The sequence below is a fragment of the Delphinapterus leucas genome, unplaced genomic scaffold, assembly GCF_059928025.1.
Source record: "Delphinapterus leucas isolate spDelLeu-1000000601 "Yukka" unplaced genomic scaffold, BTC_Dleu_Yukka2 spDelLeu_asBTCV2_sq40, whole genome shotgun sequence".
NCBI classification, from domain to species: domain Eukaryota; kingdom Metazoa; phylum Chordata; class Mammalia; order Artiodactyla; family Monodontidae; genus Delphinapterus; species Delphinapterus leucas.
This window is the reverse complement of record NW_028322249.1, coordinates 7,359,943-7,648,300: the sequence shown is the minus strand read 5'-3', so window position 1 is coordinate 7,648,300 and position 288,358 is coordinate 7,359,943. Positions and strand designations below refer to the sequence as shown.

The window sequence follows — 288,358 nt, the reverse complement described above, 5'->3', positions numbered from 1 at the left end:
GACCTGGTTAAAACATGTGAACTCCTGGATCCACATGTGCCTGAAAGATTGCCTCTTTTTTTTCAATTATATAGTATTTTATTTCTGTTGTTTGAAGTCAAAATATCCTCTTGTAACTCACCTATTCTGCTATTCAATACATTGGATCAAAAAGGCTGGAACAAGTGAAATAGATATCCTGTTAAGGCAGCATTAGCTAATTTGGAAAGGGGGAACGAAGCAAAGCAATAGAAAGGCATCCTTGGGAACACAAATACTGTGATCCTAGTATTTAGGCATCAGTACCTCAGGCTATATTTGATAGAGACTGTATCCTTATTTAGTTTTTAATTTAAGGCTGTTTAGTAGGCACTTGGTGCCAAAAAATATATTTGAAGAGCTGTGTTACAAGTAATAACACTTGATTTTTCACCTGCCCACGTGAAGATCTATGTTCTCCTCTTCCATTTCCAGGTCACAGCTTGCAATTGCTCAACAAATAGTTCTTTGCTGACTGTTGAATGTTGCCTTATTCTGTGTTCTCTCTTTGCTCTACTCATTCTCCCCAAATATCTGGCAGCAATCGTTATCTTCTTTTTGTTGCAGTCATCTGTGTGCATATTTTATTTCCCTTGCTAAGCTGGAAGATCCTTGAGGGTAAGCGGCTAGGTATTATTTATCTTTTTACCTCGGACAATGTTCAGAATGGTGTTTTGTACCTAAGAAGCACTCATGTGTTGAATGAATCAGAAATGGTTTGCCATTCCCCACTGCCTTTATCTCACAATAACAGAAACATAAAGTGGGCAGAGCAGAAACGACGGCAAATAAATTGTCCTCTTAGTCACAGAATGCAGTTTCTAGAACTTAAAGAATAATTAGTAGATTTTGAAATAATTTTGTTTTACAAAAATTTCATAAGATTGAAATACTCTAACCTTAAAGCTCTCGATCAACTCTAAAGGAAGGCTTTAATTGGCTCTTCCTGAGTCAAGTGTTTATTCCTGGGCCGATAACTGGGGCCATTGTCATAATAGAAAGTGTGATTTATTACCAGAGAAAGAGGAAAGTGACGCTGGGCTTGCAAGATATTTATATCTTCAGCCAGAGTGCATAGGATCTGGAACTTAATCAGTGACGCAGTATTTGTTTGAGATTATATGAATGAAAAATCTTTGTGTAAGAGTGACTAATCTAAAACTTGGCCAGTTATTGTCCTAGTGTCATATTAAATTGCAGGAGAATCTAGTTTTAGGCACAAAGATCATAAATATAAAATGTGTTCCCAGGCTTGGTTCTGTGTAGTCAGTAATCTGTACTCAGCCACTCATTAATAAAACTGAAAGTTAAGGACTCAGTCCTAACTTATATGCTTAGCATTGTATTTTGTTAACAATCTCAGTTTTATTTTCTTTATTCTCCCCTGTCCATCATCTTCTGCAGAAAATAATGTCTCCACTTTCAATTCCCTGTCTATTTAAATCCAATTTGTAATTTATAAAGTTGTCCTCCTTAAGGGCTGCTGCTTCTGCCACAGTAATGTACTCTGGCCATTATTATACGCTTCCATCTTTCATGTAGGTCTCCATCCATAGGTTTTGTTTTCATAGCTTTTTTTTTTTTTTTGGCGGTACGCGGGCCTCTCACTGTTGTGGCCTCTCCCGACGCGGAGCACAGGCTCCGGACGCGCAGGCTCAGCGGCCATGGCTCACGGGCCCAGCCGCTCCGCGGCATGTGGCATCTTCCCGGACTGGGGCACAAACCCGTGTCCCCTGCATTGGCAGGGGGACTTTCAACCACTGCGCCACCACGGAAGCACTATACTTATGATTTTATATTTGCTTATTTACTTTTGTCTCCCCCCTCAGCTCAAGAGAGACTATATTCATCTGTGTTAATCACTGCTGTGTTTCCTGAACATGCCTATAAATCATACTGAAGAATGGTGCCTGAAATTTGGTAAGGGATCCATCAATTTTCTTGGCTGGATGAAGAAATGTGTTCATAAATTAATGAACAGATCTTCGGGGCTTCTGACTTGAGGACTAATGGGAAGAGGATGGCAAGTGGTTGGGACAGGGTACTGCAAGAAGTAGTATGTGGAGTACTCTGATAGCTATCCTAACAGATAAGATTGTGTTCATTTAAGTAGTTTTAATGAGAGAGCTGGGAACTAGGGACGCACAGCATTAAGGTTTTTATAATGCATTCTGTAGAGTTCTTTTTAAGTCTGTACAAATATCATTGAAAATATATGCATACATATACACCGCTGTTACTTTATTTAGTGCTTTACAAGAGCCCCTCAAGGAAGGGATAGTAGCAACTCTCAGTATCCTTCCTTTATGATGAGCTTAATTTATTCAAAGTTACATCATAATTTATTTGTAACTGTGAAACTAGACTTAGTTATTGAATAGACCCTCCCTAGAAACGTATGACATTAATAAAACCAACAAAACTTTGTTCAGTTTCCAATGATAGACACACTACAGACTCAATTATGGGCCATCCAGTTTAATGAAGAGAAGAAGTGATTGAACAAATACAGAGCAAACAGAATATGAAGTTTTATCCTCCATTAATATTAGTAACGGAGAGTGTGGGCTCCAATGCCTTCAAGATAGCTTGAGACCATCATCTCTGTGTCATGGGCAGGGGGATGTTCAGCCAGGATGTCTTTCACTGTCACTGAGAAAAATTTCCATAATATATAATGATACCTACTGAAACTGATATGGGGCATTTGGGTAATTAGGAATCCATTAGCATATTTTTCCGGAAGCCTTGACTACAAAACGAAGATAGTAGATTTGGACACTTTCAGCCATGAAGAAGTTGTTTGGATATTCATCTTTATGCCTAATGAAATAAGCTTATTTCATCTCTGCAGCTTCCCATATACCATTTTCCTACCTCTGTTTTATGTTTGGAAAGACTTTTAGAAATTGAAAGTCAAGTTAAAAAGTGAGTGACAACTTAAATGATATATGGAATATTTTGCTGACTTACAAGAGCATGCAGAATTAAATATGACCCAGTTCCAATGTTTATTTTAACGTGTATGTTGAGGTGGAGTTTTCAAGGTGCCAGAAAACGAGAATTCACCTTCCAGTGTGTGCTACCAGTTCTGTTCATTGCACAGAATCATCTTCATAAAACATACTGTTTTCTATGTACCTGGTATATATCTCAATTAGTTTGAAGAATTTCTCAGATACCTCTTAATATGTAGTGCTCCAATTCCAATCTCGCCATGTCCTGTACCAGTGACACAGCACACAGGAGTTTTATTTCTCTTTATTTCTCTGGGTTGTTCAGAACCCAATGAAAGAACGATGGAATGGGATCAAAGAGATCAGGGTTCTTGTCCCAGATTTACCATAAAATATTTGTGTCCTCTTGGGAAAATTATAGTCATTCTAGGTCCCTTTTCTTTACTTTGACAGAGCTGCACTAGATGACCCCAAATAATATAGCACTCTTTCAGTAGTAGCTTAGATGTCATTGGTATTCTGAAACAAATGAAGACAATGACACATGGAGCTGTGCAACATCTCTGTAACTCTGTTGTCTTAGAGTTGCCTCCATTTTACAGATGATAAGATGACTCTGCATAGAAGTAGATGTTCGGAACCAGCGGTTCCAAAGTAAGTGGAGGTCAACCACAAATTTCCTTCCTTCCTGAAGCTCACTTAGCCAAAACATAGGCTTCTGAATAGTAAGCTGTAAAGCATATTATCAGTACATTTTAAAAGAAGCTATTCTTCTAGGATTTCCAATTAATAGCAGGAGGTTTTGAAATTCTTAAAAGATCATCTAATTTTGTGAGATTTACAGCTCTATTTTCCTGTCAAGCAAGTTGTATTAGTGCCAGACAGTCATCTGAGCTTCTGGATGCTTCTCTGAACCTCTTGAAGTTTTCTTCTTGCTATCTGAAATTCATGCCAGAGAAGCCTTTTTCTAGAGCGTATGTACAGACTTGTGTATTTTTATATAGGAAAGCGATGCAGTGAGTCAAGTCGGGGGTTAAGCCCTCATTCTCAGAGTGGTATTGAGCTCCTGGTGAAATGTAATCCTCATTTCCTCAGAATAGAAAAGCAGTTATCTCACGTTTTTAATGCCATTAACTCTTTATACATTTATGTATAATACATATATTTATTGTACCTACGAGGTGTGCTCTCTTCGGGAAGTACAAAGCTATTTGAGACGTAAGTTGTTCATTTTTTTGTTTTCCCACAAATACTGTGACCCTTTGAGCAGGAAGGTCTATGTTTTACTAACATCTAGAACAAGCAGCTAACACGGTGTCTAAGATGTAGTCAATAAATATGAATTAGATAGATGAACACATTTTTATGTAAGGGCCAGGACATGGACAAATAGAAATTTTTCATTTTCAGTCACAAAGCAACAACAGACATAATAATGATACAGACAACAAGTGCTATGGTCATTCAAAGAAGGCATAGAATAGATAGAAGGATCTCCTCTGTGGCACAGGGAACTATACTCAATATTTTGTAATAACATCTGTATGGGGCACCTGCTCCACACCAGGCCCTATGACAGGTGCTTACATACTTTCCCTCTCCCCCATCCTATGGGGAAAGTACTCTGCTATAGATTTAACATTTGCCTTCCCCAAAATTCATATGTTGAAATCCTAACCCCCAAAGTGATGGTATCAGGAGGTGTGGCATTTGGGAGGTGATAAGGTCATGAGGGTAGAGCCCTCATGAACAAAATTAGTGCCCTCATAAAAGAGACCCCACAGAGGTCCCTCGACTTTTCTGCCATGGGAGGTTACAGAGAAAACACGCCAGCTGTGACCCAGGTAGAGCATACTCACCGGACTGTGAATTTGCTCGCACCCTGACCTTAGACTTCCAACCTCCAGAACTATGAGAAATAAATTTCTGTTGTTCATAAGCTACCCAGGCTCTGGTATTTTGTTATAGCAGCCCAAATGGATTACGATAACCTCTGTCCTTAGGTTTCAGACCCAGAAACTCAACTTTGTAGAGGTTACGAGGACCCTAAAACCACTCAACCAGGCAGAGGCAGATTTGAAATTTAAGTCTCCAATTCCACATGTAAGTCTATCAGACCCTGTCTCCAGACATGATGCCATGAACAAGAGCTAATGCAACAAAGAGTTTACATGCAGCAAAACAATTAGCAAACAAAGTAAGAATATAGTAGACCGACTGTTTTTGCCACCCAATAGCCATTCACCACTCTTCCAGTTGAACAGAAGCCATGCCCCGTGGGCACATTCAGCCCTGCTGTTTTCACTTCCCAGATTTGAGGGGTAGGAAATTATTATCCCTCCTGGCCATCAGCACCCTGACCTCTACCACCCACCGGGCCAGCTTCAAGAACAGCTGGATCCACCTGTTCAAATGAAACAGGTCTGCTCTCTGTGGTGTTGGCTTCTAGTTCAAGCAGCTCTCCCCACATGATAGCAAAGCTGGCTCCCAGCAGTTGCAAGCATGAATCCTACCAGCCTAGCAGTCCCAACAGATACCTTTTAAGTATTTTTTCCCCAAAGCTCCAGTTAAAAGTCCTAGGCTGATTGCAATTTGACCTGCTCTGGACAAACATTTTCTTTAGAACCAAGAAGGCTGCCAGACAAAATACAGGATGCCCGCCTCGTTAAAGCTGAACTTCAGATAAACAGTAATTTTTTTAGTAGAAGTATGTTGCATGCAATGTTGAAGACACCCTAAAAAGTCGTGGTTTTCATCTGCGGTTCACCTTTAACTGGGCGCCCCGTGTGGGCTTTGCCGGCTGTGGTGGGTGCCGAGCGGGGTCGGAGGGGACGGTGGGGGACTGTGGCCCGAGCCGGGTTGCACACCCAGCCCACAGCGTGCAGGGAGAGAGAGGCAGCCTCGTCTCCGCTGCAGGAGCTGAGACGGGGAGAAGGGGAGCGCCCCAAAAGGAAACCAGCTGTCCCTCCCAGGAGAGAGGAGATGGCTGTTCAGCAGCCAGAAACAGCAGAGGAGCCCGAGCACAGAAGCGGCGGCCTCTGAGGACGCGGCGCACATATTTCTGGTGGGCGAGGGGCACGCGGGCCGGTCCGTGGGAAAGAGGGGAGCCCGCGCCGGCCCCTCCGTCTCCCGAGCCTGTGCGTTTCCCTAAAAGAGCAGCAGCTGTGCAAACTGACGGTTCACAGTTGTGATAAATCTCCTTAGGAAAGCACTTCGATTAAAGTCACATCTAACTAGAACGCAAGAAGTCATCCCTGAACAGATCAATTGGGAGAGGGGCAGCTCTGGGCGCGCACCCACCCCGCTGCTGTTTTGCTTTCCCCGCAGGACGAGGGCCGCTCACTGGGTCGCGGGGACAGCGCGCTGTCTCAGCTGGGGAAGAGGCGCTTCCTCAGGACACATGCAAAACCCAAAGTGTGAAAGGAGGCCTTTATTCCATTCCTTTGGGGGATTTCTTAATGACGTAAAGCCCAACTTGGTTTCAGATCTGCCTGTCGTTTCCGTGACAGAACCTTCCTGGGGGGTCCACCAGCAGCGGGGTGGCCAGGCGCCACAGGGCTGTGCTCTCCTTCCCAAGCCAGTTCATCTCCATCTGTAGCATTTTCAGAGAAACTCTCGGATAGGTTTTCTCCAACAGGTTCTTTTTCCTTCACTTTATAAAGTCATTCTCCTGCACAAAATAAACGGCCTGAAGACATCACTGAGCCTCTTTTTCTCCCAGGGTCAGGGCCAGCACGGCTCCCAGACCACAGGGGCGCAGGACCTCACAATGGGCTTCAGGCCTTCCCCTCCCCTCCCGCCCCTCCCACCCCGCCCTACCCCTCCCCTCCTCCCCTGCAGAAATCACATCCCTTTCTCCAGACTCCCCACTTCAGCTTGACTTCCAGCAGATCTTTACCCTGCCAGTTAGTAATTCAGGACTAACTAGGTGATTGCTTTCATTTATGGTAGCACTTGGGGGGGGGGTGAAATGGCTTTGCCCCTATTCTTGTTGGAAAAATAAATTACACCCACTGTCACTTGAGATCTTATTTTCCGCCCAATCAAGCAAATTAGCAGCGTGGTTCATTTTCCCAGCATTCACTCCTGAACAGACGGCAGTGCCCTGGAACGTGGCTTAGAGCTGTGTGGTCAGTGCAATTGTTTGGGGCTGTTTGTGCCGACAATGACAGGAGACGCCTGTCTCCCGAAAGAAGAGTGGCCCTTGTCTTGCTTAGGCCAACGAGCTGCCCGGAGCGCTGCCCGCCTGGCTTCTGAGGAAGCTGTACACCGCCATCTAGTGGAGATGGGGGCTCACTGCAGTGTGCTCGTTCTCCAGCCTTTCCTTCTGGCCGGTAAGAACAAGCAATAATGCTTCTTGTAAGTTCCTAAAAATAGGGGAGGTCTTATATCACCAGGAGTGAAATGTTTGCCTCAATGTCTGGAATGAAAGTGCAACCCCATGCTTGCACAACGTCTGTCTTGTCAGTAGCCCTCTTTCATCCCGATGTTTAGGTCCAAGACAGGATCGTCATTGTCTGAGCAATGGGTATCTCTCCGAAGCTGGGTAGTTCTCCCCTGTCCCAAGTAGTGTGGGAGGAGACAGTCAGCACCTTCACAGACGCCTTCATCTCTGCAGCCTCGCCATCACTCCTCATCTCGCCCACAGCAAGCCCGATTCCAAAGTGCACAGGGTAGAGGCGTTCGAAAGTTGGCTTGTTCAACCAGGGGCATTGCCACTTCCCAGAGGGAGCCAGAAACACACCCACATCCTAAGACTCTTTTCAGTCTTGGCGTTGAGGGGGTTCCCACTCTGTCCCCTGACTACACACAAGTCAGTGTCTTTTTCCTTTCCGCTCATTCTACCTACATGAAGAGCACATTGATGTCCCCAGTTTTAACACAGGAACCATGATTTTCTTGGGTTTTGTGTATGGGGGGGTGGAGAGAACGGGAGAGAGAGCAAGTACATCCCAATATGGAAGGGCTTGGGGCCGTGGTTCTCAACCAGGGGCAATTTTGCACCCAGGAGACATTTGAAAGTGTCTTGGGACACTTTGGATGGTCACAGCTTAGGGGAGGCTAAAAGTTCTTCCATCACAGGACAGGCCCACAGCAAAGAAGCATCCAACCCCACCCAGCAGTCGTGCTGAGGCTGAGAAAGCCTGGTTTAGGCTCGCAGATATCGCCCTCCAGCAAGCCGGTTAGAACACTGATTGTCCTCGGCCCACACTGCAGAGGCTGTGGATAGATAATGCATCCTCTCCCAAGTCAGTACTGACCGCCATTTTTCTTCTTTTAGACTCTTCCATTTTAAACATAATTTAGTTGTCTCTTTTTTGTCCCTCTGCTCTGCTGAGAAGAGAAAGGATTGGAAAGGGGGAGGGGAAGGTGACAGAAAAGGAGGATTAGAGGCCTGACCTGTTTCTCCTGGAGAAGTGGGCACATTCCTCTCTCACACGTACTTTGTGACCGAGGAGGGTACAATTAAAAGCACAATAATTTGCTTGTTATTCAAGTCAGGCATTAGTCCGGGTAATGGCGTGCTTGGTGTAGAGATGGATTTCCTTGTTCGGAGCTAAGCACAGGACTAGCTGAATTCTCCATGGAGAAATCTTGATTTGTTCAGGTCTTTCATGTTTTCTACAGAGAAGGGATTATGTCTTCCTAAAGAGGGGCGTTGCTTAAAAAGCTACAAAGTGTAAGAAAAGGATTTAGGGCAGAGGGGCCTGTGGTTACGTAGCTGAGGGGTACAGGGAATTTCAGAGCCAAGGATTATTTAAAGCCATAAAGTTAAAAAAATAATTGCTTTAGGGACTTCCCTGGTGGTGCAGTGGTTAAGAATCCTCCTGCCAGTGCAGGGAACACGAGTTCGAGCCCTGGTCCGGGAAAATCCCACATGCCGTGGAGCAACTAAGCCCGTGTGCCACAACTACGGAGACTGCGTGCCACAACTACTGAAGCCCACGCGCCTAAAGCCCGTGCTCTGCAACAAGAGAAGTCACCCAGTGAGAAGCCCGTGAACCGCAACGAAGAGTAACCCCTGCTCACCACAACTAGAGAAAGCCCACGCGCAGCAACAAAGACCTAAGGTAGCCAAAAATAAAAATAAATTTAAAACAATTTATTAAAAAACATTGCTTTAGCACTACTGCATCAGTGCTGGCGAGTACACTGTAAAGGCAATTAAGCATGAGCTAATATTCATTTTACTTTGGCTAATTACTGCATGGATCCAGGAGAGGGAGGGGAAAGAAAACATGCCCCCTCCCTGGCAATCAGAGAGGACGTTGGTTTTGGTTTCTTTGCCTTATAGGCACGCTTATTATTTGGAGTGCCCAGAATCCAGCCATCACAAGGGCCTTATTAGTTAAAACACAGGAAAATTGTTCTCTCAAGGCAGAACAGTGAATGCTCTGCTGTCCCAGTGACCGAGCAGAAGCCGCTATTAGTTTTAACTCCATCGATTATTGTTAGCCAGAGAGGACATGACATACACAGTCCTGACTTCACCCATGTGCCTGCTGAGCCTGGGTCAGGGGCTCTCAACCCAGAGCAATTCTGCCCCCCTCCCCCCAGCTCCCCGCCCCCCGGACAATTGACAAGTTCAGGAGGCATTTCTGCTGTCACAGCTGGGGAAGGACTGCTGGCGTCCGCTGGGCAGAGGCCAGGGATACTGTAGGAGTATCCCGCAATGCCCAGGACAGCCCACAGCAAAGAATTATCGGACACAAAATGTCACCAGTGGCAAAAGTAAGAGGTCCTGGTGTAGAGAGAGGCAATTTCCTCTCTTTGAGTAGGTGAAGGTCTTCAGAATCTTCGCTTCCTCAAATACATAATGGACAAGTCATCAGATGACCATATTTCATGCTAACTAACACGCTTTTCTTCCCCCTTTTCTACACTGGGTATTCATTCTCCCACTTCAGGAAATCGAGTGACGCTAAGAAAAACTTGCCCTGGAAGAATGGTCCGCGGGGGCGAATCGAGACCCAATTCACACACACGCACCCAAGAGGGAAGACAGCGAGCTTCTCTACAATCCCCTGGTTCGGAGTTTTGAGAAGTTTTATTCCCTTCTCTGAGATTACCCATTCTTCCCTGCATGAAGCATGTTCAGCGAAGTCATTTGTCCTGCAGCTTTACAGGAGTTAAGAGCCCGCAGCAGTGAGATATCCATTTCCTCCCTGGAGAATGAGGACTCCCCCTGAGGGAGGTTAATGCTCAGGACAGGAGCATCCCCGGAGCTGGTGACAGCCAAGGGGCTGTGACTCAGGACTGTCCCAGGCAGGCCATCAACTCTCTGGGAGAGCCTCAAGGATGCACTTGGCCTCCGTTTACAGGAGGTGAGGAGGGCAGAGTGCTGCAGATGGGGAGCGGGGCGGCCACTCCCAGACTAAACCCTAGCCGGCACCCTGCAAGAGACAGAAAACCTCTCCCCTCAGGTCCCACCAGCCCTGCTCCCCCCTTCTGTGCACCCCTTTCAAATGCGTTTTTCTGCTTTGCCCCCTCCCATTCAATCCGTTCTAGGTACAGTGGTCACGGTGATCCTGGTAAGTCCCAAGTCAGATCGTGTTGCTCGGAGCTCAAAACCCTTCAGAGGCTCCCATCTGGGTTCGAATAAAAGCAGTCTTCTCCCTCTCTCCCCCTCCCCATCCCCGCTCTCTGTCTCTGTCTCTCTCTCACACACACACACACACATGCACGCACGCGCGCGCACACACACACACACACCGTCCCTCCCCTTCCCTCAAGCCCTTCCAGACACACTGGCATGCTGTCCCTGGCTGTTCCTAGCAGCTCCCTCCCCATAGCCTCCTGCACTTACTATTCTCTCTGCCTAGAAGGTTCTTTCTCTCCGTATCTACAGGGGCTGCTCTCTCTGGTCTGTCCACATGTCCCCTTCTAATTAGGGTAGCCCTCTTTCCCTTTGATGCTTTATTGTTCCCGTAACCTGCATCATCTGGTAACATGCTAAAAACGTCCATGCTTTCATTTGCGGATCCTTCCCTACCCCACCTCTCACTCCCAGATTGCAAGGCTCTCTGTATAATGTTTTCACAGCTGTCTATCTCGAGGGCCAAGTACAGTGACTGGCTCCAGCAAGCACTCAGATATTCGTTGAAGAAGTTAGGAAATGGACCAGGCCACTTAGCTTCAGAAGCTCTTTCATGGAAGTTCCCATCCCCTCCATACCAGTTCTCAGCTAGTTGACTGAAGACTAACACCCTCACAATGAGGCAGCTCTAAACTGTGAATGACAAAAATATTTACTGTGTCACCGAGGGCCACTTGTGTTTGGTGTTTTATTTTTTTTAATAGTTTTTAAAATTAATTTTAAAATTAATTATTTATTTTTGGCTGCGTTGGGTCTTCGTTGCTGTGCGCGGGCTTTCTCTAGTTGCGACGAGCGGGGGCTACTCCTTGTTGCGGTGTGTGGGCTTCTCACAGTGGTGGCTTCTCTTGTTGCGGAGCACGGGCTCTAGGTGCATGCAGTTCAGTAGTTGTGGCACATGGGCTTCAGTAGCTGTGGCTCGCAGGCTCTAGAGTGCAGGCTCAGTAGTTGTGGTGCACGGGCTTAGTTGTTCCGCGGCATGTGGGATCTTCCCGGACCAGAGCTCAAACCCGTGTCTCCTGCATTGGCAGGTGGATTCTTAACCATTGCGCCACCAGGAAAGTCCATGTTTGGTTTTCAATTGTAGTGAAATGCACATAAAATTGTATCATCGTATCACTTATGAGTGTAGCGTTTAGACACGTTCAGGAGATTCACGTTGTGCGGCAGCCAAACTCCAGAACTCTTTTCTTCTGGGAAAACTGGAACTCTCTGCCCTCCAGCAACCGCTACCCCCAGCCCCTGGCACCCACCATTCGACTTTCTGTCTGTATGAACTTGACCACTCTAGGTGCCTCATACAAGTGGAATCGAGAGCATTTGTCTTTCTGTGACTGGTAGGTTAGCATCATGTCCTCAAGATTCATCCATGTTGTAGCCTGTGTCAGAACTTCCTCTTTAAGGCTGAATAATATTCTGTTGTGTATACACCCCGTTTTGCTTATCTATTCATCTGTCAGTGGGCAGTTGGGTTGCTTCCACAGTTTAGTTATTGTGAACAATGCTGCTATGAACAGAGGTATACAAAGTATCTTGCAAAACCTGCTTTCAGTTATGTTGGGTATATACCCAGAAGTGGAATTGGACCATATGGTAATCCTACTTTTAATTTTGAGGAACCACCATGATATTTTGCACAATGGCTGTACCATTTTACATTCTCACCAGTAGTGCACAGGGTTCCAATTTCCTACATCCTCATCAACCCTTATTTTTTGTTTTCATAGTAGCCACCCTAAAGTGTGTAAGGTGGTGTCTCACTGTAGTCTTGACTTGCATTTTCCTAATGATCAGTGATGCTGAGCATCTTTTGAGGTGTTTATGGGCCATTTATGTATCTTCTTAGCAGAAATGTCTAATCAAGTCCTTTGCCCATTTTTTAGCCAGGTTGTTTGCTTTGTGGCTGAGTTTTAGGAGTTCTCTGTACACTCTAGATATTAATCCCTTATCAGATATATGATTTCCAAACATCTCCTCTCATTCTGTGATTGCCCTTTTCCTCTGTTGATAGGGTCTTGATGCGCAGAGTTTTAAAAATTTTCATGAAGTCCAATTTCTCTATTTTCCTTTTGTTGCCTGTGCCTTCAGTGTCATATTCAAGAAATCACTGCCAAAATCTAATGCCATTAAACTTTGGGGCACTTGTGCTTTTTAAAAGGACCTTCTAATGACAAGTTCCCCAGTTTGGGGAGTTCAGAGCCCTGAAACCTAACTATAAGTGTTCCCAATGCAGAAAGTACATAAGAACCAGAGTGCTTAATCAACATTTCTGTTGGCAAGCGAGGTCCCAAGGAGCGTGTGGAAGCACAGCAGAAGTAACATGGAGGACTTTTAGGAATGTTCTCTGCCACCTTAGTTTCCTCCCTCTTTCTCCATATATCCCTCCCATTTTTCCTTCCTTCCTTTCAGATAACATGTCTGGGGCAGGATACGGTGAAGAAAATGCTTTTACCTCACTCCCCTATAACAACACTGACCACCCCATGAGCCTTAGAGAAGCAATTTGCCTAATTTGGAGAGAAAAACTCCATTCAAGCCCTGCTGGGATGCAAGTTCAAATCTGCGTGACCACAAAACCCACGTTCATGGACCCACTTGCCTCTATTGCTTTTTTAAGCTATAGGAATGCTGGATGAGGAATGTTGTCTGTTATCAACTAGAAAAACATGATCCCCCTTTGAGCCTTCATGTCATTACCTATAAGATGAAAATGGACAAGCACAGCACATTTCCAGTGTTACTTCTGAAGTTTTCAGTGCTATCTTACATGAAAATAACATGAAGAAACAGAAGCAAACCTGCCTGATTCCCCCTTATGCCTTGACTACTTGGCCTGCAGAGAGGCCTCCAAGACCCTCCTTGGACGATCCAGGGTTCAGCCCAGCACTGAGCTAGACGACCACGGGCTCCCCTTCCAGCCCAATGAGTCTTTGCATGACTGTTTTGGGTTTATTTTTCTAGACTCCCATTTCTTCAAAGTTTGAGAACCAGTCACAGATATCCATTTCACCCAAGGGCTGGCATGTCACGAGGTCACCAATATTTGTTTTATGTACTGCTAAGAGATTAAGGGGCAGTATAATTTCAGAGAAAAGTTAGGTTCCCTGGAAGTCAGGAACCCCAGCACCCCGCCCTTAAACACTCGCATGACCTTGAGCAATGAAAGGTCTCCAGACCTTCATTTCTCATCTTCAAATGAGAAGACAAATTGGACAACATCACTGTTTCCTAAAGTGTGGTGTGTACACTGCTGTGGAAAGTAAGCAATAGGTAGAAAAAAGTTAGGTGCTTTTATCTTATGTATATATCTATAAATACTTAAATAGCCTCTCAGCTGTACAGTATCTTAGCTATTATTGCTACAGCAAGACTGAAGTCGGTGACACACACACAAGCAAGACCCAATGCTAGTACATGCGGTGAAGGTATCGCACCTTCAGGAATTGTCCTTTCCACCCAAACTATCCAGAAAGATTGACACCGATGAAATGGATCGCTATTATGGATCCTCATATACCAAATTCCCATGAGCTTTGCTGAGAAGACCTCAGCATTGCATCAAAGCATCCCTTTGATGCAATGTGAATAAGGTTTAAAAAAGTTATTAATGGGGGAGGCAAATATTAAATCTATAGCAGAGGTACTTTCCCCATAGGATGGGGGAGAGGGAAAGTATGTAAGCGCCTGTCATAGGGCCTGGTGTGGAGCAGGTGCCCCATACAGATGTTATTACAAAATGTTGAGTATAGTTCCCTGTGCCACAGAGGAGATCCTTCTATCTATTCTATGCCTTCTTTGAATGACCGTAGCACTTGTTGTCTGTATCATTATTATGTCTGTTGTTGCTTTGTGACTGAAAATGAAAAATTTCTATTTGTCCATGTCCTGGCCCTTACATAAAAATGTGTTCATTTATCTAATTCATATTTATTGACTACATCTTAGACACCGTGTTAACTGCTGGTTCTAGATGTTAGTAAAATATAGACCTTCCTGCTCAAAGGGTCACAGTATTTGTGGGAAAACAAAAAAATGAACAACCTATGTCTCTAAGAGCTTTGTACTTCCCAAAGAGAACACACCTCGTAGGTACGATGAATACATGTATCATACGTAAATGTATAAATAGTTAATGGGATTATACACCTGAGATAACTGCTTTTCGATTCTGAGGAAATGATAATTATATTTCACCAGGAGCTCAATACCACTCTGAGAATGAGGGCTTAACCCCTGACTTGACTCACTGCATCGCTTTCCTATATAAAAATACACAAGTCTGTACATACGCTCTAGAAAAAGGCTTATCTGGCATGAATTTCAGATAGCAAGAAGAAAACTTCAAGAGGTTCAGAGAAGCATCCAGAAGCTCAGATGACTGTCTGGCACTAATACAACTTGCTTGACAGGAAAATAGAGCTGTAAATCTCACAAAATTAGATGATCTTTTAAGAATTTCAAAACCTCCTGCTATTAGTTGGAAATCCTAGAAGAATAGCTTCTTTTAAAATGTACTGATAATATGCTTTACAGCTTACTATTCAGAAGCCTATGTTTTGGCTAAGTGAGCTTCAGGAAGGAAGGAAATTTGTGGTTGACCTCCACTTACTTTGGAACCGCTGGTTCCAAACATCTACTTCTATGCACAGTCATCTTATCATCTGTAAAATGGAGGCAACTCTAAGACAACAGAGTTACAGAGATGTTGCACAGCTCCATGTGTCATTGTCTTCATTTGTTTCAGAATACCAATGACATCTAAGCTACTACTGAAAGAGTGCTATATTATTTGGGGTCATCTAGTGCAGCTCTGTCAAAGTAAAGAAAAGGGACCTAGAATGACTATAATTTTCCCAAGAGGACACAATTATTTTATGGTAAATCTGGGACAAGAACCCTGATCTCTTTGATCCCATTCCATCGTTCTTTCATTGGGTTCTGAACAACCCAGAGAAATAAAGAGAAATAAAACTCCTGTGTGCTGTGTCACTGGTACAGGACATGGCGAGATTGGAATTGGAGCACTACATATTAAGAGGTATCTGAGAAATTCTTCAAACTAATTGAGATATATACCAGGTACATAGAAAACAGTATGTTTTATGAAGATGATTCTGTGCAATGAACAGAACTGGTAGCACACACTGGAAGGTGAATTCTCGTTTTCTGGCACCTTGAAAACTCCACCTCAACATACACGTTAAAATAAACATTGGAACTGGGTCATATTTAATTCTGCATGCTCTTGTAAGTCAGCAAAATATTCCATATATCATTTAAGTTGTCACTCACTTTTTAACTTGACTTTCAATTTCTAAAAGTCTTTCTAAACATAAAACAGAGGTGGGAAAATGGTATATGGGAAGCTGCAGAGATGAAATAAGCTTATTTCATTAGGCATAAAGATGAATATCCAAACAACTTCTTCATGGCTGAAAGTGTCCAAATCTACTGTCTTCATTTTGTAGTCAGGGCTTCCGGAAAAATATGCTAATTGATTCCTTATTATCCAAATACCCCATATCAGTTTCAGTAGGTATCGTTATATATTATGGAAATTTTTCTCAGTGACAGTGAAAGACATCCTGGCTGAACATCCCCCTGCCCATGACACAGAGATGATGGTCTCAAGCTATCTTGAAGGCATTGGAGCCCACACTCTCCGTTACTAATATTAATGGAGGATAAAACTTCATATTCTGTTTGCTCTGTATTTGTTCAATCACTTCTTCTCTTCATTAAACTGGATGGCCCATAATTGAGTCTGTAGTGTGTCTATCATTGGAAACTGAACAAAGTTTTGTTGGCTTTATTAATGTCATACGTTTCTAGGGAGGGTCTATTCAATAACTAAGTCTAGTTTCACAGTTACAAATAAATTATGATGTAACTTTGAATAAATTAAGCTCATCATAAAGGAAGGATACTGAGAGTTGCTACTACCCCTTCCTTGAGGGACTCTTGTAAAGCACTAAATAAAGTAACAGCGGTGTATATGTATGCATATATTTTCAATGATATTTGTACAGACTTAAAAAGAACTCTACAGAATGCATTATAAAAACCTTAATGCTGTGCGTCCCTAGTTCCCAGCTCTCTCATTAAAACTACTTAAATGAACACAATCTTATCTGTTAGGATAGCTATCAGAGTACTCCACATACTACTTCTTGCTGTACCCTGTCCCAACCATTTGCCATCCTCTTCCCATTAGTCCTCAAGTCAGAAGCCCCGAAGATCTGTTCATTAATTTATGAACACATTTCTTCATCCAGCCAAGGAAATTGATGGATCCCTTACCAAAGTTCAGGCACCATTCTTCAGTATGATTTATAGACATGTTCAGGAAACACAGCAGTGATTAACACAGATGAATATAGTCTCTCTTGAGCTGAGGGGGGAGACAAAAGTAAATAAGCAAATATAAAATCATAAGCATAGGGCTTCCCTGGTAGTGCAGTGGTTGAAAGTCCCCCTGCCAATGCAGGGGACACGGGTTCGTGCCCCGGTCCGGGTAGATCCCACATGCCGCGGAGCGGCTAGCCCCGTGAGCCATGGCCGCTGAGCCTCTGCGTCCGGGTGTGCTCCACAATGGGAGAGGTCACAACCGTGAGAGGCCTGCATACCGCAAAAAAAAAAAGTATAAATATGTAAATAAAAACTAAATAAATGGATAGAATAGTATATCAGGTAAGTGTTGGAGAAAAACAGCAAGCAGGGAAGGGAGATGGAGATTGTTAGCTGGTAGGAGGAGGCTGCGATCTGAAACTAAGTGATCGATGAGGGCTTTCTGGGGAAGATAAAATATAAGAGGGAACTTAAGGTTGTGAGAGGGAGCAAGGTGCATATCTGGGAAGTGAATAGTACAAGCAGAGGGAACAGTCAGATGGAAAAGCAATGAGGCAAGAGTGGGCTTGGAGTATCCAAGGAGCAGAAAGGATGTCAGTGTGTGGAAAACAGAGGGAGCAAAGTGGAGAGGAGGAGGAAACAGTCAGACAGGAAACAGGGGCCCACATTTCTAGGGCTGTGGACGCACTTTGAGGACTTTGCTTTTCCTGTGAAGGAGCCACTGAAGAGACTTAAGTGACATGATCTCACTTACGATTTAACAAGATTTCTCTGGACGCCATGTTGATTAGAGACTGTAGGAGAGTAAGGACAAGCCCCAGAAGACCAATAGTTGATTCAAAGAAGTGATTCCTCAAACATGGTCCCCCTCCTCAGTAAGGACGCAGAGCAGGAATCGGCAAATAATGGCCACAAATCAAATCAGGCTCTCAGCCTGGATCTGTGGGACTGTGAGCTAATAATGTCTCACGTTTAGAAAGGTTGTCGAAGAAAAAAGGGTAGGAGAAGTTACAGAAACTGTATATGGTCCACAAAGCCTAACTGCTTAATTCTTTTTTTTTTTTAAGGGCAACTCATTCATTTATTGTTTAAAGATTGCAAGACAACTTCTGAATTTCTGTAGCACAATTTAAATATTTTACTTTTTTGATAAAGCAGAGTATAATAGAAAATACATTTAGTTTCCAGTAATATCTATATCTCTATTCAGAATTAAGTCTTCCACAGACATGTAACCTGGAAACAAAAGCCTGTTACAATAAGCAAAGCTTCAACAGAGCTGCTACTTTTCGGGCCAGGGAAAGGTTCATCCCTATAGGAGGAGGATGTGCTATGTAAAATGGCTGCAAGGTCACAGCCTTGAGGGCGCTGGAAGTCTATTATCCTATCCCACATTAAGTAGTTTGGTGAACTTCAAACGTCCGTTCATCTGCAACCAAGCTGGCAAACTTTAACTGATATTTCAAGCAGGTAAGAAATAAATTAAAAGAAATCCTTACACTGATGTTCCTTGATTTACACTGTTAAATGGTTCATTAACATGTAATTCTGGCTAAGAATTACATTTGAGACTCCTTGCTCAGATTTTGGTTAACAGTACCAATCTTTCAGAAATTCAAGTTCTTATTAATCAATAATTTGTCAGCTAGGATACATTCGGCATCAGCTGCAACTACAGAATAGGTGCACTGCCTCAGCGCTGTGGAGAGACATAATCCAGAACACTACTAGCAGACAAAATATCTGTTACTAGACAGCACAGGTGCAGTACAGCAAGACAAAAACATATATTCATGTGTGCCGCGGACCAGCCAGAGAGAGAGGATTTCACCGCCCAGGTTCAGAAGGGAAGGCGTAAGGAACTGAAGTAGCACCGACGAATGGGGTCAGAAGGACCGAGACAACTGATGGTTGCAAGGCAAATTTTATTATGCTACAGTTGCAGATTATCTAGACTAGAAAAAGGAAGGCTGCCAGATGGTGGTTTACATTATCTACAGACTGTCTCGGCTCAAGGTTAACTTCCCTGGGAGAAAATCCATAAACCCAGAAGCATCAAAAATAACCTGCATGTGCAGGGGGGAGACAGCTTTGCTTGTCTCATTTTACATTCTTTCTGATCTCTGGGCCCTGGTGATTTATCTCCCATGGAATGGAAGAAGGAGGGGAACAAGTGGGACAGTCCCTTCGAGCAGCGGCGGCATGCCTGGCATGTCCTTACCTGCTCTCAAGGCTGACTGCTTCCCACAGGTCCCCCTTTTTTATTTTTTAACTTTTGCTGCAAAATAATGCCATGAAGTTTAGTGCCGAGAGTAGTATACTGTTGCATGAGGATACGAAACAGACATGAGAAGATTACTATCAATAATAGGCAGATTATGGCCAGGGTAATAAATCCTGACAACCTTCCAGTAATCCAAGACTGAGGGTTTAACCACTTTAAATGATCCAGTAAAGTCTGAATTACATCTTCTGGCGAAACGTCATCAAGATGTGTACTTTGTATATCCTGAATTTCAGCATTTAATTTCTTAAGACTAATATTATTATCTGACCAAACACTCAGCAGATGCATTTTTACTTTTTCCCATTCCCAAATACAGTCACTGAACTTTTAAGGAGTAACACACATCCATGTATACTTTGCATGACAAGCTAAACGCATCCTCAATTTTAATGCTGCCATCTGATCTCCAATCCCCCAAACTGCGTTTTTAAATTCATCTAACTTGTTATTAATCTGTAAATCTATGTGACTTTGTAAAGATAAAGCAAGACTGGTATGTTGAGATAACTGATTAGCAAAGTGAGCATGATGAATACTCTGTGAAAGAGCAAGACCGGCAGTAGCCACGGTAGCAGACAGAGCAGCCGAGGCAAGTAAACTTACTATTAGCCACCCAAGAAAGCGTCTCCTTCTCTGCAAGGCTTTAGAGAGTTCCACCCATGCCTGTACTCCAGTATCTTCACACCAAGGTTCTCTCAGATGTACAGGCACCATAACATACATGGGTTGCTTTAGTATAAGCACAGATTGCGTTCCTGCAGAAGGGAACATACAACTGCTAAAAATACAATTAACACAGCTAATATTATATTCTCCTTTGGAAGAATTACCAATGTTAATAGAACCACACAAACGTGTATATGGAGGAGCAACACAAGTTATAACAGGTGTACTGGAATAAGTTAGAGCTAGTTTCCATATATCCCTGTTCTTTTGAAATGTGATAAACCTATCTATGATGGGAAAAGAAGAGATAAGAATTGACACCTTGGTATAATCTATAGTACACCATATTTGGTTATTATTCCAAGATGCATTGCAACGTTCAAAACTGGATCCAGGAAAGTTAACAGTCATAAAAGGAGGCAATTGATTTTTTGATTTTCTGTTAAGCATAGTAACCTTATGTCCAGCTATAAGTATCCCTTGTCCTCCAAGTAAACGCTTCATACAGAAATAATTTCCTGAATCTTCACCTGTAACCTTGGCTATAGTAATAGCGGAATCCCTAAGTGGTGAGGCGTATGAGATTTGACCTCTAATATTAATAGCTTGCCCATTTTATACCAAATGATGGTATCCTTAAGATCCTCTCGTCGGCTGGTAGCCGGGCATGTAAGAGTAATGTTGGTTCCTGTAAAACGAAGGATGCCTGGAGAGCCTGACAAACTCATTGATTGATCCGTTCCCTCATAAACATCTGTATGCTCATAACTAATAGCCTTTACACATCCAGTTTCCAGATGCAATGGGCTAAGACAGACAGGATAGGTACTAAACCAGTTAGTATAATTTACATATTGATTTGTTTTATATTCCCAATAAGAGGCCCATAAACAGTTATCATTGTAAAATACAGGAAACTGTGCTTCAGACCAAGATATGGGTTGTAATAGTGAAGGATCAGGTACATAGGCCTAGTAAGTTGCTGCATTAACAGAGGGAACACATGAAATGGTTGCCAACATAACCAAAAATAAAGTTACAGGTGTAACAGGATTATTCTGTTGTTTCACTGACTCTTGAGCTCGTGAAACCAGTTGTTTAATTTGTCCCCAAGTTGGAACATCACTCCTTTGAGTCGTCCTGGCAAGTGGTCTCCTCTTCTTCTTCTTTTTCTGAATCAAGACTGTCAAATTTTCCGGAGAGGTGCAGAGCTTCTTCATCTTCTGAACTAGGTGAGCTGCGGCGAGCCATCTATTTGCTTGACTAAGCGCTCAGGAAGCCAGCAAGGTCCAGGCGCTGATCTGGGATAAGACACACACGTGACCACGTCCCCAAATCAACACAGGATCAGGACCACGCCAAGTGCTGGTTAACGGATCTTTCCAGAGGACCTCCGGAGATTAAGAGGCCAATCTTGGCTCAGCCACAAACCTTCCCCCTGCAGAGCAGCCAAATTTGTCAACAGTGAGTACATTTAAAATAAACAGAGCATGATCTATAAGGTTATGTGGTGTTGTTCTAGACAATTCCCCCCTTTTTATTTTTTCAATAGTTAGCTTTAAAGATCTATTTGCACATTCTATAATACCTTGTCCTTGAGGGTTATATGGAATGCCTGTAATATGGGTAATTTTGTAATGAATTACAAAATGTTGCAAAAGCAGCGGGCCCATTATCTGTTTTAATAATTTTGGGAAGGTTCATGAAAGCAAAACAGTGTAATAAATGAGTGATAACATGTTTAGTAGCTCCTCCGGTCTGTGCTGTAGCACAGAGGAAATCAGAATAAGTATTGATAGTGACATGAACAAACTGTAATTTCCCAAAAGACGGGATATGAGTAACATCCATTTGCCATAAATGTCTAGGTAATAATCCACGAGGATTAACAACATAATGTGGAACAGGAAGGTGAGGTAAGCATTGTGGGCATTGCTTAACAATTTGTCGGGCGGCTTCACGAGTAAGGGAAAATTGTGTGTGTAATGTAGCCGTCGACTGACGGTGTAGAGCGTGCAACGGCTGTGCTGCTTGTGAAGCAGTTTGATCATAACTTACCGTAATATGAGGGTGTCCAGGACATGGACCATGAGTATCAACAGTATGAAGATAATGAATGCAGTACATTAGCCATTCTTGACAGCATGACGAACGGAAAGGAGGAGTACAGTAAATTGGGACATGTCCTGCTTTAGGGAAAAGAGATTGAGGAGGAGGAGTAACTTCAACTCTATTCTTGGGAGGAAAATGTACAGGATAAAGATCACGTTTAGATCGAGTTAAAACATCTGCAGTCGCATTAAGTTTAGTCAATGGACCAGGCAAGTTAGAATGAGCACGGATATACAGACCTGCAACAGGACCATCGTGGGAACGAATAAGCTGTTGAAGCAAACGAAAAGAGGATGATAATTCAGGGTTATTAGTATGTCCTATGGTCGCAGTCTCCAGAAGAAAGCATAAGCTAATAAGATATTTACTACCAGAAAACAAATTAAAAGATATAGAAGGCAAATGTTTAAAAGCCATAATGACAGCATACAGTTCAACACGTTGAGCTGAAGTCAAGGAAGTTTCTTTAATGAGGTTTGTTCCGTCGTCAATGATTACAGTAGCCACTCCTGAAGAAGAACCGTCCGTAAAAACCAAAGGTACATGAGGAACAGGCTGTTGCCTAATTATAGAAGGAAAGATATGAGTTAAGTTTGCTGAATTGGATCAATTTATCAGCAGGGTAATGGCGTTCCAAGGTACCTGAAAATCCTGCAAGAGCAAGACCCCATTCATTACTATGTTGAAAAAGCCAATTTTGTTGACTAACTGAATAAGGGATAATAATTTGAGAAGGTTCTATACTTACAGGTTGTAAGCATCTAGTTCTACCTTGCATTATTAAATTACTAATAAGTTCATAATAAGGGTTAATAACTTTAGAGGGTGTAGTTTTCATATGAATCTATTCAATAATTCCAACAGTTTGCCATAAGACGGCAGTAGGCACATGAGGAGTGGGACAAATTATTAAGAAAATTGGAAGGTGAGTATGAATTCTAGTTAATTGTGTAGAACTGATTGACTATTTGTAAAGCTTGAAATCCTTCTGGAGTCATAGAGCGTGAAGAAGAAGGATCTGAGTCACCTTTAAGAATATCAAACAAAGGCTGTAATTGAGCAGTAGTAAGTTTTAAGGAAGGCCTTAGCCAATTAATATCTCCAACTAATTTTTGAAAACCATTTAATGTTTTTAAATTATCAACTCGAATTTGCAGTCTTTGAGGCCTAATAGTAGTGTTATCAATGTATTTTCCCAAATATAAAAATGGAGATTGTCTTTGAATTTTTTTTGAGGCAACGACCAAGCCAAATGATTGTAAGGACTGTTGTAAAAACTGAAAAGCAGTCTCTAATAAAGAAATATTATCAGTGGCTAAAAGTATATCATCCATATAATGTATGAGATATAACGATGGAAACCTTTTTCTCACAGGAGTCAACGCCTGAGCCACATACTTTTGGCATAATGTAGGACTATTTGCCATGCCCTGAGGCAATACTTTCCATTGAAATCTCCTCGTGGCTTCCTTAAAATTTAAGGAAGGCAAGCTAAAAGCAAAATGTTTTCTATCTTCAGGAAACAAAGGAATAGTGAAAAAACAATCTTTTAAATCTATAACTAAAAGATGATAATTGTGTGGTATGGCTGTTGGAGAGGGTAGGCCTGGTTGAAGAGTTCCCATTATTAGCATAGTTTTATTAACAGCTCTTAGATCCTGTAATAACCTATATTTTCCAGATTTTTTCTTGATAATAAAAATAGGAGTATTCCAAGGACTACTGGAAATTTCTAAATGCCCTAATTGTTTCAGTACTAATTGTTCTGCAGCTTCTAACTTCTCCTTTGTGAGGGGCCATTGGTCCACCCATACAGGGTCATCAGTCAGCCAAGTAATTGGATCAGCAGTGAGTGGAGGAGAATCCAAGGCCCCTAAGAAAAACCCAAACCTAGTCTATCATTTTTTTATTTTCACATCAATAGGATAGACAGTTCCTTGTTGATTTGTTCCCAGCCCTTTTGTGGGAAGAAATCCTTGATCCAACATCATATTAGAGACTTGAGAGTTTGGACTATAAAGTAATACTCCCATTTCTTTTAATATATCTTGGCCCCAGAGGTTTAAAGGTAGCCCAGGCAAAACATAAGGCTGGAAGTATCCTGAATGGCCCTCACTATCTTGCCATAATAAAAACTGACTACTTTGCATAGGAGAAGAACTTTGTCCTATTACGTGAAGTTCTGTAATAGTAGGACTTAATGGGCCAATGTTTAGGCCAGTGTATCTGCGTCATAACAGAGACATCAGCTCCAGTGTCTAACAAACCTGAAAAAACCTTTCCATTAATGGTTCATTTCATTTCTGGACGTTCTTTCCCTATATTCTGAATCCAGTAGGCAGCATTAGACGATCCAAAAGCCTTTGTTTCTCTCTTTTGATGTTGTCAAATTTGTCCATGAGGTACAAAGGGCAAAAGTAGCAATTGTGCAATTTTATCACCAGGAGAAATAGTTATTATATTTTTAATAGTTTGTGCCATGACTTTTATTTCTCCTTCGTAGTCAGAATCTGTGACTCCTGGCATAACAGTTAAACCTTTCATGGTGACACTACTTCTTCCCAATAATAGTCCCATCAAACCCTTGGGTAAAGGTCCACAGATGCCCGTAGAGAGGGCCTGAGGACCCATTTCAGGAGTTAATACATATCGGGCGGAGGTACTGAGCTCCAGTCCTGCGCTTCCCGGTGTTGCTCTGGAGAGCGAGGATATTGTATATTTTTGTTTTTGGTTAATGTCTGATTGATAATTTGAGGAGGATACACAGACATTGCCCTTATTATTTGTTGGGGCCGGGGAAGGCCCCGGGAGGAGTTCCCCGACAATGGTGGCCCATCCTTGTGGGCCACTGAGCAACCATCTTGTGCCCAATGTTTTCCCCTATTGCATTTAGGGCATAAACCAGGGATTTTCTGACCATCTGGAGGTTTCTGAGTAAGGAAGGAAGGACTAGGGTTAGAATTAAAAGATCTACATTCTCTAGCAAAATGACCTGCCTTTCCGCATTTAAAACAAGTCTTTGTTTTCTTTTGATTGTTTTTAAACCCCACTTTAGTTAATGCTGCAGCCACAGCAGCACCCTGTATGTAAGTAGGCCCAATGTCTGCACAAAGGCGAATATAATCCTCCAGTGTTCCCCGTTTTCTCCAAGGTCGAATCGCAGCCTGACATGCATTATTAGCATTCTCAAAAGCAAGCTGCTCTACTACAATTGTACCAGTGAGTCCGTCCACAATGAGTCTCCCCACCGCCTGTGACAATCTATCTACCAAATCAGCATATGGTTCATCAGGTCCCTGTCTAATTGTTGAAAGATCCTCAGTTTTGTGTGTAGAAGGTCATTTCCTCCAGGCTTGTAATGCCAAATGATTTATTTGAGGATAAGCAACAAAGGGATAAGTTAATTGATCTTGTAAAGAAAGATATTGTCCTTCCCCAATCAGCATATGATAATCAACTGGAACATTATGGGCAGCATTCTTTTCTGCTTGTTCAGCAGCCCGTTCATAAAAATCAAACTTCCATATTAAATAATCTCCACCATTTAAACAAGCTCGTGCAATAGACTTCCAATCGGCGGGGGGAAGAGCTTCTCCTGCAATAGCTTCTCCTGTCAACCATACAGCAGTAAAAGGAGCAGTGGGCCCATACTGAGCACAGGCAGATTTTCAATCTTTCAAAACTTTAAAAGGGAGAGCCTGATGCTCCCTAGTAGCTTGTTGAGGATTACTAGGATCAGGTCTTTCTATGACGGGACAACAGAAAATAGGATCTTCTCCTCGTTTTATTGCTCCTTGTACAGCGCGCTGCAAGGGACTGAGCATTTTTACAGATGTAGATTTTTGAGGAAGACAGTCCTTATTAACCTGCAGCTTTTTCACTGACTTATCTATCATAGCCATTAGAAAATCATCCTCAGGATATTTCTCTCTTTTATGTTTACAAGCCTCATCTGTTAAGTCAAAATGTTCCTCTTCATCTAAAATATTTAAATTAATTAGCTCTTTCGGTTTAGGAAGTGGCGACACAGTAGCTGATAATACAGCCTCTCCTTCTGTCAGAGGCTTATGTTTTTCTGACTTTACATTCAAATCAACACTATCAAGAGAAGAATCTAAACATATTTTTATCAGAGTCCACAAACTATATGTAACAACAGGAGTATGAGTAGGCCCTCGAGACTCATAATAATTTTTTAAATCTTCTCCAAATTTCTGCCAGATTTCTATGTCAACAGAGCCGCCATCAGGAAACCAGGGAGATACACCATGGATATGCTGTAAAAATTCAGTCAACTGTGAGGTAGAAACTTTATCACCCCGAGCTTTAAGCATCGAAAGTAAAACCTGAGCAAATAATTCACACTCCTTTGAGCCCTTTTGCCCCATCTTATTTTACTTCTGACTATTGCCTTATGCCTCTATTAGTTGCACTTTTACTGGTGGCCACACATATTTTGCATAAGGGTTCTCTTACCTGCACTTTCTTTTTCTTTTAATTGCCTTCACGCTTCAGGTCCCTGTTCGAGTGCCACTTGCCGCGGACCAGCCGGAGAAAGAGGATCTCACCGCCCAGGGTCAGAAGGGAAGGGGTAAGGAACTGAAGTAGCACCGACGGATGGGGTCAGAAGGACCAAGACAACTGATGGTTGCAAGGCAAATTTTATTATGCTACAGTTGCAGATTATATAGACTAGAAATCGGAAGGTTGCCAGATGGTGGTTTCCATTATCTACAGACTGTCTCGGCTCAAGGTTAACTTCCCTGGGAGAAAACCCATAAACCCAGAAGCATCAAAAATAACCTGCATGTGCAGGGGGCAGACAGCTTTGCTTGTCTCATTTTACATTCTTTCTCATCTCTGGGCCCTGGTGATTTATCTCCCATGGAATGGAACAAGGAGGGGAACAAGTAGGGACAGTTCCTTCGAGCAGCGGCCGCATGCCTGGCATGTCCTTACCTGCTCTCAAGGCTGACTGCTTCCCACACATATGTTGCCTTGTTTAAGCCTCAAGCCCTCGATCCTTTGTTGAAATACAATAATTTCATTCCTATGGTTTTCAATACCAACAACTCAACCTCCAGGAGGGCTAAAGTCTAATTTGTACTCCAAACCAAGTAGCAGTGCAGTTCGCTACTACTGAGGCTGAATCCATAAAGACTTCAAGACCACGTCCAGAAGACAAGTTATTATATATAATACCCTAGAAGGTCTGAAACATAATTATCATATACATAGCTGGTCCTTCAGAGCTTTTTACCTATAACATGTTTTTTGATGAAACTTATTTAATGTACTGGAGATAACTGTGACTTACTGATCAAATATTTGAATACTTATACTTACCTGGGATTTCATTTCTGCTGAAAGAAAAAGGAAGAACAGGACTCACTAAAAAAAAAAACCAAACTTTAGAAGTGAAAGTAAAAATCTTAACACACACTATCACTTTTGGAAGCAGCATAGAGGGGCAGTCAACGGTAAAACACTGGTGAAACAGGTCAAAACTCTAGGCCAAAAACCCATTATTATTATCATCAGTGACAGTACCACAACTGTGCCCTTCAGAATTAATAATCGCTCCTAAGAAACTTTATTTGGCATCAGATGATGTGTTTAAGAGAAACACTCTGGGAGGTTTTGAATCAGTCTTGGTTTTTTGTTCGCCAAGTTACAGGAGAATTTTTAAAGTGGGGGGAAGGGAAGAAGGAAACGGACCAGGAAAAGAATTTAAGCCATCATCTATAAACCAACAAAGCACTGATAGTTCCAAACATTATGTCACAAACTAAAATGACTGATATAGGCTCCAGTGGTTTATAAAACCTATAAAAAGACTACACCAGCAAAGTCCCCATTTATCTGTAGAGTTCAGAAACTAAAACAAGGAATACTTTAGCTTAAAACCGTATCTCAAGAGAATCATACACTTCACATGAATAAAAATACACGAAACCAAACATTTTTAAAAGCTCCAATACCCAAAATATAAAGAAAAATATTAATCCAGAAGACTCAATCAATCCACGATAATCACAAAATGGCTGGGCAATCTCTATCTCCCTTCCACACTAACCATCCATCCCATGGAAGACCAAGGGAGATCAGACCTTCCAGACTTACCTTCCAGACCTTCCAGACACCTGGATGCTGCAAAATTCTATGGAGACTCCTTGTGGAACAGCAGTTTCCCATCTCTTGTGTCTCTCCCTATCACGATCATGATCATGCAGGAAGCAAGTCTAGCTGTGCTATTTCTTATCATTGTCTGTCACCCATCTGCAACATGGTATTGTACGGATAAGGAGAAAGTAGTTCCCTTTCCCCCAGAAGGTTGAGGCTCAGGTACAGGGTAATTCTCCTGTGCACACAGTCATTATTTAGGCCGACTCAGTGACTTCAACAGGCTTAATCATGTGATCAGGTTTGTTGCCAGCTGCGTAATGCTCCCACATCTGTAGATAGAGCCGCTCTAGGTCCACTGTGTATTGTTTGGTATTGAACAGAGGGCTAGATGTTCTCTGCTTCCAGACTTTGCCACGAATTTTCTTCAGGTATTCTAGATCAGTTCCCAGTTTCACAGCTATGTCTTCATATTCTTGACTATTTTTAGCAATAAGCTCAAGACAGCCTAAACAAGTGAGCTGGGAAGCTGCAACTCGGGAAGCAAGAGTCTCTCCTGGCATAGTCACCATGGGTGTCCCTGACCAAAGGACATCCATCCCTGTGGTGTGTCCATTACAGAGTGGAGTGTCCAAGCAGACATCAGCCAGCTGGCCTCTCCGAACATGTTCCTCTTTAGGAGCAACAGGTGAAAAAATGATACGGTTCTGGGGAAGGCCCATATTTTGTGCGTACTGTTGAATATTAGGCTCTCCTACTGCTGGAAAACGCAACAGCCACAGTACACTATTGGGAACACGCTTCAGAATGTTTGCCCACATCTGCAAAGTAGATGGGTCAATTTTATATAACTGATTGAAGTTACAGTACACAATGGCATCTTCCGGTAACCCGTACTGAGAACGTGTGGTTACAATAATGGTACGGGGAACCTCCTCTCCAGTGGCAGCCTTAATGTTGATCTGGGTAGTTGCCAGTCCATTGCTAAGACTGAATCCATTAATTGTTATCTGAATTTGTCCTCTGTTAATCATGTCAATAACTGCCTCTGCAATAGTATTCATAGGAATGACAGGCATATTAAGAGCTGTATTACTGCTGTCTGCGGTGTCTCCTCCCTCAGGACATTTCATCTTGACAATTTGCACATCTGGGAGACTATCAAGAAATGCTTTGAGGTCGATGCCATTCAGCACAATCCGATTGTCATAAATGTGCCCATTGGACTTAAAATCGATGACCGCTTTCTTCTTCAGGTGAGGGAACATATTAGCATGATCACCAATAAAGAAAGTATGGGGCATATAAGCCAGTTTCTCAGAATACTGCTCAGCAACTTCAGCAGGTGAAGTTTCCTGATCAGTGATGATATAATCCATGAAAAGCACGCCACTGGTCCCAGGGTAGCCCAGCCACATTGCCTGAATAGGAGCTGGCCTGAGAGCAAAGAGTTCATTTCGAGCACCCCTGGTATAACCATTCATATTTACAAGGATGTGTATACCATCTTGATGGATGCGATCAGCTGCTTTCCCGTTGCATGGAATCTGAGAAAGATCAACGAAATGATGGGCTTCTGCCATCACCTTCGCTCGGAAGTTTGTGCCATCATCTGGGCTCAGGGCATAACAGAATACCTCAAATTTATCAGGATTGTGCGTGCCTGGAATAGACTGCATAAGATGAGAAGTAGGATGATTCCCAAAGTCAGAACTCACGTATCCTACACGCAGTCGACCATCACTGAGCTTCAAGTCTTTTGGATGTTCGTACGGTGGTTTATGAAGGACACTGATCTCATCCAAGCAGAGGTTCCCATGGCTCTCAGCAATAGCCTTCCTGAAGCCATGAGAAAGAGGATAGAGCATACTATGATGAGGCTGCACAGAAGGCAACCTATTCTTCTCCAGCTGGTCAGCCACAATGCTGACCAACTTCTTCATTCGCTCATCATAGTCTGTCCAATCACACACAATCTGCAGGCAATGAGCCAAATCACAATAAGCGTCAGGAAAGTCAGGTTCAAGCTTCAGAGCAGTGCGATAAGAAGCAATTGCTTCTGGAATATTCCCTGAATACTTGTGAACGGAAGCCAGATTGCTGTGGGCATCCGCAAGTGCAGGGTTAATCTGAATGGCACGAGTATAACACTGCAAGGCTCCCTGAACATCCTGCATCTTCTTTAGAGTGTTTCCCATGTTACAGTAGGCATCAGCAAAGGTAGGACTGATTCGAACAGCCTCCTTATAATGCATCAGAGCTTCCTGCAGTTTTCCCTGCTGCTCCAATACACTTGCTAAATTTGAATGGGCAACAGCAAACTCTGGGAAGACTTCTAATGCTTTACGATACAAGCGAACTGCCTCTTCAATGTTTCCCTGGTCTCCTTTGATATTGGCTAGGTTATTCAGAGAGTCTGCATGGGTGGGGCACAGCCGCAGAGCTGTATTATAACAATCTTCTGCTTCGGCAACACGGCCCTTCTCTTCCAGAGCGTTGGCTAGGTTGCAGTAAGCATCAGGGAAATGTGGTTGCAATTCAATAGCTCGCCTGTAGGTGTCTATTGCCAGATCCATCAGGCCTTGCTCATAGTATACACAAGCCAGGTTGGCACGTACCACTGCATGATTTGGGCTCAAGCTTAGGGCACAAAGGTAAGCTGCCACAGCTCTGTCAAAAATCCGTGCCTCTTTCAAGACATTTCCTAAATTGATATAAGCATCCAGAAAATTGGGGTCAAGGGTGACAGCCTTTTCAAAGTGATGAATTGCAAGCCAAATCTCCCCTTGTGCATTGAAAACACAGCCAAGATTACTCCAAGCTACTGCAAAGTTCGGTTGCGTCTCCACTGCTTTCAAATAACATGCCTTGGCTCCTTCCAAGCGACCCAGGGCTTTCAGCAGGTTCCCCAGGTCACTGCGAACACAGTACAAATCAGGATTGCACTGAAGAGCAGAGACGTAAGCTTGTACTGCCCCTTGCATGTCGCCTGCTGCTACCAAAGCGGCTGCCAGGTTAATATAGCCATCGATGAAATCTGGTTTGAGATGCAATGCATGCCGGTAATGCTCCATTGCTTCCTGCAACTGCCCTCTTTCCTTGTACACATTCCCCAAATTCGAATAGGCTTCTGCCAGAAGAGGGTTCTGTTTAATTGCCAGAGTACTAAAGTGGGCAGATCTGTCCAGCCTTCGACACTGGAAGTGTAGAGATGAAAGTAATAAAAGTACTCCAGTATTGTCTGGCTCTTGTCTCCACAGCTGCATGCAGTGTCTCTCAGCTGCCTCAAAATCTCCTGCCTGATATTCTCGATGTGCCAACTCAGCTAACCCTTGGAAGGAAAGCATACGTTTCGTTGGTTCTGTGCTGTCGGCCACGTTGCCCAAAGAAGACGCCATCTGGAGCTTCTGGAGAGAGTGAGAAAAGGGGGTAATTGAGTCCCGCTGCCGCCACTACTGGCAAGAATGTTTCTAGAGGTAGCAAATACGAGGGCAGCAGCCGTACCACTGCTTTGGCAGGCTTAAGCGGCGGCAACAGTTACAGGCACCGAACCTTAGGAACTCTGGTTGGCCATCTACCTCTCACGCTCTTGAAATCTTAATTCTTAACCCTGCCCTCTTCCACCATTTTTCTCCTAATCAGGGAATAAAAATTACCTATACACTTGCCTTAGAAGAAATCAAAAGTCAGTAGTCCAAACACTTTTAAAATTTTTGTTTTCTGTCCAGTTGGAAAGGAAATACATGATTGACTTTACTTCATCATTCATATAGTCAATGTGGAAAACATTAGGGCCGTGTATTTCAATACAGTAAGATCAGAAAATTTTAAATTGGCCTTCCCAAACCACTAATAAGTAACCAACGTTGTATATAATGCTAAAATCTTAGAGACTGAATTTGATATTTTAAAAGTTCTGAAAGGATTAGCTAATTTCTCCTCATCATATTTCTCATGCCTCAAACCTGAGTATTACTTTTTAAAAAATAAATCTATTTATCTTTATTTATTTTTATTTTGGCTGCGTTGGGTCTTCAATGCTGCGTGCAGACTTTCTCTAGTTGCGGCGAGCGGGGGCTACTCCTTGTTGCGGTGCCCGGGCTTCTCATCACAGCAGCTTCTATTGTTGTTCCACAACTCTATGGGTTCCTTTTTAGGTCCTATGAAGAACCCTAGAAATTAGTTCATGGAATTATAAGTTTTTGCAAAATTGTCAAAAGTGAGATGTTTTAACTTCCATCAGGTAAGACCAGCGTCTCTTTCTTTGCCAATTTTCCTTCTATCATATTCCGCTATGTTGGATCATATTGGAATGGCCACAGGCTTTTTTGAAATCTGGCTAAGGAGATTTTCTTTTTTCTGTGGTACGCGGGCCTCTCACTGTTGTGGCCTCTCCCGTTGTGGAGCACAGGCTCTGGACGCACAGGCTCAGCGGCCATGGCTCACGGGCCTAGCCGCTCCGCGGCATGTGGGATCTTCCCGGACCGGGACACGAACCCGCGTCCCCTGCGTCGGCAGGTGGACTCTCAACCACTGCGCCACCAGGGAAGCCCTAAGGAGATGTTTTAAGTGAGGCTATTATGTGATTTTCAGACACCGCCGTATGTAATTGACTATATACTATCCCATTACAGGAATAACTTCCAGTACTCATACTGACTACTCTACTGACTTAACCTAGCACAAGACACAGAAGCATAAGGACAAAAACCACCTTACAATATAGCCATGTCTTGCACTTCACAGCTCTCAAAGCATGTGCGTTTGAAGAAGAAAAGAACAACTGAAAAGTACAAAACCAGAAGCTATTCTGTGGAAAATTATTTCAATCATCAGGCATGTGAAAGATAAGTCAAAGATTCAGTTCTCATCAATGCTTAGTCAAAACGGAAATTTTCTTCTGTCAAGAATATACTCCAGGGGCTTCCCTGATGGCGCAGTGGTTAAGAAGCCACCTGCCAATGCAGGGGACAAGGGTTCGAGCCCTGGTCCGGGAAGATCCCACATGCCACGGAGCAACTAAGCCGGTGTGCCACAACTACGGAACCTGTGCTCTAGAGCCCGTGAGCCACGACTATTGAGCCTGCGAGCCACAACTACTGAAGCCTCCGTGCCTAGCGCCCGTGCTCTGCAACAAGAGAAGCCACCGCAATGAGAAGCCTGTGCACCGCAACGAAGAGTGGCCCCCAGTCCCTGCAAGTAGAGAAAGCCTGCGCACAGCAACGAAGACCCAACACAGCCAAAAATAAATAAATAAATAAATAAATGAATATACGCCATCAACAATGTGTGTAATGGAATGGTGTGAGTGAGCATTTTATCAGAATCCCTGTAATGCACAAACCTATAGCAGTACTGAAATCAGTAATGCATTTATAATAGTAAATACTTATGAGGAAGTAATCCATAGAGGTTTTCTCAAAGTTAACAATGAAAATTAATGTGACATTATCAATAATAAATTGTGAAGCTGAAATAAACTTTTCTAAACTATTAATAACTAGAAGCAAATTCTAATCAACCATGTTACAAGAAATCTATGTCTAAAAACTACAAAGTTTATTTCTTAAAATTTTATTTCGAAAATACATAAACTGTCGTATGAGGAGGCAGTTAAAGAATATATATATATAATATAATATATATATATATAATATATATAATATATATAAGAGTGGGGGAAAAGTTTTATAGAGACACATCTGGCAGTAGTTAATTTTTAAATGTCATTTTTCTAGATTTTGTGACACCTATAGTATTGATATTTGAAAGCATTTAAAAAATTGTAATTTGAAGACTTGCTACTCCCAGGTAGAATAAAATATTTTGAAGCAAAACAACGTTTCCACTGAGAAAAACAAAAAAAGCCAAATAAAATAGCCAGCATTCAATCAAAAAGTTCTAGACAAACCAAGAGATAGAATCATATGGCTAAAATTCTAAGAAAAGAACAGATAATACAAAAATATTTATATAAGATATTGTGTATCTTTATCAGGAAAAGTCTTTATCAAGAAAAGACTTCAAAATCATCAGAATTAATATTTTATTTATTTGTATGTTATATTTATATATAGATATTTATATATTTATATAAAGAACTTAAAGATAAAGCCCTAGTTAAGGCAGTGACAATAGCAGTAGCAGTGGGAGTGAAATGAAATGGTTATATTCAAGCATATTTTGTCAGGAAAAGTCCAAGATCAAATGTCTGACTGCATACATGGGATGGATAGACGGAGTGGGAAAAATCAAAGTTAACTATAGAGGTTCTAGTGAAGATGGGGTTGCCGTCACCCAACCCAAGGGGCTGCGATCATCCCCAAGGTCTAGGAGACTCAAAGGGAAGGTCATGGTCAGAGGCAGAGTTAATTGGTGGGAAAATAAGACTCCCAGTCTCTCCATCTCCTTATACCAGTTTTTTTTTTAACATCTTTATTGGAGTATAATTGCTTTACAATGGTGTGTTAGTTTCTGCTTTATAACAAAGTAAATCAGTTATACATATGTCCCCGTATCTCCTCCCTCTTGCATCTCCCTCCCTCCCACCCTCCCTATCCCACCCCTCTGGGTGGTCACAAAGCACCGAGCGCATCTCCCTGTGCTATGCGGCTGCTTCCCACTAGCTATCTCTTCCTTATACCAGTTTTGTTTTTCTGCTCATATACGTAGCAGCATTTCATTCAAGGGGAAAGTCATTGATCTGACTGGTCAAATTAAACAACATAGTTCAAGGCACATTTACAGTGGTTAGCTCCTCCACAATTTAGAAAGTCACATTCACAATTTCCCTCTTCCTATGCCGCGGAACACACTGGCCATTCCTCCAAAGTTTCCACTCCACAGAGTGGACCAGAGATGACGTGAGCCCAGAACTGAGAGCTTGGCATGAGATGGTGTCAGCCCCACGTAGAGCTCTGGCATAAGTTATAACCCAACCCAGGTCTACAGAGAGCTCTGCATGGAATCCTGGGAGTAAACTCAGCCATAATAATGTGATTCTGTTTTTCATTTGCTTTTCTTCCTTGCTTCACTTTCCCTGGCCACTCTGACAAACAAACTTTCAGGCATTCCTGGGCCACTCACTAACTTTATTCCATTTAATGTCATCCAGATTCCCAAGAAAATTACTAACTATAAGGAGGGAAATTTGGAACGTGGTGAGTTTTAGATGCCTGAAATATACAGGTCATTGAATCCAGTTAAGTAGCAAATTATCTGGATCTCAAACATGCCAGTAGAATAGCAGACTAAGCTCAATTTAATGTACTCTTACTGGAGACACATGTAAATTCTGGGTCAATTTTGAAAAAGTTAAAAGCACCTAGCTGAGATTAAAAGAAAGAAAGGAACACCTGCATGTTTCAGAAAGTAACAGAGAAATTAAATCCAGAGAAAGAAGAGCGGACTGATGTCTGTGGGTTCCGTTCCTTAGTATAGGCCTTATGTAAATAGGGGCTGGAGCTAGAAATCTAACATTACCTTGAGGCCAGGAATTTAGACTCAGGATGGAACAATACTGAGAAGTTGGTACAGATATCCTACAGAAATTTCATGAGGAACTGCTTAGTCCATTAAGAGGGCCAAGGGCGGTGGTGAGGAAGACTGATATCTCCTGAAAACCTTCAGGTACAGAAAACATCAACACCTCTGAAAAGTAGGACTGTCCTTCCCAGCGTTGTGATGGCCAGGTTGTCACTAACCTGTAAGGCCCTGTATGAATCAGAAACTGCAAGGAGAGTAATTCAAAGAAAAACAGATGCAGGATGGGTGTGGCAATAAATCCTAGGACCCTATCAGAAACAAAATTAAAACCACTCTAAAGGGAAATTTTAACAAACCAGAGCAGATAGTATCCTAACCAGAACAGAATAATAATTCTGAGGAAGTTACTTTAGTTATTTAAGTAATATTCAATGCATTTCCATGGCCAGGCCCTTTTGAAGAATTCTAAAACATATACAAACAATTCGTTTACATCTTATATATCCCACCATCCAGAGCAAAATTCACTTAAGTACTGTACTGGTGGAAATTGGGCAGCACTATGGAGACAATAAAAAGGTGTTTACCATCAAAAAACATCAAGGTAAGAAAGAGAATGTCTAATTTTTAATTATCCTGTGGTTTATTGAAATCTTTTGGAAACCCAAAATAGAGAAAACCTAGGAGGCAATGAAGACTTAAATCTTTAGAGATTTATCAACTCATCTATAAAAGCTTTATTAATCTCTTCTTTTAATATCATTCCTGAGAGGTATAAATGTGTCCAGTGATAGGGTTGAAGAAGCCTGAGAGAATTTCAATTGTTTACTATTCTTGGTCAGCTATTAAGACCTTTCAGGAGCATCTTGATTTTCATGGCATCATCCAACAAAAAGCAGGATATTTTACAGAAAGTCCTGGTCCACTTTTTGGCTTGCTTTTGTGTTTATGGTTTTGGTTTTCTCACATTGGGCGGTACATTAGGCTACCTATTGCACACTCCCTCATTCATGCATGCATTCATTCAAACAATATTTACTGAGTTGAGATATTTAATTAACACCCAATAAATGATGTTTAGATGAATGAATGTGCTTTTTATCAAAGTAAGTGTAAGTACTGAGAAAAATTACAGAATGTATGATCCCAGCCCCACAAAAGCGTATAATTGTGTTGAGGATATAACACATGCTGGTGAAATAACTAATATATCACATTGGACAGTTTCTAAGTTCAAAAATGAGTTTTTATAAATAATCAGAGCCTAAGGAGGACAAAGAAGGGACAGTTCATTATGGGTTGAATCTATCAATAAATGTACATTTCAGATGAGATTTGAGATTGACCTTAAAGAAAGAAGAGGACTTAGATATATGAACAGAGAACAAAAAAGACATGGTGATAGCATGTGCATAGATAGTGTGGCCAATATTTATGTTCTTCATTAAAGACAGTCAGAGATAACCCAAATGTAACTGTTTCCATGGGTCCATTCTCAGTATCCAAACAAAACGGCAAATCCTATCTTAGTAAAACTAATGAAAAACACAGTCTTTAACAAAGGCATTGTGAAGGAAAGGGGGAGAGAGAGGCTTGCATCCCACACCACACAACAAAACTTATTTAATTATTTGTTTCATTTTCTCCCTCTGAAAATTTCCTCTCCCTCTCTCTGTACGTCTCTCTTCTCCCACATCTGGCCACACTCTACCAGCCACCTTTCCAGATCTTTCCAGAACTCCCCATCCTACTTTCATTATGCCACAAGTTGAACATCTCACAGGTCTCCAGGATGCATCCTCATCACTTATTCCACAAAGACAAACAAAGGACACTTCTCAGGATCACGTTTCTTGGAAGGAAGAGGTCACGAGGAGTGATTATAAATAATATAAGGTGGAGAGCAGTGACTTAAAATACCATTTTTTCCTCTTAGAATGTGAATACAGGGAACTTTGGGAAACTAGAAAATCTAGAAAGGATTCATTGATAACTATTCATTTTCAATGAATAAAATAAAATGTAATAATACGGCTAAACTCTGACAGATTAACTTTTTCAAAAGTTGCTTTCACACACCTTCACTATTGGGATGTTTGATAAACACACCTTTCTTCTTTCTTTGCAGATACTGGCACCAAACTTTCAAACAATAAGCACCTTCCCATAAGTCCCTTGCCAGGCAAGATTAAGGTATAACAATCCAAACAGATTTTTGAAGAAGATAACTGGTTGAAAGCACAGGAAAAGAGCTGGGTTTCTCTTTTTCAACAGTCACATAATGAGTAATGTGGCAATTGGTTTACAAAGTCTCTCTCCATGAGGGGTTAAGGTTAAGATTAGAACTTCTGAGGCCAGAAGAGCAAAATAACTACAACAACCCACATATTTTCAAGAGCCGCCCTTTGGATGTGAGGGATTGATTTTTCCCACGCTTTTTTCAGCAACCCAACTGGTGTCTTTATTAAATGACATAAGAGAATACAGTGTGGCCAAGAAGGCTTAGATTTCCTTAGCCCCAAGTCAGATATTCTCAAGTGACTGTCCACTCAAATTAAAAAGAGAGATTTACAAGAGGAAACTGGATACAACTGAGTGTACTTTTATTTCAACCCTTTACCTGAATGTTTTGTTTTGTTTTCAGTTCTCCACTGAAGTTGCCTACATTAACATATTTTTAAGAACATTTCCTTAAGTTGAAGTATTCATTCAGTATATTCATTTACTATAATTGAGAAAAGCCAAATGACTTAGGCAAATTCATTTCTATATTGCCACAGCAGTGTATTGTGAACTAAATGACACCTGGCAGTTCTTTACTCAGATGCTAACTCAATTAGAAGGCAGAACAAGGATACCTACCCATTCAGGGAAGGAAAGGTCACTTAGCCTCTGTAGCTGTCTTAGGTCTCTTATCATCACAGTAACAAGTTGAAGACTAAAAACCGTACGATCACCTCAACAGATGCAGAAAAAGCTTTTGAAAAAATTCAATATCCATTCATGGTAAAAACTCTCCAGAAAGTGGGCATAGAGGGAACATACCTCAACATAATAAAGGCCATATATGACAAGCCCATAGCTAACATACTCAATGGTGAAAAGCTGAAAGCATTTCCCCTAAGACCAGGAACAAGACAAGGATGCCCACTCTCACCACTTTTATTGAACAGAGTTTTGGAAGTCCTAGCCACAGCAATCAGACAAGAAAAAATAAATAAAAGGGCTCCAAAATGGAAAGGAAAAAGTAAAACTGTCACTGTTTGCAGATGGCATGATACATAGAAAATCTGAAAGACACCATCAAAAACCTATTCGAGCTCAAACATGAACTTGGTAAATTTGCAGGATACAATAGATTTCTATATATAAATTTTGTATTTCTATACACTCACAGTGAACTATCAGAAAGAGAAATTAAGGAAACAATCCCATTTACAATCGCACAAAAATGAATAAAATACATAAGAATAAACCTGCCTAAGGAGGTAAAAGACCTGTACCCAGGAAACTATATGACACTCATAAAAGAAATGAAAGATGACACAAACAGCTGGAAAGATATACCATGGTCACGGATTGGAAGAATTAATATTGTTAAAATGACCATCATACCCAAGGAAATCTACGGATTCAATGCAGTCTGTATCAACATATCAAGGGCATTTTCCACAGACCTAGAACAAATAATTTTAAAGTTTGTATGGAAACACAAAAGATGCTGAATAGCTAAAACAGTCTTGAGAAAGAAGAACACAACTGGAGGAATCATGCTCCCTGGCTTCAGACTGTGCTACAAACCTACAGTAATCAAAACAGTATGGTACCGGCACAAAAACATCCATCACTGGAACAGAATAGAGAGCCCAGAAAGAAACCCATGCACTTATGGTCAATGAATCTATGACAAAGGAGGCAAGAATATGCAATGGAGAAAAGTCTGGGCTTCCTTAGGGATGGTTTCATCAATTAATTTGTTTTCTTAAATGGACCATACTTTTCCATGTCTTTGTATACCTTGTGAGTTTTTTGGTTGAACATTTGGCTTTCAAATATTATCATGTGGTGTCTATGGAAATCAGATTCTCCCACTTTCCCAGGGTTTTCTGGGCTTTTGATTGTTGAAGGCTGTAGTAGTCTGTTTGTTTAGGGACCTTTCCAAACTAGCTTTGCAATGACTGTAACGACTTTGACTTTCCAAAATAGCTTTGCAATGACTCCTTATCGTATGTAGGCACTGAAGTCTCTGTTCCTTTAGTTCATGTTTAGCTAATGTTTTGACAGAGATGTCCTTGAATTCCTGCACCTAAGACAAACAGAAACAAATATACACAAGCACATCCACATGCACACTCAAAACCACACACCTCTCCCCATTGTGCAGATTGCTGGATCACTCCTTCAACATTTAACTGACCTGCACTGAGTTCAGGGCTCAGCCCATGGTAAAAGCTTAGAGACTCCTCTGGTGTTTTCAGAACATGCATCTTATCTTGAGTATGCATGCGGCTTTCTTAATTTCTCTGGACACATGTGTACTTTTGGTATGTTCTAAGTTCCCAAAGAATCTCCCCCAACTTTTGCTCCTGCATCTTATGTGGTCTATTGTATTTCAATGCACAGTCTTCTGCCCCAGCCATCTGTGCTTTGTTAGCTCACCTTGCACTTTATTTTCAGCAATGACCGCTGCTTTTCCAGACTGTGTTCCAGGTTAGCTAAGACAGAGATAAGCATCTTGTGTCAGTCCTTCAGGTAGCTCCCAGACAGGTTAGAACAGATGCACATAATAATCTGAGAGTACGGTCTCTTCTGCTCCCTCCTGAAGCAGGATTGAGGGTCCCATACTACGAATGGTCTGCTGCTACTTTAAGACTATCACTGCATTAAGACTCCACCACTTTAAGACCATCTCTACACTAACAGTGGATGGGGCAAGGGCAAGTAAAAATGCCACAAAGCTTTCCTGCCATTTTCCAATTGCCTCTTCCCTGGTTCAGTATGTGTGTGGTTGCTGTAAATCTTTGGCTGATTTCAGGACTAAGAGAAACTCAAGGAACCCCACAACAAGAAACAGTATAATCAAACTCTCAGATGCCAAAAGACAGAGAAAGAATCTTTTCTCCCAAAGGAGAAAGAAAACACAAATTTGTTACAAAGCAGGGATCCTCAAAAAGATTCATAGCTAATTTTCTATCTGAAACCACGGAAGCAAGAGGCCAGACATATTTAAAGTGCTGAAAGAAAGAAACTGTCCACCAAGAATTCTATATTTGGCCAAAATGGTTTCAAAACTTAGGGAGAAATTAACACATTCCCAGATGAACAAAGGCTGAGGGCATTTGTTTTACAACTTCCTAACACTGCCCTATGACAAATGCTAAATTGAACCTTCAGGTTGAAATGAAAGGACACTAGACAGCAACTCGAAGCTGTATAAAGAAATAGAAATCTCCAGTAAAGATAAATACATGGGCAGATACTAAAGCCAGTATTGCGCTACTGGCTTGTAACCCTACTTTTTATTTCTTACATGATTGAAAAAACAAATGCATAAAATAATTATAAGTCCATGTTATTGGGCTCACAAAGTATAAAGGTGTAATTTGTGACAACAATAATGTAAAGAGGAGGAATGGAACTGTAGAGGAACAGAGTTTCTGTGTGCTATTGAAGTTGGTTTCAATTCAAATGATATTGGTTGAACTTTAGAAGGGTAAATGTAATCTTCGTGATAACCACAAAGAAAATATCAATAGACTATATGCAAAAATAAATGAAAAAGGGATCAAGAGTTCACTACAAGAAAATCGGCAAACCACAGAAGAAGTCAGTAATGGAGTAAATAAGCGGCAAAAAATGCATAAGACATACAGAAAACAACCAGGAAACAGACAGAATTAAGTTCTTCCTCATCAGTAATTTTTGAAAAAGTAAGTGGATTAAGCTCTCCAATAAACATATACATATTGGCCAATGGACTTTAAAAACAACCATAATCCAAGTACATGCTGTCCGCAAAAAACTCACTTGATTACAAGAGACACAAGTTGGTTGAAAGTTAAAGCATAGAATAAAATATCCCATGCAAATAGTAACAAAAAGAAAGAAAGAGAGAGAGAGAGAAAAAGAAAGGAAGGAAGGAAGGAAGATAGATCTGGGATGGCTACGTTAATATCACACAAAATAAACTTTAAATCAAAAACTATCACAAGAGGAAGAGGAGGCCACTATATGTTGATAACAAGTTCAATCTATCAAGAAGATATAACAACTATAAACATATATGTACCAAACATCCCCCAAATATGTGAAGCAGACATTGACAGAATTGAAGGAAGAAATAGATAGTTCTAAAATAATAGTTGGAGATCAATACCTTGGTAAATTCAGGGATTAGTATTCAGGAGTACTCGTCACAAAAGCAGAGAATCTTAGCTCACACCAAAGGAAAAAAATAGAGAAAAAGTATAAATTATATGAATACACACACATACACACATGTGCCAACTATATGTTGCACTTCTCCAAAATCTATTCAGTATCTGCACATTTACTGTATATTAGCAGTAAGACCAGAAATGAGCGTAACGCTCTGTTTACAAGGCACAGAAAACAGACCCAAATATGGAAATTACTAGCAATGAGAATGGGGAAGAAAGACTACAACAAGGAATGTAGATGATATTTTTGTTTCCTAGCTATGATGCCAAATATTGAACTTTCAACTTGAGACAAGGAGGCCATAAAAAGTTGTATTAGTTTCCTAGAGCTGCCATGACAAAGTACCAGGGACTGAGGAGGTTAAACAACAGAAATTTACTCACTCACAGGTCTAGAGGCTAGAAATCTGAGATAAGGTGTCAGCAGGATTGATTTCTTCTCAAGTATCTCTTCTTGGTTTGTAGATGCCATGTTTTCCTTTTGTCTTCACATGGTCTTCTCTCTGTGCATGTCTGTGTCCTAATATTTTCTTTTTATAAGGACACCAGTCATATTGGATTAGAGCCCACCCATTTGACCTCAATTACCTATGTAAGGGCCTTATCTCCAAATACAGTCATATTACGAGGTATTGGGGGTTAAGACTTACACATATTAACTTGAGCAGGACACAATTCAGCTAATAGAAGATAAGAGTAATTTAAGCAAGTAACTGTTGTTTACAGTGAGTTGCTTAAGGATATGAATTTACTCAAGAAAGACAAGAAGAAATTACATAACACTGTATGTTATACAAAGATATTAAATTAATCATCATAACATCCTGTGAGATGGGCATTAAATTAGACTAAGCAAGATTAAGCAACTTATCCAGAATTGTAGAGTTGGTACTTTCCAGAATTTAAACCAGGTATTTTCCCAGTTCCATTCTACGTTATATATTCATTTCATTATTTGAAATGAATTTTGAGTCTTCATTTTGCTTAGTTTCTGAAGTTATATGGGGATAGAATGGAGTTGGATATTTTCAGTGACATTCACACATGGGGAAGGAAATTGAGTCCAGAAGCTTCAGCAATGTTTCCATGGAGAGCACGAACAACAGAACAAGAAACACCGTTATCCTTTTGGTTCAGTGATCTTTCCTGAAGCACTACAAGAATCAATTTTAAGAAGCCCAGTGTTTTCCAAACTTTCACCAATGGGCTCTGTAGGGTCCTCTAACAGTATCTAAGAGACTAACTAGTTTCTCATCCCAAGCCACTTAAGACAAGGAGTTCTGATTGTTCTCTGTGAGGAAATCAAGTGACAAGCATAGCTGGTGATTTAGGATAGTTTCTTCAGGGCCCAGGCAAAACCTAATACACAGTAATAATCATTGTTAACTGCATCTTTGACAAGGATTAATCAGGTATCAAAGAGGTCTATAAATTGGGAGAAATTATGATCAAAGAGAAACACAGACCACAGATATTTAATTAATGCTCAATTATTTATGAGTTTAACTTTGGTGAACCTAATTTTCCTTCTTCTAGACAATTTCCAATTCGTCTCCACAAAGAGACCAGAATAAGCACCTTCCAATACAAGATTTATTGTGTTGCTTTAATTTAAAGCATACAGTGACTTCTACATTCACTCCACCAAGTTTTGCCAGGAGAGAAAAGGAGACATTATATTTTGTCTTGAATTAGATATGCCACCATACTTGACTTAGCTCATCCCACTGGAAGCACTTTGAGGGCAGATTCTACAGTCTTGTCTTACATCCTCTACGGAATCAAGCCAAGGGAATCACACACAGTTACAGCTGGAAAAACATTTGTTCTGGGTTAATACTTTTAGCCTTTACCACCAAGACTTTATCACCAAGACCTATCTTTACAGTCTCTAAACAGGAGACCTTCTTGCCTTCCCTTTTCATATTGACTAGGAAGGTAAAGGGAAGAACTGAGAAGTACCCAAAGTCAGCTAGCAGCCAGCACAGATAAATCATCTGTGGAGATATTGTTTCTTTCAAAAGATATAAACATAAGAGGAAGTCCTAGTGTTTGAAACAACTGTGCATAATAAAATTCCATGAAAACCTAGAACTCCAGATGCAGATCAGTAACATATTGGTTAAATAAGCTGTTATGCTCATGCAATGGACAAGTGTACATACATTAAGAAGAACGAGATACTCTTTTCTATGAGATTCTCTTTTCACTGAACTCATCAGTGCTGCAAAAACAATGTTACATAATACTTTTTCTTTAACATTATATCAGGCATCCTCATCTTGTCCTGCATTTATTGCCAGTGTTACTAAAGTCTACCACTTACCTCTTTCTCTTTTAGACATATAATTTCTTCTTATTTTGGAAGCATTCATCAATCCCTATTTTACTCTTTCTTTTAAATTACAAATGAATATTGAATTTTATAAAATATCTTTTGGGGGATATTTCAAGTGATTGTATAGTTTTGCTCTCCTTTGACCTTGTTATATGGTAAATTGTATTTTGTTATTGTATATTATGTTATTTATTATATATTGTATTCTGTTTACTAATGACATTTATTATATTATAATTACATTATTTTAAGGTAGCATTTTGTTTTAGATAGACAAAACAACCAGTGGAATAGGAAGCATCTTAAAATTAGATGCAAGAGCGTAAGGGAATTGAGATTAAAATAAAATTCACGTTTTGGATCAGCAAAAATTATTCAACAAAAGTGGGAAAATATAGCTATCATAGAATTAGTAAATTCTAGATACAGCAACGAGTTAAAAGTTAAAAAATAATGAAAGTGTAAAAGTATCAGAAACCTGGGAGACTTGAAATAAATTATTCATGAGGAATACCTTTCTAAGATACAAAGAAAAAAGGATACATTTAATTATATAAGAATTAAAAAAAAAAAGAATTAAAATTTTCCTCATGGCAAAATGCACTACAAAGGTCAGAAAACAAGCCAAAGAAATTGGGAAATATATTTAGAAATGGATATGCCTTCTTTACAACTTTTGAGAGAAGCACATGTTTCTTTTTCCTTTAACCTGTTATGTGGGTATTAATCTATAATGTAAGTGCATGGTTCCTTTCCTTTAACCTGTAATGTGAGATTTAATCTATATGGTAAGTGCATGGTTCCTTTCCTTTCATCTGTAATGTGAGTGTCAACATGGGGCACTGTTTCCAAGCACAGACTTTGGATGTTCCCGTACTGGTCCCGTCACTGACCATCCACAAAAACTTACAAATGTTGCTTTACTTTCCTGGGGGTTAGAGTCTTAGCTAAGAAATGGAAGCAAAATAGAACTTTCCCGCAGGGATGATAGAAGGTTTAAAGGAGTAAATATGTAAGTGACTTGGCACAGTGCCTACTACAAGAGAGATCAATATAAGTACTTACCAATTTTTTAAAGAGACAGATGAAAGAAATAAAATGTGGTGATTTCAATCCATTGATATATATTCTTGACATTAAACTACCTTTTCATTCACTGGATGACCTAACTTGCTCATGCTTTTTCTTACTCTAGTGAACTTGGGTAGCTAATATCATAGTTAAAAATTTTTCCTTTTATAGTTACAAGTAAATTTGACCTGTAAATTTCTTTTTCCTTACAGTCCTAATCTGTTTTCAGTATTAGGATTATATAGACTTCATAAGATGAATAAAGGAGCATTCTTCCTTTGCTACTCTCTAGAAGTTTTTCTTTGTTAATATTGATGTTATCTGTTTAACAGAAGTTTGATAGAATTCACCTCCCAAATGATCTGGCCGGGTCTGGTATTTTCTTGGTGAAAGATTGTAAACTATTGACTTAATTCCTTTACTGGTGCGAGAACTCCAGCTACAAATTTCCTCTTGTGTCAGTTTTGGTAAACTTTAGGAGCTAGGAAATTGTCCACTTTACAGAAATGTTCAAATTTACTGGCATTTCATATATTCTCTGTTTGTACTCTCTGCTATAACATTGTCCTGATTCTTTCTGTATATTATTTACTTACGTTTTTGTTTTGCTTAATCAAAGTTTGTTTTTTTAAATCTTTTCAAAGAATATTCTTTTGACTTACTAAATCACCTCAATTTTATACTTTTTTCTGTTTTATTAAGTTCTGCTCATATCTTTATTGTCTATTTTTCTATGTTCTCAGGGTTTATTGTTTTACTCTTCTGATGTCAATTAAAACACTTGGTTATTAATTTTAATAAATCTTTTTACTTATAAATAGTTGAACTTTTTGAAGGTTCCAGCTTAGTTGTACGTATCTAAGGGTCAGCTCCTCCTCATAGTTGCTGGCCTAAGGCTTAGTTCACCCTATAGCAATGTATATATTGACATTTATTCCCCTCGACTTTCTGTGTTTTGCTACTTCTCACCTTTCTTTGCAGAGAAGCCCTTTGAAATACCCTTAACTTATTTTACAGCCAATAAGTCTTTAAAATACTGTGTATTTTTTAAGATAAATCAACTTATATAATTAGGCAGGAAATCTGATCTGCCATATTTTAAAAAACAGCATAATTTCACTCTTCTCCACGATTAATCTGCTGTATTACACGACCTTCGAGTTTTTAGCTTTATCAATGACATGTACTTTAAAAATGTTTGAAAGATCCTACCCAGTCTTTTAAAACATCCTTGCTCCTTGTTTCAGTTCTAGTTTTATGTATATTTTCTGCCTGGCACCTGATTATTCCAACATCTGATGGATGGCCTTGGGAATTTAATTCTGGTATTGATTGTTTTTGCTGATTCTCTCCACTTGTAGCTGATTTCTTCATTATTGTGTAAATTTAGATCATGAGCTCACGTTTAGCTAAACTTTATCTGTGGGAACGCCATAGGCCTGTGTTGAGGGTCTACCTCTCCAGAAAGGGTTTAGTTTTGTGTTTGGAATACCACCGATTTGGGAGCATTTTAAGTTATTTTCTTGGCTTCTGTTTGCAAGACCGCAAATAAATTTGCAACCCAAACACTGTGAACACAGATCGGCGGTTCAGAATTCTCAAGATTTCCTACCTCTTTCCTACCCAGAGCAGAGGCCAAGAGAATTTGGTCTTAGTCTCCCTTTGCCAGCAGATATTTTTTTCTCCTGGCACACCCTTTCATTAAAGGTGAAGCTAGGGATAGATAGGTTTAGTTCTAACTTCCCATCTAGTAGGGATGGAGTCTTACCTCCTGCCTCCCATGTGGTCATGGCCATTTAAAAACAAGTCTCTATACCAGGTGTGTCATTCAACTACGGCCTGTATTCCAAATCCAGACAGCTGCCTATTTTTTATGGCCTATGAGCTATGAATAATTTTCACGTTTTAACTGGTAACATTTTAAATGGTTACCTAAGTACCTAAATAATATCCTCAATTTTGCCTCTTTGGTCTACAAAGCCTAAAATATTTGCCATTTGGCTCCATAAAAACAGGATTTCCAGCTTCTGTTCTAAGCTATCAAGATCTTCAATCCACTCTTAATAGAGCTATACCTCTTACACATGTACCACCCTTCCTTCATGGGTCCTGGAAATTTCGACTGCACACTTCCAAAATCAACCACGCACTTAAAAATAAGTTGTGTACATTTAACCTAGCATACCTAACCCATTTCTTTCAGGAGAGTTTTTCAAGTAATCTTGCCCACCGTACTCTTCAGAACTTCATTAATAATGGCAAAAAACTGGGCTTACCTGGTGGCACAGTGGTTGAGAGTCCGCCTGCCGATGCAGGGGACACGGGTTCGTGCCCCGGTCCGGGAAGATCCCACATGCCGCGGAGCGGCTGGGCCCGTGAGCCATGGCCGCTGAGCCTGTGCGTCCGGAGCCTGTGCTCCGCAACGGGAGAGGCCGCAACAGTGAGAGGCCTACGTACCAAAAAAAAAAAAACGAACAAAAAACAAAAAAAGGCAAAAAATTAAAACAACTTAACATTCAACAAAAATGGGAAATGTTCATAACAATTATAGAAGCACATACAGTAGAAAACTATAAACTGTTATTGAAACAGTGAGACATAACTTTTTATTCTTAGAGAGCTATGTTTATTTAGGTCCCTTTTGTTTAAATAAGTATATTTCTGTGTATGTATGTATACAGTCATGTATTTATATACACATACATTATTTGTATGATATATTTATATAAACATATGAAATACTACCTATACACATACCTTTGATTTATATTTGTATACATACACAGGAATATAATTATATATTATATATTTATATACATTGAACTGAAAACTGGTAGTATACATGTATACCGTGTATAAATGTGTGTCTACGTGCATGTGTAGAAAAGCCGGTTGAGAGATATGGAAGCATGAGTTAGACAGGGTTCAAGATTTTAAAAGTAGTTATGTGTAGGTAGTGAGGTTAAGGCCCATTTGATTGAAAATATTGCATATTTTTACATCAATTGTTATGATGACCAGATTCCTATGTAAATAAAATTATAAATAGCTATACATACGCGTATGTGTAATGTATAACTAAAAGATATATAGTTTTATATATGTATTATACTTATATTATACAATTATACTAATACATTATATATTGTGTTATATAGAATATATTAACTATATAGTGTATTAAATCAGATAATAATATATATTTATATATTATGATATAATTGTTTTATAATCAATATTACAGGATATATCATATTAATATTATGAACATATTAACCATAGAAATACATTTCATTACTCATATATTTTGTATATAATATATGCTAGGCAAAAATATATATTAATACATAATTGTTATACACTAATATAAATATTAGTATATTACATTTATACATCAATATAATATTTAATATTGGTATATTTATATTATTTTTAATATATACAGAGCTAATGCTCTTTAAAGCCATCTGCTACAAGTAGAATAAGACCAGGAGTATGGCCAAAGCAAATTGTAAAAATATTAGATTACTTATATTCATTTATATGTCATTTTCCTGGAATCTGCATCTGGCTACTAGAGAGGACACACAGCAAAATCAACAAAAAGTGCCCAGGACATAGGATCCTTTATTCATTGGAACCTCAAAGGAAACACAGTGCTATTCAGTCCCCCTTCAAAGAGCCAAGAGCAAACCTTGAAGCACCCAGTAAAAGCCAATTCAAACAAAAAAGCTTTTCCACTTAAACTGGAAGAAGTTAAGTTCCCAAGAGACCCCCTACATCAACCACTGAAGCTCATTTGGCAGTAAAAACAATAATGTTCACCGAACAGCAAGAAACGCAAAACAATAGGCGTTTTACCAAAAACACAAAAAAGCAGCTAATTAGTGTCTTTCCTGTTTGAAAGAAGGGGGTCGGAAGTGGGCAGAAGACCTGATAGGAAAGATAAAAAGAAAAGGAAAAGGAAAATAACAGTTTCCAGTTTGACACTCAAGCTGTCTTCTGCATCCATTTCGTCAAGACCACCAAGTCAATGTGGAGGCTTTTTCCTCCTTCCCTTTTCTTTTCATGAGATCGATCACAACCAGCACTGCAGATTCCATCCAATTAAGAAATGCTGTTGCCTACATGTGTGAGTGAGCTGTGAGTGAAGTACTGAAGTAGAGGACACCTAAAGTGAAATGTCTTCATGAATGTCCACGTGGCTGAGCAGCAAGTTAACCTTTCACAGATGTGCTGAAGAAGAAGAGTTGGGTTTTATTTTATTTACTTCTCCCTGGACTGTGTTGAATGACTGTCATCGACAAGTTCAGGCTACTTTTTGCTGAGGATTAATGCACGGGGAGAGCTGAGAGAACACTGAACAGTAGAGCTGTCTTTTTCTTGACCAGTTCACCTTAGTTTCCCAAACTCTAAGTCTTTCCCTAATTCCTTCTCCTTTTTATTGTAGTAAAATGAACATAACACAAAATCCACCATTTTGATCATTTTACAATTCACTGTACCATTCCGTGGAATTTACTACTGTCACAGTGTTGTGCAACTATCACCACTGTCCAACTACAAAACATTTTCATCACCCCAAGAGGAAACATACACCCATTTTGAGGAGTCATTCCCTATTTCCCTCTCTTCCAAACCCCTGGAAACCACTAATGTATAATATTTTCCGTGGGTATGGATTTGCCACTGCTGGACATTTCATAAATATGGAACCATACAATATAGAGCCTTTCGTGCCTGACTTCTTTCACTTAGTTGCATCCATGATGTAGCATGTATCAGTAATCCATTCACTTTTATGGCTGAATTCCCTGATCCTGTTTTCTTCATACTGTTTGAATACAAAATTCAAAATAAGTTGAGAGTGAAGCTCTGTTTTAAGGGCACATCTACGAGGCCAATTCTTTTTAAAAAGGTGAAAATGGAGATATTGTTGTGAAATGATAATCGTTGAGAAGCCTCAGCCAATTTGATAATGAAAAGTTTGGGAAATGTTGCAAAAAATTATCTGCTTTACATTAAAAGCCTTTTAAGCAAGGATTCAGGAGATTGTCTTTTTCTTGCAGGTAACTTAAATGAGTCAGAAGGAAATAACTGCCCTTTAAAACAGATTTTGAAAGGATTCTATTTATTCTTAATAGACGAATGGGAGTACAGGTAGTTCACATCCAATATGGACTCCCTGTCCAAACACTGTTTATCGTTTTAGCCACCACTATCGAATTATATTTCTTGAGAGTAAGGCAGCTCAATTCCTGCATATTACTTTTTTTTTCCTGCATATTACTTTTTAAAATTCATCTATCAAATTATCAAATTCATCAATCCATTAATACAGTATAAACAAGAGATGTTCATGTTTCAGTGCAGTTCAAATATCAGGTATAAAGAACCACCAGCAAGAAAAAGAATCCTATATCTCTTGCCAGAATGTGGTCAGCTCTGGGGTGCTTTGCTAGCTGAAACACACTTTCATTGTTAAGAGGATAGAGGCTGTTTAAGAGGGATGAGAGCCAAAAAATGTTAACTACGTGTATGTGTTAAGAACAGTGCTAGGTTATCTCATATTCTATATCAGCCAAGGCTCACCATTTTACATATGTGAAAAGCGAAGTTAAAAGTGTTTTAGTAGGGCTTCCCTGGTGGCGCAGTGGTTAAGAATCTGCCTGCCAGTGCAGGGGACGCGGGTTTGAGCCCTGGTCCGGGAAGCTCCCACATGCCACGGAGCAACTAAGAGCATGTGCCACAACTACTGAGCCTGCACTCTAGAGCCCGTGAACCACAACTACTGAAGCCCACACACCTAGACCCCGCGCTCAGCAACAAAGAGAAGCCACCACATTGAGAAGCCCGCACACCGTAACAAAGAGTAGCCCCCGCTCACCGCAACTAGAGAAAGCCCGCGCATAGCAAGGAAGAGCCAACGCAGCCAAAAATAAATCTATTTTTTAAAAAAAAAGTGTTTTAGTAACTTACTAAAAGGCACGCAATCAGTAAATTTGAGCAAGAATTCAATCCCAAATCTGTCACACTGAAGTTTAAGCTAATACATGAGATTAATAAAAACAGCACTAAATTAAAAGTTCAGAGATATTTTTAATTTCATACTCTTTCACTAACGCTCTTTGGAGAGAAATCATTTCTTTTATATGGGCCTTAGTTTTCACAACTATACTAGTTGGAAGCTTGACTAGATGATCTGTATGTAGTCTTCCAATTCTAAAATGTTCCACTCATTTGGATTCCTACAATAATTGCCCTTGCAATACATGCATGCTGCCACCAAGTAGCCGTACAGACTATTAGTTCCTTTTATATCCCTAGTGGGGAGTGCATTTTGACATCAGACTTACCGGTCAATAGTACAACCTGTTACTATAACTATAAAATAACAAAATAATCTGGTATTATTTCCTGTAAACCAGAAGCTTTACATTGTCTGTGAATCATATCAGAATCACCTGTAGGTTTGTTTTGTTGTGTTTTAACATATTTATTGGAGTATAATTGCTTTACAATGGTGTGTTAGTTTCTGCTTTATAACACCTGTAGGTTTTTAAACATAGAGGAAATCCATAACCCATTGAATGAGAATCTTCAGAGACAGGACATGGGCATCTGGATTTCTGGGCTCCCATCATCCGTATATTTTATTTTATTTTTTGCCTATGTACAATATTTGTCACATCCTCTTGAATCGTTAAATGTTTCTTTTTGTTTTAAAATTTTAGAATATTCCATAATCTTCACCTACTTTTCATAAGGTGTTATCTGTTATGTCTATTCGATCTTGTGCTTCTCCTGGTTAAGTCTTCTTTTTTTCCTTTTTTTTTGGGGGGGGGCCCTGCCTCATGGCTTGCAGGATCTTAGTTCCCTGACCGGGAATTGGACCCCAGGGCCCCAGCAGTGAAAACGCCAAGTTCTAACCACTGGACCACCAGGGAAGTCCCAAGACTTCTGTTTTAAATGACTTTTTTTCCCACTCTAATTCATTCCTGGGATCAGTTTCATGTCTGAACATTAAACCAACCTTGCATTACTAGAATAAAGCTACTTTGATTGTGATATATGATTGTTTTACATACCATGGATACAGTTTGTGCTTCTGTTTACACATTTTGCATGCATGTTCAAAAGAGAAATTGGCCTGTGATTCTATTCTTGTAATATTCCTTTTAGTTTTGATCTGAAGCTTATGTTGGCCTTATAAATATTTTGAGCAATATATACTTTTCTGTTTCCTGGAAGATTTTTATGTAAGATTACCAATATTTCGTCCCTAAATATTTGGAAGAATTTACTTGGAAAGCCATTTATCCCTGGAAATCATTTTCTGTAAAGGTACTTAATTATACAAACAACTTTTGCAGTAGATATAGGGTTTTTAGATATTTTTTCTTTCTTGGGTTAGTCTTGTTAGCTTGCATTTTTAATGAATTTGTCATTTTCGACGAATTTTCAAATTTATAAATATAAAATTATCATAATTTTAACAGCTTTATTGGGATGTAATTTACATACCATAATTTCAACACATTAATGTATACAATTCAGTGGTTCTCAGTGGAACCACTAAAAGACTTGTGTAAGCATCACAACAATCCAATTTTAGATTTCTGTCTCCCCCACAAAAAACCCATTACACATTAACAAGCTTTCTTCAATCTCCTCAACCCTCTCAGCCCTAGACAACCACTCATCTACTTCCTGTCTCTACAGATTTGCTATTCTGGGCATTTCATATAAATGGGACCGTACAATATGTGATCTTTTGTGAGTGGCTGCTTTTACTTTACATAATGCTTTCATGGTTCATCCATGTTGTAACATGGATCAATAGATCATTCCTTTCTATAGCTGAATGCTATTCTATTGCATGGATATTCCACATTTTGTTTATTCATTTATCCGGTTGTCATTCGAATTATTTCCACCTTTTGTTTTTAGAAATATGCTTCTATGAACATTCACGTACAAGCTTTTGTGCAGACATAAGTTTTTATTTCTCTTAGGTATATATTTAGTAGTGGAACTGCTGGGTCACAGGGTAACTCTATGTTTAACACTTGCAGGAACTCTCAAGCTGTTTTGTAAAATGGCCGCACCATTTTACATTCCCACCAGCAATGTACGTGGGTTTCAATCTCTTCTCTTACAGCCTAGCATGTCATCTATGCTGGAAAACGTTTCACATGTAGTTGAGCAGGATGAGTATTTTACTGTTTGGTTGAGTGTTCTGTAAACATTTATTAGGTCTTGTTAATTCACAGTCTCGTCCAAGTCTTCTATATCGTTGTTGACCTTCTGCCTAACTGTTCTATCCGTTATTGACTGTGGAGTACTGAAGCCTCTACCTAATGTTGTGCAATTATCTATTTCTTCCTTCAGTTCTTCATGGATTTTGGTATTTTCTTCTTCATGTACTTTGGTTTTACCTTATTCAGGGCAAATATGTTAAAGATTTTTGTATCTTCCCTTTCTTTATCATAAAAGGTCCCTTTTCATATCTAGTAACTTTTTTGTTTGTTTTAAAGTCTATTTTTTCTGGTATTAGTATAGCCACTTCAGCAATGCTTACGGTTGCTATTTGCATGATGTATATTTTTTCATCCTTTTACTTTGTACACATTAGACTTTTGAATCCAAGCAGTGCCTGCTATAGAAAACATTTTTTAATACCCAGTTCGACAATATCTGCCTTTTGATTGTATTGTTTAATTCATTTACATTTAGTTTTTATTATTGATATGGTAGGATTTATTTATGTCTATCATTTTACCTTTGGTTTTCTACATGTCTCATGTTTTTGTTTTTTTGTTATTGTTCCTCCATTTTCCTTTTATAGTAAGTAGATATTTTCTACTGTAACATGTAATTCCTTTAATGATTTTTAACCACATTGTTTGAGTAATGGCTGCACTAGGGCTTATGTAATACATCTCAGAATCTCTTCAGATTTTTACTAGGTTCATTCCAGATAGAAACAGAAACTGTACTTTTATAGAGCTGTATGCCTTCCCCTCTTTTTTGTTTTTATTACATTTATATATGTTACATACTTAACATATTATAATAATTACTTCTCACAAGCTTATTTTTTCAAAGAGCTTAGAGAAGGAAGTTGAGCAAATAAATATTTTTGAGTTTGTCGGGTTAATCTATTTACCATTTCTGGTTCTCTTCCTTTCTTCCTGCGGATTCAGCTTATGATCTACTGTCATTTTTAATCTAACACAGCTTTGTTCTCACTGCCTTCGTTGTGCCGTATCATCAAATATATGATATTTTTTTATGTTATATAGAGGACAATCCAAATATAGTCATATTGTTTAGGCACTTACTTTTTAAATTAGTTAAGAGAAGAAAGGAGAAGAAATTTGAAATTACAGTATCTTTTATAATTCCCTACACAACTGCTCTAGTCAGCATTCTTTGTTTTGTTTTTATGGCTTGAGTTACTGTCTGCTATCATTTGAAGAACTTCCACTAGTATTGCTTGTGAAGCCCGTCTGCTAACAATGAACTCACTCAGTTTCTTTTTCTGTTTCTGAGTTATGGTGAAGTATTGATGATAAGTTGTGGAGTGGTAGGAAAAACTAAAATGCGATGTGCCGTATGATGTATGTTTCACTGAAGTGTCTTGGTCAAATTCTAATGATTTATGATAGAAATCACATAAAGCAAGCATCACAATTCTCCAGGAATGTTCTGTAGAATGCTAATGTTAATGATGAATATGTGATCCCAAATCTTTCACTTGTATTGACCTTATCTCATTAATTCTTCTCCCAACAATGCCATAACTAGAGTTGAGTTCTAAAGTGTACCTTCCTCTTTTCCAATAGAAATGGTCCCACAGTTTCAGAAAGTTCTCAAAGGTGGAAAAGTGCACACGGCGTTTATCACGTTTGCAAATGCCAATGAAAATGCTAAGGTAACACTGTCCAAAATGCAATATTCTTCTGTGAGGGCACCCAACTTTAAACAAATACACATATTCTAAATACAGCTTAGATCTGTGACATGTTTTGGCCAATGAAGTGTGAGCAGACATGATGGCCTTCAATGAGCAGCAGAGGCCTTAAATGGGCTTGTGCAGTTGGGCTCACCTCTTATGTTTCAGTGAACTTTGTGAGAAGACAGGGCCTGGGAGCTGCGGCCTCACAGTTGGGCTCCAGAGGAAGATGTGTGTTACAGACCTCAAACTGACCCAAAACACGGAGCAAAACCAGCCATCTAGAGGTCTAAAAGAGAGCCACTGCAGCTAGCCAATAGGTCCAAGAAAAATAAATTCTTGTTTATGGAACTGAGTTTTGGGTCGATCTGTTCCAAAGCATTATCACAGCAAGAGCTGACTAACACAACATCCTCCAAATCATTGTTATGTAAATGGCTGCCACCATGCCTACAAGTAAGGCAACTGTGTACTCAAATTGTGAGAGTTCTTGAACTCTTGGTGCCTCTCCAACACAATGTACATGGCTAAATTTCCACAAATAAGTTCACTGATATACCACAAAGATCTCCCTAAGCTTTTATTAAATGTAATGCAAAGTTCTTTCTTTTCATTTCCTGCTTCTACATAGTTAAAATGCTTTTTATCAATGTAAAATGGCTCTTACCTTTTGGCTTCTGTCGTGAGAGTCTTTTGAACTCTGAAACACTGTAGGATATCACCTATATATGGAATCTAAAACATACAACAATTGAATGAATATAACAAAAAAGAAGGAGAGTCACCGATATAGAGAACAAACTAATGGTTGCCAGTGCGGAGGGGGAGGAGGGGGCAATACAGGGGTGGGGAAGTGAGAGATGTAAACTACTGGGTGTACGACAGGCTCAAGGATGTATTGTACAACACAGGGAATATAGCCAATATTTTGTAATAACTGTAAAGTAACCTTTAAAAAGTATATAAAATTTTTAAAAAAAGAAATCATACTTAAAATTCGAAACAATTTAAATGTCCATCAACAGGAAAATGCACATATAAATTAGTGTATTTCCCTACATGGGAATCCTACGTAGCGAGGAAAGTACATGAACTGGACAGATCTTTACATGTCAGCATGGATGAACCTAGCAAAGATAACACTAAATAAAGCAAGTAACAAGAGAAAACAAAATAGAATACGATATGCAGTTTAAGAATACTTAAAAATGTAGCCTACATAGAAAGACATCCATGCCAGTGATGGAGACCAAGTTCAGAGGAGTGGTTACCCAGGGTCAGCTGGGGAGTGGCTGTGTTTGGGAAAGTGGTCACACCAGAGACTCTTCAACAGGAATGGTAATGTTTCACTTCACACGCTGCCTGGAGGATGGAGGAGTGTCTGCGATGTTATAATGTGAGCACGCTGCATGTAAAAGCCATTGCTGACCACATCTAGGGGAACTGATGCGTGGGAGCTGGTAGTGGGTGGAGGCATCCAGAAGGTGGTGGTAGAAGAGGAACGTTGTACACGTAACGCCTAAAGCCTGACCAGAGGACGACCACTGCTCTAGAAACTGGACACAAATCCAACCTCTACGGCCAATCTTAGAAGACAAACTGAGGCATATTTAAAATTTTAACACTTTATGTGCGCAAAAATAGAATCAATTCACGCACCACAAAGCGGAAGAGGTGAGGAGCACTCCAGCCACAGGAGCTGCAGAGATGTTTATTTTAAAAGGGCAGAAGCAAAGCAAGGAAACGAGTGATTTGCTATGGCTTTAACGCCTAGTTGGTGGTTTGTGACTGGGTGTCCTCAGCGCTGTTCGTCACCCTGAGGCGTTGACAGGCTTAGATTTTGGCTGGTTTAAGTAGGCGGCCGCATCGCTAGAGCCACCGCAGGCTAACGGCCTCCTTGCAGGCTTAATTTACTAACACCAATTGTCTGAGTCCTTCCTCTTACTCAGTCACTTCACTTCCTACGCCTCAGTTTCTCTTCTGTAAAGTGGATATTCAGTAGTAAATTCTCTGTGGAGGTGTCAGTACAAAACAAAGTGATTATTAGTAACCACGATCGTGTCCTGAATGCACGGAACACGTCACCGTTTGCCAACCACCGTGTCAAGTCAGCAGAAACGACAGAAATTAAGAGCTCTCCGCAGAAATTCACACACCCGTGCACCAGGTAAGGGACCACAGGCAGACGTTCACTCAGCCTTTCCTGCGTCCCTCACGGAGTTCACACTCTCTCCTGGGCGGGGCGAGCACAGACACTTTGCGGGAGTTTACTTTTAAAATGCACTGATACAAACATGTCTCACTTTTGCTTGGATCAGTCAGCAAACGCTTTTTGGAAACCCCAAATTCTCCACACCTCCTACCTTTCGCGCTGCCGTAGCCTCGAAGTTGCCGACACCGCTACTCAGGCCGAGTCGTCATGGGAGGCGGGTCTGCGTGCTGCTCCTCAAGCCGCGTCGTCATGGGAGGCGGGTCTGCGTGCGGACGCACGGCGAGCGCGCAGAAGTCCTCGAGCCCCGCCCCCACGGGCCCGCCCGGAGGCTTAAACCGCAACCCCGCGGCTCGGGAGGGCGTTGATGCCCGCGCCAACACCAGGCTGCGCGTGGGCTCCGGAGCGCGGCATGGAGGGCCCGGCCTAGCTGGGGCCCGTGGCCCTATGTCTTCTGGCTGCGACGCCGGTCCTGCGCACGATGCGGGCCGCAGCCGCCGGGCCGCAGCCGCCGGGCGGTGGGCGCCCGAGGGGCCGGGAGGCGAGCCGGGACCCACAGGCGGGTGTGGGCATCCTGTCTGCAGCCAGCGTCCCCGAGGCCGCGCTCAGGCCATGAACACTCGGTGAAGCTGCGCCCGGACAGCGCGGCCGACTCCTTCTCGCGCTCTGAGGACCTGTGAGTGCTGCAGGACTCGGTGCCTCTGCCCTCCGTGCGGGCTTCCCTGAGGGAGGGCCTGCTGGACTTAACGCCGACCGCCTCCGCGGGGTAGACTGGGCGCCGCTCCTGAGCACCCTCTGCCCCTGATCTGTATCCAGAGCTTCCTCCAGCCACGGCTTGTCGAGACAGGTTTGTACTTGCCGCTTCCAGGGGCCCTCGTGTGGGCGCTGAGAAGCGGGGTTTTAAATGGTTCAAGGTGGAGGGTGGGCACTAGAACCGGTGCCCAGTGCCCGGGTGTGCGTGCACTAGACGGGGCGTGCGGCCTAGGACTCCTGCCAGCTCGGTGACCCCGGCCGAGTGCCTTAAGGCTTCAAGGTCTCAGTGTTCTCATCTGTAGCATGGGCTTAACAGGACCCAGCCTCCGTGGCGGTTACAAGGATGCACTGTGTTAATGCTTCTAGACTCTACAAAGTAGAACACTTAGCACAGTTTGGAGCATCGTTAATTGTTGCACAGATGTTACCTGGTCTGTTGAATGACTTTGCCTGGTACACACCAAAGCGATTAGGAAATGGATATATCCCAGCTTCATTTCCTTTCCATGCAAACAGGGCTCAGGAAAAAAAAATTTTTTTTTCAATAGGTGTATCATATATAGTGGAAAGAGCACCGGTGTCAAGGCAGCTTAGGGTTTGAATTCCAGGGCTTATGCTCTCTGTGGCCTGGACAGGTTTCTTTTGCACTACAATCCCCACACTTGTAAAATGACATTAAAAACCACTCTTTCTGTGGGTTCTTAGAATTAATTAAGCAGGTTATGTGTGTAAAGTATCCTGGCACTTGAATGAGTTGTCAGAACCAAGGGCTGCTGGAGACGATGCTTCTGCCCTAGGTAATCTTCCCTTCTACTGGGCAGCAAGTAAACACAAGCACAGGAGTCAGTGGTCTGGAAGAAGTGAGTTCTGCTGCTACAGAGCACAGAATCTCTTTTTTCTTTAATTTAATTTTTAGTCTATATTGGAGGATAGTTGATTTACAATATTGTGTTAGTTTCAGGTGTACAGTAAAGTGATTCAGTTATACATATATCCATTCCTTTTCAGATTCTTTTCCCGTACAGTTTGTTACAGGATATGGAGTAGAGGTCCCTGTGCTATGCAGTAGGTCCTTGTTTATTATTTTATATATAGTCATGGGTATATGTTAATGCCAAACTCCTAATGTATCCCTCCCCGCCATCTTTCCCCTTTGCAGAGCACAGAAACTTGGAAGGGAAAGTTCAGGGTAGGATTCTTGGAGGAAGTGCCATCCTTTCTAAGGATATGTAGAAGCTCCTGGGGTGGCAGGAGAAAGCAGTGTGTGTTGAAGTTTGAGAAATGTAAGAAAATATGGCAAAACTAATGTACAGGACTGGAACTCAGGGTTTGGGAAAGAAATGAGAGTTGATACTGAAAACTTAGTGGGGCCCAACAGAAAGGCGCCCTGTTTGTCCTGTCAGAAGTTTGGATGTTTATCCTGAAGGCTGCGGGAAACACCAAAGAACAGTGAAATGGAATTCTGGTTTAGAGGCTCACTTGGACCTCCATGTGGAAGGCAGTTGATTGGGTGCAGGGTGAATTGTAATCTAAGGGTCCCACTTAAGTTATAAAAGGTGGGACCGGGTTTTGCAGATCTGAGAGAGAATGGGTGAGGCCTGGTGACCAGTTAGAAAAGGGAGGGCAGCAAGCGTGGGTGACAGTTTACAGCTGCATCTTTTTGAGAGACACAGAGCACAGTAGAAAGGGATTCGGGGTGGCGAGAGGATCTTACTTCATCTTCAGTGCTTTAGAGGGGCCTGGTAGACAGGTCTGGGCCCAAGGTACAGATGTGGGCTTTTGGGAGGACAGGTGTTTGAAGGCATGGTAGAGACTTAGGTTATCCACAAGAATATCCAAAGAATCATAGGTCTGAGAGGTTTTTTAAGTGGGTATATTTGAGGATGTTTATAAGCTGCGAGAAAGTAGCCAACAGAGGAAGGGTGTAAAGATCTAGGAGAGGAAGTGATTGTTCATTTGTTTTTGAAAAGCTGAACACTTATCGTGTGCCTGGCCCGTTTCTAGGATCTGGGGTTCACACCATCTGTTATCTCTTCTGCAAGGACAGTTCAGTTCATCCCCTGGTGAACAGAAGTCAGATTATTCTTTGCATCCCATTCAGGTGTAAGAACTGTTTTGTACCTCTGAAGGGAAGCAAGCTCTATCCTTTGGTCACCTGCTGATGATAATAGCATTGGCTGAGACCTGACCATTTACAACGAAGGCACTTCTGTAGGTAATAAGTTCCAGGAGGGCCCGAACTGAGTATGTCTGTTTCAGCATTTAGCATGGTTTAGCATCTGAGAGGCCGGTACATTATTGGCATATAGTAGACTTAAAAATGAATATTTGTGGATTGTCTGAATGAGTGGATGTGTGTGATTCACATCCTATTTGCAGGTCCTATGCCCTACAATGGATTTTCAGTGTCAGGTTGTGAAAGTATTTATGACGGGGATTGGCATTGTTCCCTATCTAACGGATAAAGATTACACATGAAAGGACTTCACACTGACATCCTAAAAGCCTCATAGGAATTACTTAACAAAAAAATAAAATTGGATTCTGTATAATTTCTAAGTTGTAAGCTGGCCAGAACACTGGTATTTCAGCCAGTCCTCTGGTAGTTCCGATGACGTCCCCACGATCACCCATGCATAATCAGAATGGCTTTAGGATCTGGGAGCCAAAATGTTCGTCAGTATTTACGGCTCTGCTAGTCCATTTAAAAAAATGGACTATTGAAAAAATAGCTTCAGACACAATATGGCATTTTATGATTTAGCATGAAATCTGAGAAATATAGAGGTTATCGGAAGCCTGCAATGGTAAAGTTCCCTCTGCTATTGAAGTTATTGTCTTTAAACAAAGATTCTACATCACTAATGCTATATATATATATTTTATGATATTCAGGTTAATTTCCAATTCTAAGGAAGTAATTGGTTGGTTGGTATGAGAGATGGTGTGGCTTCCAAAGGTGAAAAGTATTATTTTGTTGTAATTTCCGGCTACCTAAGGATGGGAGAGGCCCAGGACACTGCAGTCAGTATATTATGTGGAGCAGGTTATATTGTGGTTTATTTATGAACTTTTACATGTTTATTTTCTTCTTTGCGGTATGCGGGCCTCTCACTGTTGCGGCCTCTCCCGTTGAGGAGCACAGGCTCCGGACGCGCAGGCTCAGCGGCCATGGCTCACGGGCCTAGCTGCTCCGCGGCATGTGGGATCTTCCCGGACCGGGGCACGAACCCGCGTCCCCTGCATCGGCAGGCGGACCCTCAACCACTGCGCCACCAGGGAAGCCCTATATATATATTTTAATGTAGTAGTTAAAGCCGTGGAGAGTGTACTAGTCTACCTAGGTTCAAATTCTGGCTTTACCCTATGACTTCCCTGTGGCTTCCTCTGCTCACCTATTAAAAAGGAGGTTAAGAAGACTGCTGTGGTGAGTTACATACTAAGTGCTGTTTAAGCATTTGCTATAATGATCATGTATACTCGAAGGCAAGGAACTTGCCCCTTGATCGTCTCTGTATTCCTAGTGCTTAAGAATTCCTAGTGCTTTCCTAGTGCATTGTCTTAGGATAGAGATAGCTCAGTATAGTTCTTCTCACTATGAAGTACTGTTACGTTGAAAGTCTTTGCTTGTGTACTAATAATCTATGACATATCTGCTGAGGACAAGGAAAGGAATAGTTTTAAACTGCAATGGATAACAAAAGATTGTATGATGTAATGCCTTTATTATGTAATTATAAAACTAACAAATGATCATGGTAAAAATTTGAAAAACGCCTAGACAAAAGAGAGATCAACAACATTTGGAGTAACTTTCAGAGTGTAGAGTTGTCCGTGAATATTAGTGCTTTCATATTTTCCAGGACTTTAAGTAGACTCTGCTTCTTAAGAGTCTATTCATGATATTTTACTTTAATGATGTTTGCATCATGGGGACACACACACACAGAAATCTGTTTAAAAAAAAAAAGAAAGGCATGTAAATCACTGATGTTTCAGATAGCCACATGAAATAAAGTGAGAAAGGTCAACAAGCTGAAAGAATGTGGAGTAGCATCTCCTTAATTGCTTACATAACTCTGATAATTACCTCTTTGTGGATAAAGTAATTAATGGGGAATCTAATTCAAGAAAAATGTATGAACTTCAAGCCTTCTCAAAGCCAAGTATTTCTTTCCACAAAGGTTACTTTCCACGGCCATTCTTCCTTATTACCAGACAGGGAAAGAGTATTGTATGGCAAAGGATCTTCCTGAAGGAGGGTGCTTCCCACACTGATTGTCATAAATGACTTCGGAATTACTGTTGCTGTATTACCAAAATCTTAAACTAGGATATTTTTGACAAATGCGGTCCTTAGTTAATTTTTAGAGCTACAAACTGTCAGATGGCTCTGAAATAACAAGTGTCTGGCTGTTCTTCAGGGTGATCACAATATGGTAATGACCTTGAGGTATCACTAAAAAGCAGGAAGGTGTGAGTCTTCCTTTGGTGCCAGAGTGAAATGCGAGTTGGGGTTGGAGTTGGAAAAGAGGCGCACAACCAAGTGATAGAGAAGGAAATGTGAGGTCATTGGTAAAAAACCAGGTTGAAGTTAAGGTGAAGAGGCATGAGGAATTGGGCAACTGTTAACAGTATTACAAAGATCATCAAGAAGCATATCCATGAATGTAGTTTGTATTGCAGTCTGCTGAAAAAGAGACAAATATCCTGGCCTGGCCTTCATGGAGATTATATTTTATTGATTCTGATAATAGATTATTGTTGAAAAGGGCCTCCTATAAATTATAACCATGCAAAGGCGGCAAGATAATTTTTTTTTCTTTATGTATGTGTTTCTCATTCCTACTCACTTCTCTCTTAGGGGAAGAGAAAATCACACACACAAAAAAATGTCAAGTCTCAGCTATTCCTTTTCAAAATAATTTTTTTCCAAATTCCAGTGGAGGCAATAGGTTAACTGTTAAGATTTGTAAGGCTCAAAAAGCTAGACTTTTATAAAGTGTAGCCAAATTTCATTCCATAAATAATAGCTCTGGAAAGAATATGTGGTGATGCAAAGTTGGAAAAAGCTGGTTTTCCTTCCGTGAATGGCTTCACTGTGTTGGGAGAAGAGGCAGAGAAGAAATCAAAGTAATTAAACATGGGGTGAGTTTTCCTGATAGGGGACTCTAGTGCTTTAAAATAGACTAGATAATCCTAGGGATAATCTGAGGGTAGAACAGACCAATGCCTCATTTCCAATCTGGTGCCCTGGAAGAAAACAGTGTATTTCCTTTGAGGTCTTGATAGGTTTTTCTTCTGCTTTGTTTTGGTTTTGGTTCATTTTGTAATCAACCTTATTAAGGTATCATTTACATGCAATAAAATGCAGACATTTTTAGTCAACGGTTCAGTGACTTTTAATTAATGTATACATTTGTTTAACTACCACCCCCATAAAGATAGATAACAATTCTAAAACCCTAGAAAGTTTCCTCCTAGGCTTTTGCAAAAGTATCCCCATCTCCCACCCCAAGGCAACCACGGATCTGTTTTTTTATCTTTAGAGATGACTTTTGCCGAGTTTACAATTTCATGTAAGTTGAATAATACAGTAGATGCCCTTTTGATCTGGCTTCACTTGCTCAGCATATGGTTTTTGAGATTCATTCATGTTGGGATGTTTTAAACCAGGACTTTAGCCTGGGTGGCTGATGTTGTCTGAAGGCACCTATAGGTACATCTGAGTCTCTGGCATTGTCACTGTCTGTTCTTGGCTCAGTATTTTCAACTTTACTAAGAAGCACAAGGTTGAAGTAAGGAAGATCACTGTCAGTATAATGGAGGTGAAGTGGGTTCTGTTATATAATATTCTCAGCAAAAATTGACCTGCTTGGAATCATTGTGTTGATAATCGACAAGGATTCTCTTCCTCCAAAAGCCTCGATACTATATAAAACTTCTAAAGGATGCTGTCCTAGGACCCTTCTTTTAGTTTTCATATTTTGGGAAACATTTCTGGAAAATTCAAATGCTCGCAACCTGAAAGAAGCAATTATTCACCTGAAGGCTAACTCTGCTAAAGTTGAGTTGTCCGACCTTTACATGCTGATAGAACCCAAATAGCCTTGCAAAACAATGCTCTCTTATTGGATATAAGCATATAGATTGTTTAAGATGGACGTGTATATGCAGTAAAGTGAGAAAACAAAGAATCTTTGAGTTTCCCTTGCTGGTTTTTTTTTATTTTTTCATTTAAGTTTCTATAGCGTATGCTAATAGCTCAGGGAAACCTCAGGTTAGTTTTAGGTCCACTCTTTACATAAATGTTGAAGTACTCCATACCCACCTTTTTTCTACCTTCCTTCTTTTCTTCCATCTTTCCTTTCTCACTTCTTATAATCCATTATACTTAATCCTGCATTTGCTGAGGTGGCAATTAGTGTAGGAAAATACTGTGAAATTTTGCTGTTCAGAATGCATGTTGACCAAATTCTATATTGAGAAAAGGTCTGAATTTACCCAGAGTAACCCTTTCTCAGAGACTTTGAATAAAGGCCATAGAAACTGGGCTATATATAATATCCTGACAGGTATGTAGAACTCATAGCAATTGCCCTAAAGAGCTTACCTAGCATAGATGCATATGAATGCATTTAATGATTGTTTTATTGGCAGCAGTGCCAACATACACAGTCTGTTTTGTTTTATATCATTCTCATTACCTGCTGTTTACCACTGTACACATTGCTAATGGCGTGGTTTCTATGGCTTGTGAATTTCACGGCCAAATAATATGTAATTTATTGCACACTTCAGTGTAGAAGATGGAGACTCCATAACTTTTCGTGTGCTCTTTGCCCCTTTGGAATGCATTACACTGAGATCAGGCAAAGTAATAAATTTATTTCAAATGTGCGTGATAGCTAAACATCAATTAGGACTGGTGGGCAATATTTCTTCTTCCAGCAACATAACAGCTTTTAAAGACTAAGCCATTGAACGTGGAGCTACTGAACATGGGACTCAGTTCACTGGGATCCTTCTTAGAAAACTAAAGAACAACTTGAATTGGATTTGTGTGGCTTATTCAAGTAGTAACTAATCAGCTACATCTTGGTGAACTTAATTTGTCACAATCGTTTGGTATTTTATTAACTCTCTTCCCCTTCTTCCCCCGACTCTCACGAGAACGGATCATGAGTATCTTAAAACATACTAAGTCGTCTTCCATCCCTGTTAATCTAACTACAAAGGCACACTTTCCTTATCCAATGTAACTTACTGTCTTTTAGAGTAGCAGGGGTTTTAATTCTCTACAAAATTAAAACCAGCAAAGAGAAACATTTTCAAGGAGCCACCACATTGTAGCGCTTTAGAAAGAAGACTTTAGAATTAAGGGCAACTATATCATTTTATAGCTAAAGCACCTGAGGCCTAAAGTAGGCAGGTCACCATCGAGGTCAGAGAAAGGGGTTGAAGATCAGGTTTCCAGCTGAGAAAGAGTCTAGAGGGACTCAATCTGAGCAGGTCAAAAACTGAAATGAGGCCACGAATGTTCTGGGAAGGCTGGCATCTGGCCTCAAGTGTGGGATTCAGACAGGGAGTGGACCCGGGGGAACTGAGCTTCTGCAGTAGGCAGAGAAGTCCACCTCATCTCCGGAAAGTGCCACTGACATCGGAGTTGAGGGGAAAGAGCAATGAATTCCAGTCCACCTGAGAAAGCAGGCCAGTCTGATTAACTCTGAATTTAGGCTTATTTCAGATACTTCTTGAGAAAGAACTTGGACAAGAGCAAGTCCCACGCAGCCTCTTTTAAATCCATGCCCAGTATTTTCTGGTGGAGCTGCTTAAACCCTCCAAGTGACTCCAGTGTTTTAATTTCACTCTGTATTTAATTCCGACAGTTCTATGATTGATTATTTAATGGGCAAATAAGTAGGGTCACAAAAGAGTGTGAATGTATTTTACAGGATGAGGATGGGTGGAGTGGAGCAGTCTGGAATAGGACACCAATAAAAAAGGATCTTGGTAAAGAAGAACGTCTATTAGAAATGGAGAGGAATTCGCAAGGAAATTAGTGCCTGACACCACGCCCTTCTCTCTGCATGTTTAGAAGCTAGTTTCTAATTTTATTTTCATAGGAGATGTGCCTGTGATGAATTGTCTTTTACCTCCACGCTATTTATCACATGGACATATTGTGAAGTTTGTGTGAGAGAAAGCAAGTATTAGAATTTGTTTTGCAAGGAGCTATAATCACTTCCTGGAACAATATGGGGTAGAAGGAAAAGGAAAGGAAGGTGGAAACAAAGGATAAAGACAGCTAATGACGCTGGAGTCTCTCGCTGGGATTTGTGGTATCTCTTTTTGAAACTAAGTACAGAAAGTCAGAACTTGACTGATTGTTTCTTGATCACGGTTTGTTTTCATTTTTGTTTTTTTTCTTGCTCTCTCATCAGTTACTCCAGCCAGTGCCATGTCATTTTCAGTTTGAGTAAGCATGCCTGCCTTGTTTCCATTTGCATTATTCATGCAAACGTTGATTGAACTGATGACCCCGAGTTATCACGGAAACATTAGATACACCAGTGGATACATTTCTTAATTTTAGAAAAAAATTACCGAGTGAAGGTTAAAATAACTCCTCTTCAGTTTGTCATTTAAAAAAAACTTATCCTAACGTACAATACCCCATTGCCTAATAATGCCAGATAAATAAAGAATTCCTATGTATTCATGAATGCAGGCTAGTCTGTATATTTTTTGGCAGGTATGACCGTTACCGAGGGTAACGGCCTGGTTTGCTGGCCATGTCATGTCTCCTAGAAAGTTGTACTTTCTGTTGTCTTTCAGTTGGGCCATTGGATATCAGAGGTGAATTTATAAAACTATACTTCCCTTTACACTTACTTTGTTTTGTTTTGTTTTACTTGAAGTATAGTTGATTGACAATGTTGTGTTTCAGGTGTACAGACAAGTGATTCAGATACATATATTTCTTTTTTCAGATCCTTTTCCTTTACAGGTTATTACAAGGTCTTGAATATAGTTGCCTGTGCTATACAGTAGGACCTCATATTTTATCTACTTTATATATTGTATACACTTACTTTGTGTGATCCACGCTGGTCAGACCACATAATTATTTTCACTTCTGATATAATATTTTATGGTCCAACCTCAAATCTTTGAAGAGAAGATATTTTAAAATAAGTTTAGCATGTGTGTGGTCTAAATCCAACAGTAGATATTAGAGATATGATTTTGCACTAGGTATTCCTCTCTTTTTTGTTCTTGGCCAACCAATTGAAAATTAGTTTTTATTTTCTGGTTGGTTTGCTAGATGTTTATGACTATAATAAAAGTCTTACATTTTGTCTCATATCTTAAAACACAATCTGAATTAGCAATGGATATTGTGCTATACATAGGGACTGTGATATAAATATAGTTTCTAACTTCAAAAACATACAACCTAGAAGGGAACACAGACACATATGCAGCAATTATGGCAACTGCATTTGTTTACTAAGTGAAATAGTACTGAGATGGATAAAGTGCTAGCAAGCCTTGAACAGCCAAATCAGCTTCAAAAATAGATGTGCAGTTCTTTAAAAATCTTTTTAACATTTTTCCAGCTACATGTAGCATATAACTTAGCATAACAACGGTATGGGTTTTATTTTAAGTAATTCAGCATTTTGACATCCTCATAATGAAATTAAATCCAGAAGGAGGTTTCTCTCCATGATCTCTTGAAATGGTCCTTGATTATCCGCAATATTTCCCATCATCACAAAGGTGGTACCAAGGGCAGGGAATTCCAACATTATAAAAGTTTCATAAAGCAAAGTCAATTTTAAGAATATAATGTCCCCAAACTGATAAAGGCCTTGACAGATAATTTCAAGGGAAGCATAAATTATTTTTTGTTTATCAGAGGGCAAAAATATTTAGGTTGAGTTAATGAATGGTAGAGTTTTTGAGTGGAGAGTGTCCTTAAAATATTATGTAGATCTGTACTGTCAACAGATGCTAGCCACGTGGCATTATTTATATTTAACAAATTTAACAAATTTAAAAATAAGATTAAAAATTCAGTTCCTCATTTGCATTTGCCATATTTCAAACATGTTTATTAGCTTCATGTAGCTATTGAATACTGCTTTACATAGTACAGATATAGAATATTTTCATTATCAACAAAAATTCTATTGAGCAATACTAAAATTATACCCAGATATGCACAGAGAAGGCAACCAAGTCTCAAGGAAATAATGTAACCTCCCCAAGATCACACAGCTGTGTTTTTAAAGAAAAACAAAATGACACAAAGGAAATAGTAACAGAGGCATTAAAGAAACCCAGTAAGTTTCTGGAGCAGTCAAAGTAGGGTTTAAAAGTGCATACTTAGCTGTTAGCAGGGTTGAAGCTCTTGATGGTTGGTAAGATCAACCTGCCTGAATTTGGACATTAGCATTTTATGCAATGAATTAAAAGCAAAAAATAATTTCAACGAATGGCTTCCAGCTCCATATTTTTAGCCACTGCTGTGCTTCCAGGTTATGTTTATCACTTTCATATACAGGGCACCACTGTGAAATGTGATGGTTTATCTGACCCCAGAGAAATCAAGAAATCTTGTGGGGGTTATGGCTATATTTGAAAAGGCTGATTTTTAAATGCATCATGCAGACTGGCCCTGTTTTAAAAGGGATTCCTGCCATCAAATAATCAAAATGTAAACTCTCTTCTCACCTTGCAAAAGTCAAAGATAGTCTCTGTATCTTTATTATTTCATTGAAATCCAAGTATTATTTTTCCATTCTCTAACTTGTTTTCCTCACAGTGTGATCAACTATTGCCAAGGAAGGAAAGGTTAGATTTATCAATCAAAGTTTGCTAAAGGCCCCCTAGGTAACTGAACCCTCAGGAGAAACAATCGTCATGTATTCTTTTTCTGTTGTTTCAGTATCTTCGTAAAGAGTCATTTCAATATGTTTGGTTCTGTAGCAGAGGTTCTGTGAAGTGCTTATCTTCCTCAGAGGTGCAGAAAGCCTGCGAGTCTGTGGGTAAAGATGGGTAAGGAGAGAGAGGGAAGGAGGCTAGAGAGAGGCTCAGTGCTGAGATAAGGACAGTGTTCTAAAGCCTCCTGGGGGTGAGGCTGGGGTGCACAAACACCCACGACTAATCTAGACAGAAACTGAAAAATCAAAGGGACGACCACTGTGAAGTCATGTGGTCACCTCTCCCTCTAGAAATAAACATTGCCCTAGGTAAGTCTCCTCCTGCCCCAGAAGAGCATTAGGAAGGTCTGGAGAGGGGGATTATTGGCAGAAATGGAAAAAGCAGGTTGAAGGGATTAGCCTGGAGCAGAGAGCCCAAGAAACCCAAGCCAGTAGATGGAAGGCAGCCTTTTCATGGAAGTCTCCAAGCCCAAGTCAAGTTCTGGGACCACCAAGTACAAGTCAAAGAGTGCTCATTTAACCCCTTTGGGCCCCCACGGGGGAGTGCTTTATGCTTTTATTTCTTTGCTTCTTTTTCTCTGTATTCAGTGAGGGGGTGTTTATGGGGAAAAAAATCAACTATCAACGGGAGTGGAGGAAGACTGGACAGAGAGGGAGAAGGGGCCATTGAAGGTACAGTATTTACTATGGGATTTAACTCCTCAAAGGCCTCCCAGTAGCTTCAGGTCTGCTCAAGAATCCTTCATGTCCTGCTGGTTTGCAGTGAGTGGCTCACAGCTTCAAGGCCTCCTCTGCCAGATGGAGAACTATTTCAAACATCCTGCCTCTATTTTGTACTGTAGCAATGCAGACAGGAGACCTGACCCCATTTTCAGGTTCTAAAGAGAAATTCTAAGTACTTGAAAGACTGAGGAACATGGTGGCTTTTATTTAAGATGTGGAGATAGAGAGCACATACCTGGACTTGGGCCTGCAGCAGCACCAAATTGCACCAAGATTTCCCTTTATTTTCTCTTGCATCTCTGTTCCTCCTTTTCTCTCTGCTGGATTAGCCATGGGGACTCCAAGTTCTTCATTGTGTGGTCCTGGTACCAAGATTCTCCTGGGAATTATAAAGCTATTCACCTTCTACATCGAGCACTTCTTATTTTTTCCCCAGCAACATAAGTCATCCTTAAGAGGGGTCAGGGTGCTAGCTCTTAAATATATTTTAGTCATCCCTTTGTACATTGAATTCTCTTTCTTGGAGACTGCTCCTGACATGGTGTTCACCGTGCTCTCAGCTGGCCTCCTGAAGTTCTGCCCTGCCTTCCCCACCAGGTACAGTTCAGGAGCTGCCTACCACAGGGTGATAGGTTATCTTCTAGTTGCTTTATTCCTTTCTGTTTTACATTTAGAGAGTATAATTGGAATACATAAACTTCTCTGTGACCACAGCTTTATTTGCAACCCACAGGTTTTGTTATGGCATATTTTCATTATCATTGAATTAATAAAATTCTAATTCCCATTGTGACTTTATCTTTGACCTACATAATGATCAGAAGTATGTTTTTAATATCCAACTATTTGGTAAAATATTGGTTATATAGTTTTAAATTTCTTGCTTGTTCGGAGTCTTGTTTTATAACCAGAATATAGTCAATTTTATAAATGTGCCATGTGCACCTAAAAATTTCTGCATAATATATATATTCCATCATTGTTGGTGCAGTGTTTTATGTAAATTTAGGCCAAAGTTTTTAATGATGGTATTCAGATCTTCTATAATCTGCTGATTTGTTGTTGTGGTTCTATGTTACTGATCTAGGTAATTTAGATTTTTCTATTTCTACTTAGATTTTTGGAATTTCCCTTCATATATTTCATTGAAGTTTAGACTTATAATATATTCCTTGTAAAGTAACAGTGTGTTTTATTATCCTGCCTTATCGCCAGTGATACTTTTTGCTTTCAAATCTATGTTAGCATTAAAAAATCTTCTTCAATTTTACTTATTGTTGTTATGACATAATTTTTGAATCCTTTCATTTCAATCTGACTCTTGTCTCTTGTAGGTGGCATAGAATTAGGTTTTTGGTTTGTTTCAATAATCCTTGTCCTTTAATTTCAGTATTTACAGTTAATGTATTTTCTTACAGACCGTTTATCCTTGTTTACTCTTTGTCCCACCTTGTTATGTTCCTTTTGCTCTTATTTCTTCCTTTGACATTTCTTCAAATTCCATTTTCCCTTATATTAGCTTGTTACTTTTACACAAGTAGCAGTTACACATGTACCATGACTTATTAGCTCTTTTACTGCTTCTCAAGCAATGCTGAGATCTTAAATTTCTTTTACTACTTTTTCTTCTTCCATTTGTTTTAATGCATTCTAATTTTTGATATATTTTATTATTACTCTTTTGTGCTGTTAGATTTTATTTAGTTTTATCCACTTATTTCCGTGATAACTCGGGGTCATCAGTTCAATCAACGTTTGCATGAATAATGCAAATGGAAACAAGGCAGGCATGCTTACTCAAACTGAAAATGACATGGCACTGGCTGGAGTAACTGATGAGAGAGCAAGAAAAAAAACAAAAATGAAAACAAACCGTGATCAAGAAACAATCAGTCAAGTTCTGACTTTCTGTACTTAGTTTCAAAAAGAGATACCACAAATCCCAGCGAGAGACTCCAGCGTCATTAGCTGTCTTTATCCTTTGTTTCCACCTTCCTTTCCTTTTCCTTCTACCCCATATTGTTCCAGGAAGTGATTATAGCTCCTTGCAAAACAAATTCTAATACTTGCTTTCTCTCACACAAACTTCACAATATGTCCATGTGATAAATAGCGTGGAGGTAAAAGACAATTCATCACAGGCACATCTCCTATGAAAATAAAATTAGAAACTAGCTTCTAAACATGCAGAGAGAAGGGCGTGGTGTCAGGCACTAATTTCCTTGCGAATTCCTCTCCATTTCTAATAGACGTTCTTCTTTACCAAGATCCTTTTTTATTGGTGTCCTATTCCAGACTGCTCCACTCCACCCATCCTCATCCTGTAAAGTACATTCACACTCTTTTGTGACCCTACTTATTTGCCCATTAAATAATCAATCATAGAACTGTCGGAATTAAATACAGAGTGAAATTAAAACACTGGAGTCACTTGGAGGGTTTAAGCAGCTCCACCAGAAAATACTGGGCATGGATTTAAAAGAGGCTGCGTGGGACTTGCTCTTGTCCAAGTTCTTTCTCAAGAAGTATCTGAAATAAGCCTAAATTCAGAGTTAATCAGACTGGCCTGCTTTCTCAGGTGGACTGGAATTCATTGCTCTTTCCCCTCAACTCCGATGTCAGTGGCACTTTCCGGAGATGAGGTGGACTTCTCTGCCTACTGCAGAAGCTCAGTTCCCCCGGGTCCACTCCCTGTCTGAATCCCACACTTGAGGCCAGATGCCAGCCTTCCCAGAACATTCGTGGCCTCATTTCAGTTTTTGACCTGCTCAGATTGAGTCCCTCTAGACTCTTTCTCAGCTGGAAACCTGATCTTCAACCCCTTTCTCTGACCTCGATGGTGACCTGCCTACTTTAGGCCTCAGGTGCTTTAGCTATAAAATGATATAGTTGCCCTTAATTCTAAAGTCTTCTTTCTAAAGCGCTACAATGTGGTGGCTCCTTGAAAATGTTTCTCTTTGCTGGTTTTAATTTTGTAGAGAATTAAAACCCCTGCTACTCTAAAAGACAGTAAGTTACATTGGATAAGGAAAGTGTGCTTTTGTAGTTAGATTAACAGGGATGGAAGACGACTTAGTATGTTTTAAGATACTCATGATCCGTTCTCGTGAGAGTCGGGGGAAGAAGGGGAAGAGAGTTAATAAAATACCAAACGATTGTGACAAATTAAGTTCACCAAGATGTAGCTGATTAGTTACTACTTGAATAAGCCACACAAATCCAATTCAAGTTGTTCTTTAGTTTTCTAAGAAGGATCCCAGTGAACTGAGTCCCATGTTCAGTAGCTCCACGTTCAATGGCTTAGTCTTTAAAAGCTGTTATGTTGCTGGAAGAAGAAATATTGCCCACCAGTCCTAATTGATGTTTAGCTATCACGCACATTTGAAATAAATTTATTACTTTGCCTGATCTCAGTGTAATGCATTCCAAAGGGGCAAAGAGCACACGAAAAGTTATGGAGTCTCCATCTTCTACACTGAAGTGTGCAATAAATTACATATTATTTGGCCGTGAAATTCACAAGCCATAGAAACCACGCCATTAGCAATGTGTACAGTGGTAAACAGCAGGTAATGAGAATGATATAAAACAAAACAGACTGTGTATGTTGGCACTGCTGCCAATAAAACAATCATTAAATGCATTCATATGCATCTATGCTAGGTAAGCTCTTTAGGGCAATTGCTATGAGTTCTACATACCTGTCAGGATATTATATATAGCCCAGTTTCTATGGCCTTTATTCAAAGTCTCTGAGAAAGGGTTACTCTGGGTAAATTCAGACCTTTTCTCAATATAGAATTTGGTCAACATGCATTCTGAACAGCAAAATTTCACAGTATTTTCCTACACTAATTGCCACCTCAGCAAATGCAGGATTAAGTATAATGGATTATAAGAAGTGAGAAAGGAAAGATGGAAGAAAAGAAGGAAGGTAGAAAAAAGGTGGGTATGGAGTACTTCAACATTTATGTAAAGAGTGGACCTAAAACTAACCTGAGGTTTCCCTGAGCTATTAGCATACGCTATAGAAACTTAAATGAAAAAATAAAAAAAAACCAGCAAGGGAAACTCAAAGATTCTTTGTTTTCTCACTTTACTGCATATACACGTCCATCTTAAACAATCTATATGCTTATATCCAATAAGAGAGCATTGTTTTGCAAGGCTATTTGGGTTCTATCAGCATGTAAAGGTCGGACAACTCAACTTTAGCAGAGTTAGCCTTCAGGTGAATAATTGCTTCTTTCAGGTTGCGAGCATTTGAATTTTCCAGAAATGTTTCCCAAAATATGAAAACTAAAAGAAGGGTCCTAGGACAGCATCCTTTAGAAGTTTTATATAGTATCGAGGCTTTTGGAGGAAGAGAATCCTTGTCGATTATCAACACAATGATTCCAAGCAGGTCAATTTTTGCTGAGAATATTATATAACAGAACCCACTTCACCTCCATTATACTGACAGTGATCTTCCTTACTTCAACCTTGTGCTTCTTAGTAAAGTTGAAAATACTGAGCCAAGAACAGACAGTGACAATGCCAGAGACTCAGATGTACCTATAGGTGCCTTCAGACAACATCAGCCACCCAGGCTAAAGTCCTGGTTTAAAACATCCCAACATGAATGAATCTCAAAAACCATATGCTGAGCAAGTGAAGCCAGATCAAAAGGGCATCTACTGTATTATTCAACTTACATGAAATTGTAAACTCGGCAAAAGTCATCTCTAAAGATAAAAAAACAGATCCGTGGTTGCCTTGGGGTGGGAGATGGGGATACTTTTGCAAAAGCCTAGGAGGAAACTTTCTAGGGTTTTAGAATTGTTATCTATCTTTATGGGGGTGGTAGTTAAACAAATGTATACATTAATTAAAAGTCACTGAACCGTTGACTAAAAATGTCTGCATTTTATTGCATGTAAATGATACCTTAATAAGGTTGATTACAAAATGAACCAAAACCAAAACAAAGCAGAAGAAAAACCTATCAAGACCTCAAAGGAAATACACTGTTTTCTTCCAGGGCACCAGATTGGAAATGAGGCATTGGTCTGTTCTACCCTCAGATTATCCCTAGGATTATCTAGTCTATTTTAAAGCACTAGAGTCCCCTATCAGGAAAACTCACCCCATGTTTAATTACTTTGATTTCTTCTCTGCCTCTTCTCCCAACACAGTGAAGCCATTCACGGAAGGAAAACCAGCTTTTTCCAACTTTGCATCACCACATATTCTTTCCAGAGCTATTATTTATGGAATGAAATTTGGCTACACTTTGTAAAAGTCTAGCTTTTTGAGCCTTACAAATCTTAACAGTTAACCTATTGCCTCCACTGGAATTTGGAAAAAAATTATTTTGAAAAGGAATAGCTGAGACTTGACATTTTTTTGTGTGTGTGATTTTCTCTTCCCCTAAGAGAGAAGTGAGTAGGAATGAGAAACACATACATAAAGAAAAAAAAATTATCTTGCCGCCTTTGCATGGTTATAATTTATAGGAGGCCCTTTTCAACAATAATCTATTATCAGAATCAATAAAATATAATCTCCATGAAGGCCAGGCCAGGATATTTGTCTCTTTTTCAGCAGACTGCAATACAAACTACATTCATGGATATGCTTCTTGATGATCTTTGTAATACTGTTAACAGTTGCCCAATTCCTCATGCCTCTTCACCTTAACTTCAACCTGGTTTTTTACCAATGACCTCACATTTCCTTCTCTATCACTTGGTTGTGCGCCTCTTTTCCAACTCCAACCCCAACTCGCATTTCACTCTGGCACCAAAGGAAGACTCACACCTTCCTGCTTTTTAGTGATACCTCAAGGTCATTACCATATTGTGATCACCCTGAAGAACAGCCAGACACTTGTTATTTCAGAGCCATCTGACAGTTTGTAGCTCTAAAAATTAACTAAGGACCGCATTTGTCAAAAATATCCTAGTTTAAGATTTTGGTAATACAGCAACAGTAATTCCGAAGTCATTTATGACAATCAGTGTGGGAAGCACCCTCCTTCAGGAAGATCCTTTGCCATACAATACTCTTTCCCTGTCTGGTAATAAGGAAGAATGGCCGTGGAAAGTAACCTTTGTGGAAAGAAATACTTGGCTTTGAGAAGGCTTGAAGTTCATACATTTTTCTTGAATTAGATTCCCCATTAATTACTTTATCCACAAAGAGGTAATTATCAGAGTTATGTAAGCAATTAAGGAGATGCTACTCCACATTCTTTCAGCTTGTTGACCTTTCTCACTTTATTTCATGTGGCTATCTGAAACATCAGTGATTTACATGCCTTTCTTTTTTTTTTTAAACAGATTTCTGTGTGTGTGTGTCCCCATGATGCAAACATCATTAAAGTAAAATATCATGAATAGACTCTTAAGAAGCAGAGTCTACTTAAAGTCCTGGAAAATATGAAAGCACTAATATTCACGGACAACTCTACACTCTGAAAGTTACTCCAAATGTTGTTGATCTCTCTTTTGTCTAGGCGTTTTTCAAATTTTTACCATGATCATTTGTTAGTTTTATAATTACATAATAAAGGCATTACATCATACAATCTTTTGTTATCCATTGCAGTTTAAAACTATTCCTTTCCTTGTCCTCAGCAGATATGTCATAGATTATTAGTACACAAGCAAAGACTTTCAACGTAACAGTACTTCATAGTGAGAAGAACTATACTGAGCTATCTCTATCCTAAGACAATGCACTAGGAAAGCACTAGGAATTCTTAAGCACTAGGAATACAGAGACGATCAAGGGGCAAGTTCCTTGCCTTCGAGTATACATGATCATTATAGCAAATGCTTAAACAGCACTTAGTATGTAACTCACCACAGCAGTCTTCTTAACCTCCTTTTTAATAGGTGAGCAGAGGAAGCCACAGGGAAGTCATAGGGTAAAGCCAGAATTTGAACCTAGGTAGACTAGTACACTCTCCACGGCTTTAACTACTACATTAAAATATATATATAGGGCTTCCCTGGTGGCGCAGTGGTTGAGGGTCCGCCTGCCGATGCAGGGGACGCGGGTTCGTGCCCCGGTCCGGGAAGATCCCACATGCCGCGGAGCAGCTAGGCCCGTGAGCCATGGCCGCTGAGCCTGCGCGTCCGGAGCCTGTGCTCCTCAACGGGAGAGGCCGCAACAGTGAGAGGCCCGCATACCGCAAAGAAGAAAATAAACATGTAAAAGTTCATAAATAAACCACAATATAACCTGCTCCACATAATATACTGACTGCAGTGTCCTGGGCCTCTCCCATCCTTAGGTAGCCGGAAATTACAACAAAATAATACTTTTCACCTTTGGAAGCCACACCATCTCTCATACCAACCAACCAATTACTTCCTTAGAATTGGAAATTAACCTGAATATCATAAAATATATATATATAGCATTAGTGATGTAGAATCTTTGTTTAAAGACAATAACTTCAATAGCAGAGGGAACTTTACCATTGCAGGCTTCCGATAACCTCTATATTTCTCAGATTTCATGCTAAATCATAAAATGCCATATTGTGTCTGAAGCTATTTTTTCAATAGTCCATTTTTTTAAATGGACTAGCAGAGCCGTAAATACTGACGAACATTTTGGCTCCCAGATCCTAAAGCCATTCTGATTATGCATGGGTGATCGTGGGGACGTCATCGGAACTACCAGAGGACTGGCTGAAATACCAGTGTTCTGGCCAGCTTACAACTTAGAAATTATACAGAATCCAATTTTATTTTTTTGTTAAGTAATTCCTATGAGGCTTTTAGGATGTCAGTGTGAAGTCCTTTCATGTGTAATCTTTATCCGTTAGATAGGGAACAATGCCAATCCCCGTCATAAATACTTTCACAACCTGACACTGAAAATCCATTGTAGGGCATAGGACCTGCAAATAGGATGTGAATCACACACATCCACTCATTCAGACAATCCACAAATATTCATTTTTAAGTCTACTATATGCCAATAATGTACCGGCCTCTCAGATGCTAAACCATGCTAAATGCTGAAACAGACATACTCAGTTCGGGCCCTCCTGGAACTTATTACCTACAGAAGTGCCTTCGTTGTAAATGGTCAGGTCTCAGCCAATGCTATTATCATCAGCAGGTGACCAAAGGATAGAGCTTGCTTCCCTTCAGAGGTACAAAACAGTTCTTACACCTGAATGGGATGCAAAGAATAATCTGACTTCTGTTCACCAGGGGATGAACTGAACTGTCCTTGCAGAAGAGATAACAGATGGTGTGAACCCCAGATCCTAGAAACGGGCCAGGCACACGATAAGTGTTCAGCTTTTCAAAAACAAATGAACAATCACTTCCTCTCCTAGATCTTTACACCCTTCCTCTGTTGGCTACTTTCTCGCAGCTTATAAACATCCTCAAATATACCCACTTAAAAAACCTCTCAGACCTATGATTCTTTGGATATTCTTGTGGATAACCTAAGTCTCTACCATGCCTTCAAACACCTGTCCTCCCAAAAGCCCACATCTGTACCTTGGGCCCAGACCTGTCTACCAGGCCCCTCTAAAGCACTGAAGATGAAGTAAGATCCTCTCGCCACCCCGAATCCCTTTCTACTGTGCTCTGTGTCTCTCAAAAAGATGCAGCTGTAAACTGTCACCCACGCTTGCTGCCCTCCCTTTTCTAACTGGTCACCAGGCCTCACCCATTCTCTCTCAGATCTGCAAAACCCGGTCCCACCTTTTATAACTTAAGTGGGACCCTTAGATTACAATTCACCCTGCACCCAATCAACTGCCTTCCACATGGAGGTCCAAGTGAGCCTCTAAACCAGAATTCCATTTCACTGTTCTTTGGTGTTTCCCGCAGCCTTCAGGATAAACATCCAAACTTCTGACAGGACAAACAGGGCGCCTTTCTGTTGGGCCCCACTAAGTTTTCAGTATCAACTCTCATTTCTTTCCCAAACCCTGAGTTCCAGTCCTGTACATTAGTTTTGCCATATTTTCTTACATTTCTCAAACTTCAACACACACTGCTTTCTCCTGCCACCCCAGGAGCTTCTACATATCCTTAGAAAGGATGGCACTTCCTCCAAGAATCCTACCCTGAACTTTCCCTTCCAAGTTTCTGTGCTCTGCAAAGGGGAAAGATGGCGGGGAGGGATACATTAGGAGTTTGGCATTAACATATACCCATGACTATATATAAAATAATAAACAAGGACCTACTGCATAGCACAGGGACCTCTACTCCATATCCTGTAACAAACTGTACGGGAAAAGAATCTGAAAAGGAATGGATATATGTATAACTGAATCACTTTACTGTACACCTGAAACTAACACAATATTGTAAATCAACTATCCTCCAATATAGACTAAAAATTAAATTAAAGAAAAAAGAGATTCTGTGCTCTGTAGCAGCAGAACTCACTTCTTCCAGACCACTGACTCCTGTGCTTGTGTTTACTTGCTGCCCAGTAGAAGGGAAGATTACCTAGGGCAGAAGCATCGTCTCCAGCAGCCCTTGGTTCTGACAACTCATTCAAGTGCCAGGATACTTTACACACATAACCTGCTTAATTAATTCTAAGAACCCACAGAAAGAGTGGTTTTTAATGTCATTTTACAAGTGTGGGGATTGTAGTGCAAAAGAAACCTGTCCAGGCCACAGAGAGCATAAGCCCTGGAATTCAAACCCTAAGCTGCCTTGACACCGGTGCTCTTTCCACTATATATGATACACCTATTGAAAAAAAAATTTTTTTTTCCTGAGCCCTGTTTGCATGGAAAGGAAATGAAGCTGGGATATATCCATTTCCTAATCGCTTTGGTGTGTACCAGGCAAAGTCATTCAACAGACCAGGTAACATCTGTGCAACAATTAACGATGCTCCAAACTGTGCTAAGTGTTCTACTTTGTAGAGTCTAGAAGCATTAACACAGTGCATCCTTGTAACCGCCACGGAGGCTGGGTCCTGTTAAGCCCATGCTACAGATGAGAACACTGAGACCTTGAAGCCTTAAGGCACTCGGCCGGGGTCACCGAGCTGGCAGGAGTCCTAGGCCGCACGCCCCGTCTAGTGCACGCACACCCGGGCACTGGGCACCGGTTCTAGTGCCCACCCTCCACCTTGAACCATTTAAAACCCCGCTTCTCAGCGCCCACACGAGGGCCCCTGGAAGCGGCAAGTACAAACCTGTCTCGACAAGCCGTGGCTGGAGGAAGCTCTGGATACAGATCAGGGGCAGAGGGTGCTCAGGAGCGGCGCCCAGTCTACCCCGCGGAGGCGGTCGGCGTTAAGTCCAGCAGGCCCTCCCTCAGGGAAGCCCGCACGGAGGGCAGAGGCACCGAGTCCTGCAGCACTCACAGGTCCTCAGAGCGCGAGAAGGAGTCGGCCGCGCTGTCCGGGCGCAGCTTCACCGAGTGTTCATGGCCTGAGCGCGGCCTCGGGGACGCTGGCTGCAGACAGGATGCCCACACCCGCCTGTGGGTCCCGGCTCGCCTCCCGGCCCCTCGGGCGCCCACCGCCCGGCGGCTGCGGCCCGGCGGCTGCGGCCCGCATCGTGCGCAGGACCGGCGTCGCAGCCAGAAGACATAGGGCCACGGGCCCCAGCTAGGCCGGGCCCTCCATGCCGCGCTCCGGAGCCCACGCGCAGCCTGGTGTTGGCGCGGGCATCAACGCCCTCCCGAGCCGCGGGGTTGCGGTTTAAGCCTCCGGGCGGGCCCGTGGGGGCGGGGCTCGAGGACTTCTGCGCGCTCGCCGTGCGTCCGCACGCAGACCCGCCTCCCATGACGACGCGGCTTGAGGAGCAGCACGCAGACCCGCCTCCCATGACGACTCGGCCTGAGTAGCGGTGTCGGCAACTTCGAGGCTACGGCAGCGCGAAAGGTAGGAGGTGTGGAGAATTTGGGGTTTCCAAAAAGCGTTTGCTGACTGATCCAAGCAAAAGTGAGACATGTTTGTATCAGTGCATTTTAAAAGTAAACTCCCGCAAAGTGTCTGTGCTCGCCCCGCCCAGGAGAGAGTGTGAACTCCGTGAGGGACGCAGGAAAGGCTGAGTGAACGTCTGCCTGTGGTCCCTTACCTGGTGCACGGGTGTGTGAATTTCTGCGGAGAGCTCTTAATTTCTGTCGTTTCTGCTGACTTGACACGGTGGTTGGCAAACGGTGACGTGTTCCGTGCATTCAGGACACGATCGTGGTTACTAATAATCACTTTGTTTTGTACTGACACCTCCACAGAGAATTTACTACTGAATATCCACTTTACAGAAGAGAAACTGAGGCGTAGGAAGTGAAGTGACTGAGTAAGAGGAAGGACTCAGACAATTGGTGTTAGTAAATTAAGCCTGCAAGGAGGCCGTTAGCCTGCGGTGGCTCTAGCGATGCGGCCGCCTACTTAAACCAGCCAAAATCTAAGCCTGTCAACGCCTCAGGGTGACGAACAGCGCTGAGGACACCCAGTCACAAACCACCAACTAGGCGTTAAAGCCATAGCAAATCACTCGTTTCCTTGCTTTGCTTCTGCCCTTTTAAAATAAACATCTCTGCAGCTCCTGTGGCTGGAGTGCTCCTCACCTCTTCCGCTTTGTGGTGCGTGAATTGATTCTATTTTTGCGCACATAAAGTGTTAAAATTTTAAATATGCCTCAGTTTGTCTTCTAAGATTGGCCGTAGAGGTTGGATTTGTGTCCAGTTTCTAGAGCAGTGGTCGTCCTCTGGTCAGGCTTTAGGCGTTACGTGTACAACGTTCCTCTTCTACCACCACCTTCTGGATGCCTCCACCCACTACCAGCTCCCACGCATCAGTTCCCCTAGATGTGGTCAGCAATGGCTTTTACATGCAGCGTGCTCACATTATAACATCGCAGACACTCCTCCATCCTCCAGGCAGCGTGTGAAGTGAAACATTACCATTCCTGTTGAAGAGTCTCTGGTGTGACCACTTTCCCAAACACAGCCACTCCCCAGCTGACCCTGGGTAACCACTCCTCTGAACTTGGTCTCCATCACTGGCATGGATGTCTTTCTATGTAGGCTACATTTTTAAGTATTCTTAAACTGCATATCGTATTCTATTTTGTTTTCTCTTGTTACTTGCTTTATTTAGTGTTATCTTTGCTAGGTTCATCCATGCTGACATGTAAAGATCTGTCCAGTTCATGTACTTTCCTCGCTACGTAGGATTCCCATGTAGGGAAATACACTAATTTATATGTGCATTTTCCTGTTGATGGACATTTAAATTGTTTCGAATTTTAAGTATGATTTCTTTTTTTAAAAATTTTATATACTTTTTAAAGGTTACTTTACAGTTATTACAAAATATTGGCTATATTCCCTGTGTTGTACAATACATCCTTGAGCCTGTCGTACACCCAGTAGTTTACATCTCTCACTTCCCCACCCCTGTATTGCCCCCTCCTCCCCCTCCGCACTGGCAACCATTAGTTTGTTCTCTATATCGGTGACTCTCCTTCTTTTTTGTTATATTCATTCAATTGTTGTATGTTTTAGATTCCATATATAGGTGATATCCTACAGTGTTTCAGAGTTCAAAAGACTCTCACGACAGAAGCCAAAAGGTAAGAGCCATTTTACATTGATAAAAAGCATTTTAACTATGTAGAAGCAGGAAATGAAAAGAAAGAACTTTGCATTACATTTAATAAAAGCTTAGGGAGATCTTTGTGGTATATCAGTGAACTTATTTGTGGAAATTTAGCCATGTACATTGTGTTGGAGAGGCACCAAGAGTTCAAGAGCTCTCACAATTTGAGTACACAGTTGCCTTACTTGTAGGCATGGTGGCAGCCATTTACATAACAATGATTTGGAGGATGTTGTGTTAGTCAGCTCTTGCTGTGATAATGCTTTGGAACAGATCGACCCAAAACTCAGTTCCATAAACAAGAATTTATTTTTCTTGGACCTATTGGCTAGCTGCAGTGGCTCTCTTTTAGACCTCTAGATGGCTGGTTTTGCTCCGTGTTTTGGGTCAGTTTGAGGTCTGTAACACACATCTTCCTCTGGAGCCCAACTGTGAGGCCGCAGCTCCCAGGCCCTGTCTTCTCACAAAGTTCACTGAAACATAAGAGGTGAGCCCAACTGCACAAGCCCATTTAAGGCCTCTGCTGCTCATTGAAGGCCATCATGTCTGCTCACACTTCATTGGCCAAAACATGTCACAGATCTAAGCTGTATTTAGAATATGTGTATTTGTTTAAAGTTGGGTGCCCTCACAGAAGAATATTGCATTTTGGACAGTGTTACCTTAGCATTTTCATTGGCATTTGCAAACGTGATAAACGCCGTGTGCACTTTTCCACCTTTGAGAACTTTCTGAAACTGTGGGACCATTTCTATTGGAAAAGAGGAAGGTACACTTTAGAACTCAACTCTAGTTATGGCATTGTTGGGAGAAGAATTAATGAGATAAGGTCAATACAAGTGAAAGATTTGGGATCACATATTCATCATTAACATTAGCATTCTACAGAACATTCCTGGAGAATTGTGATGCTTGCTTTATGTGATTTCTATCATAAATCATTAGAATTTGACCAAGACACTTCAGTGAAACATACATCATACGGCACATCGCATTTTAGTTTTTCCTACCACTCCACAACTTATCATCAATACTTCACCATAACTCAGAAACAGAAAAAGAAACTGAGTGAGTTCATTGTTAGCAGACGGGCTTCACAAGCAATACTAGTGGAAGTTCTTCAAATGATAGCAGACAGTAACTCAAGCCATAAAAACAAAACAAAGAATGCTGACTAGAGCAGTTGTGTAGGGAATTATAAAAGATACTGTAATTTCAAATTTCTTCTCCTTTCTTCTCTTAACTAATTTAAAAAGTAAGTGCCTAAACAATATGACTATATTTGGATTGTCCTCTATATAACATAAAAAATATCATATATTTGATGATACGGCACAACGAAGGCAGTGAGAACAAAGCTGTGTTAGATTAAAAATGACAGTAGATCATAAGCTGAATCCGCAGGAAGAAAGGAAGAGAACCAGAAATGGTAAATAGATTAACCCGACAAACTCAAAAATATTTATTTGCTCAACTTCCTTCTCTAAGCTCTTTGAAAAAATAAGCTTGTGAGAAGTAATTATTATAATATGTTAAGTATGTAACATATATAAATGTAATAAAAACAAAAAAGAGGGGAAGGCATACAGCTCTATAAAAGTACAGTTTCTGTTTCTATCTGGAATGAACCTAGTAAAAATCTGAAGAGATTCTGAGATGTATTACATAAGCCCTAGTGCAGCCATTACTCAAACAATGTGGTTAAAAATCATTAAAGGAATTACATGTTACAGTAGAAAATATCTACTTACTATAAAAGGAAAATGGAGGAACAATAACAAAAAAACAAAAACATGAGACATGTAGAAAACCAAAGGTAAAATGATAGACATAAATAAATCCTACCATATCAATAATAAAAACTAAATGTAAATGAATTAAACAATACAATCAAAAGGCAGATATTGTCGAACTGGGTATTAAAAAATGTTTTCTATAGCAGGCACTGCTTGGATTCAAAAGTCTAATGTGTACAAAGTAAAAGGATGAAAAAATATACATCATGCAAATAGCAACCGTAAGCATTGCTGAAGTGGCTATACTAATACCAGAAAAAATAGACTTTAAAACAAACAAAAAAGTTACTAGATATGAAAAGGGACCTTTTATGATAAAGAAAGGGAAGATACAAAAATCTTTAACATATTTGCCCTGAATAAGGTAAAACCAAAGTACATGAAGAAGAAAATACCAAAATCCATGAAGAACTGAAGGAAGAAATAGATAATTGCACAACATTAGGTAGAGGCTTCAGTACTCCACAGTCAATAACGGATAGAACAGTTAGGCAGAAGGTCAACAACGATATAGAAGACTTGGACGAGACTGTGAATTAACAAGACCTAATAAATGTTTACAGAACACTCAACCAAACAGTAAAATACTCATCCTGCTCAACTACATGTGAAACGTTTTCCAGCATAGATGACATGCTAGGCTGTAAGAGAAGAGATTGAAACCCACGTACATTGCTGGTGGGAATGTAAAATGGTGCGGCCATTTTACAAAACAGCTTGAGAGTTCCTGCAAGTGTTAAACATAGAGTTACCCTGTGACCCAGCAGTTCCACTACTAAATATATACCTAAGAGAAATAAAAACTTATGTCTGCACAAAAGCTTGTACGTGAATGTTCATAGAAGCATATTTCTAAAAACAAAAGGTGGAAATAATTCGAATGACAACCGGATAAATGAATAAACAAAATGTGGAATATCCATGCAATAGAATAGCATTCAGCTATAGAAAGGAATGATCTATTGATCCATGTTACAACATGGATGAACCATGAAAGCATTATGTAAAGTAAAAGCAGCCACTCACAAAAGATCACATATTGTACGGTCCCATTTATATGAAATGCCCAGAATAGCAAATCTGTAGAGACAGGAAGTAGATGAGTGGTTGTCTAGGGCTGAGAGGGTTGAGGAGATTGAAGAAAGCTTGTTAATGTGTAATGGGTTTTTTGTGGGGGGGACAGAAATCTAAAATTGGATTGTTGTGATGCTTACACAAGTCTTTTAGTGGTTCCACTGAGAACCACTGAATTGTATACATTAATGTGTTGAAATTATGGTATGTAAATTACATCCCAATAAAGCTGTTAAAATTATGATAATTTTATATTTATAAATTTGAAAATTCGTCGAAAATGACAAATTCATTAAAAATGCAAGCTAACAAGACTAACCCAAGAAAGAAAAAATATCTAAAAACCCTATATCTACTGCAAAAGTTGTTTGTATAATTAAGTACCTTTACAGAAAATGATTTCCAGGGATAAATGGCTTTCCAAGTAAATTCTTCCAAATATTTAGGGACGAAATATTGGTAATCTTACATAAAAATCTTCCAGGAAACAGAAAAGTATATATTGCTCAAAATATTTATAAGGCCAACATAAGCTTCAGATCAAAACTAAAAGGAATATTACAAGAATAGAATCACAGGCCAATTTCTCTTTTGAACATGCATGCAAAATGTGTAAACAGAAGCACAAACTGTATCCATGGTATGTAAAACAATCATATATCACAATCAAAGTAGCTTTATTCTAGTAATGCAAGGTTGGTTTAATGTTCAGACATGAAACTGATCCCAGGAATGAATTAGAGTGGGAAAAAAAGTCATTTAAAACAGAAGTCTTGGGACTTCCCTGGTGGTCCAGTGGTTAGAACTTGGCGTTTTCACTGCTGGGGCCCTGGGGTCCAATTCCCGGTCAGGGAACTAAGATCCTGCAAGCCATGAGGCAGGGCCCCCCCCCAAAAAAAAAGGAAAAAAAGAAGACTTAACCAGGAGAAGCACAAGATCGAATAGACATAACAGATAACACCTTATGAAAAGTAGGTGAAGATTATGGAATATTCTAAAATTTTAAAACAAAAAGAAACATTTAACGATTCAAGAGGATGTGACAAATATTGTACATAGGCAAAAAATAAAATAAAATATACGGATGATGGGAGCCCAGAAATCCAGATGCCCATGTCCTGTCTCTGAAGATTCTCATTCAATGGGTTATGGATTTCCTCTATGTTTAAAAACCTACAGGTGTTATAAAGCAGAAACTAACACACCATTGTAAAGCAATTATACTCCAATAAATATGTTAAAACACAACAAAACAAACCTACAGGTGATTCTGATATGATTCACAGACAATGTAAAGCTTCTGGTTTACAGGAAATAATACCAGATTATTTTGTTATTTTATAGTTATAGTAACAGGTTGTACTATTGACCGGTAAGTCTGATGTCAAAATGCACTCCCCACTAGGGATATAAAAGGAACTAATAGTCTGTACGGCTACTTGGTGGCAGCATGCATGTATTGCAAGGGCAATTATTGTAGGAATCCAAATGAGTGGAACATTTTAGAATTGGAAGACTACATACAGATCATCTAGTCAAGCTTCCAACTAGTATAGTTGTGAAAACTAAGGCCCATATAAAAGAAATGATTTCTCTCCAAAGAGCGTTAGTGAAAGAGTATGAAATTAAAAATATCTCTGAACTTTTAATTTAGTGCTGTTTTTATTAATCTCATGTATTAGCTTAAACTTCAGTGTGACAGATTTGGGATTGAATTCTTGCTCAAATTTACTGATTGCGTGCCTTTTAGTAAGTTACTAAAACACTTTTTTTTTAAAAAATAGATTTATTTTTGGCTGCGTTGGCTCTTCCTTGCTATGCGCGGGCTTTCTCTAGTTGCGGTGAGCGGGGGCTACTCTTTGTTACGGTGTGCGGGCTTCTCAATGTGGTGGCTTCTCTTTGTTGCTGAGCGCGGGGTCTAGGTGTGTGGGCTTCAGTAGTTGTGGTTCACGGGCTCTAGAGTGCAGGCTCAGTAGTTGTGGCACATGCTCTTAGTTGCTCCGTGGCATGTGGGAGCTTCCCGGACCAGGGCTCAAACCCGCGTCCCCTGCACTGGCAGGCAGATTCTTAACCACTGCGCCACCAGGGAAGCCCTACTAAAACACTTTTAACTTCGCTTTTCACATATGTAAAATGGTGAGCCTTGGCTGATATAGAATATGAGATAACCTAGCACTGTTCTTAACACATACACGTAGTTAACATTTTTTGGCTCTCATCCCTCTTAAACAGCCTCTATCCTCTTAACAATGAAAGTGTGTTTCAGCTAGCAAAGCACCCCAGAGCTGACCACATTCTGGCAAGAGATATAGGATTCTTTTTCTTGCTGGTGGTTCTTTATACCTGATATTTGAACTGCACTGAAACATGAACATCTCTTGTTTATACTGTATTAATGGATTGATGAATTTGATAATTTGATAGATGAATTTTAAAAAGTAATATGCAGGAAAAAAAAAGTAATATGCAGGAATTGAGCTGCCTTACTCTCAAGAAATATAATTCGATAGTGGTGGCTAAAACGATAAACAGTGTTTGGACAGGGAGTCCATATTGGATGTGAACTACCTGTACTCCCATTCGTCTATTAAGAATAAATAGAATCCTTTCAAAATCTGTTTTAAAGGGCAGTTATTTCCTTCTGACTCATTTAAGTTACCTGCAAGAAAAAGACAATCTCCTGAATCCTTGCTTAAAAGGCTTTTAATGTAAAGCAGATAATTTTTTGCAACATTTCCCAAACTTTTCATTATCAAATTGGCTGAGGCTTCTCAACGATTATCATTTCACAACAATATCTCCATTTTCACCTTTTTAAAAAGAATTGGCCTCGTAGATGTGCCCTTAAAACAGAGCTTCACTCTCAACTTATTTTGAATTTTGTATTCAAACAGTATGAAGAAAACAGGATCAGGGAATTCAGCCATAAAAGTGAATGGATTACTGATACATGCTACATCATGGATGCAACTAAGTGAAAGAAGTCAGGCACGAAAGGCTCTATATTGTATGGTTCCATATTTATGAAATGTCCAGCAGTGGCAAATCCATACCCACGGAAAATATTATACATTAGTGGTTTCCAGGGGTTTGGAAGAGAGGGAAATAGGGAATGACTCCTCAAAATGGGTGTATGTTTCCTCTTGGGGTGATGAAAATGTTTTGTAGTTGGACAGTGGTGATAGTTGCACAACACTGTGACAGTAGTAAATTCCACGGAATGGTACAGTGAATTGTAAAATGATCAAAATGGTGGATTTTGTGTTATGTTCATTTTACTACAATAAAAAGGAGAAGGAATTAGGGAAAGACTTAGAGTTTGGGAAACTAAGGTGAACTGGTCAAGAAAAAGACAGCTCTACTGTTCAGTGTTCTCTCAGCTCTCCCCGTGCATTAATCCTCAGCAAAAAGTAGCCTGAACTTGTCGATGACAGTCATTCAACACAGTCCAGGGAGAAGTAAATAAAATAAAACCCAACTCTTCTTCTTCAGCACATCTGTGAAAGGTTAACTTGCTGCTCAGCCACGTGGACATTCATGAAGACGTTTCACTTTAGGTGTCCTCTACTTCAGCACTTCACTCACAGCTCACTCACACATGTAGGCAACAGCATTCCTTAATTGGATGGAATCTGCAGTGCTGGTTGTGATCGATCTCATGAAAAGAAAAGGGAAGGAGGAAAAAGCCTCCACATTGACTTGGTGGTCTTGACGAAATGGATGCAGAAGACAGCTTGAGTGTCAAACTGGAAACTGTTATTTTCCTTTTCCTTTTCTTTTTATCTTTCCTATCAGGTCTTCTGCCCACTTCCCACCCCCTTCTTTCAAACAGGAAAGACACTAATTAGCTGCTTTTTTGTGTTTTTGGTAAAACGCCTATTGTTTTGCGTTTCTTGCTGTTCGGTGAACATTGTTTTTACTGCCAAATGAGCTTCAGTGGTTGATGTAGGGGGTCTCTTGGGAACTTAACTTCTTCCAGTTTAAGTGGAAAAGCTTTTTTGTTTGAATTGGCTTTTACTGGGTGCTTCAAGGTTTGCTCTTGGCTCTTTGAAGGGGGACTGAATAGCACTGTGTTTCCTTTGAGGTTCCAATGAATAAAGGATCCTATGTCCTGGGCACTTTTTGTTGATTTTGCTGTGTGTCCTCTCTAGTAGCCAGATGCAGATTCCAGGAAAATGACATATAAATGAATATAAGTAATCTAATATTTTTACAATTTGCTTTGGCCATACTCCTGGTCTTATTCTACTTGTAGCAGATGGCTTTAAAGAGCATTAGCTCTGTATATATTAAAAATAATATAAATATACCAATATTAAATATTATATTGATGTATAAATGTAATATACTAATATTTATATTAGTGTATAACAATTATGTATTAATATATATTTTTGCCTAGCATATATTATATACAAAATATATGAGTAATGAAATGTATTTCTATGGTTAATATGTTCATAATATTAATATGATATATCCTGTAATATTGATTATAAAACAATTATATCATAATATATAAATATATATTATTATCTGATTTAATACACTATAGTTAATATATTCTATATAACACAATATATAATGTATTAGTATAATTGTATAATATAAGTATAATACATATATAAAACTATATATCTTTTAGTTATACATTACACATACGAGTATGTATAGCTATTTATAATTTTATTTACATAGGAATCTGATCATCATAACAATTGATGTAAAAATATGCAATATTTTCAATCAAATGGGCCTTAACCTCACTACCTACACATAACTACTTTTAAAATCTTGAACCCTGTCTAACTCATGCTTCCATATCTCTCAACCGGCTTTTCTACACATGCACGTAGACACACATTTATACACGGTATACATGTATACTACCAGTTTTCAGTTCAATGTATATAAATATATAATATATAATTATATTCCTGTGTATGTATACAAATATAAATCAAAGGTATGTGTATAGGTAGTATTTCATATGTTTATATAAATATATCATACAAATAATGTATGTGTATATAAATACATGACTGTATACATACATACACAGAAATATACTTATTTAAACAAAAGGGACCTAAATAAACATAGCTCTCTAAGAATAAAAAGTTATGTCTCACTGTTTCAATAACAGTTTATAGTTTTCTACTGTATGTGCTTCTATAATTGTTATGAACATTTCCCATTTTTGTTGAATGTTAAGTTGTTTTAATTTTTTGCCTTTTTTTGTTTTTTGTTCGTTTTTTTTTTTTTGGTACGTAGGCCTCTCACTGTTGCGGCCTCTCCCGTTGCGGAGCACAGGCTCCGGACGCACAGGCTCAGCGGCCATGGCTCACGGGCCCAGCCGCTCCGCGGCATGTGGGATCTTCCCGGACCGGGGCACGAACCCGTGTCCCCTGCATCGGCAGGCGGACTCTCAACCACTGTGCCACCAGGTAAGCCCAGTTTTTTGCCATTATTAATGAAGTTCTGAAGAGTACGGTGGGCAAGATTACTTGAAAAACTCTCCTAAAAGAAATGGGTTAGGTATGCTAGGTTAAATGTACACAACTTATTTTTAAGTGCGTGGTTGATTTTGGAAGTGTGCAGTCGAAATTTCCAGGACCCATGAAGGAAGGGTGGTACATGTGTAAGAGGTATAGCTCTATTAAGAGTGGATTGAAGATCTTGATAGCTTAGAACAGAAGCTGGAAATCCTGTTTTTATGGAGCCAAATGGCAAATATTTTAGGCTTTGTAGACCAAAGAGGCAAAATTGAGGATATTATTTAGGTACTTAGGTAACCATTTAAAATGTTACCAGTTAAAACGTGAAAATTATTCATAGCTCATAGGCCATAAAAAATAGGCAGCTGTCTGGATTTGGAATACAGGCCGTAGTTGAATGACACACCTGGTATAGAGACTTGTTTTTAAATGGCCATGACCACATGGGAGGCAGGAGGTAAGACTCCATCCCTACTAGATGGGAAGTTAGAACTAAACCTATCTATCCCTAGCTTCACCTTTAATGAAAGGGTGTGCCAGGAGAAAAAAATATCTGCTGGCAAAGGGAGACTAAGACCAAATTCTCTTGGCCTCTGCTCTGGGTAGGAAAGAGGTAGGAAATCTTGAGAATTCTGAACCGCCGATCTGTGTTCACAGTGTTTGGGTTGCAAATTTATTTGCGGTCTTGCAAACAGAAGCCAAGAAAATAACTTAAAATGCTCCCAAATCGGTGGTATTCCAAACACAAAACTAAACCCTTTCTGGAGAGGTAGACCCTCAACACAGGCCTATGGCGTTCCCACAGATAAAGTTTAGCTAAACGTGAGCTCATGATCTAAATTTACACAATAATGAAGAAATCAGCTACAAGTGGAGAGAATCAGCAAAAACAATCAATACCAGAATTAAATTCCCAAGGCCATCCATCAGATGTTGGAATAATCAGGTGCCAGGCAGAAAATATACATAAAACTAGAACTGAAACAAGGAGCAAGGATGTTTTAAAAGACTGGGTAGGATCTTTCAAACATTTTTAAAGTACATGTCATTGATAAAGCTAAAAACTCGAAGGTCGTGTAATACAGCAGATTAATCGTGGAGAAGAGTGAAATTATGCTGTTTTTTAAAATATGGCAGATCAGATTTCCTGCCTAATTATATAAGTTGATTTATCTTAAAAAATACACAGTATTTTAAAGACTTATTGGCTGTAAAATAAGTTAAGGGTATTTCAAAGGGCTTCTCTGCAAAGAAAGGTGAGAAGTAGCAAAACACAGAAAGTCGAGGGGAATAAATGTCAATATATACATTGCTATAGGGTGAACTAAGCCTTAGGCCAGCAACTATGAGGAGGAGCTGACCCTTAGATACGTACAACTAAGCTGGAACCTTCAAAAAGTTCAACTATTTATAAGTAAAAAGATTTATTAAAATTAATAACCAAGTGTTTTAATTGACATCAGAAGAGTAAAACAATAAACCCTGAGAACATAGAAAAATAGACAATAAAGATATGAGCAGAACTTAATAAAACAGAAAAAAGTATAAAATTGAGGTGATTTAGTAAGTCAAAAGAATATTCTTTGAAAAGATTTAAAAAAACAAACTTTGATTAAGCAAAACAAAAACGTAAGTAAATAATATACAGAAAGAATCAGGACAATGTTATAGCAGAGAGTACAAACAGAGAATATATGAAATGCCAGTAAATTTGAACATTTCTGTAAAGTGGACAATTTCCTAGCTCCTAAAGTTTACCAAAACTGACACAAGAGGAAATTTGTAGCTGGAGTTCTCGCACCAGTAAAGGAATTAAGTCAATAGTTTACAGTCTTTCACCAAGAAAATACCAGACCCGGCCAGATCATTTGGGAGGTGAATTCTATCAAACTTCTGTTAAACAGATAACATCAATATTAACAAAGAAAAACTTCTAGAGAGTAGCAAAGGAAGAATGCTCCTTTATTCATCTTATGAAGTCTATATAATCCTAATACTGAAAACAGATTAGGACTGTAAGGAAAAAGAAATTTACAGGTCAAATTTACTTGTAACTATAAAAGGAAAAATTTTTAACTATGATATTAGCTACCCAAGTTCACTAGAGTAAGAAAAAGCATGAGCAAGTTAGGTCATCCAGTGAATGAAAAGGTAGTTTAATGTCAAGAATATATATCAATGGATTGAAATCACCACATTTTATTTCTTTCATCTGTCTCTTTAAAAAATTGGTAAGTACTTATATTGATCTCTCTTGTAGTAGGCACTGTGCCAAGTCACTTACATATTTACTCCTTTAAACCTTCTATCATCCCTGCGGGAAAGTTCTATTTTGCTTCCATTTCTTAGCTAAGACTCTAACCCCCAGGAAAGTAAAGCAACATTTGTAAGTTTTTGTGGATGGTCAGTGACGGGACCAGTACGGGAACATCCAAAGTCTGTGCTTGGAAACAGTGCCCCATGTTGACACTCACATTACAGATGAAAGGAAAGGAACCATGCACTTACCATATAGATTAAATCTCACATTACAGGTTAAAGGAAAGGAACCATGCACTTACATTATAGATTAATACCCACATAACAGGTTAAAGGAAAAAGAAACATGTGCTTCTCTCAAAAGTTGTAAAGAAGGCATATCCATTTCTAAATATATTTCCCAATTTCTTTGGCTTGTTTTCTGACCTTTGTAGTGCATTTTGCCATGAGGAAAATTTTAATTCTTTTTTTTTTTAATTCTTATATAATTAAATGTATCCTTTTTTCTTTGTATCTTAGAAAGGTATTCCTCATGAATAATTTATTTCAAGTCTCCCAGGTTTCTGATACTTTTACACTTTCATTATTTTTTAACTTTTAACTCGTTGCTGTATCTAGAATTTACTAATTCTATGATAGCTATATTTTCCCACTTTTGTTGAATAATTTTTGCTGATCCAAAACGTGAATTTTATTTTAATCTCAATTCCCTTACGCTCTTGCATCTAATTTTAAGATGCTTCCTATTCCACTGGTTGTTTTGTCTATCTAAAACAAAATGCTACCTTAAAATAATGTAATTATAATATAATAAATGTCATTAGTAAACAGAATACAATATATAATAAATAACATAATATACAATAACAAAATACAATTTACCATATAACAAGGTCAAAGGAGAGCAAAACTATACAATCACTTGAAATATCCCCCAAAAGATATTTTATAAAATTCAATATTCATTTGTAATTTAAAAGAAAGAGTAAAATAGGGATTGATGAATGCTTCCAAAATAAGAAGAAATTATATGTCTAAAAGAGAAAGAGGTAAGTGGTAGACTTTAGTAACACTGGCAATAAATGCAGGACAAGATGAGGATGCCTGATATAATGTTAAAGAAAAAGTATTATGTAACATTGTTTTTGCAGCACTGATGAGTTCAGTGAAAAGAGAATCTCATAGAAAAGAGTATCTCGTTCTTCTTAATGTATGTACACTTGTCCATTGCATGAGCATAACAGCTTATTTAACCAATATGTTACTGATCTGCATCTGGAGTTCTAGGTTTTCATGGAATTTTATTATGCACAGTTGTTTCAAACACTAGGACTTCCTCTTATGTTTATATCTTTTGAAAGAAACAATATCTCCACAGATGATTTATCTGTGCTGGCTGCTAGCTGACTTTGGGTACTTCTCAGTTCTTCCCTTTACCTTCCTAGTCAATATGAAAAGGGAAGGCAAGAAGGTCTCCTGTTTAGAGACTGTAAAGATAGGTCTTGGTGATAAAGTCTTGGTGGTAAAGGCTAAAAGTATTAACCCAGAACAAATGTTTTTCCAGCTGTAACTGTGTGTGATTCCCTTGGCTTGATTCCGTAGAGGATGTAAGACAAGACTGTAGAATCTGCCCTCAAAGTGCTTCCAGTGGGATGAGCTAAGTCAAGTATGGTGGCATATCTAATTCAAGACAAAATATAATGTCTCCTTTTCTCTCCTGGCAAAACTTGGTGGAGTGAATGTAGAAGTCACTGTATGCTTTAAATTAAAGCAACACAATAAATCTTGTATTGGAAGGTGCTTATTCTGGTCTCTTTGTGGAGACGAATTGGAAATTGTCTAGAAGAAGGAAAATTAGGTTCACCAAAGTTAAACTCATAAATAATTGAGCATTAATTAAATATCTGTGGTCTGTGTTTCTCTTTGATCATAATTTCTCCCAATTTATAGACCTCTTTGATACCTGATTAATCCTTGTCAAAGATGCAGTTAACAATGATTATTACTGTGTATTAGGTTTTGCCTGGGCCCTGAAGAAACTATCCTAAATCACCAGCTATGCTTGTCACTTGATTTCCTCACAGAGAACAATCAGAACTCCTTGTCTTAAGTGGCTTGGGATGAGAAACTAGTTAGTCTCTTAGATACTGTTAGAGGACCCTACAGAGCCCATTGGTGAAAGTTTGGAAAACACTGGGCTTCTTAAAATTGATTCTTGTAGTGCTTCAGGAAAGATCACTGAACCAAAAGGATAACGGTGTTTCTTGTTCTGTTGTTCGTGCTCTCCATGGAAACATTGCTGAAGCTTCTGGACTCAATTTCCTTCCCCATGTGTGAATGTCACTGAAAATATCCAACTCCATTCTATCCCCATATAACTTCAGAAACTAAGCAAAATGAAGACTCAAAATTCATTTCAAATAATGAAATGAATATATAACGTAGAATGGAACTGGGAAAATACCTGGTTTAAATTCTGGAAAGTACCAACTCTACAATTCTGGATAAGTTGCTTAATCTTGCTTAGTCTAATTTAATGCCCATCTCACAGGATGTTATGATGATTAATTTAATATCTTTGTATAACATACAGTGTTATGTAATTTCTTCTTGTCTTTCTTGAGTAAATTCATATCCTTAAGCAACTCACTGTAAACAACAGTTACTTGCTTAAATTACTCTTATCTTCTATTAGCTGAATTGTGTCCTGCTCAAGTTAATATGTGTAAGTCTTAACCCCCAATACCTCGTAATATGACTGTATTTGGAGATAAGGCCCTTACATAGGTAATTGAGGTCAAATGGGTGGGCTCTAATCCAATATGACTGGTGTCCTTATAAAAAGAAAATATTAGGACACAGACATGCACAGAGAGAAGACCATGTGAAGACAAAAGGAAAACATGGCATCTACAAACCAAGAAGAGATACTTGAGAAGAAATCAATCCTGCTGACACCTTATCTCAGATTTCTAGCCTCTAGACCTGTGAGTGAGTAAATTTCTGTTGTTTAACCTCCTCAGTCCCTGGTACTTTGTCATGGCAGCTCTAGGAAACTAATACAACTTTTTATGGCCTCCTTGTCTCAAGTTGAAAGTTCAATATTTGGCATCATAGCTAGGAAACAAAAATATCATCTACATTCCTTGTTGTAGTCTTTCTTCCCCATTCTCATTGCTAGTAATTTCCATATTTGGGTCTGTTTTCTGTGCCTTGTAAACAGAGCGTTACGCTCATTTCTGGTCTTACTGCTAATATACAGTAAATGTGCAGATACTGAATAGATTTTGGAGAAGTGCAACATATAGTTGGCACATGTGTGTATGTGTGTGTATTCATATAATTTATACTTTTTCTCTATTTTTTTCCTTTGGTGTGAGCTAAGATTCTCTGCTTTTGTGACGAGTACTCCTGAATACTAATCCCTGAATTTACCAAGGTATTGATCTCCAACTATTATTTTAGAACTATCTATTTCTTCCTTCAATTCTGTCAATGTCTGCTTCACATATTTGGGGGATGTTTGGTACATATATGTTTATAGTTGTTATATCTTCTTGATAGATTGAACTTGTTATCAACATATAGTGGCCTCCTCTTCCTCTTGTGATAGTTTTTGATTTAAAGTTTATTTTGTGTGATATTAACGTAGCCATCCCAGATCTATCTTCCTTCCTTCCTTCCTTTCTTTTTCTCTCTCTCTCTCTTTCTTTCTTTTTGTTACTATTTGCATGGGATATTTTATTCTATGCTTTAACTTTCAACCAACTTGTGTCTCTTGTAATCAAGTGAGTTTTTTGCGGACAGCATGTACTTGGATTATGGTTGTTTTTAAAGTCCATTGGCCAATATGTATATGTTTATTGGAGAGCTTAATCCACTTACTTTTTCAAAAATTACTGATGAGGAAGAACTTAATTCTGTCTGTTTCCTGGTTGTTTTCTGTATGTCTTATGCATTTTTTGCCGCTTATTTACTCCATTACTGACTTCTTCTGTGGTTTGCCGATTTTCTTGTAGTGAACTCTTGATCCCTTTTTCATTTATTTTTGCATATAGTCTATTGATATTTTCTTTGTGGTTATCACGAAGATTACATTTACCCTTCTAAAGTTCAACCAATATCATTTGAATTGAAACCAACTTCAATAGCACACAGAAACTCTGTTCCTCTACAGTTCCATTCCTCCTCTTTACATTATTGTTGTCACAAATTACACCTTTATACTTTGTGAGCCCAATAACATGGACTTATAATTATTTTATGCATTTGTTTTTTCAATCATGTAAGAAATAAAAAGTAGGGTTACAAGCCAGTAGCGCAATACTGGCTTTAGTATCTGCCCATGTATTTATCTTTACTGGAGATTTCTATTTCTTTATACAGCTTCGAGTTGCTGTCTAGTGTCCTTTCATTTCAACCTGAAGGTTCAATTTAGCATTTGTCATAGGGCAGTGTTAGGAAGTTGTAAAACAAATGCCCTCAGCCTTTGTTCATCTGGGAATGTGTTAATTTCTCCCTAAGTTTTGAAACCATTTTGGCCAAATATAGAATTCTTGGTGGACAGTTTCTTTCTTTCAGCACTTTAAATATGTCTGGCCTCTTGCTTCCGTGGTTTCAGATAGAAAATTAGCTATGAATCTTTTTGAGGATCCCTGCTTTGTAACAAATTTGTGTTTTCTTTCTCCTTTGGGAGAAAAGATTCTTTCTCTGTCTTTTGGCATCTGAGAGTTTGATTATACTGTTTCTTGTTGTGGGGTTCCTTGAGTTTCTCTTAGTCCTGAAATCAGCCAAAGATTTACAGCAACCACACACATACTGAACCAGGGAAGAGGCAATTGGAAAATGGCAGGAAAGCTTTGTGGCATTTTTACTTGCCCTTGCCCCATCCACTGTTAGTGTAGAGATGGTCTTAAAGTGGTGGAGTCTTAATGCAGTGATAGTCTTAAAGTAGCAGCAGACCATTCGTAGTATGGGACCCTCAATCCTGCTTCAGGAGGGAGCAGAAGAGACCGTACTCTCAGATTATTATGTGCATCTGTTCTAACCTGTCTGGGAGCTACCTGAAGGACTGACACAAGATGCTTATCTCTGTCTTAGCTAACCTGGAACACAGTCTGGAAAAGCAGCGGTCATTGCTGAAAATAAAGTGCAAGGTGAGCTAACAAAGCACAGATGGCTGGGGCAGAAGACTGTGCATTGAAATACAATAGACCACATAAGATGCAGGAGCAAAAGTTGGGGGAGATTCTTTGGGAACTTAGAACATACCAAAAGTACACATGTGTCCAGAGAAATTAAGAAAGCCGCATGCATACTCAAGATAAGATGCATGTTCTGAAAACACCAGAGGAGTCTCTAAGCTTTTACCATGGGCTGAGCCCTGAACTCAGTGCAGGTCAGTTAAATGTTGAAGGAGTGATCCAGCAATCTGCACAATGGGGAGAGGTGTGTGGTTTTGAGTGTGCATGTGGATGTGCTTGTGTATATTTGTTTCTGTTTGTCTTAGGTGCAGGAATTCAAGGACATCTCTGTCAAAACATTAGCTAAACATGAACTAAAGGAACAGAGACTTCAGTGCCTACATACGATAAGGAGTCATTGCAAAGCTATTTTGGAAAGTCAAAGTCGTTACAGTCATTGCAAAGCTAGTTTGGAAAGGTCCCTAAACAAACAGACTACTACAGCCTTCAACAATCAAAAGCCCAGAAAACCCTGGGAAAGTGGGAGAATCTGATTTCCATAGACACCACATGATAATATTTGAAAGCCAAATGTTCAACCAAAAAACTCACAAGGTATACAAAGACATGGAAAAGTATGGTCCATTTAAGAAAACAAATTAATTGATGAAACCATCCCTAAGGAAGCCCAGACTTTTCTCCATTGCATATTCTTGCCTCCTTTGTCATAGATTCATTGACCATAAGTGCATGGGTTTCTTTCTGGGCTCTCTATTCTGTTCCAGTGATGGATGTTTTTGTGCCGGTACCATACTGTTTTGATTACTGTAGGTTTGTAGCACAGTCTGAAGCCAGGGAGCATGATTCCTCCAGTTGTGTTCTTCTTTCTCAAGACTGTTTTAGCTATTCAGCATCTTTTGTGTTTCCATACAAACTTTAAAATTATTTGTTCTAGGTCTGTGGAAAATGCCCTTGATATGTTGATACAGACTGCATTGAATCCGTAGATTTCCTTGGGTATGATGGTCATTTTAACAATATTAATTCTTCCAATCCGTGACCATGGTATATCTTTCCAGCTGTTTGTGTCATCTTTCATTTCTTTTATGAGTGTCATATAGTTTCCTGGGTACAGGTCTTTTACCTCCTTAGGCAGGTTTATTCTTATGTATTTTATTCATTTTTGTGCGATTGTAAATGGGATTGTTTCCTTAATTTCTCTTTCTGATAGTTCACTGTGAGTGTATAGAAATACAAAATTTATATATAGAAATCTATTGTATCCTGCAAATTTACCAAGTTCATGTTTGAGCTCGAATAGGTTTTTGATGGTGTCTTTCAGATTTTCTATGTATCATGCCATCTGCAAACAGTGACAGTTTTACTTTTTCCTTTCCATTTTGGAGCCCTTTTATTTATTTTTTCTTGTCTGATTGCTGTGGCTAGGACTTCCAAAACTCTGTTCAATAAAAGTGGTGAGAGTGGGCATCCTTGTCTTGTTCCTGGTCTTAGGGGAAATGCTTTCAGCTTTTCACCATTGAGTATGTTAGCTATGGGCTTGTCATATATGGCCTTTATTATGTTGAGGTATGTTCCCTCTATGCCCACTTTCTGGAGAGTTTTTACCATGAATGGATATTGAATTTTTTCAAAAGCTTTTTCTGCATCTGTTGAGGTGATCGTACGGTTTTTAGTCTTCAACTTGTTACTGTGATGATAAGAGACCTAAGACAGCTACAGAGGCTAAGTGACCTTTCCTTCCCTGAATGGGTAGGTATCCTTGTTCTGCCTTCTAATTGAGTTAGCATCTGAGTAAAGAACTGCCAGGTGTCATTTAGTTCACAATACACTGCTGTGGCAATATAGAAATGAATTTGCCTAAGTCATTTGGCTTTTCTCAATTATAGTAAATGAATATACTGAATGAATACTTCAACTTAAGGAAATGTTCTTAAAAATATGTTAATGTAGGCAACTTCAGTGGAGAACTGAAAACAAAACAAAACATTCAGGTAAAGGGTTGAAATAAAAGTACACTCAGTTGTATCCAGTTTCCTCTTGTAAATCTCTCTTTTTAATTTGAGTGGACAGTCACTTGAGAATATCTGACTTGGGGCTAAGGAAATCTAAGCCTTCTTGGCCACACTGTATTCTCTTATGTCATTTAATAAAGACACCAGTTGGGTTGCTGAAAAAAGCGTGGGAAAAATCAATCCCTCACATCCAAAGGGCGGCTCTTGAAAATATGTGGGTTGTTGTAGTTATTTTGCTCTTCTGGCCTCAGAAGTTCTAATCTTAACCTTAACCCCTCATGGAGAGAGACTTTGTAAACCAATTGCCACATTACTCATTATGTGACTGTTGAAAAAGAGAAACCCAGCTCTTTTCCTGTGCTTTCAACCAGTTATCTTCTTCAAAAATCTGTTTGGATTGTTATACCTTAATCTTGCCTGGCAAGGGACTTACGGGAAGGTGCTTATTGTTTGAAAGTTTGGTGCCAGTATCTGCAAAGAAAGAAGAAAGGTGTGTTTATCAAACATCCCAATAGTGAAGGTGTGTGAAAGCAACTTTTGAAAAAGTTAATCTGTCAGAGTTTAGCCGTATTATTACATTTTATTTTATTCATTGAAAATGAATAGTTATCAATGAATCCTTTCTAGATTTTCTAGTTTCCCAAAGTTCCCTGTATTCACATTCTAAGAGGAAAAAATGGTATTTTAAGTCACTGCTCTCCACCTTATATTATTTATAATCACTCCTCGTGACCTCTTCCTTCCAAGAAACGTGATCCTGAGAAGTGTCCTTTGTTTGTCTTTGTGGAATAAGTGATGAGGATGCATCCTGGAGACCTGTGAGATGTTCAACTTGTGGCATAATGAAAGTTAGGATGGGGAGTTCTGGAAAGATCTGGAAAGGTGGCTGGTAGAGTGTGGCCAGATGTGGGAGAAGAGAGACATACAGAGAGAGGGAGAGGAAATTTTCAGAGGGAGAAAATGAAACAAATAATTAAATAAGTTTTGTTGTGTGGTGTGGGATGCAAGCCTCTCTCTCCCCCTTTCCTTCACAATGCCTTTGTTAAAGACTGTGTTTTTCATTAGTTTTACTAAGATAGGATTTGCCGTTTTGTTTGGATACTGAGAATGGACCCATGGAAACAGTTACATTTGGGTTATCTCTGACTGTCTTTAATGAAGAACATAAATATTGGCCACACTATCTATGCACATGCTATCACCATGTCTTTTTTGTTCTCTGTTCATATATCTAAGTCCTCTTCTTTCTTTAAGGTCAATCTCAAATCTCATCTGAAATGTACATTTATTGATAGATTCAACCCATAATGAACTGTCCCTTCTTTGTCCTCCTTAGGCTCTGATTATTTATAAAAACTCATTTTTGAACTTAGAAACTGTCCAATGTGATATATTAGTTATTTCACCAGCATGTGTTATATCCTCAACACAATTATACGCTTTTGTGGGGCTGGGATCATACATTCTGTAATTTTTCTCAGTACTTACACTTACTTTGATAAAAAGCACATTCATTCATCTAAACATCATTTATTGGGTGTTAATTAAATATCTCAACTCAGTAAATATTGTTTGAATGAATGCATGCATGAATGAGGGAGTGTGCAATAGGTAGCCTAATGTACCGCCCAATGTGAGAAAACCAAAACCATAAACACAAAAGCAAGCCAAAAAGTGGACCAGGACTTTCTGTAAAATATCCTGCTTTTTGTTGGATGATGCCATGAAAATCAAGATGCTCCTGAAAGGTCTTAATAGCTGACCAAGAATAGTAAACAATTGAAATTCTCTCAGGCTTCTTCAACCCTATCACTGGACACATTTATACCTCTCAGGAATGATATTAAAAGAAGAGATTAATAAAGCTTTTATAGATGAGTTGATAAATCTCTAAAGATTTAAGTCTTCATTGCCTCCTAGGTTTTCTCTATTTTGGGTTTCCAAAAGATTTCAATAAACCACAGGATAATTAAAAATTAGACATTCTCTTTCTTACCTTGATGTTTTTTGATGGTAAACACCTTTTTATTGTCTCCATAGTGCTGCCCAATTTCCACCAGTACAGTACTTAAGTGAATTTTGCTCTGGATGGTGGGATATATAAGATGTAAACGAATTGTTTGTATATGTTTTAGAATTCTTCAAAAGGGCCTGGCCATGGAAATGCATTGAATATTACTTAAATAACTAAAGTAACTTCCTCAGAATTATTATTCTGTTCTGGTTAGGATACTATCTGCTCTGGTTTGTTAAAATTTCCCTTTAGAGTGGTTTTAATTTTGTTTCTGATAGGGTCCTAGGATTTATTGCCACACCCATCCTGCATCTGTTTTTCTTTGAATTACTCTCCTTGCAGTTTCTGATTCATACAGGGCCTTACAGGTTAGTGACAACCTGGCCATCACAACGCTGGGAAGGACAGTCCTACTTTTCAGAGGTGTTGATGTTTTCTGTACCTGAAGGTTTTCAGGAGATATCAGTCTTCCTCACCACCGCCCTTGGCCCTCTTAATGGACTAAGCAGTTCCTCATGAAATTTCTGTAGGATATCTGTACCAACTTCTCAGTATTGTTCCATCCTGAGTCTAAATTCCTGGCCTCAAGGTAATGTTAGATTTCTAGCTCCAGCCCCTATTTACATAAGGCCTATACTAAGGAACGGAACCCACAGACATCAGTCCGCTCTTCTTTCTCTGGATTTAATTTCTCTGTTACTTTCTGAAACATGCAGGTGTTCCTTTCTTTCTTTTAATCTCAGCTAGGTGCTTTTAACTTTTTCAAAATTGACCCAGAATTTACATGTGTCTCCAGTAAGAGTACATTAAATTGAGCTTAGTCTGCTATTCTACTGGCATGTTTGAGATCCAGATAATTTGCTACTTAACTGGATTCAATGACCTGTATATTTCAGGCATCTAAAACTCACCACGTTCCAAATTTCCCTCCTTATAGTTAGTAATTTTCTTGGGAATCTGGATGACATTAAATGGAATAAAGTTAGTGAGTGGCCCAGGAATGCCTGAAAGTTTGTTTGTCAGAGTGGCCAGGGAAAGTGAAGCAAGGAAGAAAAGCAAATGAAAAACAGAATCACATTATTATGGCTGAGTTTACTCCCAGGATTCCATGCAGAGCTCTCTGTAGACCTGGGTTGGGTTATAACTTATGCCAGAGCTCTACGTGGGGCTGACACCATCTCATGCCAAGCTCTCAGTTCTGGGCTCACGTCATCTCTGGTCCACTCTGTGGAGTGGAAACTTTGGAGGAATGGCCAGTGTGTTCCGCGGCATAGGAAGAGGGAAATTGTGAATGTGACTTTCTAAATTGTGGAGGAGCTAACCACTGTAAATGTGCCTTGAACTATGTTGTTTAATTTGACCAGTCAGATCAATGACTTTCCCCTTGAATGAAATGCTGCTACGTATATGAGCAGAAAAACAAAACTGGTATAAGGAAGAGATAGCTAGTGGGAAGCAGCCGCATAGCACAGGGAGATGCGCTCGGTGCTTTGTGACCACCCAGAGGGGTGGGATAGGGAGGGTGGGAGGGAGGGAGATGCAAGAGGGAGGAGATACGGGGACATATGTATAACTGATTTACTTTGTTATAAAGCAGAAACTAACACACCATTGTAAAGCAATTATACTCCAATAAAGATGTTAAAAAAAAAACTGGTATAAGGAGATGGAGAGACTGGGAGTCTTATTTTCCCACCAATTAACTCTGCCTCTGACCATGACCTTCCCTTTGAGTCTCCTAGACCTTGGGGATGATCGCAGCCCCTTGGGTTGGGTGACGGCAACCCCATCTTCACTAGAACCTCTATAGTTAACTTTGATTTTTCCCACTCTGTCTATCCATCCCATGTATGCAGTCAGACATTTGATCTTGGACTTTTCCTGACAAAATATGCTTGAATATAACCATTTCATTTCACTCCCACTGCTACTGCTATTGTCACTGCCTTAACTAGGGCTTTATCTTTAAGTTCTTTATATAAATATATAAATATCTATATATAAATATAACATACAAATAAATAAAATATTAATTCTGATGATTTTGAAGTCTTTTCTTGATAAAGACTTTTCCTGATAAAGATACACAATATCTTATATAAATATTTTTGTATTATCTGTTCTTTTCTTAGAATTTTAGCCATATGATTCTATCTCTTGGTTTGTCTAGAACTTTTTGATTGAATGCTGGCTATTTTATTTGGCTTTTTTTGTTTTTCTCAGTGGAAACGTTGTTTTGCTTCAAAATATTTTATTCTACCTGGGAGTAGCAAGTCTTCAAATTACAATTTTTTAAATGCTTTCAAATATCAATACTATAGGTGTCACAAAATCTAGAAAAATGACATTTAAAAATTAACTACTGCCAGATGTGTCTCTATAAAACTTTTCCCCCACTCTTATATATATTATATATATTATATATATATATAATATTATATATATATATTCTTTAACTGCCTCCTCATACGACAGTTTATGTATTTTCGAAATAAAATTTTAAGAAATAAACTTTGTAGTTTTTAGACATAGATTTCTTGTAACATGGTTGATTAGAATTTGCTTCTAGTTATTAATAGTTTAGAAAAGTTTATTTCAGCTTCACAATTTATTATTGATAATGTCACATTAATTTTCATTGTTAACTTTGAGAAAACCTCTATGGATTACTTCCTCATAAGTATTTACTATTATAAATGCATTACTGATTTCAGTACTGCTATAGGTTTGTGCATTACAGGGATTCTGATAAAATGCTCACTCACACCATTCCATTACACACATTGTTGATGGCGTATATTCATTTATTTATTTATTTATTTATTTATTTTTGGCTGTGTTGGGTCTTCGTTGCTGTGCGCAGGCTTTCTCTACTTGCAGGGACTGGGGGCCACTCTTCGTTGCGGTGCACAGGCTTCTCATTGCGGTGGCTTCTCTTGTTGCAGAGCACGGGCGCTAGGCACGGAGGCTTCAGTAGTTGTGGCTCGCAGGCTCAATAGTCGTGGCTCACGGGCTCTAGAGCACAGGTTCCGTAGTTGTGGCACACCGGCTTAGTTGCTCCGTGGCATGTGGGATCTTCCCGGACCAGGGCTCGAACCCTTGTCCCCTGCATTGGCAGGTGGCTTCTTAACCACTGCGCCATCAGGGAAGCCCCTGGAGTATATTCTTGACAGAAGAAAATTTCCGTTTTGACTAAGCATTGATGAGAACTGAATCTTTGACTTATCTTTCACATGCCTGATGATTGAAATAATTTTCCACAGAATAGCTTCTGGTTTTGTACTTTTCAGTTGTTCTTTTCTTCTTCAAACGCACATGCTTTGAGAGCTGTGAAGTGCAAGACATGGCTATATTGTAAGGTGGTTTTTGTCCTTATGCTTCTGTGTCTTGTGCTAGGTTAAGTCAGTAGAGTAGTCAGTATGAGTACTGGAAGTTATTCCTGTAATGGGATAGTATATAGTCAATTACATACGGCGGTGTCTGAAAATCACATAATAGCCTCACTTAAAACATCTCCTTAGGGCTTCCCTGGTGGCGCAGTGGTTGAGAGTCCACCTGCCGACGCAGGGGACGCGGGTTCGTGTCCCGGTCCGGGAAGATCCCACATGCCGCGGAGCGGCTAGGCCCGTGAGCCATGGCCGCTGAGCCTGTGCGTCCAGAGCCTGTGCTCCACAACGGGAGAGGCCACAACAGTGAGAGGCCCGCGTACCACAGAAAAAAGAAAATCTCCTTAGCCAGATTTCAAAAAAGCCTGTGGCCATTCCAATATGATCCAACATAGCGGAATATGATAGAAGGAAAATTGGCAAAGAAAGAGACGCTGGTCTTACCTGATGGAAGTTAAAACATCTCACTTTTGACAATTTTGCAAAAACTTATAATTCCATGAACTAATTTCTAGGGTTCTTCATAGGACCTAAAAAGGAACCCATAGAGTTGTGGAACAACAATAGAAGCTGCTGTGATGAGAAGCCCGGGCACCGCAACAAGGAGTAGCCCCCGCTCGCCGCAACTAGAGAAAGTCTGCACGCAGCATTGAAGACCCAACGCAGCCAAAATAAAAATAAATAAAGATAAATAGATTTATTTTTTAAAAAGTAATACTCAGGTTTGAGGCATGAGAAATATGATGAGGAGAAATTAGCTAATCCTTTCAGAACTTTTAAAATATCAAACTCAGTCTCTAAGATTTTAGCATTATATACAACGTTGGTTACTTATTAGTGGTTTGGGAAGGCCAATTTAAAATTTTCTGATCTTACTGTATTGAAATACACGGCCCTAATGTTTTCCACATTGACTATATGAATGATGAAGTAAAGTCAATCATGTATTTCCTTTCCAACTGGACAGAAAACAAAAATTTTAAAAGTGTTTGGACTACTGACTTTTGATTTCTTCTAAGGCAAGTGTATAGGTAATTTTTATTCCCTGATTAGGAGAAAAATGGTGGAAGAGGGCAGGGTTAAGAATTAAGATTTCAAGAGCGTGAGAGGTAGATGGCCAACCAGAGTTCCTAAGGTTCGGTGCCTGTAACTGTTGCCGCCGCTTAAGCCTGCCAAAGCAGTGGTACGGCTGCTGCCCTCGTATTTGCTACCTCTAGAAACATTCTTGCCAGTAGTGGCGGCAGCGGGACTCAATTACCCCCTTTTCTCACTCTCTCCAGAAGCTCCAGATGGCGTCTTCTTTGGGCAACGTGGCCGACAGCACAGAACCAACGAAACGTATGCTTTCCTTCCAAGGGTTAGCTGAGTTGGCACATCGAGAATATCAGGCAGGAGATTTTGAGGCAGCTGAGAGACACTGCATGCAGCTGTGGAGACAAGAGCCAGACAATACTGGAGTACTTTTATTACTTTCATCTCTACACTTCCAGTGTCGAAGGCTGGACAGATCTGCCCACTTTAGTACTCTGGCAATTAAACAGAACCCTCTTCTGGCAGAAGCCTATTCGAATTTGGGGAATGTGTACAAGGAAAGAGGGCAGTTGCAGGAAGCAATGGAGCATTACCGGCATGCATTGCATCTCAAACCAGATTTCATCGATGGCTATATTAACCTGGCAGCCGCTTTGGTAGCAGCAGGCAACATGCAAGGGGCAGTACAAGCTTACGTCTCTGCTCTTCAGTGCAATCCTGATTTGTACTGTGTTCGCAGTGACCTGGGGAACCTGCTGAAAGCCCTGGGTCGCTTGGAAGGAGCCAAGGCATGTTATTTGAAAGCAGTGGAGACGCAACCGAACTTTGCAGTAGCTTGGAGTAATCTTGGCTGTGTTTTCAATGCACAAGGGGAGATTTGGCTTGCAATTCATCACTTTGAAAAGGCTGTCACCCTTGACCCCAATTTTCTGGATGCTTATATCAATTTAGGAAATGTCTTGAAAGAGGCACGGATTTTTGACAGAGCTGTGGCAGCTTACCTTTGTGCCCTAAGCTTGAGCCCAAATCATGCAGTGGTACGTGCCAACCTGGCTTGTGTATACTATGAGCAAGGCCTGATGGATCTGGCAATAGACACCTACAGGCGAGCTATTGAATTGCAACCACATTTCCCTGATGCTTACTGCAACCTAGCCAACGCTCTGGAAGAGAAGGGCCGTGTTGCCGAAGCAGAAGATTGTTATAATACAGCTCTGCGGCTGTGCCCCACCCATGCAGACTCTCTGAATAACCTAGCCAATATCAAAGGAGACCAGGGAAACATTGAAGAGGCAGTTCGCTTGTATCGTAAAGCATTAGAAGTCTTCCCAGAGTTTGCTGTTGCCCATTCAAATTTAGCAAGTGTATTGGAGCAGCAGGGAAAACTGCAGGAAGCTCTGATGCATTATAAGGAGGCTGTTCGAATCAGTCCTACCTTTGCTGATGCCTACTGTAACATGGGAAACACTCTAAAGAAGATGCAGGATGTTCAGGGAGCCTTGCAGTGTTATACTCGTGCCATTCAGATTAACCCTGCACTTGCGGATGCCCACAGCAATCTGGCTTCCGTTCACAAGTATTCAGGGAATATTCCAGAAGCAATTGCTTCTTATCGCACTGCTCTGAAGCTTGAACCTGACTTTCCTGACGCTTATTGTGATTTGGCTCATTGCCTGCAGATTGTGTGTGATTGGACAGACTATGATGAGCGAATGAAGAAGTTGGTCAGCATTGTGGCTGACCAGCTGGAGAAGAATAGGTTGCCTTCTGTGCAGCCTCATCATAGTATGCTCTATCCTCTTTCTCATGGCTTCAGGAAGGCTATTGCTGAGAGCCATGGGAACCTCTGCTTGGATGAGATCAGTGTCCTTCATAAACCACCGTACGAACATCCAAAAGACTTGAAGCTCAGTGATGGTCGACTGCGTGTAGGATACGTGAGTTCTGACTTTGGGAATCATCCTACTTCTCATCTTATGCAGTCTATTCCAGGCACGCACAATCCTGATAAATTTGAGGTATTCTGTTATGCCCTGAGCCCAGATGATGGCACAAACTTCCGAGCGAAGGTGATGGCAGAAGCCCATCATTTCGTTGATCTTTCTCAGATTCCATGCAACGGGAAAGCAGCTGATCGCATCCATCAAGATGGTATACACATCCTTGTAAATATGAATGGTTATACCAGGGGTGCTCGAAATGAACTCTTTGCTCTCAGGCCAGCTCCTATTCAGGCAATGTGGCTGGGCTACCCTGGGACCAGTGGCGTGCTTTTCATGGATTATATCATCACTGATCAGGAAACTTCACCTGCTGAAGTTGCTGAGCAGTATTCTGAGAAACTGGCTTATATGCCCCATACTTTCTTTATTGGTGATCATGCTAATATGTTCCCTCACCTGAAGAAGAAAGCGGTCATCGATTTTAAGTCCAATGGGCACATTTATGACAATCGGATTGTGCTGAATGGCATCGACCTCAAAGCATTTCTTGATAGTCTCCCAGATGTGCAAATTGTCAAGATGAAATGTCCTGAGGGAGGAGACACCGCAGACAGCAGTAATACAGCTCTTAATATGCCTGTCATTCCTATGAATACTATTGCAGAGGCAGTTATTGACATGATTAACAGAGGACAAATTCAGATAACAATTAATGGATTCAGTCTTAGCAATGGACTGGCAACTACCCAGATCAACATTAAGGCTGCCACTGGAGAGGAGGTTCCCCGTACCATTATTGTAACCACACGTTCTCAGTACGGGTTACCGGAAGATGCCATTGTGTACTGTAACTTCAATCAGTTATATAAAATTGACCCATCTACTTTGCAGATGTGGGCAAACATTCTGAAGCGTGTTCCCAATAGTGTACTGTGGCTGTTGCGTTTTCCAGCAGTAGGAGAGCCTAATATTCAACAGTACGCACAAAATATGGGCCTTCCCCAGAACCGTATCATTTTTTCACCTGTTGCTCCTAAAGAGGAACATGTTCGGAGAGGCCAGCTGGCTGATGTCTGCTTGGACACTCCACTCTGTAATGGACACACCACAGGGATGGATGTCCTTTGGTCAGGGACACCCATGGTGACTATGCCAGGAGAGACTCTTGCTTCCCGAGTTGCAGCTTCCCAGCTCACTTGTTTAGGCTGTCTTGAGCTTATTGCTAAAAATAGTCAAGAATATGAAGACATAGCTGTGAAACTGGGAACTGATCTAGAATACCTGAAGAAAATTCGTGGCAAAGTCTGGAAGCAGAGAACATCTAGCCCTCTGTTCAATACCAAACAATACACAGTGGACCTAGAGCGGCTCTATCTACAGATGTGGGAGCATTACGCAGCTGGCAACAAACCTGATCACATGATTAAGCCTGTTGAAGTCACTGAGTCGGCCTAAATAATGACTGTGTGCACAGGAGAATTACCCTGTACCTGAGCCTCAACCTTCTGGGGGAAAGGGAACTACTTTCTCCTTATCCGTACAATACCATGTTGCAGATGGGTGACAGACAATGATAAGAAATAGCACAGCTAGACTTGCTTCCTGCATGATCATGATCGTGATAGGGAGAGACACAAGAGATGGGAAACTGCTGTTCCACAAGGAGTCTCCATAGAATTTTGCAGCATCCAGGTGTCTGGAAGGTCTGGAAGGTAAGTCTGGAAGGTCTGATCTCCCTTGGTCTTCCATGGGATGGATGGTTAGTGTGGAAGGGAGATAGAGATTGCCCAGCCATTTTGTGATTATCGTGGATTGATTGAGTCTTCTGGATTAATATTTTTCTTTATATTTTGGGTATTGGAGCTTTTAAAAATGTTTGGTTTCGTGTATTTTTATTCATGTGAAGTGTATGATTCTCTTGAGATACGGTTTTAAGCTAAAGTATTCCTTGTTTTAGTTTCTGAACTCTACAGATAAATGGGGACTTTGCTGGTGTAGTCTTTTTATAGGTTTTATAAACCACTGGAGCCTATATCAGTCATTTTAGTTTGTGACATAATGTTTGGAACTATCAGTGCTTTGTTGGTTTATAGATGATGGCTTAAATTCTTTTCCTGGTCCGTTTCCTTCTTCCCTTCCCCCCACTTTAAAAATTCTCCTGTAACTTGGCGAACAAAAAACCAAGACTGATTCAAAACCTCCCAGAGTGTTTCTCTTAAACACATCATCTGATGCCAAATAAAGTTTCTTAGGAGCGATTATTAATTCTGAAGGGCACAGTTGTGGTACTGTCACTGATGATAATAATAATGGGTTTTTGGCCTAGAGTTTTGACCTGTTTCACCAGTGTTTTACCGTTGACTGCCCCTCTATGCTGCTTCCAAAAGTGATAGTGTGTGTTAAGATTTTTACTTTCACTTCTAAAGTTTGGTTTTTTTTTTTAGTGAGTCCTGTTCTTCCTTTTTCTTTCAGCAGAAATGAAATCCCAGGTAAGTATAAGTATTCAAATATTTGATCAGTAAGTCACAGTTATCTCCAGTACATTAAATAAGTTTCATCAAAAAACATGTTATAGGTAAAAAGCTCTGAAGGACCAGCTATGTATATGATAATTATGTTTCAGACCTTCTAGGGTATTATATATAATAACTTGTCTTCTGGACGTGGTCTTGAAGTCTTTATGGATTCAGCCTCAGTAGTAGCGAACTGCACTGCTACTTGGTTTGGAGTACAAATTAGACTTTAGCCCTCCTGGAGGTTGAGTTGTTGGTATTGAAAACCATAGGAATGAAATTATTGTATTTCAACAAAGGATCGAGGGCTTGAGGCTTAAACAAGGCAACATATGTGTGGGAAGCAGTCAGCCTTGAGAGCAGGTAAGGACATGCCAGGCATGCGGCCGCTGCTCGAAGGAACTGTCCCTACTTGTTCCCCTCCTTGTTCCATTCCATGGGAGATAAATCACCAGGGCCCAGAGATGAGAAAGAATGTAAAATGAGACAAGCAAAGCTGTCTGCCCCCTGCACATGCAGGTTATTTTTGATGCTTCTGGGTTTATGGGTTTTCTCCCAGGGAAGTTAACCTTGAGCCGAGACAGTCTGTAGATAATGGAAACCACCATCTGGCAACCTTCCGATTTCTAGTCTATATAATCTGCAACTGTAGCATAATAAAATTTGCCTTGCAACCATCAGTTGTCTTGGTCCTTCTGACCCCATCCGTCGGTGCTACTTCAGTTCCTTACCCCTTCCCTTCTGACCCTGGGCGGTGAGATCCTCTTTCTCCGGCTGGTCCGCGGCAAGTGGCACTCGAACAGGGACCTGAAGCGTGAAGGCAATTAAAAGAAAAAGAAAGTGCAGGTAAGAGAACCCTTATGCAAAATATGTGTGGCCACCAGTAAAAGTGCAACTAATAGAGGCATAAGGCAATAGTCAGAAGTAAAATAAGATGGGGCAAAAGGGCTCAAAGGAGTGTGAATTATTTGCTCAGGTTTTACTTTCGATGCTTAAAGCTCGGGGTGATAAAGTTTCTACCTCACAGTTGACTGAATTTTTACAGCATATCCATGGTGTATCTCCCTGGTTTCCTGATGGCGGCTCTGTTGACATAGAAATCTGGCAGAAATTTGGAGAAGATTTAAAAAATTATTATGAGTCTCGAGGGCCTACTCATACTCCTGTTGTTACATATAGTTTGTGGACTCTGATAAAAATATGTTTAGATTCTTCTCATGATAGTGTTGATTTGAATGTAAAGTCAGAAAAACATAAGCCTCTGACAGAAGGAGAGGCTGTATTATCAGCTACTGTGTCGCCACTTCCTAAACCGAAAGAGCTAATTAATTTAAATATTTTAGATGAAGAGGAACATTTTGACTTAACAGATGAGGCTTGTAAACATAAAAGAGAGAAATATCCTGAGGATGATTTTCTAATGGCTATGATAGATAAGTCAGTGAAAAAGCTGCAGGTTAATAAGGACTGTCTTCCTCAAAAATCTACATCTGTAAAAATGCTCAGTCCCTTGCAGCGCGCTGTACAAGGAGCAATAAAACGAGGAGAAGATCCTATTTTCTGTTGTCCCGTCATAGAAAGACCTGATCCTAGTAATCCTCAACAAGCTACTAGGGAGCATCAGGCTCTCCCTTTTAAAGTTTTGAAAGATTGAAAATCTGCCTGTGCTCAGTATGGGCCCACTGCTCCTTTTACTGCTGTATGGTTGACAGGAGAAGCTATTGCAGGAGAAGCTCTTCCCCCCGCCGATTGGAAGTCTATTGCACGAGCTTGTTTAAATGGTGGAGATTATTTAATATGGAAGTTTGATTTTTATGAACGGGCTGCTGAACAAGCAGAAAAGAATGCTGCCCATAATGTTCCAGTTGATTATCATATGCTGATTGGGGAAGGACAATATCTTTCTTTACAAGATCAATTAACTTATCCCTTTGTTGCTTATCCTCAAATAAATCATTTGGCATTACAAGCCTGGAGGAAATGACCTTCTACACACAAAACTGAGGATCTTTCAACAATTAGACAGGGACCTGATGAACCATATGCTGATTTGGTAGATAGATTGTCACAGGCGGTGGGGAGACTCATTGTGGACGGACTCACTGGTACAATTGTAGTAGAGCAGCTTGCTTTTGAGAATGCTAATAATGCATGTCAGGCTGCGATTCGACCTTGGAGAAAACGGGGAACACTGGAGGATTATATTCGCCTTTGTGCAGACATTGGGCCTACTTACATACAGGGTGCTGCTGTGGCTGCAGCATTAACTAAAGTGGGGTTTAAAAACAATCAAAAGAAAACAAAGACTTGTTTTAAATGCGGAAAGGCAGGTCATTTTGCTAGAGAATGTAGATCTTTTAATTCTAACCCTAGTCCTTCCTTCCTTACTCAGAAACCTCCAGATGGTCAGAAAATCCCTGGTTTATGCCCTAAATGCAATAGGGGAAAACATTGGGCACAAGATGGTTGCTCAGTGGCCCACAAGGATGGGCCACCATTGTCGGGGAACTCCTCCCGGGGCCTTCCCCGGCCCCAACAAATAATAAGGGCAATGTCTGTGTATCCTCCTCAAATTATCAATCAGACATTAACCAAAAACAAAAATATACAATATCCTCGCTCTCCAGAGCAACACCGGGAAGCGCAGGACTGGAGCTCAGTACCTCCGCCCGATATGTATTAACTCCTGAAATGGGTCCTCAGGCCCTCTCTACGGGCATCTGTGGACCTTTACCCAAGGGTTTGATGGGACTATTATTGGGAAGAAGTAGTGTCACCATGAAAGGTTTAACTGTTATGCCAGGAGTCACAGATTCTGACTACGAAGGAGAAATAAAAGTCATGGCACAAACTATTAAAAATATAATAACTATTTCTCCTGGTGATAAAATTGCACAATTGCTACTTTTGCCCTTTGTACCTCATGGACAAATTTGACAACATCAAAAGAGAGAAACAAAGGCTTTTGGATCGTCTAATGCTGCCTACTGGATTCAGAATATAGGGAAAGAACGTCCAGAAATGAAATGAACCATTAATGGAAAGGTTTTTTCAGGTTTGTTAGACACTGGAGCTGATGTCTCTGTTATGACGCAGATACACTGGCCTAAACATTGGCCCATTAAGTCCTACTATTACAGAACTTCACGTAATAGGACAAAGTTCTTCTCCTATGCAAAGTAGTCAGTTTTTATTATGGCAAGATAGTGAGGGCCATTCAGGATACTTCCAGCCTTATGTTTTGCCTGGGCTACCTTTAAACCTCTGGGGCCAAGATATATTAAAAGAAATGGGAGTATTACTTTATAGTCCAAACTCTCAAGTCTCTAATATGATGTTGGATCAAGGATTTCTTCCCACAAAAGGGCTGGGAACAAATCAACAAGGAACTGTCTATCCTATTGATGTGAAAATAAAAAAATGATAGACTAGGTTTGGGTTTTTCTTAGGGGCCTTGGATTCTCCTCCACTCACTGCTGATCCAATTACTTGGCTGACTGATGACCCTGTATGGGTGGACCAATGGCCCCTCACAAAGGAGAAGTTAGAAGCTGCAGAACAATTAGTACTGAAACAATTAGGGCATTTAGAAATTTCCAGTAGTCCTTGGAATACTCCTATTTTTATTATCAAGGAAAAATCTGGAAAATATAGGTTATTACAGGATCTAAGAGCTGTTAATAAAACTATGCTAATAATGGGAACTCTTCAACCAGGCCTACCCTCTCCAACAGCCATACCACACAATTATCATCTTTTAGTTATAGATTTAAAAGATTGTTTTTTCACTATTCCTTTGTTTCCTGAAGATAGAAAACATTTTGCTTTTAGCTTGCCTTCCTTAAATTTTAAGGAAGCCACGAGGAGATTTCAATGGAAAGTATTGCCTCAGGGCATGGCAAATAGTCCTACATTATGCCAAAAGTATGTGGCTCAGGCGTTGACTCCTGTGAGAAAAAGGTTTCCATCGTTATATCTCATACATTATATGGATGATATACTTTTAGCCACTGATAATATTTCTTTATTAGAGACTGCTTTTCAGTTTTTACAACAGTCCTTACAATCATTTGGCTTGGTCGTTGCCTCAAAAAAAATTCAAAGACAATCTCCATTTTTATATTTGGGAAAATACATTGATAACACTACTATTAGGCCTCAAAGACTGCAAATTCGAGTTGATAATTTAAAAACATTAAATGGTTTTCAAAAATTAGTTGGAGATATTAATTGGCTAAGGCCTTCCTTAAAACTTACTACTGCTCAATTACAGCCTTTGTTTGATATTCTTAAAGGTGACTCAGATCCTTCTTCTTCACGCTCTATGACTCCAGAAGGATTTCAAGCTTTACAAATAGTCAATCAGTTCTACACAATTAACTAGAATTCATACTCACCTTCCAATTTTCTTAATAATTTGTCCCACTCCTCATGTGCCTACTGCCGTCTTATGGCAAACTGTTGGAATTATTGAATAGATTCATATGAAAACTACACCCTCTAAAGTTATTAACCCTTATTATGAACTTATTAGTAATTTAATAATGCAAGGTAGAACTAGATGCTTACAACCTGTAAGTATAGAACCTTCTCAAATTATTATCCCTTATTCAGTTAGTCAACAAAATTGGCTTTTTCAACATAGTAATGAATGGGGTCTTGCTCTTGCAGGATTTTCAGGTACCTTGGAACGCCATTACCCTGCTGATAAATTGATCCAATTCAGCAAACTTAACTCATATCTTTCCTTCTATAATTAGGCAACAGCCTGTTCCTCATGTACCTTTGGTTTTTACGGACGGTTCTTCTTCAGGAGTGGCTACTGTAATCATTGACGACGGAACAAACCTCATTAAAGAAACTTCCTTGACTTCAGCTCAACGTGTTGAACTGTATGCTGTCATTATGGCTTTTAAACATTTGCCTTCTATATCTTTTAATTTGTTTTCTGGTAGTAAATATCTTATTAGCTTATGCTTTCTTCTGGAGACTGCGACCATAGGACATACTAATAACCCTGAATTATCATCCTCTTTTCGTTTGCTTCAACAGCTTATTCGTTCCCACGATGGTCCTGTTGCAGGTCTGTATATCCGTGCTCATTCTAACTTGCCTGGTCCATTGACTAAACTTAATGCGACTGCAGATGTTTTAACTCGATCTAAACGTGATCTTTATCCTGTACATTTTCCTCCCAAGAATAGAGTTGAAGTTACTCCTCCTCCTCAATCTCTTTTCCCTAAAGCAGGACATGTCCCAATTTACTGTACTCCTCCTTTCCGTTCGTCATGCTGTCAAGAATGGCTAATGTACTGCATTCATTATCTTCATACTGTTGATACTCATGGTCCATGTCCTGGACACCCTCATATTACGGTAAGTTATGATCAAACTGCTTCACAAGCAGCACAGCCGTTGCACGCTCTACACCGTCAGTCGACGGCTACATTACACACACAATTTTCCCTTACTCGTGAAGCCGCCCGACAAATTGTTAAGCAATGCCCACAATGCTTACCTCACCTTCCTGTTCCACATTATGTTGTTAATCCTCGTGGATTATTACCTAGACATTTATGGCAAATGGATGTTACTCATATCCCGTCTTTTGGGAAATTACAGTTTGTTCATGTCACTATCAATACTTATTCTGATTTCCTCTGTGCTACAGCACAGACCGGAGGAGCTACTAAACATGTTATCACTCATTTATTACACTGTTTTGCTTTCATGAACCTTCCCAAAATTATTAAAACAGATAATGGGCCCGCTGCTTTTGCAACATTTTGTAATTCATTACAAAATTACCCATATTACAGGCATTCCATATAACCCTCAAGGACAAGGTATTATAGAATGTGCAAATAGATCTTTAAAGCTAACTATTGAAAAAATAAAAAGGGGGGAATTGTCTAGAACAACACCACATAACCTTATAGATCATGCTCTGTTTATTTTAAATGTACTCACTGTTGACAAATTTGGCTGCTCTGCAGGGGGAAGGTTTGTGGCTGAGCCAAGATTGGCCTCTTAATCTCCGGAGGTCCTCTGGAAAGATCCGTTAACCAGCACTTGGCGTGGTCCTGATCCTGTGTTGATTTGGGGACGTGGTCACGTGTGTGTCTTATCCCAGATCAGCGCCTGGACCTTGCTGGCTTCCTGAGCGCTTAGTCAAGCAAATAGATGGCTCGCCGCAGCTCACCTAGTTCAGAAGATGAAGAAGCTCTGCACCTCTCCGGAAAATTTGACAGTCTTGATTCAGAAAAAGAAGAAGAAGAGGAGACCACTTGCCAGGACGACTCAAAGGAGTGATGTTCCAACTTGGGGACAAATTAAACAACTGGTTTCACGAGCTCAAGAGTCAGTGAAACAACAGAATAATCCTGTTACACCTGTAACTTTATTTTTGGTTATGTTGGCAACCATTTCATGTGTTCCCTCTGTTAATGCAGCAACTTACTAGGCCTATGTACCTGATCCTTCACTATTACAACCCATATCTTGGTCTGAAGCACAGTTTCCTGTATTTTACAATGATAACTGTTTATGGGCCTCTTATTGGGAATATAAAACAAATCAATATGTAAATTATACTAACTGGTTTAGTACCTATCCTGTCTGTCTTAGCCCATTGCATCTGGAAACTGGATGTGTAAAGGCTATTAGTTATGAGCATACAGATGTTTATGAGGGAACGGATCAATCAATGAGTTTGTCAGGCTCTCCAGGCATCCTTCGTTTTACAGGAACCAACATTACTCTTACATGCCCGGCTACCAGCCGACGAGAGGATCTTAAGGATACCATCATTTGGTATAAAATGGGCAAGCTATTAATATTAGAGGTCAAATCTCATACGCCTCACCACTTAGGGATTCCGCTATTACTATAGCCAAGGTTACAGGTGAAGATTCAGGAAATTATTTCTGTATGAAGCGTTTACTTGGAGGACAAGGGATACTTATAGCTGGACATAAGGTTACTATGCTTAACAGAAAATCAAAAAATCAATTGCCTCCTTTTATGACTGTTAACTTTCCTGGATCCAGTTTTGAACGTTGCAATGCATCTTGGAATAATAACCAAATATGGTGTACTATAGATTATACCAAGGTGTCAATTCTTATCTCTTCTTTTCCCATCATAGATAGGTTTATCACATTTCAAAAGAACAGGGATATATGGAAACTAGCTCTAACTTATTCCAGTACACCTGTTATAACTTGTGTTGCTCCTCCATATACACGTTTGTGTGGTTCTATTAACATTGGTAATTCTTCCAAAGGAGAATATAATATTAGCTGTGTTAATTGTATTTTTAGCAGTTGTATGTTCCCTTCTGCAGGAACGCAATCTGTGCTTATACTAAAGCAACCCATGTATGTTATGGTGCCTGTACATCTGAGAGAACCTTGGTGTGAAGATACTGGAGTACAGGCATGGGTGGAACTCTCTAAAGCCTTGCAGAGAAGGAGACGCTTTCTTGGGTGGCTAATAGTAAGTTTACTTGCCTCGGCTGCTCTGTCTGCTACCGTGGCTACTGCCGGTCTTGCTCTTTCACAGAGTATTCATCATGCTCACTTTGCTAATCAGTTATCTCAACATACCAGTCTTGCTTTATCTTTACAAAGTCACATAGATTTACAGATTAATAACAAGTTAGATGAATTTAAAAACGCAGTTTGGGGGATTGGAGATCAGATGGCAGCATTAAAATTGAGGATGCGTTTAGCTTGTCATGCAAAGTATACATGGATGTGTGTTACTCCTTAAAAGTTCAGTGACTGTATTTGGGAATGGGAAAAAGTAAAAATGCATCTGCTGAGTGTTTGGTCAGATAATAATATTAGTCTTAAGAAATTAAATGCTGAAATTCAGGATATACAAAGTACACATCTTGATGACGTTTCGCCAGAAGATGTAATTCAGACTTTACTGGATCATTTAAAGTGGTTAAACCCTCAGTCTTGGATTACTGGAAGGTTGTCAGGATTTATTACCCTGGCCATAATCTGCCTATTATTGATAGTAATCTTCTCATGTCTGTTTCGTATCCTCATGCAACAGTATACTACTCTCGGCACTAAACTTCATGGCATTATTTTGCAGCAAAAGTTAAAAAATAAAAAAGGGGGACCTGTGGGAAGCAGTCAGCCTTGAGAGCAGGTAAGGACATGCCAGGCATGCCGCCGCTGCTCGAAGGGACTGTCCCACTTGTTCCCCTCCTTCTTCCATTCCATGGGAGATAAATCACCAGGGCCCAGAGATCAGAAAGAATGTAAAATGAGACAAGCAAAGCTGTCTCCCCCCTGCACATGCAGGTTATTTTTGATGCTTCTGGGTTTATGGATTTTCTCCCAGGGAAGTTAACCTTGAGCCGAGACAGTCTGTAGATAATGTAAACCACCATCTGGCAGCCTTCCTTTTTCTAGTCTAGATAATCTGCAACTGTAGCATAATAAAATTTGCCTTGCAACCATCAGTTGTCTCGGTCCTTCTGACCCCATTCGTCGGTGCTACTTCAGTTCCTTACGCCTTCCCTTCTGAACCTGGGCGGTGAAATCCTCTCTCTCTGGCTGGTCCGCGGCACACATGAATATATGTTTTTGTCTTGCTGTACTGCACCTGTGCTGTCTAGTAACAGATATTTTGTCTGCTAGTAGTGTTCTGGATTATGTCTCTCCACAGCGCTGAGGCAGTGCACCTATTCTGTAGTTGCAGCTGATGCCGAATGTATCCTAGCTGACAAATTATTGATTAATAAGAACTTGAATTTCTGAAAGATTGGTACTGTTAACCAAAATCTGAGCAAGGAGTCTCAAATGTAATTCTTAGCCAGAATTACATGTTAATGAACCATTTAACAGTGTAAATCAAGGAACATCAGTGTAAGGATTTCTTTTAATTTATTTCTTACCTGCTTGAAATATCAGTTAAAGTTTGCCAGCTTGGTTGCAGATGAACGGACGTTTGAAGTTCACCAAACTACTTAATGTGGGATAGGATAATAGACTTCCAGCGCCCTCAAGGCTGTGACCTTGCAGCCATTTTACATAGCACATCCTCCTCCTATAGGGATGAACCTTTCCCTGGCCCGAAAAGTAGCAGCTCTGTTGAAGCTTTGCTTATTGTAACAGGCTTTTGTTTCCAGGTTACATGTCTGTGGAAGACTTAATTCTGAATAGAGATATAGATATTACTGGAAACTAAATGTATTTTCTATTATACTCTGCTTTATCAAAAAAGTAAAATATTTAAATTGTGCTACAGAAATTCAGAAGTTGTCTTGCAATCTTTAAACAATAAATGAATGAGTTGCCCTTAAAAAAAAAAAAGAATTAAGCAGTTAGGCTTTGTGGACCATATACAGTTTCTGTAACTTCTCCTACCCTTTTTTCTTCGACAACCTTTCTAAACGTGAGACATTATTAGCTCACAGTCCCACAGATCCAGGCTGAGAGCCTGATTTGATTTGTGGCCATTATTTGCCGATTCCTGCTCTGCGTCCTTACTGAGGAGGGGGACCATGTTTGAGGAATCACTTCTTTGAATCAACTATTGGTCTTCTGGGGCTTGTCCTTACTCTCCTACAGTCTCTAATCAACATGGCGTCCAGAGAAATCTTGTTAAATCGTAAGTGAGATCATGTCACTTAAGTCTCTTCAGTGGCTCCTTCACAGGAAAAGCAAAGTCCTCAAAGTGCGTCCACAGCCCTAGAAATGTGGGCCCCTGTTTCCTGTCTGACTGTTTCCTCCTCCTCTCCACTTTGCTCCCTCTGTTTTCCACACACTGACATCCTTTCTGCTCCTTGGATACTCCAAGCCCACTCTTGCCTCATTGCTTTTCCATCTGACTGTTCCCTCTGCTTGTACTATTCACTTCCCAGATATGCACCTTGCTCCCTCTCACAACCTTAAGTTCCCTCTTATATTTTATCTTCCCCAGAAAGCCCTCATCGATCACTTAGTTTCAGATCGCAGCCTCCTCCTACCAGCTAACAATCTCCATCTCCCTTCCCTGCTTGCTGTTTTTCTCCAACACTTACCTGATATACTATTCTATCCATTTATTTAGTTTTTATTTACATATTTATACTTTTTTTTTTTGCGGTATGCAGGCCTCTCACGGTTGTGACCTCTCCCATTGTGGAGCACACCCGGACGCAGAGGCTCAGCGGCCATGGCTCACGGGGCTAGCCGCTCCGCGGCATGTGGGATCTACCCGGACCGGGGCACGAACCCGTGTCCCCTGCATTGGCAGGGGGACTTTCAACCACTGCACTACCAGGGAAGCCCTATACTTATGATTTTATATTTGCTTATTTACTTTTGTCTCCCCCCTCAGCTCAAGAGAGACTATATTCATCTGTGTTAATCACTGCTGTGTTTCCTGAACATGTCTATAAATCATACTGAAGAATGGTGCCTGAACTTTGGTAAGGGATCCATCAATTTCCTTGGCTGGATGAAGAAATGTGTTCATAAATTAATGAACAGATCTTCGGGGCTTCTGACTTGAGGACTAATGGGAAGAGGATGGCAAATGGTTGGGACAGGGTACAGCAAGAAGTAGTATGTGGAGTACTCTGATAGCTATCCTAACAGATAAGATTGTGTTCATTTAAGTAGTTTTAATGAGAGAGCTGGGAACTAGGGACGCACAGCATTAAGGTTTTTATAATGCATTCTGTAGAGTTCTTTTTAAGTCTGTACAAATATCATTGAAAATATATGCATACATATACACCGCTGTTACTTTATTTAGTGCTTTACAAGAGTCCCTCAAGGAAGGGGTAGTAGCAACTCTCAGTATCCTTCCTTTATGATGAGCTTAATTTATTCAAAGTTACATCATAATTTATTTGTAACTGTGAAACTAGACTTAGTTATTGAATAGACCCTCCCTAGAAACGTATGACATTAATAAAGCCAACAAAACTTTGTTCAGTTTCCAATGATAGACACACTACAGACTCAATTATGGGCCATCCAGTTTAATGAAGAGAAGAAGTGATTGAACAAATATAGAGCAAACAGAATATGAAGTTTTATCCTCCATTAATATTAGTAACGGAGAGTGTGGGCTCCAATGCCTTCAAGATAGCTTGAGACCATCATCTCTGTGTCATGGGCAGGGGGATGTTCAGCCAGGATGTCTTTCACTGTCACTGAGAAAAATTTCCATAATATATAACGATACCTACTGAAACTGATATGGGGTATTTGGATAATAAGGAATCAATTAGCATATTTTTCCGGAAGCCCTGACTACAAAATGAAGACAGTAGATTTGGACACTTTCAGCCATGAAGAAGTTGTTTGGATATTCATCTTTATGCCTAATGAAATAAGCTTATTTCATCTCTGCAGCTTCCCATATACCATTTTCCCACCTCTGTTTTATGTTTAGAAAGACTTTTAGAAATTGAAAGTCAAGTTAAAAAGTGAGTGACAACTTAAATGATATATGGAATATTTTGCTGACTTACAAGAGCATGCAGAATTAAATATGACCCAGTTCCAATGTTTATTTTAACGTGTATGTTGAGGTGGAGTTTTCAAGGTGCCAGAAAACGAGAATTCACCTTCCAGTGTGTGCTACCAGTTCTGTTCATTGCACAGAATCATCTTCATAAAACATACTGTTTTCTATGTACCTGGTATATATCTCAATTAGTTTGAAGAATTTCTCAGATACCTCTTAATATGTAGTGCTCCAATTCCAATCTCGCCATGTCCTGTACCAGTGACACAGCACACAGGAGTTTTATTTCTCTTTATTTCTCTGGGTTGTTCAGAACCCAATGAAAGAACGATGGAATGGGATCAAAGAGATCAGGGTTCTTGTCCCAGATTTACCATAAAATAATTGTGTCCTCTTGGGAAAATTATAGTCATTCTAGGTCCCTTTTCTTTACTTTGACAGAGCTGCACTAGATGACCCCAAATAATATAGCACTCTTTCAGTAGTAGCTTAGATGTCATTGGTATTCTGAAACAAATGAAGACAATGACACATGGAGCTGTGCAACATCTCTGTAACTCTGTTGTCTTAGAGTTGCCTCCATTTTACAGATGATAAGATGACTGTGCATAGAAGTAGATGTTTGGAACCAGCGGTTCCAAAGTAAGTGGAGGTCAACCACAAATTTCCTTCCTTCCTGAAGCTCACTTAGCCAAAACATAGGCTTCTGAATAGTAAGCTGTAAAGCATATTATCAGTACATTTTAAAAGAAGCTATTCTTCTAGGATTTCCAACTAATAGCAGGAGGTTTTGAAATTCTTAAAAGATCATCTAATTTTGTGAGATTTACAGCTCTATTTTCCTGTCAAGCAAGTTGTATTAGTGCCAGACAGTCATCTGAGCTTCTGGATGCTTCTCTGAACCTCTTGAAGTTTTCTTCTTGCTATCTGAAATTCATGCCAGATAAGCCTTTTTCTAGAGCGTATGTACAGACTTGTGTATTTTTATATAGGAAAGCGATGCAGTGAGTCAAGTCAGGGGTTAAGCCCTCATTCTCAGAGTGGTATTGAGCTCCTGGTGAAATATAATTATCATTTCCTCAGAATCGAAAAGCAGTTATCTCAGGTGTATAATCCCATTAACTATTTATACATTTACGTATGATACATGTATTCATCGTACCTACGAGGTGTGTTCTCTTTGGGAAGTACAAAGCTCTTAGAGACATAGGTTGTTCATTTTTTTGTTTTCCCACAAATACTGTGACCCTTTGAGCAGGAAGGTCTATATTTTACTAACATCTAGAACCAGCAGTTAACACGGTGTCTAAGATGTAGTCAATAAATATGAATTAGATAAATGAACACATTTTTATGTAAGGGCCAGGACATGGACAAATAGAAATTTTTCATTTTCAGTCACAAAGCAACAACAGACATAATAATGATACAGACAACAAGTGCTACGGTCATTCAAAGAAGGCATAGAATAGATAGAAGGATCTCCTCTGTGGCACAGGGAACTATACTCAACATTTTGTAATAACATCTGTATGGGGCACCTGCTCCACACCAGGCCCTATGACAGGCGCTTACATACTTTCCCTCTCCCCCATCCTATGGGGAAAGTACCTCTGCTATAGATTTAATATTTGCCTCCCCCATTAATAACTTTTTTAAACCTTATTCACATTGCATCAAAGGGATGCTTTGATGCAATGCTGAGGTCTTCTCAGCAAAGCTCATGGGAATTTGGTATATGAGGATCCATAATAGCGATCCATTTCATCGGTGTCAATCTTTCTGGATAGTTTGGGTGGAAAGGACAATTCCTGAAGGTGCGATACCTTCACCGCATGTACTAGCATTGGGTCTTGCTTGTGTGTGTGTCACCGACTTCAGTCTTGCTGTAGCAATAATAGCTAAGATACTGTACAGCTGAGAGGCTATTTAAGTATTTATAGATATATACATAAGATAAAAGCACCTAACTTTTTTCTACCTATTGCTTACTTTCCACAGCAGTGTACACACCACACTTTAGGAAACAGTGATGTTGTCCAATTTGTCTTCTCATTTGAAGATGAGAAATGAAGGTCTGGAGACCTTTCATTGCTCAAGGTCATGCGAGTGTTTAAGGGCGGGGTGCTGGGGTTCCTGACTTCCAGGGAACCTAACTTTTCTCTGAAATTATACTGCCCCTTAATCTCTTAGCAGTACATAAAACAAATATTGGTGACCTCGTGACATGCCAGCCCTTGGGTGAAATGGATATCTGTGACTGGTTCTCAAACTTTGAAGAAATGGGAGTCTAGAAAAATAAACCCAAAACAGTCATGCAAAGACTCATTGGGCTGGAAGGGGAGCCCGTGGTCGTCTAGCTCAGTGCTGGGCTGAACCCTGGATCGTCCAAGGAGGGTCTTGGAGGCCTCTCTGCAGGCCAAGTAGTCAAGGCATAAGGGGGAATCAGGCAGGTTTGCTTCTGTTTCTTCATGTTATTTTCATGTAAGATAGCACTGAAAACTTCAGAAGTAACACTGGAAATGTGCTGTGCTTGTCCATTTTCATCTTATAGGTAATGACATGAAGGCTCAAAGGGGGATCATGTTTTTCTAGTTGATAACAGACAACATTCCTCATCCAGCATTCCTATAGCTTAAAAAAGCAATAGAGGCAAGTGGGTCCATGAACGTGGGTTTTGTGGTCACGCAGATTTGAACTTGCATCCCAGCAGGGCTTGAATGGAGTTTTTCTCTCCAAATTAGGCAAATTGCTTCTCTAAGGCTCATGGGGTGGTCAGTGTTGTTATAGGGGAGTGAGGTAAAAGCATTTTCTTCACCGTATCCTGCCCCAGACATGTTATCTGAAAGGAAGGAAGGAAAAATGGGAGGGATATATGGAGAAAGAGGGAGGAAACTAAGGTGGCAGAGAACATTCCTAAAAGTCCTCCATGTTACTTCTGCTGTGCTTCCACACGCTCCTTGGGACCTCGCTTGCCAACAGAAATGTTGATTAAGCACTCTGGTTCTTATGTACTTTCTGCATTGGGAACACTTATAGTTAGGTTTCAGGGCTCTGAACTCCCCAAACTGGGGAACTTGTCATTAGAAGGTCCTTTTAAAAAGCACAAGTGCCCCAAAGTTTAATGGCATTAGATTTTGGCAGTGATTTCTTGAATATGACACTGAAGGCACAGGCAACAAAAGGAAAATAGAGAAATTGGACTTCATGAAAATTTTTAAAACTCTGCGCATCAAGACCCTATCAACAGAGGAAAAGGGCAATCACAGAATGAGAGGAGATGTTTGGAAATCATATATCTGATAAGGGATTAATATCTAGAGTGTACAGAGAACTCCTAAAACTCAGCCACAAAGCAAACAACCTGGCTAAAAAATGGGCAAAGGACTTGATTAGACATTTCTGCTAAGAAGATACATAAATGGCCCATAAACACCTCAAAAGATGCTCAGCATCACTGATCATTAGGAAAATGCAAGTCAAGACTACAGTGAGACACCACCTTACACACTTTAGGGTGGCTACTATGAAAACAAAAAATAAGGGTTGATGAGGATGTAGGAAATTGGAACCCTGTGCACTACTGGTGAGAATGTAAAATGGTACAGCCATTGTGCAAAATATCATGGTGGTTCCTCAAAATTAAAAGTAGGATTACCATATGGTCCAATTCCACTTCTGGGTATATACCCAACATAACTGAAAGCAGGTTTTGCAAGATACTTTGTATACCTCTGTTCATAGCAGCATTGTTCACAATAACTAAACTGTGGAAGCAACCCAACTGCCCACTGACAGATGAATAGATAAGCAAAACGGGGTGTATACACAACAGAATATTATTCAGCCTTAAAGAGGAAGTTCTGACACAGGCTACAACATGGATGAATCTTGAGGACATGATGCTAACCTACCAGTCACAGAAAGACAAATGCTCTCGATTCCACTTGTATGAGGCACCTAGAGTGGTCAAGTTCATACAGACAGAAAGTCGAATGGTGGGTGCCAGGGGCTGGGGGTAGCGGTTGCTGGAGGGCAGAGAGTTCCAGTTTTCCCAGAAGAAAAGAGTTCTGGAGTTTGGCTGCCGCACAACGTGAATCTCCTGAACGTGTCTAAACGCTACACTCATAAGTGATACGATGATACAATTTTATGTGCATTTCACTACAATTGAAAACCAAACATGGACTTTCCTGGTGGCGCAATGGTTAAGAATCCACCTGCCAATGCAGGAGACACGGGTTTGAGCTCTGGTCCGGGAAGATCCCACATGCCGCGGAACAACTAAGCCCGTGCACCACAACTACTGAGCCTGCACTCTAGAGCCTGCGAGCCACAGCTACTGAAGCCCATGTGCCACAACTACTGAACTGCATGCACCTAGAGCCCGTGCTCCGCAACAAGAGAAGCCACCACTGTGAGAAGCCCACACACCGCAACAAGGAGTAGCCCCCGCTCGTCGCAACTAGAGAAAGCCCGCGCACAGCAACGAAGACCCAACGCAGCCAAAAATAAATAATTAATTTTAAAATTAATTTTAAAAACTATTAAAAAAAATAAAACACCAAACACAAGTGGCCCTCGGTGACACAGTAAATATTTTTGTCATTCACAGTTTAGAGCTGCCTCATTGTGAGGGTGTTAGTCTTCAGTCAACTAGCTGAGAACTGGTATGGAGGGGATGGGAACTTCCATGAAAGAGCTTCTGAAGCTAAGTGGCCTGGTCCATTTCCTAACTTCTTCAACGAATATCTGAGTGCTTGCTGGAGCCAGTCACTGTACTTGGCCCTCGAGATAGACAGCTGTGAAAACATTATACAGAGAGCCTTGCAATCTGGGAGTGAGAGGTGGGGTAGGGAAGGATCCGCAAATGAAAGCATGGACGTTTTTAGCATGTTACCAGATGATGCAGGTTACGGGAACAATAAAGCATCAAAGGGAAAGAGGGCTACCCTAATTAGAAGGGGACATGTGGACAGACCAGAGAGAGCAGCCCCTGTAGATACGGAGAGAAAGAACCTTCTAGGCAGAGAGAATAGTAAGTGCAGGAGGCTATGGGGAGGGAGCTGCTAGGAACAGCCAGGGACAGCATGCCAGTGTGTCTGGAAGGGCTTGAGGGAAGGGGAGGGACGGTGTGTGTGTGTGTGTGCGCGCGCGTGCGTGCATGTGTGTGTGTGTGTGTGTGAGAGAGAGACAGAGACAGAGAGCGGGGATGGGGAGGGGGAGAGAGGGAGAAGACTGCTTTTATTCGAACCCAGATGGGAGCCTCTGAAGGGTTTTGAGCTCCGAGCAACACGATCTGACTTGGGACTTACCAGGATCACCGTGACCACTGTACCTAGAACGGATTGAATGGGAGGGGGCAAAGCAGAAAAACGCATTTGAAAGGGGTGCACAGAAGGGGGGAGCAGGGCTGGTGGGACCTGAGGGGAGAGGTTTTCTGTCTCTTGCAGGGCGCCGGCTAGGGTTTAGTCTGGGAGTGGCCGCCCCGCTCCCCATCTGCAGCACTCTGCCCTCCTCACCTCCTGTAAACGGAGGCCAAGTGCATCCTTGAGGCTCTCCCAGAGAGTTGATGGCCTGCCTGGGACAGTCCTGAGTCACAGCCCCTTGGCTGTCACCAGCTCCGGGGATGCTCCTGTCCTGAGCATTAACCTCCCTCAGGGGGAGTCCTCATTCTCCAGGGAGGAAATGGATATCTCACTGCTGCGGGCTCTTAACTCCTGTAAAGCTGCAGGACAAATGACTTCGCTGAACATGCTTCATGCAGGGAAGAATGGGTAATCTCAGAGAAGGGAATAAAACTTCTCAAAACTCCGAACCAGGGGATTGTAGAGAAGCTCGCTGTCTTCCCTCTTGGGTGCGTGTGTGTGAATTGGGTCTCGATTCGCCCCCGCGGACCATTCTTCCAGGGCAAGTTTTTCTTAGCGTCACTCGATTTCCTGAAGTGGGAGAATGAATACCCAGTGTAGAAAAGGGGGAAGAAAAGCGTGTTAGTTAGCATGAAATATGGTCATCTGATGACTTGTCCATTATGTATTTGAGGAAGCGAAGATTCTGAAGACCTTCACCTACTCAAAGAGAGGAAATTGCCTCTCTCTACACCAGGACCTCTTACTTTTGCCACTGGTGACATTTTGTGTCCGATAATTCTTTGCTGTGGGCTGTCCTGGGCATTGCGGGATACTCCTACAGTATCCCTGGCCTCTGCCCAGCGGACGCCAGCAGTCCTTCCCCAGCTGTGACAGCAGAAATGCCTCCTGAACTTGTCAATTGTCCGGGGGGCGGGGAGCTGGGGGGAGGGGGGCAGAATTGCTCTGGGTTGAGAGCCCCTGACCCAGGCTCAGCAGGCACATGGGTGAAGTCAGGACTGTGTATGTCATGTCCTCTCTGGCTAACAATAATCGATGGAGTTAAAACTAATAGCGGCTTCTGCTCGGTCACTGGGACAGCAGAGCATTCACTGTTCTGCCTTGAGAGAACAATTTTCCTGTGTTTTAACTAATAAGGCCCTTGTGATGGCTGGATTCTGGGCACTCCAAATAATAAGCGTGCCTATAAGGCAAAGAAACCAAAACCAACGTCCTCTCTGATTGCCAGGGAGGGGGCATGTTTTCTTTCCCCTCCCTCTCCTGGATCCATGCAGTAATTAGCCAAAGTAAAATGAATATTAGCTCATGCTTAATTGCCTTTACAGTGTACTCGCCAGCACTGATGCAGTAGTGCTAAAGCAATGTTTTTTAATAAATTGTTTTAAATTTATTTTTATTTTTGGCTACCTTAGGTCTTTGTTGCTGCGCGTGGGCTTTCTCTAGTTGTGGTGAGCAGGGGTTACTCTTCGTTGCGGTTCACGGGCTTCTCACTGGGTGACTTCTCTTGTTGCAGAGCACGGGCTTTAGGCGCGTGGGCTTCAGTAGTTGTGGCACGCAGTCTCCGTAGTTGTGGCACACGGGCTTAGTTGCTCCACGGCATGTGGGATCTTCCCGGACCAGGGCTCGAACTCGTGTTCCCTGCACTGGCAGGAGGATTCTTAACCACTGCACCACCAGGGAAGTCCCTAAAGCAATTATTTTTTTAACTTTATGGCTTTAAATAATCCTTGGCTCTGAAATTCCCTGTACCCCTCAGCTACGTAACCACAGGCCCCTCTGCCCTAAATCCTTTTCTTACACTTTGTAGCTTTTTAAGCAACGCCCCTCTTTAGGAAGACATAATCCCTTCTCTGTAGAAAACATGAAAGACCTGAACAAATCAAGATTTCTCCATGGAGAATTCAGCTAGTCCTGTGCTTAGCTCCGAACAAGGAAATCCATCTCTACACCAAGCACGCCATTACCCGGACTAATGCCTGACTTGAATAACAAGCAAATTATTGTGCTTTTAATTGTACCCTCCTCGGTCACAAAGTACGTGTGAGAGAGGAATGTGCCCACTTCTCCAGGAGAAACAGGTCAGGCCTCTAATCCTCCTTTTCTGTCACCTTCCCCTCCCCCTTTCCAATCCTTTCTCTTCTCAGCAGAGCAGAGGGACAAAAAAGAGACAACTAAATTATGTTTAAAATGGAAGAGTCTAAAAGAAGAAAAATGGCGGTCAGTACTGACTTGGGAGAGGATGCATTATCTATCCACAGCCTCTGCAGTGTGGGCCGAGGACAATCAGTGTTCTAACCGGCTTGCTGGAGGGCGATATCTGCGAGCCTAAACCAGGCTTTCTCAGCCTCAGCACGACTGCTGGGTGGGGTTGGATGCTTCTTTGCTGTGGGCCTGTCCTGTGATGGAAGAACTTTTAGCCTCCCCTAAGCTGTGACCATCCAAAGTGTCCCAAGACACTTTCAAATGTCTCCTGGGTGCAAAATTGCCCCTGGTTGAGAACCACGGCCCCAAGCCCTTCCATATTGGGATGTACTTGCTCTCTCTCCCGTTCTCTCCACCCCCCCATACACAAAACCCAAGAAAATCATGGTTCCTGTGTTAAAACTGGGGACATCAATGTGCTCTTCATGTAGGTAGAATGAGCGGAAAGGAAAAAGACACTGACTTGTGTGTAGTCAGGGGACAGAGTGGGAACCCCCTCAACGCCAAGACTGAAAAGAGTCTTAGGATGTGGGTGTGTTTCTGGCTCCCTCTGGGAAGTGGCAATGCCCCTGGTTGAACAAGCCAACTTTCGAACGCCTCTACCCTGTGCACTTTGGAATCGGGCTTGCTGTGGGCGAGATGAGGAGTGATGGCGAGGCTGCAGAGATGAAGGCGTCTGTGAAGGTGCTGACTGTCTCCTCCCACACTACTTGGGACAGGGGAGAACTACCCAGCTTCGGAGAGATACCCATTGCTCAGACAATGACGATCCTGTCTTGGACCTAAACATCGGGATGAAAGAGGGCTACTGACAAGACAGACGTTGTGCAAGCATGGGGTTGCACTTTCATTCCAGACATTGAGGCAAACATTTCACTCCTGGTGATATAAGACCTCCCCTATTTTTAGGAACTTACAAGAAGCATTATTGCTTGTTCTTACCGGCCAGAAGGAAAGGCTGGAGAACGAGCACACTGCAGTGAGCCCCCATCTCCACTAGATGGCGGTGTACAGCTTCCTCAGAAGCCAGGCGGGCAGCGCTCCGGGCAGCTCGTTGGCCTAAGCAAGACAAGGGCCACTCTTCTTTCGGGAGACAGGCGTCTCCTGTCATTGTCGGCACAAACAGCCCCAAACAATTGCACTGACCACACAGCTCTAAGCCACGTTCCAGGGCACTGCCGTCTGTTCAGGAGTGAATGCTGGGAAAATGAACCACGCTGCTAATTTGCTTGATTGGGGGGAAAATAAGATCTCAAGTGACGGTGGGTGTAATTTATTTTTCCAACAAGAATAGGGGCAAAGCCATTTCACCCCCCCCCAAGTGCTACCATAAATGAAAGCAATCACCTAGTTAGTCCTGAATTACTAACTGGCAGGGTAAAGATCTGCTGGAAGTCAAGCTGAAGTGGGGAGTCTGGAGAAAGGGATGTGATTTCTGCAGGGGAGGAGGGGAGGGGTAGGGCGGGGTGGGAGGGGCGGGAGGGGAGGGGAAGGCCTGAAGCCCATTGTGAGGTCCTGCGCCCCTGTGGTCTGGGAGCCGTGCTGGCCCTGACCCTGGGAGAAAAAGAGGCTCAGTGATGTCTTCAGGCCGTTTATTTTGTGCAGGAGAATGACTTTATAAAGTGAAGGAAAAAGAACCTGTTGGAGAAAACCTATCCGAGAGTTTCTCTGAAAATGCTACAGATGGAGATGAACTGGCTTGGGAAGGAGAGCACAGCCCTGTGGCGCCTGGCCACCCCGCTGCTGGTGGACCCCCCAGGAAGGTTCTGTCACGGAAACGACAGGCAGATCTGAAACCAAGTTGGGCTTTACGTCATTAAGAAATCCCCCAAAGGAATGGAATAAAGGCCTCCTTTCACACTTTGGGTTTTGCATGTGTCCTGAGGAAGCGCCTCTTCCCCAGCTGAGACAGCGCGCTGTCCCCGCGACCCAGTGAGCGGCCCTCGTCCTGCGGGGAAAGCAAAACAGCAGCGGGGTGGGTGCGCGCCCAGAGCTGCCCCTCTCCCAATTGATCTGTTCAGGGATGACTTCTTGCGTTCTAGTTAGATGTGACTTTAATCGAAGTGCTTTCCTAAGGAGATTTATCACAACTGTGAACCGTCAGTTTGCACAGCTGCTGCTCTTTTAGGGAAACGCACAGGCTCGGGAGACGGAGGGGCCGGCGCGGGCTCCCCTCTTTCCCACGGACCGGCCCGCGTGCCCCTCGCCCACCAGAAATATGTGCGCCGCGTCCTCAGAGGCCGCCGCTTCTGTGCTCGGGCTCCTCTGCTGTTTCTGGCTGCTGAACAGCCATCTCCTCTCTCCTGGGAGGGACAGCTGGTTTCCTTTTGGGGCGCTCCCCTTCTCCCCGTCTCAGCTCCTGCAGCGGAGACGAGGCTGCCTCTCTCTCCCTGCACGCTGTGGGCTGGGTGTGCAACCCGGCTCGGGCCACAGTCCCCCACCGGCCCCTCCGACCCCGCTCGGCACCCACCACAGCCGGCAAAGCCCACACGGGGCGCCCAGTTAAAGGTGAACCGCAGATGAAAACCACGACTTTTTAGGGTGTCTTCAACATTGCATGCAACATACTTCTACTAAAAAAATTACTGTTTATCTGAAGTTCAGCTTTAACGAGGCGGGCATCCTGTATTTTGTCTGGCAGCCTTCTTGGTTCTAAAGAAAATGTTTGTCCAGAGCAGGTCAAATTGCAATCAGCCTAGGACTTTTAACTGGAGCTTTGGGGAAAAAATACTTAAAAGGTATCTGTTGGGACTGCTAGGCTGGTAGGATTCATGCTTGCAACTGCTGGGAGCCAGCTTTGCTATCATGTGGGGAGAGCTGCTTGAACTAGAAGCCAACACCACAGAGAGCAGACCTGTTTCATTTGAACAGGTGGATCCAGCTGTTCTTGAAGCTGGCCCGGTGGGTGGTAGAGGTCAGGGTGCTGATGGCCAGGAGGGATAATAATTTCCTACCCCTCAAATCTGGGAAGTGAAAACAGCAGGGCTGAATGTGCCCACGGGGCATGGCTTCTGTTCAACTGGAAGAGTGGTGAATGGCTATTGGGTGACAAAAACAGTCGGTCTACTATATTCTTACTTTGTTTGCTAATTGTTTTGCTGCATGTAAACTCTTTGTTGCATTAGCTCTTGTTCATGGCATCATGTCTGGAGACAGGGTCTGATAGACTTACATGTGGAATTGGAGACTTAAATTTCAAATCTGCCTCTGCCTGGTTGAGTGGTTTTAGGGTCCTCGTAACCTCTACAAAGTTGAGTTTCTGGGTCTGAAACCTAAGGACAGAGGTTATCGTAATCCATTTGGGCTGCTATAACAAAATACCAGAGCCTGGGTAGCTTATGAACAACAGAAATTTATTTCTCATAGTTCTGGAGGTTGGAAGTCTAAGGTCAGGGTGCGAGCAAATTCATAGTCCGGTGAGTATGCTCTACCTGGGTCACAGCTGGCGTGTTTTCTCTGTAACCTCCCATGGCAGAAAAGTCGAGGGACCTCTGTGGGGTCTCTTTTATGAGGGCACTAATTTTGTTCATGAGGGCTCTACCCTCATGACCTTATCACCTCCCAAATGCCACACCTCCTGATACCATCACTTTGGGGGTTAGGATTTCAACATATGAATTTTGGGGAAGGCAAATGTTAAATCTATAGCAGAGTACTTTCCCCATAGGATGGGGGAGAGGGAAAGTATGTAAGCACCTGTCATAGGGCCTGGTGTGGAGCAGGTGCCCCATACAGATGTTATTACAAAATATTGAGTATAGTTCCCTGTGCCACAGAGGAGATCCTTCTATCTATTCTATGCCTTCTTTGAATGACCATAGCACTTGTTGTCTGTATCATTATTATGTCTGTTGTTGCTTTGTGACTGAAAATGAAAAATTTCTATTTGTCCATGTCCTGGCCCTTACATAAAAATGTGTTCATCTATCTAATTCATATTTATTGACTACATCTTAGACACCGTGTTAGCTGCTTGTTCTAGATGTTAGTAAAACATAGACCTTCCTGCTCAAAGGGTCACAGTATTTGTGGGAAAACAAAAAAATGAACAACTTACGTCTCAAATAGCTTTGTACTTCCCGAAGAGAGCACACCTCGTAGGTACAATAAATATATGTATTATACATAAATGTATAAAGAGTTAATGGCATTAAAAACGTGAGATAACTGCTTTTCTATTCTGAGGAAATGAGGATTACATTTCACCAGGAGCTCAATACCACTCTGAGAATGAGGGCTTAACCCCCGACTTGACTCACTGCATCGCTTTCCTATATAAAAATACACAAGTCTGTACATACGCTCTAGAAAAAGGCTTCTCTGGCATGAATTTCAGATAGCAAGAAGAAAACTTCAAGAGGTTCAGAGAAGCATCCAGAAGCTCAGATGACTGTCTGGCACTAATACAACTTGCTTGACAGGAAAATAGAGCTGTAAATCTCACAAAATTAGATGATCTTTTAAGAATTTCAAAACCTCCTGCTATTAATTGGAAATCCTAGAAGAATAGCTTCTTTTAAAATGTACTGATAATATGCTTTACAGCTTACTATTCAGAAGCCTATGTTTTGGCTAAGTGAGCTTCAGGAAGGAAGGAAATTTGTGGTTGACCTCCACTTACTTTGGAACCGCTGGTTCCGAACATCTACTTCTATGCAGAGTCATCTTATCATCTGTAAAATGGAGGCAACTCTAAGACAACAGAGTTACAGAGATGTTGCACAGCTCCATGTGTCATTGTCTTCATTTGTTTCAGAATACCAATGACATCTAAGCTACTACTGAAAGAGTGCTATATTATTTGGGGTCATCTAGTGCAGCTCTGTCAAAGTAAAGAAAAGGGACCTAGAATGACTATAATTTTCCCAAGAGGACACAAATATTTTATGGTAAATCTGGGACAAGAACCCTGATCTCTTTGATCCCATTCCATCGTTCTTTCATTGGGTTCTGAACAACCCAGAGAAATAAAGAGAAATAAAACTCCTGTGTGCTGTGTCACTGGTACAGGACATGGCGAGATTGGAATTGGAGCACTACATATTAAGAGGTATCTGAGAAATTCTTCAAACTAATTGAGATATATACCAGGTACATAGAAAACAGTATGTTTTATGAAGATGATTCTGTGCAATGAACAGAACTGGTAGCACACACTGGAAGGTGAATTCTCGTTTTCTGGCACCTTGAAAACTCCACCTCAACATACACGTTAAAATAAACATTGGAACTGGGTCATATTTAATTCTGCATGCTCTTGTAAGTCAGCAAAATATTCCATATATCATTTAAGTTGTCACTCACTTTTTAACTTGACTTTCAATTTCTAAAAGTCTTTCCAAACATAAAACAGAGGTAGGAAAATGGTATATGGGAAGCTGCAGAGATGAAATAAGCTTATTTCATTAGGCATAAAGATGAATATCCAAACAACTTCTTCATGGCTGAAAGTGTCCAAATCTACTATCTTCGTTTTGTAGTCAAGGCTTCCGGAAAAATATGCTAATGGATTCCTAATTACCCAAATGCCCCATATCAGTTTCAGTAGGTATCATTATATATTATGGAAATTTTTCTCAGTGACAGTGAAAGACATCCTGGCTGAACATCCCCCTGCCCATGACACAGAGATGATGGTCTCAAGCTATCTTGAAGGCATTGGAGCCCACACTCTCCGTTACTAATATTAATGGAGGATAAAACTTCATATTCTGTTTGCTCTGTATTTGTTCAATCACTTCTTCTCTTCATTAAACTGGATGGCCCATAATTGAGTCTGTAGTGTGTCTATCATTGGAAACTGAACAAAGTTTTGTTGGTTTTATTAATGTCATACGTTTCTAGGGAGGGTCTATTCAATAACTAAGTCTAGTTTCACAGTTACAAATAAATTATGATGTAACTTTGAATAAATTAAGCTCATCATAAAGGAAGGATACTGAGAGTTGCTACTATCCCTTCCTTGAGGGGCTCTTGTAAAGCACTAAGTAAAGTAACAGAGGTGTATATGTATGCATATATTTTCAATGATATTTGTACAGACTTAAAAAGAACTCTACAGAATGCATTATAAAAACCTTAATGCTGTGCGTCCCTAGTTCCCAGCTCTCTCATTAAAACTACTTAAATGAACACAATCTTATCTGTTAGGATAGCTATCAGAGTACTCCACATACTACTTCTTGCAGTACCCTGTCCCAACCACTTGCCATCCTCTTCCCATTAGTCCTCAAGTCAGAAGCCCCGAAGATCTGTTCATTAATTTATGAACACATTTCTTCATCCAGCCAAGAAAATTGATGGATCCCTTACCAAATTTCAGGCACCATTCTTCAGTATGATTTATAGGCATGTTCAGGAAACACAGCAGTGATTAACACAGATGAATATAGTCTCTCTTGAGCTGAGGGGGGAGACAAAAGTAAATAAGCAAATATAAAATCATAAGTATAGTGCTTCCGTGGTGGCGCAGTGGTTGAAAGTCCCCCTGCCAATGCAGGGGACACGGGTTTGTGCCCCAGTCCGGGAAGATGCCACATGCCGCGGAGCGGCTGGGCCCGTGAGCCATGGCCGCTGAGCCTGCGCGTCCGGAGCCTGTGCTCCGCGTCGGGAGAGGCCACAACAGTGAGAGGCCCGCGTACCGCCAAAAAAAAAAAAAAGCTATGAAAACAAAACCTATGGATGGAGACCTACATGAAAGATGGAAGCGTATAATAATGGCCAGAGTACATTACTGTGGCAGAAGCAGCAGCCCTTAAGGAGGACAACTTTATAAATTACAAATTGGATTTAAATAGACAGGGAATTGAAAGTGGAGACATTATTTTCTGCAGAAGATGATGGACAGGGGAGAATAAAGAAAATAAAACTGAGATTGTTAACAAAATACAATGCTAAGCATATAAGTTAGGACTGAGTCCTTAACTTTCAGTTTTATTAATGAGTGGCTGAGTACAGATTACTGACTACACAGAACCAAGCCTGGGAACACATTTTATATTTATGATCTTTGTGCCTAAAACTAGATTCTCCTGCAATTTAATATGACACTAGGACAATGACTGGCCAAGTTTTAGATTAGTCACTCTTACACAAAGATTTTTCATTCATATAATCTCAAACAAATACTGCGTCACTGATTAAGTTCCAGATCCTATGCACTCTGGCTGAAGATATAAATATCTTGCAAGCCCAGCGTCACTTTCCTCTTTCTCTGGTAATAAATCACACTTTCTATTATGACAATGGCCCCAGTTATCGGCCCAGGAATAAACACTTGACTCAGGAAGAGCCAATTAAAGCCTTCCTTTAGAGTTGATCGAGAGCTTTAAGGTTAGAGTATTTCAATCTTATGAAATTTTTGTAAAACAAAATTATTTCAAAATCTACTAATTATTCTTTAAGTTCTAGAAACTGCATTCTGTGACTAAGAGGACAATTTATTTGCCGTCGTTTCTGCTCTGCCCACTTTATGTTTCTGTTATTGTGAGATAAAGGCAGTGGGGAATGGCAAACCATTTCTGATTCATTCAACACATGAGTGCTTCTTAGGTACAAAACACCATTCTGAACATTGTCCGAGGTAAAAAGATAAATAATACCTAGCCGCTTACCCTCAAGGATCTTCCAGCTTAGCAAGGGAAATAAAATATGCACACAGATGACTGCAACAAAAAGAAGATAACGATTGCTGCCAGATATTTGGGGAGAATGAGTAGAGCAAAGAGAGAACACAGAATAAGGCAACATTCAACAGTCAGCAAAGAACTATTTGTTGAGCAATTGCAAGCTGTGACCTGGAAATGGAAGAGGAGAACATAGATCTTCACGTGGGCAGGTGAAAAATCAAGTGTTATTACTTGTAACACAGCTCTTCAAATATATTTTTTGGCACCAAGTGCCTACTAAACAGCCTTAAATTAAAAACTAAATAAGGATACAGTCTCTATCAAATATAGCCTGAGGTACTGATGCCTAAATACTAGGATCACAGTATTTGTGTTCCCAAGGATGCCTTTCTATTGCTTTGCTTCTTCCCCCTTTCCAAATTAGCTAATGCTGCCTTAACAGGATATCTATTTCACTTGTTCCAGCCTTTTTGATCCAATGTATTGAATAGCAGAATAGGTGAGTTACAAGAGGATATTTTGACTTCAAACAACAGAAATAAAATACTATATAATTGAAAAAAAAGAGGCAATCTTTCAGGCACATGTGGATCCAGGAGTTCACATGTTTTAACCAGGTCCCTTTCTCTCTTCCCCACCCCTTCTTCTCTCTGCCTTTTCTCCTCTCTGGTATCTCTCATTATGGGATTCAAATATTTCCCTGTTTATGTGGGAGCTTCTGGCACAGCTGCGGGCTTATACGCTCACAGCTCCAGGGCTGGCTGGAAGGGGCGGGCGCATCACAGCATAAGGTTGCACGAGGTGTGCACTTATATAGCAGGGCATCACATCTATGAGTGATGGATGATCACATTGTATACAGGGGTAGCTTCGCATAGCTTTTACATCACTTTTCTTGAAGATGGCAGTAAAATGGTATGTATTTACAAAATCAAATAGTGTAACATTGTCCAAAGATATACATAAAGCATTTAGAGGAAGGAGGCTCCTTTTTCTTTTAACTCTGGCACGGATTGTCTATTGGACAGTGGTAAGCCTATGTCATCAACCTCGTTACTCCAGCAGAAGTCCAGGGATTAGCCCTGCCTAGCTCTTGTTAGCCTCTATTCCCTTCCTTGAACACTGTAGCCAGAAGGTTTTTTTCCTCCTCAAACCTTAAGTATTGAAACCTGGAGGAGGGGCATGTCTGAAAAGAAAATGATGGACTGGACTCTCCCTAGAAGGAAGATAAATGGGTGGTCAACAAGAAAAAAAAAAATCCTCTGTACCAGGAAATGTTTGAAGTGTTGTTTGGGTATCAAAAAACGGGTGCCCTACACATAAAGCAACAAAGGATATTGGTCTAAAAAGAACACCATGGCCAAAGGTGCATGGCCTATTTCAACAGAAGATTTGAAAGTTAAAAGTTAACCTGTAAAACATTCAATTCAATTTCATCATTTTACAGATGGGCAAAGTAAAACTCAGGCACAGGAACAGAAGTGCCAAGGTCATACAGGTGGTTGGTGGAAGAGACAACCAACTTCCCAACTTCTGACGTTTTAGGTGTGTGTGTGTGTGTTGTTTTGTTTACGTGCAAGGACATTTTTCTTTAGTACACTAACATTACAACAGAAAGTATAGTCTTGTTTTGGTTTTCTCTGCGCCCTCAATTCTGTATAAGACAGTTTCCCTGCACTCCAACAGAAAGGCTCAGCAAGAGTAGAGACCACCATAAGCAGTACACGTGGGCACCAAGGGCAGATACATTGCCCTTCCTTGTGTAGGAACTAGGGCCACTTGTTGCTTTAATGGGCCAAGTTTGGGCTGGACCTGCAGGAGGGGACACCTTTGAAAAACAGCTTCCTAACTGCACTACAACCTGCTCTGGCATCCTGATTCCACTCCCCAACCCCCCCCAAATCTTCAGCCAGAAAAAAAAAAAAAGAATGGATCACTGGATCGATGGGGAGATTTCTGTCTGCTCCTCCTACTGTCACCTCTTTCTTGCTATTTCCTGCCCGAGGAAACCTGACATCAGCCCAAAAGCATCTCTGGAAATGGGTAGGAGGGAGCCTTACACCTGTCAGCGCCAGAGAAGAAAGTGCGCTCTGCAGAGTTCTCAGTTGTTCCATCTCTTGCGATGAAAGGAAGAAAAGGAGCGAATCCGCCACAGATTTACTGGAGACCAGGGTTACTTCATACGGCTCCGGCCACAGTAACCCCTGAAGACCAAAGATGCATTTCCATTCCCAGCATTTCCTGTTGGCGTCTTTCCCTACAGGCTAGCCCTGTGCCTGGCCCCGGAGAAGTCTCTGCGTAAAGGTTCTTTACGTCATAGATCAGGCTCCTGTGTGTATGTGTGTTTTTCTTAGGAAAAACTGGCACAGACGAATTAGCAGTAGAGACTGGGGTCTCCCTACTACCCTTCATGCTTGGCGGCATCACCTTCGACTACCTCGCATTCTCCCGGCGCTGACAGCCCCGGCTCCGGACCTCAGGGTTGGAAGCAGTCAGCCCCAGCTAGAACCGCCCTGTCCGGGGCTGATGCCACCCTGTGCCTAGAATGTGCGTGTGGGTGCAGGCGGGCGAGCGAGCGGCTTCTACAGTGAGACCGAAGCAGGAGCTCAGCCTTCGACTGCGACCTGCAATCCCCAGATTCCCTGGGGACCTCGAAACTCCCAATCGGAGTTACTACCCCCCCCCACAGCCGCCCACCCTTTCCCTCCCCCTTTACCTCAGCACGCAGCCCCTCCCTGCGTGATGATGCAAAACCGTGGGAAGGGTGGGCGCTGGGAAGGGTGGGGAGAGCCTGAGAGCGAGCGAGGGTGGGAGGGAGTGGGCCGAGGAGGAGAGGGAGCCGAACGCGCATTTAAAGCGATAGCCATCCTCGCTCTCTCCCCAGTGCTGGGCTGTTGGAGAGCTCGAGCTGCAAGCCACCGAGCGCGAGCTTGAGCGCGGCGCGCTGGCCGGGGAACCCAAGAGCGCACGGCGCCCCAAGCTGGCAGGCGCCGCGGGGCCCCCCACCCTCGCCGGCTGCCCTTCCCCGGGTGCCCCTACCCTCCTCGCCCGCAGGAGACCCTGGGCTTTCCCGGAGGAGCTCACCCCAAGGGGCCAGGACTCCGGCGAGCCCGCCACCGTCCCCTCGAGTGCCGCCGCCACCACCGCAGCCGCGGGAGCAGCATGGTCCAGCTGGGGAAGCTGCTCCGCGCCCTGACTTTGATGAACTTTCCCTGCTGCGCGCTGGAGGTGCTTCTGTGCGCGCTGGCGGCGGCGGCGCGCGGCCAGGAGATGTACGCCCCGCACTCCATTCGGATCGAGGGGGACGTCACCCTCGGGGGGGCTGTTCACGGTGCACGCGAAGGGTCCCAGCGGAGTGCCCTGTGGCGACATCAAGAGGGAGAACGGGATCCACAGGCTGGAAGCGATGCTCTACGCCCTGGACCAGATCAACAGCGATCCCAACCTGCTGCCCAACGTGACGCTGGGAGCGCGGATCCTGGACACTTGTTCCAGGGACACTTATGCGCTCGAACAGTCGCTCACTTTCGTCCAGGCGCTCATCCAGAAGGACACCTCCGAAGTGCGCTGCACCAACGGCGAGCCTCCGGTTTTCGTCAAGCCCGAGAAAGTAGTTGGAGTGATTGGGGCTTCGGGGAGTTCGGTCTCCATCATGGTAGCCAACATCCTGAGGCTTTTCCAGGTAGGGGGGCGCTCCCTCCGGGGCAGAGCGCGCCGTAGCTCCCCGCGCTCTTTTTCCTGAAGGCTGGCTTGGACTCCAGGGGTGCGGGGTCTGGTCAGCCTTCGCTCATTTCCACCCTGGAGATCCTGCCGAATCCCTCCCACCTCACCCGAGGAGGTACTTTCCCTGTTTGATTCATTTCCCTTCCACCTCTCCCCTGTCCGCGCTCCACTCCATCCGGCTTGACTTTCTGGATTTATGGCCCCATTGACAAGAAACAGTCTCCGAAAAACAAGGGGATGATTTAAATGGGTTTGCATTAGAGTGAAATATGGTTCCAAAACAGGCTGGTAAAAGTGCCGGACTCCTATGAGAGCCACTTAGGCGCAAGGAATATGAAAGATGAGAAGACGCCTAGAAACTAGGCATTTCTCAACTCCCCAGCTTCCCTGCCCCAAGCCGCCCGACAAGCTGCAGCTCCCTTGGAAAATTTCGAGAAGAGCTTAGGGAGGCAGTTCTTAAACCGAAGGCTAGTTCTTCACCTACATTTGGACGTGAATTGCCCATTTCGCTCGGGTTGGATTTCCCGACCTGTAACCTGTCTCTGCGAGGGCATGGGGCGGAAGGCGTGGGGACTGTCCTCAAGCGGGGAGAAGCCACCCGCAGACGTGCCCCCAGGTGATTTGCTCTGGGCAGTTGTTTGCACCGTCTAAACTGCCTTTGCGATCCGGCCACTGGCAGGAGCCGGGCGATCGGCTTTCTACTCCTGCCAGCTCAGAGCCCGGAGGTGAGCTCATGCTAACTGCGAAACACAGTCGCTTTTTCTGCACCCACCCTGTGCCCATCCTTTCCCACGACCTCCCTAACGCAGCCCCCAACCCCAGTCCTGGGTTTTGAGGGCGATTCTCAGAGCCAGACAAGAAGGCGCCTGGAGGGAGGCAGTAGGGTGCGCTGAGCAAGGCCGGGCGGTCCTCTAGCTCCGGGTGCAGGCGGGCAACGGCGGAAGATGCGAGGTCGGCGGATCGAGCCAGCTGAGCCGTGGGCGGTGCTGCAGTGCTCTCTCACCGCCTGCTCCCGCAGCCTCGGCCCCACGGCTCCTGTGCCGCCCTAGGTATAGATGGATGGCTTCTGTATGAAGAAATTGAGTTTCAGGGTATGCGTGACTATGGGTTCTCTTGTTTCTCTGTCTTTCTTCCTGTGTGTCTCTCTCCTTGTGTCTCTTTCTCCCTGCTTTTTTTTTTTTTGTCTCTCTGTTTTTATGTTCTCCCTTTCAATTTCTGCCTCTCTTTTCCTTCTCTACCCCTATCTCCAAGTTTTTTGTTCATCTCTGTCTTGAAGTGATCCTTTCCTAATGCACAGCTCTCTCCCTGCCTCGTAGGACCCAAGCTCAGTTAGTCCCTTCTCCAGATGTTCTGGCTGACCCTTATGCTCCCCGTAGCTAAAAAGTTGGCTCCCTCTCAAGTGCCTTTCCTGAAGCATGTTGGGTTTCTGGAGGGGACTCCTTGTGAGATTCGAGCTGTCACTACATCAGCACCCAGGGGTATGAAGTTTGTGTTTGTGCCAGAAGGAGGGGTGTCTGTCTAAAGCTGCAGCCTGGTATGGCCCCTCTGAGCCTCTGAGCATCCCTAGCACCTGTTGAGTATGTCACCTCTAGATGTTTGCAAGGCCAAAAGTGCTTCTGGGCAGCCTTCACTTTGAGGTAATGCTTTCAGGAAGAGCCTGGGTTGTTGTAAGCAAAACCCAGAAGCACTTCCTTTACCTCTGAGCTTAACCTAGAGAACCTGAGGAGGCAGCGCTGCAGGGAGGATGAGGCCAGAAGTCACCTGAGAACCACAGGCGCAACTCACCGTGTTTTTACTGGAGCTCTGGGGGTTGAAGGCACATTTGCTGTTTGACATTTTAAAAATTATTTTGGTGCCTTCACTTGGAGCTTGGGAGCTTGCAGATGGGCCTGCCTGTCGAAAAAAGAGTGAAATCTTCAAGTCAAGAGAGAGCTTGCAGACTAGGCTGAAGGATTGTGTTTGCTGAAAAAGATTCCAGGGGGAGCTGATTCCTTCTCTGGTGTGTGGATCTGAGGCACTTGCAAGAAAAGAGAACGCTTGCCTTATGCTTAGTTCCCCCGTTCCCTGGGCTGGGAAGGAAAGGAACTGAATGCCAGCATTAGCAGTGTGGGTTGGGACCAAAACCATTCAGAGAAAACTCTGTCATTTTCCTCTAATTTGCAAATTGCAGCTATTCATGTTGGATTGAACAGCTGAGGGAAAAGAGCCCCCAGTTTTCACCTGCATTTATTGAGAAGAGGCTGGTAGTAGGAGGGATGCACCAACTTGTAGCTTGTGCTGCAAGCTGGATATAAGCTTGGTGTGAGCATCCTGGTTAACCACTGCCCATGTTCAAATATACAGAGATAGATTCCAACAATCTCTTCCCGCAGCCTTATTTTTGCGTGTGATCTTAGAAGCTCCTGGCATGTAAGTCCAGTCCCCAGTTTCCCAGCCTCTGTAAACCTGCAAAATGAATAGAGAGAATAGTGGAACACAGACCCATTGTTCAAAGACACAGTCACTTTAGGGAAAGAGGAAAAGAACGGGTAGGTGAATCTTCTCTGGGATTGCAGGGTTCAGCTCAATGAAGACGGTCCTGTATAAAAGAAACTTCTCTAAATGGTTGAATTCTTAGCTCTCCAGAGATCTGAGTTTTCTTTTCCCCAGTCCCTGTGGGTTGCTGTGGGGAATGTGCCAAACCTATCATTTGAGATAAAAAGTTATGGTGAGGTAAGCTTCTAGGCTGGGGGAAGGAAGACTTAGTGACTGAAATGGGGGATGCTAAGCACTGGGGGGCAGGAAGGAAGAAGGAGCTAGTAATGGATGTAACAAATGCTGCAGCTGCCGGCAAAGCCTGGATTGAAGTTCCTTCCTGAAAATGAGGACCCGGGCAAGAATGACCACTCAGATGTAAACAGTGTCTCTGACTGGGAATTCTCATCTGCCTGCCGGTGGGCCAGAGCTGAGCAAGTCCTTTCTCTCCTCTGTATGCACACTGAATTGGTTAGTAAGTGACGTGTCAGAGGACAGGAATCATATTCAGTGGATCTTTCAAATCCAGGAGTTTGAGGCTAATGAAATTAGTGTGTGGCCAGGGCTCTGCCAACTAGAATTAAGTCACTGCAGCCACACTGCAATGCATTTTCAGCCTGAAGGGAGCATCAGGGAGGAATTTCGGGAGATTTGTTTCTGAGCCTGTACAAAATAATACTCATAATGCTAAGAAAGATTAAATGTAAATTAATATTGACTACGAGTAACATATTTAAAAAATAATCGCCGAGTGGGGGATGGCTTAAAGTGGAGAGATTATATAATATGGTGTCCAAAGAATAAATCTCCCCTGACCACTGTTTCATGGGCTATAAGTAAGATATATTACAATGGAAAGTAATGGGAACGTTTTTAGTCAAGGCTTCTCTGCTATTGACTTGAGAGCAAATACTCTGAGAGTATAAATTACTCTTGCTATGTGCTGACTCTGAATGAACAATATTTCATGTGCAGTGACATGGTCTAAGCTATAGACTTGGAATTGAATGGCATCTGTTTCAATTGTTTTGTTCTCTCAAGAGCAACTAGATAGAAAAAAGTGGTCAATTTGACCCTTGTGGGAGCGTGTTGCAAATCTAAACCTGTGTCCCTCATACCATAAATGAAATACATTTGTAAATTTGTAAGTGTTTTCTTTCTGTTCATTGATGCTTGAGTATAATCTCAAACTTTGGGAGCAACATTTTATACATAAGTAGTTGGTTTTCTTCCTTTCTTCTTTCTCTTTCTCCTCTCTCTCCCTCTCTCTGTTTCTATCTCTCTCTCTTTCTCCATCTTATGTAATTGGATAGAACTGGGCACCTAGGATGATGTGGTGTTACTATAGTGGGATTTTTTTTTTTTAAAAAAACAACTCTAACTTACCCTTTTAAAAATTTCATAAATACAGGTGTCAGTGCCATTTGGAATAGTCTCTATAACAATTTCTGTCTCCACATTTACTGTGTTTCAGCAAATTTACCTAATAGATGGTGAGTGAGCAATTTTTAAAGGGGCATTTTTTAGAAGAGCGGAGAGGGAAGGAATAGAGACAGGCACATACTGTATTTGAAGTTACCTCCACGTGTATTTTATGTATGTATACCCACACAATTAAGAAGTCTTTGGATGTTTTATCTTCAAGAATAATTCAGATAATGGATTACTTGAATATCATAAACATTTAGGGTTTAACAGATTTGTTACATATAGACGTTGTATCACGGATTTAAAAGACCATAGCCAGCGGGCAGCGGCGGGCGGAGCGACCGAGGGGCGGCGCGGGCTGGGCGGCGGGTGCGGGGGTCCGTGCTTCCTCGCGGTGGAGGGCTGGGGTTCGCCGAAGACGCCGGGTTGCGCCGCGTTGCCAGGTTACCGAGCGCGTGCCCCGCGCCCGCTCTTCCGCCCGGGCCGCCCTCGGCGCCGCCTTAGCCGCGGTGCGGGCTGCGCGGGGCGCCGGTTCCGCGGAAGCCTGGGTCGGGCGCTGCGTGCGGGACTCTCGTCGCTCGTGGACGGGGCGCGAGCGCGCGGGGGACGTAGGGCGCCGACCTGGGCCTCCCCGGCGCTCCGGCTCCGCTCAGGGCGCCCGCTCAGGGGCCTCCGGCGCGAGGCCCCCTTTGTGGTCAAGATGGCGGCGCCCAGGCGGGCGGCGCCGAGGTGAGCTGGAGTCGGGCCCGGAGAGGGGCGAGTCTGCCACGCCCAGGACTTGGACCCCGGGCAGGTCTCCCGTCTCCCGCGGAGCGGCAGGTGAGTGGGCGCGGCCGCGCGTAGGTCCCTCTCGTGGGGTGGTCAGCTCTCCGTGCGTCCGCAGACTTCTGTCGTCTGATAGTCAGATCTGGGGTGGCCCAGGTTGGAGGCGAGGGTGCTTGATTGGGGAAACCTGAGGGGTTTAAGGACTCTATTGGGATCGTTTCAGACCCCAGCAAGAAGCTGAGCAAGTTTCCTCCTGACTCTCTTCCCGGCTAAGTTTTCTCCCTTCTCTGAAGGCGCCAGCTTTTCTGAATCACCTTGTTACCCGGGAGGATACAGTTGGTGGTTCTGACCGTGGAACGGAGGACCTGGCGCGGGGAAGCCTGAGCTGGTTCTAGTTACTTTGTTTGCAAAGCACTTGTCTTGTCTTTGGAATCTTTGTGTATGTAACCAACGTTGGGAAGAGCCAGCGTTTTCTCCTCCAAAACACTGTGAGGGGTAACTTTATACGTAAGAAACAAGATGGCGTTCACATCCGTCTCTTTTCCAACCACTGAGTTTTGGTTGTGTTTCCTTTCTTTAAGTTTGTCTCGTTCTGAAGTGATAACAAACAAACAAACAAAAAGACCATAGCCAATTACACAACGTATACTCTAGTCTCAGTCCTGCCATTAATTAGCTTAAGTCATTTAATTTTTCTAGGCCTCATTTTTCTCGTGTGATGTTTTTTCTTTGAAAAAGTATAGTTTCTAGAAGTCTCTAATCTCTGTGTCATAGTTCAGCTTGGAGAAAACCTGTTCTTATCCAAACTCCATGACATTGTATTTCCAGCTCCAACTTTGGACTTTGAGTGAGTTGGGGGCAACTTTTTCAGGATATTTTCACACAGCTTTTTTAGTTAATACCAGTCTAGCTGACTTGTCATACTCAGACTTTCTTCCATATTCTTTTACCAGTGTGTTCCTTAGTCATATATATAAAGACTGTTGTGGGCAAAATGACCTCCTGGGTCAGCTTACTGCATGGTCATCGACACAGGGCAGGGAGTAAGATTCTGTGGATTTTACAGAAGCAGATACAGGTTTCATTATCCATGTCCTCTCCCCTTTCATCTTACAAAAACAGCAGGCTTTTCTTGGAGAACTGCCAGATAATGCCATCCTGCCTCCTCACGGGCCCCGGGGATGAACTCCAGTAAAGCAGGTGATTGGCTCATGGGTAGGCATCTGACCTCGGCTGAGTCTATCAGACTCCTCCCCAGGACTTTTCTCTCAGAGAAAAATGGAAGAATTGTCTTTTCTCTCTGGAATTTCTAAGCTGGGGAGATATGACTCTGGGACTCCCAGTGACCATCCAGCACAAGAAGAGACTTTCTGTAAAATAAAGTCTTGCAGAGGTAAGCAGGGCTGAGCGATGGAGAGAGAGCTGGAACCCTGCTGATACTCTGGAACTTGCAGATCCAACTGTATCTGAATATGGCTGCATCCCTGAATTTCTAGTACTTGTTTGTTGAGGTGGTTGTTGTTGTTTGGTTTTTGTTTTTAAATTTCCTTTGACTATTTTGAATTTGTTTTCAGTAATGTGCATTTGAAAGCATCATAGCTAAAAGAGCTAATTTCCTACATTAATGTCAGGTTTGCTGAGTGGCATTCCTTAAGTGAAAAATAATATCCGCTATTTTCTTTAAATAAAATCCTTCTAGCTCAGGTTTGAGATACTCAAAACTCTGCCTCCTACCCCCCTCTTTTCCAACATTTACTATATCACCTTGAAGCATTTGTGACCACATCTTTCCCATCTAGACGCAGTTGAGAGAGAGAGCAAAGACTTGTGATATAAACTGCAACCTATATGCCTCCTACCTGGAAGCTTTAGAACATACTTGATTCTTGTCATTAAAGCAAATCTTCTGTTGTTGTCTCCAGGGCACAGAAGCATTTTCATGGCATAATGGAGTACAAAGTACATTAAGCCTAACTCTACTTCTCACCCTCTTTTACTTTAAATAGGCAGAAAAGAACAATCTCAAACACATTTTCCCAACAAATAAAATACATATACGATTATGTTTAGAAGACGTTTATGCAACACATAGTTAGACTGATTAATTAATGGACCTTTCGCCAATTGGCACAGTAAATATATATGTTCAATGTGCTTAATTAAAAAGAAGACAATAACATATTTTTACAGGTTAATTATCTGAGAAGAGTATTGTGCCAGCACACTTGATGCTACAGTATTTCATGTTTGACAGGTAATCTTCTTTCAGTTATATTTACTGCTAAATGTTTCTTGGATCAAGCTATTAAATTATAAGGTCAAAAGTAAAATGATACGAAATTACAATGATAAAGGGACACATATCCCACTTTATGAGAATAGAAGTTCTAATTTCTTTTCAATACTACTAGTAGTGACCACAGTACTAATTTGAGCCCTTACTATGAGCCACTGTGCCCATATGCATTTAGTTCTTACAGTAGTTCTGCAAAGGGCATATAATAATCCACACTGCAAAGCTGAAGAAAGTGATTCTCATAGCTGAAAGTCACATAGCTGGTGAGTGGCAAAGTCTAGATTCAAACTTAGAGTCGTCTGACAATGCCCAGGTTGTTGACCACTATGTACACTGCTCAACTGTTGCACCAATAAAGAAGTGCTTGAAATAATTATAGATTTGCCTACCCTGAAACTGCAGTGATTTAAAGACATCAAAGTTGCCAGTTGCTTAACCACATCTACTTACAGTAAGAAATTACATTTTATTTCATTTCTAAAACAAGATTAATTCTGCAGGCCCATAGAAACTTGAGCACACAAATCCTACCTCCAAATGAAAGATGCTTGTTTTCCACTATTCAACAGATGGCCCTGTACAGAGGCAATAAATATATAGTAGAATTTTCATTCAAATAAATGAGAAGAGAGGTTTCTTCTTGTCCTGATTCAGTGCCCATCATTATGGATTATGATGGCTCTTCCCAAACTTTACTTCATTCACTCCACTCTTTCTACAAAACTCCAGTAATGGAATCCATCATTCAGATATATGTGCAAAGCGAAAGGACTGTATTAATACAGTTGCTGAAAGTCAAGTTGATAGAGCACAGGAAATACATCCTAATAAATGCAACATTAATGTTTGTGTGGGCCTTGGAGTTAGCGGTAGAAAAATTTTCAGTTTAATGGAATATTTTGCCTCTTGCTATGGAAGTGTGGCTTAATAGTCTTGTAATTGGTCATTTACAGAATCCTCCATCTCTGGGTTTCATGCTTTCTTTACTCTGCAGCTGTTGATTCCTTCTCTTGTTCTGGATGGAAGATAGCAACGAAGCCACTTCAAAGGGCTCAGCCTGCCTTTTTGTGTTATTGTTTAGATGAAGATATTTCCATTTATTAAAGCACACTATTTAAACATTTTTATCATGTTTCAAAGTTGACTGTGTTCTGAAGGTATGAGCACAGGCAGACATAATGGGGGATGTTTTCCAGGAGAGAACATACCCTTATCAAAGGAATTATCAGAATTTTCATGTATGGATTGAGAATCAAATTCTGGAGTTAGACCTGAATTTAAATTCATACTCACAACTTATTACCAGTCTCATCTTGATCAAACGGTTACCACACTTCTCATCAATTTCCTTATCTTTGAAAGCGGAATAAGAGAAGTATGCCTGGTGGAGTTACACGTAAAGCTCATCTGATAGAATATTCATAAGGATTTTGCACAAAATATACATGGATATATTTTAGCACCGAGTTTAGCATGCGATTCGTCTTCAATACATTTAAGAGCTATTATTTTATTATTATTATGCTATCGTTAAATATCACTATTACTTAAATGTCATTATTGCTAAAATTGCTGTAAAACTACCGCAGTAACCCATGATGAATTCCCCTCTTCTGTTTCCTTTGTTTAAATGGAAAATATATATATAAATCTAGACAGAGAACACTTTAGTGATCCTATTCAGTGGAGTGAGAATTTCCATGGCACTGATTAAAACAAATCCTGAATTGCATGGACTTAAGATAGCAGAGAGGGGCTTCCCTGGTGGCGCAGTGGTTGAGAGTTTGTGACCCCATCCTGGAAGATCCCACATGCTGCGGAGCGGCTGGGCCTGTGAGCCATGGCTGCTGAGCCTGCGCGTCCGGAGCCTGTGCTCCGCAACGGGAGAGGCTGCAACAGTGAGAGGCCCGCGTACCGCAAAGAAGAAAAAAAAAAAAGATAGCAGAGAGGCTAAGAGATTTGAAGTTAGACATCCCCAGGTGTGAATCCTACTGTGACCCTCTTCTAGCTCTAGAACCTTGAGGAAGTTACTTAAACTTTCTGAGCTTCACTACTAGTTTCCTCATCTGTATCTTTTTCAGGACTATTTATCAAGCATCTTCCTGTTCTCTATGCTTGGACGTATCAATGAATAAATCAGACAAGAGCCTTTGCCTGCGTGCTCCTTCTTGCATGCTTTCTCCCTCCTTACACTCTCGTGTGGAAACGGATGTTATAAATAAATTCTGTGCTTTGTCACAAGTTGACGGGCGCTACGGGGTAAGGAAAAGGATGTGAAGCTCACTGAAGAGGCTTGGGTTGGGAGTGCTGGAGGAGTGTACAGGTAGGTTCCGATTTTAAATAGGGTAGTCAGGGTGGATTTTATAAGTTGACATTTGAGCAAAGACTTGAAGTGAGGGAGTTGTCAGAATGTATGATGGGGAGACCACTCCCTGGGAGCAAGAATAACCAGTCCCCAAACTCTAAGGCAGAAATATGCCGGGCAGCTTGGAGGAATATCAAGGAGGCCACCCTGGCTGACTTAGTCAGTGGGGAGGAAGAGACAGCAGGAGGGCTGGAGGTCGGATATGTGATGGGTTGGATTGGGTAAGTCCTGGGAGGCCATCACATGCATTGTGTCTTTTACTCTAAATGTAGGCAGCCAGGGGCAGGATTTTAGCCGAGGTGTGGCATGAACTGTCTCTTGTTTGAAAAGCATAACTCTATCTGTGGCCTTGAGGATGTGGGGAGAGAGTGGAGTCAGGGAGAATCTCGGGAGGCAACTACAGGATCCTCGAGGCCTATGCTGGTGGCCTGCACCAAGCTGCTAGCGGCTGGTAATTCTCAGAAGTGGCACATTGGGAAGGTTGTGACAGCATTTCGTGGTAGATTGAATGCAAGAATGGAAAGGAAGAGGGAGTCAAGGGTGAATTCGAGATTTAGGGCCTGGGAAACTGGAAAGGTGTGGTTACTGTCACCCAAGATGGAAAAAGTTTGGGGTAGAGCATGTTTGGGGGATTAAAGACCAGTTTTGGAGGTATAAGATTTGAGATGTTTTCGTGACGTCCAAGCAGAGATGCTGAGTACACAGTTGGATACACAAGTCTGCAGTTCTGAAGAAAGGTCTGAACTAGAGATACACTTTAATACAATGGAGATATTAAGAATAATGACATGGAAGCGCTATTTTAAAGATAAAATGAAGTCATGCAATTAGCACTCTGTCTTCTCAAAACATTGAATAACTGTTAGCTAAAATAATTACCTGAAATGAAAAAATAGTTTGTTTTGTTGTTTGCAGTAAAAGTGAATAAAATGTCACAATTATTTTAATAGTATTTGTGACACAGTAGTTTTAGTTAAGACACCATGACTACAAACATTTACAATAAACCTTTCCGTCTCCTACTTTTCACTCTGATAGGGTACTTGGAACCATATTTTGTAAGGTTTAAGTTAGTTGCCATAGGGTACCTCTTTAATTAGAAGTAATTCTGAACTGTCTAGTTCCATGCAGTTTTATATACATATATGTATAATTATTATTTTATGATTTATCAAACTCAGTTGAAAATTTGCATCACTGATATACATTAGAATTTAAGCATTTACCCAGGTATTCAAGGGAAAAAATGTACTTGTCTTGTAATTTCCATAGGGGAAATTACACATCTTCCCTTCACTTTGCAATTGAATTTGCAATTGAATGCAGGGGAAATACTATCTTACTGGTCTTTGAGTTCCCCTTAGCTATCTGCAAGTCCTTAAACAGCCTTTGTGGCTTAACCAAAATTCTCTTCCATCTTCATTCCGCTAACAGATATTGGTCTAAGCATGTACTTATACTAAAAAATGCATGACCACGTTGTCTCTACACATCTATAATTTTATGTTAACACTATCATTATGTAAGCTATACTTGAATTGTAATTATAACAGATTTTATGTCAACACACATCCATTTCTAGTGTTCATCTGGTGTTCAAGGGGAGAGCAGCATGTCGTAAATTTTATCAAAATATAACATCTGAAGAATAGAACAGAGGGTAATTGTGTAATTCTGTATTCACTCTAATTAAGTTCAGTGGAGTTGGCATAATAGAATTAAGATGAAAAAAAAAAAGACATTGAGGTACCATGGCTCCCTCTCCTAACACACCCTTTTTGTATCCGAGAGCAGAGACTCAGCACCTTTCTGTACAGAAATGGAGACAGGAAGAGGCCAGAGGATGAATGACAGGCACGAATGAGGTGGAACTTTGAAGAGCAACATGGAAATGAAATAATTCTTTTGTATTTGGTAGGTGGGGAAAATGTACCAGCGTGTATGCCTACTGGGACCACGTTTTCCAGAACAGTTAAGCCCAGTGTCAACTATGCTGTCCCACCTTCCTCGTAAGTAGGAACATACTGTTACTTGAATCTTTGCTTCCTGTTTCTTGATACCTGGTTGAGAAGATTATCACAAGAACTGCATCTTGTTAGCAAATACACTGTTTTGAAATGATTGACACTCACTGAAGAGTGGCAACTCCAAGCTTGCTCTCTCTTGATCTTGGAGTATTTAAGTCTGGAGTGCAGGAGTGGGTTATGGGGAAAGACCATTGGAATTCTTATGTCTTCAGCATAATGGTTATAGCATAATGGTTAGGAGTGTAGGTGCTGGTTCCAATCTCTGCTTTCCACTTGCTAACCATATGAGCTTGGGCAGTTTACCTGATTACCTGAACCTCAATACTCCTGCCTATAAAATGATGTTAATAATATTTCATCCCCATAGACTTGTTTTCAATGTTAAAATGAAGTCACTTACACCAAGCACTTAATACAATGCCTAGAGCATAGTAAAGTCTATTATTATTACTATTACTACTACTACTATTATTATTATTACTATCACGATGCCAGGTGCTATTTTTCCTATGCCTTATTCCATTATCTTCTGCCCTGTTCCCCCATTTCTGTCTTGTTTCTGTACAAGGGTAGGTTTGTCACAGAGCATTTTCTTTCCCTAGTGTCTGACTCTTAGTCATCAAGGTGACTGGTCCATGACCCCGGCATTCATTGCTGCTCGTTGAAGCAACCCATTTTGAGAAGGGGAGTTGGATATTGATGCCAAGTTGGGTCAAGGAGAGAGAATTTTCTCTCTTCTGCACTCAGAGAGCTAAGTGAAATATTCAGGCCTCAGAAGGAGAATCAGGCAAAGGGCAACATGCTTAATTTCATACCTTAGTGATTAAGAACAAGTCAGACAGGCTGGATTTGAACTCATTTCCGTCATGTACTGACAACGGGATCTTAGGTGCTTTTGTAACCCGTCTGAGGCTCAGTCAACATCTGAAAGAGACGAATAACATTATCAGAACCTAGTGTATAGCCTCGTTGTAATAAGTGAGTAAATCCTTTTAAAACGCTCAGCACGTTGTTTGGCATATAAACACTTAATAAAATTTAGCTTCTTTGACTACTACCGCTGCTAATATTATTAAGTAGCTGAGCAGATCCGAGGCCCATTTTTTTCTTAGATTGCACATAATCATTTGGACAACCAGCTCACATTGATCAACCGTTGCTTATATATAAACCCCCATGAACCCAAAGGTGCTTTAACTCTCTCCCAGTCAGAGCCTGTTCTGGGGGCAGAAGCAACACCGGCACTACCCCCGTCATCTTTGCCTTTATTGTCACTACACTCGCCTGCCGTACTGAGCACTTTCTGTTTGCCAGGCACCAAATTTAGCCCTGCGTATGCACTATATCATGTAGTTCTCACACTCCACTCAGGTGGGAGACATTATCGTCATCCCCAGTTTTCAGGTAAAGACGCTGAGGTGTTGGAAAGGTAAGAAACTTGACCCACAGCAAGAGATGGAGCCGGAGTATTCAAACCCTTCTCTCTGACCTCAAGAACCCTTAAATATTAGCATACTACTACATCCTGGTAAGAAAATCTGCTTCCAGCCACTCTGGTGAGAGTAGAAATGATTCTCAGTCCCCACATTCCTCTATTGCCCATGCCACCCTAGCCTCAGGACTAGGGGGGAAAGGAAGTGATCTCTTCAAAGAGCAGCCAAAGGGAACCTACTCCCTTCTGCCTTTTCGTAATCAACTAACCAATATTTTATTTCCTTCTTAAGAGTCCCCACATGTTCCTTTTGGTACTTAGCTTGGCCTTTTAGAATTCTGACATTCTGTACGTGACTCATCCACTGTATTTCATGTTAATTTATTGAGGTCAAGTATAGGGTCTTACTCATCCTGAAGTCCAGTTATCCCCTGTCACATCTAACTCTGTTCTCTTCTTCTTGTAGGACATCTGCAGGTATTTATTTGAATTTTGTTGAATTGTTCTCATCAATAGTACATTAAAAGTTATACAGAAAGTGCTTTCTTATAAGGAAAACCATCTAAATAGATTTCTAGCTCTTTACTTTTTATAGCACTATTGTAGAGATTTTAGATCTCCAGGTAATACTTTTTAGATTGAGTTCTTCATATCATCTTATTTTTACATATAATGATAAATCTGAATTTTCTCTATCAAACCTCCGAGACTTCGCTGGCTTGTAACTTAGCTTGTTGATTATGTGTTGTTGACTTTTCCATTTACAATGATATTTGATCCTGGTAAGGATGGGGCTGGGTGGGAAGGTACATCTTAGGGCCATAAATTGGTTTTGTAGAGAACTAACATAAAGATCTAAAGCCTCATCATATTTCTGCAGAACTCATGAATCATTTTATTATAATTCCATTCATTCAGGGAGTATAAAACCATTTTCCAATTGTTATTCCTAATTTGTTCATCTTCTCTTCCTTAGTCTTAGTGAGAAGAGAGCAGGCTGAATGGAAGAAAGTCATTATGACCACTGGGGCCCCTAGGGTAGGCATCAGTCCCAGAGTTTTGTTTTCATCTCTCTGCTATTAATATTGGCTAATGTCTTGAGTGCTTACTTGGTGCAAATTACTTAGCCGACCATGGCAAATGGATTGTGTCATTTCATCCCCTGATAGTCATACAATTAATGTATGTATTATTATGATATCCCATAATGCATACATGGAACAGAGCCTCAGAAGTAGTTATTTGCTCACCAAAATATGGTAGATGTGGAATTTGGACTCAGGTCTGATAGACTCCTAAATCACTCCTAGTGATTTTTACCACTAAATTAAAGTTGTATACCTCTGGAGAGTAGATAGTTTCTAAAATTTCCTCAGCTCTAACGTTTTATAATTAAATTTTTGTCTGATGGCAAGCTTAACAGTTAAGATGGGTAGGAAGGAATGCCAGCCTGTTGAATGGAATTTCCCTGAAATAAGCCTGTTTTATGACACCAGTTCACTCATTCATTCACTCAGCATGTATTGAATGTTTGCTCTGTGCAAAGGCATTTTAAGCATCACAGTGGAGTGAGCGCCCCTTCCATAGACTCTCCTGCAGCACTCAGAGAAGTCTTGGACTGGTTTGCCTGTTATGGAATGGGGCTTGGTGATAGAAGCCTGGTTTGTCCTCCACTGATATAACTAAGACATACTCATATGAGTTTATAGGCATCTTGAAGCCGTGGGATAGTAACACACATGAATCTTACCATTTTTGCCTGGGATTAATGATATAAAGGCTTTGGATTTGGGTATGGAAAATGGGTGCAATTATGGGCGTGTTGGTTCTACATATATATGGACATCACGTGTCATCAGCCTGCAGCTACCTGCCATTCCTCACTACTTCTTTTCACAAACCAAACAAGTACCTTCTTATCTCTCCTGTGGATAAGCTCTTGACAGTGGCACTAGGGCCTCCCTCAATAAGTACATCATTGGCTAAACCAGTGCTTTCTCAGATATGCTCATTGAACAGCCCTTAAGGTGGATTGACATTCCACTGCCTAGAATAGAATATGGTGTTCTTTAGAAATCGGGGGGAAAAAATAGGCCACCAGATGTACTTTCTTTACTTTAAATTGTTTTTATATATATATATATATATATATATATATATGAACAATTGTTATATATGTGTATGTATACTTGTTCATATATATGAATGATTTAAAATTGAAGATATATATATATATACACACACATATATATATGTATATTTAAATTTTGGCTTCTGTTAGCAAGTAGTAAATTAAATGATTAGCAGATCCATACTGCAGGGAAATAACCAATCAGATTTCATTCAATAGCTTGCTTTTTTGCAGATTTATGGTTGTGATTTTATATCTGCAGGTATGTTTGCTGAAGAAAATATTTCTACCACTTTACGCAAAATTAAATTCATTTAATACCAATGCGGCATGTCTCAAATGTCTTAATACAGTTTTAATCTTTAATCGCATCAGAAGTATGGAATTAGAAACATACCCCAAAATCATTTGAAGATATAATTACTTTCATTTCCCTTATACTTTTGAGACTTTTGAAAAATAAGTATTTAGTTGTACTTATCTGTTTCTGTCTCTCTAAGGATAGCAAACACTGAAACACAATTATTTTTAAAAGTCAATATTAAAAGTATATTGTCCAAGATGATCAAAACTAAGGAAGTGGCAAAGAAATTCAAAAATTTAAACTTTCAAAGGGTGCTTTTTTTGTGAATGTGTAGTACTTGTTCTTCTGAAGGAATTAATCTTTTTAAAAATTTAATTAACTTATTTTTTATTGAAGTATACTTGGTTTACAGCATTGTGTTAATTACTGCTGTCCAGCAAAGTGACTCTGTTATACATATGTATATACATTCTTTTTCATATTCTTTTCCATTATGGTTTATCACGGGATATTGAATATAGTTCCCTGTGCTATATAGTAGGACCTTGTTGTTTAGCCAATCTATATATACCAGTTTGCATCTGCTAATCCCAAACTCCCAGTTCATCCCTCTCCCACCTGCTTCCCCCTTGGCAGCCACCAGTCTATTCTCTATGTCTCTGATTCTGTTTCTGTTTCATAGATAGGTTCATTTGTGTCATATTTTAGATTCCACATATAAGTGGTATCATGGCATTTGTCTTTCTCTTTCTGACTTACTTTGCTTAGTATGATAATCTCTAGTTGCATCCATGTTGCTGCTGCAAACGGCATTATTTCATTCTTTTTTTTATGGCTGAGTAGTATTTCATTGTATATATGTACCACATCGTCTTTATCCATTCATCTGTTGATGGACATTTAGGTTGTTTCCATGTCTTGGCTATTGTGAATATTGCTGCTGTGAAGATCAGGGTGAATGTGTCTTTTTGAATTATAGTTTGGTCTGGATATACGCCCAGGAGTGGGATTGCTGGATCATGTGGTAGGTCTATTTTTAGTTTTCTGAGGAACCTCCATACTGTTTTCCACAGTGGCTGCACCAACTTACATTCCCACCAACAGTGTTGTAGGAGGGTTCCCTTTTCTCCACACCCTCTCCAGCATATGTTATTTGTAGACTTTTTAATGATGGCCATTCTGAGTGGTGTGAGGTGGTACCTCATGGTAGTTTTGATTTGCATTTCTTTAATAATTGGCAGTGTTGAGCATCTTTTCATGTGCCTATTGGCCATCTGTATTTCTTCTTTGGAGAAATGTCTCTTTAAGTCTTCTGCCTATTTTTTTGATTGGGTTGTTTGCTTTTGTTGTCATCAAGTTGTATGAGCTGTTTGTGTATTTTGGAAATTAAGCCCTTGCTGGTCGCATCATTTGCAAATATTTTCTCCCATTCTGTAGGTAGTCTTTTCATTTTGTTTATGGTTTCCTTTGCTGTGCAAAAGCTTGTAAGTTTGATTCTGTCCCCTTTGTTTATTTTCATTTTTATTTCTATTGTCTTGGGAGACTGACCTAAGAAAACATCGGTATGATTTATGTCAGAGAATATTTTGCCTGTGTTCTCTTCTAGAAGTTTTATGGTGTCATGTCTTATGTTTAAGTCTTTAAGACATTTTGAGTTTATTTTCGTGTGTAGATAGGTTCATTTGTGAAAGGATGTGTTCTAACTTCACTGGTTTATATAAGGCTGTCCAACTTTACCAACACCACTTGCGGAAGAGACTGTCTCTTTCCCATTATATATTCTTGCCTCCTTTGTCAAAGATTAATAAGTGAGGTGTGTGGGTTTATTTCTGGGCTCTGTATTCTGTTCCATTGATCCATATGTCTGTTTTTGTGCCAATACCACGCTGTTTTGATTACTGTGACTTTGGAGTACTGTCTGAGTCTGGGGTGGCTATGCCTCCAACGTTGTTCTTTTTCTTCAGGATTGCTTTGGCAATTCTGGGTCTTTTATGGTTCTGTATGAATTTTAGGATTATTTGTTCTAATTGTGTGAAAAATGTCATGGGTAATTTGATAGGGATCGCGTTAAATCTGTAGATTGCTTTGGGTAGTATGAGCATTTTAACAATATTAGTTCCTCCAACCCAAGAACATGAGATGTCTTTCCATTTCTTTGAATCATCTTCACTTTCCTTTATTAATGTCTTACAGTTCTCAGCATATAAGTCTTTTGCCTTCTTGGTGAGGTTTATTCCTAAGTATTTATTTTGGGGGTTGTGATTTTAAAAGGCATTGTTTTTTTACGTTCCCTTTCCGATATTTCATTGTTGCCATAAAGAAATGCCACCAATTTCTGTATGTTAATCTTGTATTCTCCTACCTTGCTGAATTCGTTTATCAGTTGTAGTAGTTTTCATGTAGAGTCTTTAGGGTTCTCTATATATAGAATCATATCATCTGCATCTAATGACAATTTTACCTCTTCCTGAAGGAATTAATCTTGAAGTTCTACTAAGACTTTTGGGATACCTGTTTTAATGAGCCATTACTTCCTGCCTGAGATTGCACTATGCACCAGAGATTCTAGAATTAGCATAATAAAACTAATAATGCAAACAACAGCAACAAATCTTCACAAACCTTCCTTGCAAGGAGGTAAAGTCCACTGGAAAAACAGACAAGTGAAACACACATTCAAAATGGCAGTGATTCTCAAACATTTATGTGCTGAAAAATCATGACAAGCATGATAACCAGGGCAATTACTAGACCCCTTCTCCAGCTGGTCAGGTGTAAGGTCCTGTAACTCAATTTTTGGTGAATGCCTCCAGGAGAGTCTGAGACAGATGTTCTCAGTTGTCGTCAACCTTTAGTGTGCATCAGTGTGCATATCTAACTTTTCTTGGTTGACACTGGGGTCCCCCTTCTCCCTGCCAGCCTGTAGCTCTCACTTCAAGGAGCTCAGCTGGTGGTCCACTCTATTGCAGGCTATTCTACAAGTTCCGGACGCCAAGGGAGATTGTCCTCTTGCTGACCCTTCTTCATGGCCCTCCAACCCAGACTTACTTATCCAAGAGCCATATTTAACTCCTTTCAGCAGCCACTCTTCCAAGAAAAGGAGCAGCAAAAGTCCACAGTTCCCAGGCAGAGACCTGTGAGGAGAAGACTTGAAGGTAGGGGAGGGGCAGAGGGGTGAAGATAGAGGATATTCCCCTTGAACTCCTGCAAGTCATGACTAAAGTAGCTCTTTGTGGCATTGGATTTGCTTTAAACAATTAAAAATCAGACTATTGACTAGCACACAAATATTTATAAAATATACAAATAAAACTATTGATATCTTTGAAGCCCATTTTTAAACAAAAGGAACATTTTTAAATGTGCCAGGATATAAATTATGGGTACCTCAGGATTATTATAACTTTTCTATAACATTTTATTAGATCTTTATGGTGTTTTTAAAAATGTTGGCCACTGATATTTGAAATTTGATAGGTATTTATAAAGTTTCCTCAAAGGATTCTTATGACAGCTAAATTTTTTGACTATTTAGACAGACACTTTTGGCTGGCTACTCGGTAAAGTACCACGTGCTGTGATTATTACTTTTTGTGCTTTCCAAGTCAACACCCAGATGCCTGTGAACCTGACCTGCACAGAGTAGTTATTTTGGTTCTTTAAACTGCCTGCCAGACGGTTGCAGTAGCTTTTTCATATGGGCAGATGGCCACTCCAGAACAAATCAAAATATAATATTTGGTCTCTGAACTTACTTCTGAATTCAAATCTTTGAATATGAATGCTAACTCAGATTGAATTTTGGGTTTGACTAATTGTTTTGATGTTCTTAGGCAGTTTTCATGAAACATATTTGATCAAATAACTTAATATGGACTTCACTTCTTATTAGTTGTATAATGTCCCTTCTGGTGTGTTAAATGCAATAAAAATTTGAGCATATATACTAATATGTAGCTCCTACCCAGCATATGATGAACAAAATATGTATTAACAAGAGACATCAATCCATTTCTGAGGTTATGCACGTAGTTTACTGTTGAAATGCGGTAAAACTTTAAAATTTGTAATTTCTGGTCAGAGTTTATGAGAAACATGAATATGAGCAAGATAGGTAAATTTAGTGTTTTTTTAACAAGGTAGGTATGGCACAGACTTCAAACTATAACACAGATTTCAAGCAAACAAGGGTAATTACATTGATTTAAGCAGTTCTTTCCCATTTATTCATATATTTTTTGTCTTAATTCAGACCTAGCTTAATTCACCCCTCCCTCCCTCCCTCCCTCCCTCCTTTCCTCCCTCTCTCCCTTCCTTCCTTCCTTCCTTCCTTCCTTCCTTCCTTCCTTCCTTCCTTCCTTCCTTCCTTCCATCTTTCCTTCCCTTTCTTCTGTTCTGCCTTTCTTTCTCCTATCTCTTTAAACTGCAGTCCTGAGTAAAATGGATGGTTTCAGATTAACCTAATTAATTACAACTAAATAGCCACTTATGTCATTAACCCAGGATACTTCCCTGGGCTACTCAGATCGAAATGTAGGTTTCATATTTTCAATGGAACAATGTTTGTTAGAAAATATATTTCATATTATAATCTTTATAATGAGAAAAATGCTAATTAAAACCAAAACCATTAGTCACCTGTAAGATTTGAAATATATGAAAAGTTTGATAACACTCTGTTGGTGAGGCTAAGGAGGAAAAAGCAGTCTAATATCTTGTTTTTCAAAATGTAAAATGGGACAACATCCATGGAGAAGATTTTATCAATATCTAACAAAATCATAGCTGTATTTGGCCTTTGATCTATCAATCCCTCTTCCAGGAATCTGTTCCAAAGATCCAAAAAATGACATGTATCAAATGTTCTTCAATGTAACATTATTGGTACTAGTAACAAAATTGAAATCACCCTCAAAATCCAAAATTCTAACACCAAAATCCAACAGTTATATAAACTGCAATATATCTACACAGTGGATTACTATGTACTTGCGCAAAGCAGTTGGGAAGATCTCTACAAAATGGATTAAATGGATTATATATTGTATATTTTGGAGTATAAATTGTTAAGTGATAAAAGGAAGTTGCAGAAAACTGTGTATAGTATGTCACCTTTTGTGTAAGATACCCTCCCTTCCTTCCTTCCTTCTTTCCATCCTTCCTTCCACCCCTTTCTCTCTCTTTCATCTCTGTTTCTTTTCTTTATTATTTCACAGTTTGTGCTTTTTTTTTATATTTGCAAAAATAAATAAGGGAAGGAGAGAAGAAAAACTCATAAAAATTGTTCCCTATAAGGTAACTGTCTCTCCATTCTTAAAAGTGAGACGTTGAAATCGTCTACTATTATTGCACTTCTGTCTATTTTTCTAGTCAATTCTGCCAGTGTTTGTTTTATATATTTAGGTGCTCTGATGTTGCATGAATATATATTTGTAATTGTTATATCTTCCTGGTGATTTGACCTTTTATCATTATATAATGTCCTACTTTGTTTTTGTGATAGTTTTTTGTTCAAATTGACAGTAAATTTTAAGCATAATTAACTGTCATTAGCACAAATTCATGAACTGTATCTTCGCTTTTCTCATTTTTTGAAACCTTATATTTATAATCATAGTTATTTATATTTGATAAATAAAATTATTTATAAAGAATTCAAGTTATAAGTAAATGGAAATGTATCATTCAATTTTTGTTTTCTTGCTAGTGGAGGACATTAAGCAAAACTAAGATTTTTAATTCATAAATATGGTAATAAAATTGAACATGTATTTAAAGTATTGAAATAGTATAACTGAAGAATAAAAGAAACATTATAATAAATGCTTTATTATCATTAATGTTAAATTCTTTTGATTACTGATTTTAATTGAAGATTTTAAAAATACACTAAAAAAATAAAAATACATTATAAATATATTTGCATTATAAATCTATATTTAAAACTTGTAAATGTTGATAGAACTAATTGTCCTGTTGAATAATGGAACAGAGTTCCTCATCTAATTATTTAATTTTTATGATCCTTGTGAAATAACAGTTAACTATTTGAAACGTGCTATTCATTTTTGTATGTGTTTTACAGAAAGAAATTGTATTCTGTCATAGCTTACATTTCTAAATTCAAAAAGGCAAATATTTCAAGGCCTTTATTATCTTGATCATTTTGACACATTTAAAAATCATCCAATTTTAACAAAGATGTCCTTACCAGGAAATGGTAAGTTCTACTGACAAGTTAAAACAAATGATCAATTATTATTTTTAATTATATTTGTTGCTGGGAAAAAGAAATTGTAGAAAACTAGTCAGAGAAGAAGGATTATATCCTTTAATTTGTAATAAATTGATTTGTAAAGACGGGTGATGTGATGCCTAGCTGTGAAAATAAGTAACATGACAAGTAAATATTAAAGCCATGGAAGTGATCTAAAAATACCTGGATAATTATTGCAGATTATATAAATGTGGGTTTCTGGGGTAGGATTGGAGGTACCAGCCACTTTCCACTGGAAACAAAGCTTCAGTGACTTATATTCTATTGCCAGAAGAACTGGGGAATTTAAACATAGAAATAGAGTAATTGGATGATTTATTTCATAAGCATACATTTTTAAATGTTGCTGATGACTTTTCTTGAAAGTAAAGCCAGAAGGATTTTAAGATTCTTAACTGTAAATATTAGAAATGATTATTATAATACTTTCCATGATAAAATTATTTGAAACTTACTCTTGTATATTCCCAATGAAAGGTGATTCTTATTTTTTATTGTGGCTAATTTAATGAAATAATATTTTATACAAAACACAATTTTCCTAACTTGGAAATTATAATTAAGAACACATTTGAGTTTTGAGTGTTGTCATTTAGACTGTGGGCATTATCAGGGCACAATAATCCACTTGGTGAAAATTTAGTCTAGTTGAAGGCCAATTATTTTACTTCCTTGTAATTCACATGATATGTCCTTGCAAATAGAAGCAGCCGCTAGCCAAGTAACTAGGGAGAAACGAAGAGCCTTGGGTGGGTGATATTTCAAATTCAACAGTATAAAGCAAAGAAAAATAACACATTTTAACACATAAAAAATGCTAGAAAAAATGTTTACATGCATGATTCTAGTTTGGTAATTGCTTCTATTCTAAATTTTTTCATATCAATTCAACAATAAGCACCTTCGTATCATATAAATCACTATCACTTATAAGTAAGTAGGTTGTAGTTTTAAAGTATTTGGTTTTATCAAGTAATATATGCTCATTAAAAAAAATCACATGTTAAAGAATGTTTTATATTAAATATCAACAGAGTCAGATCACTTCTTCACTTCTAAGTCTACTCTCCAGACAAGTTCTTCACAATTGTTTATATTTTGGTTATTTCCCTTCTCAAACAATATATATTTTCTGAATTTATTAATATCAGATAACATTTATTATTCCCCCAATATCAAATATAAATATTTAACTCACTCAGGTCCTCTTCTCCAACTGTTTTAGTCAATTATGTTATTGTTTTGGTTTTTCTGTCAATTATCTTTAGTATAAACAATGTAATTAAACTCAATCATTTTTCTATAGTCCTTTAATTCAGTTTTCATACTTTATATGACAATTTTAATGCCCTTGTTTCTCTACCCAATATTCTTCACAATCTGCTTTGTGTAAGTTACATTTTTATCATAGCTCTTGGATTTTCATTCCATCCTTAAACATAGCATCTTCTTTCCGTGGCCTGAAGATTGACTCAAAATTGAAAGTAAATAAACAATATTTTCATCATTATGGTTGCAATTGAGCAATAAAATACCAATTATCTTCCCATCTTTAGGAGTTCAAATCCAAATGCCCCTTGAGGGAGAATGTTAGGCTGAAAGGATTTCCTCAGTTGGTAAAAAATCATTTAAAATTATATTTGGAAAATAATTTCCATCCTCAGTTTCTGTCATTTTTGGAGGTTATATTGGCCATTTAAAAATTGCATGTACTGCTTTTATTCTCAACATTTTTCAGTTCTAAATCATGCTTATCATTATGTTCTACTACCTTTATTTCTAAAAAGTACCTGTAATGATCTCCACTGGAATTTTATTACCTTCTCTGTTGGGTTTTCTCTTTGTTTTTCTTTTATCATAACTTTCTTTTGCTTAATTTACATATTAGTTTCTTTTCTTCCCTTAAGCTCATAATGAAAGATCTTCATAAACTCTGAAGTTAGCAAATAACATTCTGAGTCCTAAGCACTATAGTTTTGATTTTATAGCTTAGGAATTTCTTTAATCTCCTAAAAATGAAATATTTACATATATATAGACAGTATGTGTTCCCCCAGCTGATTGGTAAATAGGACTCTCTTCTATTTAGGTCTGAACTCAAGTGGGGTATTATAGGATGAGAGGCTACACACAGTAATCTCTTTTTTTCACCTGATCATAGCAGTCTGCCTTGCTGTTGATAGCACAAGCACCAAACTGACAAAGGCTTTACTATGAATCAACATTCAGACTATTGATCTTATTTAGGATTTAAATGTTTTATTTAAATTTTTAAAAAAGTTTCATTTTGAAGTAATTGTAGATTCATTAGCAGTAATAAGAAATAATGCAGAGGGGTCTCATGTACTCATTTCCCAGTTTCTCTCAATGGCGACATCTTAGATTATAGTACAATATCACAACCAGAATACTAATTTTTATGTAAGATGTGTGACAAGTCAAGGCCCAGTTTTTTTTAACCTATCAGATTACTCTAGTACCATTGGTTTAAAAGGCTATCTTTTCTCCATTGAATTGTTCCTTTCACTTTTGTCAAAACTCATTTGGGCATATTTGTGAGTTTATTTCTGAATTTTCTGTTCTCTTCTATTGGCCTATGTGTCTATTCCTCCACTCACACCACACAGTCTTGATTACTAAATATAGTATAAGGATGAATTGGGAGATTGGGATTGACATATATACACTATTGATACTACATATAAAATGGATAACTAATGAGAACCTACTGTATAGCACAGGGAACTCTACTCAGTGCTCTGTGGTGACCTAAATGGGAAGGAAATCCAAAAAAGAGAGGATATATGTATACGTATAGCTGATTCACTTTGCTGTACAGTAGAAACTAACAAAATATTGTAAAGTGACGATACTCCAAAATAAATAAATAAAGCAGTAATTTAAAAAAGATAAAGATAAAAAATAAGGCTTAAAATTGGGTAGACTGGCTTCTTCTACTATATTCTTCATTTTCCAAATTCTTTTTGTTCTTCTAGTTCCTTTGTTCTTTTCCATATATATTTTTAAATAATCTGGTCTATACAAAAATTCTTGCTGATGTTTTGATGAGAATAGTTTTAAAGTTATATATCAATTTTGGCATAATTGAAATCCTTACTGTTATGAGCTAAATTGACTCTCCCCAAAATTTATGTGTAGAAGTCTTAACCCCCCAGACTTAACAATATGATAATGTGACTATATTTGGGATATGGTCTTTAAAGAGGTATTTAAATTAAAATGAGGTAATTAAGATGGGCTCTAATCCAACCTGATTTGCAATTAGGACAGACACACATAGAGGAAGACTCTGAAGGCACAGAGAAGAGATGGCCATTTAGGAGAAAAGAGAAGCCTTAGGCAAAATAAAACCCTGCTGACATCTTGATCATGGACTTTAATAAGCCTCCAGGATTGTGAGAAAATATATTTATTTTATTTATGCTACCCAGCCTTTGATATTTTGTTATGATGGCCCTTGCAAAACTAACAGTTACCAAGCTGAAGCTTCCAATCTATAAACACTGAATGTCTTCCATTTATTTAGAACCTCTTTGATTTTTTTCATGAGCATTTTATGTTTTTGATGACAAGTCTTGTAAATATTTGATTATTTGGATATATTTCTATATTTCATTTTTGAGTGATTATAAAAATCTCACTGCCCATAGTTAATTCCTAGCAAATAGGTTTACAATTAATATTTTATGTTTGTTTTATATCCTGTATCCTTGCTTAACTTATTAATTCTAAAAGGGTATTTTTTGAGTATATGTGTATTCCTAGACTTCAGTTTGTATATAATCATATCATCTGCGAATAGAGACAATTTTATTTCTTTCTTACCTACATATCTGTCTTTTAATTGTTTTTCTTGCCTTACTGAACTTGCTAGAACACCTCATACTATGTGAAATGAGTGCGGTGAGAGTGAATATCCTTGCCTTGTTCCTGATCTTGAGGAGGGAAATAATTCAGTCTTTCATCATTAAGTATAAGTTAACTTTGGGATTTTTGGTTTTGGTTTTCTTTTTGTTTTTGATTTCCATAGGTGCTGTTTATCAAGTGGAAGAAGTTATTCTCTATTCCTATTTTTCTGAGAGCTTTTTGTTCGTTTGTTGTTTTTACAACATGAATGGTTGTGAAATTTGTCAAACCCTTTTTCTGCATTGAATTATATGACCATGCAATTTTTTTTTCTTTAGGATTGGGTAAATTACATTGATAATTCTTGAATATTGAACAGGCTTTACATGCTGAGAATGAATATCAATTGGTAATGGTGTATAATTATTTTTATATATTGCTAATTCTATTATTAATATTTTGCTAAGGATTTCTACATTTATTTTATGATGGAAATTGGTGTGTAGTTTTCTTTTTGTGTATTGTGTTTTTCTTGTTTTGGTATTACTATAATAATACCGTCATAGCAATAGAAATAAAAATCCAGTATTTTACTTCAAAAACTGTGATCCTCATGAACAAGATCTGTGATTTCTGTCATTAAAGATGGGGGGATAGGGAACTAACAAGCCATTATTTTTAAGTTTAACACTTGTAATTTATTCTCTGGAATCATATGATCATTTATCATATGTGATTGCCAATAGGTGAATTTTACAACTACAGTAAGGGGTGGTGGGGAAGTACAAAGAGATTCTTCGAATACCAGACACAAAACTGAATTTCTGTGTAATTTAGAACAAATTGATTTAACCTAATGGAATTGAAATCTCTATGCTGTAAAATGGGAATTATGATGCCAACTATTAACAGTATTGGGGAAATCAAATGAAATAATATAAGTAACATCTTGTAAGAACATAGATTTTTTAATAAGCTCGGTGAGAAATTAACTGTATCTCTATTCTCTATCTATCATCTATAGAAATAGAAAAAAATAGAAAGATCGGTGTGGGCTGGGGATAAACAGGATTTCCACTTCCAACATCCATCATGTCCTTAAAAGAGAATGTAGACTAGGCTTTGGTGGGTTTGACAGGAAAGTCAGAATCCAAGTTGCTCATAAATATTTCACAGGAAGGACATAGATGCTGCTTAAAGTTCTTTCTGAATGGTGTTAGGTGACTTGATTCTGAAAAAGCTTTGAGCTTAGAAAAAATGAGCTTTGCGTATTGACAAGAGTCCTCACATGGGAACAGAGTCAAAATTAACAGACTCTGCAACCCAAAGGAGGCTGGCTGAATATTCCCGCTACCTTTGCTCTGATCATGTGACCATCTCACGCTTCTGTCACTTTCATTAAATAAAAATTAATCTTAACATATTTGGGCAGGAGTGGGGGTGGGTTGGCATGGGTGTCTACTCTGTCAATTTAAAAAATATCCTTTAGTTCTCATCACCTAATCAGTTGATTTCAGCTCCATTTTCTCCCTTTTCTTTCTTTATCACTGCCTAACCTTGTCCCCTAGGAGTTTCAGACCTTGTTATTCATAAATGGCATAACTTCGTGCACCCTTTTCCTTTTTACTCAAAAGTTTTCTTTAAAATCAAAGGATTACCTGGCTGATTATAAAATTCTTGCATCACATATTCTTCCTCTTAGTATATTTTAGATACTGATCAAACTGTCTCCTTGCATGAATATTACTGTGAAGATGTCGAATCCATCTTGATATTTCACACTAGTAGGGGGCGTGATTTTTTCCCCTCCTACTCCTAGGATTCTTTCTTTGTACCTGAATTTTAACATCCTTACCAGAATATGCTTTGATTTGGAATGGTAGGTATGAATGTTAGGTTTCATTATTTCTTGGAAATCTATGAGCCCCTTCAGTCTACACATTCAACTTGTTTTTATTTCAGAAAAATGTTGAAAAAATTATACTTTAGACTCTTTCTATATTTTCATTTGCTTAGTTCTTCTTAAAAATATCAATAATGCATGTTAGATATACCTTTTTAAAGTCTAGCGTTCCATCTGTGATCATGTTTACATTCCCCTTTCTCTCTCCCTGCTCCACCTCCCTCCCTCCCGCTCTTTCTTTCTCTCGGAGTCACCCTCATAACTACTTATAAACATCTAACTTTTTCCACCTATAACGGGCATTATTCTCTACACTGGCTTTTCATTTTTTGTCATATTGTGACATTTTGCAACTCAATTCTATATTCTTTGGGCATCCTATAAAGTCTCTTTGGAATACTTTTTTCTCATTGTTCAAATTTCACTTATTACTTATAAAGATGGTATTATCTATACATTCTGTGAGAATAATGAGAAGCATTTCTTTCATTCCTTTGTTTTACTGTAACCATCTTTTTATCAGAAATGACCGTTTACTGATTTAAAGAAAAATGTTTTGTGCATAGAGCACATATCATTTCCTTTCTAAGTATGATCCATCTTTGAATTATTTTTGCTGCTTGCCAGAGATGTTGACAACTATGGTAACTGGGACTATCTGGGGCGTGGATTCAGAGGTGTTGACTCCAAACTTTTCCTCAACAAATTGCTTGGGTGACAGAAAAATCTTCTTTGGTATTCAGCGTACATTTGGCAGATGTGAAAACCATTCAGTATTTAAGGATGGGGAAATTTATAGCTGATCACGGGTGACTAGAGTGATGGAATGGCTAAAGGTGTTAAGGGAAGAGGAGGGTTGTTCTTCATAGATCAAGAAACTGTCACTGCCTTAGGCTACAGCTCATGTGACCATTTTCGCCCCAGAGCTGCTGACAGTATGAGGGGTAAGCTCTCTGTCTGTGTCTGCTACTGTTAGAAATGTATTTTGCTATTAAGCAAAAACTCTACCATTGCTGCTAAATTACTCTCAAAGTTGCTGACATTCACTGCTGCCTAAAATCACCTTTAAAAAAACGGCTTTATAAAATATAGGTTAAATATTATAAAATTCACCCATTTCGCGAGCATTTAATTCAATAAATTTTTGTATATTGTAGAGCTGGTCTGCCTTTCTTTGCCTCCACCCCTGCATGCTCTTCTCCTAGAATGGAGGTTCCATGCCAAGAAGACCATGAGCAAGATGCCTTCTTTTGTCGTTATGGTCCTGCTACTGTCACAGCCCCTAGGTGCTGAAAGAAACTGAAATAGCAAAGTAATATTCTGTTTCTTCTTTCTTCCTTCTAAATTCCATCTAGTGCCTCCAATTGGCAGAAACCAGAAAGCTAGGTTGTCTGAAATATGTGGCTTGCATGTTTATCCCTCAAAAGTACAGAAGAAAGTGCAGAAAGGGAAGTGTAATATTGAGAGCCCATCATGTTGAAAGCTAGAGTATCCAGAGCACCCCTCAACTTATAAAATCATGGATTGCCTCCTCTATTCCTGTCTTAGCCCATTCAGGCTGCTATAACAAATTACCGTAGACTGGGTGACTTATAAACAACAGAAACTTATTTCTCACACTTCTGGAGGCTGGGAAATTCAAGATCAGGTGCCAGCAGGTTTGGTGTCATTCATTCATGAGGGATCTGCCCTTATGACCTGATCACCAACCAAAGGCCCCACCTTCAAATGACATCCCACTGTAAATTAAGTTTTAACATATGAATGGGGGCACTAACATTTAGTCTATGGCAATGCTTTTCCTTCTCTCCTCTATTCAGCTCTCAGTGAAGTAACTTTCAGGCTAGGAAAGAAAGTGTACAGATGGTTTTATTTATTTTTATTATTTATTTGTTTTTTATTTGCCAGGTATCTGCTTTTCTGTCGCAAATATCTGGGTCCCAACAGGATATATTCCACAGTACCCAGAGCCTTCCTATAACTCTTGATGTCTTAACTGTCATTTTGTAGAGATTATGCAGAATAAGATACTTAATTTCTTTTTTGGAAATGTACAAATATCTTGGAGACTGAGGAAGTTTGTGAAAATAAATATCATGCACTCTTGTTTAGGTTAATATTTCACATTTTTTAGCTAGTATAATTCTATTTGTATATTGAAGGTTTTTTTTCTATTATATTAAATCTTGAATTTTCTACTATTCTTTTGTTCTTTTAGGCATTTGACAGGGGTCGAAAAGATGAGATTGAAATAAAATGCTTTTATTCCACTGATTTTTAACAGAAAATTTGCATTCTCTACTTCCAGCCTGTCTGAAACCAGTTTCTAATTGTCTCTCAGGAGAAACAATACTGTTCTTTCACCCAGTACTTTTTGTTTGTTGTTGTTGTTCCAAAGTTAATATCATGGGTCTGTCACATAAACAAAATTATAAATTGCAAGTCATTAAGGTATGGTGAATGCCCATCTGTGTAAGAACATGTCAAAGAAATGTTTACCCAGTTGGAATATCACTGGCCAATCTACTATCTACTACTGTATATAGTATGTGTATTAATATCCTAGCGCTGCTATAGCAAAATACTACAAGTATATGACTTAAAGCAACAGAAATTTATTTTCTCACAGTTCTGGTGGCTAGAAGTCTGGAATTGATGTGTCAGCAGTGCCAGGCTCCCTCTGGAGACTCTTGGGAAGAATCCTTCATTGCATCTCCCTAACTTCTGATGATCATTGGCAAATACTTGGCATGCCTTGACTCGAACTTTCATCCCTCCAACCTCTGTCTCCACCATCATATGGCCCTTTACCCTGCGTGTCTACCTCTCTGTGTCTCTTTCTCCTTATAAGGACACTAGTCATTGGACTTAGGGCCCACCTCAGTCCAATATGACCTTACCTTAAGTTGGTTAAATCGCAGAGACCCCGTTTCCAAATAAGGTCACATTCACAGGTGCCTGGGTTCAGGACTTCAATATATCTTTTGGGGGGACACAATTCAGCTCACAACAGTACTAGATATTATTAGTAGCATGGAGCTGGAAGATCTGGTAGATTTTTAGACCAATGGCAGCCAACATATAGTATATTGATATTTATATCAAACTGACTAAAATTACCTTAAAATTTCCAAAAATGAATAAATCTTCAACTTTGAAACTACTCACCTGCTTATTCCATTTTCTATTCAAAATAAATATACAAAGTATGATGTGTGTGTGTGTGTGTGTGTGTGCACATGCTATATGTATCTACATGGATTTATGTGTAGGACTTTTCAGAATCCTCATTTCTAATTTACAATTGTAAAGCTGAATTCTGAAGCTTAGACTAGACAGAAATCAGGGCTTCACGTTGAGGTGGTAAAGTTACACATACATCAATTCTGATAACTAAATTATTCAACCAATTACTTTTTTTTCTTTTTTAAATTGAGATACTATTGACATATAACACTGTGTAATTTTAAGGTGTACAATGTGTTGATTTGATGCATTTATATATTGCAATATGATTACCACCATAGTGTTACCTAATACTTTTAATGTGTCATATAATTATCACTTCTTTCTTTGTGATGAGAAGAATGAAGATCTAGTCTCTTGGTAAATTTGAAGTTCATAATACAGTATTGGTGACTATAATTACTATGCTCTACATTAGAACTTCAGGATTTATTTATCTACTAGTTTTAAGTTTGTATCCTTAAATAACATCTCTCCAATCCCCCAACCTTCAGCCCCTGGTAATCACTATTCTACTCTCTGTTTTTACAAGTTTATCTTTGTTAGAATCCACAAATAAGTAATATCATACAGCATTTAATCTTCCTCTGTCTGACTTAGCTCATTTAGCATAATAAATCAGGGTCCATCCATGTTGTTGTAAATGGCAGAATTTCATTTTTTTTATGGCTGAATTATATATATATATTATAATATTAATTATAATATAATATAAATATATATATACATACATATATATTTTACATCTTATTTATTCATCCATTGATGGACACTTCAGTTTTTTCATATCTTGGTTATTCTGAGTAAAGTTGCAATAATGACAGAAGTGCTGATACCTCTTTGATACCTTATTTTGCTGGGAAAAGAATACTCTCTTCGACAAATGGTGTCTGGAAAACTGGATAACCACATGGAGAAAAATGAAATTGTACCTCTATCTTATACTCCTCATAAAAATTAACTCAAAATGGATTAAACACTTCAACATATGACCTGACTATAAAACGTCTGGAAGAAAACATGTAGGGAAAGCTCCTTAACATTGATCTTGGCAATGATTTTTTGGATTTGACACCAAAAACACAAGCAACAAAAGCAGAAATCAACAAGTGGGACTATATCAAACTAAAAAGCTTCTTCACAGCTAAAGAAACAATCAACAAAATGAAAAGGCTACCTACAGAATGGGAGAAAATTTTTGCAAACCATATACAGAGTAAAGGGTTAATGTCCAAAATATATAAGGAACTCATACAACTCAATACAAAATAATCCAACTAAAAAATGGGTAGAAGAACTAAGTAGACATTTTCCTAAGAAGACACCCAAGTGGCCAACAGGTACATGAAAAGATGCTCAACATTCAATCTGGAACAATTCTTGAGTGTACAAATCCTTCACCTCCTTGAACAAACTTATTACCAAGTATTTTATTCTTTTTAATGCAATTGTAAATGAGATCGTTTTCTTAATTTCTCTTTCTGATAGGTATTATTAGTGTATAGAAACACAACTGACCTTTGTATATTGATTTTGTATCTTGCAACTTTACTGAAACTGTTTATTAGTTATAACAGTCTTTTGGTGAAGTCTATTATAAATATTATATCATATCATCTGCAAGCAGAGACAATTTAAATTATTATTTTCTGATTTGAATGCTTTTTATTTCTTTTTCTTGACTAATTGCTCTGACTAGGACTGCCAGTACTGTGTTAAATAATAGTGAGAACAGGCATTCTTGTCATGTTCCTGATCTTAGAGCAATAGCTTTCGGCTTTTCATCACTGATTGTGATGTTAGCTGTGGGCTTGTTATATAGGGCCTTTATTATGTTGAGATAAATTTCTTCTATATCCACTTTGTTAAGAGTTTTTTATTAGGAAAAGATGTTGAATTTGTCAAATGCTTTTTCTGCATCTATTAAGATAATCACAGGATTTTATCCTTTATTTTGTAATGTGGTGAATCACATTGATTAATTTGCAAGTGTTGACCCATCCTTGCATCCCAGAAGCAAAGCCCACTTCATCATGGTGTATGATCCTTTTAATGTACTGTTGAATTTGATTTACTAATATTTTATTGGGTAATTTTGCATTTATGTTCATCACATATATTGACCTGTAATTTAATTTTTTTGTATATCCTTGTCTGGCTTTGGTATCAGGTAATGATGGCCTTGTAAGATGAATTTCAAAGTGTTCTTTCCTCATCTATGTTTTGGAGAAGTTTGAGAGGGAATGGTATGACTTCTTATAATATCTGGTAGAATTCACCAGTGAAACCATCTGGTCCTATAACCAAAGATAGGAAATCTGAGAGGAATGAAATATTATGATAAAACATCATAGCCTAATTGAAGTTGGGGGACAAAGTCTTGGTTGCTGTGACAGTAAATTACTCTTAGTTTGAGTAAGAGCTTCTCACATACCACTATGTTCTATTTAAACATGACTAGGATTTCGGGTGATCCTATGACCAGAGCTACTCATCATCAACTGGGCATAATCATATCATTAAGCCATAAAGTCACAGCAGAAGTTGACTATATAATGAAAATGATACCTTCAGGATTAGGCCAAACAGTTTGAATTTGACTTCCTATCTTCTAACTGTATTTTTTTTTTCTTTTCTGTCATTATCCAAGATAATTTTCTTTCTCATGAGTAGTCCTAAATGGTTTCTTTACAAATCTATCATGGTAGTTTTGATATTAATTTGGGGGATGGAAATAGCAATAATAATAAATGTATGTAGGGCATTCCAGTGACTTCTGGAGAGACATGTTCTCCTGATCTGAAAGGCAACAGGAAAAGGAGAGAGAGGGCACAGCCTCTGAATGTTTTTATGCTTTTGCAGAAATGCGGTTACCATAGAAATTCAATGCAGAGTCATGTTAAGGGGTTAAAATATACAAGCAACCCATCTTAAACATACTACATAAGGAAAAATCTGAATTTTGTTATATCTAGTGTAACACATTTAAATTAACATTATCAAACACTCAGTAATTTGGCATTGTAAATCTCTTAAAAACAAAATTATCATCAACTTCAAACAAATAAGTCTCTCACAGCTTAAAAACAAACAAAAAATGGGGCCTCACGTTAAGATTCAATGTGACTTTTTTCAATTTTGAAAAACTTATGAGTTTAATAGGAGTTAAGAAGAGGAAGGACAGGGGAGAGATTGCTAAAGGATTTCTTCCTGGGGTGATGCAAATATTCCAAAATGAGATAGTGGCGATGCTTGCAGAACTCTGTGAATATACCAAACGATGAACACTTAAGCACTAATGCTAAACATTGCACACTTTAAAGTGGTAAAATGTATGGTAAGTAAACTATATTTCCATAAAGCTGTTACTTTGAGAAAAAACAACTTATAATAGGCAGTCTCTTCCTGGGTGCTGGCATTGTATATAAAGATCGTATATTACCTAGTTCCTGAAATGTGACCACTTTTCTCTCTAATCAAACTCAGGAGTATATTTTTTCTCTTTGAGTAAAATTAAAACAAAATTTTAAAAAGTAAATGATTCAAAACACAATTTAATTTATACCAGAACATGAATTTTATTAATTTGTAATTAATTTAAAAAACTGATTAAGACTGTAACTCTTAAATTTTTACCTATATTTACTTATTCTGTTTCCTTATCCATAAAATGGGGGCATTTATCATATAATAAAAAAAATGGAAAGCAATTAGAACTTTTCCTAGTGCCTAGAAGGTGCTTTGTAAATATTTATTATTATTAATAAGTAATGCACAGGCCATATTCACTTCTCCAATAGAATATTTTTATACTTTACCAAATAAATTTCTTATTTTCCAGTAAGTATTATTTTTTCCTCAATTTTTTTCACAAGCTGTCCACTCGAGAACACAAGAATTTTAAACACCAATCTTCAGCTCAATTAGTTTATAAAGTAGGTGTGAAGTCACAAAACTTCAAGATATTGTTTATTTTTTTCAGAAGTCACAGGTCTTTTCAAGAATTAGGAGGTTCCCATCACATATGAAAACAAAGTAACATTGTTAAAAGAATACCATTCAACTGGCATAAACATTGAAACATTCTTCAGTTTTATAATTTAGTGAATTCTAAGCTCCTATTTACCATTTCCACACCTAAAATCTTGATATTAATCCAATTCCTCATGCTCAGTTCAGTAATGATTATGCATTCTCATTATGAAATTTGGAACTTACCCAGTTGTACCTGTGAGTGGATGGATGCAGCAACCCCAGCCAGACAGAGGGGTGATTACAAGGTCTCAGTCCCTTTAGAAATTTAAGTTTGGGCCACAACAGGGCCAGATTCATGGGCATTTGACCTGGGCAGTCCCACAGGTCAAATGAAGGGCCCCATACTTAAAAGAACCTCATGCTTGGTCTATTGCTCTGCTGTCACTGTTTTGAAATTCTTAGTAATTTTTGAACAAGGAGGCCTACATTTCATTTTGCACTGAACACAGAAAATTATATAGCTAATCCTGGGTCATAAAGCCAGGTAAGCTACCAAATCCTGTGGTAATAATTAAGGGTAGGAGGAAGTTAGTATAGGTGTTTGAGGAGGGAGAGGATGAGTATTAATGGTACCCTGAACCTACCTGCAGCAATGGTGTCTGTACCTCTTCTCACTAACCTCTCATAAGTTTCTCCTCAGAAACACGGACAAGAACTACGGAGGAGGGACTTCCCTGGTGGCACAGTGGTTAAGAATCTGCCAGCCAATGCAGGGTAAACGGGTTTGAGCCCTGGTCCGGAAAGATCCCACGTGCCGCGGAGCAACTAAGCCCGTGTGCCACAACTACTGAGCCTGCACTCTAGAGCCCGTGAGTGACAGCTACTGAGCCCTCATGCCTCAACTACTGAAGTCTGTGTGCCTAGAGTCTGTGCTCCACAACAAGAGAAGCCACTGCAATGAGAAGCCCGCTCATCACAATGAAGAGCAGCCCCCACTCGCCGCATCTAGAGAAAGCCTGCACACAGCAACAAAGACTGGACACGGCCAAAAATTTTTTAAAAATTAATTAAAAAAATGATTCTGGTTCAAAAGAAAAATGCATATACAAAGCTTAAAAAGAAAATGATGAAGGAGCTGTTTTCCAAACCTCATGCACAGAGAAGAGAATCTGTATGAAGCAAGGGATGGATGGGAGGTGTCTTGCTTACATCTCTATTCAAGGAAGACTTCTGCAGGAAGGATAGCTGGTTGACAGCCTCCAGCTGCCCCAAGATTGGCCAATGTGTTCTTGCCAGACTGCTTCCCCAGTGACTAAGCACTATGACGTACTAGAATCACTATATTCCTGCCCACCCCTAGATTCCTAGAATCCCTGTAATGGTAGACTTTGCTTAGGGAGTCTGATTACCTAGTCAGTTAGCTAGCATCCTCTCTCTCTCTCTTTCAAATATATATATAATCGCTATTGGGATCATGGGTAAATTTTTATTTCTTTCACCCTGCTTTGCTTATGTGTATATTATTTTTTTCTGCAAATACATGTGCTACTTCAAGGACTTATAATATTGTTGGAAATCATCAAGAATAACACATTTTGTGATCTGTTTGAAAGGAATAAATGATTTCACCCACCTACATTTACTGACTACTCATGAAATGTAAAGCTTCACCTTACTTTACCGTATCATCAGAAAAATGATTCCAGTTTTGGTACAAAAGGATACTTCCAAGTATCCTTTCTGCAAGGTTGTAGAAAAGCAGCCTCATGTATATTACATGATAGCTTTTACATGAATTACTGCTGCTGCAAATCAATGGGCAATGTATGTGGACAAATACTCAATGTTTTAATGTTTTTTTAAGTATAGGTTGCACTTTTGCATTTCATGGTGCCTTTTAGAATTAACTATATCTTTTTTATTTTTTCTTTAATGTCACAAACTATGTTTTGAAATATTCAAACACATGAGAAAAAGGCTTATTGAAGTAAATATTCTGCAATTAGTATTTCTCATGCCACTTATACCATGATTACATGAAATGTAAAATCACTGCTTTTGAGTATTAGGAAAAAAATAGAAGGAATCATAATTATAGGCAAGTTTTATTAGGAAATGTTTAGGTTAACTCTGAAATTCAAGTATAAATAAGATTTTTTTAAATCTCAGTTTATAGTTATCACAAGTATGTGTGATAAGTTAAGTTTTGCTAACCAGTAAATTGGGGTGGTCCTTGAATCTTCCTTTGGCAGTTCCTCCCCTTCATTTCAGATCAATCAGAAAGTCTTACAGACTCTACGTCCTAAACCTATCTTGAAGCCCTCTCCTCCACCCTATTTCTGCTGGCATTGGGCTCATGCTCATTTTTTCTTCATTTGAGTGCTCACATTCTGGCCTCCCTTCTGACTCTCCACATTGTTGCCAGTGTGATTGTTCTGAAATGGAAATATGGTCATTCCTCTGCAATTCACATCTGTCATTGAGTTCCCAGAGCCTAGCTTGAAGTCAAATAATTGTTGGCAATATATTTGAGAACTTTTTTGATCTTACTCCTGCTTGCTTCTCAGACTCATCCCTGTCTGCCTACAAGACCTCTCTGCTCTGGCTCTGAATTCCCTGTCATCATTCAAAAGTTCCATGAGTTTTCACAGCCCTGCAAGTTGCATCTTCCGTTGCCACTGCCTGGAATATATTCCCCTCAGCCCAATCCTGAAAAATATAACTCATTTCTCTTTTTTCACCTATATTTTTTCTTAAGTTCATGATTAACATTGCCATTTTAAAAAACCTCAATGCAAAGAATTTAATTTGCACACCATAAAATAATTTAATATTTCTGTATAAAATATTCTTTTATTTCCCATTTCAGAATAACTAAACCATAATATCACATGACAGTTTTTCTCAGCTATTTCACTGATTTTCCCCCAGCAGATAAACAACTTACCTTGAGTTAAACACTTTCTCCTCTGCCCTTTGCTGCATGCCGAATAAAGCTCTAATAAACATCTTCAGGTATTGCATGTGGCAAACATTCTAACATGTCCAGGAAATTCTTAAAGCCAGAGACTCTCTTTGCTCGTTTCCATTCCCTAAATGTCTTGGATACTTGCTACATGGCAAGTACTCATGTAATATTTGTTTAGAGAATGAAAGATAGCAAATAATTGAGAATAAAACTTGATTTTTTAGTGTTATTTTGAAATTTTTTATCAAAATGACAACATAGCTATTCAGTTATACATTTATCCTTGGTCATGTTCTTGCTTAAATAGTGTAACTATTAACATACAGTTCACTCCAACAGCATTTTTATTTTCCTACGTATTAGGTATTTTGTTGTTTGCTTGGGAAACTCAGATAAATACAACGCTGACTCTCTATTCAATGTTTTCTTATTATAAGTGAGTGATGAAATAATAGTTGGTACTATTCACTGTACTCTGTGCCACCTACTATTTAATCACCTAATAAGATACTTCGAGGTGAAATTTAATCATCAGCAGTCTTATTTTGTGTACGTGTGTAAAATAATTTAAATGCATTCAAAATATGCATTGTGTTGTGGCAATGTAGGTAAATTTATGTATAAAAATCATTGGATATAATGGTTATTCAATTAATATTTTGGATTGATTGAATATATCACTAACATGAATGAGTAATTCATACTACTATAATCCTTTCATTTCAGTTGAGCTCTCTATATTTTTTTCTTTTCTGAAGAGAATGGCACTTCAGTATAATCACAAAAAGAGTGAATAGATGGGATTGCATAGTCTCAATCAACCTACTTTTTACATGCAAAAAATTTAAAAACACATAATTATAAATTTCGTATATTTCACAGTAAACATTATTGTTCAAATCTTAGAGTTACAACAATATAAAATGTTAGTAAAATCAATGTTTTGTTGAAATTATAGTAATTCATGTAAGATTTTTTAGAAACTGACACTAGTGGAAACTCTGAAGTAGTGTAGTTTTTTGGCATTTATTTTTCAAACTTCCAATTGGAAGCTCAATCACAAAGGACCATCCACAGAGCCACACACTATCTACCCTGATTGCATCTCATGATCCTTACTTCCCTGCCTCCACTAAAACACTGAGTTCTTAGTAGTAATTTTTCAGGGTTTTGATCTCTGATCTGTGCCTTATAATTTGATGAAAGTAATTTTTGAAAGGTTAATATGTCAAGACATTTTTTGCAAATGTTCTAAACAGGTTCTCTTGTATTACTATGATTATTAGTTTCATAATGTTGCCATAACAAATTGCCACAAATTCAGAGACTTAACACAGGCATTATCTCACAGTGCCTTCACAGTCTGAAGTCTAGCTTCCTTGGGTCTCAGAAGGCTAAAATCAAGGTGTCTACATGGCTGTGTTCCTTTCTTGATGCTTTAAGGCAGAATCCACATCCTGGCTTGTGTGAGTGATTGGCAGGATTCACTTCCTTGTGGTTGTAGGGCTAAGGTCCCTGTTTTCTTGCTGGTATTGCCGGTTGGCTAGACATCAGGGATCTTTCTCAGCTTCTAGAGGCTGCTAGCCTTCCTTGGCTCCTGGCCCCATTCCTCCATCTTCAAACCAACAAGAGTGGGTCAAGTCCCTTTCATGCCTCAAGTCACTCAAGCTTCATCTCTTTGACTGATGATTCTGTCTTCCTCTTTAGCTTTTAAGGGCTCATATGATTACATTAGGTCCACTCAGGTAATCCAGGATAACCTTCCTAATAGAAAGCAACTGATTAGTAACCTTAATTCCATGTGAAAGACTCTTCTCAGCAGTATCTGTATCAGTGCTTTACTGAACAGCTAGGAAACAAAAAATCTTGGGGAGATATTTTTACAGTTCTGTCAACCACTTCATGTAATGATTTTTTTTTTCCTTCTGGAAAGCATATTGAATAAGTTAACTAAGTAAATATTGAGCATTTTTTTAGCACTTTATCCTATGATGGTTTTCTTTTTCAAAGAAAGAGTACAAACAAGGGAGAAAAACATAAAAGAACATTCTTCATTCTAAGTCTCTCTCTCTCTCTCTCTCTCTCATTCTCTCTCATCCTCCTCTTCTCTCTTAGTTGTTTTGTTGCTGTTATAAGTTTTTCTTAAACATGCAGCTTCTGACCAATGCCATTGAAGGCCCAGGTACATTCTATCTTCCTGCTTCGCCATTTTTAGCATGTGGATTCCATTCTCCCATTCATAGTATGGTTGATAATCTTCTAACAACCTGCCATTATTCCAAGCATAAAGAAGAAGAAAGGGTGGAAAAAACATAAAGTGCCTAAGGGCAAAAGCATAACTGCCTGCCTATGGAGCCTCACCATTCTTCAAAACATTCCCAAAAGCTCAACTCAGTGACTTGTTTCCATCTAATTGTTGGAACCATGCTACATTGCTTTCCTTAGATGAAAGAAGACTAGGAAAACAGTGGGGCTGAACAGACTGGGTTGATGAACACCATTGTATCTGACACACTATCATCAGACAGAAGATAGCATGGTTTATATTTGAATATTTCTTGTCTAACATTGAACAGAGAAAATAAGGAAATTTGTGCTCATCTGACCGAACTGAGCCTTGGTGTCCTGAAATTAATTTTATGTGGATTGAAGAAATCAATAATCACTAAATTTCAGAATGGAATTTCAATTTTCATTTAGTAAATCCTAAACCATATGTAATATTTGTTTAAATTGTTAATCTTTCTCAAAAACTATTGAAGTTTTTAATGTTAACTTTATGGGATTAAGCCAAAGATATCAAGAGTGTTAGAAATTCCATGCCCTATATATTGTGAAGTGTGGAATGGTATGAATATATGATCTTTTGTCTTATCACAAATTATAATAAATAAGCTTTTAACTTGACTATCTGTTAAGTTCTGTAGCTTTTCTAAAATTAGGATTAAGTTAAATTTGAGCTAATATATTCTAATCCATGTAAAATTTACATATCTGGCTTTGTGACTTTTTGTGACTATCCTTCAAATCAGCATTTCTATAGCAGAGCCTATCTACCAGAAACAACAAAATTTAAGGCATGTTATTTTGTACTTTCAGTGATCTTAGTCCTTGCACTTAAAAAAACTCCATATCAATATACGTTAATGGGAAGACTTTGTAATGTAACAAAATAATCAACAATGTTTTTTTACTTCACTGTTCTCTTGTCTGGGTGGCATAGTGTAGATGATGGGTAATAAAAAAAAAATGAGATTCAAAGCAATTATTTTCCAAACTGCTGGCATTGAAAAAATTGTAGTCATTTGGAAACATTTAGGGCTCTGAGCCAAATGAACTTACTATTATATAAAATGCAAGAGTCAAAATACATAACAGTAATCCCTGAATGTCAAGGGCAAATCACTTAGCTATAATAATTTTAAGTCCTTGAGCATTTATTATAAAGCATACTGACAATGTGAATATACACCTGGCTATATATCTCCCAATAACACATTGATTTTCAGCTATTTCAATAATGGTATAGATCTCAGCATAGGACTGTTCTATGATAGAAGCAATCATTCTAAGTAAGGTATGTATTTAAGGTTATGTCAAGTTGTGAGAAACTTACTAAGTACTTCTGTTTAAAAAGTTCCCTGTTTAATATGTTAAAACTTTGTTTACAATATTCCAAGGGTATTTTATTCCAAAGGTCTTTCATCATAAAATATTTTCAGTGTAACATTTACTATTATGTGACAATTCAAGCAGGTAATAAATACATACTTAAGAATTTACAGTTTGTCAGAGTCAGATGTGAAGTTGTCTTTCTTAGAAAGTGACATCTAAGAGAAGACTAATGTTCCAAATAATACAATAGTACTGCTATATACAGAAAAAAACACGTTCTTAAAACAACACAAAACAAAACAGAATTGGTAGGATGCTAGAAGAGCAGACACTTGAAGAAGGATGATTGCAGGCTGGCAATGCCATGTGAAACAACACTGCACTGAAGAAACTGGAGGAGTCTGCATGCCCTGAAGGACTCTTTCATGAACCCCATTGGCCTCTCACAGCAAAGGGTCTGAAAAATCTACTAAGAAGTGCCTATGGTGATACAGACTGGAGAGGGGAACACAGTCATGTGGGTGGGACAAGTATATGCATCCTGATGCTTCCTCCTTATTTCCACCACAAGACAAAAGCTTTAATCAGAAAGAACAGTGACACTACTGGCCTTAGGGTATATTAAGGCCAGTTTTAACGAGCTTATATGATAGGTGAAACAATCATTTGAGGGTACAACCTGATTAATTAAAGGTATATTCATTAAAAATATAACAATGTATATTTTAAATTAGCAGGAAATTACTACAAACTTTATAAGAGATGTATAAGTAATAAGTCAATAGTGGAGGTAAAATGATATACTATATAATGTTTATTTAATGCAAAAGAAGGCAAAGCAAGAGTATATAATAAATTAAATAAATACAAAACAGCTAGCAATTTAGTAAAGTTTTTATCCAACGATATCCATAATCACGTTACTTATGAATGGCTTAAATATAACTTTCTTAAGAATGCAATTGTCAGATTGGATCAGACAGCAAGATCCAATTCTACTGTGTCTATTAGAAATGCAGTTAATATATACTGATAAAGATAAGTTAAAAGTAAAAAGATGGAGAAAGATATGCCATGAAAATATCCCCCAAAACCTTGAATAGCTATGTTAATATCAGAAAAAGCCAGCTTCGGAACAAGGAATACTATCCAGAATAAAATGGGACAGTATATCATCATTAAGGGTCAATTCTCCAATAAGACATAATGACCATAAATATATATATATATTACTGATAACAGAGCATCAAAATAAATGAGACAAAAATGGAAGTTAGTAAAACAAGTTGGCAGTTCTAAAATTATAATTGAGACATCAAAAATCCTTTCCCAGTAATTGATAGAACAAATAGGCAGAAAGACAGTAAGAGTATAGAAGATTTGAACACTATCAACCAAATAGTCCTAATTGACATTTATAGAATTCACCCAACAGTAGAATACACATTATTTTCAAAGACATGAATATTCAACAAGATAGACCATATAATAAGCCAATAAAAATATCTCAAACAATTTAAAAGAGTAGAAATCATAGCTACATTTTAATAGCATAATAGAATTTAGCTATAAGTCAAACAGGAATAAATCTAAAAAATTCTCAAATCTTTAGATATTAAACATCCCATTTCTAAATAACCCAGGGTTAAAGGGGAAGTCTAAAACCAATGAAAAAATAGTCTGTATGAAATACAGATAAAAATACAACACATCAAAATATGAGGGATACAGCTATAGCAGTGCTTTCAGGGTCATTTATAGTATTGAATACTTATATTAGGAAATAAGAAATGACTCAGATCAATAATTTAATTTTTCATCTTAAGAAATTTTTTGTGTGTGTGTCTGTGTTACGCGGGCCTCTCACTGTTGTGGCCTCTCGCGTTGCGGAGCACAGGCTCTGGACGCGCAGGCTCAGTGGCCATGGCTCACGGGCCCAGCCGCTCCGCGGCATGTGGGATCTTCCCGGACCGGGGCACGAACCCGTGTCCCCTGCATCGGCAGGCAGACTCTCAACCACTGCGCCACCAGGGAAGCCCCATCTTAAGAAATTTTTAAAGAAAAATAGAGAAAACTAAACCCAAAGCAAGTAGAAAGAAGTAATAAAGAATGGAGAAGAAATTAATGAAATTGAAAATAGAAAAATTAAAAAAAATCAATGCAAATAAAAGCATATTCTTTGAAAAGTTCAATAAAATCGACAAACTTCTAGTTACAGTGACCAAGAAAAAAGGGAGAAGAGCTTCCTATAAGAATGAAAAATTTCAATATCAAGAATGGAAAATAAAGGGACATTGTTACTGGCAACATCGGCTCTAAGAGGAGTCCGGTAGATAGCCTGTGACCTCAGTGTTATCACAGAGTTGGATTTCAGAGTGGTGGATTTGGAGCCCTTAGTCAAGTTCATTCCTGGTATTTGGAAGTAAGTGAAGAAAATTCTCAGTCACAACTGTGAAAACGTCGTTATAAAAATAAAAGGAATATGGGTTGTTCTAGATGACCAGAAAATTCAATATGTGATCTTTTATTAGATCTTGGATCAGAACTAAGAAATAAAAACAACTAGAAAAATATTCAGTGGCATATTTGGAGAAAATTGTTATATTGAACACATGACATAAATATTAAAGAACATTTTGTATATCAGGCTTAAATTTTCTGGATGTGATAATTACATTACAATTAGATAAAATATCTCAAAAAAAATGAAATACAAGCTAAAATATTTGTGTGAAGTATCAGAAACTTAGTTTTAAATAATTGATAAATATGTAATCAAAATGTGTATTGTTGTGAGTGTATGTTTAGGTAGACCGAGGGTGAGAGATAAATGATATATAGCAAATAATGAAACCTGGAAACTCTAGGTAAGGGATATAGGAATGCAAACTTCTAATTTTTGAAGGTCACATATTTTTATACTAAAATTTGGGTTAAAAATAACAACGGTTTACAGTACATTCTTATGGTTAGCAGTTTATAAAAAGCCAACCCACTTCACAGTTCTTATAATTATTTTTTGCTGTCATACTGCTCAAGTGCCTTAGCCATTATAAATCTGAACTCTTCACCTTCCACCTATATCTCATCCAAATGACACATAAAATCTTTAGTGATTGTGCTGTTACATGGTGTTCTTATTGCTTTCAGTTGAGGGTAAAATTCAGTTCCGAAATTCCACCTTGAAGATTAGCATTCTAAGTACAAACTGGTAGCTTAGTCTTCCCAGAAAGCTGAGCCTGAGGCAGAGGAGTTATGTTCATTTCTAGGGAGCAGAAGTGAAAGACAAAGTGGCAAGGAGGAAGGGAGAGATGATACAAGTATAGATTATTGAACTGCCTACCACTAAGTAAGACAAATTGCAGAGTACCATGATTACTCTCAAAAATCCATACTAGCTTCATTTTGGGTCCTTCTATTGGAAGGGATAAATAGGACTGAATTTACCCACAAATTACTGAATCCTACTGTTCAAAGTTTATCCCTTGGGACATTAACTCCCACATACTTTCAGGTTGTGCAAAGGAATGTGCCAAAAGAGGTCCTGTAACGGCTCAAACAAAGAAGTCGTCAGACAGGGAGTAAGAGGGGCACAGTATGGGCGTTTTGCAAAGCACTGTCAGCTTGTGCGTACGTGAAGATTTTTATGGTTCAGCCACAGCTTATGGTCACCCTGGGAACATAGACAGTGAGATGGAGAAAATCGGAAGGATGGAGTGTGCATGTGTGTGTGTGGTGGTGTGGGTCGCGGAGGGAGGGGCTGTGGGTGGTGGAGGCTGGACTTATGGAGTCCTTTGTAACATAGAATAGCAGAAGGGGTGACTTGTCATTTCCAAGATTAGGCTGTAAAAAGACTGGCTTCCATCTTGGCTGCTTTCTCTCATGCTTTCTTGGATTTGATCACCATGTTAGGCCACCTTGTCGAGCAGCCCTGTAGGAGGCTCATGTGTCGAGGGACAGAGACTTGCCAACAACCACATGAATGGACTTGTAACTGGATTTATCCCTCCTCACTTTGAGTCTATAGGTGTGACCAGAGCCCCAGGTGGCCTATGGACTATAATTTCAGTATTGATGTTAGACAAAGGCACTTAACTAAGTCACACTCTGATCCCTGACTCCCAAAAACTGTTAGAAAATACATTTTTATTGTTAGAAACCATTAAAATTAGGTAATTTCTTACACAGCAGTAGATAATACACTCTCCTATCTCATTCCCCTTTGTGGTCTCTGCCTCAGTCACCAGGCCTTAGGCTCTCCACTGTGCCCTGTTTTCCCTCATGCCTGGAGCTTTCAAATAGTGCCACCCATGTAAAACAATATTCCGTAACACTTCTCGTTAACTGCAGCATTTCTCTAAAATCTGAACTGCTAATCACATGCCCCGTGGCATACATTAAAAGCTTTCTGTATTTTCTTGGGCTTCCCTGGTGGCGCAGTGGTTAAGAGTCTGCCTGCCAATACAGGGGACACGGGTTTGAGCCCTGGTTCGGGAAGATCCCACATGCGGAGCAAATAAACCTGTGGACCACAACTACTGAGCCTGCGTTCTAGAGCCCGCAAGCCACAACTACTGAAGCCCGTGTTCCTAGAGCCTGTGCTCCACAACAAGAGAAGCCACTGCAATGAGAAGCCCTCGCACCGCAACAAAGGGTAGTCCCCGCTCGCCACAACTACAGAAAGCCTGCGTGCAACTAGAGAAAGCCTGTGTGCAGCAACGAATACCCAATGCAGCCAAAAATAAATAAATAAAATAATAAATTTATTGAAAAAAAATCTTTCTGTATTTTCTTAATGGAACCTATCCAATTTGGAATTATATTTCTGTATGATTACTTGGCAAATGCCTGAGATTACCAGTAAATTGTAAGTTTAATGAAGCAAGGTTTTGCTTTTTGTTTTTTTCACTCCAACACTCAATGCAGTGCTTGACACAGCTCTTGATTAATATACATTTTTTCAATTATCATATGATTATATGAGAGGCATAAGTGGTATAAAATTTTAACAATTTACAGATACATTACCTAGAAAATTTTAGTAATGTAACAAAAAATTAAAATAAGCAATGTGTTAAATTGGTGATCTAATCATATACCAAAATTACTTCTCCTAATAAAAATTGATAAGAAACATCATAGAAAGAAAAAAAAAAAAACTCTGTTGCAATAGAACAAAAATTTACATATTTAGAAATAACTCATTCAATACATTTTAGAAATTCAATAGATAAAATAGTGAAGCATTATGGAGAGTCTTCAAAAAAGATATGACTAATGGAAGTAAATACCTTGTTCTTGTATGGGAAGAATCAACATCAGAAAGGTGTCTTTCTATTAGTCATGTGATACATTAACATGGTACATAGTAATTATATAAATATATGTTGTTTTCAACTTGCACTATTAAAATTATGATTTTAAATAGAAGTGTCTAGCAGGGAGGATTATGGGAGAAGTCTCTGCTGTCAGAGAGTGCTGATGCTTGCTACTTACAGGACATAGACAAATAGCTTCTCTTTTCTTAGACTAAATTCTTTATCAGAAGTATAAACTTAATTTGTAGGAACTCAGGTTTTTATAAGGATTAGTGGAAACCATTAAAAGAAAGTTCATAGCAGACTGACACCTATAAAGCTATTAATTTGTTTGCTCTTGTAATTGTTATTATTACTATTACTCTCATAGTTAGCATTGCTGCAGCATTATCAAATCTGATTAACTGTTTCTGTTGAGCTCTTTTATTGAGTGGTAAAATGAGTACATACTCTCTTGGAACAGTGTCTCTCATTAGAATTACCTGGGGATTCTTGTTAGGAATTTAGTTTCTTGTGAATCTCATTAGGATATTTGGAAATGAGGACCAGGAATGCACACTTTAAAAAGGATCCGAGGGCTTCCCTGGTGGCGCAGTAGTTGAGAGCCCGCCTGCCGATGCAGGGGACACAGGTTCGTGCCCCGGTCCGGGAAGATCCCACATGCCGCGGAGCTGCTGGGCCCGTGAGCCATGGCCGCTGAGCCTGCACGTCCAGAGCCTGTGCTCCACAACGGGAGAGGCCACAACAGTGAGAGGCCCGTGTACCGCAAAAAAAGAACAAAAACAAAAAAAGAAACTGAGGTGATTTTCCACCCACACTCAAGTTATGATTTGTAAAACTCACTGTATTACCTTTTGAATTAAAGTTACATTCTCTGTGGAATTTCTATTCTACACCCAATCTAAATCTAGGATATGTCTATTTCTAATTGTTTCAAACCAATTAACTTTCCTTATTTACTAATAAAATTCACATTTACTTTATTAGTGTATTTTTTTCTTGCTTAATTTTTAAAAACACTTTTAATGTGGATGTATTAATCATACCTTTCATTTTAATTAATGATAAACTGGATTCCAGAAAACTGTATGTAATTTTATTAAAATTAATCATAATGAAGTTAAAATAATCACATTTAAGAATGTGCATTTCCTTCTAATAGGGATTAGATTTCAACTGCTGTTTATATGTCCATGTATAACTCATAGAACCATACTCTGTATTAAACTCTGATTGTTAACTGTTTTTTCTGTTCCCTCACTGTGATAATATTACCTAAAAAAAAAGAGAGACTTGGGGTTTCAAAATGGCTGACTAAGGCCATGTTTTAATCTCTTCTTCCTTCAAAAATCCCATTGAGATTATAGAAATCACAAAATATAGCAAATAAACAGTTAAAGACTTGGAGGTCCTGAAAAACCAAGAGAAGTCCCTAGTAAGAATCAATTATTCAGTTATTTCTGAAGGATACAGAGCCAATAAGATCAGATTGCCTTGAGAGGATAAACCTAATCTGAAACTTCCACAACCCAATATAAGCAAAATTAAGACACTTCAAAATAATGTGATTTCAAACGTCCTTAAATGCATCAGGTCAAGAAATATATGGGAAACTAGAGAAGACTGTCTTGTAGCCAAGTATGAAAGCTGTTAATTCTGTGCCAGTTACCTCTTAACATTTGCTGTATCTAGAGGATTTGTCCCAGAATACCTCTCCAAAGAGATCAAGTATGGCAGGTTCCCAGAGTGTTGAAGCTGGAAGGAGAAGCTGAGAGGTGTGCCGAGGAAAACTTCTGGTCATCACCATAGAAAAGGCTATTTCTTCCTGTTCAACAGAAAAACCAGACCAGACTCAAGTTCATAATTACAACCACAGCTAGAAATCACATAAAGTAAAAGTGCATCTGCTGTTTGGAAAAGAAAAATATTTAGTGTTGTGCTGAGTGAATAAAAAGAAGCCACTTAAACAACTACTATTGATCAATGCTAACTACTGTTATAAATTTACACAGAAAAATCCATAATGACCAAATATCTGAGGGGAACATAGAAGAGGAACACTGGCTGGAGCTAATGAAAGAACTATCTATTAAGGAAAGAAATTAATGGAAAAATAAACACAAATAACTTAATAAATATGCTTAGTAATGTTTGAGAAGGTAGCATTCCTGCAAAATATGAAACTTTTCTTTAAGGGAGCTTAGGAATTTAAAATAAATGCGTATGCAACCTCAGTAACATATATCCTACTAAGGGATAGAGAGAATATAAGAGCAAAAGGTATTTAGATAAATAAATAGTACAACGTATCACTGAATTAAAAACAACCCCAAAAACCCTGTTAAGATTGATGGTGCTTTCATCTGAAACATTCAGACAAAATTAATGAACAAACAAAATAATAATAAATTGCTACAAACTCCTAGGGAAAAGGAATATTTACACTTTAAAACAGTCACATTTTCTTTATTATCTGATGAGGTAATAAAACATGTATTGAGAGATGAGCCCATTCTCCAAAACAATATAGCGACGTGTGCAAGTGTGGTCAAAAAAAAGATATTGCAAAAACAACTCTGTAACTAATTATGCAAGTATAAAAAAACAAATATATTGAAGAAATATAAAAATTAAAAAATAAAGTACATACATTTTTTTCAGAAAAAGAAAATTAATCACATAGATAAGGTCAGTAAAACTGATAATAAATTTATATATAAAAAAACTATATATGTATGTACATATATATGTAAATAGCAAAACACAGCTTATGCTAAATTGTGATAGATAATTTTATGTGTCAACTTGCTTGACTGGGCTGAGGGATGCCCAGATACCTTGTGAAACATTATTTCTGGGTATGTCTGTGAGGGTGTTTCTGGAAGAGATTAGCATCTGAATCAGTAGACTGAGTCAAGAAGATGGCCCTCACCAATGGAGGGGGGCATCACGCAATCCACTGAGGGCCTGAATAGAACAAGAAGGCAGAGGAAGGGTGAATTTACTCTCTGTTGGAGCCAGGAGGTCCCTCTTCTGCCCTTAGATATCAATGATTTCGGTTCTCAGGCCTTCAGACTCAGACTGGGACCTACGCCATTGGCTCCCCTCCACTTAGCCTTTGGGTTTGAAGAGGAACTACGTCACCAGTGTTCTGGGCCTCCAGCAAGCCAACTGCAGATCGCGGAACTTCTCAGCCTCCATAATCACGTCACCTTCATAAAAAAATTCTCTCTGCATATCTTTATATCTGCTGCAGGCTCTGTTTTTCTGGAGAAAACTGACTAAAACATAAATACTTTTTGACAACACTACTTTGGAATGTAATGCAATTTAAGTACTAAATATTTGTATTGCAAAATAATACAAGTTCAATGCAATCACAGAAATAAAACATTTTCTAGCTCCTTCAAGCAATGAGTTTTTTTATATATATATATATAACTTATTACATCTTTCCTCATGAATTTAAAAAGATACTGAAACCCAGCAGGACCCTATGGGGCTCCTGGGCACAAAAGCCTTTCTGTATCCCCTTCTCTGAGTTCCAAAGGCCAGGTTCAAACAGTTGCTAATCAGGAGAGGGGGTGGGGGATGCAGAGACAAGGGAGGAGCAGTCTAGAAACAATAGTACAGCCTTGAGGGCAGGGTCCTGGTCCCCCCCCACCCCCACCCCACCCCCGCAAAGGATATTCATAACAATACCTTTGAGCTCTTCTGCAGAACTAAAACCCTCACCAAATGGAAGATGTTAACTACTTGACGAAGCACTCTTCATTCCAGAGAAGGTAACAGTTTGCCCATCACCACCTGACGCCAGATGATATTTGGATTGAAGGAATGCACAGCCCGATCCTTATCAGCAACCCTGCCCCCTTGACTATAAGACTCTTCACAACCCCCCCTCCCTTTTTGGACACACAGTTTTGAGGACATTATACCGCTGTGTCCCCCTTTGCCTGGCAAAGTAATAAAGCTATTCTTTTCTACTTCACCCAAAACTCTGTCTCTGAGATTCAATTCGGTGTCAGGGTACAGAGGCTGGATTCGGCTTCAATACCATGCACCCATACGAAAACATACATACACACAAACACATATGTAGATGTGTTTGCTGTTTACTTCTATAAAGAACGGAAGCAAACTATGCACAGTACTCTGAAACCCGCATTTCCCACTTAAACATCAATCAAGATATCATGTGAGGACGGACATACAAGTCACATATAAAAACGGTAATATTTCTGTATTTATATGTACTATCATTTATTCAGCATTTTTACCATTTAAGAACGTTCATGTTGTTTGCTGTTTTTGTTTGTATATATAAAAACTTATAAACAAGAAGAGATATTTTAGATGGTAGGACCAACCCTTGGGTTTAGAGGTAGGGAGGGGAGAAGGATCAAGAAATTCCATGCAAAATGTATTGCTATGTTATAGAAGAAGTTATGCATAGTGATATTTTTGTTATTTGTTTGTTTTACCAGGGATATATACATAGTTGTTTATGCTGCAGTTAAAGTTGTTTTACATTTAGATACGGTCATTTCAGTTACCTGTGATGTCGAAAGCTCAGCTTCTCTGTACACCAGTGCCGAATCGAACCTCGGAGACAGAGCTTTGGATGAGATAGAAGAGGATAGCTTTATAACTTTGCCAGGCAAAGGGGGACACAGGGGGCTTCTGCCTCAAAAAACTGTGTGTCCCCACCCAGGAGGATTTGATAAGGAGTTTTATAACAATGCTTCCCAAGGGTGGGGTTGCTGACAAGATTAGGGTGTGTGCAGGGTCTCAGTGGCGGGTCTCCTAATCTGGATGAGCTTCTCTGCTCCCTTTAATCTTGCCTCAAGTGGTTTTTTGCCTCCTCCTTCCTTGATTAGCAACTGTTTGAATCTGCCCTTTGGAACTCAGGGAAGGTCAAGGAGGCTGGAATCTCGCCGACAAGAAACAGGGGACAAAAAAGAGACCTCCGTGCCCGGGAGCCTCAAAAGGGCCCTGCTCGGTTTCACATGTACCATTTATAAAGAGAGGATAGACATTTTTAAGTGTTAGAGAAAAATAAGAACCACAAATATAAAATACAAACTATTTCTAGAAAAGTTTTTAAATTGGAATACAAGAAAATGCAGAAACAAGGGAAAAAGCAAAAGAATTTCAATGAAAACCAGATATAAGAGGAAGTATATTATGGATCATAATAATTGTGAATTGATAGAAAGCTTGCATTAAAAGACAAATTTTCCTAGACTGACTACTTAAAATTCTATCACTATATTATTTATAGTAGACAAATCAAAACCAAAATTTAAGACATTTAAAAGTATCTCCATTTATAGACCTGGAAACTTTAAGCAAGATTAAAACAAGATTTTCAATGTAAATCTCAGTCAAAATAGAATTTACGGTAAAAATGCTTTAAAAATCAAGGGGTTTGCTTTATATCAGTAAAAATTATGATAAACAAGAACAGAGAAACATCACAAGTGTGTAAAACTTGCACAATATAACACACATGTGAATGAGGGAAATACTCTAAAAAGTGGAATAAGAAATAGAAAATTCTAGCAGTTAAGACATACTTAAGAATTTACAATTTGTTAGAGTCAGATGTGATGCTGTCTTTCTTAGAAAATGACATCTAAGAGGTAACTAATGTTCCAAATAATGCAATAGTGTTACCGAGTCCAAGCTCACTCTGCTCGCCGCACGACAGGCCAATAAATCGGGACAGCAAGTGGTGAGGCAAGGGTTCCCAAAAAAACATCTTATCGGGGTCTGGATGCCAGTTTCTTTTACAGAACAGAGAGGGAGAGAAGGTGAAGAAGTAAAGTAAACAAGGCCATTTATCTTGCAAAATAGGAGGAGATGTGTTAATTTCTTCTTAACTGCAGCCATTCACAAGTGGGCAGGGTCAGATCGGCTCCCTGTGAGCTGAACCAAGGCAGTTTAGTTTAACATTCAGGCAGAGGGGCAGTGTTCCTTGAGGCAGGCCATTATGTATGATATAATAATAAAAGCAATGAAAAGCAAAGGTTAAATTCAAAGAAACAGATCTAACCTGCAGTCCAATTTAGCTCTTCACTGTTACAATAGTACTGTTACATACAGATAAAACAAGTTCTTAAAACAACACAAAAGTAAACAAAATTGGTAGACACAGCAGGAAGCTGGTAAGAAGAATTTAGTTAGAAGGACAGACATTTGAGGAAGGTTAATTGCAGGCTGGGAATGCCATGTGAAACAACCCTGCACTGAAGAAACTGGGGGAGTCTGCATGTCCTGGAGGACTCTTTCTTCATTAAATCCATTGGTCTCTCACAGTAAAGGTCTGAAAGATCAACTAGAAATGCTTATTAGTGATGCAGATTGGAGAGGGGAACACAGCCATGTGGGTGGGACAAGTATATGCATCCTGATGCTTCCCCTTTATTTCCACCACAAGAGAAAAGTCTTTAGCTAAAAAAACAGTGACAATGTTGGCCTTAGGGCATTTTAAGGCCAGTTTTAAAGACCTTATATGACAGGTGAAACAACATATCACCTATAGGTAGAAACTGGTTAACTAAAGGTCTACTAATTAAAGATATAACAATGTATATTTTAAATTCACAGGAAGTCATTACAAACTGTATGACGTGTAAGTAATAAGTCAATAGGAAACAGTTTTGTTCAAATATAGCAAAGCAAGCAAAAAACTAAGAGGAAAAAACAAAGAAGGGATTATATCATAATAAAACTTGTTTTACTTGATATTATAAAGTATCTATCCATACCCCTCTATATACTAACCTATAATATATGTGTCTACGATATGAATAACATTCAATCTATTCAAACATCGATAATGTTTTACAGACATAGAATATGGGCACTAAGAAAAATCTCACTAAATGTGCTTAAATGGCAACCATATGGACTATGGGCTGATGAATATATAATATGATAAAAATAGTTCTCAGAAAGACATTGATGTTTCAAGAATTAACTAAAAACCAAGAAATAAATTAGCTAAGCCCTCAATCAAGAAGATAACATAAGAATAATTTTTCCAAGTCATAAAAAGTTTCTGTAACAATTCAGCAGATACTTGGCTTAAAACAAGCAAAATGTGTTCCATTTATTCTCTCACAGTTCTGTCAGTATTACTTAATCTGAGTCATAGTGGCGGCAGGGCCATGGCCCCCCCAGAGGCTCTTAGGAGAATTTTTTCCTTGACTTTTCCAGTTTCTGGTGGCTGCAGGCATCCCGTCAAATGTGGCCCCATCATTCCAGTGTCTTTAAGTATCTCTCTGCTCCATCTTCACGTTGCCTTCTCCCCCATCTGTGTAAAATCTGAGTCCCTTTTATAGGGATACATGTGATGGCATTTAGGATAATCCAACATAATTTTCTGTCTTAAGATCTCAATTTAATCACATCTGCAAATACCCCTGTTTTTTTGCAATATAAGGTAACATTCACAGGCTCCAGGGATTAGGTTGTGACTATTTTGGGGGGAGACATATTTCAGCTTACTACGATGCAATTACAATATTAATAGATACACAGAGATATAATACTTTAATTTTAACTGGTATTGAAAATATTTAATATTTACTTTCAAAATATTTTTAATGACCATAGGAAAGGATTAGAAAAATGTTTCCTTCAACTGAGAATGTGTATTTATAGAAACCATCACCATCATTCTTCACTCAGGCACTGTGATAAGACAGATGATGCAAATGAATGAACTCTAAATCTCTGAACAAATAATAAATGTTGCTAAAAATCTACTGATTCTACTAGAGAGTCAAGGATGTCAAAATATCATCAGGATAGTATTGGTCATATTTTAAAGTCTACATGTTACCCTGAATCAGGCCTGAGGAACTAGAATTCACTGGTTATGGAGCAGAATTCCATGAGTAGTGGTCATAAATAAGCAAACAAATAAGTTTTTCAAATATCAAACTAAGCTTTCACACTGTTCATTAATCTCACTGAACTAGCATCTGATCCTCAGAGAAATGGTCTCAATCTCATTAAGTTGAGGCAGCTGCCATTCCAAAGAAAATAAACAGAGAGGAAGAATATATTCTATCTATAGGAGTATTTTAAAAGAATGCCCATCAGAAGCTCTGTGGTTTGAACAAGTACAAAAATACATCTATTACATTTAACTGGAATAGGGCAGAGTGAATCAGTTTCCCAGTTCTGAAATGTTAAAGGGCAGACATTTCATTTTATTTCTTCCTGGCTTCTCTACATTAAAAAAATGATTCCATTCTTGACAGACGGCAGCAGTAGAAGGCCTTGTTACAATGCACCGTCATTCTGGTGAATGACTTTGATTACCCCGGGTCCTGGTGCGGTGAAAATCCGGTAAAACATATAAGAATAGTTTCTTTTTAGTAAAAAAAGGAAAATGCCAGGAAATTCTCTCTTGAAAGAAGAAATATCCCTTCCTATGGAAGTGAGAGAAAAAGCTGAAGCATCCTTATTTTACACAAGGTAAATGCTTTAATGAGAAATGGATAATTTTGTTTTTGAAATTTGAAAGATATACTTTCTCTCTCTTGTTTTTTTTTTCTTAACTTAAATCAACCTGAAATTTTATATGAGTATATAATTTATCTTTAATTCTTTGAATTGAGTCTGTTTTAGAAACAACAACACAATTCTTTACAAAAGACTTTTTAATATAATTAAGATTTATAAGACTGAGCTCCATGAGTTTAGGACTGATGTCTTTTGGAAACTTACAGAAATTCCATAGCTTGGAGAAGGACCTGCCCCTAAATCAGTGCTCCATAAATATTGTTGAATGAATTAATGATAATTTATATTTAGTTTGGACTAAATGACCCTTAAGTAAATGAAAATTAATAAAATAGGTTGTTTTATTGCTAGCTCAAGTCTGTTTCACAGTGAGCCCAGTGAATATTAGATAATATATATTCTGCAACTATTGTGATGCATTTCTAAGTGGTATCCTATTTCTCAATAAAGGATGTCCTTGTGGTTAAGTGGCTTTCGTTGCTTTAAACAACAAAATCCAGTATGTAAAAATGATCGGTGTTGAATTAGTTCATGGTACACCATTATTAGAAACATTTGGGCTTCCCTGGTGGCGCAGTGGTTAAGAATCTTCCTGCCAATGCAGGAGACACGGGTTCATGCCCTGGTCCGGGAAGATCCCACATGCCGTGGAGCAACTAAGCCCGTGGCCACAACTACTGAGCCTGTGCTGTAGAGACCACGAGCCACGACTACTGAAGCTCGCGTGCCTAGAGCCCGTGCTCCGCAACAAGAGAAGCCACCACAATGAGAAGCCCGCGCACCACAAGGAAGAGTAGTCCCCGCTCCTCAAAACTGGAGAAAGCCCGCGCACGGTAACGAAGACCCAATGCAGCCAAAAATAAATAAATTAAATAAATAAAATTTAAAAAAAAAAGAAAGAAACATTCAAAAATATGCTGAAGTTCATAGGCTAAAAACCTAACTTGGAAAATAAAAAGTTAGATTGTTTCAGGAAATATACCAGGACTAACATTTATTTGGTGAAGGGAAATTCTTCTTTCAAAACTGCAATACTGGCAGTACTTTGAGCTATCGGCTATTCACTTAAAAGTGAATGCATGTTGTATTTTGTTTATTAACAAAATGCACATAAAATATTGCCCCCCACACCTAATCACTTATTAATAAGATTTTATTATGATCGTATCTAAAATATTAATTTTATTGATTGTAGCTTTTGAATATGTCTGTTACCCAGTGGAATAATTTTCAAGTCACTGCTAATGTGAAAATGGGCCCAGTCTCACGGTTATCCAAAAATAAGCCCCCAAACCCTTAAAGTATAACACCAGTGACCTTAATTCTTGCATTCAAACTGAAGTATACAAAAGTCTGAAAAACGAGACCCATATTAGAGAGACACATCACGCCATTTTAATTATTTCCAAATAAAAATCTAAAACTTTTTCAAATACACACACATATACAGATGGAGGTGGGGATAAGGTGGTACCAGAGAACCTCTTTAAAGGGATAGATCATGAGATTGAAATCATTTCATTGAAATTTTTCTATAAATAAAGAAGACTCACATTGAACTCGCTGCTGCTTTTACATTTTTACTATATATAATATTGCCAACTTTTTCCATAAAATGAGGCATATGATTATATGTATGTTGAAAATGGTATATAGTAAATATATAAGATTTTTTGATAGTTGCTGATTTTAAGAATTTCTTTTTCTCTTTCATTTCATGTATACCTATTTCTTACATCTTATAGTTGCAGTTATTTTAACTTTCTCTTGAGATTAACTTAGAAATAAATAACTATATTTCAAATTTTTAAAAATCCTATAAGATTTTTTAAGATAAAATCATTAAAAAACATTTGTGTATGAGAGTCTCTTCCACTGAATATCAGAATGTATGAAAAACCCACTCTGGTACAATTATTTGGAAAAACAGAAAGTAACTTCTTAAAAATAAAATAAAGAGAAAAGGCATAAAAGGCAAAATTTTTCAGCCCCAAAGTAACATATTTGTTAACAAAATTATTGCACAAAACAAAAAAGTATAAGGAGAAATAATCACATGTAATAGCACTAGAAATAGTCAGTGTTAAGCTTTTGTTTGCCGTCAAATAGATGCATTAGTAAAGTTCTTAAATTGTGTGATAAATAGTAGGAACTATAGGAATGTTTGTCTTTGCTATTGTTTTTGTTATTATGTATTTTATCTAAATTATAAGGTTTTTTAGATTTATCTTGTGTTTAAGGCCCAAAGGTTTAGAATATATCATATAGTTATATAATTAGAGAGGTCTTACTAGTTTGTATGACATTTTTATTATTCACTATTATCCATTTTCAGAAGGTTTGTAAATTATTCAAATAGAAAACTAATTGGACAGTATACTTCTTGAAATATATTCTTGTTAAACTAAGTTACAGCAACTTAGTCATTTTAATGCAATACCCAATGTTTGTAATATTATGGATGAGCACTATGTGAGAAAAATACATTTTAAAATATTGTAAAACCACTAGTAAATACAGAGGAAAAGTACTACCTTTTCTTAAAGTTAAAATTAGAAAACAGAGCAAAGGCAAATGTTTATATAGATACCCACAAATAAAAGCATTTGGAAAATAATTGAATCTTAATTCTAACTATACATTACATAAGGTATTACATATACATATAAAGTATTAAGTTACATTGAATATTCTAAAGTCATTACTTTTATAACTTAAAAATTACCTATGAAATAACAAAGAAAAAGCTCAAGTTATACATGTGATGGAGAATGATTCAACTCAAAGCTCATAGATAAGTTATTTAAGATCTGGATGAGGATGAAAAAACGTCAAAGCAGAATACAATCTTTGCTACAACCGAGGTGATAATAATTATGGGACTTAAGGTGGAGAGATGATCATTTATATCAGGGGATTTAGTTGGGCTTTAGGATGAAGGAGGGAATGTCTGAAATGAAATTTGAGAGGACAATATCATCAGGGAGAAATTTCGGTAAAGTAGGTTAAACAACTATAGAATGTAGATCAATCAAGGGGGAAACACATACATACGGAAAGCATGTTGCGGAAGTGAAAATAATTGTGTTGAGAACTTTTTTGTTTTTATTGTGGTTTCTAGTTGTTATAAAATGCCCCTAGGAAATTAAATGTGAAATGAAAATTTTTATCACTGGATAGGAAAATAGACTAAATATAATCACTAACACACAGTACTTTAATGTAGATAAGGCTGCATTTGAAGTGTTTCTCGTGTATTTATTTATTCTTGACAACAGATATGAATATATTATCTCCATTTTACAGATGAAGAACAAAGACCCAGAGACATTAAATAGCTTGCTCAAGTAAACACAGCCAATAAAAGGCAGATGTATTTATTTTACCCAAATAGTCTGACCTCAAATCTGTGCTCTTAACAATTACACTAAATACTGTTTCTCAAATTTTTAAGAGTAATGTCCTTGAACAAATATAACAACACTTCAAATTCTCATTGTTCTTCCACTTATGAATTCAAGCTATGCCATTTGGTATAAAAATTTATTTTTCCAAGAGTATCAAACTTACTAGAAATCTTATAAATATTCTTAAATATTTATTCTCAGTACCCTCTCTGTTGTGTTCTTAAACCTGAATACGTAACATGAGTGGAAAAATGACAAACTCCTTTCTTTGAAGAGTAGGGAACTTGCAGATAAATAAGATTATATTTAGAAATTCATCATTCCTTCTCCTATTGAATGGAAAATAATTATTGATAAAGAGCAGAGTGGTTGTTGCAAGAATTCAGTGAAATAAAATAAAACAAAATATATGAGTAAGAATAAACAATCTGAACTATATATACTATACATGCCAGGTACTAAAGAATATATGGATTTGATTCAAATCATGCTTTATTCTTTCTATTTTTATCTTGGACTATTTTTGTTCATTTACATTGAAAATAAATAATTTTCCAATTATTTATTGAAAAAGTACATGAGTGTACTCAGCAGACAAATTCAGAAAACTTGACAAAATCTGTAAACATTGATTTAAATAAAAATATCACCCAAGAGTTCTTTGAAGAGAGTCACAACAAATGTTTGGGCTCTGAGTCAGCCTTTGGTATTTGTTTTCTTTGACCACCCTGAGATCACTGATTTTAACTATCTTCTGAGGTCTGGAGAGTGAATATTTCTCAGCTGCCCAATTTGTTCTGAAAAAGTTAGCTCTCAGGAGAAAGCTTCATCTTTCAGACCTCTTTTTCACATTACCCTCTAGCTGCCAATGCCACGGTATATATACTCCTAAGAGATGACCCAAAGTTTCTAAGATGTCTTCTAAGTAGCTAGAAGGGAATATCAGAGATAGTCTCTCTCTCTCTCAATCACACACACACACACACACACACACACACACACACACGCTTCCACAAACACAGAGCTTGTAGTCAGTAAATTGTAGATTGGTGTGGTATTTGCAACACTGCTTATCTGATTTCTTCCTAAAGATGTTAACCTTTACAGAGTATCAATCCTATGCAAAGTTGTGAAATAATCAAACCATGCCTTTAGTGCCTTTGGTCTGACACAGAGTATTGTTCCTTTTTGAAAGGCAGCTTATTCTAACTCTTCTGTTACTCCATGTCCTTCATGTGCTTCTCCTCCTACGAATCCCTCCAGCCTGCCGCATTGACACCTACATAAAGGTCTGAAAAGCTCACTCCCGAAAATGTATGTTAATATCTTACCAGCTTCAAAGTAGTTCCTATTTTATGTGTGTTTTGCATTTTCCTATCTTCCATCATCACATGTGCTAGAGCATCATCTTTTGCTCCCTGAACAATCTCAGCATTTTTGACCATATATGTATGAGTTTATATCTAGACTCCCTATTCTGTTTGTTTATCCTTATGCTAATACTACACTATTTTAATTATAGTAGCTTTATAATAAATCTTGAAATTATGTAGGGTATGTTCTTTTCCAAAATGGTTTTAGCTAACTTAGATCTTTTGTATTTATATATAAATTTTAGAATCAGTTTGATTATTTCTTTGTAAAAAGACTACATTAAGTCTATAGAGCAACTTGGAGATAACTTCATAATATTGTTTCTCCATTTATTTTAGTTTTCTCTAGTTTATCTCAGCAATGTTTTATAATTTCTAGTCCTCAGCACTTACATATATTTTATCAAATGTATCACAAAGTATTCATGTTTGTTGATGCTACTCTAAATGGTATTTTTAAAATGTTCAATCTCTAATTTTTCCTTGCTAGTATATAGAAAAACAATTGACTTTTGTATATTAATATTGTACTCTGTTTCCTTGCTAAACAAATTTGCAAGCTCTAGTAGCTTTTTAAATCGATTCCTTAAGGTATTCAATGTACACAAACAGGTCAGCTGTGAATGAAGAGTTGTATTTCTTTCTATCCAATCTACACAGTCTTTATTTCTTTCCCTTGCCTAATTCCACCAACTAGTATTTCTAGTTTATTTTTGAATAGAATTAGTGAGAGTGGAAAAACCTTCCTGTGCCCAAACATAAGAGTAAATTTTATAATTTCACCATTACATAAAATATTAGCAGTAGCTTATCCAGTTTAGAAAGTTACTTGTTATTCCTAGTGTTTACTGTTTAGGTCTATGATCCCTTCTGAACTAATTTTCTGTTTGATTAAGGTAAAAGTTGAGGTTATTTACCTATTGTTTCATATGGATATCTACTTGTTCCAAAAGGATTTGTTCTAAAAGCATCCCTTTCTCCACTGGCATTTTTGTTGAAATTAATTAACCATGTATGAGTGTATCTATTTCTTGATATTCTGTTACATTAATCTATGTTTCTATACTTACACCAATACCATACCAATGTGATAAAGTATGTTTAGAGTAAATCTCTGAATCAGGTAGTACATGTGTTCCAACTTTTTTTTTCTCTTTGAAAGTCATTTGGGCTTTTCCAGGTCCTCTGCATTTTCATAAAATATATAAAATCACTTGTCAATTGCTACAAAAATAATAAATATTTTTCTGCAGTATTAATTTAGATTGTGTTAAATCTAGATTGATTTATTAATGATGACATTTGGAAAAGTCCATTTAATAAAAAAATTATCATGCCTTCTTATAATCATTATCATACTTCACATAATGTATATAACAAATAAAACATATACAACAAAAGAGCCTATAGTCATTGGTATAAAATATTATGATCCATCAAATGACAGTGAGGTGTTTCTAGAATTTGGATCAGATGATGACTCAAGGGTTTGTTTGCTGGCCTTAGAAATTATGTGGATAATTGAGGACATACACACACACACACACACACACACAATTTGGAAATGTAACATAAAATATCGTCTTTTAGAGCAATCTAATAAGGAAAGATACATTCATATCAAATTAAACAAACTAAAAGATTAGGCCAGCAGAAGAAGTCATCACTTTCATAGGGAAAAAATAAGCATGTATAGATGACAAGGGATAAGTAAGAGGAATATTGCAATTGTAGTTCTCATTATAATGTGGGAGCTGTAGGCAAGAAGTATTTCATAGAAACAATGAGCTTCCTGGATTACATACTATGAGTTAACTTTGTCATAGCACAATAGTTTAAAAATCCTAATTCAAACTCATAGTCTTTTGATAGTGTTGAAAATTCATTTGGTGGGAGTATGGATAAATTGACTTTCAATTAATGAAATTACTATAACAATTCCTTTATAAATACTTAAGAGATTTAAGTGTATCCTAGCATTTTTGCTTATTTGGTACTGCTTATAATTTTGCACTTATCCATTATTAATACATGGAACGCATGAGTCAGAAAACACCCATACTCATTAAAGTTAGAGGTAACGTACATAGGCAAGGTTCCAAATTTTATTCTACTGGTAAGTTTGAAACTTTGCTTTTGCCATTTTTCTTTTCTTTTGTAATTGTAATTGGACTTACCTCAGTAGGAAAATGTTTTAAACTTGACTGCAGTTTCCATATTCTCTTAATTTTTCTTTGCATTTTATTTGATATATTTTTCTCAAAAAACATAGTAATGGTTTAAATGTAAATAATTAAATATACCATTCATTCTTGTTAAACATGTTTGGGAATTAAAAATGACTGTGCCCATTGGCTCCTCTTTTCTGTTAGTGGCTGGTGTAGGAATCAGGCTGTGCATGACTATGCAGATTGAGACTGGGAAATGTGAAAGGCCAACAGAAGAAATAGGAGTTAGCAAAGAACATTAATTGTTTTTAATGACGTGCTCTGTTTAGGTTAGAGTGGGCCTAAATTACAGTTTGTCATTTTTATAAGAGTAAAGCAGTTCACTGATATCACATTAGATTATTTTATTTATATTACAGGGCTCCTTACTAGTTGGTAACCCCTGAATGTCGTCTGGCTCATCTATTTCCGTATCACACTCTAACATGGCCAAGAGTTCAAACTGAGTTGCCCCTACCTACCTTTCCATCCAGAAAAGACTTAACACCACATATCTCATTGATTCCAGGTCTTTTACCCCAAAGTCTATAAGGCTATTTCTTAAAAATTCCCTGACTCATTGGTTAAAATATCTATGAATTGAGTCAACTATGCTAGAGACAGGACTGTGGGTTGGAACAAGGCTTTAATTCTGAAATTGGGGACTTCCCTGGTTGTCTAGTGGTTGAGACTCCACACTTCTACTACAGGGGGCACAAGTTTGATCCCTGGTTGGGGAAGATCCCATATGCTATGCGGTGTGGCAAAAAAAAAAAAAAAAAAAAAATTCTGAAGTTTAAGAGGCTGGGAGCAGAAAGGTATAAGCACCCTTTACATCGTTGCACAATTCCTTTACCTTCCAGAAGTAACTGGCTACTTGATCAAGAGCCTTGAACCTGGTGCGACATAAAGGAGGTTTAGTAGCTCAAACAGGTGGCTTTGGAGCCTCTAACCTTGTCAGAGAACTTGAGGGAAACATGTCTGGAGCTTTAGCATAGATATACAGGTATCCAGTTGCTGACTATGTGTAATGCAGGTATTCTCTTGAAAGAGAGATCATTTTGGTGATCCTCTGCTAAAGCATTAACAAGAAAGAGTCTCTGATATACATCTACTCTTTAATTTAGCATAAAAGAACCTCTTTTATTGCCCCTTTTCATTAGTACTGGTACATAAACTTCAATGTAATATAAGGTTGCCTTTAAGTAGGCATGAACTTTTCACTGTTTCATATATTTTTCATTTTAACACTGTCTTCTTCGCATTCATTCTAACAGTAGTACAGGCCTCTTGAACTTAGGTCTGCATGTTGCCGAACATTGTGTAAAAACCTAGTTTATATACAGACGAGAGCAGCAAGATTCTCACACACATGTTTCTTTTCTGGATGTGAAAAATAATTAATTGTCCATTAAACACTCTCAGTGTCCATTACTCCTGGCATGTGATTGTACTGAACAACTCTGTATTTTTCTGCTTATTGTTTTATCAATTCTCACGGGTGGGTAGGGTTGAAATACAATTTATGTGCAGCTATACTTTATCACTTTTTCACCATTATGAGATTAAAAGGTCAATACCATTCTAAAGGTCATAACTGACAGGTTATTTGCAATATTTTTATAGATTTACAAGAAGAAAAATTAATTTGTTGCATCTGTTCACACTAGAAAAACTGTTTTTGGAAAAGTCTTTCCTGTAGTAAAGATTCATAGTTCTGCTGTTTTAGGTATGGCCTATAGTTTCAATAATATTGTGGGGCTTGGAATGTAAGTGTAACTAAAGGCACAAATTCTGTGCCTCAGATAATCATAGGATTATAAAATAGTTTCTACTTTGCCCTCAATTTTATCTTACCTACCTGTCTGATAAGCATCATGTTTTAGCCTTGGTTTCCTAGAAATCAGGACATGAGGAAAATCTTACATATTCAATTATTGTTGGAGGAGTGGTGATCAACTGAAAGCAAAAGTGTAGAAAAAGAGGGATAGGGAATAAAATGTCATGTTTTATCAAACTGAACATAGTTTCAAAAAAAAGTACGATTGCTCAGTTATGGAACATCTCCATGAGATTACACAGCACCACATAGAGCAGTTCCTTGAAGGAAGAAAGGAAAGACATTTCTGTTAGTTGCTTTCCACCTCCTGTCTCTTGTAATCAAAATCTTTGTGAGGCATTAATTCACCTAAACTGGGCCACTAGGAAGGCAGGAATTTTCAGTTGGACATGAGTCCAGCTCAGGTGGACTGGATGCTGGAGCTGCTGGAGCTCATGCCTTGGAGGGCACACAGGTGGTCATGTCTAATATCCATCCCTGGTCCTTTGGCACCCTGGGACAACTTACGGTGTTCAGAGATGAGAGGCAGTCACTGGAGCCAGGATTTTAAAATCATTGCCTTCACTCTGGAAGTGAGGGAAATGAATGAGACCCAAGTAACTATGAGTGGTGTATTGACTCGGTCTCTAACAGTTTACCCTTCATGCCAATTAAATAGCATACACTCTTATGATATACAAATCTGTTACTAGTAAAAGAGGCCCTGAATTCTATCTCAAGAAAGAAGGAGCAACTACAATCCCTCAGAGTAGAGGTCAATGTCAATATCCTTCAATATAGTCCTTGATGTTACAGGTGATCCTAGAATCAAAGTTGATATTTATCTTATACTTCCTTTACCATTCATTCTAGATTTCAGTCACCTTTGGACAACATTTTTATTCTCACTCATTTGTCTGATGGAGTGATGAGAATTTCATCTCTTGAGGCATAAGACTGTTGATAAGAATTTTCCTACTTCTACCACTCAGTTTTCAAACCTTTAACTTTCACCAGACCCTGTTAAGTCTCTTGCTCTGTAGTTCACTAGGACCTAGACCATTTTGATGTTCCAGAAAACAACATGCTGATTCACTATATTAGTGATATACTCATTAGACCAGGGAAGCAGTAAGTAGCATGTGGTCTTATCTACTAAGACACAGGCAAACCAGAGGGTGAGAGATAAAGTTTCAAAGATTCATCCATCTGCAGTTATTTGTGACGTTTTTGTGAGTCTAGGGCTCTGTGACATTAGAGGAAATTCTCCTAATTTATAATACTTGTTACACTTTGAACTTCCAGCCTATAAAAAATGAGGTGTGGTTTTTAGTGGACCACTTGAATTTTAGAGGGCTTGTGGTTACTGTTCTGGTGTTTTTATGTGGTATTTTAGAAGATAACTTGATTTGAGTGAAGCATAGAGAGGGTGCTACATGATATTGCAGCCTACCACTTAGGTATATAATCCAGCAGATCTGATGGTAATAAATATATCTGAGGTAGGTAAGGATGCTAGGCAGAGTTTTAAGGGATTCTCTACAACCAGAAGTTGTATAGATAGAGGTGGAAAAGACAAAGGCCTGGTTGAAAGTTTGGCATGGTGTAGCGCCACTATGGAAAATTAACTACTATCTCATTGCAGTGCCCCCTCTCTCCCTGGGATGACCAGGGTTTTGGTGATGGGAAATATTCCGAATAGGCAAAGATACAAGCAATACACTTAGTTATCCAATATGTATGTCTGATGTGTGGAAATACTCTAAATTCTGTGCTGTGGTAGAGAACTCTGCCATGAGGTCGATGGCCTGAAAAGAATAATGCAAGAAGCTTAGGGCTAAGGAGTTCTAGGGAAAATACATATGGATTATTTAGAACACTTTAGTAAGGGCTGGGTTGGAGACTACAGAAAGAGTAAATCATGATTATTCTCCCTACCATGGGAAAGAGGAAGCCATGGAGATGGATGGTTATTCTTACTGATTCAAGCAGCCAGCATTATAGTAGAGAAAGATAGAATCTTCCATTCTAAGCAATTCTGAATATTAAATTTGCTCTGGATATAGATTTGGGCTCTCCTGTTCTCAATTCACACTTTTTTCCAAGAACTAAGTAAACTATACCACCTATACACTGAAGACCCCCAAATTCAGTATTTGGGATCATTGGAAAGGCGGCCATATTTTCATAGAAGATAGTGATGGAGCAGACAAGGATGTAGGAGGACTGTGAAAAAAATGTACAAACTTGGAGGCCAGTCAAGAAATGTGAGTATTTTAAAAAGGAAAAAGAGTTCAACTGTATTGAATGTTGTTGCTAGATCAAATAAATTTAGATATCAGATCTTAACAAAGCAAAGTCATTTGAAGTGTTAGGTGCAAAGCACACATAGAGGTTGGTTAAAAAGTGAGTAGGTATGTAGGTGAAGGCATCCTGAATCCACTAAGAATTTTACAAACAATTTTCCATTTTCTAGCAATTTTTTTTTTACATTTTACACATTGACATCAAGCATAATTTTGCCATATCTTAAATGATGACTGCTAATCTACTTCTTTTTTGTTTTACTAAAACCATTTACCCTTTTATCTCCTTCACTCCTTACTTCACTGACTTTTGATCTAAAAAAATAAAAGTGAATATATCATGAGGCTTGACCTATTGCCATTTTCCTACTCTATTAATCTCTCTACTTTCTTATCCTGTCACTATAGATCCACTGACTAACCAAAAAAAAAAAAAAATGCAAGTAACTAATTAAGATAGTGTGTCTATCATTTTACCTCTTATTATTTCTTTGTATCTTCATAGTAATCCTATAGGAATATCATTTCTTTTACTCTCATTTTACAGATGAATAACCTGACACTCAAAGTCACAAAATACGGAAGTGGTAGAAGTGGGTTTGAAACCCATTCATTCTGATTCGATACTTGTTTTTTGATCACAGCTCTCTATTAAACCCTCACCAATCATTTGAACTACCCTTCTGTTCAAATTCCTCATACCTTAAAGCTTCCCATGAATTAGCTATTGAAAGATGTCATTAATATAGAGTAACCTCTATGTCACTTCTATCCTCTTTCTCAGCTCTTGACCTTGCCTTGTACTTCACTAGAATTATTAGGGTCAGAAGACACAAGATAGGTATTTTCTTTGTCAATCACATAGTATTTTTTATTCAGAAACTCAACTACATGCTTCCTTTTCCTCAGTTCCAAAGGCTGGGTGCTCATTTCTTTTGCAAGGTTATATCAACTGTCTCTGCATTGGATTCTATCTTCTTCCATCTGTTTCAGTACTGAAATATTGCCCTATATTTAGGACTTTCTCTCTTCTACATTTTTAGTTCTCTTATCAGTTGCTCTTTTCTCTGTATGTATAAAAATACTTAAGTATTTCCCATAGTGGTTAAAAAATAAATCAACAACAACAACAAAAATATTCTCAAACCTGTGTACTCCTGTAACTATTTATTGAAATAAAGAAATATCTAAAGCTGCCTAGTAAATGTAGTCATAATCAATGCCAAGATATATCCAAAGTGAAATTATTAGACCTTTTGAATAAAGAAAGAGTCTTAGCATACTCAAGACAAAATAATAATAATAATTTATTGAACTACTATGTGTGTGTACCCAGTTTATTCCTTATCATTCCATTGTGTGACTGTAGCAAAATCTGTATATTCATTCTATTACTGATGGACATTAGGGTTGTTTCCATTTTTTGGCTACATTATATGTAGTGTTGATACCAATAGTTTTGTTCAAAGTTTTAGGTAAATATGTATAGTAATTTCTATAAATAGGTTACTTATCTAACAGTGGAATTGTTGGGTAATATGGAATAATATTGTTCAGTTTTAGTACAATACTGACAGTTTTCCAAAATAGTTGGGTCAATGAACACTAGATGTTCAGTTGTTCCATAAAATTGCCAACACTTGATACTGTTTTTCTTTTCATTTTACCTGTTCTGTTGAGTGTGAAAGATTTCTTAAATTCAGAAACCAGTAAGCATAGAGGAAAAAAATATACAAGTTTACCTACATAAAATAAAGATGTTCTACTTATCAAGAGACACCTTTAAGAGTCTAAAAAGGCAAGCTTCAGCATGGGAAAATATATTTGCAATTCATATATTTGTAAGATACACATAAATATTTACTAAGAAATTGAATAAATTTGAATTTATTCAAATAAATTTCTATGAATAAATCATAGAAAAAAATGAACAAAACACTTGAACAGGGCTTTTACAAACAAAGGTATCCAAATAACCAATACATATATGAAAAGGTGCTTAACTTCCCTAGATGTTGGGGAAAAGGCAAAATAACACTTTATACCAATCAGAATGGCTAATCTGGAATATATTTTCTTTTGTTTCTACTAAGTTTCTGGAGTGATACCAATTAGTCATATCTTTAACTTTTTGAGTTTGTATTTCCTTGACTCTATGAGTAACGTAAATTTAAAACCCAAATCCTACAAAAGAGCAGAATTACCGTATATGATTTTTCACGAGAGCTTGCCTTGCATTCTCCATCTAGCATTCAGGCCATTTTGGAAGATTTCTGTCATGTAAACACATGTACTTTTTATTTCCTGCTGATTTTTCCATAAAGGTATAACCCTTTCAAAGTCCCAGTTTCATCCAAAATATCGATTCCAGCTGACCATCTTGTGTCAGTACAAAATATTGTCTCCTATTCCCTCTAAGGCTATCCAACCTTGGGATCTGGGATAAATATACCATCATAGGCCTTCAGGGAAGCCTTGGTTTCAGGGGCAGTTTACTTGTCTGACTTTCCACTTATTTTCACTGTCAGCCTCCTACCTCCTGGTTTGGAACTAAAAATGTTAGCAGTTGGATTTGAGTCTGAGCTGAACGTTTCTGCATATCATACAGACTGAAAACATGTCTGAAGATCAAATTGCTGCATGAGAATATGTAGAATGAGGAGAGACTATAAGCTAGAAAAAAAAAATCTACTGGAATGTTCACATTTAAGAGGCAAATGGAGAAAAATTAACAAAGGTGAAAAAGAAAGAGTAGAAGAAATTTAAAGTAGGAAGTTTTCCCAAGATGTTTGTTAATGAAGAAAAGGAGAGAAACAGTATGATAATTCATGTGAGGTTTGCTAATAAGCAGGATTTTGGTTAATTTGATGAGACAAACATGAGCAACTGCTGACGAGGAGGATTCTTTTTGAAGGAGAAATATGGAGGAATTTCTGAAATATGGAGGAATAAATATTCCAAGATTGAGTCATTGTAAAATGTCTCTCTTTAAGGAATGATGTCGGATCTATATGATTGATATCTGACTGACATTTTACAACATTTCCATGTATGGAACAGTATGGATCATTGACCAAATAAGTTGTTCCAACTTTAAACAGAAAGTTTTCTTAGTCCTACCAGTTCATAGAGATCATATTACTCATCTCTACTCCACTGAAGAAAGCCATTGCCAATATTTGCATATCTAAAGGATTATTTGACCATATGCCTCTCTTATAACCCTAAGCTTGCTCTCCTCCAAAAAATGGCAAGATTATTTCTCCAATTAATTAATTGATAAATTTGTCAGCTTCTCTCTTTTTCTTCTCCTTTTGTTCTCTTCAATTCCCAAAACTGTGCCATCTGCTATGCACAAAAAATGTTGCTAATATTAGCTATCTACTACTGGTGGCTACTTATGCATAGCTACTCTCCAAAAATTTCATGCTAAGCCATGCCAAGGATACATTTATATATTTTTTTAATTTGCTTTGCAAGTGTATTCAATATGTCCTTATTGTTAAATAAAGTGGACATTTTTCAACCCTCATTTTCTTTGGACTCTGAAAATTTTTCATATCTATCGCATAACATTTTCATAGTTATATATGTACTTCCAATGCTGCCCATATTACTCAGTTTTGTGTTCTGGATTCTCCTTCCCTAACTGTATTCCAATGCTGAGGTTGCTCATCTAACCTTGAGACATCTCTTCTTAAGAAAGTCATACATTCCCAGATGTTTAAATGGTGATGATAGTGACGGCAATAATAGCTAACATTCGTGAATATGTATAAAACTCTAGACGTATGACAAGTGTCTTGCATATAATATCTCATTGAATTTCCACAATAATCCTCTAAGATCAATGTCAAGAGGTGCCACTGCAATCCCGCTTTTGCAGGTGAAGAAACTGAGGTATAATCCTTTGATTAGGAAAATTGTTTGTAAATGGTCAAGCTTTTAAACCCAATTTATCTAGTACCTCTGCTTGTCTATAAGCCCATTGTACTCAGATACTTTCTTTATAGCCCAGAAATCTTATTTTTTCTACTTGGTAATATCTTGCAGACAATTGGACAGCTCCACTCAAATCTTACTTGTCCCAAACTTAACTTGTGATATTATTCCATCAAAATCTCTCCTATTCCTGAATCTCTTTCTTAGTAAATGGATTGACATTCCATTAATACAGTTATCGCGCAAGACACCTTTGCCCACCTGTCACAAAGCACCAAAAATTCTTTATTCTCCCTCCTACATTATTTATTTTCTCCATTTCTACTGTCAACTCTTTCCAGCTGCCACTGTCTTTCTGTTAACTGCTGAAATGACCCTTAACTTGTTGATCTGAATTCCTTTTTTTTTTCTTGCTTTCCAATCCAGTATTCAGACTGCAAAGGAAACAGTTTACAGAAACACGAACTCATCCTACTGTTATCACATGTAAGGTATTTCCACAATTTCTCTTTTCTACTTAATAAAACTGCAAACTAAGAATAATTTCAGGTTTTTTTTTTTTCTTGATATGATCTCTTCCTACTCTTTTAAGCTCATTCCATAGCAGTCTCTTCCTCTCTTTATATTCATGTTGAACTTTCTTTTTCAGGAGGCCTGGGCTCTAGAAAGTTTTTCATCTGTTAGGAAAGTCTTTGCTTGCTTCCAAATGCACCTTACCCTGTGTTGTGTTATACCTCCATGTGGTATATTTTCTTGGCATATTTTGACTTTGCTTAGAAGAGAGTAGGAAATTTGCCACGTGTTCAAGACACAACTTGTTTCAGCCCAATCCTAGAAAATGTGCAATTTCCATGCGTATGTAAAGTAGGGAGGAAATACATGGCTAGCCTAAGGTAAATTGGACAAAACAATTACAAAGTAAACTGACAGAAAGAGGGCCGAACACTGATCTCCCCAGTTCTTTGTAGGAGGAGTGTATTTTTCTCTTGACCATATGTTTTCATAGATGTTAATGATGTGCTTTCCCTTGTTCTTCTTCTCTTCATCCTTCACCTCCTCTGTCTTCTCTTTCTTCTCCATTTCTTCTTATTTTCCATTTGAACTAATTTCTTTAAAAAATTCACGACATTTCTCTTCAATATATGTAGAGGAAATCTGAAATTCATTGAGAAAGAATTTAGGGACATTGAAATAGCTCCCACCACTCACACTGGAGGTCTCAATACAAAGAACTTATCTGATATCAATGGATTTTTAATGTTTTGTATGAAAATTAAAAACTTGATTCTCTCCATGCCCTTTTCCCTTTATCTGTCTTCAATTTCTACAGAAGAGTGAATCTATGAAGATTTCTCTTTAGTCTCTGATATTAGTTCCATTTCACTCACATTTGTGTTTGGCTATGCTCATCACTTTACAAATTATTGTCATTAATTAAATTTTATTTCATGTAAAATAATATACAATGATATTTTTATTTCTTTTACTTTAACTTTCCCACCTCCTCTTGCCGTACACTGTAAGATACTCTCTCATTCTACCCATTATGCCAACAATATATTCTTCCAAAGTCTTAATGGAAAAATGTATCATTAAAACACTTTATTACCGTTATGCAAAAAACATTGTAGGACCTTAAGCAACAAGCCACTATACGTAGTCTTCATACTGAATTAAGCTGCATTTTGACAGGAAAAAATAAAAGAAAAAGAATTTCCTTAAGATAGCGAGAGATGTCGTTCCCTTCAGACCTGCTCTACAGTTTTCAGTGGGGAAGGATTTTATTCTCCAGCATGGACTTTGACATTCTTTCTACACCAGCTTTTCAGTTGAGATGATAGTACTAGATGTTTGGGGAAGTAAGTTTACTGATGGGAAATACATTTATATGCAAACCTATGCCTCCCCCCAGCCCCGCCTCATTACATTAAAGAAAATCTCACTAAAAGGGGCTTTTTGGCAAAGAGTAAGGAAAATTCTGGTTTTTGATCATCAAACTTGATATATTGATCAATATTTGAAAAGACAGCTTAAATGATTCAAAATTTGCATATGTTTATACAGGATACGTACCTCACCTTTGGCACTCAAAGTGACAGTTAAGGAGATTAGCAAAGAATAAGTGCTTGGAATGCAGTTAAATGCAGCATAAATGGATCCTTTTCTATAACAGTTTTAATGGTTACTTAACCTACATATGACTCCATTTCTCCTACAGAAAAATAGGGATAATATTGATCATTCGTAAAACTTTTTAATATGTTACCCCATTAATCTCCTATTGTTTTGTATAACCCAGAGAGAGAAGAGCTCTAGACAAAATACAGAGGCTGTGATGCTGGCACTCAATTTTAGATACAGAAATGGATATACCCAAAGGCTTGAGCTATTGCAATTTAAAGCTGTTACAGGAGTTGCAATCTTTCACAACAAGCTGAAACTAAATAACCTGGACTTTTGCCTCACTAAGTTACTTAAAAATATAATACATTAGTATATAAGGACACACCAAAGCAATCAATATTTTATGAAATTGCTGGACTGTAATATGGATTTTGAACAGTATTAATGTTAAATGCATTAACTTTAATGAGGAACTTAGAAATGGTCTCTTAATAACCTTATTGGGATATGACTACTTTTAAATGGCTTTTACTTTGTCCTTGGAATTCATATGATGCATGTGACAGTGGCTTGTTTAGTGTTAACAGAGGATTAGATGAAGGAAATTAATTAAAGCTTCCTAGCAACATTTTCCCCTTGAGCTATTCAGTATGCTAAAGTGGTGTGACAGGGTACCATCCTTTCTCTAAATCTACTCATTAAATAACTCAATTGAGTTTAAACACACATCCTTTTTTTAAAAAATTAGACCGTAATTTTTCTCCTTGTCTTTCTAACCTGACCCCTTCGAGCCGCTGCCACCTCTGTGATTTGTAATTACCTTTTAGCTTCTAATAATAGGATGGTCACAAAGTGTGTCCATGTGTTTCAGAGTCCACCAATTCACTTCTTGAGACCTGTCTTCAATTGAGATGACAAATTTAAATAGGTTAGGGACATTTGTTTAACTAATCCCCTGGACAAATAAGTATCTAGAATGATTTCCTATATTAGATGAAATACAAGTCTATAAATCTTTTTAAACACTGCTCATGCCGCACTTGAATACTTGGAATAATAATCATTTTTCAATTTTATGTTTTAGAAATAAATAGATCTATTTCGGCTTTAAATTCTCACAAATTGTGATTTTCTCTGTTTTTAAGACATTGTTATAAATGTATTAATTCTTAGCTATTAAAAACTATTACTTATAATACAAAATAAAAATAATATTTACCAGTATTTATTGTTTGTGGATTTTTTTTTGTGTGTGTGTGGATTTTTTGATGATAGCTATTTTGACTGGTGTGAGGTAATATCTCATTGTATCGATAGTTTTGATCTGCATTTCTCTAATAATTAGCAATGTTGAATATCTTTTCATGTGCCTCTTGGCCATCTGTATATCTTCTTTGGGGAAATATCTATTTAGGTCTTCTGTGCATTTTTTGTTTGGGTTGTTTGTTTTGATGATATTAAACCACATGAGTTGCTTGTAAATTTTGCAGACTAATCCCTTGTTGGTCACATCATTTGCAAATATTTTCTCCCATTCTGTGGGTTGTCTTTTCATTTTGTTTATGGTTTCCTTTGCTGTGCAAAAACTTTTGAATTTAATTAGGTCCCATTTCTTTATTTTTGTTTTTATTTCCATTACTCTGGGAGACGGATCGAAAAAGATATTGCTGCAATTTATGTCAGAGAGTGTTCTGCCTATGTTTTCCTTTAAGAGTTTTATAGTTTATGGTCTCACATTTAGGTCTTTAATCTATTTTGACCTTATTTTTGTGTATGGCATTAAAGAATGTTCTAATTTCATTTTTTTACATGTAGCTGTCCAGTTTTCCTAGCACCATTTATTGAAGACACTGTCTTTCCCCCATTGTATAGTCTTGCCTCCTTTGTCGTAGATTAATTGACCATAGGTGTGTGGGTTTATTTCTGGGCTTTCTATCCTATTCCATTGTCCTATATTTCTATTTTTGTGCCAGTACCATACTGTTTTGATGACTATAGATTTGTAGTATAATCTGAAGTCAGGGAGCCTGATTCCTCCAGCACCGTTTTTCTTTCTCTAGATTGCTTTGGCTATTCAGGGTCTTTTGTGTCTCCATACAAATTTTAAAATCCACAAACAATAAATGCTGGAGAGGGTGTGGAGAGAAGGGAACCCTCCTACACTTTTGGTGGGAATGTGAATTGGTACAGCCACTATGGAAAACAGTATGAAGTTTCCTTAAAAAACTAAAAATAGAGCTACCATATGATCTTGCAATCTCACTCCTGGGCATACATCCAGAGAAGAACATGGTCTGAAAGGATATATGCACCCTAATGTTCATTGCAGCACTGTTTGCAATAGCCAAGACATGGAAACAACCTAAATGTCCATCGACAGAGGAATGGATAAAGAAGATGTTGTACGTATATACAATGGAATATTACTCAGCCATTAAAAAGAATGAAATCATGCCATTTGCAACAACATGGATGGACCTAGAGATTGTCATACTGAGTGAAGTAAGTCAGACAGAGAAAGAGAAATATTGTATTATATACCTTATATGCGAAATCTAAAAACAAATGAGACAAATGAACTTATTTACAAAATAGAAACAGACTCACAGACTTAGAGAACAAACTTATGGCTACCAGGGGGAAGGGTGGGGGGAAGGAATGGTTAGGGAGTGTGGGATTGACATGTACACACTGCTGTATTTAAAATGGATAACCAACAAGGACCTACTGTATATCACAGGGAAATCTGCTCAATATTATGTAACAACCTAAAAGGGAAAAGAATTTGAAAAAGAATAGATACATGTATATGTATAACTGAACCACTTTGCTGTACACCTGAAACTAACACAACATTGTTAATCAACTATACTCCAGGGAATTCTCTCATGGCCCAGTGGTTAGGGCTCTGCACTTTCACTGACTAGGGCCTGGGTTCAATCCCTTGTCAGGGAACTAAAATCCCACAAGCCGCATGGTGTGGCAAAAAAACAAAACAAAACAAAAAACTATACTCCAATATTAAATGAAAAGTTAAAAAAAAATATTCACAAAGGAAAACTTTATCTTCTTGGAAAAAAGGGAACATTTGACTATAACAATGACATATGAAAAGTAAAGTAGAATATAATATATCTTTTGAGTTGTATTAAATTTGATGTTTTCAGGTAAACAAGTACAAAATCCAGAGTTCCTTATTTTCTAATCTCGGTCAAATAAAAAGCTCAAGCTTTAAAATGTTATGATACCTCCTCTTTTGATGTCAGGGATGAAGATAAAAAGCTATCCCTCTAAAATTAGGGTTAGACTGTGCAGTCTTTCTTCTTTTTCTCATCAAGATATTATTCTTCTACACACAATTTCGATGAGGAAAACCAACCTGGATAAAGGAACATGACTTCTGTTTAAAATAATTATTTAGGAAATCAGAAATAGATGGTCAATAGCATGGTTGAATTAATAACACTCTGTTCAAAATAGAAATAAAATGTGTTCACACAGATAAATATAACTGTATTTTAAATATCAATATTATAATTAAACATGTATACTCTATGTGCACACAGGCATATGTGCACTTTCATACACACACACACACACACACACACAAGGACTGTTTATCCAAATTGTTAACGTACTTTGCTGATTGCATTGTGGTAATAACTCTGAGAAAGCCAGTGTTATTATTCCTCATTAAATTGGACTATATCATCTGAAAGTAAAAAACATAAAGCTGATCACATTGACAAATTTTACTAATTTAAAAACATTGATACACCAATATAAAAAGCCACTGTTTATATGGTTAGCACATTTGTTAATCCATTATTTTAATCATTATAGGATTGACAGTTTCATTCTTCTGCAAGCCAGACACATTCGATTTTTGAATCAACCCTTCTAATAACTCAGATGTCTAAGATTAAACATTTTAAATAAGTTACAATGCAAATTTGACCAAGTGAAATGCATTTGGTGTGTTTCAGGATCATAACAATTAAGAGATGATAGCTATTGTTCTAAAATAAAATTCTATGAATGTAATATTTAATGAGATTCAGAAATATTATAACACATTCACGTAAAATTTTACTCCATCATTAGTGAGAAGCATAGTAATTCAACTGTCTTAAAGCATGTACATAACATTTTATTGCAGAAAGGATCAGAAACTTTTAAATTCTCACTGTGCATTGTAATGAAAGTTGTATTTACCTAACTAAAAATGTGAACTGCAAAATTGCAAGATTTCCTGTAGGAAAATATAATACCAGTTTCTTTGTGGAGTTTTTGATACATTGGTAAAGAGTATAATTACAATTGCAAACAATTATTTTGCTTGGACATTAAAAATAAAATAGTTTACCTAAATAGCAAATAATAGGAGTTTTGTCTTAATTAAATCACCTAGAAGTTCTGTCCTTGTAGTGTCTTTTTTTTTTTTTTTTTTTTTGTGGTACGCGGGCCTCTCACCGTTGTGGCCTCTCCCGTTGCGGAGCACAGGCTCCGGACGCGCAGGCTCAGCGGCCACGGCTCACGGGCCTAGCCGCCCCGCGGCATGTGAGATCTTCCCGCACCGGGGCACGAGCTCGTGTCCCCTGCATTGGCAAGCGGACTCTCAACCACTGCGCCACCAGGGAAGCCCTCCTTGTAGTGTCTTTTAAATAGAATGAATCTCAAAATAATTCCAATGAATAAAGATAATGTCTTATGACATTCAAGTGCACCATTTCTAGTAAAATTCAGGTAATACGTTGGCAGCTGGTAGGAAGCTCCAAACACAGAAGTATTTCCACAGGGTTTGTTTAGATTTAGGTGGATTTCCTACAGTCACTGCGATTTTAATTCATCAGTCCTCTACAGTGGGATTTCTGAATATATAATCTGTACAGCATTTTCATCAGAATCAGCAGGAGTGCTTATTTCAAATGTGAATTCCTAGGTCCCATCAGAGACCAAATGAATCAAAATCTAGGTGGCAGAGCATGCATTTGCATTTTAATGATTTGTCCAAGTGATCCTCATGCACATTAAGTTTGAGAACGCATGTGCACCCTTAAATCCAAGTAAAGAATGTATGAAATATATATCAAGTAGTTCACAGAGTTGTTCGGTGAGCAAATGCTGTAAAATAAAACAAATAGTTTATATAATCTGACAATTATAACCTATTTCACAAACTTTAAGTACAAATGAGGAAGATTAAAAGGCTCAGAGTGTGCCAAGGTCACAGACCTCTTAGCCTTGGTGATTTTCAAGCTTGCCTGAAGAGTCCCCAGGAGGACTACAGGTACACTATAGATAACAATGTCACAATACAATCTACTGAATGAGAATCTCTTGGGGCAGAGGTCTGATAATCATTACGTTTAGCTATCTAGTCTGGTGACATTTATCATTAAGGAAGTTTGGAATATACTTCCTTGAGCATTCCCAGGCTGACACTACAAAACACTCATAATAATCTGAATTGCTAGTGTGGCATTATAGCCTTAGTTAGCCCAATCACTTTAATTTATGTCTCTAATATCTATTAACACCCTATATGCCATTACTTTTTACTTCAAAGGATTGGCTTAATACCGACATCTTATTACTGTTTTTACCTAGGATTGTTTTTAATGAATTATCATTAATGTACTCAATATTTGTACAATCTAATCTGTGAGCTGTCTGATATAATTTTCCTACATGAATTTTCAAAAGTTTCACTGCAGGGCTCCCCTGGTGGCGCAGTGGTTGAGAGTCCGCCTGCCGGTGCAGGGGACACGGGTTCGTGCCCCGGTCCGGGAAGATCCCACATGCCGTGGAGCGGCTGGGCCCGTGAGCCATGGCCGCTGAGCCTGCGCGTCCGGAGCCTGTGCTCCGCAGCGGGAGAGGCTGCAACAGTGAGAGGCCCGTGTACCGCAAAAAAAAAAAAAAAAAAAAAAGTTTCACTGCATATACAAATGCATTAATAGCATTTGTATTGAGAGTAGTGAGGGGAAATTGTCATATCTTATAATTTGACGAGGTGTGATCAGTAGTGATTTTTTCTCTAAATATTCACTTCCATATATTTTTCTATATATTTTCTATAAATTCAATATCTTGAAATATGTGTATATATTATGGCATGAGACAAACAAGCTTAGAAATGACTACTCTTATCAACACTCACATAAGTATATTGATTCAAGGCTTATAATTTTAAAAACGTCATAATGAATACAAGTGAAAACAGAAAAAGTAAAATCAGTCATCTCTCAGTTAAGAAAACATTTATACAACTGTTTAAAAATAACTGTAAAATTCAGTTGTATATATTCATTACTATACATGTAAAACCAAAAACTCAGTTCCTTAAAGGATTCTCCTTCAAGAATAATCTGTAGTTTAGAGTGGCTTAAATGTCCAGCTTCCTTGCCTGTTCTTTGCCAGTGTTTTCTGTGCTGGGAAGCAGAGAATGCAAAGGGCAGCACCGTATTCTGGTCCTGCAAGAGAAACAGAATGGTAAGATTTGGGAGATACAAGGTGCACTAATTATGTCACAGAGACTAGAACAGCAGTGATTTTTCCCCCATTATTAGTATTTTATATCAGTAGAATCTATTTAATATATTCAATAATTCTATTATTTCTAAGACCTTCCACAAAAGGGCATTACAATCCTTTTAGTTTATTGCAAACATATATATTTTTTAAAGTGGATTCACTTTATTTATTTTTTGGCTGCGCTGCAGGATTTGTCAGAAGACAAACAGTAAGTTGTGAGCTCCATTTTGCCCAACTACTTTTTTCTTCACACCCTGGAGAATCTGGTGTCTGGAACTGTAGAGACATCATCATGTTACCACCCCTTCTCCTCTCAGGTTGAATCCACTGTGACAGAACACTCATGTCCTTAAGAGGCAAGGCCTAGCAAATAGCCTCTCACAAATCCACTGAACATCACAATGTCCTGTTTGATAAATTCTGTTGCTGCTTCAATTATATTGCTGATTTCAGGTGCTGCTTTATTTGCTCATTTCTGAATCAGGTCTTCCTGCTTTCTTTATATCTTTTATCAACTCTGTCTCAGTTGATTTGCACATAGTTACTTTGACTGGTAAATCTGAAGAAGATGGCCAGCAGCCTACTGTTGCTGTAAGTTTTCCAACTTTCTGGAACAAAAATCCTGCACAATGGCCAGTGCAATCTGGATGGCTACTGAGTATTGTTCTACCGGAAGTGCCAAACTATGGCCAAACATAGATTCTACCAGCGGTGTCTTCATGTATACTGAGTTAGGTCCAATATGAATCATCATCACTTTCATATTCAGGTGAGAGAGATCCCATCTAGACTGGCCTGGCCTTGGAATCCAGAACCAAGTGAAGAGGACTCAGCTGTCAAACGGGGGCAAAGAGGGCCTGGGGTTGGAAGAAAGGGTCATAGATGCAGAAGTAAGCACTTCATGAAAACTAAGCAAATGGTATTTCTAGGTAAATCAGTCTTTCTGTGCTGGACTAATTAAAAGAACTTCACAGCTCTCTATCCCCAAGCTTTCTCACCCTCTGGAATTGAGGGCTTTTACTGCTTCCCCCATTATTTTTTTAATTAAGTAATGAATAGTATTTTATTATTATTATTATTTTTGGCTGCATGGTATGGCATACGTGATCTTTCCTCCCTGACCAGGGATTGAACCTGTGCTCCCTGAAGTAGAAGCATGGAGTCTTCACCACTGGACCCCCAAGTAAGTCCCTGAAGAGTATTTTATAGATAAGAAAACTTTAGCCTCAGCAGGGTAAATTTGAGGACAGTTCCAACAGCTAGTTTCCCAGAGATGCCCTTGAAGTGGTCCTTACAGTTTTTGCAAACTAGAATACCTGATAGTGTTTATCAGCGCAACACGTCAGGTGCAGTGTAAAGGTATGGGTACTGAAAAAGTAATATTGACCCTAACTATGCATTCACGCACAGGCATTTACAGATTTTTACCCAGGCTTTGAATTAAAAGATAGATTCTCTGAGTCTGATCAATGTCAGCCTCTTGAGATGCACTAAAATGAAATTCAGAAAAAGTTGAATAACTTAAACTACTCTGGAGTTACAGACAACTGAAGTAGAAAGCCTCTTAAGCAATGTGAGAGAAGAAAAAAAGGGGCAAAAATCTACCTACTAGCTTGGGTTGTAGAACTCATGTTTTTAGGAGTTGGGAGAAAAGAAACTTTGGAGCAGGTGTTTCATGTGACAGATCATTAGATCTGTTATCTAGGTCTGTATTAGATCTGTATAGTATCTATTGAGATACTACAGATGAGGAAAGATGTTAAGTGTATTTGCTTTGTATCATCAATGGAGATTTTTTGCTGCCTCTGAAAGCTTGCTGTCAAGATTTAATTTAATATTTAATTAATTTCCTCTCTGCCGATCTGTGATTTCCCTTAATGCCATTTCCTTTTCTAGAGAGATCACAGATTACTGTAAATTATTTGTGTTCAGTGAGGATGGGCATAACTGTAGTAATAATGAGAACAAGAATAGTGACTGGCCATTTATACATAAAATGAATTCTGTTAGAAACACCTATAAATATTGTACCAGCGTTATTAATTGGCTTAATAAGATCAATTGGCATAATAAGATCTAAGTTGTTTATTATAAATAAAATGAATAAAAATTCACTAGTCAGCAATAGATATTAGTATTTTTCTTTTTTAAAAATCTCTTCTTTGCTAGCCCTAAATGCTTTATTTCTTAGGGGTCTAATGTTGACTTCACTAGTCTTAGTGGAGTTACCAGCTTGTGGCTGAATCACGCTCACTCTAGTATTCAGACATGGTTTGACACATCTAAATTAGGGTGAGGAAGATTATTCCAGAATATCGAGGCTCTCTTTTGTCAGGAATTGGGGGATGGGGACTTATTCTGAATAAAGAGGAAGTGAAGACTGGAAAGGTTACTTGGTCAACAGAGAGAAAAGATTAGCCTGAAAATAGAAACTGTCATTCCCAACGTTCTCAAGCTCAGACTGCATCAACATATGAATACTTGGCACTAAGTAAATGGTTATAAAAAAACACATCTAATTCCCAGTCTGTAATCTACCAGTGACATTAAAAAATAAGATACCACCACTGGTGATGATGTAAGTGTTGTTTTCGAGAAGGGCTGCTAGCACAGCTTATGATAGCATCTTAATAAACAAAATATTAGTTTTGAGTTGTAATGAGGATTAAAACTTAGATTGAGAATCAAGCTTCTCTGCATATATGTATGTATAAGGAAAATCTATTTTTCCTTAAAACACCTGCATTGTATCACTTTAGAGGTAAAGGATGGTTTTCTCCCTTCTTAAATCTCCTCTTGATAAATATATTTTCATTGGAAGATGTTTTAAGTAGTCCCTCATCTAAGTGGAAAGATTACAGGTACCATAACAGGGAATCTTCAAGAATATAAGGAAAATATTTTAGTCCGAATCAGTTCTTACATGAGATGATATCAAGTCACTAGTTAATTTCTAGAAAGAATAAATGCCATGGGCATAGAAAAATAGGAACTGATGAATAAGAAAGGCAATCTTCATCAAGGTTTGTTTCTTGGAATATGTATAGCTAGAGCCTGTATGACACTTTTCGTTTTATTTTAATTGCTAATACAATTTTTCTATATTTTAAAAATTGATAGTGTTCATATTAAGAACATTTATTTGAAATGTCTTACAAAGCATTCTAACACATCCTGAAACAGTGTAGTTTTTCTTTAGCTGCTGTACTACCTCTCTACCCTCCCTCAATAAAACACACAAAACACCTTACTACAACCTTAATACTTTAAAATTTTTTTAAAAACTCTAAAATTACAGCTCAAATAATTATTTAACCAATAAAAATAACATTATTTTATGAGACTCATTTTAGGGAGTATTAGTTATTATCTTGTAATTCTACATTTTTTCTCATTCTTCCCTTCCATTTTATTTCCGCTCCTCTTTTAGCATACCTTCATACGTCTGTCATCATTTTGCTCACGAGAAAAAAAGGTGACATTTTTAAATATCAAGTAATATGTGTTATAGCTTTGCTAAACATTTCACCACCAGTTTGTTGCAAGAGATTTATAAATCAGATTTTCATTAAAAAGGAGAAAGAATCAACACCATATGTTGTGCTAAATCCTATGCAGCTGCTGCTACAGCAGCTTAATGTGTGAACTAGAAGGCATTCAGTACTCTGTGTGATATACAGGACTGTAACTTCTTTCAAATGTTGTGATTTTTTTTAATATTAAGATTAAAATCTAAGAAAACATGGTAAAATGGAATAACTTAGAAGTGTTAACATTTATTTTATAGAAAAGAGAGTTGCTAAATGGGTATCTATAACTGAAATTAAAATACCCAAGTACTCTTGAAATTGAAATAGAAAAGCAGGCTCAAACAAAAATGTTGTATATTAATGCAGCTCCTCTTGTAATCTGACCTTCATTGCAATGTACTTTTGCCTAAATATCCATCTAGTTGGCATTTTTATTACAATTCTGCAAATGGAAAGAGAGCAAATGAACCATTTACTGCCTTTATTTTCTAAGTATAATCATGTTTCTGTTTTCCATTCAATGATAGCCAACTCTTTTCCACTCCAACATAAAACATTCTTGAGTGTTAATGATCAGTTATGGTAAGAGGTTGATATCGTACCCCATGCTCATTTATATTACAATGTACAGAATGTCAGAATCAGTTATTTATAAACTTTAGTTGAGAGGTCAGGAAATAATACCCTAATGTAAAACTGTGCATATTTTAAATAATATTTATGGGCCAACCACATATGAGATATAAACACTACCCTACATATACATCTTAAATTTATTAGATTTGAAGTAACAACACTGAAGGAGGAAAATCATTTTTAAAAGCACCATAAAGCAAGACAGTAATTTTCTTCTTAAGTGTGCTTTTTTTAGATTTGTTTTTTATTGGGGTAATGTCAGTTTATGACATTATGTAAGTTCCATGTGTACAACATGGTATTATCTACTTCTGCATACTTTTCAACATGTTCACCACCAAAAATGTAGTTTCTGTCCATCACCATACAGCTGATCCCATTAAATGTGCATCTGCACATGGAAATTACATGCTTCTCTTTCATTGAAAAGAAACACCTCATGATAATGATGATTAATTTTCCTATGTTAATATAAATTTGCATTATTTCTGCATGTATCATGATAGAACAGAATGAGTTCATGAATTAGTGTGAAAAAATGTTTCCTTGCTATAGAAATAAGACAGGTGGCTATTTTCCATCTAGTATAAGGACATTATAAGAGCAATCTATAGACCAATATTCTTAATGAATATAGACAAAGAATGTTCAAAAAATACTTGGAAAAAATGCATCCAACAATATATAAAAAATGAATATATATATTCATTTATATATATAAAATGAATCCAAAAAATGAATATATATATTCATTTATATATATAAAATGAATCCAAATATATAAAAAATGAATCCAACAATATATAAAAATAAGTATATACGGCTAAATGGGCTTCATCCAGAGAATGCATTGGCAGTTTTATACGTAAAAACTATCGATATAATATACTCTATTTAAATGACACACAGCACATGATCATCTCTGATACTGATATAGTCGGATATTCACAGTATATTCTCTATTTAATGCCTACTAGGATGACTAAAGTCAAAAGGACAGATCATAAAACTAGCTGGCCAGGATGTTGAGAAATTGGTGGTAGGAATGTAAAATGATACAGACTCCATGGGAAATAGTTCAGCTGTTTCTCAAAATGTTAAAAATAGAGTTACCATATAATCCAGAAATTCCCCTCCTCGGTATTTTCATATGTATATACCTATGAATAATAAAAACATATATCTACCATAACTTCTCTTCACTTTTTCACAGCAGCATGGTTTATTAATAGACAAAAAGTAGAAATAATCTAAATGTCCATCAACTGATAAATGAGCAAATAAAATGTGTTATATCCATACAATGAAATATTATTCATTGTAAGAATTAAGTAATGATACATGCTACAATATAGAAAAACCTTGTAAATTTTATTCCAGATATAAAAAGACATCCACAAATAGGACATATTGTATGAGTCCATTTATACAGCATAATTAAATTAGTAATTCACAAAAAGGGGCATATTAAAATATTCAAGTGAATTAGAAAATATTCAACTAAACAATTCACTTACAAATAACACTTGGGACAAAAAAATACTCAGGAAAATAGAAAATATTTTAATGAGTAAATATGGAAACACAGTAGATCAAAATTTGTTCAATAGAGCTAAAACAGTCTTGAGATATGTGTCTTTAAGTATTTATATTAGAAAAAAAAGAATTATGAATACAATGACTTAAATTATTCCCTTAAGATGCTGGAAAAAGAAAATCAAATTAAACCCAAAGAAAGTAGAAGAGAGAAAATTAGAAAGGTAAGAGTTGAAATTAATAAAATAAGATAATTGTACCTATAATAATTAACAATAATAATTAGATTAAAATTTTAAAGAGAAAATGTAATAAAATAAAAATCTATGAACTCAAAATAAATTTCATTAATTGATTTCTATGATAGACTATTGATGGAATTCTCATCTTCATTTGTGTTCTTCCATCTCTGATGTTTCACCTTCTTTTAAAAGCTTACATAATTAGGTCAGCCACACAAGAATAATCTCCCTTCTGCATAACACACAGTTAGCTTATTAGTAAACTAATCACAGAAGTGATATCCCATTATATTCCAGACTACACCCACAGTCAAGAGAAGGAGATTATATAAGTCATTTACACTACAGTGCAGGGATCTTAGGGGAATATCTTAGAATCTTCTCTATCACATGATTAGAATATACAGACATGAGGGAATTCCCTGGTGGTCCAGTGGTTAGGACTCTGGGCTTCCACTGCAGGGGGCCTGGGTTCAATCCCTGGTCAGGGAACTAAAATCCTGACAGTCACATGGCACAGCCAAAAAAAACAAAAACAACAACAACAAAAAAACAGGTATGAATTACCATGATTAGTTGTGTACTTATTTTGTGTGCTATTTCCATAGTTTACATTAATCATTAAAAAATTATTTTTAAGTATTCTTGAAGCATTAAAAATGAGCTACTGGGCTTCCCTGGTGGTGCAGTTGTTGAGAGTCCGCCTGCTGATGCAGGGGACGCGGGTTTGTGCCCCGGTCCGGGAAGATCCCACATGTCATGGAGTGGCTGGGCCCGTGAGCCATGGCCGCTGAGCCTGCGCGTCTGGAGCCTGTGCTCCACAACGGGAGAGGCCCCAGCAGTGAGAGGCCCGTGTACTGAAAAAAAAAAAAAAAAAATGAGCTACTGTTCTAGGGGGTACACTAATTTTGTTAAACATTTTAGTCTAGAAGCCTCCTTCATCTTTGCTTCTGGTAGCAACTCCCAAAGGAAATCACTATCCTGATTTCTGACAATATAGATTATTTCTCTCAGGCAATTTTGAAAATCAGTTCTGGAATTAGTCTTTCCAGTTTTTATCTTTACATCTTTCCTTCTTTTCCATTGCTTCAAAATTGACATCTCATCCTCCTCCCACAAACAATAACAACAACAACAACAAAATATATATATTTCCTTAGAGAAACCGAATGATTCTTAGAATTAGGAGGGGAGCAATGTTATTTACCAGCAGAGTGTTACAACGATCTGCCCCAGCGCCCTTCCTTACCCCAGCATGCATTTCATTAAGAGTTTGCTATGTCAAATAAGTACAAAAATATTGAGAGCGCAGATAGCATGTGGAAGGTCATCGTTGTTGCTTGTTTATTTTTCTGCACTTGTTGCCTTTTCTACTGATATAGAGAAACTGACAGAAAAATCTTGTCTCTAACACCATTTACATGTTTACAAATTTGATGATAAGCTTAATTTTATAATAAATACTATTTTTTCTTGAGTTTCCATCTACATGCCACTCAACAGCATTTGGCCTTTACTTCATATTTTCAGAGGAGTCATTATTACTAAATTTTGTGGGTTTTAATATGTTCCTTTGACATCCATAAATCTAGCTTCAATAATAAACATTAGAAAGAGGCAGATGGAAAAAAACAAAAGAATAAATTTTAAAAATTGAAAAAGAGCAAAAAGTTGCAAAATAGGGAAAATAAGAAAGGTCTATACTGCCTGAAAAATATCAGTTGTATTTGAGTGTTATTAATGTCATAGTAGATATTTTACGTATTGATTAATTTAATTCATGACTAAAATTAATAATTTTTTATCTTCTCAAATATCCTGGTGTTCCACTGGGCTTATCAAAACCCAGTATTTATTTTACTATTCCTAAATCCAGACATTAAAAATTACAAGTTAATTCTGTTAAAAATGTGTCCTTATATCTTGTTAATGGTTATTTAGGAGGCTTTACAACATGAAATTTTATGTTAATACTAAAATAGATTTCTACTATGTGAAGATACCCAAATTTAGTGCAGTGCACAAAGTTTTATGAGATATTTCCTGTTATGCTCTGCCAATATATACAGTTTATGATTTTTAATTTATTTTTCATGATATTTATGATTTTTTATTCATTTAAAACATTTTTCCTTTTCAATTTGATTAGTTTTACAGCTATTCACTAGTCTCTTCTCAATCTTTCTCCCTTTCATTCATTCTTTCTTTCTTTCCTCTTTTTAATTTCCTGACTATGTCATTATTGCAATTTTTCATTTTGATCTTGTAGTCTATTTGGCCATACAAACTCTAGAGCTTCTCATAGGAGTGAATGAAACCTCTATTTCAACTACATCAAGGTTCAAACTCTCATTGTTTCCTTTCCTTTATGGCAATTGTGACTAAGAGCACCGTCTGATACATCTCATGCAAATAAATGTCTCCAATTTGGTTTCCAGAGGACCTCAATCCAGCATCGTTTTTAATACATCAACTCCTTTCTTCCTATCTAACCTCTATCTTCCTATCCAACCTTCCTATCTAGCACAGATCATTGCTGTTCCTGACAACCAAACTTGCACTCTCTACTTCACGCTTCACCAGTTCTCACTGACAATCATTATGAAATTGAAAATGGGTACAAGGACATCATGTCTTTGCAGAAAGAATGCACATACCTCCAGCAGATGTTCCACTTGGAGCAGAGAGAAGGCAGGAGAGTCACTGTGAAACCATCCTCCCTAGTTCATTTTCTACAAATGAACACGTAAGAGGCTTCCAACTGTTAAATGCTTAAATCTAGTGGTATGAAGCCAAAATGGTGCAAGAAGTAATGCCTGCATCCCACCCACGTCTTTAAAAAACACTAAAAAGCTGGAATGGATAATAAATTCACAAATTTAAATGATAAAAAACTTAAAGAGGTTCACTTTATATCACGCTTGTGTCATTTGGAAGCAGAGTGAAAATCTACAATGACATATTTGAACTCAGAGAATTTCTACAGAATCTGCTTTCATATATCCTCTTCTGAATTACATTTTGCATTAGGTTCCCATAGAAATCCTGAAATTTATAGTTTTATTACAATTGGTTTTTATGACCTTTACTATTCTATCTAACTGATTTATAAATAAGGAAACATTTTTAAACAAGTGCTATTGTGTTAAAATAATGTCAATGTATTTAATTAAAATTTAAATGAAAGAAAACATCCACCCTCTAGAAAATCCTTCTACAATTTTTCCTTAAATTCCAGGTCACCATGCATCACACAGTGGATGAGGTAGTAAAAAGAGAATATCAAGAATTGAAATATTTAAGCATAAGCAATTCAGAATTTGCAAGAAAATTCTTAAGCAACCTTTAGAGTAAAATATATGGTTTGAATTAGTTGAGCATATTAGAAACGGTTGCCCATGTGAGGCATAAAATGAGGAAAGGAATAGTTGCCGATATGAATAAAGTGTGTGTGTGTGTGTGTGTGTGTGTGTAGAAGGAGATACAAGGGGAGGAGTAGTATTGATAAAGATGACTTAACTAAAGGTGTTGGTTTGCATAGTTATAAGAAATAAGCATGACTCTGAAAAGAACTCATTCTGCTAGTTACAGAAAAGTCTTAGATGCCTAAGGGATTTAGTTTGATGACAGAGGTACTACAAAATAAAGGCATTTTGTGAAACAAATTAAAGCAGGAACACAAGCCCAGAGTAGAGCAATGGAAGGTACTGGATGTAAGTGGACACTGAAGTAGAAATTGAAGACTTCAAGTCTGGGCAGAGGGCAGACTGGGCATGATCTACAGATGCAAAAGAAAAGTCTAGGGTAAGAAGAGGCACAAGAGCAATAGAAAGACAGCTTTTTGTTTATGACTATTAAATTTGTGTGGTTGGGAGAAAATGAAAGTGGAGATACCTTGAAGGTAGCTTTGAATAGATAATTAGAGAAACAAAAAATTAGAGCACTGGTTGTTAATATGAGGTTTGTGGCCACAAACGTGATAGTTAAAGCATAAAAGTAGATGAGCAATTTGGGAGAAGTATTCATTGAGGAGGATGGAGCTGTGAGCTTAGACTATCCTTTGGACAATAAACTCAGAAAAAAATGTCATATACACTACTGAACAGAAACTTGCTTACTAGTGAAAAATCTGTGCCATAGCAAACCTCCCCAAGTCTGCACTAAAGAAAATAAATGGTTTAAACACTTTTACTACTTGCCTGCCGTATGTTATTAATTGCACTGACTGAGTGAGTGACTACTTGTGCAACTGCTATAAAGTGAACTAAATTTCAGGAATAAAAAATATATGGCATTCATTGAGTCAAAAGTAAAGTTGACTATTAAATGAAATATGTTGAAAAGCATTCATTTTAAAATGCACTTTAACTTCTGGGGTTGAAAGTATTTTTCATATTTACAGCAAAATTCATTCAACTATATTTATCTTACAAGAGAATAAAACGAGAGGGATATAATTCAAAACTTGCAGAGGCTGGAAACTTTCTATTTGATAAATTTCTAGAATTTATTGATTAAAGATATCTGTCATAGATGTGATAATATTTTTATTTTATTTTTGTTCTTATTTAACACATAGTTTTCACACCCTTTTAAGTGAAAACTTTAGAGGATTTACTAATTATTATAAAAACATTATAAAAAGTATTTAATGACCTCCAACTATTAAAACTATAATCATGGCTAATTCAGGTTATGAAATAAATCTATTAACAGACTTAGCTTTGCAGGATAAATCATATACAAGATAAATAAAGAAAATAAGAACACATTTGACCAATTTCTTATTTCTGATAGAAATACACCAGTAACTTATCTTAATATTAATGAAAAAATGAGTATTTTTGTATCATTGTAGAAAGACTTTGAAAACACTTTCATAAGCGCACATGGAAATTCACTCTGACGCTACTTCAAATAGGCAAATAGGAAAATGGTGAAGAATCATTTACATAATGGACAAATGTAAATTCATTCGAGTTGTAGAGAGAAGCTCCCTGCTGTCTTGATTATATTATGCTTTCCTGTCACTACATAAGCTCACACAAAACTGAAAAAAAATTAACATTGTGCAGTTATAAGTCTGAAGCAAAGGAACACCAGTGCAACTTTTTATTGGTTTCTTCACCCTTAAAATCTCAGCTCATGAATTATCCTTGCTACAGATATTTGACACACAAAATCATTTTCTTGGAAGATATGGAATGGCATATATGAGAATCCCAGCTTTAACTGCTAACTTTAAAGAATTTAAGGTAAAGGAAATTACATTTTATTGTGGTTGCTCATGATTGTTTGTTCAATGAGTTGTCACAGAATCCAATTTCCACATTACCCATTTTCTGTGTAATAAATTGATTCTTTTGTTTCATTTATGGGGAAGTGATATTTCTACAGTCTTCTTAACTTATTACAAAATGTATTTCATAAATCACCAGTCTTATGGAGGATGAAACATCTGTTTACATAATAGTACTTGCTCAGTTTTAAACAGTTATAAGTACGTGACTTGGCAACCAGTTGACAGTATGAGAAATATATTTCTAGTGATATTTATTTCATGACACAATTCTGTCGCACATAAATAAAATGAAAAATAATCTTAAAAGGTAGGAAATACATACAAAATAAACACAAATATAGCATTCATAACCCACAGAAGCTCAGTGTTCTAGAATTACTCTATCAATTAATATAAATCAAAGGCTAAACTCCCTCTCCCCTCATTTCTGTGAATGGAGAGTATACTAGTGTAGGGGTGATTAGCTAAGTCTACCAACTCTGACTCTCTGCGACTTTCATTTGTAAGAAGTTTGATCTTTGGCAAGTTTCTTAAATTTTTGGTGACTCAAATTCTTCACTGAAAACAGAGGGAACAACAGTTTTACCTCATACATTATAGTGATAATTAAGTGATAATCCAGGTAAAGCACTTCAACAATACCTGAGTCAGATAGCGTGCATTAATGTTGGCAGTCATTATCATTGTTTATATTATTACAACTACCACTATTGTTGTTGGTTTTATTATTATAAATATACTTTAAAATTTTCCAAGGGAGTTCTATTCCAGCTCAATCTGAAATCACCAAAATTGAGGCTTATTTTTTGCAACTGCTGACATCCTACCACTAATGTGTCCTTTGCATTACTCTCCAAATTGTCAATAACAACTTTGATTGTATTCAGTAAACAAAATATGGGCATTAAGGAGGTGTTGGGTTGCACCCCACTGGCCTTCAAGGCCTGTAGTTGCCCAGCTTCAAGACAAAGAAAGAGCCCGGAGTCAGTGACAGAGACATCAATGGTTTAATGGATAGCGGGATCTTATACTTCTGAAGCAACACCCCACCATGTGCAGCAGATGGTGGGCAGCACATGGTGCCAGTCTTTGCTCCTGGGGGGAAGAGGAGATTGCCACTTATAGGGGGAATTGAAGTCAGGTTAGCTCATTGGTTATCAGGGAAACTAGCAGCGGGCATGCCCCTCACCTCCTCTTTGATAAGAACAATCTCTAGCTGGGGCCTGGGGACAGTATGTAGGAAGGTCAGTCATGTGAGTAGGGTGTAGCTAGACCCCAGGCACTGGTCTAGCTGGGGATGTACAGAGAGCAAGAGAACAGCAACTTCCAGTGACCTGACCACACAGGAGAGAACTCATAACCAAACACAAAACAGCAAATGACTTAACTGTGGAATCTTTGGCATCCTTATCTTCCTCAGTTTATCCATAGAACCCAATCATCCCCTTGTAGTTCATCACAGCCTTTTGCGTTCAAATCTTTCTTTTTTTCTTATTCCAAGTTACCACACATTCTAGGCTTATCATAAACTAAAGAAAATGTAAAAATCCCTTTAGAAGAAAGCTAATTTAATATTTATTATTTCAATTCAGACTTGCAGGAGATAAAGTGGAGTGCGAGAAGATGGTCACGTCCCAGGTCTCAGGCGAGTCCCTGGGACGGCTGCCAAGTGTGGATTCTTGGCTTCGCACAGGAAAGAGTTCAAGAGAGAGCTATAGTAAAGTGAAAGAAGGTTTATTCAGGGAGATACATACTCCACAGAGTGTGGGCCATCTCTGAAGGTAAGAGGCCCCAGGGTACAGGGTTGTCAGTTTTTATAGGGGTGAGTAATTTCATAGACTAATGAGTGGGAGGATTATTCCAACTATTTGGGGGAAGGGATGGGGATTTCCAGGAATTGGGCCACCGCCCACTTTTTGGTCTTTTATAGTCAGCCTCTTAACTGTCATGGTGCTGGTGGGTGTGTCATTTAGCATGCTAATGTATTACAATGAGCATATAATGAAGCCCAAGGTCCACTGGGAGTCAAATCTTCCGCCATCTTGGACCAGGTTGGTTCTAAACAGTTTTTGTCATGTCCTATGGCTATATCATTCTTTTAAAGGTTGTGCCCTGCCCCCTTCCCTCCTTATTCAAGACCATTTGTCGTTTATTGATTTACTTAAACAAAACAAATAAACCAATTTTTTTTTTTTTTCTGCACAGGGTCTGGTGCTGTCAGGCAGCAGGCTTTGTTGGGAAAGAACACAGCTCAGGAGCAGGGTATCTGGGAGGCAGAGCCTGCCTTGATTACAGCGGCTCCGAATTCTATTTTTTTTTTTTTTTTCTGTACGCGGGCCTCTCACTGTTGTGGCCTCTCCCGTTGCGGAGCACAGGCTCCGGACGCGCAGGCTCAGCGGCCATGGCTCACGGGCCCCAGGCGCTCCGCGGCATGTGGGATCTTCCCGGACCAGGGCACGAACCCGCGTCCCCTGCATCGGCAGTTGGACTGTCAACCACTGCGCCACCAGGGAAGCCCCCAATTCTTTAATCTTTGCTTCTCCTCTTTGAGGTGCTTGTCTTGCTCCCAAAATCATTTTTACTCCAACAGTAAATTCTGTAAGTTGCTTAAGACTTATATGCATTTGAATATAAAAATTATTTTCCTTTAACCAAAAAAAAAATTAAAGTATTGCAAAAGTCAGCCTCCATCCTGTATAGAACTTTGTAAATTTGAAGTTTTGTATCCATGTACTTTCTTAGCAGCAATTGATTTCCTTGAGATAAACCCAGTTCATGATGGGCGTCTCAGGCTTTATGATAACTGGCTGCCCTGTGTTAAATAAAGCACTTCATCTTTGCTAAGGCAAGGTATCAAAAAGAAGTGATGTCTCAGAAGGAAAGTTATATGTAGGAACTATTATAGCTTTCTCCAAAATTCCAAAACTCCATTCTGTGAACCATTTATACCAGCCTGCAAAAGGTTCAATACATTTGTTTTCTGCCATAAACACTTAAAACAAAATTGGATCCGTTGAGTCATATGGTCCAAGCAGAACAGCTTTCTTGGCAGATGGACATGTTGCAGAAACTTAGTCTCACTCAAAACTGGCAGCTTTTCAGGATACTAAATAAATGAGTAAGAATAATACAGCAAAGTGAGATATATGTGGCATTCCAAATCTAAAGAGACCCATAGACTGTTAAAACTTTTCTCAATAGTAGAGGGACAAGATGCAGCAATTTATCTCCCATCTTGGAAGGGATATTTCAACATTCCTATGAGATGGAACCCCTAGAAATGTCACCAAGGTGGCAAGTTCCTGAATTTTGTGGGATGCATTCCCAAATTCTAACATGCATGTCAAAGTCTCTAGAGTTGCTGATACTTCCTCTTCATCAGATGCAAAATCACCGCATCATAAATGTAATGTATAAACATGACATAAACATGAAGCAACACCCCACCATGTCATGCATGTCAAAGTCTCTAGAGTTGCTGATACTTCCTCTTCATCAAATGCAAAATCACCGCATCATAAATGTAATGTATAAACATGACATACTTTTGAATTGAGAGGTGTTTCAGGTCATTACAGACTAGACTATGACAGAACGCTTAACAGTTAATATACCCCTGAGCTAGAATAGTACAATTGTGTTTCTGGCTCTACCTGCTGAAAGCAAACTACCTCTTTGCTCAAAAGTTTAGAGAAGAAAAGCATTGTCCACATCTATCATTGCCTATCAGTTGACAGGAGATGTAATGATTTGCTCCAGCAATGAAACTACATCTAGATTAGCAGATGCAATTGGAATCACTGCATGATTATATTTTCAATAATTTCATTTCATAATGGTTATTTACATCTGTCCTCTGCACAAGCAAAATAGGTAAGTTGAATTAGCTGTGGTAGGAATAAACTCCAGCATTTTTAGTGGCTTGATAGTGATGTTAATCTCTGAAATCCCTCTTGGGATGTGATGTTGTTTCCGGTTTTATATTTTATGTGTAAAGGAAGATCTAGGGGTTTTCACTAGGCTTTCCCTACCATAACAAAGCCCTTTCCACGGGTTAAAGAACCAAGTCCGCTGATGAGCATGTGCTATCTGATTATGTGTTTTGGAACTCAGAAGATAGTCACGGTGTGGGTTTAGGTGTCCACTGGGTCTACTATGAAATGGACACACTCCATTGATTATGTGACCTTCATAAGCCTCTCTTCTGACTAGTACATTACAGTTCTATTTTTATCTCCAGGCATCAGTGGGAGGTCAGAGTCAATGTCAAATGCCCTTGAAAAGTCTGATAATTTCACCTTCACCAGTTCATAGTAACCATGGTAAATATTTGCAGGTCTTTAGGGAAAAGCTAGGAGAAATATTAACAATATCCATTTTGGGCTATATAGCTAGGTCTTTCCTCAAGAGGACTCAGTCTTCTTTTCATTAAAATGACTCTGGTTACTGTAAACTGGTTGAGGGATGTCTGTGACTGTATTGTGTTCTAAAACAGATCACGGTTAACACATTTGGGAATTTTTACTTTTACAAATTTAACAGACTACTCATTTATTTTAGTTCTAGGTACATAATGATGAACTATTCAACACCAAAATCTTTGCAGCATAGACATTCTGATTCCTGCTTCAGCTCTGCTCTGCAGTGGAGTTACCATTACTATTTTATCTCTGGAGATTAAGTGCCTCTATTTGCCATCTGCCACCCTGGAATTCCATTATCCCCATTGATTTCTGGGAGCCCAGATCCATGGCAGTAGTTTCTGCTTATATTTCTGAACAATAGAAAGTAATCACAGGGACTTCCCTGGTGGTCCAGTGGTTAAGAATGCAGGGGACGCGAGTTCCATCCCTGGTTGGAGAACTAAGATCCCACATGCCACAGGGCAACTGAGCCGGTGTGTCGCAACTACTGAGCCCGTGCACTCCGGAGCCCGTGCACCACAACTAGATAGCCCACGTGCTGCAAACTACAGAGCCTGTGCACTGTGGAGACCATGAGCCACAACTAGAGAGAAGCCTGCACATCGCATCTACTGAGCCTGTGTGCTCTGGAGCCTGTGCACCACAACTAGAGAGAAGCCTGCTCGTCGTAATGAGGAGCTCATGCACCACAATGAAAGATCCCTCAGGTTGCAGCGAAGGTCCCACTTGCGCCACCCAAGACCTGATGTAGCTAAATAAGTAAATATATATTTAAAAAGAAAAAAATATGTAATCACAAAGGAGCTCATTAAGGACACTGTGGACTCCCCATGAATATATTTCTTCCAGACTTAATGAAGAGAGTGTATTCTGATCCACCTGAGGGGTGCATAAATAAACAAATATGACATCATAAATACATTCTACTGTTCCGATCTCACTAAGACTTTGGTTATATCCCTCAGTAATATGACAGGGAATTTCTAGCATTTAATTTAATTAAATGTAAGCACTTTTTGGTCCCAGATTTTAGTCATTTGCAAAGGAAAATGTTAAAGCTACTCCTATCTTCTTGATTTAACATATTGAATCCAGAATCTTGGCTAAGTGAGACTTTATTGCTCTCCTCAGCCTGAGCCAAATTTGTATTTCTTCTACCTTAATCTAAAAACCTTAGGATTAATTCTCACTTGTTTACCTAGGTTTTGGTAAATGTAGAATGTTAAAATCATATGTGAAAAATTTTTGGTATGTGTAATACTTTCCATGTCACACTTTGTACATTACCTTCTGGGCCCTGATGGAACTTGACTCTGGTTATAGATGTAGGAGCATTAAGAATTGTTGGAGATAGGATATGGAGAGGATTAGCAGTCTCTTCTTGCAAGAGAACTGTCTCAGTGGGGAGGAAATTATAGTTTCTTCAAATAAGAGGAAACTAACGTCTTTAAAACAAGAGGTTGAAGAGATAATTCTAAAAGAAAGGCAGTTTAGCAGAGTTTAAAAGTTCAACTTTCCAATCTTATTTGGAATTTTTCCATATGCCTCTATCCTAATATTTAGGACCCCAATCCTTCCCAATCAATACCCTAAATTTATCATAAAAAGCCTTGCAAGCTTGAGAATTCAATTCTGTAATCTTATAATTTAGGTATGATTTTTTATAGCTCTTTATTGGAGTATAATTGCTTCACAATACTGTGTTAGTTTCTGTTGTACAACAAAGTGAATCAGCCATATACATACATATATCCCCATATCTCCTCCCTCTTGAGCCTCCCTCCCATCCTCTCTATTCCACCCCTCTAGGTCATCACAAAGTACCGAGCTGATCTCCCTGTGCTATGCTGCTGCTTCCCACTAGCTAAATATTTACCATTTGGTAGTGTATATATGTCAATGCTACTCTTACTTCACCCCAGCTTGCCCCTCCACCCCGTGTCTTCAACTCCATTCCCTATATCTATATTCCTGCCCTGCCACTATGTTCATCAGTACCACATTCATATGGGAATACAAAAGACCCTGAATAGCCAAAATAATACTGCAAAGAAAAGTGGAGCTGGAGGAATCAGGCTCCCCAACTTCAAACGATACTACAAAGCTACAGTAATCAAGACAATATGGTGCTGGCACAAAAACAGAAATATAGATCAATGGAACAAGATAGAAAGACCAGAGATAGACCCACACACATATGGTTGCCTAATTTATGACAAAGGAGGCAAGAACATACAATGGAGAAAAGACAGCCTCTTCAATAAGTGGTGCTGGGAAAACTGGACAGCTACATGTAAAAGAATGAAATGAGAACACTACCTAACACCATACACAAAAATACACTCCAAATGGATTAAAGACCTAAATGTAAGACCAGACACTATAAAACTCATAGAGGAAAACATAGGAAAAACACTCTTTGACACAGGTATGACTTTTATAAATATGAGCACTATGTCTATAGAAGATGAGGTTTTATTTTATGGTAGTCAGCTCCCTTATAAGAGATTTGGGCAGGAAAATTAGTGTTGTGAACTCATCATTTTTTTTGCTCCAAATTTCACAGCCCATTTGGAAGCCATAAAAGCAAAGAAACGGAAACAAACAAAAAACCTTCCTAATGTAAAATTAATGTGTCTGCTACATAGTTCTCCCTTCCAAATTTCTTGCAAAGTGCTTCATTTGGTCATGCTAACCTGTAATTATGTAGGAAAGAGAATTCTGTAAAAAGGCAGCATCAGTCTAGCTGTGTTGGCACAGTAGAAATCCTCTATGCAGTGGTCCATCTAGAAATATTATTTTGGGGGGGAGAATTTTTGTGGATGAGGATAGTGGCTTCAGTACTATTTAATTTGTTACTATGAGTAAAGGATTGTTTAAGTTTTCATTTTCTTCTTGTGTCAATTTTTGTAGGTTATGTATTTCCAGAAATTAAAAAACATTTTTTTTAACCTCAATTTTATTTACTGACCTAGAGCATTGGTTCTTAAATGAGGGCTAATTTGCCCTCAATGGGATTTTTTTTTTTTTTTTTGGTCACAACAGGATTTTTTCTATTGACATTTAGTAGGTAGAAACTAGGATGCTGTGAACTATCCTGCAATATAGAGGACAACCTTCCCATCAACCAAACCTTATTTGATCCAAAATGTTAATAGTGCCAAGGTTGAGGAACCTTGGTCTAAAGTGTTTTGTGATATGTCTCAATATAATTTTAAAACTCTACTGCATATTTTGTATGTTATCTTTTTGTATGTTACCTCTGTGGCTTTCTTATTTTACTCAAATCTTGACCTGACAATTTTTGCTATTTTGACAATTTTTCAAATGTATATAACATTTTTGTTCTTGTTAGCAGCAGAACCTATCCTAAAACCTATCCAGCATTTTCTTCTAAATTGTATCATTTCTTTGTAGTAGTATCTCCATAATATGTCATATCTGGTTAAGAGAGAAGGTGAATGATAAGTTAATGGTAAGCTGAGGAGGAATGTAATCAAAAGAACAGCAATCTTTATCAAAATGTGAGATTCATAGGTAACATCTTGATTTTGCTTAATTAATATGTCATTCTTATTTGGACAGTAGTCGTGGACAGGTAAAAAAGAGAAGGAAAAACATTGATATCTCCTTGTAAAATGTAAATTTCCCCACATGTTTATTAGGAGGAATTTGCAATTAATAAATCTTTATTTTTTCTCCCTAATGAGAAGACAAATCTTGTTCTTAAATAATCTTTAATTGTTAGTTGAAAGAAATGAAGATGACTCCAAGTGAAAAAACAGGATATGGAAGAGAAACTCTGACAAACAATTCTGAAAGATTCAAGTGATAAATGCGTTAATTTTAGATTCTAAAATTTTATATGTAGAATGCATAAATTTTGAAATTTATGTATAAAATTACATAAAATTATATATATTTGATAAATAGTCCTGAATAAAAAACACCTATACATTGCATATACATTTTAATTTTCTTTGCTTTTCATGGCAAGTAACTAAAATTATTTCTGACATATTGTATTTTTATGTTTATGAATGGTTAAAAGATTTAGGTATCATCGCATTTAACAACAGTTCTACAACTTTGGTGTGCATTATACTTATCTGAGTAAGGTTGATGAATATGCAAATATCTGGTCCCTCTTTCAGAGATTTTGATTCAATTTTCAAATTAGACTGCTCTATCTATCTATGCATCCACACACTCCTTAGGGATATAATAAGGTTTGAGAGATGTGAGTAACTGTGTTTTAACCTAAATACCAAAATAGAGAAAAACAATATATCTAAATATTCTATGGCAAGTTTATACTTAATACATGACAGCAAAATTCAGTCATAGGAAAAATAATTATTAAGCACCTAAAATTTGAAAAATAACATTGCTCTTTTTTGGAACAATATATATGCAAAACAAACAAATAAACAAAAAATTGTGTACTCACATTGGTCAGCCTTAGCTAAGTTATGCTTAAGTTATAAACCACAAAGTTTCAGGGACACATACAAAAAAGGAAATAAAAATGATGCATTTCCTATTATTGTGACATGTTCATGATGGTTTGTCTGTGGATGTGCTTCTCATTTTTATTAAAGGAACTGAGCTAGATGACCAGTCCCAGTTAAATATATTTCTGTTTTCATGGGAAATGGAAAAGATAAAATGATGGAACCATCAAAGGTTCTTAAAGATTTTCCTTGGAAGTGCCTCATCCCTCTTCTGTTCATATTTTATTGGTCAAATTCAGTGTAAGTACAATAGTCAAGCCTGGAGTTAATGAGATAGGAATGTAAGTCCTCTCATAGTGAAGAGACAACAAATATTTTGTAAACTAATACAATCCTAAAATTGTAGGATTTTACAATCATAAATTTGTACAATACTGACTTGAAGAAATTTTAAATATGATGTTTGTGAAATATGCTATCTAAAATTTATTTCCAAGTATTCTAGCAGAAATGCAATTAAAATTATAGATAAATCTCTTAGTGAATTTTAATCAACATGCAAGATGTATTACTTTTACGTGTCCTATTCAAGAATGAAAGCTGGATGTGAGTGTGGGGTGAGGGGCAGAGAGGAAGAGAGGAAAAGTGTCAGTTGTATCTATGCTTTAGAAATTCTAGATTTCCTAGATGAATATTAGAGATTTATTAATCAGAATAAAATTTTACAAGAAATACTTTTTTTACTTGTTTTAATAAGTGATGTTCAAGATATATTGATTTCTTAGAAATATTATAACAACATCTCTGACTGAATTTACAGAAAAACCTAATATAATACACACTTTTGAGTGGTGTTATTGTCCTAGGGCTTAGATTCAGAGGATTTTTCCACTTGAAATTAATTTCATCTTACACTAAAATAATTTTACTTCTGTCAGAAACAAACCCTACATAAGTTGTATGAAGGTGGATAAAGGCTAGAAAGCTAGGAATTTACTGGATCTTTAAGAAAAGATTGTACAAGTTTTTGTGCCTTTTTACTCATAAATATAGGTGTGTGTGGTGGTGGATTTTTTTCTCATACTTGCTTTAATTTTAGCATCCACCTGGTAATGTTTAGGGGAGAGAGGAAACCTACAGCTTTCATCCAACTATATCAGTGGTAACATCTACCACAAAGAACCTTGTTATTTGACCTGGTTCAGATCAGTGTGCACCAGGAAGGAAGGTGAGGTTTAGAAAAACATGCCAAAGATGATTACAGTATGAGGTAAAATGGCATAAATATATTTAAGGAAAGAGGGTATATTAATTTATAGTTGTCTACTATGAAAGCAATGGAACTAAATGATTACTACATGGGAGATGCATTTTAAACTGGGCCTCAAAAATTGTATCATGGTTGGAGACAGCCAGGTAGAACAGAACAGCGTGAAGGAGCAGATAATGAAAATTTATGAAAGCATCAGAGTATTCTCTTTGTGGGAGATTTCACAAACCCAAGCCTCCAATTATTTTTTTTTAGTAGAGTTATAGTCAGTTTAAAGCACACATATTCAGCAGTAAAACTTCAGATAGTGATATCATAGACAAATATCTACATTGTAACTTATGAGCTTACATCCTAATTTTAGTTAAAGTTCTGGTGAAACTCACTTTTACTCTATTTACTGTTGTTCTTTTTAATTAGCATGAATTGGCGTTAGTATTAGTATATGAATAGAAGTGAGGTGAAACCTTTCAAGAACTTACAGAAAAGTAAAAAATTCAAATATTTAGTCCAAAACCTTATACTTCCAGGTAATTGCACTGTTCTTATCTTAGGATAAATCTTAAATACATACTTTAAAATTTTCCTTTAATCAGGAAGACTAATTCTTGAAGAAAAATACTGTGCCCATTTTCTCTTTATTTAATTTTCTTTTTTTAACTTCCGCCTTCCCTTCCTTCCTTCCTTCCCTCCTTCCTCCTTCCCATCCCTTCCCATTCTTACCCTTCCCCTTCCCCTTTCTTTCTTTCTTTCTTTCTTTCTTTCTCTCTCCCCTCTTCTCCCTCTCTCTTCACAATTTACTATGAACAGGAAGCACAAAACATGACAGAAGGAATGTACCCTTCTATCTTGGGAGCGATTTTCAAATCTCTTAGTTCAGCCTTGAGATTATTCTCCATCATTTGCATCTACAGCTCTACAGTTGGCTTCCAAAGTGTTATTCTGCTATTTAGCCCCTGACTCTCAACTCAAGTCGTTTCTCAAATTCTTTCTTCTATTTTCTTAGTTAGGTTTACGTCATTTCGAACAATTGACTATGTGCCATTTATCTCTGAGGGAATCTTAGAAAAAATTATATTAATGATTCATGGGTTTTTTTTAATGGCCTGGAAAGCAGCTCTGAACTCAGATATTTTTTGTTTTATCTAGAAACTTTATTGGAGCTTGGGTTAGATGTGAGGAATTATTCACAATTACTTTGACAATAACTAAATGCCCTTAATAGAGTGACAGACTTTATTTAGGAATTCAATGTCACCATCCAGGAATAAGATGATCAACCAAGGACACCATCCAAGACAGAAAAGACATAATTAATTGAACCCCATTTATAGAGCATCCTTGAAAATTTCTGGCTGGTGAAATCTATAAAGACCCATGAAGTAATCAATCACACGTCCATGTACAACTTTTTTCCTCTAGAATTTTTCTTCATTTTTTTTGAGAATATTTTTGTAGTTTTAATATATGTATTAGGTAACATCATTCTCATTTTCAAACACTACAGTGAACTCCCATTGGAATTAGAACCCTATTAGAATTCTCGAAGAGATTAAATTTTAAACACGTCTTCCAAGGCCCAGTCCGACCTGGTTTACTTCTCTGTTCTCACTTTCATTTCCCCTTTTCCTATAGTCACTTGTCTTTTTATTATTCCACTTTAAAGATATATTTTCCCTTTCCTTCTTATGGAATATTCTGCCACCAGATCTTCTGAAGGCTGACTCCCTCATTTATGTATCTGTTCCTTTTCACCTTTCCAACACATCTTTTCTTTTCTTTCTTTTTTTTTTTTTTGCGGTACGCGGGCCTCTCACTGTTGTGGCCTCTCCCGTTGCAGAGCACAGGCTCCAGACGCACAGGCTCAGCAGCCAGGGCTCACGGGCCCAGCCGCTTCGCGGCATGTGGGATCTTCCCGGACCGGGACACGAATCTGTGTCCCCTGCATCGGCAGGCGGACTCTCAACCACTGCGCCACCAGGGGAGCCCTTTTTTTTTTTTTTTTAAGTGTGGTAAGGACACTTAACGTGAGATCTACCCACTTAACAAATTTTTAAGTGCACAAGAGAGTATTGCGAACTATAGGCAACTTGTTGTACAACACATCTCTAGAACTTATTCATCTTGCATGAATCAAACTATTCAGGCTTAAAAAAGAAGGAAATTCTGCCATATGTGACAGCATGAATGAACCTGGAGGACATTATGGTAAGTGAGGTAAGCTGGTCACAGAAGGACAAATACTGCATGATTCTACTTATATAAGGTACCTAAAATAGTCAAACTCATAAAAGTAGAGAGTAGAATTGTGGTTACCAAAGGCCAGGGGAAGGAGAAAATAGAGAATTGTTGTTCAGTTTTTCTTGACCATCGAACTCCTGATCCTTTATCACTCTCAGGAATATGTGCTATTTTGTTGCTTTCTTAGCATTTATGCCTTTCTAAAAGAATTCTGTCCATTTTATTTTTTGCACATGTTTTTCATAGTCTGTTTCCATGAGCCACATACTACAAAATTTAAAAATGCTTTTGAATTCCAGATATTTGAGAATTAGTATTTTTATAATTGTTATTGTAAATAGAATTTGTACCAGATATTTTAAGTTATAAGGCCAAAATCAATTTATAATGAAAGCAATAATCCCCTACTTCACCATTCCCTGAAAGTAGCCCAATTTCCTAGAGACAAATACTTTTAATAGTTTCTATTTTTACTTCTTCCTTCTTTTGGTGATTACTTAAATAATGTTCTGTATTTTGAAAAGTGAAAACTTGATAGTACTAAATTGAACCATGTGATTTTTGAGAAACTTAGTGAGGAGGGTAATTAAATTTTTAAAATATGAAGGGAATGGGAAATATATTAGGTACTTACTATGTATCTTTTCCTTACTCACTCAGTATAAAATTTGTATATAATATTTTTTTCCAAAGTAATAAAGGAAAATTTAATATCATGTAGCAAATATTTAAGCAAGTGATGAAATATTATTAGACTTTATCTCTAATATCCAGGTAAATCATGTTATGTGTCAAGAAAAGTAGCACTTAGGTGGAGATAAATTGGATTTAAAGAGATAAATCCAGTCAACAAAGGATTCTTGTAATAGATTGAAATGTCAGAACCTAATATGATGCATTAAAGAGACTAGTTTTGCAACTATAACAAAATTATCTCCTTCTAAAGTGTTTAGGATTTTTTGACATTTTACTCCAGCATCTAATTTAATACCTTATTGATGATTAAGAATAAGGAAATGAAAAAATGAAACCCTATATTTTAAGAATGTTGTAAAACAATGTCATTATAAATATAGCATATTAATGTCAAATGATATATACTATAGTATTGATAAAATAAAATGTAACTTAAGAATACGTATATTCATAGCTACTATAGTATCTTTCCATTTTTTATTTTTAGGGAGGAGAACTTTTTTTGTTTATTTCTGTTACAGATTTGTGAATAAATTGTGGGAATTTATAGCTGGAATTAAGGTGTCCCAATTGGTAGTTTAATACTCCAGTCACTCTAATTTAGTATTAGAAGGAGCATAAAACATTGGAAATGCAGAAGTAAAACATTAATCCTTGTTATAAGTCTCAATTCAGTGAATTTTCAATCTAGATACTTTTCTATTCTTTGTCTAAGAAGAATGGAATTTTTATTGACATAATAAATTTGCATGTGATTTTACTCACAATTATTATTTACAAACATAAGTAATGAAACAATAGAAATTTAATTTAAATAATTTTATTTTAATAAAGATTATTGGTTATTTCCAGTAGCATGATTCATTTCAAATTAGAGCAAAACACAGAAAGCTCTTTAAATTAACTTCAGCAAGTTTAAGAATATGTAAATGATAGATCCATATTTATTTCAGAATATCAATTCAGATTTGTAATGACAGAAAAAAAAGATAGGTCTTTCAAATTCTAAATTTTCAATGTTACTCAAGACAATTTTCAAAAGAGAGTTCCTTAGTTTCTATAGATTATATTTTAGTAGGAATTCCAGTTCTAATTTTAGGTTTATTTGTGTGTTTACTTATTATCCAACAAATAATTATTAGCTATTTCCTGTTATCTGGTCAATGATTTCCAAAGTGCCTACTATTTGTCAATCACTGTTCTAGATAATGGAATTATGGTGATTAAAAAGCCAAAAAAAAAAATTCCTGCTCTCATTGAGCTCACAATTCTGGGAGAAAATAGGAAAAACAATATTAAAGGTAAGTAAATACAAATCATAATAAGTGCTTAGCAGAAGATTAAACAGCTATTACAAAGATCCAGTTATTAACAAAATAAGCAGATCCCTTTAGAGAAAGTTCTTATATTTTCCCATTTTTGAGTTTTTAAAATTCGTTTTACATTTTAAAATTTGCTTCATGAAAATTAAGGTTAAGCTTATGAAAGCACATGCCAATAAAATGATCTTATTAAGATTTTTTTTTAATATACAAAAGGTACAACTAGGTTTGTTGATCAAATTTAGTTTATGTGTGAATGGAAGGGAAGATTAAGAATTTTATGTGTTATATGTGCAAAAGAGAATGAAAGAGAGAGAGTTGAGAGAGAGATTGATTTAGAAGGGCTGGGATATAAAAGCTCCCAGCAGTAGTGCAGGAATGATATCTATCACCCAAGTAAGTTGACAGATGTTTGTACCCTGTTCATGTCACTTTAATAGACTTTATTGCGTAGAATTAGTGAATAATGTATAAGGTTAAATATAAATGTGTAATGAAAAAGTATAAAGCATTTCCAGTTTTGACTTGTTCCCAATATTCTTCAAGATAAATGAGATAGATGTAAAACAATTGGAGAGAAAATTCAAGCACTGTGAAAATACGTTTTTAAAAATAAACCCCTTTAAGAAAATAATACAGCTAAATCCATGAAGTATAATTTTTTGCAAAAGCTCATTCAGACAGACATGAATATATATTTAAGTAATTTATGATGTTCCTAACTTTCAATTCAAGTTATAAATAATTCAATATATTCATATGTATTTATGATTACATTCAATTAAAATATTTTCTTAATTTAATTTTTGGCTTTTTGGAAATAAAAAAATCATATAAATAAAGTCAAATCAATTAATGTCTTAATACTAAGTTCTAATAGTATACACGGTTTTAAATTTCCATGTCTTAGCTTTTGTTCCTTAAGTCCAAAATACCAATTTTTGTCTTGCATTAAATATTAAATGTTTATTTCATGTTCAGGTAATAAGATATAGAAACATGGAGAATAGAACATACATTAGTAGTTGAGCATGATTTTAAATGAATAATATTGTGTTTTATTTGACATTGAAATAATATTAAGATCATTATTATTACTATTATTATTTTAGTATTTTGTCACTATCAATATCTTTGAAAATCTTTAATTTGGTGAAAGAAAACTTTGTTAATGTTGGTATTTAAGCACTTAGCACAATTTCAGTGTTACAGAACAGTAAAAAATCATTAATTCTTTCCATTTGATTTTTTCTTAACACCTCTATCACCTTACTCAAAATAACACTGTATTTCTTCTTTTTGCATTCAGTATTTAATTGTCATCATTAGACTGTGATTTTTTTTATTAATCGGTGTACTAGATAGTAAATTCTTTTTATTTCAGAATTAACCTCAATATAGTTAAGTCAAGTGCTCCAAAAAAAATGTGGATTGGTAAATTTCATTAGCCTCCCTCTGTGTGATTTATAGTCTTGTCTCTTAAATAATGTAATTTGAGACAATAAGTAAGATCCTTCACAGCGAAGGTGCCTTTCTTCTCTTGCTACATATCACTTATTCCTTCTATGAATATTAAAACACTGCTTAAATTATAACAGCACCTTTCAGGGGTTATCGTTAGTACTTCAAGAACAAATTTAATATCTTTCATGGTAGATGATCACAATAAATGAGACAGTAACTAAAGAACTCAAATGAAAAATATAGGTCACATCCAATCTGTGACTTTTGACCCTAAATCAATTCTTTTGCTCAGCATGGTGAGAACTGATTCACAGGCTTATGGTGGAAAATTGATATATAAGACTGTCTTTTAACATTCCATAATGATTTGAGAAAATTTAGCAACAATATCTTCTCATTCCCATAAAACTTAGCTTCTGGAAACATAATCTAAACGATTTCAAGCCTTACTGCCACTTCCTATTAACTGTAATCCTGAACTTTTGACCTCTGTGACCCTCAGTTTCCCTATTTTAAAAAATTATAAGTAAAATAATTATCCTTTGGGTTTCTTTAATATTACATAAAGAATGAAACAATTAAATGTAGAGGACAATATATGTATTAATTATGAATTTCTAAAAGGATAGGGTAAATACTACTAATGTGCTGGCAGGTTCTCATTATGGGGAAGAGTTCCTTCCATAAAGTCTGAAACTTTGTAGAAAGACAGACCATTAGTGAGGAAATATTAGCCAAAACATCCCTAATGACTAATTAGAAGACACACTTTGGAACTATGTCTGCCATGTGCTTTTTTAATTTCCACATCAAAGTTTGTAATTATGATACTCTTTTTATCAGGAAAAGAATCTCACAATGGATTAAAGCTTTTTGAGAAGACTCTATTAATGACTGAAATTTTCAAAAGGTGAAACAGAAATGTGTGAAACTACATGCTATGTCTGAACAGACAGGCCGTTTTCTGATAATGAACTTGACTTGCTTAACTGTGTATTTCTCTTTGAACATAACTTTGAATTGGCATAACTACTTAAAGTTCTAGATCATCTGGCTACTCTTTAGTGTTCAAATATCGTTGTGGAAATACTCTTGATTATTTTCTTCATATTTTTAACATACTTAAGTCCACCCTTCTGCCAGCATTCATATAGCAAATTCTCTAGGAGACTATACACGATACCATTTCTATTATATAATATTATCTCCAAATTGATTATTAGCAACAAGATGAACAAATTTTATATCAATTGTTAGGGACAAGAATAAGGATTTATTGTTTTGATAATGAAGAAATCAGACTATTTCTTCGTTTTGAAAATTACATTTCTTCGGGGAAAAAATGAGTTTGTTTATAACAGTAGTTGCCTGAGATACATTTTCCACATATGTAAGTATTTACTTGTCTTATGAAAATCAAGGGGCAAAATACATATGGTAAAATGAATGAAGTGAACTAAATCTACAAATACAGCATGATGATGTTTACATGTGTATTCTCCCATGTAATCACAACCCAGAACAAGATACAGAACTGTTTCAGCACCCATGAAGGCACTTCCTTGCCCTTTCTCAGTCTAAACTAGCCCCTAGATTTAACTACTATTCTGAATTCTCTCCTCATCAATTAGATTTGATTATCCTAGAACTTGCCATAAATGGAATCATATAGCAGTTACTACTTTTGTCTTGAGTTGATTTCACTCAGTACTATGTCTGTTAGGTTTATTCATGTTGTATATATTTGAAGTGTATTCTTTTGTACTTCTCTGTAATATTCCTTCATAAGATTTACCACAATTTACCCATTCTCTATTGTTAAGCATATGGGTTTTTCCCAGATGCTTATTATTATGAATAAATATGTTATCAATATTTTTGTCTTTGTGTGGACTCACTTCTCTTGTGTATACATTTAGGAGTGGAAATAATGGAAATGGCCAGCTATCCTGAAGCAGTTTTATAATTTTACATCCCTACCAGCCATGTATTCAATTTTTCCACCTATTCCACACATTTGGTAGTTTCTTTCTTAGTTAATTATAGTTGTCCTAGTAGCTGTATTTATTTGTACTTTTAATTTGTATTTATGTAACAGTATTTCTTTGTATTTTTAATTTGTGTTTTCCTGATGAATAGTGATGTTGACTATATTTATTACGCTTATTAGCTATTTAAATATAATTTATATGAAAATTCTTTTCAAGGGACATTTCCCATTATTTTTATTTTTTTCCTTATTGATTTGGAGAAGTCTTTTCTATATTCTGAATATGAGTCCTACAGCACATACATATAACAAATATATATTTTCTTCTACTATTTCTTTGGTGTTTTCACTTTCTTCATGAGGTTTATTGGCAAAGGAAAAAATCTTTATTATAAAGCCAATTTTTAATTTTTTGTTTTAGGACTAGTTCTTCAGTGTTTTTGATTCCTATATTAGAGATCTTTACCTATTGCAGGGTCATATAGATATCCCTCTGTGTTTTCTTATAGAGACTTTAGATTTCTTTTCACAGTTATGCCTATGAACTAAGTTTTGTCAATTTCATTGAATGGTATAAGATAGTTGTCAAGTTTTATTTATTTTTTACCATTATAGAGATAAAATTACTTGATTCAATTATCTTTCATTAATTTATTGCTTCAACATAATTTCACCTCTTTAATCTTCGATATAAGTCAAGTGCCCAAATATATGGATCTATTTTAGTACTATTGATATTGTTTGTCTATTCTTATGCCAGTACACTATGATGCTAATAACTAGCTTTTTCAGTAATTTGTCAAATCTGGGATGTATGTCCTCCAATTTTATTCTTCCTCAAGAATATATTGACTACAGTAGGTTCTTTGCATTTCAAACTAAATCTTAGAATCACCTTCTCACTTTCTACAAAAGTTAAAAAAATCTTAGACATTTTCATTGAGATTTTAGTGACTATATAAGAATATGAGGAAAATTGATACTTTTACAATGTTTTCACAAATTTGGTATCTGTTCAATTATTTAGAACTTCTTTAATGTTTTTACAGCAATGTTTGTACCCTTTATTGTAGGTTTTAGAAATCTTCTGAAATGTATTCTGCTGATTTTATATTTTTGATGTTATTAATGGTATTTAAAATTTTACTTCTAAATTGTTTGATGCTACTATTCAGAAATATACTTAATTTAATCATATTGACTGTGCATCTGGCAACTTTTAAAGTTTACTTATTACCTGAAATACTTTGTTTAGTATTCAAAACCATGATTAGGTATTAATAACTTGATATAATATTAAGCTAAATACAAACTTATGGAAATTAATTGAACAATGATTCTTTTAAATAAAAGGCTCAAGATGGGTTGACCCCCAGACATCGATAATTAAAACAAAAAAACAAAAAAATACATATCAGATAGTAAGAAAGTAACAGAAAAGAATAAGTTAGTGCAAGTAAGGTTATTCACTGTGTAAGTCCTCTAAAGTTTACAGAAATCTAGTGGAGGTTATTACATTCTGGAGTTTGATTTGGTATAGATATCATTGTACCTATATTTAATAGGCAGGTCCTGGCTGGAAAAAAATCTCTCTGTCTATAAATTCACCTGTTTATATGTCTGTATATATATATATAATTAGCATTTAGCAGTGGTTTATAGTTTTGAATTCCAATAATTGCTCCTATTATAAGGAATTCAGAAGTAGAAATAAGTAGGCCAATGATAGAATGACAAGAAAAGCTAAAATTTAAGAGGAAAGAAGTAAAAAAACTAATTTTATGCCCATTGTTTCTTTGTTGGAAACCTACTCATTATTCATAATTCACTTTAAATGTGTCTTCTTTGTGAAACAGTTAAAAAATAAATTCCTATCTTCGCTAAAATATTACCATGCATTCTTCTATCATAACATATAAAACAATTTATCTAAATACATATAATTATCCCAAACTGGACTGTAAGTTTTTTGAGAGAAGGCAAAGAATTGTATTTGTCACTAAGTGCCTGGCAGAAAACAGAATTCATCTGGAGATGAACTGAAGAGCCTCCTGGAAGATGGAGATGAACAGAGGTACCACAGCCAACAGTCAGTCTCAACTGCCAGACCTGTGAATCAGGCCATCTGAGACACTCCAATCCTAGTGAAGTCATCATGCGACTATGGCCATATGAGCAACATCAGGCATGACCCACAGAAGACCTATCCATACTGACAACCCACAGCATTATGAGAAATAGTAAATTGTTGTTCTAAGTCACTTCAGGCTGTGGAGATTTGTGATGCAGTAATAGGTAAAGGAAGCAATTGTCATTTTGTGTAAACTATTTTTGATAATAGCAGATGGAAAATGATTTATTTTGTGAAGTAGTATTTATCATAAAAATAAAACCAAAAATTATAAAAATGAAAACACCTATAAATACAGATGATGACATGTTGAGTGAAATATTAAATGAAATTCAGTGAATAGTTAAATTTATATCTATAACTACTAAGAAAATAGGCAATCTAGAATAAAACCTCATATTACATGAATGAAAAGTCATTCGATAAAAATTCAGCTCTTGTTTCTGATTTTAAAAATAATGCAAAGGGGGCTTCCCTGGTGGCGCAGTGGTTGAGAGTCCGCCTGCCGAGGCAGGGGACACGGGTTCGTGCCCCGGTGCGGGAAGATCCCACATGCCGCGGAGCGGCTGGGCCCGTGAGCCATGGCCGCTGAGCCTGCGCGTCTGGAGCCTGTGCTCCACAATGGGAGAGGCCACAACAGTGAGAGGCCCGCGTACCGCAAAAAAAAAAAGCAAAGGACATGGACATGTATACACACACATACCCACCTTGGCAAAACAGAAAACATTATAACCAAACTGTGTAAAATAATATCATTCTTATATTCCTATACATCTTTCCCATTTTATATGGATTATCACTCCCTAACTTTCCGAGTTCATTACTGTCCTTCTTTGTCCATTTCTTTATAATGTATTGTTATGATCTGAATTATGTCCCCCCCCCCAAATTCATATGTTGAAACCCTAATCCCTAGTACCGTAGAATGTGAGACTATTTGGAATAGTGTCTTTAAAGAGGTAATTAAGGTTAAAAGAGATCATAAGGGTGGGGCCCTAATCTAATAAGACTATGTCCTTATTAGAAGAGGAAGAGACTCCAGGGGTACAGGCATACAAAGAAAAGGCTATGTGAGGACACAGCAAGGAGGTGGCTGTCTTCACGCCAAGGAGAGACACCAATGCTGTCAGCACCTTGACTGTGGTCTTTCAGCTTTCTGAACTCTGAGAAAATAAATTCCTGTTGTTTAAGCTACCATTCTGTGGTATTTTGTTATGGCAGCCCTAGCTGATGTAGGGGAGGAAAGACTTTCTTTCTACCCTCCTAGGTTCAACAGCTGTCTCTATGAAATAAACTGATAAGAGGCAGACTAACAGGAGAAAAGATACATAAGTTTATTAATTTTTAATATCACATGCACGAGGGCATTACAGAAGAAAAGTGAATACCCCAAAAAAGCAGAAACATGGGAGAGCTTACGTTCAAGAAGAAAACAAATATGTGGTATGTCGGTGGAATTATCTAAAGTTGACTCTGTCTTGAATAAAAGCAAGACTAGACTAGGAACAGTCTAAAATAGACATTGTGAAGAAAACAGGGAAAAGAATTATTTATTTTACATTCCTTTATTCTAATATTTTAATCTACTCTATACTATACTAAATTTTATAAGGTGTGAAAATAAATAAAAGACAACTTCATTTAAAACATTATCAGGAAGTTTAGAAGGGAAAGCTCTCATGCACATACCAGCCTGAATAATCAGAAGGAAGAAGGAAGAGAAGCAATTTTTAAAGGGTCTTTTTGTATAGAATTCTTTGTGTAACATTCTCTGGGTTTCAACTTTTTATCCATGATGTTAAGAACGTTGTTTTTCTTCTGGTATGAGGGAGGACATTTTTTACATGGGAATTTCATCTCCTGCTTTTAAGAAAAGAAATGAATGTCTATTTAGGTCTTCTGGCCATTTTTTAACTGGATTGATTGTTTTTATGATATTGAGCTCCATGAGCTGTTTGTATATATTGGAGATTAATCCTCTGTCCATTGTTTCATTTGCAAATATTTTCTCCCATCCTGAAGGTTGTCTTTTCATCTTGTTTATGGTTTCCTTTGCTGTGCAAAAGCTTTTAAGTTTCATTAAGTCCCATTTGCTTATTTTTATTTTCATTACTCTAGGAGGTGGGTCAAAAAAGATCTTGCTGTAGTTTATGTCAAAGAGTGTTTTTCCTGTGTTTTCCTCTAAGAGTTTTATAGTATCTGGTCTTACATTTAGGTCTTTAATCCATTTGGAGTTTATTTTTGTGTATGGTGTTAGGGAGTGTTCTCATTTCATTCTTTTACATGTAGCTGTCCAGTTTCCCCAGCACCACTTATTGAAGAGGCTATCTTTTCTCCACTGTATGTTCTTGCCTCCTTTGTCATAAATTATGTGACCATATGTGCATGGGTTGATCTCTGGGCTTTCTATCCTGTACCATTGATCTATATTTCTGTTTTTGTGCCAGTACCATACTGTCTTGATTATTGTAGATTTGTAGTATAGTTTGAAGTTGGGAAGGCTTATTCCTCTGGCCTGCTTTTCTTTCTCAAGATTACTTTGACTATTCAGTGTCTTTTGTGTTTCCATACGAATTGTAAAATTTTTTGTTCTAATTCTGTGAAGAATGCCAGTGGTAGTTTGATAGGGATTGCATTGAATCTGTAGCTTGCTTTGGGTAATATAGTCATTTTCACAATATTGATTCTTCCAATCCAAGAACATGGTATATTTCTCCATCTGTTTATGTCATCTTTGATTTCTTTCATCAATGTTTTATTGTTTGAGTACAAGTCTTTTGCCTCCTTAGGTAGGTTTATTCCTAGGTATTTTATTCTTTTTGTTGTGATGGTAAATGGGATTGTTTCCTTAATTTCTCTTTCTGAGCTTTTGTTGTTAATGTATAGGAATGCCAGAGATTTCTGTGCATTAATTTTGTATCCTGCAAGCAGAAGACCTAAATAGATATTTCACAAAAGAAGACATACAAATGGCCAAGAGACACATGAAAAGATGCTAAAAATCACTAATTATTACAGAAATGCAAGTCAAAACTACAATGAGGTATTACCTCACACCAGTCAGAATGGCTATTATCAAAAACTCTAGAAACAATAAATGCTGGAAAGGGTGTGGTGAAAAGGGTACACTCCTGCATTGTTGGTGGGAATGGAAATTGATACAGCCACTATGGAGAACAGTATGGAGGTTCCTTTAAAAACTAAAAATAGAACTACCATGTGACCAGCAATCCCACTACTGGGCATATACCCTGAGAAAACCATAATTCAAAAAGAGACATGTACCACAATGTTCATTGCAGCTCTATTTACAGGACATGGAAGCAACCTAAATGTCCACCAACAGATGAATGGATAAAGAAGATGTGGCACATATATACGAGGAACATTACTCAGCCATAAAAAGAAACGAAATTGAGTTATTTATAGTGAGGTGGATGGACCTAGAGACTGTCATACAGAGTGAAGTAAGTCAGAAAGAGAAAAACAAACACCATATGCTAACGCATATATATGGAATCTAAAAAAAAAAAATGGTACTGATGAATCTAGTGGCAGGGCAGGAATAAAGATGTAGACATAAAGAATGGACTTGAGGACACAGGGTGAGTGGGGAAGCTGGGGCAAAGTGAGAGTAGCATTGATATATATACACTACCAAATGTAAAATAGCTAGTGGGAAGCAGCTGCATAGCACAGGGAGATTGTGCTTTGCGACCTAGAGGGGTGGGATAGGGAGGGTGGGAGGGAGGCTCAAGAGGGAGGGGATATGGGGATATATGTATGCATATGGCTGATTCACTTTGTTGTCCAACAGAAGCTAACACACTATTGTGAATCAATTATATTCTAATAAAGATCTATTAAAAAAAGAAGCAGAAAAGGAAGATCCCTCCCTGCCCCAGCAACAATGCGCTAACCACCAGTAAGAAACTGCCACAACCTCGAACTCCTGTTCTTCTCCAGTGAAATTTTATTCAAAACAACCTTCCCCAATTTCCTCCTAAAACCTAGTAGAAATTGACCTTCCTTTTATCTCTTCACACTTACCAATGATTCACTATAGCTTGCCTGCCCCAGAACTGCAGTTCCCTGCTTTCCAGATTACACCCATTTTGCTTGTAAAGTAACTGGCTATGTTACTTTTTGAGGTTGACATTAGTCACTTTCAAAGCCCTGCTACTTTCTGTGAGAAATAAAAACTTTTCATTTTACTGGGAAGTTATCTTATAGTATAAGATTGCAAATGATGATAAAGAGTAAATAGATCCAATATTCTCTCAGATATATGTGAAATAAGCAAGAAATAAAACAGAAAGGTAGATATGTTTACTCCTTGATAGTTTATATCTTAAAAATCTATTACCATAAGGTAGATGGACATAGAATCTACGATGATTAAAAACATATATGAATAAATTGCTTATCACAGCATTCTGATTTCAGATAAATAGAAATCAGGTGATAATTTCATATCAATCATTCTATTGTCTTTGATATTTTTAAAAAGAACAAATTGTTTGCCTTAATTTCACAGCATTTATGTTACCTATCATTTTAATTGGTTAGGTACTAGGTGATTTTTAAAGTTGTATATATGTGATATGTAGCACTAAAAATAAGTTTACTGTCCATCAGTAAGGGAATGCACTATTACATTTTGATGCAGTCATACACTAGAAACAATGAGAGTTACTTAAATGAAAATGAACAAAAGTAAAAATGAATGTTGAGTTAACAAAGAAAAGATAAATATCAAAATTAGAACAATAGTTTTTCACTGGTTATATAAAGAAAGGAAGGGCTTGTCGTATGAACCTGTTACACCTTCCACATTTATTTCTAAACAAAAACGACACTTGCAGCAACGATTGTGAAGTATTTATACCTGATAAATCTAGATAAATGGTGCTCTATATTTTATGTACTTTTATGCATGTTTGAAATATTATATGATTAAATTCTTTTAAAAATGACAATTTTGTATTTCAAAGTTTTCTTTAAAAATTTCCCGCTCAAATTGAATTTTAAAGAATCTAGTAATGATTTTTCAGTGTGAAAATGATTTTATACCAACTCCATTAGATAAACAATAGATATTCCTCGATACATCTGCACCAAGCCTTTCCTTTTATGTGTGCAGAGATTCTTGGCTAGCTTTATCTTTGTCTCTAGGGGATGTATAATATCATTCTAAATTAGAAAAAAATGTACCCATGTACAATGTATACGTCTTCCATATAGCACTATCTTAAAATGTGTTAATCGAAATACAATGTATATACAAAAATGGACAAAGTATAAGTATATAGTTCAATTAATTTGCACATAGTGAGAACACTTAAGTAACACCCACACGGGTCATAGAACAGCACTTCGAAAATGTTCTCCCGCCTCTCCTTCCAAATAACCATTACCTTTATTTCTAATAGCTTAGATAGTTTTGTCTGGTTGTGTGTGTGTGTATGCATTGTGCATGGTGGGGGTTGTTGTGTATGTTTGTGTGTGCGTGCAAGTATGTGAGGGTCTCCTTTAGCCCACTTATGGGTTGATGAGATTCATCAGGGATGTTGCTTATAGCAATAGTTCATTAATTTACTTTGATTTATAATTTCATGTTACAGGAATATATTACAATTGATTTATTCATTACATTGTTGATAGATATTTGATTTGCTTCCAGTTTAGAACAAGTACAGATAAAGCTCCCATGTGTATTTTTGTTTTGTCTCTTAATGAACATATTGATATTCTGCATTTCTATTTGGTACATATAATTGGATAAAATTGTTGGTGCATGGGTGTCAACAATAGATAGTGCCAGTTTTCCATTTTTACCTGCCACATTGTAGCTCCATCAGTGATATATTTTATTGTCAATCCTATTAATTGTAGCGACCTGGTGGGTGTGTAGTGTTATCTTGTTTATTTATTTTTCCTCATGGCAACTATGTCTTGTATTGCCCTTGTGATTAATGGGAATATTTTCATACAGTAATTGGCCATTCGGATGTCCTTTTTATTTAAGTGCCTCGTCAACCATCCTGTCGATTGCTTATGAGATTCTCTGTATTTTCTTATTGATTTGTGGGACTTTATATATTTTTCTAGAAATGAGTTTTTGTCAGTTATATGTTTTGCAAATATTGTTTCTCAGCTTGTGACTTGAATATTTACTCTAATATATATAGTATTATATTAACTAGTACATTATTATATATGTGTGTGTGTGTATGTTTAACAAATTGACAAAACACTATTTATTGAACAGGCCATCCTTTCCCTATTGTCATATATCAAGTATCCATATATGTGTGAGTGTGTTTCTGGACTCCCAAATCTGTACCATTGATTTTTTTGCTTATCCTTAATCCAAAACATAGCTTCCTAATTTATTTTCCAATAAATGTGATCGTCATTAGAATAATCACCAACTCTTTAATTCTTTTTAATTAAATTGCTTTTGCATTACTTATACTTCATATTTTAATATGTATTTTACAATATCCACAAAAAAACCCGATTGTAATTTTGTTTGTGATTGTGTTGCATGTTTAGAATGATCTGAGCAGATTAACATTTAACAATACTGAATCATTGATTGCAGGAATAGGATATCATCCTGCATTTATTTGGTTCTTTTCAAATGTACATAAATAAGTTTTAAAGTCTTTAATGCAAAGGACTTGTACATTTAATATGGATATATTTCATGCTTTTTGATTTTGCTGTCGATGCTACCATTTTCTTTCCATATGGCTTATATCTGGTATATAGATATTCAATCAATTGTTGCACATTTGTCTTATATTCAGAAAACTTGATACATTTATTTTATAAATATAATGGTGTATCAGCAACTTACTGAATTATTCATCAATATTATATTTCTCAATAATAATAGCTTTATGCTTTCTTCTAATGTTTGCCTTATTCCAAGAGTTCTAAAAAATAAGTCTACTAGAGATAACAACAGGCTTCCTTGCCTTCTTCCTTTGTTCAGAGAGAAAACTTTAAAAACTTTTTTTCAATTTTATTGTAATTTTTTTGCTGGAGTTCGTAAATATACTTTATCAGGTTATGGAAATTCTTTTCTATTACTAGTTTATTAAGATTGGTAACTAATTTTACCTGATGCTTTCATTGGTATTTAATGTTACAATCACGTATGTTTTCTCCTGATTCAGTCATAATGGAATTATACTAACAGAGTTTTGAATTGCAAAGGACTCCTCATTCTTGGACAAAACTCAATGTGTTCATGATGAATTGTTGTTCATGTATATTGTTCAAAATATTTTATTTAGGATTTAGGCATACTCATTTAAGTGAGAGATTGACCTGACTTTAGCAAGTATTTCTTCTTTTTCTGACCTTGGCAGAGTTTGTGTAAGATTTATGTTCTATTTTTCACTGTAAGTTTCAAAGAATTCATCAGAGAAATTCATTGGTCTTCCTGTGGAAATTTAATCAGATATTCAATTTATTCATTGGTTATAGGACTATATAAAACCTCTGTTCTTTTTTTTAATGACTTTTAATGAGTTGTATGTTGCTTTTTTTTAAGGCTTTTCAATTTACTGAGATACCCTACTCAAAAGCTGCTTATCTTCTTTAGATCTGAATGTGACAAAATTGAAAGAGCAATAAAGTAGAGCTATATCCAGCGTTAATCCTAAGAAATCCTATTTTATCCAATTCCTTTAAAATTCTCCACAATTCGTTTTTTCTGTGTTGTTGTATTTATGCCTCATCATTTAAGTATGATTTAATGTGTGTAAAAATGCCTGTATAAATGATGATCATTATTTCTAGGTTATCAAGGCAAATTGCTAGTAATTTACAGGTATTGGACCTATGGTTTTGACTCCTGCTTTTACCTAAACTGATTAACACTTTGACAGAAAAAAAGTAAAATAATGATATATTTATTGCAAAAATAATATTTAAAATTAATTTTTCAATTAGTTGAAGTGATAATGCAGCTGTTTGCTTGCATATCACAGAAAACATGAGACGAAGGATGTCATCTGTACATTTTAGGTTAACATCAAAGAGGAATCCTATGAAATATTAACAAGAAAAGAATTAAAGTATGTATAGGTAATTTTTAAAGACTGTAATGTTCCCTGTAAAACTAATAATTGGATAGACATCAGCATTATTACTTCCCCAACATTAAAAGTTTTTAAATGATTCAAAATTTAAATACAGTAACTTATGAAGTAACCAGGTCCCATTATGACTGACCACTGAAGGGTAGATGGCATGAGGCACAATTACATGAGCCCAAGTGCCAGCTTATCCCCACTACTTCCCTCAAAGCAATTTTTACAGGGAATACTAGTTACACGTATAAGCTATTGATACATATTTTTCTTTTGACCGATCATTTAATTGTAGAGAAGGACACCATTAATCATCATTCTGATTATAATACAAAATAAAAGCAGAGTGAAAATCTAATATCTTTATTCAGAATATGGAAACAGCAATATTCCTTGAAATATTAAGGAAAATATAAAGTACACCTAGGTTTCACCACAATTACAAGTTGCATCAGTAAATGTAATTGCTCTGTATTACAGCAATTACTTTAAACTGTTTAGCCTTCTGTCCATAGGAGGGTTTTGTTTTTCTAATAGTATCAGGCCATTAAATGTGCTGACCAGTGTTATCATTGAATTTTCCTTTCCTCCTAAATCTCATGACAATGAAAGCATTTCTGCAGAGTCTATACAAAGTCACTAGGCTGGAGCTTGTCACCCAGTAATAGACTCTGTCATTTATGAGTTCCCACTTTATGTCACTCCTGAATGCTTTCACCTGAACCATTACTGAGCAACCTGAAATGTGGGGATAAATCTGCCACTGTGTTCTGCGTACAATGACAGATCATCTGAGGGTGAAAGAGTCTCAGTGAGAAGAGAGCCATTTCTATCACACCTCCCCTCTGCCTATGTATATGCATGCCTGAGCAGGACGAAACTCTGCTTTCTTACAGTGTTATTTATTGGAAGCTGTTACTCCATTGCATTTTTCACTCACAATTTGACACTTCCTCCTACAATGTAGTTGCTGCAGCGAACACATCTTTTCTGTTGTAACTGCTGTCAGTAAAGGAGAGTTAATTTCCTTCTTGCTGATTCTCAATTTGAGCATCGATGTGCCAGGCATTCTGCCTGCAGTTTGCATTCATTTCATTTAGTGCTCATGGCAGCCCTATGGAATGGATATTATTGCCTCCCTTTTAAAAAATGTCCAGGTCACAAACATAGTAAGTGGTGCAATAACTATTCAACCTTGATTTCCTCTGATTCCGAACTCTCTGCCTTTTGAATGGGCTGCGTCTCTAGTGTTTGTGCACATAATGTATTATTAGCATTGCATTTAAAAAATGTTTTTAAGTCATTAAATATACATACAACTGCTGCATATAACTTAGATGTACAATTAAATCATCATGATAAACCAAACAATATATTCAGAAGTCAGGGTAATACCTTAAAAGCCCCTGTTTGTTCCCTGTCAACTTCATTCCCTCGGGAGTAATAACCACTTATTCCAAGTTATGTGTTATTAAATCTCTCTTTTTCTTTAGAGTTTTACTATCCATGTAAGATATATAATACGTATGTATATATATTTAGTTAGTTCGTTCATTCATTTCTAGTGCATTTGTCAATTTATATAAATGAAATTAGTATATATTCTTTTGCAGCTTGCTATTCTCAGTTAATGTTATGCTTTTGAGATTCACCCAATTTGATTCATGCAGCTGCAGTCTATTCCATGGTTGATGGACATCTGGGTAGTTTTCAGTGTTTTACTCTTATGAACAGGGCTGCAAGGAAAATTCTGGTTTCATGTCTGCAGAAGCATATGTGTAGGATTGTCTCTAGGATGTATACCGAGTAGTGGGATTGCTGGGTCATAAAACATGCACTTGTCAACTGTATTAAATAACGCCAAATTATTTTCCAAAGTGGCTGCAGCAATTTGCTGTAAGACGAGCAGTTGCTAGGTAGTTAATGAATGTGCCCATTGCTCATATCTTTGCCAATAATTGGTTTTGTCCAACTTTGGAATGTTTTCCAAATTGGTCACTGTGGTTTTGATTCACATTTCTCTGCTCTCTAATGTCCCTTTATTATTCATGTTATATCTGTGAAATCTTTGTTCATATATTTTTACCATTTTAAAATTTTGTTAGTGGTCTTTCTCTTACACACACACACACACACAATTTACTCACTCACTTATACATCATAAATATTCTCTTAGAACACTAATTCTTTGTGAGTTATATTTGTGGAAAGTATTTTCCACTTTGGCTTACCATTTCTTTTCTCTAGACCAACAGAAGTTCTTAAATTTATAATGTTCTTCTTTTTAATAACTTGTGAATATTAAGAAATTATTCCCTACCCAAAGCCATAAAGTTATTCTCTTATATCATCTTCAAAAACTATATATAAATTTCACTTATGCATTTAAGCCAATGACATATCTGGAATCAACTGTTGTTTGTGTTGTAAGATAAGCATTCATCTCCTTTTTACATAATGATAATTATTTTTGTATACCCATTTATTTATTAGTCCCCCAAGAATGTATAAGCTCTGTGATAAATTTGATTACCACATATAAATGACCATATTTCTATTTGGGTTGAGATTTCAATTATATAAATACATAGATCAGTTTGGAAAGTATAATTGAAGAAACACACAAAAAATGTTAAGCTCCTAAAAATGAAAAGTAGTAAAGCAAAAATACAAAGACAGGGCTTCCCTGGTGGTGCAGTGGTTGGGTGTCTGCCTGTCGATGCGGGGGACGCGGGTTCGTTTCCCGGTCCGGGAGGATCCCGCGTGCCGCGGAGCGGCTGGGCCCGTGGGCCATAGCCGCTGGGCCTGCGCGTCCAGAGCCTGTGCTCCGCAACGGCAGAGGCCGCGGCGGTGAGAGGCCCGCTTACCGCAAAAATATATATATATATATATATATATATATATATATATATATACAAAGACAATGCAAGAATATATATTAAAAGGTAATATATAATGAACCATTTGTTTTTTCCCCAGAAATTTGCAACCTTTAGCCAGTCTATAAAAATAATATTTCTATCAATTTTATAGGTCTTCTCTAAGGTTTAAAGTTTTATTTTTCCAGTAAAGACCATTTTGTGATATTTGATAAAATGTACTTTATATATTACTTCTGGTATATGTCATTAAATTTTTTTGCACAGTCTCAATATTAAGCTAAAAGTTTACTTTCCTAATTTACTAAGACTTTCTAATCATAAGATGATATATAATTGTATTGCCCCTTTTTCTGCAGGTATTGTCACAACCATATAGCTTCCTTTCTTTAATTTGTTAATGTTTAAAAGCATATTGATCAGTTTTCTGTTGTTAACTTAATCTAGGGGCTACCCTGGTGGCACAGAGATTGAGAGCCCACCTGCCAATGCAGGGGATACCGGTTTGGGCCCTGCTCAGGGAAGATCCCACATGCCACAGAGCAGCTAAGCCCGTGCGCCACAACTGCTGAGTCTGTGCTCTGGAGCCCGGGAGCCACAACTGCTGAAGCCCACCAGCCACAACTACTGAAGCCCATGTGCCTAGAGCCCGTGCTCTGAAACAAGAGGCCACCCAGTTAGAAGCCCGGGCACTGCAACGGAGAGTAGCCCCTGCTCACTGTAACTAGAGAACGCCCGTGCGCAGCAACGAAGACTCAACACAGGCAAAAATAAATAAATAAAGAAAAATAAATTAAAAAAAAAATTAATCTAGAATTTCTGGGAAACAAACAAATGGTTCATTATGTATTATCTTTTAAGATATATTATTTTATTGTCTTTATATTTTTGCTTTTACTACTTTTCATTTTTAGGAGCTTAACACTTTTTTTGTTTCTTCAACTCTCTGCAAGTATATGTGTGAGACACGATTTATCTCTAAATGAATGTTTAGGGAAAAAAATCTATTCTAGGGGCTTCCCTGGTGGCGCAGTGGTTGAGAGTCCACCTGCTGATGCAGGGGACACGGGTTCGTGCCCCGGTCTGGGAAGATCCCACATGCTGCGGAGCGGCTGGGCCCGTGAGCCATGGCCGCTAAGCCTGCGCGTCCAGAGCCTGGCTCCGGGAGAGGCCACAGCAGTGAGAGTCCCGCGTACCGCAAAAAAAAAAAAAAAAATCTATTCTAAAGCTATTTGACTATTGTGTGGAAAATTCAGAATTTATTACTGATTCAGATTCTCTGAATCTGTTAAATTTCCATTTAAATTTTCTATTTCTTTACATCTTAGTCAAATTAAATTATTCAGGGAATTTATCCACTTAATAAGTTTTCAAAACTACTAGCACACAAATATTCAATTTTGGCACCTAATATTGAAGTTTTAATATCCTACTTTTGTACTTTTATTTACATCTTTATTCCTGTTACAGTTCATTTGTATATTCTCTTTATCTTTATTTATCTTGCCAAAGTTTGTCTATTTGTCTCAAACATAACCCAAGCACTCCTAAGTCAATATATCATTTTAAAATAATTAAAAAGCCACAGGTATTTAAAATTACTCAAACCAATAGATATAAAAAGAAAAAAGGCTGGAAAATAAATATTTAAATGATCACAGTTTCACATTTAAACAAAATAAACCAAAAATATTAAGTAATTATAGACTATGTCTCCTGTTATGATGTAATTTCATAAACAAAAAGTTCATCCTTCTAAAAATTGAGATATAAATAGATAGTAAAAATTAAAGATTTAGTTTAAAACAGTGAACACTCTTTTGCTATGGAAGGTGAAAATATTTTTACACGGTTTTGTTTTAGAGTGGTACCTCCATCTCAAGACCTACCCTTATTTTTCTAAGATATTATGATAAAAGGGAAATATTTATTAATCAGTATTCTTTTAAGCAGTAGAAACTCATCATGGTGGTGGAAAGTGTAACGTTTACTAACGGAAAATGTTATGCTTATTATAAAGCAAGTCATTTCCTCTCAAATTTAAGAGTAATAAATATTATACCAGTACATATAACCTTTTTATAACAATGTTTTTATATTATGCACCTTGGAGTAAAATTTTCAATCCCTTTTGAAGAAGGAAGAGGCATATCATTTCCATTTCTCTGAATTAGGATTTTATAAGTATACTTGCAGGAAGTAGTTACTGAATGATAATAAGTAATATGCTGTGGTGTATTAATGAATTCAGGAAATCATTTACTTCTTCAGGAAAGTACGAATGTCTTGAAATTTTTAAAAATATTAGTAGAATAGTGATGAGAGAGTAAAGATTGAATTGCTTTGAAATGGTAGAGAGAGCTAGTTACTTGACATTCATATGCAATAGGGTGAATATTTTAGTGTATTAAATAAATATTTTATCATCTGCAATCCTTATTTTTAAAATGTACATTGACCCCCAGTAAAAATTATACCATGGAGAAACTGAGATTATAGAGTTTTGTACATAAGGCAGAATTTTTCAATACCCCTTACATAATGTTTCCAATAACTCTTTAATATGTTTGCCACCTTAAGATGGAGGATATAGCGAGGAGAAAAGTGAGAAATTGAAGGAGAAAGAGAGTAAAGTATGAGAGCCCATTACTCATATTTCTGCTTCCTCACAATGAAACCATAAGGTGGGGTTTGGAGTTCTATGAGAGGCCTCAAACAAATGGAGAAACCTGAAGCTACACAATCAAGAGCCTGAAAAACAGTGTCCGGGAGGATAGATTCGGTGCAGAGAGATGTTAGGTTTGGCAAAGGGAAAGAATAGCCAGTTGACCTTGAAACAGCACTATTACATCCATGTGATCTGTACATTATTTAGTGGATCTAGCATTTTCTTTAATTCCTGTTTGTGGACAAAGTACCAGTGCACCATTGAAAGGCAAAGGCTAAAATCTCAGGACAAAACTGTCACTAGCAATGAAGTCTTTAATCTAACACAGTGAGCTAGATTAAAGTGGTTTTGGTGATAGCACGGCACAGTTTAAAAAGATGGGATTAATTATACCAGAAAGCTCTCCAATCAAGGGAAGACAAAGCACAGATTTGCATCAGAAAGCAGAGAGAATTTAGCGGGTACAGCTGGGATCTCAGGCGTCCTGCCCTCCACCCACAAAATGTAAATTTACATAAGCCACAGAGCCACAATCCCACTTATATTGGAACATTGTTAGAAATGATATTTATCTAATCAGAAAGAAAAAATAATTTCATTGAGCTAGATTTATCAATGTCAAAAGCAAACTAATAGCCCCCCCAAAGATATCCATGTCCCAATTCCCAGTACAGGTGGAAATGTTACATTACATGGCAAAGAGGAATTTAATTTGTAGCTGGAATTAGGGAGAATGGCTTGAATGAGCCAGGTGTGCCTAATGTAATTACAAGTGTTTTAAAAGTGGACGTGGGCGGCAGAAGAAAGACCAGAGTGATGTGAGGTGGGGACTCCACCAACCCTAAAAGTTCTCTCCCCTAGAATCTCCAGAAAGGAACACAGTCCCGCTAGTACCTTGGATTTAGCCCAGGAAAAGTCCAAGCTACAGAAAGGTAAGAAAGTTTGTGTTCTTTTAATCCACTAAATATGTGGTAATTTGTTACAGCAGCCCTAGAAAACTAGAACAGTGAGATTAAACCAAAATTTTGCTTTATGCTTTTATTTCTTTGCTTCTTTTTCTCTGTATTCAGTGAGGGGGTGTTTATGGGGGAAAAAAAATGAACTCAATTATAGAGTACTAGAAAGAAATGTGTGAGTGTACTTGCAGCTCTGCCAAACAGTTCTCAAAGATGGAGAGATGACCAAATTTATGTTTCCTGATAAATCTTTTCAAGTGCCTAATGTAATTTCAGTTTTTTCTTATAACTTTAAAAAAATGATATATTTCATTTGTCCCCTTCAAAATCTACCCACTTTATAAGTTCTACTCCTGTTATCTTTTATCTCCAGGCTTTTTTAAAATTTTAAATCTGAAAAGCAATTTCTTACTGATCTTGGATATCTAACTGGTTTCTGAAACTAATTATCTCTGATACTGAGCAAATTGCATTCCCTTCCAACCTGTTTTGGCACCAATCCTTGTTAATAATGTCTTTGTTATTTACACAGCCGTTGAATTTAAAACTTTGAGGTTATCCTTTACTAATAACTTTCTTCTTCTATGTCCATCTGGTGTACAAGTCTCTTGAATCTGGCTTTATTCTTTCCTTTACCTTTGCCACAATCTTATTCTCATCATTTCTCGCCTGGACTATTGCAGTAACATTATAGTTGCTCTCTCTGTTACCATTCTATTTCCCATCCAGACATCTTCATGCTCTTGTGAAGCTTCCCTTACAAAATCCTGTTTTTGATATTAATTTGTTGGCAGTCATCACTTCATTTCTGCTCCCTATTGACCCTAAGCCACAGCCACTCCTCCTCTACAAGTCACATAGTCATGATCTACTCATGTTCTAGTCATGTTCTTACTGTAATGTCTAATAAAGAGCTTGGAAAACATGTGTCAAATAATATGTGTAAATAAATAAAGGTCAAAATAGTTGAAGCCAGCCCATGCGATAGTAATGGATCATAGAGATTATATCATCTTTGCTGGTAGTCCACTGACAGAGGAGGAAAAGGAATCTTTTCCTCCTGCAGCTGAAATTGCTTTAATCACCATCACCTGCTTGGTTACTACATCCAAGGCATTTTGACAAACTCAAATTTGATCTATGTATTAAAAGACTGATAATTATTTTAAGAGGCTGTTGTTAATTAACCTAGGACAAAGGAGATTGAAATTAGTACATAAAAAATACACTTACTGTGCAACAACTTCCCTATATCTTTAGTCCAATAGATAATTTTTAGTATTTTTACTGAAAGCAATAGGTTCACCCAATCTATGAATGCAGATACTGATATGATCTACTAATCAGAACATTATCAAAATTCTTAAGCTGACGTTAACTCACCTTTAAAAGAGTGTTCCCTGGGGTGAAAAAGTAGGAAAAGTACAACAAAGCAGTTCACCATTTGTTTCTGTCCCTAAACATTGTTCCACACCTGATTATTCCAACAGGCCATTATTTTTTCTTGTCTAAGTTTAATTTTATTTTGTTTTCATTTGCATGGAACCTGGTCAAACTGGCACTCACCCGGACATTAAATGGATCCTTGTTTATTTTCCCTCAGCTCTTTGTGAGGGCTAGAAAAGCACAATGGTGTTATAAAATTGTTGCCTTGTTGTTATAAAACCTCTGCTTTTATAAACTATACTGTCCCAAGAAGTATTATACTATCTTTCATATTACTTTACTAAGCACCAACATTAATATAAAGTAGTATTAAAAAGGCACATGCTGATGGTAAAAAAGCTGAGGTTTATAATGGAAATGTAAGTTTTCTAAGCCACTCTGCGTATGCTCCCTTTAAAAAAAGGGAAAGAGAAAAAAAGTGTTTCTACTTAAGGAATTTGGAGATTCCATCCTCTGTGAGGTGGTTGTGAAGATGACAGAAGACATCTACATCTATACTGAGGTTGGGATGGTGTTACATATCAGTGAAATAAGCTAGTTTGGAGTGAAAATATATAGGCACTTTTAAGGTTCTGTACTTTGGGTAAAACTTAACACAATATGGTTTCCATGGAAAATGCTAATAAGTAGTAAATTCAGAAGTGAAGGGTTTGAAATTCCAGATTTTTCTCTCCTCGTAAGATAAACTGCTGCTGAGTGCTTAGTTCTGGTTGCGTGTTTTTGTTTGTTTTTAAGAAACTTTTTGCTATTGCTATCTTAACTTTAGAAATTCTTTTGATTGAGAAATAAGGTTTTTTATTTTATTTTACTTATCCCTAATATGAGCCAACCCCTCTCAAAATGTTAGGTCATTCAGTTGCCTGTGAAGATGTGGAAACTTAGAAACTTTATTGATTTACCCCAGCCCCCAAACCTAGGAAGCAGCAGAGTTGGTCTCCAAGACTAGCTTTCTCGGCTACAAATCGGTAATCTTGTCACTGCATGATATGATGTATTAGTTTCCCAGGGCTGCCGAAACAATATACTACCAACTGTGTGGCTTAAGCAAAAGAAATGTTTTCTTTCACAGTTCTGGAGGCTAGAAGCCCAAGATCAAGCTATAAACAGGGTTGGTTCCTTCTGAAGGCTGTGAGGGGAAATCTATTCCATTCCTCTCTCATAACTTGGTATGAGTAGTATGCTGGGAATTCTTCACATTCCTTGGCTTCTGAATCATTCAGATCTCTACCTTCATCTTCATGTGACATTCTCTTGGTGAGCATGTCTGCCTCCGTGCCCAACTTTCCCCCTTTTTAAAGATTCTAATTAAATTGGATTAGAGCTGTTAAATTAAAACTGCACCAGACAAGATGAACAGCCAAAGAAAATTTTATTCAAGGATATTGCAAGAGATGTCTAGACTATTATAATAAGGAGATTGAACTCAACTCTGCTGAGACAAATGACAAGAGAATTTTTAAGCTCTAGGGTGAGCTAGTGGAAAAGTACTGAAGGGGATGTTAGTGGAGTAGACCGGCTACCTGTGTTTGCTAATTGAGGCTTATTGAAGTCAGGTTCCTGCCCTCCCAACAGACTAGGAGATAGGGCCTCTGTCTTTCTTAATGATTACATTTCAAGGGGATGGCTCCCAGGTCTTTGAGAAAGACATTCTTGGTTATAAAGCAAGGTTATATCAAGGTTAAAAAGCCCGGCTAGTGGCTGAGAGAGGATTTACATCTTAATGAGGCAGAGAAAGAACTTACAATTGCAAGCTTTTTTAATGTCTAAAAAGAGAGAGGTCAGGGGCCAAATGTCAGGAAGAAACCTGTCTGAAGTTTAGTCAAGCTAAGCAGAACTGTTATGTCCCTCTTAAGTGAAAGCCCACCCTAGAGACAACATTTTAAATTTAGTCCCCACATTAAAGATCCTCTTTCCAAATACCCTCACATTCTGAGTTACTAAAGTTAGAACTTCCACATATTTGGGGGTAACACAGTTCAGCTCAAAACACATGGATGTGTAACTCACTAATAACTGAAAAGGGAGACAAATATTTCTAAAATATTTTTGATAATTGAAATATGATTAATAGGTCAAACTGAAGAAGTTTTATAATAGAAGAGTATAAATTCCACTGTAAAACTGAAAGCTATTTTTGATGCCTTATAATGTATATAAGTGGAATTTTATGAAAGGAGTAATAACTGTAAGGTAAGGGCAAGTGAGTAAAGTGTTTTACCCATTATAACTTAGATGACAAAAAACTATAAAAACAATTTATGAAAATCATAAAATGTTGGGTTTTATTAAAGTAATATAAAAATATCCTTCTACAATAAACTTAGCCAAACTTTTCAAGATGAACAAATATAAGCAAAACAAACATAAATTGTATTTCATATATTTGTATAATTGTAAAAGAAAATCAACTAAATTATTTTTTAAAAGGTCAGGTTTTGCCCCTTAGAAATTCCAATTCAGAAGTTATGTGTAGAAGATATGTAATTTGTATGTAATCATATCTCATGAGATTATTATTAGGGAATTTTGAACAAAAGAAAATCCATAGTCCTTTAAAAAAAAACAAATGAAAAAGGAATATTCTATTTTTAAATGGTAAGAAAATGGGTCAACTTTGGGAGAAGTTTATTTATGCAAAACACATCATGAACTTGTTCATGTCAAATATTGCTAAAGCTAACTGGGAAATTTGAAAAATGTCTATTTCATGCAATAGGAAATTAGGAGATTTTCTAAAGAATGATGGTCTTTGGGACTGAATAGTGTAACTTCTGAATAATCCTTTCCATCCAACACATGTATAATATTAAGTACTTAAAATATGTTAAACACTAAAGCCGAAATACTGTCACCTCTTCCTATAAATGGTCTTCTGCATTGCTTGGTAGATAATTTAGAAACTGGCAACTTTTCCATATATAGAAGCAGAAGGTATGAGTAATAACTTATGTCATATGTCTGTGCATAATTCTAGTTTAATGGCTGTTATAATTGTGTGACATATATTTGTGGACTTATTTTGGAGCATATGTAGAAGATAAAAAAATCCTCTGAAGTTGATCATTCCATGGGTCAAACCCAAGGGGTGGTCCATATCTCTCAGCTCAGAAAATGAACTTGAGTTGGTGGTCCCTAACTTGGAAACAATATGAGATAATCTCTTGAAATGGGTGGTTTTATTTCTTGGAGGCTAGTTCCACTGTGGAGGTAAAAAGATGGAGATGGACATATAGAGATGTATTGAAAACTAGGAAATAAGCAAAACAAGAAGCTTGCAAAATTGTACCACTCTTAAGGCCTCAGGAGGTTAATCATATTTTTTCCTGGACTTTCAAAGCATAAAATAGCATTGCAGACACAATCCAAGTTATAAGCATACCATTTTCTATAATAAAGGCATGTTACCATAAATTGAGCATTACCTAGTGCAATCCATGAAACGATAAAAAAAAAATACAAAGGATATTGAGGGAAAATTACTGTAATATCAGTGAAAGCCTAATGAAATCATGTAATATTTAAAGTAAATACATAAGCCTCATTTTCATTACCTCCACACTTAAATTTTTGCTTAACATACTGAACTCTTAAACATCTAATAATATTTATAATGCCTTTGTCATGTCTTTCCCTCATTTTTATTCTAAAAATTATGTTAGAAATTTCATCAAATGTTGTGGTCTTACTTAACTTATTCTCAATAATAACAGCAAATTTTATTGAATGTTTATTGTGTAAAAGCATCACTCTAAAGATTTTCCCTGTATTACCTTGTTTAATTCTTACCATTTTATATAGATCCTCACAAACGAAGAAAATGACACATGGAGAATCTGAATGTCTTTCTCAAGGTCAAATATGTAGTGAAATGTCATAAGATTCACAGCCAGGTGATCTATGTTTTGTTATGTCAGAGATCCTTAAACTCATGATGTTTTAATGTTCACAAGTATAACACACATATATATTATATACATGTATATACTTATTTTGAAAAACACCCCAAATTTCAGGCAGGTAGATCAGTAGTACAAAATTTTTTAATCTTGACCATTCTTAATACTATATCAGCTCATTACTGGCTGTGACAAAACAGCCTCTAAAGCTGCCCTAATGTAATTATGAGTTTACTAGTTGCCACTCTGTCTTTCCTTCAATAAGAAGTAGTATATATAAAGTATAATAGTAGTATACTAGAAGTACATGAGGGAGGCAGTATTATAGAGATAACTATACATCACCTGAAAGTTATATTGAAATAGAAATTATTTGCCATACTGTACAGGATATATTTAGTGCCCCTAAAAACAATTCCCCATCCTATATGGAATTCATCAGTGAGACTGGCTCTGTTATCCTATGGCAGTTTTTCTAGGTTTGACCAATGGGAAGCAGCAGATGCCTATAGGAGGGAACAAGAATGGTAAGTCTGGTTATTTATCTACTTGACTTACTACCTATGGAGTTACCACAGGCTGATTACTGCCTGGATCCAAGAGCACAGCTTCTGTCAGTCAGTTGTTTTGATACAGTTCGTGACTGTGTTCCAGTCATGGCCCCCCTACTTGTCTCTTGAGAACCAGGGGTGTTAACAGAGCCCTGCTTTTGCCAGCTCCAAACTACTGCACTATTTCTGTGGGTTTTCTTCACCCTGGCTTTATCTTGTAAATTTTTCCTTTATTAAACTCTTCTAAATTACAAAATTTCCCCATGCCATCTGTTTCCTGTAGGAACCCTACCTGATACCCACACTGTAATTGAAAATAACTTAATTATGGAATCACTTTGACTTTCCTTCAGAAAAACATTTAAAGCTATTCCATATTCTAGTCCAGTATTATCCATCACTATATACTTTCATGCATTCCAGTGTATAATGGATTATTACTCAGTAAATAGTCACTCTCCTTCCCCACAGCAATAATACCTCTTTGGACAATGTATACCTCCATGCATAGTGTATAGCCCACTATCTGGGTTTAATCACACAGCAAGATAGAGCAAAAGAAGGGTCAGCACCTGTGATGAAACCAGAGCTTTTAAATATCCTAGTGTGTTTACTTATTCTCTTGTGCTTCTGTTATCTATGGACGCTAAGACAATGTCTTGGGTAGATGCTGCTCCCAGGGGAATGAGGAGACACAGGGAGCATACCTGGACCCAATTCACAGGGTCTTAAGAGAGGTATATGCAGTAAGACTGTATGGGATTAGCATAGTGACTTTAAAGACTCAGTAATTGCTAGTTGTAATTATTACCACCTGATTCGAACATGCACTTCTATAAATGTTTTCACTTAATTTTTTCCATTTGTTTGTGATAAAAGCCAACTGCAAAGTCACACTTGAATCTAAGTTTCTACAAGGATAACCTGTGATTTTTTTACTTGGGGGGTGGGGGGAAGTCAGCATACCTCACAAATTTAATATTAAGATTCTTGCCTATGCCTCAAGGATGTCACTAGGAAATATTAACTACCTAAAGAACTTAATGCATTCCACTCTTCAAGCTGAAGGGAATAACTAATTAGAAAACTGAAAATGGCATACTCGTATCTTACCTTAAATGTTTGTCAACAGCCTCTAATAATCATGGCATACCTGACACCTTCCCCCTTTTCCCACTCCTCTACCTGCCCTTGAGTCTCTGCCAAAACACAAGTGATCATGGCTGACTCCCTGGCTATAGCAAGCTCTGAATAAAGTCTTCGCATTTCTCAAAAAAAAAAAGTTTAAGGTAATTTGAATACTACCTAGTACTTATCAAATTAGTTTAGCAACATAAAATGTTTATTATGTGAGCATTTCCTAAGAGTGTTTATTACTATGGTTTTTGATCTATAAAGAAGACTAGTCTATAAAGAAGACTAGAAAATGGTCTCTGCTTTGGAGGGAAATCCAATCCATTCTGGAAGACAGTTACATGAGTAGATTGTTATTATGCAGTGTAACAGATTTAGTAAATGAATGTGAATTATAAAAGCAGAGAACAATGCTCTAATCCCTTAATATTGGCACAGTATTAGTTAATCTGATTTCAAAGGCATGTATTCTTGTTGGACTCAACTTTGCATTGCTTATATCTGCTTTAAAAATTAAATTACATTACCTTTGCAACTTCTCAACCTTCCTCAACAGGTTTATGTATTCTAAGTTACAGTGAAAACAGTGCAGTCAGCTTTGAAATGCCTAACATATAAGAAGACCAATCACAATCCCTAATTATCCGAACTCTCCCCATCCTGGTCTTGACTTTTAGTGAAAGAAGTGTATTAATATCCATTTATTTTATGGTCCTTAGCCCTTTGTTTATATTTCTTTACAAAGCTTACATAAATTTCTTCAAGTATTTATTGCCACTACCATGTTAGACAACAAGTATATAAAAGTTTACAAGATAGATATAATGCAGTCTATATTCTAGTAGGGGAAACCAACATTAAAATACAATCTTTTGACTACATTTGTGAAAATTGCCATAGAAACACACAGGATATTTTCTACCAGTTTACTTTTCACATTTCTTTATTTGATCTTCATTGTATACATGGTTCCATTTCTTCACTATACAAATATGTCATAAGGAAACCATTCATTTACCTCAAAGGAAAAGAAATGACTCTTTAGTTACTTCCCGATCTCCCTGCTTCCCTTCAAACCACCATCAGATTTGCTGATTCTCTGAACACCTTCAATGCCTAATTCATTGGACCTCTTTTTTTCTCCAGCACTCCCTGGAAGTCACTCTTACTAAAGCAACAATGCCCTATGATTTTCTCAGTCAGTGAGCACTGATCTTTAGGATTTAGGTTACATATAAATTCCCATGTATTAAATACAATTCAATCTTTTTGTCTATAACTCAAATCTCAGTAGATTCAAAGTACATGAGAGAAGGTCATAACAGCTCCAATCAGCTCTAGATTATACATGAAGATGAAGTTACTTGCAAAAGTACAGTAGAAAAGCAATGACTTAAGGGGGAAAATGTATTACCCTTTGCCAAATATTCAGAACACTTTGTGAAATAATATAATCTCCCTTTTGAATTCTACTTTATTGTTAAAACATCTGACCAGGGCTTCCCTGGTGGCGCAGTGGTTGAGAGTCCGCCTGCCGATGCAGGGGACGTGGGTTCGTGCCCCGGTCTGGGAAGATCCCACATGCCGCGGAGTGGCTAGGCCCGTGAGACATGGCCGTTGAGCCTGCGCGTCCCAAGCCTGTGCTCCGAAACGGGAGAGGCCACAGCAGTGAGAGGCCCGCGTACTGCAAAAAAAAAAAAAAAGAAAAAATCTGACCATTAACTTCTGGAAAATGGTTCTTGCCCTTGGGGTGGGTGCGTGTGTGTTGTGTACCATGGTAGCTTTCATCTTTAATAGTGAATAGGTGCATAAACTTTGATTGTATATTCCATAATAGCATAGCTACAAATTTACTAAGAATGTTTAAGAATTAATGTTTTACCTGAGAATGGAAATTAAAGTTTATGTAAATCCCTCTATTAGAGTGTGGCTAAGAATAAGCTCTCAAAAAATGGTGATTTGTATTTCATACAATGGTTAGGTTTTTTTTAAATAAGAATATTTTGAAATACCTCTAAACTGATGTTTTTCTCTGGGAATATTTTGTTTTTATTTCTCTGAGAGCTTTGCCCTCATTTAGAACTTTTATCTTAGTGTTCCAGGGAAAATTATGCCAGTTGCACCTCAAATAAAAGGAAGAAAATTAACCTTTTTTTTTTTTTTAAGTAGGGAATGAAATTGAGAACTGAGGAGAAGGTAAATCTTATTTCCCTTGAGGAAACTAATGCCCACCTACTAAGGATAAGCCCCAGGGAGAAGGAAGTGGTCAAATACAGATACAGTCAACCCTTCATACCTGTGGGCTCTGCACCCATGAATTCAAGCAACCACTGATTGAAAATATTTTTTAAAATTCTAGAAAGTTCCAAAAAGCAAAATTTGAATTTGCTGCACACTGGACCATTTACCTAGCATTTACATTGTATTAGGTATTATAAATAACCTAGAGAAACCATTTTATACAAGGGACTAGAGCATCTGTGGATTTTGATATCTGGTGTGGGGGGTCCTAGAACAAATCCCTCCTGGATATCGAGGGATCATAGTACATGATGTAGACTAAGGTAAAATTTCAAAAGAGTGAATGCTTCCCCTACTAGACCTTTAAAACTCTTCAGGGAAATGATGAACCAATATATGTATGTTATGTTGATAATAAAAACTAAAAATGATGGCAAAGCATGTGTAGAAGTAAATCACTTGAACTGGCTGTATGTCATGTTTAGAAAGTGACCTAGTATGTTTAGGGAGATAAGCAATCAGAAATAAGAACCTTCTACCCTCCCCAAACTCACCCTATTTTTTTTATATTTTAATATTTTAAATTTCAAATTAAGTTATAAATGACATAACATTACATTTTATGTGTACAATATAATGATTCAATATTTGTATACACTTTGATATGATCACTAAGGCCAGGTAACATCACCTTACATAGTTACACTTTTTTTCTTGTGATGAGAACTTTAAGATCAACTTTCTTAGCAACTTTCAAATATGCACTATGGTATTATTAACTGTAGTCACCATATTGTACATTATATTCCCATGACATTTTATGACTGGAAGTTTGTACCTTTTGACCCCCTTCACCCATTTCTTCTACCCCCATCCCTTTCCAATCACCAAGCTGTTCTCAGTATCTATGAGCTTGGTTGTTTTGTTTTTGTTTTATATTCTACATATAACTGAGATCATTTGGTATTTGTCTTTCTGACTTATTTTACATAGCATAATACCTTTGCGGTCCATCCGTGTTGCCACAAATGGCAAGATTTCATTCTTTTTTTATGACTGAATGTATTCCATTGCATATATATATCCATTCATCTGTAGATGAACACAGGTTGCTTCCATAACTTGGCTATTGTAAATAAAGCCACAATAAACATTTGCATGTGCATATCTTTTTGAATTAATGTTTTTGTCTTCTTGGGGTAAATACCCATAAGTGAAATTGCTAGATTATATGTTAGGTCTATTTTTAGTTTTTTTGAGGAAACACCTTACTGTTTTTTATAGTGGCTGCACCAATTTACAATACCACAAACAGTATGTGATGGTACCTTTTTCTATACCTCCTTGCCAACACTTGTTGGACGTGCAGGCTCAGCGGCCATTGCTCACGGGCCCAGCTGCTCTGTGGCATGTGGGATCTTCCCGGACCGGGGCACGAACCCGTGTCCCCTGCATCGGCAGGCAGACTCTCAACCACTGTGCCACCAGGGAAGCCCTCTCATTGTGGTTTTGATTTACATTTCCTTGATAATTAGTGATGTTGAGCATGTTTTTCATGTTGCTGTTGGACATCCGTATGTTATCTTTAGAAAACTGTTCACGTCTCCTGCCATTTTTTTTAATCCTTTTATTTGTATAAGTTCTTTGTATATTTTGGGTATTAACCCCTTATAGAATATATTGTTCACAAATATCTTCTATTCAGTAGGGGGCCTTTTAATTTTGTTCAGTTTCCTTTACTGTACAAAAGCTTCCTAGTTTGACATGGCCCATGTCTTTATTTTTGCTTTTGTCCCTTGGCAGAGGAGACAAATCCAAAAAAAATTATTGCTAAGATCAGTGTCAAAGAGCATACTGCCTAGGTTTTCTACAGGAGTTTTATGGTTTCAGGTCTTACATTTATCTTTTTAATCTATTTTGAGTTTATTTTTGTAAACGCTGTGAGAAACTAGCTTGATTATTTTGCATGTAGCTGTTCATTTTCCCAGCACCATTAATTGAAATGTCTGTCTTTTCCCCATTGTATAATCTTGCCTCCTTTGTTGTAAATTAATTGACCATAAAAGTATGGGCTTATTTCTAAACCCTCTATTCTGTTCCTTTTTTGTCACTACCCTACTGTTTTGATTACTGGAGATTTTTAATATAGTTTGAAATTGGGGAGCAGATTTGTTCTTAAGATTGCTTTGGCTTTTTGGGGTCTCCTGTGTTTGTATATAAATCTTAGAATTCTAGTTCTGTGAGAAATGCCTTTGGTATTTTGATAGGGATTGCACTGAATTTGTAGATTGCCTTGAGGAGTATGGTCATCTTACCCGTATTCTTTTAATCCATGAGTACAGTATATCTTTACATTTGTTTGTGTCATCTCTAATTTCTTTCACCAGTATCAGTTTTCCAAGTACAAGTATTTTACCTCTTTGGTTAGATTTATTCCTAGGTATTTTATTCTTCTTGATGCAATTGTAAATGGGATTGTTTTCTCAATTTCTCTGATAGTTTGTTGTTAGTATATAAAATGCAACAGATTTTTGCATTATTAACTTTGTACTCTGCAACTTTACTGAATTTGAGTTCTAGCAGTTTTGGGATGGAGACTTTAGGGTTTTCTATATATATAAAATCATGTTGTTCACAGATTACAGTTTTACTTCCCTTTTCCAATTTTTATTTCTTTCTCCTAGGATGCATTTTATGTCTTTTCCTTGCCGAGTTGCTATGGCTAAGACTTCCAATACTATGTTGAATAAAAGTGGCAAGAATGGCCATCCTTGTCTTGTTCCTGACCTTAGAGAAAATGCTTTCAGGTTTTCACTGTTGAATGTGATGTGAGCTGTGAGAATGACATATGTGGCTTTTGTTATGCTGAGGTGTGTTTCCTCTACACCCACCTTGTTGAGAGTTCTTACCATAAATGAAGTATTTTTTCAAACTTTTTCTGCATCTATTGAGATGATCATATAAATTTTATTCAGTTTGTGAATGTGGTATATCAGGTTGATTTGCACATATTGAACCTTCCTTGTCTCTCTGGGATAAATTCTACTTGAACATGGTGTGGATGATCCTTTTAATGTATTGTTGAATTCAGTTTACTAATATTTTGTTGAAGATTTTTGCATCTCTGTTCATCAGAGATATTGGCGTGTAATTTGTGTGGGTGGGTGGTTCTGGTTTTGGGATGAGCATTATGCTGTCCTAGTAGAATGAGTTTGGAAGGATTCCTTCTTAGATTATTTTGGAATAGTTTGAGAGAGACAGGTATTAACGTTTCCTTAAATGTTTTGTAGAATTCACCTGGGAAGTCATCTGGTCCTGGACTTTGGTTTGGGAGTTTTTTTGTTTGTTTCTTTTAACTGGTTCAATTTCATTACTGGTAAATTTGTTTATATTTACTATTTCTTCCTGATTCACTTTTGGGAGATTTTATGTTTCTAGGAATGTATCTATTTCTTCTAGGTTGTTCATTTAATTAGCATATAATTGTTCTTAGTAATCTCTTATCATTTGTTTTTCTGTAGTGTTGTAACTTATTTCTGATTTTAGTTAAACCTCTTTTTTCTTAATGGGTTTTGATAAAGCTTTATTAATTTTCCCAAAGTAACAGTTCTTAGTTTTAATTTTTTCTCTATTTTATTAAGTCTCTTATTTCCACTCTGATATTTCTTTCCTTCTTCTAACATTGGGTTTTATTTGTCTTTTTTCTAGTTTCTTTAGAGGTAAAATAGTTTCAGATTTTTGTTTCCTGAGGTATGCTTGTATCACTATAAACCTCCCTCTTAGAACTGCTTTTGCTGTGTCCCATAGGTTTTGGATTGTTGTGGTTTTTTCTTCATTTGTCTCCAGGTATTTATTAATTTTTGTTTCTTCAGTGACCCATTGGTTCTTTGGTAGCATGTTGTTTAGATACCATATGTTTGTGTTCTTTGCAGTTTTTATCCATGTAGTTAATATGTAATCTAATACTGTTGTGGTTAGAAGATATGCTTGACATTTCAATCTTCTTAAATTTATTGAGACATATTTTGTAGCCTAACATATGATCTATCCTGAATAATGTTCCATGTGCACTTGAACATAATGTGTATTCTCCTGTCTTTGGTGAAATATATGTATTAATTTTACCTATTAATTGTATATTTATATCTGACCTACTACCTCATTTAAGGCCAATGTTTCCTCACTGATTTCTTTTTTGTCTGCATGATCTGTCCATTGATGTAAGTAAGATGTTAAAACCCCTTACTATCACTGTATTGTCAATTTCTCCCTTTATGTTCATATTTGCTTTATGTATGTAGATGTTCCTATGTGGGTGCATTACATATTTATAATTGTCATATCTTCTTGTTGTATTGATCCTTTATCATTATGTAATATCCTTTGTCCTTTATGAGCCTTTGTTTTAAAGAATATTTTTATAGAAGTTTTGCTACCCAGTTTTCATTTCCTTTGGCATGCAATACCTCTTTTTATCCACTCTCTTTCAGTCTGTGCGTCTTTAGATCTGAAGTGATTCTCTTAAGGCAGCATATATATGGGTCTTTTTTATTCAGCCAGTCACTATCCTTTGATTAGACTTAATCCATTTATGTTTATTTATTGAGAGTATATACTTATTGCCATTTTGTTCATTATTTTCTGAGGGGTTTTTGTAGGTTTTGTTTCTTCTTTTGTTCTTGTGATTTAATGGCTACCTTTAGTGTTACATTTGGATTCCTTTCTCTTGTTGTGTGTACGTATCTATTATAGGTTTTGGATGGTGGTTATCATGAGGTATGTGTACAAAAAAATAGATATGATTATTTTAAGTTAATGATTTCAAGTTTGAACACATTCTAACCACCTTACATTTTTACTCCTCCCAAGTCTGTTTTTTGATGTCGTATTTTACATCTTTTTGTGTATGTGCATTCCTTATGTACTCAGTGGAAATATAGATAATTGTAATACTTTTGTCCTTTAACCTTCCTATTAGTTTTATAATTAGTTGGTCTTCCACCTTTACTGCATGTTTGTCTTTACCAGTGAGATTGCTTTTTATAACTTTCATATTTCTAGATGTAAATTTTTTCCACTTAGAGAAATCCTTTTATCATTTCTTGTAAGGCCATTTTAGTAGTGCTAAACTCTTTTAGCCTTTGCTTATCCATAAAACTGTTTATCTCTACTTCAAATCTGAATAATAACCTTGGTGGGTAGAATATTCTTGGTTGTAGCATTTTCCCTTTCATCACTTTGAATATATTGTGCCACCCCTTTCTGACCTGCAAAGTTTCTGCTGAAAAGTCAGCTAGTAGCCTTATGGGAGTTCCCTTATATTTAACTGATTATTTTACTCTTGCTTTTAAGATTCTAATTTTTGGCATTTTAATTACAATGTGTCTTGGTGTGGCCTAATTTGGATTCGTGTTGTTTGGGACTCTCTGCTTCTTGGACTTGGATGTCTTTTTCTTCAGGTTTGGGAATTTTTCAGCTATTATTTCTTCAGATAAGTTCTCTGCCCCTTTCTCTCTCTCTTCTCTTTCCTCCTATAATACAAATGCTATTAGGCTTGATGTTGTCCCAGATGTCTCTTAAACTATCTTCATTTTTTAAAGTTCTTTTCTGTTCTGCTTGAGTGAACAAGCTGAGTGAACAGATTGTGTCTTCCAGATCACTAACCAGTTTCTCTGTATCATCTAATCTACCACTGATTCCTCTTAGTGTATTTTTTATTTCAGTTCTTCAGCTCTGTTTGGCAGTTCTTTATATTTTCTAACTCTGTTAAAAATTCTCACTGTTTTCACCCATTCTTCTCCTGAGTTCAGTGAGCATCTTTGTGATGATTACCCTGAACTCTTTATCAGATAGATTGCTTTCCTCCACTTAATTCGTTACCTGAGGTTTTATCTTTTCCTTAATTTGGAACATTGTTTGCTCATTTTGCCTAATTCTCTGTATTTATTTGTATATGTTAAGTAGATTGGTTACATTTCCCAATCTTGGAGAATTGGCCTTATGTAGGAGATGTCCAAAGGGCCCAGCAGCACACTCCCCTCTGGTCACCAGAGCCGTTTGCTCTAGGGATGACCCATATGTGGGCTTGTGCACCCCTCAGTTGTGGTGGACTGACTACTGTGGGTGAACTGGTAGGCAGAACTGGTTCCAAGCCCAGATGGCTGTAAGTCTGTGCCTTGTGTGGTGGCAGAGAGCCCTCTGGGAGTGCAGGGTAGGCTTCTCACATGGCTGGCTGTACATTACAGGGAGTCCCGGGGTGGCTGCTGGCCCACTGGAGGGCAGAGCCAGATCCCTGTTTAGCTGGCTACACAGCCCAGGTGGCTCAAGGCTGGTGCCAGCCTGCTGATGTCAGGTCCTTGTGTGGCTGTCTGCATGGCTCAGGAGTTTTAGGGCTGATACCAACACTAGTGATGAATGAGCCTCCAGAGCTAAGAAAGTAGAGGGAGGATTCCAGAATGGCACTTACCAGAACCACTGTTATAGTAGTAGAATGAGTTTCTCAAAATGGCTGCCACTAGTATCTCTGTTCCCAGAGGGATTCCCAGTTGCCTCCTGCCTCTCCAGGAGGCCCTCCAAGATGAAATGAATCTAACCTAGGCTCATTTTAAACTACTCCATCTCTGCCAGGACACAGAGTGTATGAGATTTTGTGCATATCCTTTAAAAGCAGTCTCTCTCTTTCCTATTGCCTGCCTGCTCTCCCAAACATAAGCTCCACTGGTTTTCAAAGCCAGACTTTCTGAGAGCACATCTTCCCAGAACAGGGCGAGCCTGATGTGGAACTCGGACACCTCACTCTTTGAGGAGGACCTCTACAATTGTGATATTCCTCCTCTCTGTGGGTTGCTTACCCTGGGGTTGTAGGACCTGACTATATTGTGTCTCTGCCCCTTACCCATATCACTGTGGTTCCTTCTTCATGTATGATTGTGAAAGGTCTTTTCTGTTAGTCTTCAGGTTATTATCATAGATAATTGCTTTGTAAGTAGTTGTAATTTTGATGTGTCTGTGGGAGGAGATGAGTTCAGTGTCTTTCTCCACCATTTTGGCTACCACCTGTCTTTACTGAATTATTTTATTAGTTATGAGTCTTTTGATGGAGTCTTTAGAGTTTTCTATATATAATATCATCTGCAAATAGTGAGTTTTACTTCTTCCTTTCCAATTTGGATGCCTTTTACTTGCCTAGTTGCACTGCCTAACACTTCTTAATACTATGTTGAATAGAAGTGATGAAACTCACTCTTTGTCGTATGGTTTAGAAAGAATTCAGACAACTTGCATAAACCCAGTGTATGTTGTAGCAGGTATCTGGATTGGAGGTCAGCTAACCTGGTTGCACAAATGTGAGAAAGAGTAACATACTCTACTAGTATAAATGGCAAGTGAAAGCCTAAGCCAAGGGCCAGAATAGAGACTCAAATTATTAGTAGTGCTAATGGGATCTAAGTTCAGATAAAGTTCAGATCCTAGTGGTTTCTTTTTTAATGACTAAGATACCTTTTCATGAGGTGCACCAACTCTGGATACTTCAGAAATCAGTGTATTGGATACAGGGGCTGATGTTTAAAGTTAATATCTCAAAAGGTTTTTCAATTAAAAGATAGCATAAAGAGGCAATATATACAAGAGGAACCCAGGACCAGTGCAATGAGAATATGTAATTTTATCCTTGTATCCTTGGCATAAGAAATGGCCTGAACACCATTCAGTGTTGATGAACAGTCTTTTTATAGAGACAGATTAGATTTTAAATTGATTAAAGTGGTATTTATTTATAAATATACGGTGTTATTTTAGTTGGATGATAGTGAATTAACTTTAAGCCTATTTTCCCCCACCAGCAGTGGGAATGAACTTTGGGGAAAAATTGCTTAGTTTTAAATAAATACGTTACCCAAGGTTATATGTATTTTCTCAATCTACTTTAGAGACCTCTTCTCTGGTCTTTACTTCTCCTCATACTATATACCCATCTGGTTAAGATTTACCCCTACTCTATGTACTACCAGCATTGAGATAGTCATCTGCCCTACATTCCTTCACTGAATCTTATACCACTATCATAAAACTTTTAAAATGTTACATAGTTAAGCTGATTTATATAATGAAGTAGTGAGAGATTCAACAAATTCTCTGCTTACCAAGTAAATAAGGCAAATGAAGCAAATGCCAAAATCAGGAATTGAGGGGTGGGGGGTATCAGTACTAATGTTACATAAATTGGAGGATTTTTGTCAATAACATTTTGCCAAAAAATTAGATGAAAGAAAGTAGATGAAAGAAATATAGAACAATGCAAATTACAAAACTGATGAAAGAACTTAAATAGACCTATTAAAAGTAAAAAGAATCAATTTTTTGTTTTTGTTTATTTTTTGTTTTTTTTTTTACAGAAGGCTGAAAGCAGATGGTCTTTCTGTTGAGTTCTACCGAAAGCACAAACAGAATCCTTCACATATTCTTTAGAAAATTGAGGAGGAAAATGTTTTCCAATTCATTCCTCAAAGCCAGTATTAATCTGATACCAAAAACTAGACAAAGATATTACACAAATTATTAATCAGTATCTCATGAGCATGGACACAAGTATTCTCAAAGTAAGAACAAATAATTCAGTAATATATAAAAGGTTAAACAGCATGATCAAACAGTTTAGTCCAGGAATGCAAATTAACATCTGAAAATTAATGCAATACTTTACATTAATAGGATAAACATAAAAACCACACAATCATTTCAATAGATGCAACAAAAGAAATTGACAAAATCCACATCCATTAATGATAAACATTCTCACCAAATGAAGACTAGAAATCAACTCCCTAAACCCAATAAAGAAAAAAACCTACCATAAACATACAGTTTACATGAAACTTAATGGTAAAAACTTGAATGCGTTTTCTTGAAGACTTTTCACTACTTCTGAGAAACTCTACAGTGTCCTAGAAATTTGATCAAATGAAATAAGGAAGGAAATCAAAAAGAGAGAAATTAAGAAAGAAATTAATGTTACCTGCTTGAGAAAATAAGTAATCCTGTCTTTATTGTCAAACTGCATGATTCTTGATGTAGGAAATCCAAAGGAATTCACAACAAAACTAAGAACTGAAACAATTTGAGGAATGTTTCATGGTGAAAATCAATACAAAATTGTTTCTACATGCTAGCAATAAACAACCTGAAAAGAAAATTAAAACAGTTTCATTCACCATAGCATTGAGAGAATAAATGAACTTCCTATAGATATGTTGTAAGGTTCAGTCTCATCAATTCCATAACTCCTTTACATAAAGCAAATAGTGTCTGGTACCTATACTAGCAATAATGGTTGAATCTGTAAAAATACCTTCTCATGAACATGATCAACCTAAATATTACGAGCTTGAGGTTCTGTGAGTGAGGGTTATAGGATTTTTCTTCATCTGGAATCTGATGTGTGGGCAGCCTGTCTGAACGTTATGAGGAAGCCTTCAAGCTTATACTCCTTCCCATTCATCCAGGATAGAGTTCAATTACAGTAAAAAAAAGAAAAAAAAAAAGAGAGATGCTATCGATTATAATTGACTAATCTGATGTAGAAATATTTAGGGTTACCAGAACAAAGGAAGAATGAAGACAATACAAACATACACACACAAAATGATCCTAAAGGAACCAATTAATTTATAGAGAAAAGGTAATAAAAAACTATGATTATATATTCTAGTTTTTTTACACTTTAGTAGAAGCTGTATCTGTGAGAATTTCACCTGTGTTATGAACTTGCTCTGCTTACTCAATTTAGGGATCTGGAGCCGATGGTTCTGGAAGTAATTTAATTTAGTTTTTTCCCCAAGGTTCCACTGTCCATATCCCATTTTCACTGAGTATGCATAGATAAGTGTTCACACACACATGCTAGCACACATACATAACTTAAACTCATACTGTTGTAAGACAGCAAAAGAGAATTACAATTATTTACTTTCCTTTCCAAAATTGGGAATATTGTAGAAATTCACAATTGTTTTCCATGTGCATGTTTAGATATGTAAATTAGTTATTCTTGGAAATAGTGCAACAATAACCAGGAACGAAAACCCTGTTTTTTTCTTTGCTCACTAAATTTGAAGCTTAACATGATTTTTTTTTTTTTTCCTCTGCGGTACGTGGGCCTCCCACCGTTGTGGCCTCTCCTGTCGCGGAGCACAGGCTCCGGACGTGCAGGCTCAGCGGCCATGGCTCACGGGCCTAGCTGCTCCGCGGCATGTGGGATCCTTCCCGACCGGGACACGAACCCGTGTCCCCCGCATCGGCAGGCGGACTCTCAACCACTGCGCCACCAGGGAAACCCTTAACATGATATTTATTGATTGACCACTGGTGTACACTTTGTCCAATGATGACCCTACTGACTTTTTAATACCTAATTTTAGAAGGATATGCTGTAACCTAATTCACTCTGAACTATGTACTTGCAACACATTTCCAGAAGTGCTACCCAGGACATCTTAATAAAAATTACAAAGAATTCAGAATAAAATAACAATTTAAATAAGACAGCTAGCAAAGACAGAAAATACCAATACAGTATAAGGATTTGGGGTACTGACAAATTGTAGAAGTAATATATTAGGAATCAGGAAGGATTAAACCCTAAGCTGCTAGAAGTATTTGCCTCTAATGAAGAAACATTTTCATTTACAGTGGGAAATAGCACTTTCTATAACAAAAAAAATTAATTGAGGTCTAAAAACTCTGACATATAGAGCTAATTTTTTGACCTTTAAAGAAAAAGAAATTGTAGAGACATCCCAGCTGGAGGAAAAAAAAAATCTCAAACACTAGATTTGGGCTTCTCATATATACCATTCAAAGCACAGAGAAAATGAACCCAGTTTTACAGCTGTTGAAAGAATAAATGTGTTGCCTACAAAAAACAAGTCATTTTTGCTCAAATACTGACACAACGTTTAGAAATTCTAAAACTGCAGAAACTAAGTACAGCAGCATTTTTTGTTCTCCTTAGCAGAATGCAGACAATCTAAGATAAAGTCAGGAATGCATGAACTTTGAAACAGTGGTGTAAATACCATATTCATTTAATTATAGAAAAATCAAAGTTATATTTTAAAAATATAAACATTATAGGCATAATAATACAAAATATGAAACAACACTAACAGATTTGCAGATAAGTGGTAGTGAATTATTATATTTCTAATTGTCCCATTTTTCATATTAAAGAATTAAGTATCTGATTAAATTTTAAATATAATTCAAAACCATAATAAAAGAGAACTCTATTTTTCATATTTTGATATTTTAGAAGAGACTAATGATGCCAAGAAAAAAATGTTACTTAATTTTACTCTTTTTTTAGTTGATTTTGTTTGGTAGTTAAATTCTCCTTTTGATTTTTATCAAATCTGGATATATATGTTGGGAAATCTATTGACCTACACATACTTTAAGAAATATTTAACATTACTATTCTGTCTTCTAGGCCCCTGTGGAATTTCCTCTATGAAAGAAGTAATCCTGCTTTTGTCTACTCTATTAATTATGCTAGTTTATATTATAGGACAGCCACTTTTTACACTGGAATGTTTCAGACACATTGGCCCTGGAGTAAAAAGATGAGCTATAGGCTTCCTTCTCCCTTCTGGGAAAGGCATCTGTCATCGATAAAATTTAAGTACTTTCTTCAAAGGCTATAAATTTAAGCTTTTACTGAGCTCTGCTGATAAAATAATTTTCTCTGTTTAAAAAAAAACTGCTCATAAGATTTTAAATTTTATTTTAAGACATTTTTCTTTTCAGTTGAGGTTTTTGGTCTAGGCCTCAGAAGACATGTTGTTCTTGGCATGTTTTTACTACTTACTAACTTTATAATAATGGATATGTCTAACCTTTCTGAATCTCAAGTATTTACCCAATAGGTAAAAATAAAATAGTTATCTATTCTCTCATCCAGAGTGGCTGTAAGGGTGAAATGAATATTGAAACACTGGGATACAAAATGCTTTTGATTTTTCTCATATCTCACTGAGATTTTATTCTCATCCTTCCCTGATAAGCCCTTCCCATCTTTAAGACACCCCCCACCTATTAAGTTCAGCATCTCCCAGAATTCAGTCCGCACCTCCTTTCTCTTCTCTCCTTTCTCCATTTAAGGCCCTTGTTGCAATATCTCCTCAGTCTACCCCAGATATGTTGCTATCCCTCAAACATCTAATGTGGAAGTCTCCTCCCTGCACTCCCTGCAATCATACATCTAACTGTCTTGGATGTTGAAGAGACATCATGAACTTAACCTGTATGTACTTTCCCAGTGTTTCCTAACTCAGTAAATGGCACTGTCATTTTTCAAGCTGCTCACACCTCAAAACTTGGAGTTATTGTCATCTTTTTCTCATGTCTTAGCATAGCCTATTAGCAAATCTTGTTTCATTAAATTTTACAATAAATTTTAAATCTAATTCTTTCTCCACATGTCATATCCTACCAACCTAGCCACCCAAAGCATCTCATGCAGGCTTGAGCAATAACCTTTTAATTGATCTCCATGCTCCCACTTCAGTTCTTTACAATCAATCAGTTTTTCACACAACCAGAATGCATCTTTTCAAATGTCAATTAGATCATGTTATTCTCCTCCTTAGTCCTGCCTCCCAAACTTCCAGCACACTGGGAATAAAAAGTCCTTCCTATTGACTACTGCACCCTACGTAATCTAGTTTCTCATCCTTTAACTCTCCCACTGGGTTACTTTTCTCCAGACTAACCAGCCATCTTGCAGCTCCG

The 288,358-nt window shown here is 38.0% G+C and overlaps 1 protein-coding gene across 1 annotated transcript; it reads left to right on the top strand.

The window, feature by feature from the left end:
- Nucleotides 1–144,582: 144,582 nt before the first annotated feature.
- On the top strand, nt 144,583–263,813 carry LOC149743974 (uncharacterized). Its single transcript, XM_089905933.1, has 4 exons — nt 144,583–144,660; nt 146,019–146,529; nt 153,055–153,145; nt 263,125–263,813. The coding sequence occupies exons 1-4, from the start codon at nt 144,583–144,585 to the stop codon at nt 263,225–263,227; spliced, it is 783 nt and encodes a 260-aa protein (XP_089762059.1). The 3' UTR covers nt 263,228–263,813.
- The last annotated feature ends 24,545 nt before the right edge of the window (nt 263,814–288,358 follow it).

Coding starts and splice junctions, on each gene's coding strand:
- LOC149743974 (XM_089905933.1), top strand. CDS start 144,583: ATGCTGCAGCTGCCGGCAAAGCCTGGATTGAAGTTCCTTCCTGAAAAT. Junction 146,530..153,054: donor CGTCTCCCGCGGAGCGGCAG/GTGAGTGGGCGC, acceptor TGTATTTGGTAG/GTGGGGAAAATGTACCAGCG. Junction 153,146..263,124: donor TATGCTGTCCCACCTTCCTC/GTAAGTAGGAAC, acceptor AACTTAATCTAG/GGGCTACCCTGGTGGCACAG.